Here is a 260,914-nt window from a genome sequence, read left to right on the forward strand (position 1 = left end):
TTTGGAAAGACAGTTGAACTCAGCAGGATTGCTTGTGTGTGTAGGGTTACATGTGTAGGTATGTGGAATTGATCACTACAGACACAGAGTGCAAAGCAAAATGTGATTGTGCATTAAAAAGGCAGATTGCTAATTCAGGTACTCAGTATCTCAGTATCTGTTAAAGAACTTTAGATTTAGTATTATTATTATTAAATAATACAAAAATATTGTATAATTAATAGTTATTACATATATATTTTTGTTGTTGTTATTACTATTATTTTAGTATCTGTCAAAGAACTTTAGATTTAGATTAAACATTAGGAAAAAATTCTGTGAGGGTGCTGAGGCGCTGGCACAGGGTGCCCAGAGAAGCTGGGGCTGCCCCATCCCTGGCAGTGTTCAAGGTCAGGTTGGACACAGGGGCTTGGAGCAACCTGCTCTAGTGGAAGGTGTCCCTGTGCATGGCAGGAGGTTGGAACTGGATGAGCTTTAAGGTCCCTTCAACCCAAACCAGTCTGTGATTGAATGAACTTGAATGAAGCAACTGTAGAAATGCAGAACTGACAATGAACTTGCTGTAAAGGCATTCATTTGTAGTCTTATGGCTTCAGCAGCCTTAATATAATCCTGATGTGTTTGTGTGCCATCATGGTGCAATGCCACAAGTGCACCCCGTTTGTGACACAACTTGCCTATGCTATCTGAAGATGTGTGCTTGGATGCATGTTGAGAGTTATCTTACTGGGGCTGTGATTTCTTCAGTTTGCCCAGGATTTATTTAAAAGTTCTTTTTTTCAGGCAAAATGTGTAGCATAGAGCATTGGTTTGTCCTGTTAAACAACACTCCAAAAGCACCTTTCAGGTGTGTTTTAGCAGGGTGTGGAAAAACAGTATGATGCTGTAACAGTATTCAGCATACTTAGTGCTGGAATGGGCAGGCACCCGGAGGAGTTGTTACTGACTGCAATGAGAAACACAAAGTATTTTTTGTTGAGTCTTCCTATGTTGTTATTCTAATTCGGGGTTTACACAGTGCAATCAGCCCCACTTCTTTATCAGATACTAATTAGGGTCTGTTCATATTGTTTCCATCTTTTGAGGGAAGTTATCACCTGATCCTTAACAACTCGAAATAATCAGGTTTTTAATAGAGTTCGTATGGCCAACCCACTATACAACTGCGTGTCTATTCCCTTAGCTGTCATCGTGGGGGAAGGAGAAAAAACAGCCATAGAAAATCATGCTTAATTTTTCAGAGTGTGTTTACAGTAAATGATAATTTAGCTGAGCACCATTGATTCTTAGGTTTGCATAAAAAGATTAAGCCACAAAGTGTAATGGCATAACCTTTGAAAGAAAACCTGACATCCTGTAACAGGACCTAATTTTCCATATCTATGTGTATTTCTTATTAACATGTGTCTGTGAAAAATGGTAGTTTTAGATGTGACTAAGATTGGAAGAGATGAGGTACGCATCTCTCTAATACTTTATTCAAAGGAATATTTAGTGTTAGAGTCAAGATTTAAAGGTTAAGTACACATTTTGAAGTTAAATTATTAAAGGAAAGCACTAATGTTAAATCACAATGTTGTAAGAGGTGGTTTTGGATATGAAGAAATGGGCATAGGATGGTTTTTAAGTTTACAGGCAGTTATTTCACAAATAGAGAATTTTCTTTTCCATTAATTCTTCTCTCTCTGACCTGTCATACTCAATCTTTTAAAATAGTTGCAATTTAGCAGCAGCTGTAAGAAGATAGTTGAACTGGTCTCCTGATTCCACCCTAGAAGAATATTTTTTTCTTCTGTATTGTGGCTATTCTAAGTATTGGGTCCATTTGTTGTTAATGGTGCTTGAGAACAAAGATGGTATTTTTAAGGTGCATGAGAGCTGCCGCTTCATACTTTGTGCTGTTGTGAACCACCCCTTGGGTGACATGGGCTAGTGTAAGGTGTCCCTGCCCATGCGAGGGGGTTGGAACTAGATGATGTTAAGGTCCTTTCCAACCCTGACTATTCTATGATTCTATGTTTAATTGACCCTAACTGGAAGTTGTATTTGGCAAAAGGAATTTTAAATATAGTTTAATGTAAGGATGTGTTTGAAGTTTCAGTCTAAATAATTCTGTGTTTATGCCAGTTGTATGGTGTCTTTAGAAATGCTGTTGGATTTGCATGGGATAGTTAAAGGCAGTGTGCTCTCATTTAATGGCGTTACACCATGCTTTTCTTTAGCAGCTCACTGCAGTTTAGGATACAGATCACTGCAGCTGAAATGGGCTTTCTAAAGTCCTCTCCTCAAAGCTCTGTGAGTTACCGTACAGTGGTGAGGACACATCTATGGGTAGACATTTCCATATGCCACATGAGTATGGGCTGTCACTGTCATCCAGTCTTGGCCTTATGTTCTTACAAGTCTGGAAATCAGTAGTTTTATTAGTCTTTCACACACACACACACAAAAGTTATTTCACAGTATAGAGAATTAATAATGCAGTGAGTTACTCTTTCTCAGGAAAGCAGCAGTGGCTAACCAAAGCTTTTCCCAAAGGTGTTTGTGGATGGCTTGGTGTTTCCAATAGTTCCTCTTCTGGGGTGGAACTAAAGGCAGCATGGAAATAACATTCAAAAACCTTTCATCAAAACACTCCTACTGAGCACTGGCGTTCTTGTGATAGCTGTAATGCAATCATTAACTCATTGCTGCGTGGCTGGAAACGATATTCTGAGTAGGACAGGCTCATTCTGGCCTGGTTTTTGCTTTGTGCCTGTCCTGATCAGCCCAGACAGAAAAATAGACCCACATCAGTTACTGAGGTGTGCACAATAGTTTTCATGTTATTGTGGTCTGATTTTGCCATGGTGGCCATAATTTCTGTGTCCTGATGCTCTATTGTCTTTGAACAGTCACTGACGCCACTGCTGCAGTTATTGTACAGAGCTGGGAAGCTGAGTACATGCTGGTGGTTGGGAGCTGTGATATTCAGTACTGCTCGCCCATTCTCATCCAGATGTAGGAGATGAGGTCAAAAAGGCTGCTGCAGCAAGCAGGGGGAAAGAGAGGTTTTGGAGAAGGTTGTTCTCTGGTACTTCTGCTTTCCATGTATTGCCCAAACAGGAGCACGTTTCTCACTAGCTGCAGTTTGTCTTTGGGAGCAGTCTTGCTGCAACTCAATAATGAAGCCCAGGGAAACTAATTTCACTTTTAAGAAAGTCTTCCAAAAAGTTGTACTGGAGCCAAGTGATCTGTAAACATCATAACAGGTTGTTAATCTCCTCTTCTTCAGGTGTTCTTACATTGTGTTGTGCCAGAAGACTCCATGTATGCCATTTATTATGAACTCCTATCAAAGCCACATTGAAAAAACCCAACTTGCCCCACAACTCTCAGCCCTGTGCAGCTAATAGACATTAAAAGAAACAATTTATACTTGGAAAAGGTTATAGAAAATGCATGACTTCACCTTTCTTAACAGCTCTGTCCAAACTTTTTGCCCAAGCACTTTTCAAAATGGAATTTGGTGTTATTTCTTGATAGTTCTTCAGACACTTGACCCTAGGTCAGGTCTCTCCTACAGAAATCCGTTTGGGAAAGTACAACTTGCAATGGAAAACCCCAAATATTTCCTTGGGTGGTTCTACTTTGGGACTAATGGTTCTCAGTCTCATGGAGGTGATTCAGGAGCCCATGTTCATCTCAGTGATGTTTTAGCTTTTAAGCATGTCCCCTTTTCATTGGTTAGCTCAGAACTGCATTTATCCCCGTGGTAGAGTGTCATAGTAAAGGAAAAGGAATTACTGGCATATGCTGTGCAAACAGTGTGCATGCCTAAAGCAATACTAAATTCCAAGGGAATTTCCTCTACCAGATTGAAAAGGGCTGTGGCTTCTCAATACTATGTTCTCACACCCTTGGGAAAAAGTATGTGAACATACATATCCAAAATTGGGGGAGAGGGGGCATATTATTGGACAATTCATGATGGGAAGGCAGGAGTTCTTATAAAACATCTTTGGTGGTATGAGAAGTACCCAACTTGTTTCAAATTGGAATTCGTCATTTATCCTTTTCAGAACTGTAATATTTTTGGGACATCAAGTTACCCCATTGTGAAGGCTATAAGGCCAGGCAGAGGCTTTCAGAGGACATCTCAGAGTTAGGCTTCATTATGTAAGTTTCAAGGGTTTTAAAATCTATACTGAGAGATAGGGGAGGAGGAAGATTCCAGTCAGTGATTGGTAGAGATCATAGAATGGTTGTGTTGGAAGGGACCTTAAAGCTCATCCAGTTCCAACCCCCTGCCACGGGCAGGGACACCTTCCACTAGAGCAGGTTGCTCCAAGCCCCTGTGTCCAACCTGGCCTTGAACACTGCCAGGGATGGGGCAGCCACAGCTTCTCTGGGCACCCTGTGCCAGCGCCTCAGCACCCTCATAGGGAAGAACTTCTGCCTAATGTCTAATCTCAATCTCCCCTCTGGCAGGTTAAAGCCATTCCCCCTTGTCCTGTCTCTACAGGCCCTAGTCCAAAGCCCATCTTCAGGTTTCTTGTAGCCCCTTTAGGCACTGGGAGCTGCCCTAAGGTCTCCCCTTAAGGAGCCTTCTCTTCTCTAGGCTGCACCAGCCCAGCTCTCTCAGCCTGGCTCCAGAGCAGAGCTGCTCCAGCCCTTGCAGCGTCTCTGTGGCCTCCTCTGGAAATGCTTCATTAATATTAAGCTTTAGGTGCAGAGAAACTGAGGAAGTTGTTTTTCCATTATCACAAAGGGAAGCAATACCAGTTAAGCCAAGGCCTGCAGGAGAAACAGTTACTGGAAATGTTTACATGTTACTTAATACCTTGACATGCATTATTCAACTTGTGTAATGTCAGCTGGGGTGGAGCAGGGAGGAATGGCTTTGCAGAAGAATTTGTTTGCTCCCCATGGAATATTTTCCTGTTGATAGCTACCTTCTCTGGCAATAAGGTACATTCCAGGAATAATTAAAAAAAAAAAAAAAAGGCTCTTCAGCTACATTTTTGTGAACTTCTGGAATGTGTTGTCTTGCAAAGTGACCTAACCTCGTCCAGATGGCTAGCCCTTCTCTGAGCAGCGATATCCTGACAGTCTTTCTGCATTGTAGAACAGAATTGAAGCAAAAGCCCTCCATGAGCCTCCTCCAGCAGGACAACACCACGCTAAGTGGCAAAGATATTAAAATTGGATGCGCTTCTCAGAGGCATATGCAGCAAACACTCTCTCCTGAGCAAGCTACTTAAACACATGCTTCAGTTTTCCTGATGTCTAAAGAACTTTCTGAACTGCAGCCAGAAGGGCTGCGTGTTGGGAAAATGGCAAGAAGAGTTTGTCTGCTCGTATTAGCAATGTCACAGGGATATGGTGGAGGGGATGGGAGGCAGAAACAGATTGGGAAGTGTGAAGTTAAGCTGGCATCTCTGTTTCCTCTGTGTTTACTTAGCATCCACACAGACAGTAATTTCATGATTCACCTGCTGAATGATTTGTTTCGCTGACAAAGCTGTGATAAATAGAGACTTGGCAACATTTGCATAGTTGTTGAATCTGAAGGCATATGAGTCATATAAATGAAGCTTTCAGACTTGTTGTGATAGATTGCCAGACAGAGTGGGTGAAACACACACATATTTTGATTTGGGTAATCAATAGCTGGAAACATTATTGTAAAAAGCGTTTTAGCACAAAGTCTGGAGTTTCCAAAATAGTAAGGCAGGATTAATTTGATAGTTTTCAAAGTAATAATAACAATAATAATACGCTTATCCTCCTATGCCACAACCTTTCTTTTTTTTGGCATCTACCCAGGTTTAGTAACATTAGCTGTTGTGGTCTGAAAATCGAAGATGATGCATAGTTAACTCCAAGAAACTGTCTAAATATAATTCCTAGAAATAACATGAGTCTTCCTGATTCAACAAAAGGTTGTGCTGAGTATTGCTTCAAAAGATGTACTGTAGAGGTACTAGCAGAATGTCTCCTGCACTTTGCGGATGCTGGTCTGAAATGTGCCAGTGCTGTTTTTTCTGAGGCTGGGACTCATGGCTTCTGATCATGGGAAGTGAAATTAATAGAGCTGTGAGCTGAAAGTGTTTTTGTTTGATCCAGTAGAGCACTGAATATTCTTGATTCTCACTGATTTCAGCATGTCTTGGTGACTCTGCACTGATGTCAGTGTAGACTAACAGTTTTATAGCAAAAGAAAGATTGATATGATTAGATGCTCATGAATTAGTATTAGGGAGGTTTCCAGAAACTTGAAGCATCCTTAATAAGAAATCAGTAAGTGCCTTTTGAATGCCTATCTGCTAGATATATGTATTTTTGATAGTCCTTTTAAAAATAGGAACTCATAAGTAGTATTAAAATTGTAGCACATTCACCGCAGGGAAGAAGTTAAAATCTGAGATTTCAAAAAAGGAATCAAAAATATAAGTCCATTTGTAGCTAAGAATTTATATTTTCAGAGGAATGATGTTGCATATAGTATTTGCTGTTTTTCTTGTGCTTACTGATTTTAAAGATTTCACATGAACTTTCTCAGTTTGCCCTATATATGTAGATGTAGATAGATACAGATAGCTTTCTAGTAGCGTGTAATAATCAATGAGATTGAAGTGATCCTGTTTTTCTGTGGGCTAGTGAAATGTTAATGAAGTATTTGTGTTCTATGGTAGCAGTAATATATCACATTTGCTTTTATCTCTTTCTTTGGTTTGCACATGACGTATAACTTTGGCGAAATAAAGGAAGATCTGTTTTTGAGGAAGTCTTTCATGATCCACAGATGGCACATGACCAAATTCAGAGTGATGTTCACTGTGTACTGCAGGTCACTAAATGTATTTGACTCTAAGGGTAAACTACATCCATGTAATTTAGGGGCTAAAGACTCTGTATTTTCTCTCTTACGGTGGTTCTACACAAAATGAAGTCTTTGCTAACTCTGACTTACACCATTGTGACTGGACAATAAGTTTCTCTAAGCAAACTTGACAAAGCATCAGTTCAAAGTCTTCTGCAAGGCCAAATTGAGAAATAATATAGCATATTTCATATCCATAGTCATTAAAAGGTGTGATAGACTCAGATTATTCATGATCATTATGAATTTTCACAGTTATATCCGTTCTGTTATCCGAATAAGACAAAAAGGCCAGCAGGAAAATAAATATGTAAAGAAGGTGGAAGAGATACAGGTTTCTTTAAACCATTTGAATTCCAGTTCCTGTAATGAATCTCTTCCTAGTCATTGCCTCTGGCTGAGAATAGTAATATGCCATTAACCCAAGAGATGTAAAACATGCTGTGCTGTGCTTGGAAGGGTGTCAGAAACTCCTCCAGTAAGGATGAGAAGGTGTTTTATTGCCTTTTCAATTGCTGGATAGTCTAATCCTAGTAAGCATTTTAGCAAAATGGAACTACTGAAGTAATTGTGAAGCCTGATGTTTGATTTTCATAATGAACATATGGCAAAGATGAGCTGGTAATACAGCTGTATCAAGGCAGGTATAGCAGCTGTTACACTTGCGGTGCTATCTAACACATTGCAACCTGCTGGACATTGAAACCTATTTTTAGCAAAAGAATAAATAAGCCGGCTGTGCCCTACTTTTTGTCAAAAATGTGTCATGGGATCTTTATATTTGATTAGAAAAGTCAGCAGAAATAACACAAGGGAACTCAGCGCCTCATCTGAAACCTGGCAATTCTGACAATCCAGTGCTGCTTTCTATTACAAAAATATGTTAATATTGGGTATGAGGTCAGGCCCCAAGAGTGGGCAGCGGAGATAACAGCTGGTGGGAGACTTGCCTGTGTGGTGTGTGAAATTACATGTGGACACAAGTCCTGGTTCTACTAGGCACTGGCTATTCAACATGCTTTTCATGAAAGAAGTTATTTTGTAGTCATGAATGGAACTGGTTTTGCAAAATCTGTGCTAAGAAACTGGAAAAATTAAAAAATATATAGAGATATTTATACATGCAGAACATAGTAGCAAAGTCAGATATTTATACATACAGAACATAGTAGCAAAGTCAGACAGCCACTTCAGGGTACTAGTGATCTTTGTAAAGACCTTACTCTTTTGATTCTGAGCATCTTTTTCCTTGATCTTCACTGGCTGATATAAGATGGATGTCCACAGACCTCATGAACAAGCTGTATTGTGAAGTGTTCATCATGAGCAGATGCAGAAAATAAGCAACTACATATACATTTGCTATAGTATAGAATTGGTGACAACTAAGTACTTTCAACTAGTTTCCCTACAGGTAAGTGATATAAAAATTTGTTGCTTTATTGCAATAGAACTGGTATAAATTGATCAAGAATGCCACCATTTAAAAGCATTTGCCTAAGAGCTCCTGATCATGGAGTTTCTGTGATTTGGAAGCAATAAAATGATGTACCTTCTAGGTGTAAATTTACATCGCAGGGTATGAGAGTTCAGTTCCCAACTCTTACTGGCCACTTGCAGCCTCAGTACAGAGGGGCTCTCCTTTCCAGTGCCCCAGTCCATGGCCCAAATTTAGGGAGCCCGAGAGAAGCAGCCATGCTCTGTGGGGTCACATGCAAAGCTGGCGGTCCAGAAGGAGAGCTTTGGTGGGTTAAAGCCTCTTTCCAGCTTGGACCTGCTCATGTAGCTTGCCTAGGTGGGGAAAAGGGGAAGGAGCTGAGCCCGCTCATTCACAGCAGGGCTCTGTCTACCCTGATGGGTGGATCAGCTGACATGCTGCTACTTCTGGTGTGTTACAGCGGTCACGGGAGGTCAGGGAGCTTAAGTTCCTCAAGCCTACTATTTCAAGTGGCTTTACGTCATTTAAGTTAGGCTTAAAATTTTAAGATGAGAGGCCTTGGACTTCTCATTCAGTAGGGGAGCAGAACAGTGAAGTGCCAGGATGCTGAGTGTTTGAATCTCAGTGCTGCTGGCTATTTGTGGTGCTGCTGTAGGTAAGAGGATGGTTTGCCTCTCTGGCTTCCATACATATGCTGTAAGTTCTCAGAGAACTTTCCCACTGAATTTTACACGTATTAAATAACTTGGTTTAGCAAAGCACTGTTAAAAGCTTCTTGTTCTTGCTGCAGGCTGTAGCTTCATTAGCCGAATTCAGCATCTGTTTTGTCTGACATTTGCATTTGCAGTCTGGTACAGAATGTCACTCAGTCCATTATTTGCTGCTGCCTCCCCCTTCACCGGAGTCAGTGTGAGAAACAAAGAGAAGCTTATTATAGACACACATGCTGGTGTAAAGGCAGGAAAGGAGACCAGCGTGCTGTACAGAACACCTTTGAGGGAACGTTACACTTAAAAAATTGAGCTAGTGTGTTCTGCTGAGTTTTTCACCATGCCATTATCAGTGCACCCTGAGAGGCCATAATGGCAATGGCCAGCTTTGATTTCAAAGATTGGTCTAACTTCTGCAGGGATGGGGAAGGTCCAGTCCAGCAGGCCAGCTTTTATTTATCAGCTGAGACTATTACAGGGTCATGCTATCCACATGCCCTATCTTCTCTATCATATGATTTACTTTTAACATACAAAATTCCTTCGGAATCTCAGTATTTCCTTTTAGGAGATTAAGTATAGACTTCAACAGTCAAACCTGGTTCTTGTGACTTATTCTTTCCAAACACATGGCTTGAAATAGTCACACCAAAATTATTTACTTGCTTATTAACAACTCTTAAATTTCAGTGACTAATGAGAGATTCTGTCCCCAAAAGGGTAACAACCTACTACCTTAGGCAACAGGGGACATTTTTTTCTAGTGTAGATGTAGAGACTTACAATGGGGGATGAAAGGTGGTTTTTTTTTTTTTTTAATCCCAGACAAGCTATTTCCTGAATGTTATAATTCAAACTGGCTTTTTTCTAGTGACTACTGAGGAGACTGTCATGTTATTTTTCATACACAAGATGTTCTGAAGCCTTTTATTTGGATGACAGCAGGCAGCACGCTGACAAAAGAATGACCACGCAGTGTAGGATGACTATTATTCTCTCTACCATTGCTCACATAGTTTTGGATATACTTTCTTTATTGTTATTATTTTTAAGAAAAGAAGTACTCATGAGAGATTCTCATGGTATTCTATATTCACCACAAAACGTTCCTCATTAACTACCCAAAGCTGATTTAGTTTGAAGATGTTGCCATTGTATCCCAGTATCAGACACTAGCAAGTTGCTATGAGCATTTAATACTTGTGATCAGTTATTTCTTATACTCAGCTGTGTTCTGGATTGTTGTCCTTTAGCTTTTTCTACTTTAGGCCAATCATCCTTCACACGACATTTCCACTTATATTTTCTTTCTCCCTCTGTCCGGGTCTGCTGCCACAGCCCTGTGATGTCCGCAGATACACAGATGACTTGTGTGTTATTTCCTTTCTTCTGATCACTGCGTGACACAGGGCTAAAATAAAGTAAACCCAGAATGCTGAAAATGACACATTTTCAAGTGACCGAGAATGTGCCCTAGGTGTACAGCTGTTTCACACGCAGAGACATGACTCAGATACAGCCTTTTTAGACAAAACCCTTTTGTTATACTGAGAATACATGTAACAATAGCCTGGGGGAGGGGGAAGAGTAATGGAGCATTTGTTGTTTTGTCAAGGGGAGTGGGAAGAGAATCTAAAGATAAGGAAATCGAAAATCAAAATTATATTTAAAGTCTTGTTTTTTTCCACTGCCACGTATAAGAAAGTTTCTTTAAGATGTTTCAAGGCAAGTTCCCTATTCATATTGCACACACTGTCCATAACTCCATGTGTGATAAGAGCATGAATACCATGCAAGTTGATTGACTATAATCTGAAATATGCTGATGACTACTCACTGAGATCTCTTTGCTCCTACTGCTAAATACTGATATTGTATTTGGAGGCATTAAAACACAAAATGGGGAAGAAATTTGAAGTCAGGGATTACAGTTCTACAGAAGAAACTACGTGGGCAGATTTCATTAAATTCTATTCATGGATATAGCCAAAATTGTCTATACAAGACAATTTTTAAGTGCTTGGGGCTTTATGCCTGATAGATGCTTTAAGGCATTGTTATTAAATCGAGAAGATGGCAGTGCAGTAGATAGATTTTTGAAGTTTCTGGATTGCAGCCCTCTGCTCAGCCTAGTAAATCACTCACATAGTTGGCTCACACTTTACAAAGTCCCCACTGGGTCCTGTAGAACAGCAACCTAAAGTTGCAAGATCCAGAGTAAATAGCTCTTTTCTAAAACCACATTATTTAACCTTTCCAGGTACAAACCCATTTGGTCACCAGTGAGGCCAACTAGCAAGCCAAGATTTCGGTATCTAGGCCAAGACTATCTGGATATTCAATGTCAAATCCACAAGTATTAGAATGGTTTGAAAAGTTACGTACTTGGGACCTTTTTGCACTGCTGGATTTCATTAATGCCTTATTTTTCAGAAATGTATTTCTGTAGCAATGTAAACCTTAAACAAAAGAGACAAGTGGGCTCAGTGTGCTGAATTAAACTTCGTTATATAGGACACAATCCATAGAAATGATATGTGTTTGTATGATCTGTATGTCTGCCTGATAAACAAGTTGCATTTGAAAACTGTTGGCTTTTTCTTCCAGGAAGAAGGGAAGTCAAGTGAAGTTACCACACTCCTGCGGTATGAAGAAGCAGCATGACATTCAGAAACAGTGCCAGTAGTACTGAGCAGCCTTAGAAGAACTGGTTAAAAGCAGGAAGGGGAACTGTTGGTTGATACACGCAACAGACGGGCTGAGAAGGCAACAGACACACGGTAGGCAAGGTTTCTTATTAACTTCTGCCCTTCCACTGAGATTTGCCTAGATGTTGCCTTGTGTGCTCATTGTTTGTTTGAAAAGCCCACTTGCTGGAAAGAGTGGAGAGATCATTGTGCTTCCCATAAATTTCCAGTCAGTCCTTGTTGTAGTTGGTTGGTTTGTTTGTAACTAAACACCCCCTAGATGTTTTCTAACCCAAATTTAATGAATTTTTAGTGCCTTGAGAATCGGTGAGGTTGATGAGGAAGTAGATCGTCCATCTTTCTATTTTCAGAACTGGAATAACTGGGAAAATGAACAGAGTGAAATAGACAAGACTAGTAATACAGCTTGATTATTAGCATAGGGATGTTAAAGCATGCATAATACAATCATACTCTTTGAATGTGGACAGGGATATGCTATGCCTCGCCCTATTTTTATTAAAGGCTGTAAGAATGTTACTGCTGATTTCAGTGGGTGGAGACGGTGCTAGCTGCATGCAAAAGCAAGTTGTTTCATTACTGGTTACGTTCTACATTGTGTTTCTTTGATTGCTTCTTTGAGGAAACCACTGATTTCTTATACATACCAGTTTCAATTCAATTATTCTTAACAGCTCAGCACCAAGACTCTTAAAATGAGGCTGTATCATGGAAATCATTGGCAAGGCAATAAGCTGCTCTAATGAGGTCTTCCCTGCTGATTTCCAAAAGCCACTTCGCGAAGGCTGCTCTTTGATGAGCCTTTTGCAGTGTGAACATAACGACTGCCTCTTCCAGCCCCCTAAACCAACCTCCTGATGCCTGAGCCCGGCCGCAGGAGGAAACGCTGGGGCGCTTAGGGCCGGCGGTGCTCGCCACTGCGAGTGAGGAACGCAGCGGGAGAGCGCTAAACGAGTGTGGGAAAAGCAGAGGGGCGGGCGGGGAGGCCGCGGTCGCTGCGGAGCCCGGCGGTAGCTCGCAAAGGGGTCTCGCACCAGGGGCTCCGAGCCCGGCCCTCGCAGCCCCCAGGACCCGCCGCCCCGCGGCCGGCTCCGCTCCTCACGGGAAAATGGACCCGGGAGCTCCCAGACGGGGCGGGGACGCGCCGCGCGATTGGCCGGCGCCCGCGGTTTGATACTGAAAGCTGCGCGCGGATTGGCGTCCCGCGGCCAAGGGGGCGGGGCCGGGAGCCGCGGGCGAAGCTATCGCCTAGGTAACCCCGGCACCCGGGCCGGGCGCGCGGAGGACGCAGCAGCGCGGCGCGGCCGCTGCCGGTGGCGGCGTGAGGGAGCAGGCTCCCCGCTAGCGCCAGGGCCGCCGCGCTGGCTGCCGGCGGCGAGGGAGACGGCGGCAGCCGCTGCTGCCCGGGCAGGTGGGTGTGCGAGGGCAGGCGGGCGCGGAGCCGCGGGTGCGTGCCGCGCTCTGAGGGAACGGGACGGGACGGACCGGCGGGGCAGCCGCTGGCGGGCAGGTCTGCGTGGCGGGGTGCGGCGGGGCTTCCCCTCGGCCGCCACCGGCGGCTCGTTTCGGTCCCTCCCCGCCCCGCGGCGCCGAGCTCTGCAGGAAGAGGGAGCGCACTTCTCGGCTGCCGCCCGTTGCGACACGGGGGTTGCTCAACCCGGGCGGGAGGCGCTGCCCTCTTCCCGGCGCGGGGGCAGGTTTCGGCCGTTTGTCAGCGGTCGTGAGGGGCGCGGGGCCGCCCGCGTGCGTTGCGCAGGGGCGCGCGGCGGGCAACGGCCGCCGCAACAAGTGGGGTGCGGGCGGCCCCGCGACACGGCCCCTGCGGAGTGTCTGTGGGGGGGCAGCGGAGGAGCCCGCCCTGGCGGCCCTTGGCCATCCCTTTGTGATCTTTAAGGGGCGTTTGGGTTATTCGATGCCCCCGGCTGTTTTCAGCTGAGTTTCCGAGCGCTGTTTCCGTCCTGGACCGCAGGAATTTGTGTGGAAAAAGCGGTGTTTATGTGTTTGCAGTTAGATGGTTGTTCTGTGTGCAGCCCGCGGGGCATGGAACGCGGGGTGACCGCTGTAGCAGTGTGCTGCCATGGGGTAGTTTCTCAACAGACAGCTACATTCTTACACAGACGAGGACTTGTTTCTATGTAAGGGGAATAATGTGTATATTAGTCCCCAAAGTTCCTGAAAGAGAAGGGGAAACCTTTCATGCCAGCATGGCTTGTCCAGCATCAGTGCATGTGCTGCTGGATACCTTCCAAAATCAAGAAAGCTTAGGGGTTTTTTTTTGCCAGAACTTGCAGCATGTAAACTTTTCTTGTCACCGGATACATTGATGAGTTTTGTTCGTTTGAAATTGACATCTGTGCCCAAAATAAATGTTCTGTGCTCTCTAAGTAAATGCTGCTATTACACTGTTGATATTGAGCATTATTCAGGCTTTGTAAGATCCTGAAACTGGGCATTGCTAGAAACCCCAGTCACACGTTATTTATGTTTTCAGGGTTGTAGTTTAGGCTTCAAGTTTGTGTGAATACATGAAGGATGTCACAGAAATTTGATGGGCCTGTGGTCTGCAGCATTAGCTAGAGACTCCCACGCCTGTAGGTCTTCAAAGATTAATTAAAATGTGAAATAAATTTTATAACACCTTTGCTTTTAGGAAAATTGCATATAGAGAAATGTTGGATAGCCAGACACTTGGCAAAGGGTTGCGAAGTCTAGTGGAATGCATTAAGGTGCCTGGAGAATCAATCACCAGGTCACTTCGACACTTCGATGCAGAGGCTTCAGTTCAGTCTGGTGGTGGTTTTCCAGGCTTTGCAAGTTTCATGCCAGCGAGCAGTGCGTTTCGGAAGAGTGAAAGAAAGAAAAGGATTATGAAACAAAAATTCTGTGGTAACTGGGTTTCTTTTGTCTTTTTAAAAAGAGTATCAGGGATATCAATAGTACCAAGAATGTTTTGTTATGGATTGACTTGGAAACATGTTTGGGTGGGAGTGCAGCCTGGAATTAAATGTTTTTTTTTAAATCTTTTAAAAAGGAACTTCCTCCGTACATGGTCTTTAAATATTTTTGTTGATGCCTGTTTAAATATCTGTTTTTCTTGAATAAAAATCGCTTCCGTAAAGTCAGGTTTCACTTCCTTGGAATATCTGATGTCATAAACTTGCTAGTTCTCCAATTGTCTATAGACTTTTGGCAGAACTCCCAATTCTAGCATAGGAAAGCCTTTAAAAAAAAAAAAGGGAGGAAAAAAACCTCTTTGATTCTTGTGCTATAGTAAAGAGAGAATGTATCCTGCCTCTCCTGCCTGATTTCACTGCTCCTTTCTCTTTCTTGGAAGTTGAACATAGAGTCAATAGGCTTCTGAAATGTTGTGCATTTTTAACAGTTGGTATATGTCTGCAGTATGCTCTGTTTCACCAATGTGAAATTTAAACCCCAAATCTCATTAAAATACAAGCTGTCAGAATGCTATGTACATGAGGAGGGTGCAGGAAGAACACTAACTGCTGTTACTTAGGAGTTGGGTGCAAATGCAAACTGGTGGTGTGTTTCAGTGCCCAGAGGCACAGAGTTCAAGTCGCTGAAGTACTTCTTCATAGATTTAGGTACACGTAGAAGCTTTGCCTTTGGTTCTCTAAAAGTTGCTACCAATTAACTTATCTGAAAATAAATATGAGTGTTGCTGGGCTGTAGGCTGTGGCATTGTATTTAATACAAAGTCCAGGGGGCTGCTTCTGCTTGAGGTGGACTTTCTACTTGCTGCTCTTGGCAGCAGTAGACCCTTATGTCATAAAGTTCACCCTTTTTCTCAACTGGCAGTTGCTGTGAAAGCAGTGCAGGGCAGAAAAACCTGAAATAAGCATTATTTACACAGTTACATAGGAAAACTTGCTTAGTTGGGGTTTTTTTAGTAAATGTGTGTTTGTACTCAAACAGGTATCCTTGGAGCATGGACACAGATAGTGTTACATACTACATCTTGCATCTCATTTGCCTCAGAATATGAGGACTTTGAATTGTGGAGGACTAAAGAAATGTCAGTGTTAGTGTCTGAGTGCATTAAACAATTTGTTTTGTGGCAGTGTTAATCCTCATAGTCACTTGCCATGTGAAAGTTTCAGCGTGGTTTGTTTTGAGAACTAAATCAGATCTGGTGGCAAAAATAATCTTGCATTAGAAATTTAACTTTTTTTAGTAATTTATTTTTAGAAATCACAATAGCAGCTTGTAAGCAAAAGCTTTGGGTTGGTAAGGTGTATACTTAGGGTCCCGAGTTAAGAGCAGGTGCCAATGTGGTGGTTCTGTTGGAAATCACAAAGTGGAGGTTCTGCAAGGTGAAGGTTACGTGTATTTGTAAAATGCCTGAAGTACCAGTTGGTTTGGACACAACATTGACTAATCTGTTTTACAGTCTGTCAGTTTTACATGGGTAAATATTTATATCTCAACCTTGGTGGAACTAAACTCAGGAATGTGGTTCCATTTACATATGTTAGAGTGGCAGAGTGAGGTCCTCATGTGCAAATGCTTGTGGATGTGTAGCTACGAAAATAATTGAATTTACATGCTGGCTTCAGAAGATGAAAGAAACAAATAGTGGCACTGGTGTGTCAAAAAAGCGTCCTTTGAGAAGCAGGATTGGAGCGATTATGCTGTCTCCCACTGATAATTCTTTTTTTTTATTGGCGGGGAGGGGCATGTACATCGTTTATTTGTTTGGTTTTGGCAGTTCTAGGTAGCCAAAGTTGAATTGCTAGCTACAGAATATGGCCTTTCCTGACTCTGGTTGTATGCAAATAGAGGACTCAGGCTGTCCTTGGGTACCACCTTTGCTACTTCCACGTCACGGCTCTGGCTGCTGGCTGTGGAGGAGAATGCCCCGTATCTCTTGTAGTTGCGTTAGAAAGGAGGGAGGCAGGAAGGGAGGGGGACAGCTGTAAGACTTTCAATTATTCAGTTTCTTAAAATTGTGAGTTAATTGAAGTCAGTAGTAATTTTGTGTCTTTGGAGCTAAATCTACATATATAAATTTTGTTTTCTTTGTGTTTCTTTTAAAAAAAAGCGTAAGAATTCTGAGTAGTATATTTTTTCTCTTGATGCGATATATACTTAATATAAATTTGATATTTATAGCTTTTGTTTCTTTCAAAATTATTGAACTTGCATATTATTGGTAAGTGGCATTGCATTAAATTTTCACTACACAACTGTATTGTAAAGGGTGTTTTTCTGATTCCAAAATAACTTGCTATTGTTTACAGTAATTACTGTGATTTTTAGAATAGCTTTGTGAGTTCTGCATCAAAATGTCTTCAACTCCATCTGAGATGTCAGTGTCTAGTTTTGTGTCTGTGTAACTTAACTCTACATGTTGTAATGCTGAATGGAGTGAGTTGACCTGATGGGATAGATCCACTTCTAAAAATAAAGTACATTTAAAAGATAATGAAGAATTGTGACTATTGCACATACAATAGCTGTATAAATACATTCCCGTCCCTCCCATGACAATTGATTGGGAAAGATATACCCTATAATCGAACACGTCTGCCCCCCCCACCCCGGGGGTTGTGGGTTTAATTTTTGTGTCTGTCTGTGATGGTATCTATCTTCTTTGCACGAATTTACTGGTAAGAGGGAAGGAGGTTGCAACTCTGTGGTTTCTAATTTCTTTCTGAGACCCAAGTAATCAATGTGTTCTCATGACTATCTTTTGGCATTCACTAGCACAAGGGAGAATGACTTTAACCTGACAGAGGGGAGATTTAGATTAGACATCAGGAAGAGGGTCTTCCCTGTGAGGGTGCTGAGGCGCTGGCACAGGGTGCCCAGAGAAGCTGTGGCTGCCCCATCCCTGGCAGTGTTCAAGGCCAGGTTGGACACAGGGTCTTGGAGCAACCTGCTCTAGTGGAAGGTGTCCCTGCCCGTGGCAGGGAGTTGGAACTGGATGAGCTTTAAGGTTCCTTCCAACCCAAACCAGTCTGATTCTGTGACTACCAAAGGCTTAGACTGAAGAATCTAAACTTTTAACAGTGTTTTTCTGAGGCTTCTGTTCCCAGATTTCTTGTATCCAGAGCAGAAAGCAGAGGCTCTTGTTCATGTGTTAATTTGGAACTGATGAACATTTTAAAGTGATGTGGAGTCCCTTAGGAGCAACTTGAAATGTTTGCTCTGGCTTTGGGTCATTTCTGTCCTCCCCTTGCCCCCAAGCACCATATATCCACTGGATTAAAAAAAAGGACTACGGGAGGATTCAAAGACGTATTGGTTTATGTACATTTGGAGTTTGCATCAAATGGCAGCATGTGTGCAGTAGCTTGTTTGGATAGTAGAGGTAAGTAAACAGTTTTGTGGAAGCCGTGGGAGTGTTTGTGGTTCGTTTTGTCAGTTAATATGAATTAATGAGAACGTTAATGTGTCTTTGGTTTTACGATACGATATTGTAATTTATGTAGCATTTGGTGTTTTTCAGTGTTTCTGAAAGCTCTTTGCTGTCTGAATGCAGAGAAGGTGTCTTTAACAAAGCAATGAAATACTTTACAAATAAGCGTAAGACCAGTCAGTTGTTTATGAAAGCTTTCGTGTGGAATGTGCAGTAGCTGGCATTCTGTAGGATTGACCTGACATTTTGTAAGAGGCTCACAGTCCTGCTGTCAAGTGGGTTTCTGACGGGTTTAATGCGCAAGACTTGTGTTTGTGTGCAGCTGCAGAGTACTAGAAGCAGTTTAAAAATCAGAGTAGGTAGGTGATTTGGAGAATGTCGTAAAGAGTGCCTAGAAAATAGAATAACCAGTAATGTTTGTAGTGCTTGAGGTTCTTGTGGTAGCTGTCTATTGAGCAATGGCTTTTCTATCTTTTATAAATAAGCTGCTTGAGAGATGGATTTTGATATTATTGCATCATTTCGTTTTCTAAGAATGAAAGATAATTATTTCAAAATGTGCTATGTTATTTTCAGTTAGCAATTTGATGTTCATGAGCATAGGATGTTAATAACAGAAGAACATAAAGCATACCTGATTTAAAAAACTGATTACATTTGTGTTGGTACAAATAACCCCCCAAAAGACTGCTTTCAAGTACTGGAATATGGTGGTTTTCTGTAAGGTAAATGTTGTCAGTAGAAACTCAAAGCTGAGTACAAAGTTGCTGTGGTAGAAAGAAGCACATAAAATGTTATTTTGAAATTGGGCACTGTATTCCCTTCCTGATTGGCTTCGTGCCTCAAAATTCTTTCCTCTGTTTTTGAAAAGCACTTTGGTCCTTACGCCTGTACTTTTTTCCACTTCATGCACCTTTCGGTATTCCTGTGTTTCTACTTCTTTTCCTCTTCTTTGTCTTCTTCATTCTTTTTTATTATAGTCTGTCATTAAATTTACTACTCTTGACTTATTCATTCTCCCCAGATCCTCCATTATTTCCCTCCCAACCCTCAAAGACATTAAGGACCTATGTGTTAACCATATAGGAGGTTTCACTCTGTTAAGTGTCCTGACGGGCTGCCGATTCTTGGAGGTATGGGCTAGTGTTCCTTGCAGTGCCCTGGGGAGGTCCTGTCATCAGGGTGTGTGTTAGAAATCACTCATGCTTTATGAAGTATAATGTTCTGTAAAACTAAATCTGCAGAATAAGGGGCTTTCTGGTGACAGATGAGGGAGGGAAGGAAACCAGTAGTCACAGAGTAGGTCCAGGCTAGGAAACGAGTGGACTGGTACGGTAAGGGCTCACCAGAGAGGTGTGGGGGTTGGTGTGGTAGAAATTGTGATGCTGGGAGGCCTGCTTTTGGATCCTGTATGTTTCAGTACTTGGAAATTGCTGGCAATATCTAATGTCGAGATAGTGGGTTTGGTGTGTGGTTTGGGTTGTGGTTTTGCTTTTCTTTCCAGATGGACTTAAATGGGTGTTGCTAAGGCAGGCAAGGCCTTTGGGATTCTCCATTGTGCGTGGTGTTCTGAAGTCATGTAGGCTTGGAGTATTTGTATTCCTAGCCTTTAGTGCTGCATTTCTTTCTTTTGTTTCAGCTGATACAGAGGAGGACCTCTGCATTTAACAAACTAGTTATCTGCATGCCCTGCTAAGGATGCCATTTAAGATATCAGTGAAGATATTGCTTAATATCTTTATTGAAGATCTGGATGAGGGTATCAAGTGCACCCTCAGTAAATTTGCAGACGATACCAAGTTGGGTGGGATTGTTGATCTGCTGGAGGGTAGGAAGGCTCTGCAGAGGGATCTCTGTCCAGAGAAGGGCAATGGAACTGGTGAAGGGCCTGAAGCACAAGTCTGATGAGGAACAACTGAGGGGCCTGGGGGGGTTTAGTCAGGAGAAGAGAAGGCTCAGGGGGGACCTTGTCGCTCTCTACAACTGCCTGAAAGGAGGATGGAGCCAGGAGGAGGCTGGTCTCTTCTCCCAGGTAACAAGAGATAGAGTGAAAGGAAACGGTCTCTAACTGTGCCAGGGGAGGTTTAGACTGGATATTAGGAAAAATTTCTTCTCCAGAAGGATATTCAGGCATTGGAATGGGCTGCCCAGGGAAGTGTTGGAGTCACTGTCCCTGGAAGTGTTAAAAAACTTATAGATGAGGCCCTTAATGACATGGTTTAGTGATGGACTTGGCAGTGCTGGGGTAAAGGTTGGACTTGATGATCTTAAAGGTCTTTTGCAACCTAGTTAATTGTATGATGTTTAAGGAGGATTGTCTGAATCATTACCAGGGATCCTTTAAACAAAGAAGAAGTATTTCATATACAGACAGCAGTAGAACAGAGATAGTGCATATATGTATATGCAGTCTATATAGGCATATGAAATAGCCAAATGTCAATGAGACACAGTAGAATTTAAGTTACTAATTCATGGAAATCTACAAGAAAAAAAAACCACAAACAAACAAATAAAAACCAAACCAAAACCCCAATAGTGAATCCAAACCTAGTAGGAAATAAAATTTGAAATGTATCTTTACAACTACCTGAAAGGAGGTTGTAGCAAGGTGGGGGTCGGTTTCTTTTCCCAGGTAACAGTAATAGAAGGAGAGGAAATGGTGCCAGGTTGTTCCAGGGAAGGCTTAGACTGGATATTAGGAATAATTTCTTCCCGAAAGGGTGATTAGGCACTGGAACAGGCTGCCCAGGGAAGTGGTGGAGTCACCATTGCTGGAGGTGTTTAAGAGAGGTGTCGGTAGACGGTGCTTAGGGACGTGGCTTAGTGCTGGACTTGGCAGTGCTGGGGTAAAGGTTGGACTTGATAATCTTTAGGGTCTTTTCCTGAGGAAATGATTCTGTGATTCTACGATTTTATTCTTTCAGTTTTCTTATGTCATGTTTGAAGGGAAATTTCATGTGCACCATGCCATTAGGATTGAGCCATAATATCTGGAGGTGCAGAACCCTCATCCGAGCCTGCTGAAGTATTTCCAGTTATTCACTTGTAGTAATAATTTAAGTGTGAAGAGGTGTGTGTGGAGAAAAGCTCTCTTGTTTTTCTTTTCATGGGAGGACTGTATTCGGGAATCTGTGATAGGTGCTGACTGTCAAGTGAGTTGTAGTTTCTGAACCCTCTTGAGTGAAGAAAAGCATCATTAGTCTGGCAGATTGTCAGCAGCAAATGGTACATTAATTTTTGGCACAAAACTCTTGCTAGCAAAAAGAAAAAAAAGAGACTTTCCTTTCTTTTGTTAATAATAAAAATGGGGAAAGACTGATTATCTGTTGTCAGCAGGCTGGTATTGTTCAGCTTTTTAATATCCACATAAGACAGACACAGTGCTTCTGACAAAAGTCCTTTTGTATTTTATTGAAAATAAAAGAATACATTTTAATATACTGATAAGCTGCATCCATCTACATAACTAACTTTTCTTTAAATAATAACTTCGTTATGATTCCAAGCTATGTATAAACTGTTGCAAAATTTGAAATGTTATTTAAAGATAAAGAGATATAATTATTAAAATGTGTATTAAGCTGCATGTAATACAGCAAGTCTTCATCCTAGGCCAGTTTTACTTCCCCAGCTGTAGTGATATAAGGAAGTAATATTTTTATATTAAAAACATTTACACTTGAATAGATGATCTGTAGCTATGTTGAAAATTTTAGTAAGCTCAACATAATGCTTTAGCTTTATTTTTTACCTGAGTAATAATAAAAGCATTTTTCTTTGTATTGTTGCTTTAGTTGTCAGAATACCATTTTTTAATACACAATGTGATTCTGCCTAAGTTCTTAAGAGTTCAGCTGGCACGAGTATAGAAACATTGTTTGTTTTTATATGGTAGTCTGTTTTGATAACTATAGTAATTTCTGCTTCCTTTGGGTACTGTAAATAAACCCAGCGTATGAAGAGCTACACTGATTAAGAAGAGCAAACAAGTACTGCATAAAAACAAAAGGGCATGTAGTAGGAATTGAATCCTTTGGGAAAACCAAGATTTGCAAGAATGTCAAGACGTAACTTAAAAAGTTAGAAATAATGTTTAGACCACAATCAAGTCTTTTCCTCATAATTTCTCATCTGAATTTGGAGTAGATTGATAAAGATCTGTAACAGCTCTCTACCTTTGGAAATTGACTGCACATATTGGGTGCTTTCTTAATTTGTCACTGCAAATAGGCTGGATTACAACCCACTTCATATTCAGTTTGCTATTCACCATAAAATGACAGAAGTCCTTCTCTATCCCCTCTTTAAATGAAGAACTTCTCTCTCTGTATTTTTTTCTTTTACTCCATTTTGTTTAACTTGGAAGTTTCAACTTTAATTTACTTTGGTGAGAAATACAGTGGGTAAAGCACTCGTTAGGGATTTGTACTTATTAGATTTTGTTTCTAAGTGTGTCACACGGCTGCTGTTCGAGCTTAGAGAAGTTTGATTATCATGATATGTTTTCACCTATACATTCTCAGTGTCTTTGCTTCATAAACTTTAAAAGTGTTTATGTCCTTGAACATACATAATGTCAACTGTCATCCCTTCGAGGGGTTTAAAAGATGTGTAGATATGGTGCTTCTGGACATTGTTTAGTAGTGGGCTTGGCAGTGCTGGATTAATGGTTGGACTCTGATCTTAAAGGTCTTTTCCAACCCGAACAATGCTACGATTCTGTGCTGATTTAGGATAAATACAAATGTTTAATTGAAAAATACCTCGTAGCAGCTATGGTATTGGAAATGAATAGCAAGTAGGTTTTATGTACTTTATATTAGAATGGATAAAAAATAAATGTACTTTTAAGTGGCCTCATTCTAAAAGGTCCATTTAAGCGGCCACATATAATCACCCCAGGTAACGCACAGCCTCACTTTGCCTAGTATCTGTGAAAACTGCTTTTGTTGAAAGAAAATCCCCTTTATTGTATTAAAAAAGGAGAAAATATCCATAAAAAGTAGGTAGAAGCAGGCTGTAGTACAGCAGCTAAAGTATTTTTAAAGCATCATATTAAAAGATTAAAAAGTTAGAATCTTTAGTGTATTGTTGTCATGGGAATAGAAATCTGAATGATTAACCCCTTTCTATTTATAGCTGTTTTCTCTGAGTTAATATTCCTGTTCCAGTTAACTTCTAGGTAAATTTCATGAGAAGGCAGAGCAATTCTTGCCTCAATCTATCACTGCAGATAATCAATTTGGTGTCCTCCAGTTACGTTCTTCTTAATGTGAATTTCACAAATCACCTCGCTGTATTTTCAGATTTATTTGTACTTTGATAACTCGTTAACTTTTATTGCATGCAACTACAGGATTTAAAGAGGCCTTCAGCACTTGGTGCCTCTTTTTGTCTTCCTATCACTACTTGCCAACTTTAAAATACTGCTATATTGTGGCTTAAGACTAATCTGGGGTTACTGGCTCAGGAGAATGAGATGCGCAGGCTGGGTGTGCTATGCTGATAAGAAGAGCCAGACCTAATATATACCAATTGGTATGAAATTTTTCCACCCTCTTGATGCTGCCTTCACCACCTTCTTGGTTGCTTCTTCATTGCTAATTTAATTGGGGCTTGTTGGCCAGTAAAGTAGCATGCTATTTTTTACTCTGTTTGTGGAGTAATAAAGGGTTTCTACCTATGTAATGGTGGTTTTCTTGAAAAACAGGCAGTGTGGTTGGTTAGACCCATTAGGCAAGAAAAGAGTCTTCAGAAATGGCAGCAATCCTGAAACTTTCAGCTCAAACTCCTACATTTTGGTGATCAACAGACCCAGTTAAGCAGAAGAAAGTTTCTGGGGGCAGAGTGGCAAGTGAAACGGTGTGAAGTGTTGTGTAATTTTCTGTTGTTCTGTGATGTACTTTTTTTCCTTTCCTGTGATTTACTTGTGATAAGTAAAATGGGATTATAGAGGGGCTTTGTTTTCTTTCTGACTTATCAGGTGAGAGAATTTGAAAGGACTTAAGACAAACATCTTTTGAGTCTGTCCTCAAGACTTACACTCCTGGCCATCAAGTGTGGTGGTGAGTTTTTATCATGGCCAAACTGTTACTGTTTGTTATGAACACTGAAAAGCCTTTGCTTTAATTTGCAAGAGACACTTTTTTGATTTCTGATTATTATGGCATATTTTAAGAATTACTTTCTTAAGTTCAAATTCTGCTGCTCCAGTGCTTTTCTATCTGCCCAGGTTTATATACCTCCTATAGTATTACTGCTGTTGTTTGGAGGTGAAGCAACATGCTCTGGAACAGAAAGTTGTTCTGATGTAGTGAAGTGGTTGTCAAAAGAAAGTCTCTAGTGCTTTGCTCTGGAAGAAGCAGGAGCTCGTTCTCATTTATTGGAGAAAGAGAGCTTTTAGGTATCTATTGCCAGAAACTGGTGTAAATGCTGATCTCATAATTCAGGGATAGCAAGAGGATAAATGCATTCCCCGGAATGTGTCTGCTGCCTCCTCTCCTCAGTCCTTCCACATCTTGCCCCTGGGAAAATGTCAGAGCGGGGATTATTTTCAGTTCAGCCTTTGCCAGGTTCCTCTTTAGTCTTGTGGTTTTACAGATGTTACAGAGAATGTCAAGAGGGTTGTGTTTTATTCTTTCCATCTTGCTGTTCATGGTTCATTTCAGTGTCAGGAATTACTTTGCAATCTGATCATGCTGAATATAGAATTGTTCTTAAGCTGGTTAGAGCAGTTCTGTTCACCATAGCATCTATGATACTAAGAGTAAGCAGTTGTTCACCTGCCAAGCAGATTGCTCTCTTTATGGAGGAAGCTTATTCCCCAAGTATTTCTATGCTCTGCCAGTGCTGCTATCACACAGGGTCATAGCTGTTGCTACTCTTTTCACTGAGGAGAATACACATGGCAATGCACTGAAAAGGGTACTTAGAGGAAGTCACAGCTCTAGTACTACTACAGCTCTGCTCCTGCTCATGATATAGAAGTAAATTTCTCCCTGTAGTGTTCTCTGACACCACAGAAAGCTTTTACTTCTGTCAGAAATAAGCCTGTAGAAAAAATAGTTCTTTAGTCTACTGAAACCTTTTCATTAATGAAGGATGCTGAAAAATGTCATGTAGTTTAAATGACTATGCTGAGCATTGCAGCTGATGGGAGTAGAAAGTAGTTGCTGGTTGGTTGTTTTTTTTCTTTTTTTTGCATCAAGCGCTCTATAATTTGAGGTGATGTAGCTAAAAGCAGTGTAAAACATCTGAATACTATTCATATGGACTTTTAGGTCCAAATCCAGATTTGACCTGTTGTTTGGTTGGTTTATTTTTTTGCGTCTGAGTTCTTGTTTGGTTTTTAACATCCATGAGCAGAGCCTGGTAGCTGTATACTTGTTGAATTATTCTTCCTGGTTTTAGTACGTAGAAGTTCTACATAAAGAGGCGTTAAGGGGGGCAGTCTACCAATATATTTTGCATTGCAGCTTTTGTTATATTGAACTAAAAATAGTTAGTGAAAGGGATAAAACAATCTTGCTATAAATATAGATAATAATGCCAAGACTCATATTGGAACCTGGGAAAGTGCTTGTTTAATTTCATGTTAGAGAATTTGGTCTCAAAATCACTCCCAGATCCATTCTACGTTATATACTGTTCACTGATTGTCATTGTACTGCCAATCTTAAATTCATAAGAGGAATAGGGATGTCTTAAATCTTCTGTAATTTCAGTGTTTCAGAGGAAGTGCAGGAATTAAACTAAAAGCCCAAACTTGCTATTGTTTTTCTGTTCAGTTTTGCCTGGTTTTCCCCATTCCTTTCAACGCATTTCAGGTTTGCTGTTGAGTGGCCAATTGGAGCAGGAGAGTGCCTGTCCTTGCTTGCTTCAGCTTCTGCTCATCTTGCTTCCACAGTCCTCTAGTGACGCTCTGCCTTTCTGTTCTGTAACACAGTTGATGTTCTTGGAGGGTTTCTGTAAGCACACTGAAAACTTGAAGTTATACATTGTGGCAGGTAACTTGCAGCTCCTTTGATAACAGTCTTGAGTTTGCAGCACCAGAGGATGAGGCAATACCTACCTGAAAGATGGGGGAGTGGGGAGCAAGAGTAAATTAAAATCTACAGTTTCGTTACATGAGAGAACCTCATAGATTTGCTTTGCAGTGATGGATATAGCTGAAGGGAAACTGCATTTGTTAGATGCTTGAATTTTTCCTTCTTCAGTACAAGAAGTATTCTTAATGACTACTTTATTTTCAGTTAGTATTTACTATATACATGATGTTAGTGATGAAATACTGTTGATATTTATCATGATATTCATCCATAATATTTGGAATCAAACAGCAAGTTGGACTGCAGTGTGTCTTTGAAGTACACTCAGCTGGACACTACTGTGTTTGTTGGTAATGTTTTGCAATCCACACTTTAGAGTTTGTTTTAATCAGAAAGAGCAAAGCCTTTAAACGTATCTGGAGCAGAGTGGGAGGTAGCTTCACAAAATGGCTCATTACAGTTAATTACTGTGAAATTAATCATTTAGTCTTGCTATGTAACTCTACTAATGTCTTCTCATTTATATAAAACTAAATATGCACACAACAAAAAGCAGACTTTGGGAACTAAATAGGAAGAAATTTGCATGGTCTCACCATAGTAGGCATTTAACAGAATGTACATGAGAAGTGAAACATTAGCATGTGAAAGTAGTGAAGAAAATAAACTGCACAGAAGAGATCACAAGAAACAAATTGCAAGTAGTCCTATTAACAATATTTCAAATAACTAAATAATTCTGATAAGTTCTTTGCAGAGCCAAGATGAAGACTCGCTGTTTAATTTCTCTGTTTAAAATGCAAGTGGGTATTTGTTCATTTAATAACTTTTGGGTGGGACCAGGAGGGTTTTTTTGCAGTGTTTTTACATCTGTGACACACCAGTGAGTAGAAAATGAAGCAACAGTAAGGGCTGTATTCAGGTGTCCTGAATTCTGAGGAAATGCGTAGTCAGCGAGAGCTATGCACCTTAAATCTTTCAGAGTTTAAGCCAGTCAAGGGGAAATCATGGATAAGGACTTCATGAGAACGCCTGAAAATGGCCTTGAGCTCATTAAATGAATATTTAGATTAAAAATTTTCTTTATCAAAAAATGATGGTGTGAAGGTGATTTTGTTCCTTAACAAGTCCTTGTGTTCTGTGTTATGCCCAGTAATTAACTTAGCTTAACAAGTAGGTTGTAAAACAAAAGTATAGGGCATAATGGCAGTGTGATACAGGACCAAAAGAACCAGTGCTTCACTGCCATCTCACAGGTATGGGAATTGCCATGCTGCCAGCAATCAATGCCTCCCTCCCTGAGACTTGTGTTTTCAAATAGTGCTTTAGATGTAATAAAAATCCATGCAAACCCAGATTATTTTTATTATTATCATCATTGCTTACGATCTATTTCAGTATTCAGAAAGATGAATTTTAGTAGTGAGACTGCTGAGGGTGTGCAGCGATTGCAGACCAGTTGACTGGCAGTTCATCAGATCTTGCAAACAGATCTACAGAGATTCAGTAGATGTCACAAGGGCTTGTGCAGGGTGGTGGATTTGTTTAGACCTGCTTAAATTACTGCTTGGTGGTTATGCTAGCTCAGCCTCCAGCCTTTGAGCTTCACACTCTGTGTGTATGCATGTGCATGCACATATAGGTATGGTTTTCTTGGAGGAGCAGCACTGCTCTGTGACCATGGCTTCTAATGCATTTCTGTAAACCAGATCTAGTGAACCAGATTTAGAAAAGCTGTAGCACTGGCCTGGAGGTGCCAGTGGTGTGTGGGCTCTGGGAGGAGGTGGGGCAGCTTACATCTTCACATGGATGAGTCTGTTCAATCTAAGCTATTCGTTTCTTTGTCACCAGCTTTGGAGCTACTGAACCAGTTGGGTAATCACTTGTGCCTAAAACTGGAATGGAACTGGAAATGAGCTGGAAAGTGTTACTCATTTGACTCCATGTTTATGAATCAATACAAAGCAAATCTAAGCACTTGTTTGTGAGTCATCTGAAATAATAAAAAAGCTACTGTTTTTATCAAATAGTCACATGCAACCTAGAACTTTGTGCCTCTTGAACTCTAGAGTACCCTCAGATCTAGTACATTCTCCAGCCCAGAGTCTGTCCTAAGATGTTTTGGTGTTCCACAGTTGCCATTGTAAGTTATTGGCACTGGCAGCCAGCCCTCTCTAATACTGAGTGTGTTTACAGGGTTCCCACTTAGAGACACTTTGCTAATCTTGGTTTCAGCACACTGCTCTCAAACCAGAGAACTACTGGTTGCCGAAGAGAATGAGAGAGAGAAAAACTGGCCATGTACTAGCATCTTTTTTTGTTAAGCTTCATTATCAGTGATGTGTTCCCCTTCTGCTCTGCCCAGAGGCATTTCTTTTGAAGAGGGCAGAGCAGAAGAAAAACAGTTGAATTGTTCTGGGAAAACAAAAATCAACTATTTTTGTTTAGATTTCTGTTTGTTGATTCTAAGTCATGCAGGTGATGCCGCCTGGAAGTATCTTTGCTTCTTTGGTTGAAGGTCCTTCATTTTCCGGTGCCAGTAAGAATCAGACATCTTTTACTCTTTTGTTGACTATTGCAAGGACAGAAGATTGGCATTTGCCTCACAACTTAAGTCATCCTGAGTTCTAAACTACAGCAAGTAGGAGGATTACTGGGCTACTGAACCCTGAGCACCATCAGGGTATAGCGCTATGACAGAGGGATTCCCCTCCTCCCATGAATTAAATTCAGATGTTAGTAACTGACACCCTGTTAGAAATCAGTGTTTTAAAAATAGAGTTGATGAAAGCTTGCAAAATCTTTTTAATATTTTCTTACAGGTCTAAACTGAAAGGAATTCAGCAGTGTGTGTAACCAAATAACAAAAAAATTTGATTTCTTGTAAAGCATGTTAGCATGTGCTTGTGTGAGTATTAATCTTTCTTAAGCAGGCCTGTTGGACACTGAAGGGGGTTTCACAGAGGTGGGCCAGAGCTTAGCGAGGCTGGCTCTCTGGGTACAGCAAGCATGGCTTTGATAGAGGGTGGTTCATAGCAGTTGAGTACAGAGCTCCTGCTCTGAATCACCCGCTGGACAAATGTAGTTTTGACTGTGAATTCTTCTTAATGAAGATGTGGCTGAATTTAGCTTCAAATTGTGTTTCAAACTGTTGTCCATGTATCTTGAAGAATAACACTCTCCCATATTTTTTAGTTATTCATGAAAATGGTTTGTGGTCTTTGTTTTGTCTGTCTGAAGTCTTTAAACTGACTTGTAGTTCTGACATAGATCTCTGTTTGCAACTCTTTTGGCTTAGCGCTTGGTATTTTGCAGTTTCTGTCTTGGCTTGTTGGATGTTTTTAATTTTCTGTGGGTATTTTTACATAATGAGAGCTTGTAGATGTCTGCTTCGTTTGGTTAAAAAGATTTTGGATGAGGTGGGTGGGTTTCATAGAGCAATCGTGATCTTCATTTTCAAGTGACACATTTCAGAAACGGTTGAGGCTTTTTCTAGAGAGTGATAATGTTTTTTGACCAGCACCTGTGAAATTAGAACCCAAGGAAGAACATTGCTCTGTCTGTATAACAGCACGCTGTCACTATCAGTAAAATACTTTGTCTCTTGATATTGCTGCAGAAATAAACGCCACCTTTAAAAGGTCAAAACTGGTCTTTGCTGTTGAAGAGACTGTGGGCACTGCATAATTAAAATGATGCTTACATGTGGTTCTCCTCTTTGGATCATTCTGCACGTAACACAATGCCATATATAGGAAATAATTATTTTTCAGATTCAGGCTTTAATTTGCGTTTTCAGCCTTTACACTAAGATGTGCAGTGTGTGGAAGTTGCATGTTGCTGTGATTCAGCCACATGTGTACTACTGCAAGAAGTTCTTCTCACTGTTTTAATTCCTGAGCTTGGGTTGTAATGGCTTAATTACTGATAGTGAATATTCTTGAAGAATTTTGTGCCCATTGTTGAAACTTAAGATTGAGGAAGGAAGGAGAAGAATGTTGCTTTATGTTTCTCAGTGGGTTGTTTTATTTGAAGGCATTTGGTATATTTACTCATGGTTAGTCCTCGTTTCTCAGGCTTGGTGGAATGGTGAGTTTCTTCATTGCTGAGTGGATGCTACAGCAGCTAATTCAGCCTGACGTTCACTTGACCAGTCTTCAGTGCTATTGAGAGCAGGAAATGTGCGAGACAGCTTTGAGGTAACCGAGGATGTGACCCAAAAGCTATACAGCTATACCCTAGCTGTGCATTTCTCTGTACATTGCTGTCCAGAACATCTGCTGGTGCTCTCAGCGCTGGTCTTGATGCCTTCCCCAGTGCATTCTTCCAGGATAGGAGATGGATTTGTAGAGAGGAAGATACTCAAGAAACTGCTATGTCATGTCATTCAACCCACTCAGAGTTCCTTACCCTAAAGCAAATACAAGTATCCTCTCTAACAAATGCTTTCTTTGTGTGCTCTGGCAGAGATCACAGAGGAGCCTGTCTCCTGGGTCTAGAAATTGTTACAGAGTAGAAGACCATAGTGCCACAATTAGCCCAGTAATTTCTGTGTGGCATCTTGTATTGCTTATGAATGATTTTTCTTCCCCCTCTTCCCCCGCCTTGTTTATTTATTTATGTTTTAATTTCTTTGCGAGTTTCCCTGGCTTATAATTGTTTCTGTTTTACATTAGACATCACATAGGAGTTTTAGGCAAAAGTTTCTTGTACATTTCACCCCTTTCTTCCCTTGTGGTGCAGTTTGTTTTTTTTCTCATGCATTCATAAGTGTTTCTGTGGACATAAAGAAGTCCACACTGCACAACTGCGGACTTTACTGTATTGTTACAGGCATTTTGATTGCCACCATTCCTGAATTAGTTCGTAAGATAGTTTTTTTTTTCTAGACCAGTTATGATTTGCATAAAAACAACCTATGTAATAAAGGTGTAATGAAAGGATTCACAAAAAATGATTATTTCGCAAAATACATCTTCTCATGCAGAAGTTGTATTGATGGAATAGGGTTTCTATTAGGTTCATGGTGGTGTCTTCTGTAGAACTGGTGTGGGTGTGGACCCAAGGGCAAGTGCCCAAGATGGTTTTGTGATGTGGTGTTGTCTTGGCTGAGCTCACAGTCAATAGAGACCCATTGAAGGAGGCCCCACTGATAATGTCCAAGTGGCAGTTGTGTCTTTCCCATGTTCCCCAGAGAGGTGCAGGGGGTGAAAAGGTGTGTGCTCATCAGAGTCCAGTTAGTGTTCACCGCTCGAGGCATATGCTTCAAGTCTTTCTGACCTTTACTCTGTCCCCAGTGTTTATGCTTGTGTGTTTCTTGTGCAGTTGGAGTTCTCACTAGCTGTTTATGGTAGTTAAAAGGCCAGCAGTGTCTGTTAGGTAATGTAGTCACCGGCCTTTGAAAAGTTTCCCATGCATGCTTCGAAGATAGAAAGTGAACTGGCATACAAAAGGTTGACCATGATGTGATCTACAGTTATGCGATAACCATCTCTTGCTGAGGAAGGTTGGTTAGCTAGAAAAACAAAGCTGCACGCTGTCATCCTGTAATGAAGGGTTTTTTCTAATGCTTGAATCTAGCAGTGGGCAGTTTGTCTGCATGCATCAGAAATGTCTCAAGGTCTGGAGGGCTAGCCATTCTCCTATCTATCCTCAGGGTACAGTTGGTTGCAGAGGACCAGCAGGAAGCCCCTTGTCAGTGTCATGTCTGAATTCTAGTGGAGATGCAAACTAATGTGAGAATAGAGAGGAAGAAGGACAGAGCTGTAGGGAAGCGAGCAGCAACCTAGCAAGCAAGAGGCTGTGGAGAACACAGGAACTGATACACTGTGGCAGGAGCTGTTCACAGTGTACTGGCTTGTTAAATGTGTATAGTTTATGCACCCTAGATACTTTCTGGGCTTTATGCATGTGCCTAACCCTCAGGTTGGATGCCACTGCATTGACCACTGTGCTAAGACATGTTTTTTTTATTTCTCACCAAATTCTGAGTAAGCGTGAGAAGCATTAGCTCTTCTTCTCTCGCCAGGGTCTTAGAGATAACTACAGTGCTGGAGGTTGACTGTCTGAGAGGGGAATGATTTGAAGCATGATAGGAGCCAAGCAGCCATCTCCTGTTCCAGGTCACAGTTTGCACTATGTACTGTGAAGAGAAAGGGAAGAATGAGACAGAAGGCAGCTCTGAGCAGAAGTGGCAGCACTAATATGACTGCCTGCTTTCTCCTCTGGTACTTGAGGTATTTCATAAAATGCATTCTTAGTCGAGAAATCTGACAACCCATCTGTGTTATGCATTGTTCCAGTTGATGAACTTCATAAAATGGGCAGATCGTATGGTGTAGGAAAGGAATAAGGTCACAGTTGTTAGCAGTGTATCAGTGCTGATATTAGATAACTACTATTGAGCATTTTGCCTGTAATTCCCACATTGCATTTGGGAGGATTCTCTGTGGTTTGCCAATCTCTGTGGAAGTCATTATTGTTGTTAGGGTAAGTTTACATTGTACATACCACAATTTTGGTGCTTTGAAATTACAAAGGTGGCTTTGTAATTTCAAAGCACCATTCTTTGTTATATTGGTGCTGATAGGTTTCTCATGAAAGGTTTCCAATGGATTTAGAGTGGTGTGCTAGGCTCCCACCACCTGGTTTGTCATCTCGTGATTGGTTAGCCAGATACTTCTAGAAGGCTGGGATATCTAATTTTAAGTTAAAACCTTGCTTCTGCCCCAGGGCACGGTGCTTCATCCATACACTGTGTCCCTCTTTGAGTGGCACAGGTTATGGAAGATGGCTTCCTCAGGTGGAAGTTCTGGAAGTAGTGACTGTTTGTCTTGTATCTCTAGTATGAGGCATTTCACACCTCCCAAGCTCCTGCCTTCTGGCCCCTAGGTTTTGGTTCTGATTTTTCGACTCCATAAAAGCAAATATCAACATGGCTGTCAAACATTAGTGCCAGACTGGTACTTTAGCATTAGGTACAAGAGATTCACAGTGTTCCCTTGTCCTTGCAATTTCTAAATTGTGTAAGACTGCCATTGTTTTTCTCTAGTTTTCCTTTTTGGCTGTTGCCTACTGTAGGCTTTTAGGCTTTAATCATGAGAAGTTTCTGGACTAGTTCATACCTTTATGCACCACAAGGTTGTTTTCAAAAGGTTGCATGGGGAGCAGTAACTTAGCTTTTTCAGACATAAGCAGATGGGCAGCAACTATTTTTCCTCAAAGCCCCTGAAGCAACCTAAGTTCCTTCACAGTGCTCTACATACTGATCCCTATAGAGGTTCTGCTCTGCGTGGGATAGAGAGAATGACAGCCCTGGTTCCTGATCATGTTGAGTTCCTACAAGCACAACGTGGACTACTAAGTGTGGTTTAGAAATAGAATTGTTTTGGGAGGAGGAGCGTAGTTACATGCCTTGTGTGTTGTAGCTTGGCCTACAAACCTATGGATAGTATCAGTACAAACTGATAGCACTGCTTTGGCCTCGAGGGGGGGTTAAATATTTTTTGTGTATCTCGCTTTGCTGGAAGCCTGCTCTGCAAGATAGAGCTAAATGGAGATGATGCCTTGACTCTGAGGAGATACTTTGTCCATGTATCTCTGAGGAGATACATGCGGAGGATGTTTGAAGAGGACACCTATGTAAGAGGAGACTGATTGAACCTTTCTCCTGCGGTTTCACCACCTAAAAAATGAACAGGAAGATGGGAACACTTATGTCATCAACTCAAATTCTCCACAATAGGACTACAGATGACATTAAACTCTAAACAACAACAAAGACTAGCTTACAGCCAAGTGTAAAAGAGATGTGGTTAGGAGGGTGATGACAACTCTATTTCTCTTTCTTTTGTCTTTTGATCTGGTCCAAATTGAGCGCACACAGATTTAAAAATAATTGTAGTAAGTAAAAAATGTTTTTACTGTGTAATTCATGATTGTGGTACCTGTATTGTTAGAACATTGTACTATGGGAAGAGAATACAAATGTGTAGTTAATTGGATATTTCTGCACAAAAAGTTAAAGGAGCTACTAAATCAAGTATAAATTGCTGATTTTTCTCATTAGGTTAATGACATGTTGTGTTTTGCTTTTTTTTTTTAGGTCATATTTAGGTCATCTTGTGGAACCTTCTGAGGAAACAAGGGTAATAATAAGAAAACAATGTTTAATGAAAGTATCTTCAGTGCACAGTCAGACTGAAACAGGAACAGGTTGTCTGGAGTAAGTATTGCAGTGTTTTTTGGTGGGGTTGGTTTGTTTTTTCCTCATAAAGTCAATAGCATGGTTATTAGTCTGTTGTTCTATTTAACTTTATTAGTGTTGCGTTCAGAAGTAAAAATCAGTGACTGCATACTAGTTTTGGTTGATCAGTTGGTAATGGACACTCTTTTGCTCTTACTGAAGCATCTCCTATCTTGGAAGCAATTGAGTCTTAGGAAATTTAGATGGGTTTCAGATTCTTCTCTTGGCTCCTGTATATTCTGGGTATGGTTCTAAGCAGGAAGTGGCCTCATAATAGATATAATGACATATAACCCCTGATTTGCTGGCTAAAGTTAAAGCCCTGCCTATATCTTCCAGGGTGTTTGAAAATATAATTGGTTTTTTGGCTGTAACTTTCCATTCCTGGCATTTTCTGTGTGACCTTGATGTTTGTGTTGTCAGTATTTCAATATTTGTCTTGTGTTGCAGTTGCATCATCCTTCAAACTAGCATAAATCTTCAATTTATGGATCTCAGACATGTTTTTTCTTCACTGTTGCTAGTTGACTTCTAGCTTTTCTGAATTCTAGGCTGATATATGTGTATCTCATTTATGATATAAGAAATCTAACTACCTAGCTCAGGGACTGTGGATTGCACTTTTTGGTACTGGATACCGAAACATTTATATACTGGTACAATATAATACTTAATTTCCTTGTGCGTCACTTGCTTGAGGTAGGTCACCTTGTTTGCATCAAATTTTTTAAACATATTCTTGTAGAGGTTAGAAACTGGGAAAAATCTGCATATTTGTCTGATGCAGGTTTTTCTCACGCTGTGTGATATGTGACTAGTTCTGCAGGAGCAATTGGAAATGAATGAAAAATATCTGGCCATTAGAACTGAATGGGTTAGTAAGTGGTTTTAGTTTACAACAAGATTGTTTTGACATACTGCTTTATTACCAACAGGAAATGAGTCGTCTTAGCTTCTTCTTTGAAAAGGGATCTGTACATGGTGTCATAATATGGGTAGAAAAATGTGAAACCTACTCACACAAGCTAAACTTTTCCTAATTGGTATTTTTTCCAAAGTGTTTTTGACTGGCAGAATAATCCATTTGGTTTGATAATTTACTTATTTTTTTGAAGGCAGGAAATGAATTATTGTAAAATTTCAATTAAAGATGGGTTTAAAGAGGTTGTCGTGTGTGTTAGTTCCCTTTTTGTAAGTGCTTGAAGCTAATGCTGCAATTTTAAGTCAGCACATGTAAATGTGTATCACAGTTCCTGATCTAGGCCATATGTGAAGTGGCTGGAAAACCTACTCACGAAAGGTTCTTGTAGCACTGATGCTTAAATTCTGACCTCTGAAGTTTTCAGGAACTGTCTTGTATGATGTTGGTTGTCTTACTGACATACTAGACTACAGGGTAGAAATAGAGGCACCTATCACAATGTCCAAATAAAATAACACTTATTTGTTGCTAACACACTTACTTTGACAGGTTAATTCTTGAGTCTGATAATCAAGTTATCAAAACAGATGGGCAATAAAGTTGAAACTGAGCTCTCCAAACAAATGAGATAAAAAACGTCCACTGGAGACAGCTTTAGTCATTTTCAATCATTATATACAGGCTTATGCTGGGCATAAACTTGCTCATGTGTTCAGTAGCCAGTAAACTTTTCTGTTATAACCTAAAATTGATTCTAATTTGCCCTTTTGGGGGAAATATTTTTGAATGCTTCTTGTTTATTTGTTTAGATTTGGACATTTGTACAGAGTTCAATCATCACAAAATATTTTGCAGTTGGAATCCTCCATTAAAGAACTAAAAACATGAAAAGAAAGTCTGAACGGTGTCCATATTCACAGATAAAAAGCCAGATGGAGTTCTCATGAGGTCTTAAAAGCAGAAGTTGAATCTCACAGCGTGGGAAAAGTAACCCCATGCAGCAGTTAGCCCAGGACTGACTGCTCAAGGCAGCTACTAAAGGCAGCTCCTAAAGGTAGGAGCTCTTTTGGGAGTCAGGAGGTTGAGTGTGAACCAGCAGTGAGCACTAACCACACACTGGGCTGCCTCAGCAGGGGTACAGCCAGCAGGGCAAAGGAAAGGATTGCTCCCTTTCACTCAGTGCCTCTGAAGCTGCATCCAGAGCACCTCTCCAGTTCTGGGCCCTCACGAGCAAGAGGGATGCTCACAAACTGGAGAGTCCAGCGGGAGGGCTGCTGCTGAGGGGCTGAAGGATGTGACATTTGAGGTGGGGGTGCGCATTACCTTTGTTTGGAGAAGACAAGGAGAGAAAGATCTTTACCAAGTTTTCCACTGCCTGAAGGAGGATTATAGAGCAGATGTGGCCAGATGTCTGAGAAAGAAAAACTTCACTGTGAGGGTGGTTAAGCACTGGAACAGATTTGCTTATGGAAACTTTGGAGTCTCCATCCATGGAGACTTTCAAAATTAACTGTGCAAACTCCTAAGCAACATGTTCTAACTTCAGTGTTGAAACTAGTCTTGGGATCAGATGACTCCCAGAGGTCCCTTTCAACCCAAATTAGTCTGTGATTCTTAGATAATATTAATTATTCTTGGTCCTTATGGTGAATGGCCAGGACTACTTTTGGCTCTATTACCATTAACTTCATGACAGAAGTATTGACTGAGTGCAGTTTTTAGGATTATTCTTTTCTACCAAATGGCATTATATTTCAAGCTTCCTTTTATAAGAGACAGGTCATGAAAAAGATGCATGAAATACATCTGAATATTTGCATTAGACTTTAACTGTTGCTTGTTCAGCAACAATTCCTGTTCTTACATAGCAGATGGCTGTGAAGACCCACCTCTGAATCTGCTTAGGTTTTTTTTTTCCTTAAAGGGCATTTTTCTAACTTTAAGTGTCCCTGGCATCTCTGTACATGAGACTTAAGCACAGCCTGCTTGTGTGATAGCTCTGTGTTTTGGTCCATGTGCCCTCCTTGTAGGAGAAAATTTCACTCATTAATTTTCCACAGTTTTTAATTATTTCCCTTTTTACCTCTCTTTCTAGCTCCATACAATGTGTCTGCTGGAGAATAACCCTCTTTCCTGGAGGTTTTGATTGAAATGTCAGAAATAATTGAAAAGAGAATCTTTTAGTCCCTGTGTGAAGAGGTATCTATATATAGGAAAACCTCAATTTTTGCTCTTCACTTTTTTATAGTAGAAAGTCTTCTAGATCATAATTTAGAGATGTAACATTTTAATAGCTGAATGAAGCAGTTGGCTGCTGTGGAAATTTGATAGTCTCAGTCCATTCGTACAATTCAAAAGGAGGGGAAATATTAACCATTTATATATTTGTCTTGTAAGTGGAATATTTACTTCTCCTTTCCTCCATGCTTACAGTAGAATAAGTAATTACTGTGACTGGTAGAACAGGCAAGAAAATAGCAGAGAGCAGAACTAATACTGATTAAATATTTCCTTTATGTTTGTTAGGCTTGTAAAATGTTTAGCAAGGGCGGGCGGGACAAGGACCCTGCAGTTTACTTAGTACAGTAAATCAATAAAAGCACAACCTCATATTATTATTGCATCTTTTCAGATCCATGACAGGCGCACTGAATAATAGCTTGGGCTATTATAAAGCCAGACCTTTAGGCTGTAGTTTTACCTGCATTTTTAAAAATGAGCTTGAGAGCTGTGAAGTGGCAAGCCAGCCCTGGGGCTGGGAGAAACTGTCACTTTCCCTCCAGCACTCATCTTGTTTCTGTTCACATCTTCACTTTGCTGGCACAAGCAGTTATGCAGCTCTATAGGAAACTGCCTGACTCACCTGTGCTAAAATGACATCTTTATTCTGGGTTAAGCTTCCCTCTGGGTTATGGTTCAGCTCTTTCTCCTCCTTTCCCCTTGAGTCTGACTGTCCAGTCCTCTTTCTTCCCATGTGACATCTCCATTCACCTTTTTTGTTACGCTTGATTCTTCTTTTTGTTTGAAATGTCCATGTGAGAATCTCATCATTTAAATGTTTAATAGAATATTTTTCTCGTGCTTCAACTCAACATATCCTAACATTTCATGCCGAACTTCCCCTGGTTCATAAAATATCTACAGTGATCTGGATTATCAAAAGTGAATTACCTAGGTTGTGAACTCACCAGCTCTAATCTCCCAAATCTTTAGTCTCGCTATCCTGGAGCACGCTATACAGAATGCATTGGTCTTCGTGTCAGGTCCCTCTCTGCCTGCTGCTATTTAAAACTTACCAAAATATCTGCAAAAGCTGTTTACAAATTTCCTAACAGTGAATGTACCAGATATGTTCTCACAACCCAGTTGACACAGAATACTCAACTATTTGACTGGGCTTTTTGCTTCATTTGAGCCTTTCTCCTTGTCTCCCTGACTCTGTTGCTCATGGTGTCAAATTAACTGTTACTTATATGACAGTGCTTTTCTAATCTACTCTTTTCTTCCATTTCTTTATATTCCATCCCACCTTGACCATGCACAGCTAAATTCTAGTGAGCTGAATGTTTTCCTATAGTGGCTCCAGCCTCAGTGTGATCCAGTGATCAAATGCTTCTGAAGATAATTTCAGACAGTAGCATTTGAATGTGAATAGAGTTTTTCTCCTCCCCACAACTCACTTTAACTGCACAATACAAAGAGATGGCCTGACACTCCTTATTTTTGTATTTATATTTTAATGTGTCTGTATACTGATTTCAAGATAGAGCAAAGGATAGTTACAAATTAGTTGTGAGAAGCTGTTATGCTAGTTTTGTATTTTGTATTCATTATGAATTATGTGCTGCCTGTGAATTGCCTGAAGTCTATCTGAATTCTGGGACTTAGGTTTTATTAATTTGTTTGGTTCATTATGAATAGTCTTTGGAGGGAGCAGGAACTATGTTGACTTGCCTGACTATAAAGTGATAAGGAGTAAGAAATTCCCTTTATCCTCATCGTTCAAACCAGTTTGGGTAAGTCTTCCAAGTCTGGAATAACATTTTATTAGTGTTGTTCTCTACCTGCAGACTTGTTTTGCAGGAAAAATTTTCTGAGGACAAGAATCTCATTTACAGCTAGTTTTAAAATTACCCTTGCATTGACTCATAGAACAATTACTATAAGAACTGACAAGAGGTAACCCAACCATCTGTTCAAATCAGGTTGATCAAATTAAATTTTAATTTTAACCTAGCTAACATGTTTGCATCTTTTTTCCCCATGTCTCTAAGTCCTGGTGAAGTCAATTGCAAATTCAGGTGCTCAGCATTTCTGGAAAACTGGGCCACTTGTATTTCGAGGCATTAATATCAAAGTAGAAACTCCGTTCATTGTAGTTTTAAAAGTCTGGCTTCAGTTCTTAAAACTTAGTGTGTAATGGTGAGGGTACAGCAGAGGAATAAAGCTGCACAAGATGTAGCTTTAATCAGGAACTGCAGAAAAAAACTAATTAAATTTTCCTTGTGGAAAATTAGCTATCTTTCATGAGGAGAATGACAGAATCTAGACTTGAATAGCTGAGTGACCACTCTTGGTCTGAGCACTGTGAGGGAATGACAGTTAAATAAGGCCTCTCATGTTTTCTATATGTAGTTATTTTTAGCAAACTAAATAGTGATATTTTTATTCTGATTTCTGGAGGAATCCTGACTAAACAGACACTCAATTTTCCATCCCATAGGGTCAGCTCATGTGGCAGTTGGGAACTGCTGAGAAATATTTATAGTGCCACATGATTTTTAAAAATAACTTCCCAGGCTACGCTGAGATGTCTTGAATTCTTAAAATCTTTGCTATTGTAGATAGATGACATTCCTGGAGTGGAAAAATCTTAGCTTGGCTAATTCAGGCATTTGTATTTATCATCAAGTTGTTTGTATTTACTTTTTAAATGTGGACTTAAATTAGATTGAAATTCACCTGTGCAGCTGTGGAAGGCCGGAACCTTGAGCAGGTTCCCTTTCTAGGGTGAAATAGGAATTTCAGAGGCATGGTATGAAATAACATACAGAATAAATTTTAATTGTCAGTGCATTCTATCCTGTCTTTAAAAGAGGGTCACTGTTGATCCTGTGTGAACTGTGAGGTCTAGTGAACAAACAGTTTAGTAGTACACGCATTGCACAGCATAGGTGCGTTCTCTTGTCGTGTTAAAGCTCTGAACAAACCTAGGTTGCAGTTCCATGTTACAACTCATTTCATCCCTATGACTACAGCTGGAGAGAAAGGGCAGTATTCTCACCCACCCCTGCTTCAGATACGCTGATTCCCTGTCACAGTGAGGCAGGTTGTTCCCTGAGTTAATGGAAAACTAGCGATGTTTGTTCGAATTGTTTTTCCACTCTGCTGGGGAGGTGGGGGACAGCCAAGAACAGGGAAAAGCAGAACAGCTTCTGCCTGTAGACTGCTCTCACAGTGAGCTGCCACTGCATGCAGGAGGCAGAGTGACTTACAAGAGTCACACTAGTGTCTGAAATAATCCTGTTGTAGTCAGTATAAATGCAGTCAAAGTCAGCAAAATGGGAGTCCCACGCAAACACTGAAACTGCTGCCAGTGTATTGACTGCAGAACCATCCTCTTGGACCTGTAGGCTCAGCGGCTGTCAGTCTGTTACAATTTTAGGAGTAGGAGAGTAGGTAGTTCTACAGAGCCATGCACTGGCATGCTGGTCCAATGTATGTGTTTGACTTTGGAGTCTTTGCAAGAAATTGTAATTCTTTCACATATAAAGAAGGAGGAATTTTTACTTCGATTTTTTTTTTTTTTAAATGCCTTCTAAGTTTCATAGAACATGAAAATCTTCCTTCATATTCTGACTCCTTTTCCATCTTTGCTGCTACATTCTTTTCCCCTACTTGTTCTCTTGCTTGCTCATCTTTTTATAGTACTAGATGTTTACGTAGTTAGAAAAATGATTACAATGATTATATTGTGTAAGTGCTTAGTGTTTCTCCTACTTAGACTATGTGATATGCTGCTGCTGTTTCCTAGAAGATTACTGTGATCAGATTGTCATCCAGCTTGTTCTGGACAGTAAGATATTGTTTAAACACTGTTCTTGTGTGTCTGGATAGGGTGGCCCTTTTCAACTGCTTTCACTGCTGCAAGACTTTCTCTTTTTTTTAGCCCCTTGACTGCCACATGACAGAGCAAGCAGTAGATAAAGAGCTGTATTGATCACAGTGACTATCATCTTGAATGTCGTGCTTAGCACTTGTAATAACTTATTAGATAAAGGAAAAATCTGGAGAAGCAGAGTGCTCTTAGTTAGTGCATAATCAAAACAAACTAGTTTCTGACATTTGTCCCTTACGTAAATATTCACTTTTTTAGTGAAAATGAAAATAAATTAAAATAAATGAAGAGCCACAGATACTTATGTGCCCTTAAAAGGCACCCTTGTTTGAAAGAGGTGGGGTTTCTTAGGGAAACAAGCCTTTTGATACACAAGTGATTTCTTCCCTGCTCCCTACTGCCCCCCAAACCTTTTGCCATCTATTTGGGATAGCATACTTAGTTCATCCTGAAAGAACTGACCACGTTATCAGGGATAGGTGACATGATTTCAGATGTACAATATCTCTTCTAAAGACTTGCCTGAAGACTAGATTTTCTTGGTGCTGTGAGGCAGCCCAGGAGAATAAATTCTGTGAGAGAAAACAGGGGGTTGGAATTTTCCTCTAACAATGTGTTATGTGGATGTTTATATTTATCAACTTTTTTGCAGCTTTGGTTTGTAAAATTAGTATTCGTTTTACTTGTAACATTAGTATTCTCTTTGATTATGCTTCACAGTAAGAGATTGAATGTAGCATTGGATTTTACATCGGTGTTCTTTTAAGAATAGAAAAATACATCTCAAAGGAGGAGGGTTAGGGCGTTTGTGGTGAGTTCACAAGTAAAGGAGAATTTCTAATGTTATAGTGTGAAATATCATAATTGGTGCATTCTTCAAAATGTTGGTTTTAGAGGAACTTACCTGACACATTAATGCTGGGTGTTGACAACAAGCCATGTGGCTTTGTGAGTACTTTTTAATGTCTAAGTTTTTTGATGATGTGATAAATTCCTTTCAAAGGAAAGTTTATTGCATTTTTACTCCGTGTCTAATTTTATTGCAGTGCCTCCAGACAGGCTCACTCTCTGAGCATGCTCTTGACCAGCTCTTAAGTTTAGGAAAACCTTATGAAATCTCTCCCATGCTTTGCTTTGTTCTTCATATCTTCTTGGTGGGCACTGTTTTATGTCATATATTTGGATTTAATTCCTTTACATGTGCAAGTTAACTACTCAATGCAGGTAAAACTGAGATCACCAGCTCTTCCAGTAGCGGTGTGAAGCTTTATAGCTGGGTGGTCCTGGGCTCGCAGTGCTGTCTTGTCCTTAAGTAGTCATGGTGGAATTGAGTTTGCCACAAACTGGTCTTGCCTGCCTTCTCAGTAAAATGGGCTTAGCAAGAGAACACAACCTCGACTTGTAACCACAGCTTCTGAAACCCTACTGATCCTATAGTCTAAAAGAGAAGTCTTGTAACTCTTGGGGATGTTCTGAAAGGCTAGGTTTGTTAATTGGTATCATGTAATCTTCCAGTGGTTCTACTGGTGACTAACACTTGCTGGAAGTGCTGCCTGCATTGCTTTTACAGACTGCTTTTGTACTCGTGCTGGATAGCCGAGGTATGCATGGTTCTAGTTCTGTGTTTTGGTTAGGGAAAAAAAAAATGAGTGGGCTGCAATTCACAGAAAAACATACATAGGTTACTTTGACTGTCATCATTCCTGAAACCCTTTTAGGAATCAAGGAAGAAGCAGCCTGCTTCTGGTAGCCCTTTTTTGTTTGGTTTTTCCTTTCCTAGTGGTCTCTTTGGTTAAATGATGAGATACAGTTCTGTTGGGGGTAGAGAGGAAGCTACAAGGTCTCTTGGCTTCTGGAATAAGGCTGTTAGGACTAGAACAAATTCTTCTGTTGCCTAGAGCTGGTAAGTCCTTTGAACCCCCCAGCCCCCACAGCAAAACAACAACGTAGAACCTGGGAACACAATAGCTGTTCTCAATAGCTGCTCAGGACTGTGGTCTGTTGGCTGATCTCGCCTACCTAAAATGTCCGATTATTTTGTGATCAAGGTCACCATACAGAGGAAAGACAGAAAATTAAATACTGTAACTTTCACGTTGATTTCACAGAGGAAATTCTTACCCTCTGTAGGAATCCACAATGAAGGCAAAAATAGCTTACACCACTTCTGTGGTAAAGCAGTCTGGTGTGTTGGTGAAGCAGGGTGAAGACAGTGAATGTTTATGTAAGACAACAGTGGTCTATCTATGTGACTTACTTTATGGTTCACTAGATTGCTTCCTCCTGTTTTACCTAGCTGGAACTGTGTTAGTGTGAAGTATTCATTTTGCTTTAGGCATTCTTTAGGCATTTAGAATTTTAATTGTCTTCTATTTGGGAATTCTTTCTCCCTGTTAAACGCAAATTAAAGTGTCATTTCATATGTTGCTTAAGTTGCTCAAAATCTGGGCTGCTGTCAGAAGGGATGGTCCTGCCCTGTTCCCACCTAAGTGTTACTACCACTACCTTTCTGTGTTCATGCAGCATGTTTCCTTAGAAAGCTGTTTTCAACTGAAAACTTAGTTTAAAGAAGAGAAAAATCTAAAATCTCAATTGGATCAGTGATCCAATTTTCTGATCTTGCTGGCAGAAAGGGCAGTATGGTCTTGTATCAGTTTTGGTCAGTTGTAAAACTGCATTTTAAGTCTGTGGTTACCTGCAGACACAATCTGGAGGTTTGCTTCTGGTTAAAAGGTAAGATCCTGATTCCATTCTTCTTCTTTTAGAGGCTCTGGCACTCTTCAGAACCTGTGTATGGGTCTGATGTTGCCAGCATAAGAAGGACTTGGAACTGTTGGAGCAAGTCCAGAGGAGGCCACAAGGATGATCAGGGGCTGGAGCACCTCCCATACAAAGACAGGCTAAGAAAACTGGGGCTGTTCAGCCTGGAGAAGAGAAGCTGCATCGAGACCTCGGAGCAGCTTCCAGTGTCTGAAGGGGGCCTGCAAGGATGCTGGAGAGGTGCTCTTCATCAGGGACTGTAGTGATAGGACAACGGGTGATGGGTTCAAACTGAAATAGGGGAGATTTAGATTAGATGTAAGGAAGAAGTTCTTTACTCTGAGAGTGGTGAGACACTGGAACAAGTTGTCCAAGGAAGTTGTCATTGGCAAACTTGCTGAGGATGCACTGGTTCCCACTGTCCGTTTTGCCAACAAAGATGTTGAACAGTGCTGGTCCCAACACTGACCCCTGAGGAACAGCTGACCGCAACTCTATGAGTGCGACCATCCAGCCAACTCCTTATCCAGTGGTCCGTCTGTCAAATCCATGCATCTTCAGTTTAGAGACAAGGATGCCATGCGGGACAGTGTCAAATGCCTTGTACGAGTCCAGGTAGATGATGGCAATCGCTCTTCCCTTAACCGCCAATGCTGTGGCCCTATCACAGGAGACCACCACATTTGTCAGGCATGGTTTTTCCCTAGTGAAGCCTAATCACCCGATCACCCCTTTACTGTCTATGTGCCTTAGCATAGTTTCCAGGAAGATCTGCTCCATGATCTTGCCGGGCACCAAGGTGAAACTGACATAGCAGACTGAAATCACAGGCGGTTGTCTTGGTTTGAGAAATTTTGTTGTAGGGCTTCTTGTTTGTGTACATTAATAAGTAAATACAAAGATCAGTGTTAAATTTTCTTTCTCTTTTTCTCCTTTTGCAGAGGTTCTACTAATCTGTGTTCCATTTCTTTCCATTAGTGTAAACAGCCTTTTCAGAACTGCTGGTATCTTGAAATATAAAGCGAGAGGGTTTGAGATTAAGAGATTCAGGTCATGTGTGTTGATATATACATGCGTAAGAATCTGAAATGCCTATGTCAAAGTTCAGAGAGAATTTTCACTTTACATGGGAAGGGTTGAATGCCATTTATCAATACTATGTACCTGGGTCTTAGGAAAGCATTTAGTATTGGGCTTTGTTGCTATTAAATTCAAATAATCATCGATTAGATACTTGAGTAGCCAAGATTAAGTACTGTTTTAATTGCTTCCTTCTTATGTATGAGAAGTTGTGTTTTACTGCGACAGTAGGTAAGAACAGCTATGAGGTTAGCAGCCAGAAATAGCTTTTTATTATCATTTTGATTGTTGTTGGGGTTGTTTTTTTTCCTTTAGCTGGAAGTTGTTTAAAATGTCTTTGCTGTTATTGCTCCCAATCCAGATGGCTTTCTGCCTTTGTTTCAGTTACTACATGTGAGTAGTGTTAGTCACTAGTCCCACCACACATTTTACTGTTTTGGCTCATGACTCATTCTCACGCCCGTCTTACAGTGGCGATCAGCATTATTCCCAGTATATTCCCAAATACTTGTTCTCTCTTGACCCCTGTCATGTCAGCTACTGGTAGAAACTGGGTGCTGGCTGTAAAAGACCCTAACGTGTTTCCTTGAGGAAGGAAATATGAAGTAAGTGCCTGAAAGCAAGAATAGCCTCCAGCATGCTCAGATTGGCGTGATGATTGCTCTTCCCTTTTTAATCAAAACTGGAAATGGAATTGTAAAAGCTTCTGATGTCAGTGTTGAAAATCCATGACTACAAACAAGTATCTTACAAAGACTTCATAGCTCTGTGTTTTGGTGTCTTGGCTATAGGTGTATTTTATAAGTCTTGCTGCTTTGAACATTTTAAACTCTTGTGCAACAATTGCAAATGTTGTGGTAAAACAGCCGAAAGAGGATGAAAATAGAGAAGATCTTACCTGGAATGCAAATAGAAATTATGAACAAAGTAACTACATAGAACAGATGAATGTTTCCCTTGCTCCTATGCCTGGTAAAGTAATTCTTCGTAATGGTGACACCACACCATTATATGCGTGCATCCAAGTGTGAAAGATCTTTAGTTTTAGATAATCCAAATGATTTTTCTGTGACTACTGTTGTCAGTTCCAACAACACTGCAGTCAAGATTTGAAGGGTAGAAGTAGCTGGGTGGAGAAAAATAAATAATATCACATCTAAATAGTAGCTTGTGAAAGATACACTAAATTGTAATGAGAAACTATGCATTTTCTCTATATTTTTTAGGTAGATGCTGTGTTATTATTATAGTATAGTTTGTATTGCGTGGTGGGGTTAAAGTTTATTTCTTTCCTTTAGACAATTGAAGAGACCACACACTGCAAAATTTTCTACATCCATTGATGAGTGAAAGGATGGATTTGTGAAGATCTGGTAATTAAAATATCTTCATACCTGATTTGTTATTTTCATCAGGTCTACACCCCTCACCTCCAATTCTTTTTGTTTGATTCAGTATGGTGCAGTGTAGCGGGTTTTTGGAGGTAATGATGACCTAATGGTGACAAAACTATTATTCAATAATGATGACAATAGGGGCTCCCCAATTGTTGCTTTTATTGAGGAAAAATATTTTTCCTTATGTATTTACCTTTCTGAAAGTTAGAGGTTTTTTGTTTGCCCTTAATGGAAGTCTTACTATATTTTTATCTATTTTTATCTACCACAAGCAAAATACTAAGTGATCCACATGTTTAGTGTGGTAACAAGATGTACTGGCAGCAGTCACACTCGTGTGTGTCTTCACAACTTTGCTAAGGCTGAATGGAAAATGTATTTACATGGCAGTTAGAGGTGAGACTGAAGTGTGTTGTCTCGTATCTAAAGCAGCTTTGAACTGGCAAGCTGATAGTAGCACAGCTGCGGTACCAAAGAGCTGCTGTGAGTATTTAGCTGGGCTCCATTTGGGTTTTTGGACTTGCTATTTCATTGGGGACGGGTAAGCTTTAGGAGGTTTCAGTTCTTCCTACTCAACCCTCTTTCTCCAGTGGAGGTTTTAATCTCCTGAATTTCTTCTGAATTTTTCCAACTGTCAGATGAGCAATTTTTTATATTTAAAGTAACTGGAAGGATAGAAACCAGTACTGAGGACTGGGGCAGATGGGGACTGTGAATATTTTAAAGTGGTGATTTAAATGGTACTACTTGTGTGACAATGATGATCAGTAAAAGTTAGCACTGAACAACCCTTTATAATATGTACAAAATATTAACAGTTTGTTTGTCAGTGGAAAGTTATGCTTCTATAGGAGTTGATTTTTGTGCTGCTGGCATATTCTGTTATCCATTGTAGGCACATTCAGTTTTCCCCTACACTTGCTTGCCTATTTATTTATTTCATTGGAAGCTGTCTGTATCAAGCAAGGGATTACAGAGAGACTTTCTGAAGTACCACGTTCGTGTTTCTGTTGTCAGTTAAGGATGATGATGCATATGACATTGAAGTGTTTGATTTAAAAGCCTACCAATTTTAAAGAGTTGCCTTTCTGAGGAATAGGACTATTAAACAAGTTTAACTCAGTATAAATGAAGCATTAACTCCTGCCTGTAAAGTTTGTATTTAGTAGCTGGTGGTGTTACTTTTCCCAAACTAAGCTGTTTCATAAAGAAAAAAGCTGGAGAGAGAGAGGGGAGCAAAACACCTTTGTTATGATGTGATTGGTCTCCTGGAATTTTGTGGTGGGTTCAACTATAGTGCATTATAAAACGATTTTCTGGTTAGGGCTGAAAAGCTGTATTCATAAATGCATATATAAATTTATAACACATACATATATATGAAACATGCACAGCATGATAATTATCTGTAATTCAATGGCATGACCAGTTTCAGTAATCTTAACCTGTTTCTAGGAATACCTTTGAATGTTTAGCACCTGTAGAAAGGATTACCTTTTGACAGTGGGTTTTGCCTAGTGCTTTAGCAAAGGGGAAAAACCATTGTGTCAGACCTTTGAGCAATGGAGTCAGCAGTAGTAACTGGAGTTCAGAAGGCTGTTGTGCTAATGTGGGGTTTGTTCAGTTGCCGATGAGTGAGTTTGAACCTGCTCTGTGATGGATAAAGAGCAGCAGCCCAGTGTAATGGTTACATCCTGCTTTTTCTGCTGGTACTGTAATAGGAGAAATAACTTCAGTTAGGCAGAACAGGCCCGATTTCAGAGCAGGGAAGGAATCTCGAAGGGAAGGAGTGATAAAACTAGTAGAAAGTTGTAATATTAGTGGAGTTGCACATACTGGCTTATTTTTTTACAAATGGTGATTTCCCTCATCTCCTGATGTCCAACAAGAATTGGAAAGGTGTAGGGGTAATTTGTAAAGCAATTCTCCAATAAAGACAATAGTGTTTTACAACACTGCCCATCCCTTTGTCAGCTGAAGAACATTGGCTGGATGAAGAGGAAGGTAGATACTTCGGTGACTAGTGACTGAGGGGAAAATGGATCTTTAGAAAATAGGTAATCAAAAGACTTGGAAGGTCAGAAGAACTAGTGCTAACATTAAGAGTAAGTAAAAGGGTCTTGAAATATGAAGGACGAGTAATCAAGAAGCCAGTGTAGTGAGCTGAAGTAGGTCACACAAAGGGTTTCCCCCTACCCTTCAGTGGATGTAGTTTACACAGTGGGTTGAATTTATCAGAGATGATCTAGCTTTAAGGGTGAAAGCACATAGAGATAAATGTCTTTAGAGGAAAATGTTGCTTTCTAATAAGAGTTGAAGATTATTTTCCTTTTAAGCTGAATATGTCACTCTGTCTACAATAGTGCTTTACCAGAAAGGGCTTTTATTATGCTAAATGGAATTAATGAGTAAAACTATGCTTATGTGTTTGCAATAGCAGCATTTGAGACTCCAGACTTGCAAGCTGAGCTGTACGACCAGTCTTATGTAAACCTTCCGAAGGCTTTAAAATGTGTGTCTAATTATAGAAGGTTAAGTATACTGAATTGTAATTTTTTTTTCCCCCTAAGGCCATGTGGTTATGATATTATTGAGATTCCATAATGCCTCCTGCCGTGACAGACAGCCTTGACATCTGGGCAGTGGATTCACAGATTGGCGCTGATGGCTCAATATCTGTGGACTTCCTGTTGCCCACTGGAATCTATATCAACCTGGATGTCCCTCGAGATGCCACCATATCTCAGATTAAACAGGTAATGGTCCATTAATGTAAAAGTTACCTTCTATTTGGAATGAGTGCTGTTCCTGATTTTTATGTGCCTTTTGGCAAATGAAGCAATGAATTTGAGTAGGCATAAAAAAATGGTGTATTGAAGGCGCGTGCGTAGCAGATTGATTAATAAATGTATGTGTGTCTGGGGGTTTGTAATTTCTTTGGGCAGATGGCAAGGTTTGGAGAAATTACTTCTTGCTGAAAGTTACACTTCAGCTGAGATCATTATTCTAATAACTCTATATTAATATATTGCTACATCTAAACCTGTCTTTAACGTATCGGTACTACATTGTACGTTGATTTAACATTTCTCTGATTAGTGCGCAAACAGGAAACACTGTGTCTAATTTGATTTTTAATATAGAAGTCACAGATGGTGCTCCTGTTTCTTTTGATTGACACGAAAGATGGATGTTTAAAAATTATTATGCCACTTTTTAAAGGTTGTGTACAAATGTCTTGTTAGGGCATCACTTAAAAAGTAAGGGAAGGGGAGCATGTAAAAGAATAACCACAGATATTAAAGAATAATCTACTGACCTTTCATCAGGTAATGACCATGTGAGGTCATGTAGACAGGCTACAGTGGAATTGGGTAGTGGGTGAATTTCAACAAGTAATCTGCTCTATAAAGCATAATGAAGTTTTAAAGAAAATAAAGAAGTGTGATTTCTTTTTCCATTGCACTGCCTGGTAAATAAATACATTATTTTTAATTCTTAATCAGTCTGACAGTAGTCATTTATAGAAATTATTTTCTTTGTATCAGGAGTAGGTTCATGTACATTCATGTACATATTAATCCACAATTCATTGTACTCTTCATTTGAAATGTTCTAGACACTGAGGTACTTTTTTTATGCAGTGGGTCACTTGGTATGTGCACTTAGTATGTGCAGTAATGAGAGCGCCACTTGAAATTGAAGTGATCCAAGAAAAAAGTTTTGTGCTATACTCAAATACTTGAAATATTTCTGACTGGAAACATGCCTTTGTTTTAGTAAAAGGGTAACGTAGGCAACTGCAGGTTAGTTGGTGGGTGGTGGGTGAGATAATGGAATAGCTGGTAGTGATTTCAGCTGATAAAGAATTTAAAAAATGAGTGTGTGTAAGTGACAGCAGTAAGGGACATGACCGAGGCTGTCTGGTTTGCTTGATGGTTGACATATTGAAACTTAACATGTTACAAACATGTACTGTTGATATTTAGCTGTTTTTCAAAGGAAAGGAATGTTGATTGTAACTGCAGAGCTCTTTCATAGAAATTGCTGTATTTGAAAACAAAACAATAATGAGAACTTTGATATACTGGATTAGTAGCTCTGCTCTTACCTCACACCTGTGACAAGCCCTAATTGGTGGACAGTTGGATGTATAAGACAAATAGCCAAGTACTTGAGGTCTGAAGAAATTTTCATTTCTGTAGACTTTCTAGTTCTGCCAGGCCAGTACTTCGGATGATGGCAAACGGCTGCTGTCAGTGGAAGTCAGTTTCAGGGACTCACCGGCTTTTAAAACCTTATGGTCATCAAGGGATTTAATAAGACCCAGTGGCTGGAAATTTAAGTTAGACAACTCAGGAGCTAAAAAAAAAGGTATAGACTTTTATATAACCAGCTATTGAAGAAGAACAGTGAGGCAATGGTAAATTTAGTCTTTTGATACCTTCAAATGTGGAAGTTTCGCTCTACACCAGAGGTGGTTGCTAGATTCAGCTTTCACTCAGCTAGTCAAAGTACACTGGAATACCTTTCTGGAAGGCAGAATTCATTGTACTAACTATGACATATATGTAGGTATGTTCAGTTTGGCAAAAGGAGTGCAGTTCAGCTCCATTTGAGAAGAGGTTTTTGCAGTTGTGTTATTGATCCTGCAATTCTTGTTTCAAAAGAAGTTTCAGAAACAAATCCATAAAATGTAAACTTTTAAAATGAGGACAAAAAAACTCTCATAGATAAAGATCTGAGTAGTATTTAGGTCAGGAGAGCTCTATTTACTTCCAATTTAGCTTTCTGCTGAGGATGATATATTTTATGTGTCAAGTTACAGCAAGTAACATTGGTGTTACTTAAGGTTTAATCTGTTACTGAAGTATTCAGTTTAGTAAAGCATTATTTAGTGTAGTGTGGGCAACTAGGATGTCTTACTGGCCTGCCAGTAATGTACAAATACATTTACTTCAAGGTTCTCCGGACAACAGGGGAATTTTTATTCAGGAATTAGTTCCATAGTGGGAACTTTTTGTCTGTGTATTAACAGTAATTACTGGAAAAAGAAAGTATAGATGTGTCTTGAGGGGGAAGGATTTTGATAGGAAGCTATAAGAATGGATGGAGGAGAGTGATGGTTGGGTGGTCAGTGTCATGAGCATCTGCCTCCAAAATCACTAAGTGTTTTGCTACTGTAGTGGCAGCCACAGTCCTGCAGCTTTACTGCAAATAGGCCTAGATTGGGTCAATACCAGGATAAGCATCAGATGAGGGTTAGTGCCCTCTTCTCGCATCACGTCATAGTACTTGCCCCTATGTGTGTTTGACCCTTCGGATATTTATGCACACAAGTTGCTGCTTGAAAATAACCTCAAGATAGAGGCTGCAAACAAGACATATATAATGATGTATAGGGGTATAGCAACATGTTACTCTTATGTCCTTTTGGGAACATGGATGGAAATCAATGTTACCTTCAGTTCCATAAGATATGTCCACGCCTTCATGTTTTGATTTGTTTCTTTATTTTCTTTGCAGCTGTTATGGAAGCAGGCACATGCCTATCCACTTTTTCATCTCCTCATGGAGATTGACTCTTACATGTTCTCCTGTGTGAATCAGACTGCTGTACATGAAGAATTAGAGGATGAAACACGGAGACTTTGTGATGTTAGACCCTTTCTTCCTGTCCTGAAACTAGTGACAAGGAATTGTGATCCGGGAGAAAAGTTGGATTCCAAAATAGGTGTCCTTATAGGCAAAGGTAATTACATTTAATTTTTTTCCTAGATGACGGTAAACTTTGTTTTGTATGAGGGTCTCGATTGGTCAGGTAGCAGTGGAAAATTAAACATTAAAAAGTATTTCCCTAACAGAACTTCCCTTTCTCAAACTAATGCTGCTGTAGTTAAAAAGAATTTAAATACTCAAGATGAAATGTTTGAAAGCTGTTGAAAGCTACTTTCGGTATTGTATTTCAGTACTGTATTATATTGTATTACTACACGAATCAAGAGCAAATTTTATCTTATTAAATAAGGGGAAAATCTATAATATTATTATCAAGTGAAGGAAAGCATAATGCCTGAAAAGTGTTATCATTAATAGCCTAACAACAAAAGAGGGAACTTGAACTTACTATGGTTTTGTTATACATGGTTTCTGACTTGATTAACAATGAGATTCTTGGTTTTGCTCTCAATTGTGGCACTGATTTTCAGCACACAATGAAAAGCTATTTTTAAAGGTTTCACTGTAACTTGTTCTTGATGTTATTTCAGAATTTTCAGCTTTCCAATCTACTCTGCTGGGTTATACAATCAAGATTGACGGGGTCATGTGAGATCATACCTCTTGTTTTAAAACAATGAACCATTGTTAGCTCTTTTATAAAGACTGCAGGTTTTGTTTAGATTTCATCAGTACACTGTCTGCCCATTTGTTAAAACTGACAATGGGAACAGTTAGCCAGTTTAACCATTCAGACAGATTCTGACACATTCTGAGAGATTCAGATGTTTTCATTGAATCTTCTGCTTGTTATAGCTATGTGAGATCCTTCCTTATGCAGTCCCTATTCTGTACCTTAGCAGTGGAAAAATGTGTTTCTGTCTCAGCTGCTAAACTTAGTGGTTTGTTCTCAAAAGGTGGTCAGTGCTTTGTGTAACCTGGGCCATGTCCCTCAAAGTTGAGGGGAAAAGAAAGAAACGCTTGCAGGCCCTATGCTTCCTGAACTACCGAAGAATCACAGCTGTGTGGACTCTCCACTGTGTGTTCTCTCTTTACGTATTTTGGAAAAGGAACTTGGATTGGTTGAAATTTCAGTCCTGTCATTATGACTTGAATAGAAAATTTTAATCACAAGAAAAGTTCAAGAATATATTTATCTATTTACAGTCCCACTCTCATCCTTTTCTGGCATTTAAACAAAATAAGAAAGATGTCATCTTTCTATAGAATTAAAAATAAATATGTAGTTTGCAAACACTTCTTGTCCTCTATGGTCTTTGGGGTGCATTCGCCGTTCTTGCTTTTCATTTGTTCTGTGAGAAGAGACTTTACAGCTTTCCAAATTATCTCCAATTATCCAAATTGTCAGGATGAGGTTGTTTTTTCCACTTAATAGTACCTAAGAGAGGCATTGGTTCTTGCTGTTTGAACTAAACTCTCATGCCAGGTTGCATGGGAATTGTGCAAGTAACTTCAGAAGTCCACTGATGTAGAGGATGATATAAAACCAACATGTATAACTTTTGAGCAGCCATTTTGGATGGGATGTCTGAAGAAAATAAACTCTGTTGTTTAATTTAATCTTAAATTAAAGATAATAAAGATTTGAGTGGGATGCTAAATAGGTGAGCGGTATTTGTACAGGTATGTATCTTTTTGCTTGCTTGAATTCTTTCAGGTCTCCATGAGTTTGATGCCTTACAAGATCCTGAAGTGCATGACTTCCGAGCTAAAATGCGGAGAATCAGTGAAGAAAAGATTCAGTCGCTTGTGGGTCTCTCCTGGATGGACTGGTTAAAGCACACTTACCCACCAGAACAGGAACCTGTTGTCCCAGAGAGCTTCCAAGATAAGCTCTATAGTGGAAATCTTGTAGTGGCTGTTCATTTTGATAACTGCCAGGTAGGAATGGTTCATCACATTTCATCTACTGCTCTTGATTATGAACTGAATTATCATGTGATTGATCAAGGATGTAAATGAAATAGAGTCCTAACATTATGGTGTTTGATTTAAAATGCGAATTCTTTCACCAGGATCTTGAAAGCGAGGATGCGAACCTACAGTTGTAAACTGAGCTTCTAAAGTCAAATTACAGTTGTTCTTCTGAAGTCAAAATGTATTTGTATATTCTGTATATTTTCACGTTTGTTTAAATGTAAAACATAATTCAAAGTTGTCAGGACTTTTTTTGGCCAACTGTTACTGTGTTGCTTTACTATTGTTCAATTTTAGGCTTGGGGGATGCTGGTGAATTGGGAGGCACCATATTCAACATGCTTCTCTGTGAGGTTCATTGTTGATCATCTTTGGGGTTGCTCTGCTAATTAGCTTGAGCAACATGTTTTAATAAAAGAAGAATTAGTGTTCCCTATGCTAGACATGCATATAGACAAATAAAGCACTAGCTGAGACTTAGACTTACCTTTCTGTTTCAGCTAAAAAATCCATAGCTTATTTTTAAAATAAAACCTCCTTTTGTTTCCATCTAAAATAATTTAGCTTAAGTTTTTTGATGTTGAAGTAGCTATGATTCTACTTGAGCCCAGCATTCCCATTATTCATTTTTACACTGTGTTCTTTTGGATTACAGTGAGGAATCGGCATTGGAAACCTGAAAATCTCACGAAGTGTGTAAATATATCAGGCTATATGCTGTGTTCAATTTTGACCAAGGTGCTAGATACTGATTTTCTAATGATTTGGCAGATTTTATTTACAAAACTTTTTTATTTCCAGTACTACATTTTTAAACTTAAAAGAATCCCAAATGGTAAAATAATATCTGATTCTGGAAACACTAAATGCAGAGGTGAATGCTAAAGTTGGTCATTAGCTGATGCTGGATGCATAAGTGGGTTTATGACAAAACCTGCTCCAGTCCTTTTAGCCTAAAGGACTTGTAGTTGTCCAGGAGAGAGAATATCTGTGTGTTTGTCAGGTTTTGATTAAAATATTGTATATATATGCATATGCTAATAGTACGAAAGCAGTGCAAAAGCTCCTGCTGGTGCAGAATGTATTTGCGTGCCACTGTAATGGCTGCTGACATTTCAAATGTTTTGAATGCTTCTGCTGCCAGTTCTGACCTTCAAAGCTGTTAACAGTTCAAATCTGAGCTTCTTTTCGGTACAGTAAACTCTCTTCCAGACTTTACTACTTGCACTGAGTACTAGAATCATCCCAGAAGGATTAAATAGGAAGGTGTGGGGAGTGTTGTGTTCTTTCACGAGGAATTCTTGAAGATTGAGAGAAAGTAATACTGAAATCCTTTTCGTCTAGAATGTGTGTGGCTGTAAAAGCTACCTAATTGTGCAGGAAAAGAGACTGATCCTCTTTGCTGTGATGTATTTAAAGACCTACGACTTGGAAGTAAGGCGGCCATCACAGAGCACCATCTTCCTGGGAAGAAAAAGTGTCATTCCCTATCTACCCCTTACCAGTTATGACAGGAGAAGAAAGCCTTCACAGTTTGGCAGCTTTCTGACAGGGGGAAGCTGTTGTGAACCATGCAGAAACTGAGAAAATACAGAACTAATTTTGCTTTACTTTACAGAGTTAGATCTTTCCATTAGGGCAGCCTGGCTTCTTACCAGTAAGCTTCTATATAAATAAAGCACAGGTCAAAAGTCAGACAACACTTCACATTTGTAAATAAATCAAAATCAAAAAAATCAAAACAAAAGACTCCCTGAATCAACCTTTGCAAATAAGTGTGTGCAGAGCATAATGTAATAGATTAAGGGAGATGAAAGATATCACAGATGACCTTTTACATAAGGAACTTTAACCTTTTTTTTAGATTTAAAAAAGGAAGTAACTTCTTACCTTTTTAGAATGCATCAGAATTAGAGCTACTTTGGAAATAAGTAATAGCCTAAAAAAGCTTGATTGAAAAGTTTTCTTTGAAAAAGTTTCCGTGTTGTATTCAGAATGCAGCAGGTATTGGCTGCTACCCCTCTTTTCTGCACTCAGAACCAGTTGGTGGTCTTGTACATAAATCACACTAACATTTTCTTCTGCTTTATTGCTTGAAGCTTTCTTCTGAGTGCAGTGGTACCTAGAAAGAGGGTAACTTTTTAGTGGCCAGAAAGAAGAAAAACCACATCTAGTACTGCTACATAGCTTGAAATGTATGCATGATTTATAAGCTCCCTCATTTGCATTCTAAAATACAAGCTTCTAGGTCAATATCCTGATCTGGAAGTTTTTGAATTGCCACTGTATCAATTAGGCCAAGTTCTGTGTTCTTAAAGTATTTCTGATTCTATAAAAGTTTGTGAATTGACCCTTCTGCAGCTTTTAGTGTTATTGCTCTGATTGCACTAAAGATGTAGACGTCAACTGTAAGTGTTAAAAATAGTCTGGTTTTAACAGTTAAGTATTTCTACCTATTTCATTGTGCATGCTACAATTTAAGCCTTATATGTCTGAGTATGACAAGTTTGACAGTTGGTATTCCTCTTTGTGTTTTGTTAGGATGTATTTAGTTTTCAGGTGTCTCCTAACATGAATCCCATCAAGCTGAATGAGCTGGCAATCCGAAAACGTTTGACTATCCATGGAAAAGAAGATGAGGAAGTTGATCCTGCTGACTATGTGTTGCAAGTTAGTGGAAGGCTTGAATATGTTTTTGGTGATCACCCTTTAATTCAGTTTCAGGTATGTAAAGCTCTTTGGAACTTACCACAACAGTTCTCTGGTCCCTTGGCCAAAATTTGACTTTGTTTCATGTGCTACTGGATGCTCAGCTATGCTGAACAGTAATAGACTTCATCCTCATGTCTGCAGCCCTCTCCAATTGTAAAATACATGTGCACCATTTTCCTTGTATCTTTGTAATATATTATTTGTTTCTTTGATTTGAAAGTTGTCACACAAATAGTCTGCTAGCTGATAACAACTGTTTTCCATGGGGTTTTAGTATATACGCAACTGTGTGATGAACAGGACTCTTCCTCAGCTGACTCTAGTTGAGTGTTGCACCATAAAGAAGATGTGTGAGCAGGAGATGATTGCCATAGAAGCTGCTGTAAACCGAAAATCATCCAACCTTCCTCTTCCTCTGCCACCAAAAAAAACAAGAACAACAACTGTAAGTTGATACGGAGAATGTCTAATACCCAAACAAACAGTGACTTGTGGAATATGAATAACAATGCCTGGGATTTGTGCTCCTACTGCTGTTTTCCAGTGTAGGTCACCTAGGTCTACTTGGAGCCTCCTGTTGCTTGCAAGAACATTTACATCAGAAATAGCAGACCTTGAGGCTTTTTGGAAACTGCTTATCTTCCCTCGCCTCATCCACCCTCCTCCTCCCCTCACCATATCCTTTCCTTTGCTATATTGATTCTACTTTTAATCACAACCAGAAGAGTGGGTAATAATCTGTTGCCAGAACTTATTGCAGAGAACCTGGATTCTCCAGTTTCAATGCAATGTGTAGGCTCCGCTAGCTTGGGCCATAGTGGTCTGTGACCTCTTCTGTCAGCCCAGATATCTTGCATGATGTTGCCACTTCAATGATGGCAACTTTGGGCATAATAGACATCCAACTTTTCTTTTAATATAGTGCTTTCTTTATTGCTAAACCTAATGGCCTTAGAGGACAGTTATAATTTACGTACTGTCATTCTAAGAAATGTGGACAGACTTTGCTCTGTGTATATTATGTATATATTATGTACAGTGTATATATTATGTATGATATGTATATATTCAGAATGAACAATAAATTTGAAGGGTTATTGTGAATTGTCAGTGAGTAGTACTCATTTCCCCCCAATTCCTTTCAGCTGAGTGGTTTTTCTAAATTTTTCCCTCTTTAGGGCATCTTTGTGTGCTCGTGTAATCAGTATAACCAATTTACTTTTTTAAGATTTCCAGTTTATATGTTTAAAAATGTATCTTTTTTGTTTGTATTTCTGACTTCTGCTTAAAATGCTTAGCTTATAAAATAGGTCTTAATATGTTACATTGATTAAAAATTAACTTTGTTTTTACTTCTCAGAGTGTATGGGATATTTCCAACCCTTTCAAGATTATTCTGTTAAAGGGTAATAAACTAAATACAGAAGAAAATGCCAAAGTAAGTAACTCTGCCTAGTGTCGGAAGATGTTCATCATTGTAATGATTTTCAATGTTTATTGAACTCAGTCATACAGATTTCAATTCAGCAAAAGCATTTTTAGTTATTCCCAGTTATATCAGTAGTAGTATTTAAAATCTTGCTTTATTGCTCAAGTATTGCTTTATTGTCTGAATAAAGCAATACCTTACTATGTGCATTAGAACATTGTCAATAATCATGGACAGTATGACACAAATGTTCAAGTGGTACTTGATTTTTTTTAAGAGGTATCTGTAAAGTACTGACATTGGTGCAAAATATGCTTGTTCAAACTAAACTGTCATAAACATCTCACAAACAGAAGCAGATGAAATACTAAACATTTTTCAACAGAACATAAGGTACTTTTGTAGTCCAGAACATACTCTATGTGTGTTTAAGCACAGACTGCATGCTTCTATACAATCTGTCTTTTATTTTCTAAACATGCTGAACACAAAAGCTGTAGTATTACTTCCTGTAAAAATGCACACGGCTGGGCTTATACTGTTTTACAGACCACAAGCTGTTAACACATGGGAATTTATTGCACAACTACTTTTAGACCTTACAAGACACTTGCCTGTGAGGTAGAACAAGATTCATTTCCTTTACTTTGCTTGGCAGTCAACGAATTATATAGCCAATCCTGTAGTTTGGGAAGAAATTTAGTTAGCCATTGAAGTTTGCTGTTCTCATGGTTTATTTGGGATACTCTGTGGATTTTTTTTTTTCCTTCAAAACTATTGTTATAACCTTCTTGTATATTAGCAGTACTGTGTTTTACTACAAAGCTAAATGAGCCATAGTTACAATTTTACTACCTGAGACACTTTGGCTGTGGAAATGGATGTCTGCAAAAGCAGAAGTTTCCCTTTCGTTTGTCTAAACTATTATTTGGCTAGTTGTTGTAATATCTTAATTCTATGTTCTGTAGACTCTTAAAACTTTTAAAAGAAAAGGGAAGAGAAAAGGGAAGGTGGATTCCAGAAGCAGCATAGCTACCGGGTTTTATTTTGGGGGTGGGGTGTCATACTTAGAAAAAGTGAATCTTGGTTACTTTCAGTATGCTTTTAGAGGAAAAAGAAGATACATTGATTGTAAAGCTTGAGGAGAAACAGGAACAAGTGACAATTTTTCGGTATTGGTGCCTGCGGACACTTGCCTGAATATCATTTAGTATTTTGAATGCTTTTTGTTCGAGAAAACTTTATAGTCCTGTAGCTACCCAAGAACAAGACTGCATGTAGCAACCTTACAAGCTTGTGCATGTTTCCCTGTGTTGTCTGTCTACATTATTATGGAATTGTCACTATCAAGAACATATTTGTTTCCTAGTCCTGATTCTAAGTCTGTTTAATTCACTGCCATTGTTGTTTTAGTTTCATTGTGCTTTGGATCAAGCCAATATTCATCCATTTTTGCTGAAACCACCAACAGGGTTCACAAACACAATGTTTGTAGTGGGAAACAAAACATTTATCAGATGGATAGCACTCCACTAATGTGAGCTGGATTGAGTGTTTACACCTAGAGCACAAGTGACTTCAGCTGTCTAACACCCAATTTTCCAATTACATGACAGGTGAAATTGCTTTTCTCTTTGTCTTGCTCTTTGGCTGCACCTCCAGTCCACACCATTTCATTATTAGAAGGGGAGTGTCAGAATGAAAAGAATAAAATTAGGATCCAATCCCTTACATTAACAGGACTGGAAGTCATAGAACTAGAACTAGCCAAGAGGCAAGCGAAATAGCACTGTGTTCAACAATACAATGCTTTGTTACTACCAAACTGTACTTGATTGCTTATACTCTTTATATTAATAAAGTAAAAGAAAAGTTGAGGAAGTGTGGTGGCATGTAAAGTTATATCAGATAATAGCAGATAATAATCAGATGATATTCAGAATTATGCCAATGTGAATTTAAACCCCTGGTTAAAAATCTACACCACACATACACACACACCCCAAAACAGGCAAATTTTAGAACATTTACCGTTGCTGGTGTTACAACACAAGCAGGTAATACAATAGACGTAATTATATTTCCATAAGATAGCTTTTAATCAGCAAAGGAACTTGATTGTAAATTAAGTTGAACATACAATAAATCTCCAAATGAATTAATAAAGGACCATCTGGTGAGTTGTTTAAAGAAGGTTATGAACCAATCGATTCTAATCAGTTCTCCGACATCAGCCACAGTATTTCCTTTTTGAGGAACATACAGCTGCAATCTTTAATTACAGAGAAATAAAACCCCTCTAAGTACAGTGAAGAAGAATTTTGATTGTACATGTGTGTTGTTACATATAGGTATGTACACACATGTATAGTCTGTATACATTTAGTTTTTCTGAAGTAAGGTTACTTTCATACGATCTGTTTAATGTGTCTTCATGTTGCTGTTCTTAACTCACAGTGGTGAAGCTGTGCATTCCAAACATAGGTAATAGAGTTTCTTATGAGTATGGCTGGGACTCAAGTGAATGTAGTTTTTTAAACTGAACTTTTTCTTTCAGTGATAGTTTGTAAACTTGGAAATGAAATAGGGATCATATATATGTAAATCAACGAGTAATTTAATAATGGATGTTCCTACGGCACCTGTATCAAGGAGTGTAACCCATAACTGTGTGTCCTCCAAGACCTAACGCCTCTGCCGCTGCCTATGCTGTGACAGCAGTCTCTTGATCAGTAGTAGCAATTGTTCCAGAGAAGTCCAGAATGGGTGTTATTTGGAGACCATATGTTGATAGTTAATGCCTCCTCCAGGGATTATACTGGGTTGAAGTATACACAGTACTGCTAATATACAAGAAGGTTGAAGAGAGATTTGCTCTCTTGCACAACTTCATTTAAACTGCCAATGAGTAGTTTATGTAAGCTAGTTGATGGAGAACTTCGTACTGAGCAGAAGCTGGTGTAGCCAAGTAAGGCATACTGATACTGGGACTGCTTTGAGGTTGATCACACTGGTGTTTCTTTGAAGGAGCGAAAGACAGGCTCTCTTCCAGAGCAGATCTTGTCTGTGTCTTTGGGAATTCAAAGGTGATTTTTTTTTTTTTTTAATCTAAAACCTGTACCAAATTTTAAACATCTCAGCCTTTCCCTTACAGTGCTCAGAAATAATATAGTAGCTTAAAGGGAATGTTGGGAATGTTGTTGGAAGAGCATAGGGAACCTGAAACATCAGTTCATCTTTTCCTCACCCAAAACTCCCTGATACTTTGAAAGATCACCTGGAAGAGGTTGATATATTTCTCTCTTTGTTGTTTGCTCAGGCAACAAAAATAAAGACCTCCTGTCATTCCTGTTTAAACTGTCCAATAATATGGATACTTGGAAACACGCAGTTTCCTGTGTATATATATTATTAAACAGAAATGCAGAAATGAGCCACATCTTAGCATAGACCTGTAATTTCAGTGCCAGTAACTCCAGCTTCTTTGTTTTCTTGCACTTCTCCTTTCCTGTTGCTTATTTTTATCATTCAAGCTAGCTGATTTTGCTGGTTTCTGGGTGCTAAAGACAAAACAAAATTTCTGAGAAATACATATCGTTGTTACTGTTATTATTACAGGTGATTTCTGATGTCAGTCAACAGTGTTCCCTCTGTACGTTTTTATAAGCAGTTTAAGTAAAAAATGATTTTTTTCCTTTGGCTGAAAAAAACCCAAACTTCTCTTACTTAAAAGCACAAATAGGTTCTACCTGGAGATTTGCATTTGTATTCAGAAAATTAGTCTTACATTTTCCATTCTGCTTAGTTGTTTGTTTCCTACAGTTTCCTTCTGTGTTAGGTATGTTAAGTTAGAAGCATTTGTATATCCATATATTGTACTTATTATTACAAATGAGTTATTATTATTAGTCACGTGGTAATATAAGTTATACAGTACTGAAAAAAATTGGTAGCCAGCATTTTTTAAACAAATATATTTCGATTTGGCAAAGGATATGAATATCAAAGTAAAAATGTGTTCTTGAGCATTATTTGGTTCATTTTAAAACCTCAAAATTAGTATTTCTTTTAAGAAATGCAATGCACATACATATGTTGTGTATAATATTCTGTGCAGAATTCTATAGGTTCTGTGGCAAGTTTAAAATTTCTTATTACTTTATTGCAGGTTCATGTTAGGGCTGGTCTTTTCCATGGTACAGAGCTCCTTTGTAAAACTATTGTAAGCACAGAAATATCTGGGAGAAGTGACCATGTTTGGAATGAAGTACTGGAGTTTGAAATAAATGTCTGTGATCTACCTAGAATGGCAAGGCTCTGCTTTGCAGTTTATGCTGTGATGGATAAGATGAAAACTAAAAAGTCAACCAAGGCAATGAATCCTTCTAAGTACCAAACCATAAGGAAAGCAGGAAAAGTGGTAATTATTTCATTTGTTTTTCCTGAGTATAAATCTGAATTATGTTGAAATGACTATTCAGAAATCTGTCATTGCTTCACTTTAGTGTTAAAGAATGCAAAATGGAGGAAAAAAACCCCAAACCCAACACAAAAAGACCATATGTATTAAGAATTGCACATAATAATTATTATTTTGTATTTATTTTAAAATATTTTATAATTTTTCATAATAATTTTTATCTATTAAAGAAATATGTTTAAATTTAGTTTTATAAGAATTTTTGTATTTTAAATACATACATTTAATTTTATAAGAATTTTCAATGTATTTTTAATAATAATGCCTTCACTACTAGCAAAAAAGTTCTTCCCTGTGAGGGTGCTGAGGCGCTGGCACAGAGTGCCCAGAGAAGCTGTGGCTGCCCCATCCCTGGCAGTGTTCAAGGCCAGGTTGGACACAGGGGCTTGGAGCAACCTGCTCTAGTGGAAGGTGTCCCTGCCCGTGGCAGGGGGATGGAACTGGATGAGCTTTCTGGTGCCTTCCAAAACAAACCAGTCTGGGATTCTATGATTGATATGAAAAACACCTTCTCATTCTTCTTGAACTCCAGATGAGTTATGATTGAGAAAAGATGGACAAATTAGCATCTAGGCTCGCATTCAGGGAAATGTGTGTTTCTACACCCTTAAAATGAAGACTGAGTACCACTCAGTGGCACTGGAGTACATACTGAAAACTATGCATGTGTTTAACTGCTTTTCTGAAAGAGATCACCATTTTAAAAATGCCAATCCTCTCAGTTTTGTCTATATTCTAGTGCTTGCTACATAGTAATGTTCACTGGCATCTTAGTTTCTATTTAATGATTTTTTCCTTTAACAGCATTATCCTGTAGCCTGGGTAAATACCATGGTGTTTGACTATAAAGGGCAGTTGAAGAATGGAGAACTGGTACTACACAGCTGGTCATCGTTTCCTGGTAAGGTTTAATATTTGGACTTTAAATACTTGTCAGACTCAAGAATAGTAGTACCAAATAGTAGAGTATTTACTGTATGCATATTCAATTCTCCTGTCATAATCTCTTTATTGTATTTTTTTAATGTGGATAAATATGTAAGATCTTAATCTCTTTCCTGAAAGTATTGCATATCAGGAAAGAGAAGGGCAAGAGTCTGCTGGAAATAGTATTGTAAAAGTGTTTTATCTGTTATGGAGTGAAAATCACATAGAAGTATGTTGTGGTTCGAGCTGAACCCAGGACAAAGTAGATGCATGTTTATATCTAGTTTTACTTGTTTTTAAGATGCAGTTTAAGTTTCATCTGGCTCCCTGTGCTATGCACCATAAACTACATAGATAAGCTATCTTGTATGTAACAATATTTGCATTAACAAAAAATGTGAATTAGGATTGTTTTTTAAGCCTTCATTCCCTGACAATTCAGATTGATTAGTGAGAGTGTCTGAAATCTCCATGTCTTTATTCTGTCCTGAGAAACCCTGTATCAACTTGGCTGTAGTGCTGAAAGAAATATGGCTTAAAACTCTCCTTTTTTATTCATGCTGTTTGATACAGAGGCAGTGTGTATACTGATTTACAGAAGCTAAAGATCTTACTAGGATAGTTTGGTATAAAGTTATGTCACCTTCTCTTGATTGTTACATTTATTTTGGAAAGAGAAAATCAGTTTCTTATAGGGTCATAATCCAACATCAGTGAATGTAGGAGGTATGGGTGGTTTATGCTGGAAATAGAGTGCATTGTACTAAAAAGTGTTGTGCAGCAAAACATGCTTCTGTTCATTGTATACAGTAAGCATTTGCTTACCGCATCTTTTGCCTTTCAGATTTTCTGATTTTAATGCATGCCTTGCCTATAATATTAATTGTTCTGTCTGATGTTTCAGATGAACTTGAAGAAATGTTGAACCCAATGGGAACTGTCCAGACTAACCCTTACACTGAAAATGCAACAGCTTTGCACATTAGATTTCAAGAATATGCAAAACAGCCTATTAATTACCCTCCCTTTGATAAGGTAAGGTATGACGTAAAGAGCAGCCTTGCTTATGTGTAAGTAGCAATTTCTTCTTTCCTTTCAGCACTGCCTTTTCCAATCAATTCCCCACTTCCTGCCTTTTAGTTAACATACTGCAGTTTTTTAAACTTGCCCTGTGTGAGTGTTCCAGTGCTCTGATTTCAGGGTCTTCAGTTAGTATTTTGAAGACATGTACTTTTAAAAATACACTGTACATAGTCTCTTGAGGGTCAGAAGCATAATCAGTTTCCCATATCAGTGATCTTACAAAAAGCTACACTTATCTGCTATTCTGGAAACCTTCAAACTGCACATGCCTGTGATCTATAAAGATCTGTTATTTCTGTATATTAACATATTTTACCCACTCTTTGGGATGCTTCTTTCCTCTATGAGCTAAATCCTTTTAAGGATAAGTAGACTTTTAATATTGTATAAAAAGGGATTTCTTAAGGTCTGCTCTTCAATTAAATTCACCGAAGTTGCCCTGCTATGGTTAAGAATGTCTAGAACGGAAGCGTATGTTTGGAATACATGTGGTAATGTCTGTAGTGTGGATGTTAGATAACAAGTTGTTCACAAACCAGCAAATAAAGCTAAGACCAAACAAGTAATAAAAGAAGTGTTAAAACAGACAGGTAATGCTGCATTATAAAAACAAAGTTCAACTCATACATACATTAGTTTGAATTTTGTTTTGGGGACAGTTAGTAACCACCTAGAGAAAACTGCTTGACCAAAGGGGCATGAGGTTCATCAAAATGAAATCAAATAACAATATAGGGTTCTTGGTTTGATATTTGCTTGCTTGTTTGTTTGTTTCCTCCTTGTTCTTGTATTAAAACAGCATTGGAAATGCCTTAAGAGCTAGAACAGGACTAGTTGCCTTCTTAATTATGGTTGACCAGTTGACTCCTCATACTGAACTTAGTTTGGTTCATTTGTAATGCTGTAAGGTTTTGCTCATGACACTATATATATTTCTACAGAAGAAAAAGCTGCTCTGATGTGCATATCATGGACATGTTATGTAAAAGTTTCTTAAGTAACTGCATAGTTGTTCTAGCTCTGTTGCTTTAATTTGTACCTGCAATACCAAGTTTCATTATGTTAAAATGGGGGGTGAATACAGACAAAAGATTTGATTGAGTGAAGTTACCTGTTGTATTGATGTTAAGGTAGTGTCTGATCATCTTCACCATCCCTTGTAACTTTGGTTTGGCTGCTGGCTTTTCTTATTTTGTGGCTTTAACCCATCTTGAACCTGAGAAATCCTAAGTGTGATAGAGAAATATCCCAGAATACTGTTGCAGAGCTGGTAATAAAACGCTGGAAGCATTCAACTTGGAGAAAATGCTACAAAGTATGCTTTTTTTTTTTTTTTTGGCAGTTATTTTTTTCCAGTAACTTTTGCTACTCGCAATTCTCTAGAGTTACGAAACTGTTTTGCAGTATCAGTGGGAAAATCAGAGCCCCAAACTCTTTGATAATTCATTCCATTTCTGCAGGTATACTGAAATTTATAGTGAAATACACTTTAAATACTGAAAAAGAGAGTAAGATACCCAGTCTCTGACAGATTCTTTTGGTGAAGGTCCTGTTGAATCAGGAGTAACACTGCAGCTGCTTGGATTACATGAGCTGAAAATCTGATTTTCAGAGTTGTCTAGATGAGACTTGCTTGGTGTGTGGCTGCTTCTAATTTTCTCAGTCTTGTTGCGTGTTTCTGGCAAGAAAACAGAGAATCAGATGGCAGATCTTTATTTCAAGAAACACAATGTGCAAAAATGGATTAATCTTTTCGATCTTACTATCAATCCACTTGCAGTGAACAGCTGTTTGGGGATAAGTGAGCAACAGTGCCTTGACAATTGAGAAGAAAACTGTTGTCTAATGCAGGAGCAATGTATTGGGCTGGTAGCTCAGTTGAACAAAGCTTGGACTTGTAGAAACTTTCAAAGTTTATTTGCAAACCAAGTAACTCTAAAAAGCACAAGGAGGCAAGCATCAAACACAGCATTAGGGCGTTGTGGTTTTTACACTCAGGGTGGCAGAGCACTGGAACAGGCTGCCCAGGGCGGTTGTGGAGTCTCCCTCTCTGGAGAATTCCACCTGGATGCATTCCTGTGTAATGTGCTCTGGGTGGCCCTGCCTTGGCAGGGGGTTGGTCTGGATGATCTCCAGAGGTCCCTTCCAACGCTAATGATTCTGTGTGATTCTATGAAAATTTCCTTATCTGCTTAATTTCTATAATATTTACTTTTCCAGTGCAGTCAGATTTGTTTTGAAATCTAATGTATTTAAAAACATGTCTTTGCAGATACTTGAAAAGGCAGCTGAGATTGCAAGGAGCAGTGACAATGCTGCAATGGCGGTAAGCACCTGCTAGAGACTATTTAAAAACTAATTTTCTCAGGTTTTTTGGTTTTTACCTTCTACATCAATTTAGAAATACGTCAACTGCTCAAATAATGACAGTTCTGCTGGTTCTATTTTCTTATGTAATTCACTTTGAAGTGCCTTAAAATTCAGGTGTATATCCTCTTTTTCCAATATGTCTTGGACTTCTTGGCTGTTTTCTGACAGGAAACACAATTGCTTTATGTATTCTAAGGATTTGGCGCACAACCATGATTTACATTCAGTCTGAATCTGGAAAACATTCCTAGGCAGAATAAAATATTGCTGGAAAATTGCTCAGTTTTATCAAGTATGATGTTTCCAAAAAATCTCTTTTGAAAATGGTCACTGATCTAGAAGATGCTGTTTCTTAATTACGGTGATTATATCCTCTTTTAGAGGAACTGGATAGTTCTACCTTGGGAAAAAGAACACCTGCATTGAAAGGTGTTTTCACCAAGCACGGAAGATTGCAGTTTAAGATGGTGAAATCAACAGCAACATCAACAGTAACAACAACTGTATTTTATATAAGAATAAAAGCAATTAATTAAAAAATTTGTCTGTTACAACACCAAGTGCCTAAAGCACTCAGGAAAAGTGAAAACTCGCTGCTGCTTTGGGAGCAAACAACTTAGTGGCAAATACTTGGAAATCCTCAATAGCAGCATGCCAACTTGAGAGGATTGTGACTTTCAAATGAAAAGATTAATATTCCTATACACAAGAATGACCTTATTGTCAGGACTGTTTGTTTATTTTGATACAGAAACAGACTGTGTACTTAGTTTTACTAAACAAGCATTGTGTTTCAACTAGATTTTTATATTCACTCTGAAAGAATTTATACTTAGGTGGTATTTTTACATGAAAATACTTAAAGCGTTTCAGGACAATACAAGGCTTGGGCATTTATCATTTCTAAAGGAGCTAAACTGAAGTTCCGTGTGTAGGAGATATATTTTCTTCGTCAGGTGGGATACCTGTGCAAAATATTATTTGATGAGAGCTGTTTGTTTCTGCTACCATTTCTTCTGAACTTTGCTTTGTTTTTTATCTTCCATTAGTGTAAAGACCTTTGGCCTACATCTTAAAATTATATAGAAACTTTTTCAGCTTTGTGAAGATAAAGTTGGCTTTGGTATTTTAAGCTTGCCATATTGTTTTTCAAAGTATGCATTAAAACTAATTTATTCTCTTCAAATACTACCTCCTTACTCAGAAGCAGCAGTTTCTTTTGTCTCCCATTAATTTATGGAATGCTATTGCTGCTGATATCATTGCTTTAATTTCTGCCCTCGCAGTTTGCATAAAGGCATGGCTGGGGACAGAAGGTATTAACAGAAGGTAACTTCACAGCGTGAAGACTCATTCATGCAATCTGATTAACAGAATTGGTACTAATGTCTGGAAAAGACAAATTTAAACATGCATCTATTAAATTTGCTCACTTGAAAAACAGGCAAAAGTATGTTCATCCTAAATGAAAGTTCTCCGTGTTAGAGTAGGAAAATAGAAATATTGCCATCTAGTGTCATTAACGCTAAAGTTTAGTTACTTCTGAAGAAATGTCTGTACTCTGAATTTTGAACCTAAAAGTTACAGTCCTTACAGCTTAAAGAAATCTGAAAGAAAGGCATAGTAGTCAGTTGCCTGTGCTTCATGAGTTTTAGCTGATGTTCTTCCTGGTATAGGATTTCTAGTCTTTGAGCTAAAATATAAGAGTCTTAGTGAATATATCAAAACATTATTTATTACATGTATGTTTCTCATTTTCTAGGGTCGAGGTGGTAAGAAGTTTTATGTTGTGCTAAAAGAAATAATGGAAAGAGATCCTTTATCTCAACTCTGTGAAAATGAAATGGATCTTATTTGGACTTTGCGATATGACTGTCGTGAAAATTTTCCACAATCATTGCCAAAACTGCTGCTCTCTTTAAAATGGAACAAACTTGAAGATGTTGCTCAGGTAAGGGAAAAGGCAATGATGCTGGGGAGAAATCCTGGAGTTAAATCATGAGTAAATAGGGTTTCTTTCCCAAGTATAGACATTTTGGAATGGTACTATTGTATAAACCAAAGTTCATTGTATACTTTCTGTGCCATGGATACATAAGCAAGAACTTACTATCTTAAAAAAAGCAAAACGAAAACCAAAAATGCACTTCAGAGGTTCTCTGAATGATGAGAAAAACACAGCAATGGATTTATACAGCTAATTTTAAAACCTTGTGCTCAACTTTAATCTTAAATGCAAGGAATTTCACAGAATCATTTAGGTTGCAAGGGACCTTTTGAGATCATGTAGTCCAACCCCTCTGCTCCGGCATAGTCAGCTAGAATATTACACAATTCTGCAACTCAGACTGTGTAATTAAACCTCTTTTGAGGCAGACAAGATTCTTCAGAGATACAGTACCTACTAGTGGTACAAAGTAAAGTACTCCCTTCTCATCATTTTGATTGTCAACCAAATAGGGTCTCTTTCAGGTAACTCTAAGTAATTAGGGACTTGAAGACTGGTGCTGTGACACGAGATTGCATTTTCAGTAAAATTGTGCCATTTGTTTGCTCTATAGATGGACAAGGTTATTTCACTCTACTGTAAAGAAGTTAGTGGAGTTGCCTTTTTCTATATTTACCCCAATGGAATCCAGCTCTTGTGACACTTTTTGGGAATAAGTGGAACCTTGATCTAGGAAAAATTATTTAAGCTTATAGTGAAACCATTCCTGCTTGACTTAAAAGTAATAAAATAACAGATTTCTGGATTTGTATTGACACGTTTTAGTCTGGGTATGTAAAGAGGAGGCTGGACAAAATTATAAAAGTCTGGCCAGTGTTCACAAGTGCAGTGTTCACTGTTCATCTGCTTATCCTAACAGGCTGCACGTTTAACTGATGCTCAACTTCTTGCAGACTGCTGCACTGAGTTAGTATTTGTCTTTCCACCAGTCTCATCTAGTTTAATTTTTTTTTCATTGTTGAAAACTTTGAGCTAACAAGCATTTGCCCTAGGATTGGTATTGGTAGTATAAGTTTCTATTGTAGCTTAAATAGTATAAATTTTTATTAAAGTCTATTCTGACTTTCACCTGTTTCAAGCTAGGTGTAATTGGAAGAAAAGGAACCACTCCATGAAAACTTGATTCCATCTATTCATCACGTGATTTTTATAATTATCCAGCCCATCAGAATGTTAGTTTGCCTCAAGTATAGTTGATTTTCTATTATATCCTTCCTACCAGCTAGATGTATGTTTTGTGAACTTCTAAAATTAAACGGAGTTTCATCCTAGCGCATCGTCTGTGCTATGAGCACAACACTAAACAAATACAGCATCCACACATTCCTTGTCTTCTCATGTGCAAGAATCCTTTGTTCCTTAGTACTTCCATTATATGCTTCTGAATTTATTTTTCATTATTAGAAGTTATCTGGAAATACAAACTGTGGAAATAGAAGCAGGTGTTTGTTGACTCATTAAAATATGTGAAGGAAAAGGCATTTGATTGCTTGCTAGGGGCTTTGAAATACGGCATTTGGTAGCAGAGTTCTGAAGAGTTATTTGGAGTATGGACATTGTCTGACAGCTCAAAGTCCTTTAAATTTGAGAATATTAAAAAAGGTGTATAAAGCATTTTATTTAAACAGATGGCTGAAAACACATAGTCATGTGGCTTGTTACTGTGTACTTTGTGAAGGAACGTAGTATTTATATTTGCTTATCTATAGACAGTAGTGTGGTTTATATTTTAATGGGGGATTTGGCAGCAAGAATAGCCTATCTGAAAAATGAGATCTTATCCTTAAACACACCCAATATTTCTATAATACATGTAAGTATTCCCAATGACTTACTTTTTCAGGTAAGGCAAGGCAGCCTCATGAATCTTATGAATTCCAACATTAGCAGGACTCATCGTTTATCTTGCATTAAAATTAAACCAATATACTACTAGCTGTATGTTGCAGTATTTGTGCTGCTACAGCACACATGCTGTGGTACTAGGAGGTTTTTTAATGCCTATTGTTAACTGTAAGTATTTCAGAAAAAATCTTGACACCTAAGGTAAAAAGTTTAAAACAACAAAAACAACCAAACAACAAAACCCAAATCAAGCCAAAAAACAAGCAAACCCCAGCTGTTTATAGGAAAAATTAACTGTATAACTATATTTGTTTCTATTAATGCAGCTTAAAAATAGTAAGGTTTTTTAGAAATGGAGCATTATATTTGATTGTAGACCATCTGTAATCTGCTACTTCAACCTTCCATCAAATTACGTACAATGGATTTATTATGGTAAATAAACTCAAGCAGCTTTCTTGTGTTTATTTACCATATAGATTCCATCCGAGCTTTTACTGCATTGCAATATTCAATAGAGTAGTTCCACTGAAGGATTCTGAAGCTGTTTGTCCTTCCTGTTGCCATAACCTCCTTGCGCAGCAGAGCAGGAGGATGGCAGGACCTGTTAGCAGAACTCACAGGCAGTATTTATTCTCAAAGCAGAACTTAGCTATTATTAAAAACAAACAAAACACCCATTTTTGGTCAAGTGACACCATCATTAATGAGAACTAGAGAAAATTACAACTAATTTTCTTAAGTACTTGAAATAACTGGCATAAAAATACTGGCCTGTGCTAAGTTGTATTGTCTCTTATAGTAAACTTGTGTTTTAGGAAAGAAATAGTGGTTATTTTTGTATAGAAAACTATTGACACTCCAAGGCTAAATTTGAGTTTTCTCTAAGCCTTTAGATTGTTGTTGAGAGTTGAAGTTCCTTGTTTCCTCATAGCGTGTTAGGAGTTTCAAACCATGCAAGAGAAGTACACAGTATTTCCTGTGTGCAGCATTTTAACATGCTTGATATTGCAGAGAAATTTTAAGAGCTTGAATCATATATTTTCAACCATGAAGTGTCTTTACAAATGGGCTGTATTATCTCTGATACCCATTCACCTGCACTTGGGAGAAGTGTGTGACGTGCCCGGGATGTGGAGCTAGTTGGGCTGCATTTCTCTCTTAATTCCAAGGCAGAAGGTGAACAGAGCAGTAGGTATTTGGGTGAATTTCCTTGGCTGTTTCATAGGCCATTTAGATCTTGCTTCCTCTAAGCTTGTATCACTTAACATTTTCTCATTGTAATAAACTCTGAAGTAATTTCAGCAGTCAAAGTGAGAAGGTCTGTAACTTCAAACAAACTAGATAGTTAATGTACATGCTGGAAGCCGTGACTTTTAAAATTAATTGTCTGATATGTGTAACATGTAAGTCTACTTTGACTTGTCTTTTCAGACTGTACTTCAGGTTCTCCATTCATTTTGATCAGTCATGATTAACAAAATGTTTCTATGTTTTTGTTGGTTCTGCACCTCATTTCAAGTAGGCTGTCTAGAGGTTCCAACACATTTGTTTTGAAGTTTCTTGCTGTGTGCCTGACAAGCAGAGCTGCTACTTGCATTTTCAACATCTGCTTTGTTGTATTAAGTATCTGCTCAGTGTTAGTGTTTCTTTCAGAATTTCCATGTAAGTATCCATGATATGTAAATGTTGGTGGCTGTAGTTCAGCATGATGTTAAGGACTGGTGTTATTGACCCTTACTATGGATTGACTAATTTTTTGCATGTGTATTTCTGTGGAATTATGACATTATATTTAAAAATGCCTGTAATTTTACTTCATGTCATTACGAATTTTGCATGTGTTCATGCCAGTATTTGCCCATGAAAACAGTTTGATTCCTTCCCCCGCTTTTGGAACTGTAGCATGGCCACTGGCTTTGCACTGGGAGTGATCTGTGCCCACTTCTTGCCTTCTGAGTTTCACTAAACTGCACAGATGAACCAGTTCAGAATCTGCCCCCCAGGTGTTTAAACAGTGTTACGAACATGTCTGTTAACTGCACGCTGAGGGTATGATGTACACGTGTTTGTCATACTTGAACTGGAAGCATTGGTTGAACTATGACATATAGTAGAAATGGAGATTTTTCACTACTGGTGTAAAAGGATTACTAGATCAGGAGGGAAATAAGATCTTACAATTATTCAGACTTTATAAGTTGCTATTAAAATATGAAATACCTCTATTATCTAATTTGTAGGAAAGGGTATTTTTATGCTGACTTATGACTCATTCCTACAGAGAAGAAAACCTTGTTCTGTTGATGCACTGCATTTACACATTCAGGCTTGTTTATTTGGAGCAATAATGTACTGCTCCAGTCACGCCACTATATACATATCACAAAAAATACACTCTCAGTGGGTAGCTTCATTGAAACGCAATAAATCCAGTGTATTTTTGAGACCTCTAGATGTTCTTCTTGGCAATCCAAAATAACACCCTAGTGTTTTCTGTAATTTTTTTCCAGCACACCATTGTCTTCAGTATTGGGATTTTTTTTTTAAATATCTAATCTGAATCATTCATTTTGCAACTAAAGCTCGTGACTATCCACAGTGCCTGTGGGAAAAGGCTCCATCAGTTGAGGTGGATAAATAGTTTCAGTAAAGATCTCTCTCAACAAAAACCTTTTTTTTTTTTTAAACAGATAACTTTTACATTACCAAAATATTTATATAATCATGAGAACATTTACAGAACATTATCAACACTATCTAAATGTTATTGAAACTGTTTCTAATACATACATATCTGGGGTTACCTTATTTTTGTTTATTGTGCATTGTGTCTTATGTATGAAGACACCAATTCTTCAGACTAAGTATAAATGACACCTGGTGCCAAAAACATAATCTGGATCATTTTAAAGAGTAAGAAACATAATCAGAAGTGGGCCTATTTTCCCAGAACTATTTCTTCTCCCTTGAGCAGTCTTTAACCTCCTCCTGGTAGTGTGAATGCTTTTGTGGGCAGTTATACCCATTCTGTGTTCTTAAATAGTTACTTTACCTGTAACCTAAGAATCTTCTTTTTAAAACAGCTTCAGGCTCTCCTTCAGATATGGCCCAAACTGCTGCCCAGAGAAGCATTAGAATTGTTGGATTTCAATTATCCAGACCAGTACGTCAGAGAATATGCAGTGGGTTGTTTAAAGCAAATGAGGTGAGTATATTTTGTTACTTCAGCGTGCATGGACATCTGGAGTGCAAAACTTCATTCTATTTGTTTGTAGGAAAAAAAACCCCAAAGAGGAAAGATTTAAGCATGCTGCCTTCCATGAATAGATGGCCAAATAAAGCAGGCTAATTTCTAGATAAGCACCTTGGCAGCCAAATAAAGCCTTGTTCTGACACTGTGTATTCAGTGATTATTATTTTCCATTTTGCTGAGAGAACAGCAGTGTGCTTTGTCCCAGGGAGGGTTGTGTCTTCAACCAACCCTTCCTTGGGCAAAAGGAGAGCAAGATAGTGTGAGAATATTTGAAGAACAAAGGGAAAAAGTATTACAATGGTCAAATGCTATAAAAATTACCATCCAGCCACCTCATACCCTGTGTCAGGGATTGGCTGTATCATTTAATAGAAATGTGATCTATAGCTTATAATAAAACAGAGACTTACTGATTTATTTGTTCTTCATTGTAGCCTTTGCTATCTGCAGTTATTCTTTTATCACATATAATTTTGCTCTTCACAGTAACCTAGGGCAAGATCTGTGTAACAGTAGCATTTGCAGCATTACTGCCTATTTCCTGTCCTTGAATTTTAAATCGTCTGTGGTGAATAGTTTAATGATTAATTCTTTTAATGGTCAAGGCTAGACTTTTGGGGGTTAAAAAAACCCTGAGTGTTTTGACTTCTTTCAAATGCAAGCAAGCAATTTAGCTGCTGGGCTGTCCCAAATAATACTGAATTGTTACATCTGGAATTACTTTCAGAATTATTAAGTTCTGGCTCTGAAGCAAAATCGTGTTCAGTTGGTGTCAGAAATCAATTTGCAACGTCATTAAAAAGCCTGATGAAGGCAGCTGGTAAAAACTGTAACCTAAAGATGATCCTATTAGCAGAAATAAAAAATACATGAACTTAAATACAACACATCATAATTGAAAATCTTTCCAAGTCACCGAACTTTTTCAGATGGCATGAACGAAAGAATTCAGTGTTTGCATCTCTGAAGTCTTCAAGTGATGGGCAGAAGAATTTCTACTCTTCTCCTTCCATCTTAGGCAGAGAATTTGAATTCTGCAGGCCTTTTTGAAAAGATACTCAAATGTAACAAGTAAAGGAACGTTCGCATTTATACTACAGTGATGTAATTGTCATGTGTGAGAATTTTTCTTGGGGGGAGGAGAACACAAGATTTTATAGAAAATTATTGGAAATATTGTTAGACTATTACTTGAAATAGTTTATTAATATAGAGGCCTTATAAAGATATGTTTATGTGGCTAAATACTTAAATTTGCACTTGTAGGAATAATTTGGGCACTGTTTGATTTCTCAGAGATGATGTATGTATTTTTCCTTAACCTTTTTGTTGGTGATATGATTAAAAAAACCCAACACCACAACCAAAACCACACCAACAAATAAAACCCAAACAAAATGTTTTGGCTCCATGGATCACTTTGCAGGTGTATCTTAATAAATTAACACCTATTAGCTCACAGGTAGTAACTTTTACAGACACAGTAATTGAATTGCTTTCAGTGGAATTAATGTTCTGCTCCCCCTTCTTGGTAAGCTGAGTGACTTTGATAGGTGTATACAACTATTACCAGTTCTTGTCCATGCCCACTGCAGGTAACTGCTAGGTTCCTCTTTATGTGGTTCCACAGGTCCATCTCCTTAGTCCGAGGTCTGAGTGCTCAAAGGGAGACAGTGTCCAGTCTGAAATAATTTTAAATAGTTAATATCCCAGATATTTAACCTAGCATTGAGGCTTAGATCTTGATCTTGTAAAAGCCTATGACAGAACACCAGGTTTTCACTTCCAGGTTTGAAAGCCATAAGACTCCGCTGGAGGTATAACTTACTGATGAATTGATCAATCTGGCACTTGCACTAACTTGTGCGTTATTGTCCCTCTCCATGTGACTGAAAAATTGGGAAACACTCTTGCTACTGAAACAAATCTGTCGTTGTTGGATTTGTCCTATGCATCTCAATTTCTGGAATATCATTAATCTACTTACTCTGTTACTAACTGCTTTTATGTACTTCATTCTAGTGATGAAGAGCTCTCTCAGTATCTCCTTCAACTCGTGCAAGTCCTGAAATATGAACCTTTTCTTGATTGTGCGCTCTCCAGATTTCTCTTGGAGAGAGCGCTCGCTAATAGGAGAATAGGACAGATGTTGTTTTGGCATCTAAGGTAGGAGTTTTTCCCTTACATCCTTCTGAAATTATGGAGCCTGACTGGACTTTCAAATGTGATTGCTTGAGGATTTTTCTAACTGAGCCATTACTGTAGTCCTCTTTACGTTTCTTTACCTTTGGCATTTATAGATCAGAACATGCCTATAATTGAGAATATATTACAGTGTTTTGTAATCTTCTGTTTCATGAAAATATTCCCAACTGCATTCAGCTCTAACTATCTGACAAGTTAGGTTTGCATATAACCTTAGTGTTTGTTTTGGCTGCGTGTGCAGTAGAAGTACAATATTTATACCTCACAGTTGAGCAAAATTTTTATTATGGTTGAGAGTCTAACAAAATAAAAGCAGTTCTCTGTGTAGCTGCTACTTTTGGTGACCAGTTCCCTGAAAGGCCACCTTGCAGAATGGACCATGGGTTGATACTGACTTCAAGGTACAATTTACTTTAATATTTCTAAATAAAAAGAGGAAGTACTACATGAATGTGTTAGAGGATAATTGGCTCTAGCATAAGGTTCAGTGGCTTGTTTTAAAGTGTTCCCCCTAAGGCAAATTTTGGGTTTTCAGTTAGAAAGATTTGAGAACACGTATTTTAGTATCAGCCCTGATTGTCAGTGTCATCTTCTATGACTTATCAGTACTACTGTCTGGAATATAAAGGGCTCCTGAAAACAAATATCCAGTCACTACCTCTTAACATTACTGTCTTCAGAGCAGTCCTAGACCTTGAAACAAGTGGCATGCGTTGAAACTAGCCAGTCCTCTAGTCTTCAGCACATAAATGTTCTGTTATTTCTTTAGAAATCTGACTTTCTATTTTATCTGCATGACCAGGAGGTGTTTTGCTCTTAATTTTTTTGTTGTTTTTTTATTTGTTTGTATGGGGGCTTTTTATTATTGTAATGACTTGAAAAATGCCAATCTCTAAGTGCTGTAGTCTGATGAGTGGCTTTTATTCTTATAGGTCAGAGGTTCACATACCTGCCGTTTCAGTACAGTTTGGTTTGATACTTGAAGCTTACTGCCGAGGAAGTGTTGCTCATATGAAAGTACTTGCTAAACAGGTACAGACTTCCCGTCTTCTTTAAATCTTGACTTATCCTAGTTTGTAACTCAGACACTTATTGCTTCTGTGGGGCATATTGGTTACCTTGACAAAATCCACCTGTTGGGAAGCAGGGAGGAGAAGGAAGCATGGGTGAGACAGAGGAATAAAAGAGAAACCAGATGGATGATAGAGCGGTCCTCCCTGCTATGGAAAGCAGCTAGTGCTGTGGGGCCTCAGAGGTAGGGAGCTGGCTTTATAGTGTTCCGAGATGTGTGAGGTGCTTTGAGCAGTCTGCTTGTATTCTGGACAGAGCAGCAGGCTGTCTGGGTTATTAACTGAAGAAGGGTTTCTGCACACTGGAGACTTGTTACCTTTTTACCCCAGTAAGGGTAGCGTGTTCAATAGAAACTATTACTTTTCCATCTAAACTTTAGCTAGATGACTCCTGAACTGCTTCCTGCAGCTTTGGCTTTTGTTAAAAGGTGATGCAAAACCCTGTCAAGTTGTAGTATAATGTAGTATTCCTTGGAAATAGAGGTGTTGAAGTAAACCAAACACATATTTTAGTGTTAATATAAATCTGCCATTTACAGAAAACAAAAAAAATACAGAGATGGTTGCTGTTAAAAACCCTAGTAAATGTGAGAGGTTTGCTTTTAAGTACAAGTGTATCAGCAGATTGGTAAGAGAGACTCACAAATAATGTTTGAAGTCTCTAATGCAGTTTTAGCAGTGAATTTAGATTACGATCATAAAAATCTTCTAAAAAGGATCTCTCTCTGGAATTGATGTATTTGCTGTATCAGGCCTTAGAGACTCACTGAGTAGGTACTTGTCTGATGAGTGGTGTTTCTAACAGTTTTGACACTGCCTATATTGAAACTATGCTTTGAAAGGCATATGGAACAGGAATGTACTGTTGTGCTCTTTATTATTGCAGCTCACAGGGCATTGAGAGACCATCTCTTATACATGTGTGCTTGTTAGTATTGTCAGAATCATAAAAAGATTAGGTGATGAAATGCTTGGAGCAATAGACCTAAGGTCAGTAAAGTTTTTGTGCACTTCACAGGAAACAAATGTCAGTACAATCAAAGAAGGGACAAAAAAATTCCCAACTGTGCAAACACGGAAGAAATTCAAAGTAGAAATACTTCAAAAAGTTCCTGTTTGTACAGCACAGGTTCCATTTTGTTCCCTTGTCACTGATGTTTGTACAGCTCCTAGAATAGTGGAAAAGCAGAGTGCTTTTGGTTTTGACAGATGGCTGACCTGGCAGGTCTCCACTGCCTCAGTTTTATAATCAAACTGCATACAATTTCCACAGCATCCTGCCTGACAGAGGTCATTCTGTCTGTAGAAGTGGTAAGTTTTGACTCAGCACCTTGTAAGTTAGACTGAAGCTTCCTTGTATAGAAATCAACTTTTTTAATTATTAAATTGATGTTATTTGCTAAAGAGTATGTGTATTACTGTGCATGTTAACTGTGGCTAGTGCAAATACAGCTGATTGTTCTAACTACTATTTTATATATGTCTAACAAGTTGCTTAGATGTAGATGCAATGCACAAATTCTATTTGTTGTATGTGCTGCCTAGGTTTGTTTTTGAAGGGCTTTTCTCTGTTAATGTTCTGTACATTTACATCACTAGTTGACTTGTTTTCTTAGAAATTATGTATCAGTAGAAAACTTTCCAAAGCACAAGGGGGGAAAAAAAGGGTTAAACCCACCTGCATGATTGTAAGATATTGCCTTGCCTTTTTACGTGTGTTTAAGGTAACAGTATGGCTTAGATGAGACGCTATCATTTGGAATGCCTTAATTGATTAGAGCATTTGCCTTATGTCTAACTTCAGCAGGATTTTAATGAGCAAACATTTAAGACTCTGCTCTGTACAAGTTAAGGATGTGTAGTTATGCATGTGAAAATTGTCTGCAAGTGGTCACAGGGCCATGTCGTGTTGTACGCAGCTAATGGGATGTGTGCAATGAAGTATCTGCATCCATAGCTCACCTCAAGTAATGTTTGATTTTTAAAGTATGAAACACTCAATATTTCTGTTGACTTCAGTATGGGTAGAGTCACCTCTGTCATGTGCTGCTTTGAATTAGTGGACAGAAATTGCATTTTGAAGAAAGACTTTGTGTAAATATATTATACGCTACAATACCTCATTCATCTTTTTGGAAGTGTTAAGTCATGCTTTAAAACCTGACTCAAAGCTTCAGAGCTTTCACCCATCAATGTCTTTGTTACTTAAGAAAATGGGATTTCTGGGGCATGAGTTGCTTGGGAAAGGCCACCTTAATTGCCATCCATTATTTCCATTTTTAAAAAGTTGTAGAATGGTTTAATACTTCATTTAGGTTTGAAATGGCATTTTGCATTGTATTATGTGTAGAATCAGAGCGGTACCTTTTAAAGATAAAATATCTCTTTCAGGTGGAAGCCCTTAATAAAATGAAGACTTTGAATAGTTTAATTAAGCTGAACGCCATGAAGCAAAGCAAAGCAAAAGGAAAAGATGCAATGCAGACGTGTTTGAAACAAAATGCTTATAGAGAAGCACTTTCTGATCTCCAGTCTCCTCTGAATCCTTCTGTTATACTGTCAGAACTACAGTAAGTTAAGAATGAGGGAATAAAATTCCACTGTAGCTTTGCATGGGAACAGTAAAGGAGAAACTTGTATGTGCTGTAACTTCCTTTGGCTGTATTGTTCAGGAGATGTGCTGTCATAGGGAACTTCTTTTATAGTGAGAGAAGACCTGCTGTTGGGAATCTGCCTAAGGTTATCAGTTCAGTTTGAAGGTTTTTGTGGCTGCCTTGAAACTTAATACTCTCTTAGTCAACGCATTACCATAGCTAAATAGAGATAAATATAAGGCTAAAAGTGAATTACACAGCATTCCTGGCTTCTGTTTATAATAATAAGCACAAAAACTAATAGAACTTTTAACAGCACTTGAAGTTTAAAAGTTGATGGAAAAGGATTTAAAGAAAACTATTTTCTCTGAAAATGCAAATGTTTAATTAAAGCATTAGAGATATGTATGCCAATCTCAGTATTTAATACATTCCATCTACAACAATATGTTCATAACTTGGTAAGCACTCGTAGCATAGTAGCAGAATGAAAGCAGAGGTAACATTTCAGTGCTTCCAGACTGGAAGTCTGCGTGTTCTGTTGTGTTTGTACAACATTTAGACATTTTTCAGTTGAATTACTGGACTAAAACTTTTGTTGTCTTTTCCTCTAGCGTTGAGAAATGTAGATATATGGATTCTAAAATGAAGCCTCTATGGATAGTGTACAACAACAAGATGTTTGGAGGAGATCTTGTAGGGATCATCTTTAAAAATGGTGATGGTAAGCAGTGCTAAAAACTTAAACTTTTCCTTTCTGTCTTCATTCCCACACTTGCACTTAAGCTTGTTGCTCTGTATTGCTGTAATACAACAGGGTTTACTCTAACATCAGGAAACAAATGAAGCATCTTGTGACTGGATTTTGAAATATACATGTGATCAATCATGATGATGTAATTATGGTTAATCCCACCTTCACCTTTAGGGTTGATGACTATTTTTAGATTCCTTTTTTGAAGGCTTTATAAACATTAGGAAGTTTGTCTATAGCACGCTGAGAAATTGAAGTAGCAGTTTCAACCTCTCGTTATAGATCTGCGGCAGGACATGTTGACGCTCCAGATTTTGCGTTTAATGGACATACTTTGGAAAGAAGCTGGTCTGGATCTTCGGTAAGGATCTCTTGAGGGCTGGTTTATTTGGATGGAGAGTCTGCTTTTAGCAGTAAGGTTTTCACATTTTTAAAATATCTTCCCTACTGTCCCCTTTGTACACATCTGCATGGTTGCCCAAAGGTTTCAGTTGTCATTGCCAGGGTGAATAGGCTATAGGAAGCAATTACTGTAACTAATTAGATGGCTTCTCTTGGCATTTAATGCCTTAGATGGCCAGCATTACAAAAGAATTTAGGATGAAAAGAAATAATGGAAGAAGTGAAACTTTGGGATTTTTGTTTATTATCAAGCAGAATATTTTCCTGGTGTGCCGCATCTCTTGCCATTTCTCTAAGTTGCCACACTGATTATAAATTCCACTGTTCTCTTTTATAGTTTACTGTTTTCATCATTTGAACATCATCTAGGTAAAAAGCATTGTATGAGGTCAGGAAACAATTCCTGAGTTAAGCATCCAGCAAGCAGGTTTTGTGTCTTTTGTTTGTTTGCTTATGTCTGCGACCTTTACAAACAGAGTTGTTTCATAAACTTATCATGTAACTAACTTACCTGTTAGTGGTCACTGATTTTCCAGGCATATGCAAAAATGGGGACTTAGTAATGATAGGAATTGCGACTCTTAAGTTCTAAGACGTGTGCAAGTGAGGTACAAAAATAGAACACAGATCTACTGGCCAAAAGTTAGCAGCTGACGATTGCATCTGGAATACACCATCCCAATTCTCTAATGGGTAGGCCTAATAGGCAAAACCCTCTCTAGAGATTAGTCAGCTTTAAATACTGGTAATTTAGGGGTGGGGGAATAGGAGGCTTGAGATTCTTTATAATAGAATTTCACTCTCTGGTTGAGAATTACCAGAATTGTGGAATGCACAAATACAGGTTGTTCTTTTTAACATCTTCTTATTTCTGTGGGCCTTTTTCCTTAAGGACATGTATGGTTTGTGCTGCCATGGCCACACATGCCCAAATAAATTTTATACTTGCAACCTATTTCCTACCAAATTTAACAGAGGAATGTCCATCTTGTATTAATTACATACAGGCTTCATGAAGATGAGGGTCTCGGGAGAGAAGTATCAATTTGTGGGGCTTTTGTTGTTTTTTTGGGGGGGGGAAGAAAGGGGTGTTGGTTATTAGGGGGGTGCTTTTCCAGTCAAATCTATGCACCAGTTTTAGCCAATATAATTTGCAAGTTCTAATTTCTTTTTAGAGAAGTAGTTCTAAAGAAGATACCGGGTGTCACATTATTATAAACCATTTAGAGGCCATAAATTCAATTTTTTATGCCTGTGAAAGAGCTGTAATCCTTTGTGTTTCATTTTTAAGTGTTGTTTATAAGGCTAGAAGTACTTATTTAAATATTACTTGAAATACTCCATTTAGATTGTTTTAGCTCATTTCAAATTTCTGTGGTTCAAGCATAATAGTGGGAGCTTCATAAGGCACAAAACATCAGCCTGCACAGAGAAGTAAAATCATAAACTTGTTACTTAGGCTGCTTATGGAAAGATTCCTTTGAGTAAAGTATGGAATGAGGGAGGCATGTGAACAATAAATTGTTTCTGGAAGTGTATGTTTGCGATGAGGTGGCTGAGCATGTGTTAAGTTCAACACTGATTTGAGGAAACTTTAGATAATTTATGTCATTATAAATAGACTGTGAGGAGACTGATCCAGTGTTTAGGAGCAAGGGCAACCTCTGGCAGCTGTGGAATCCCAGATGAGGCATTCTTCGGTTGCTGCCTTCCCAGAAGCTTAGTTTGTGGTTCCAGCCTGGGCCACACACCGTGCCTAGCAAACAGGAATAGCGATCAGGAGTCATCAAATATGCTTTTCCTGACTAAGGCATTTTTTAACTCAACAAAGGAAAACCAAAAACGGTCTCTGATGTCCAAGATTTTTCTTAAAACTCTCAGAAGAAAAAAAAGTAGAAAGGGGAAGTTCCTAGTGAGAATTGAAGTTCTATAATTGGCCTCTTCCATTTATTTACTTAACTGGGAGCATCTTCCTTCCATTCATCCTCTCATAGTTATGATTAGAAAATAAAATTCTAGGATTGAGGCAGGGCTACAGTTTGATGTCTGTCAAAGAGAGAATAACCACGCAGCTGCCAAGGGAAGGCTCTGAAATGGCCTTAATGGCACTCTGAATGCCTGGAGCACGAGAACGCAGCTAAGAGGGTAGGACACTGTGATGTCCATGTTTACAGTCTGCATGCCTCTCTGGAAAAGGCAACTCCAAAATCTATGGGTTAACAGCAGTGGTTCTGTTGTCATGTTCGTGAGTTGGGAATTGCTGGCTTGCTGCTTTTTGCTTGGTTAACATGTATGGTGTCAGGTAAAAAAGTGCTTTCCTGAAAAATACAACGTTATATGTCCTTGCAAAGAGTGAAGTCTTTTCTTCTTGCCCTGTATCATCCTTGGAGGCTTTAGTTTCCCTGAAGTTGTTGCTTCCCTTTTTCCTTTGTGGATGCATAATGGATTTTGCACTTTTCAACTGTTTTCCACTACAGAAAGTCTGGTAACTCCGTGCAAGTACAATACAGGGCTTCTCACTTCTTTCACCAGTGTAAGAGCAGAAGCACTTGCTGTCTGCCTCTCTCTTCCAATCAATAACATCTTGCCACAAGCAAATTATGCAGCTTCTACAAAGCATGGATCAAATGGCAACCAATATGCTGCCATCGAGGAGTCTGGGATAGGATCAGTTTCCTTATAATTGCACTGCAATCCACAGTCAGTTATTTAGCAGTAATTTAAAATGAAATCTTAGCCCATTCTGTGTCTAAAGCAAGCATGATATTCCCAGTGGGGTTTCTCAGCTCTGGAGAGAAACACTAAATATATATTGGTTTTGAGATCTCCAAAGCTGAAGAAGGAGAAATGTATGTATATTTGTTTGTTTGTCCCTTTAACTGTCAACTAATTTGTCTCATGGGTAAACTGGCCTATTTCATACAGGGTGTGTTTCATTGTCTCGGTCTGATGTTGCATTCTGACCACAGAGCAGAACAAGACCAGGGTTTGTAGCAGAAAGGGAAATATGCGGGAGCACGTGGCAGTGTACTCCAGTAGCTCCTTCATCCTGGGCTGTCCGTGGAGCGCACAACTGAATAAAGCTTCTGATGGGAATTGCATCTGCTTCTCATACAAACCCAGCCAGCAGACAGCAACGACCGTCAGCCCAGAGGAGCACAGCGCTGTCATTTAGAGAAGTCTGGCTCAGGGTCAGTTTACCTTAGATATCAGTCAGTCAAGTACCAGAGAGAAATGAGGAAACCAAAAAAGCATATTCTTTAATTAATCCCCATACTTGTTAATTTCTAACACAAACTATTACCTGGGAATTGAGCAGGAAAGAGTTGACGTTAGTAAGTGTGTACAGCCAAACTTCCAGAGTTTTTTCTGTAGCTTATCTCTAGTTGTTTCTTGTTCTTTAAATATGGGCAATTATGGAGCAAACTCACTAAGTAAAATGGTATTTATATTGAGGTTACATCTGCAGAGTGACAAAAAGACTTTCAGAGGTTTAAACCCCTTAAAAGTTAAAACTCTTCAAGTTACTTTGCTTTGAAAAACTGTGTCTGAAGTCATGTGTAGGGGCATACTCAGTAGATCACATCATTCTCTGATATTTGTTTCTATGAGGAATGTTTAAATATTACAAATACCTGTCACAGCAGAGGAGCATAACATCTCTCTGCGGGGTCTGCAGTGTTGCACCTCTTGAGAGAGTAATCCTTGCCTCAAAAAGCATGTCTGCAGCTTCACCTATATGACAGCATTGAAATTGTGTTAAGGGAGAGCTTAGCAAAGTAACAGAACAAAAGAAAATCTGAAGTTTGAGGAGTTTGATCTATGCTGAGTGGCCTTTACTGTGGTAGATTGATATTGAAGTATTTAGTACTTGGTTACTTTATGGACAGATAGAGGGAGTTCTCCAGACTACTTTTTCATTTCACTACTTCTTGAGTTCAATGCCTGTAATGAGTTTTCATTTTTACCGCCCTTAACGTGTGTCAAGTCTGATGTTAAGCCACTGTGTATGAATGAAATCAGAGCTCATAAACATATTTGAAAAATGTATTTGTTACAAACATGAAAATGACATTATTTTTCAACCATTGGGCCTGAAGTTACAGAGAATATATTAATAAATTACCAGAACTCAGTGCTGGATTTGGAAAGATACTGCTTTGGAAAATTAAACTCTTGAAATAAAGAACAGTATTAAATAGAGTGAAGGAGAATATTTTCTGTCCTGCCCAGGATTGCTGTGTTGATCTGCCTGTGGTCCTACTGGCATTAAAAAGCAGGGAGCATATCCTGCTGACAGATGTTGAAGTCAGAAAGACCAGGATGAGATGGAAAGGGCCCAGAGGATTTGTCCCTAACTTGACTCCTGTCAAACTGTCTCTCTGACAAGGATGTTTTTTCCTCCAGTTGTAAGCACACAGTCCTCAAGGGGCTGAAGGCTTTCATCATTGCTTGCTTTTGAAGGGGAAGTTGTTGGACATGTGCCCAGTTAAGCTGCAAGTAGAGTGGGTTGAAATGCCATGGAAGAAGGCCAGCGTGCACTTTAACCTGGCAATATTTGGCTTACATTTGTCGTGTCGTGATAAGGATGGGCAGTGCTTCCTTGTATCGTGGATGCTGGTGTTCAGTAATTACAGATCCCTTCTGTTCATTGTGAGAGCCCTTTGGTCTAGATTGTTGGGGTTTTTAACTGGGAAATAGATTAGAATAGAAATGGGAAGAAGGTTCCAAATCACCACTTCTCTTTTTATTATAATTTTTTTCTTCTTATTTTAAAGTTGTGTGTTCTGAATTCCCTGTTGAATCTAGTTTTCAGTTCATTTTGTTGCCAGTAAAGAAGAATCCCCAGCTATATAGTTATTCCTAGTTGTGCTGCTTCAGTTGTGTGTTATTAGTGAGGTAGAGAAACTGTTCAGCTATCTAACAGCTATTAAGCCAAAAAGTTCTGATTAATTTCATCTGGAATGTTATTGTCTTTTCTTCTATGGCTTGGGATAATAGACTGTGTCAGTTAAGAGATGTGGTTCTGCTTTGTAGCAATCAATATCTGCTTTATATATAAACACTGATTAAACTCCACCAGCGATGCTTTTTCTTTATATATATAAAATATATAATAAAATATATAAAAATAATAAAATATATAAAAATATATGCATATATATTCATATACACCCCCCACAAAATTTAATTTTTAATTGTCCTGCATTTTTTTATACAGCTTTGTAAGTTAGTGAGTGCTAGTCTATACCTTGTGTGCTCTAGTTAGGTTTGCATGGGTATCCATTCTTTCCTATGTGAATCCACGACCAGAATTGAGGTAATACTCTTGACACCTCCATTTGGGATGCATTAGCTTTGAAGAGTTGCTTTACTTGCCCATTGCAGACATTGAACTCCCATCTAAGTTGCCATTCCGTTTAGCACTTTAAGCATCTGGAGTGAGGAAATGTTTTGGAAAAACTACACTTATCTATTTAGATGCATCTCTCTCTAACTGTGTCTTAATGCAATGATACTGTTGTATATGCATTTACAAGACACGGTATATGAACGCATAGGAATATTCTTACATATCAGGCAGGTTAAAAGATGTATTCCTGTTTTTCATTAGGTTTCTATGCTTAAAATCAGTAAGAGTTGGAGAACATTGGTTTATGTTAATCCTATTTAAAAGGATTTCTAGCATTTTAACTTGAAATCGGAAGAATGAGGGGAAAAGAGGTGCTCTTTCCCATTGACACAAATAATTTTGTATAGAATGAATGTAACTGCTTAGCCAGTAAAATAACAAATGAAAACAAAGGGCTCCCTCTACGGTTTCTCCTGTAAAAGTACAAGTAACCGTGCTACCTAGGAAAAAGGAAAAATTAGGGTTGCTTATAATTTCTTTTATATATATATATATATATGTAATAGGAAAAAATAATATTTTAAATGTATTGCTGGTATTTTAACTTTGCAAGCAGTATCTCTACATTAACCTTTGAGAGTTTAGTGTTCAAGTTAGTGTGAGTATTCAGCCCACAGTGTATGTTGATATACTAAAGAAACATGCTTGCTATTTCTGTTTTTAACATGAATCTGTGTTTCCTTTCAGGATATTGCCTTATGGCTGTTTAGCAACCGGAGATCACTCGGGCCTTATTGAGGCTGTGTCTAGTTCAGAAACCATTGCTGACATTCAGTTAAATAGCAGCAACGTTGCTGCTGCAGCTGCCTTCAACAAAGATGCTCTCTTGAACTGGCTGAAGGAATACAATTTAGGGTAATTTCTACAGTTATTTTCTCATTTATAATGTTGAGGAATGTGTGGTGCTTCTGGTAGGTTTGTTACTACTTATTTTTCTAGTGCATCAAATTCTGCCTCAGATCCATGGGATTTAAACAGCAACCCAGCTAAATTCTGGTTTTTGCAGCATTTGGACTGCATGTTGTTGAGTAAGTTATACTAGATTTGGCAAAACAAACCAACACAAGAAAACTACCTGGGTCGCAAGTCTTGGTGTTGTTAACTTTCATATTTGCATTTCTCCTGTTCCCCTTTGCTACTTTTTACAGTGTTTGCTCTCAAATAAGTCTGGGTTAACCTCATCCTTTTAGATGTCCAGGCATGACACAAATTACTAGTTGTGTGCACTAATATTGGTTGTCCTTGTGGTTTTAGAGATGACTTGGATCGAGCCATTGAAGAATTTACTCTGTCCTGTGCTGGCTACTGTGTAGCTACTTATGTGCTGGGGATTGGCGACAGACACAGTGACAATATTATGGTCAGAAAAAATGGTCAGGTAAAAAAATCTCTTCTGTAGGTAAAATAACTACAGTGTCTCTGTTGTGAGATGTATATTATATTTATATGTAAGAATTTTATTGAACTTTTAATTTCTTCACTGTTTCAGTAAAATTAACTTGTAAATTATTCTACCTATAAAACTAGCAAGGATTTTAAAGGGAGAGTTTTAGGGACATTTGCAGTATCATTTAAGTTTTTACCTACTAGAAGAAACCTGAAGTGTCCTTGTCTTTGCTTCTGAAATGGGAGCCCTGCCACAGGTTCCCTGAGACTAACTTTAAGTTCTACTAGTTTTGCTCCTGGCTTTATGTGGGAAGCCCTTGGATACGATCATGTTGAGCCTCGTGGGTTCATCATTGGGCTCATTTTTCTATCTGTTATTACCAACAGGATGTCTATTGGCGGATGTCAGATGCTTAAACCTGCGATAATCTTTTGCACACTGATTTGTAGCAATGGTTGCTCATAAGAGCCTGGATGTTATAACTGACTTTAAATAACTCTTGAAATGTTTAAAACTAAGTACTCCAAACAGGTTGAAAGCAGGGGTTCTGAAGAGTAGCATTATGCATTACCTGTTCTTGATACCAGCATCCTATAGAGATATCAGAAAAGTGAAATATTTCACCATATAAATTAATTTCATTTCTGTTTTTTAGCTCTTTCATATAGATTTTGGGCATATACTTGGAAACTTCAAGTCCAAGTTTGGAATTAAAAGGGAACGGGTACCTTTCATACTCACCTATGATTTCATTCATGTTATTCAACAAGGAAAAACAGGGAACACTGAAAAATTTGGTCGGTGAGTATTATTTTGATCTCCTCCTTTTGTAACTGAGATGATCTCTTGTGATAATTTTCAGCGCACCAGGAACCTATCTGGGTTTGGTTTGCTCATTTGTACTTGTGTGGAAGTGTGCTAACATGCATTTACAACACTATCTACTTCTCTACTTGAGCTTGAATACATGAGTTACTTCATACATCAAAAACTGCAGCTCTGCAGTGGAAAGATACAGTTCCTTTTATCTCCTCCAGCAGGAGACGGCAAACTGTTCTGGGCTCATCTTTTTTTACCTTCAGCAGCGCTGGGCAGGAGGGAGGGATTCCACAGGCTTTTGTTCAAGCAAGATGAAGCACTGGACTTAAGTAGGCTCCCTTCTGCCCTTTCTGTCCATCAGTGCACATTCCTTGTGCTAATCAATCATGCCATGACTTAAATGCTTAGGGTTATAGAGCCTTCTGCCTCCACTCCAATGCTCTGGCATGCCCCCTCCCACCTCGGGATACAGAGCTCCAGTGGAATGTGAAAGCACATGACAAGGGAAGATGCCTTCTGTGATTCTACCTGCTGAGGTAGATCTGTCTTTTTCCCTTCTGTATCGTTCTCACCAATGACAGGAGGGGCGTTCTGAATGTTTACTCTCACTTTGCTATCTGTTTTCAAAGGAAGCGTTTTTTTGGCAGAGATCTGAAATTACATACTTAAGTATGGCTTGATAGATCTTACAGCTACTTCTGGTAGCAGAAGCTGTACATACAGTTGTAATGGTGCATCTAGGAAAAGAGCTGCCAGTAGCCCATGTCTCTCCTGGAGACAAAAGAAATCAAGCTGTAGCTCCACTTTTAAAGCCATGATGTAAAGGCCATTAGGTGACTGTGCTATTGCAAGAGCTATGGACTATGGAGTACTTTAAATGGCAGCAGAATTCTACTTTCACTTGAAAAATGCTTCAGAAAATAACTTATTCTTTGAATTATTACTCATCATCTTAGTCTGAAGGGTTCTTCCCATTTTCTGTGAAATTTACAGATTAAATGCTGGACAATGGCACATTTGGGGACACTGAGCAAGTTCTCAAGTGTCTTGTGTGACAGGTCTTCATGCCAGATCTGGCAGTGAGTTCAATTTTGACCATGTCTGCAGGAAGGAATTACCTTACAGAGACAGGCTGGGTTGGTAGGGACTGCTATAGAGTTGCTGTTGTTCCATCGTGTAGGATCATGAGGGTGTTTCACGTTAACGTTCTAGGGGAGGTGGGACACAGCATTACCTGTGGCATTTTTTGCTTTTTCTGAAGAAACGGTGGTTTGTTTTAAAGCTTTTGGTCTCTTGTACTGATGTTTTAAGGGCTTGTTGGAGGGCATGGGAATATATCTGGGGGAATGCATTGGAGATTCTGTAGATATCTGTGTCCTTTCTGTTACCATGTTCCTACAATACATGTGTTAGACCAGATAACAATTTTTGGAAATCATTACATACATTTGTCAGCTGTGTAAGTTCTCATGTGTTGTCTTGATCGCATGTGCTTGTGGTTGAACGTGAAGGTTCCGCCAGTATTGTGAAGAAGCATACTTGATTCTGCGAAAACATGGAAACCTATTTATTACACTCTTTGCACTGATGTTAACTGCAGGGCTTCCAGAGCTAACCTCTGTCAAGGACATCCAGTATCTCAAGGTAAAGTACGATTTACAACTCAGCGGGACTTTCCAGTATGTGAATTTTGATACAAAGATGAATACATTTTGATTGTTTTCCATTTCTCTCAAGATTTCCACATAGTTCTCAAAGCTTTCTTTTTGAGCTTTATAGAACAAGGTCTGTAGTCAGTCCTAGTGGTCAAAGGAAACTGTGAATACATGTTCCTCTTAACTGTTCTATAATGATTTCAGCATCCCTTCATCTTAAATGTAGTCACCTCAGGGGTGTTCTACGTCTTGGCTTATGCACAAGCATAGACCTGTGAAGGGGAAAATTACCTGTTTATTACTACTTTAGTTTTGTCTGTAAGCCCAGAAAATACCTCTGATAGATTGCTCCATGGATAATAGGTGAAAAAATGTCAGAAAAGGAAAAAATCAGAATGTGGTTTGTGTTGCAAGGTGGAGGCAGCGTTAACTGTGATTTGTGAAATTCCTGACAGTACTTGTTTTCCTGTCATCCTAGGACTCTCTCGCCTTAGGAAAGAGTGAGGAAGAAGCACTAAAACAATTTAAGCAAAAGTTTGATGAAGCACTCCGGGAAAGTTGGACTACTAAAGTGAACTGGATGGCTCACACTGTTCGAAAAGACTACAGATCCTAGAAGGTTTTTGCATTTGCACTAAGCTGGATGTTCCCTTGATATGTGTTTTTTAAAAGGCATCTGTAGCATGGACCAACAAAACCTATTTTAAATAAGAAAGAAAACAAAACAACGAGAAGAAGTAAAAATCTACCATTAGTGAACATCCTGGATAATCAGTTCCTGCTGACTTTGCACGCTGAGAGCTACTAGGCATTTTTAAAACTTCTTTGGTACTTTATGGAGGTGTAAATATTTGTTTTTATATGTTAGGGTAATGTGCTCTAACAGCCTCAGGAGGTTTGGAGACCTCTGACAGAATCGTTCTTTGTTTAAAGTTGGGACTTGAAGAGAAAATTTTTTTATATATATTCTAATCTGGCTAAAATTGACCATACTGTGTATATTTTTCATATGAACTCTGCCTTACTGGCACAGATGCATTAATTCTACTGTAAATAGCAACCACAGTATCATTGTACTACAGGGAGCTGCTTAATGTCTTATACTGCTGCCGAAAGAAGAGTAGATATTGGTAAGATGGGGAGGCGGGCAGGGGGAGTCCTCTGGAAATGATGCGATATCCAGATGTTCAGGGTTGCACGATCTTGTTCCTTTGACATAACATACACGAACGAAGCCCTTCTGTAAGGGGAAAGTAAGGCCAGACATGCCCAGGGGACCCTCATTGGTAATAGTCTCCCATTCGGCCTCTGGGGCTTTGCTTTCAACTCCTTACCATGCACATTAACTTCAGGTTCAGCAAGAAGCTCCTTATAGCCTTACACTGAAATTCGTATCTCAGATTAGTTGTGCCATGCAAATGTATTGACTCAAGTATGGAAAATTTTCATCAAATATACTATACATAGTGTTTTTTCAGAGCATATATACCAAAAACCCCAAGTGTTTGGAAAAGCAAGTGTTTATGGGGAAAGATTGTTCCCTAAAACACCAATGAGAAGTCATTCATCTTTTCTTTCTGTATTTATTAAAGGCTTGCAGTAATGTTGCTTTGCCAAGATATATATGTTGAAGATGGTTGCTGAAGAAACTGGATGTTTTAATTTATTTAGTGAGGTACCAGGCTTTTAGGTGCTTAAATGGAGAGCAGATTTGTTACGTGCAATAGGGAACTGCTGGTTAAGAGATGTAACATACTGTTTCTGAACATCAGCAAGATAGACTTTACTGCTTGTTCTCCAAGGAACACTGGTAGCTCTCAATTCCTGTTGACATTTGAAAGAGAATTAAACGTATATATTTCCTTTTGACTAAACAGTTGTTTTGCATAGAAATGTTGTTTTATGTAGGAATTTAATTAAAGGCGGTTTTACTTTGTTGAGACTGATTTATTTTTATTGTTGTTTGGGGGTTTTGTTGTTTCTTTTCAAGGTCAAGAACCTTTCTGGAGCCAGGGCACTATTTTATGTAGTGGTTTAATTCTCTTGTCCCTCACCCTTTAGGTGGGTCTGACTGAAGAGACCTCTGCTTCTATGATATTATAAAAGTAACGTGCTTTATGGTTTGGGTTGTTTATTGTGATAATATAATAGCATTTGAAGTGTGCCATGTCCCCCTTTTTGATTTATTTTTACTTTCAAAGCAGATGGGAGGAAGGGTAAAAAGAAACTACTTTGCAAGTGACAACTTTGGAAAAAGTAATTTCATCCTCACCTAATTCACAGCATATAAATGTGCATATGTGACCATTCCTGGATGTGCGATATTTTCTGTAAGACTGTGTACTCGAATGTCTCTATGTTGTTCAGGGGCTATGTTGTCTTGTTGAGAGAGACATACCCTTCTCCCTGGAACTTGGCACATTTATCTTTGCTGCATAGGGCTGGTGTGCAAGGTCTGGGACAGGAGGAAGTGTGACAGCTTTTTACATCTGAGGCTAAGGCAGGTCAGCACCATCTTCCACCCGACTTGTTGTGAGACTTGGAACAAGTTAAGTCTGTGCCTGAGATTCCCATCTGCAAAACCAGGACGTAGCATTGACCTCCAGCTGCAGAAACACCTTCCTTCAGTTACCACCAGGATGTGGCACACAGTAAACATGTTTGCTGTTGTGAGATTTTTTGGGGAAACACTGTTTCTGCTTGGTATTTGTATTGGTTAATAGCCCTTGAATGGAGTATGTTCTATTTGGTTGTCTTCACCTTTGTTACATTTACTCTTGGCAATTTATTGGGGAAAAACTGGCAGAGGTGTGTTAAGTGGTGTATTCTCATGTTTGGCAGCAAAAGAAAATGATGCATTTTCCTTGTGTAGATTGAATTTACTTGGTCTTGAGGTAGCTGAGAGCATGGCATGTCTCACAAGCACCACTTTCCCAGGGCTGCCATCATCTGTGCTACAGTTTGTGGCACGCAGATTTTCATTCAGGAAATAAATAAATAAACTGCTCTGTGAAAAGTAGGAGAGAGAGTCTGTCCTTCACATTTTGTCATCCAAGAGGAGAATACTGGAATTTTAATACATCAGTCCATTAAATATTTCTTTATTTGCCTCCCATATCCAGCCATAGTGTTAAAATGGTCAGTTTATTTGGGCTGAGTGGGATCACATTTTTTTCTTCTCCTACGCCATTATTTTAGACCATTTGCAGAATTCAGAAGGCATCAGATGGTCAGATTATAACGTGAGAAGGTTTTTTTAAGGATTTTGTTCCTAACTGAGTAGAAACATCACATTTTAAATGTGGTAGCTGTGGAAAGAATGTAGCTTTATGCTGCTGTAGAAAAGAAACGTAAGCTATGACTTTGGTACAAAACACCTTCACTTCAGATGGTCTTGTGTCACATTCACTACTTGTTTCCAAGTTTGCTTCTAACCTGGTCTGAATGGTTCCATGGGAAAAGTGACTTCTCTTGAACCAGCTCTGCTTCTCCAGGCCTTCATTGTATCTGACAGGGAAAAAGGCACCTAGACTCCTTTAAAAACAAACTGGGTATATGCAGTGTGTATATTGTATTCATCTGTTCTCTTTTTCTTCTGACTGCATGATGACTGGATGGGTTTCCTTGCTTTACCTTGTATCATCTGATTTGTGGCGAATGGTGACAACTGCTGTTCTTACACTCCTGTGTGACCTGTCCTTGGTTTCCAAGGAGAGCGCTCCCATGGATTTGCCCCTCACCAGTGGAGTTGCTTCCTTTCCCTCTGATGCTTGTATGGGTTTTATTGACAGTGGTGTGATGTTTATTAAGTTATGCATGTTCTAGCAAATGCCTTTGTCAGAGCCTATTCATATATTTAATATAGCAGACTCCAATATTCCTCTTTAATTTTCTAGAGCTATTTAAATCAGATAATTAAATAGCACAGGCTCTTAGTAATTAATATGTCAGGTGATGATCATAGCTTTAGTCATTTAGGAATGATTTCAAGCCTAAATCTTTTAAGTATGTAATCAGTATGTCTATTTTTATTCTTTCACAATATATTGAGTTAATATAATTCTGTGTCTGAGCTGACTTCTAAAACAAAATCCTGTGCTCATATAGTGCCTCATCACTGCCAAGTGATGAGGGAGTAAATCCATCCCGATAGAAAGTGACTCTCAATAGGTGCTGCCGTATGTGACAGTGGTGCTGTGTTGCTGTTGGACCTCACAGTTTGCATATAGCTCTGGCGCGCTTGATGCACAATGTGTCTCCTCCTGGCTTGGCTCAGAAGGTAAAAGTCAGACTAAGCTCAAGGCAGGGTTTTTTCTACCTGACTACAATACCACTGGCTACTTTTCCACTGCAGAATGATTTTGAGGCACATCTGTCTGCCACTGATGGTTGGTGGATAGAGTCTGGCCATAAGGTTAGTAGTGAAATTACTTTTGTAACTGGAATATCTTTGCAAATCAGTCCCAGTAGGATTATAATTGTAAAATCTCAAGTGATTAAATGGACATAGGAACTGCTGACCTTTCATATTTGATGGTTTTAAACTGACAGGGTAGACTTAGACTAGACATTAGGAAGAAGTTCTTCGCTATGAGGGTGGTGAGGCCCTTCAGTATGAGGTTGCTCAGAGAAGCTGTGGCTGCCCCATCCCTGGCAGTGTTCAAGGCCGGGTTGGACACAGGGGCTTGCAGCAACCTGCTCTAGTGGAAGGTGTCCCTGCCCGTGGCAGCGGGTTGGAACTGGATGAGCTTTAAGGTTTCTTCTAACCCAAACCATTCTGTGATTTTATGATATTTTGGCATGTCAGTTCAGAAAACAGGCTTTGCCTTTCCTTAGCAAATTTCTGTAGGTGGTGTGGATGTGACATCTGTATGATTAGCATGCGTGAGTTCATGCCCACATGGGTCACTTTGGGAGCACAGGTGAATACCTGTTAGTTAGTTCAGGGGCTGAGAGTCAGCAGAGCTGGAGTTTCTAATGTTACATGGGAACGTTGGGGACTTTGTCATACAAACCTCAGTGCGCAGAAGGAATAAATGTGGTCTCAGGAACCTGTGTTACCTAGCAGACCTCTGAAGCAGATTTCAGTAGCCAGTCCAGGAAAGGGGCACATGGGAGTTTTAACACTAATGCTACTGAGAAAACTTGGGTACTGTGCTGCTTCTGCTACCTCAATGCATAAAAACAATCTTGTTATTCTTTCCAAGCACGGCTACATGACTTGTCAAGAAGACGGTGTGTGCTTCTGCCAGTGCTGACCAGGGAATTTATTTACCCTGCTCATGTTACTAGCTGTTCTTCAAACAGCATAGCGAAGTAGCATTAACTGTTGGAGAAGAGAGAGCTTTTTCCTTTAACGAGCTGGGTGTGCATGCTACTAGTACTTCTATGCCTTTCCAACTTAACCCAGGTGACAAACTTGCCATCTGTCCTCTAGGAAGCCACAAAGGGAAGTTCTACATCAAATGCTGGTAGAACTTTACGTGTTATGTCAGCTCTGGAACACCCCGCTGAAAGCCAGCTCAACTCTGTACCCTATTTTAGCAGGTTTACTGTATTGGACTGTCACATTTAAAATAATGTTGCTGTGATAAGCTAGTCCTTCATCCTTTCAGTTTGGCACCTTGGAGATTCCTCAGGTGAAGTTTCCCCTGGGATTGTTTCATGAAGAAGGATGGGGACAGGTATGTATTTCTAAAGTAATGGCATGGCTTACTCTTGGGAAACCTGTGAAGGATCACAGTTTAAGAACAGCAGTCATAGAGAAATGTAAAAGGTTAATTCTGATTTGCCAGGCATCGTTTGGCTTTTATGAAGCAAATGGGCGGAAGCGACAATCAAGCTCCATGGAAACATGGTTTCTGAGGGATTACAGCCCTTGTAGCGCAAGGATGTTTGTTAGATCTAATTTATGGCTTTAGAAGTAGGAAGTCTGGGCACTTGCTGGGAGTGTCCAGAACCACTGAAGTCTGAGCAGAAGTGAGGAACTCGTTAGTGGTTCATTCCTATTTGTGTATCCTGCCCAAGGTTTTCTCCTGCATACCTTACCTAATGGGCCCTGTGAGCATTCTCTGGATGCACGTTTGTGATCTGACCACCTGCTCCACATGGGCAAAGCAGCTTTACCTCTTTGCATAAGGAGCATGGAGTGTTTGATTGACATGCCACAAAGGGTGCTGAGCAGTATCACTCGGGATACTCTGCAGTGTGGGAATGGAATACACATGGCTCTGAATTCCTCCTGTTGAAACTGTTCCACAGGGGGCATGGGAGGAAGCTAAGACAAGAATGGGTGACATAGCTCAGTTAAAGTACTCCCTAGGGATAGAAAAAAAGCCATTTGTATTCCAGTCCCCTTACCAAGCATTCACTGGAACAAAAATGGAACAGCTCCAAAGGGGAGCGGGAAGGACAGAGGGAGTCCTTTCCCTTATGGACCAGTGGCTTGGGAACATAGGAAAAGGAGTGATGAAACTGGTCCAAGGTTCCCAGCCCCTATTCTGCCTGGCAAAATAAAAGATCCCTTAATGGTTATGTGAGACAAAGTCTGTTTAGCCTGTTCCCTACCAATAGCAAGGAATTCATCCTGCATACAGAGTTGTGCCAGCTGGCATGGGAGGAAGAGATACGTGCTGCTGGGCTTGGGGTAATCTATCTGCTCCAGAGGCTACTTCTGCCCTTAATCTGTATTTATGAACTCCATAAGGTAAGTTGTCTTGTGTATGCCTGGATCTTAATGCCACCCACTGTGTATTGGCTAGTCACAGTGCTGCTTTCCTTTTCCTCACTGGGCAATTCCTTCCAGGCACTGTGGAGGGGATGGAAACAGACATCTCAAGGTTTGCGTTCCATTGGTATGCTTAAACTGTGAATACTGTTCTATTTGGAGCTGTACTACACAGACCTTAAACCCAAAGAAGGTTTAAATGCTTTCTGAGTTGTGATCGTTACTGTTCCTTTTAAGGAGAGGTGCTGAATTGTAAGTTAGGATTTGAAAGTCTGTAAAAGTTCAGAAATTCTGGAAGGCAATTTGGAAGTGTTCTGCAATTTTTGTGGCCAGGATAAGCTTTAGAAGCCCTCTCCCCCATCAAATTGCATACCCAGGCTAGTAAATTTAAAAATAAATCAAAAGTTTAATATTCCAGACCACAAACAGCACTGAAACATAGCTAGGCACTACGAACAAGTGTAATCACCCAGGGGTTCTGCATTTAATACTCATTTTCTCTTTTGCAGCTCAATGGGATAACCTTGTTTCCTTGAGAGGAAAAAGAAAACTCTTTGAAAATGTTTCTGAAACAATTCCCTGTTCTTAATAGCTGAGAAACTTCTAGCTCCTACTTACAAATCTTTGTTTGCAGAGTTTATGCTAGTTAAATTGGTGAACGTACATCTGTTACATATAGCAAGTATGAACTACAGTTATGGTTGTAACTGCTGCACACAGACTGCATGGGGTGATGATCCAGTCACCCTGAATGGACCCTAGCTTCAGCATTTTGGATGTAGTCGGGTACCCACAAGGCACCCACAGCAAATCTTTAATGACCTCTACATACTTGACTTTCTGCAGACCGCGTCACCTTTGTCGTAGTGATCGAGCAGGCTGTGGGCAATGAAGCTCCGTTCTGAGTGCAGAGTCTCACACTTGGGGCAGACGAGGATTTCACATTTCGGACACATTTTCCCAGAGTGGGGCTGCCTTACAGAACATATTTCCTCCCTCGCTGCCTTCAGTTTTTTGGAACCTTTCCTGTGTAAACATCTCCTCTTGTCTTCAAGAAGCTGACTTCTTCCCTGAGGGCTGGAACAGTCAGAAACGAAGGCAACAAGTTTAACTTATACATTTCCCGGATGAATGAGATCAGCAGAAGCAATTAGTGTGTGATTTATGAACCCTTCCCGAGGCTTTCCCTATGACACACTAGGAGCAGGTGCAGTGTGGTCACCTGCTGAAAACAGGAATGGACAGAAAATGGAGAGTCTGGCTCTGGCGCTGAGATGGGAGTGACAAGCCATTAATTTTAGAACATAGAGTTATTAAAAAGATTGTCACCATTTAAACGAAAGCATATAAAAATGGTAAGGCAACTAGCTTGGGAGGAGCTTTCTACTCAGTTCTTTAATATGCAGCTCTTCTGTGGGTGATGGTGGCACAAGCCTTGTGTGCCAAATTTCATACAGCTCTGTGTGTCAAAATTACAGGCTCTGACCTAGTAGAGCTCACTTACGATATCATAAATGTTCTTTTTCCTCTGGCATGCACTAATAATCATGCTGGCTAGTAGATAACCCCTATATTATACTATCCTTGAACAGAGATGGAAAGACAGAAAGGAAAGCAGTCTTGATTGAATTATATGCCATTATATTTTAGTAAAACAGTACGTCAAAATCAAGACGCTAACCTACATAATCACAGAGCTCACAAATCAGTGCTGAACTGTAGAGATTGTCTAATTTGGCCACACCACTGTGAAAGTTCTATGGGCCCTGATGCCTTGAGTGTTTTAAAAAAAACCCTTCCATGCAATTTGTCTGTAGGAATACATCCAGTAAAGTCTGAAGTCTGACTCTCTGTTAATGTGAGAGTACCATGGGAGGAGGATGCTACATCACTGTTTTGATATGTTTTTATTTTTAGATCAAACTGGGGAAAATCCATATTCATCACTTACTAATAAGGATCAAGTCCCAGAAAGCATGACTTGACTGCTTCAGCTGCATTTGTCTGCCTCCTGAATGTAGGCTTCAGTGAAATTATGCGCAACAGAGAAAATTCACAGCTGTAATTCACTGAGTCCTTGCATGTTTGACTGTTTCCAGTCCAGTTCCTCAGCAGCAAGATAAATCCCAAAGCAAAGCCATTGGTATTAGTTGTTCTGCAATTGGATCAGTCTGAGAGAAGAATCTTGCTCTCAGGATCGTTTCTGGCTAGTGTATATTAATCTTATGTCGAGCTTGTAAACAGCTGCTGTGGCTATCAAGCTTAATGTAGTTAGCTGAATAATTGCTGAGACTTGCATGCACTTCCTGCTAAGACAGTAATTTCATGATAACTATCAAAGGCAGACTCTTCTTAGGAGATGTGTACAAAAACCAGCTCTTCTAATGGATGAGAAAAGACTTTTTGGAAACTAGTCGTGATCTTAGCATGATGCATATACTAAGCTTACCTCATGGGAAGGAAGAATAACATCAAGTACAAAGACCCAAGAAGAGAATTTCAAATGCCGTAAGAATGATGACGATAATTCAAAGCTAATACGTGCACATAGCAGTAAACTCAAACTCATTTTTGCCTCTTTGCTTAAGTTTGTTAAAGAAGGAATAGTTTTGCATTGCTTATCTTTTTCTTTTACCTGTAAAGCAGTAAGCATAAAGGCACTGTTATAGGAACATAAGCAAGAAGTATGCTCTGATTCAAGGAACTTAGAAGCACTAACTTTGAAGAGTGATTTCAGCTGCTGCCCATACGTTGCCACTATTTCTATGCTGGAGCTGGAGATATTGGTGCAACAAAAACTGCGGCAATGTTACTCCTAGAAGTGGTGTCCTTCGTTGCCACAACTGGCAGTGCTTGTGTGTATGTGGAGGAATAGAGATGCTGCTCCTCCAGATCTCCTGCTGGGTGGGAGGAAGCATAGGGAAATGGTTGCCAGATAAACATGCACGCACCGAAACTTTGGAGACCTTCATTTCATACTTACTTCTGGCAGTGAATTGCTAGTTTTTAGGTCAAGTTGTTTAATTAGCCTGTAACTGTTTCCTTTGTGAAACAGTCAACAGAGTAGAAGTAACAGAGGTGTCTGTGACTCTTGGAAACGTGCTCTGGAAATACTTATAAAATGCCTTGGTTAAAAATGTATACAAAATACAATCTCAGATGTACTTACAGTTTATTCTTAGGAGACCCAGAGAAGAGGCTCAATCCAGAAAATCTCTTCTTGAATAGTCGCTCTCGCTTTTTTCGGCTGTGCTTCCCATCTCCCATGCTTTCTTCTGTGAGTTCCTTCTTTCCTTTGTGCCAGCTCATTTTATCTGTCATGACAACAGCACCTGCTTAGACGAAAGCAGAAATCTGAGTAGCTTTTCGAAAGTCCCTCCCGTACTGCGTTAGACCTGGTGAAGTCTGGACCTGTTACTCCACAGACCTGTAAGTGTCCTGGTTACACAGAAGAGATCAGCTGCTTCCCATCAGATGGAGCAAACACCTGCTTGGAAAAATCCAGCAGACACAAGGTGACTCTGGGTATTCTTACTCAACCACTATTCCACGTAATTATGGAACGTAGGTTTGGACATTAAATATAATAAATATTTCCCTCTACGCACTCTCTTTCATGATTAGGCTTGTTGCTGAAAACCAAGAGAGGAGGCAGCTCGTTTGATAAAAGCAAAGAGCCAGGAGCTAATGAAACAGTTTTGTGCAGAGAACAGAAGCAGCGAAACAGATGTGAGATGGATCAAACACTGCAATGCAAAAACCAGAACCCTGAAAAGATGAAGAACCAACTGGGGATTTTAGTTAAGGCTTGGAAATTGTTTCCTTTTTCTTTTGATAGAGCAGTTGATTAGTCTGCATTTCCGTGTTGCATTGCTTTGTCTCCAAGAATTATCCCTTTGGCCTCTCTGATTGAATTAGCCTCTCTGCTCTGCTTTTAATACTTGGTAATTGCATTAACTTTTGGTAGCTTGACTTGGAGGGTTGCATTCAGCCCCTCCTACTGCCTGGAAGCGCTTGTCTCTTCCTACCTGTTCAAAATATTTTCCACAAATCATCTAAAACAAGTCAGGCAAAGTCTGTAGGCTTAAAACCAGAATTGAAACCATTTTGAACTATGTGCTCTTCTGATTTTACTCTTCATCTCCTCCCGCTGTCATCCACCATCCATCCCTCATTCTCCCCCCTCCCCTTCCACACCCGACCTTCCCTGTTTTAAGGACAACAGTTCTTAACCATTTCTTACAGTATGATATACAGAGGCAGAAGGGACTCACTGTGCAAATTCTTTGCAGGATTCACACCCTGAAGCAGGGTGTGTTTTAACTGTATTGTAATACAATTGTGTTGTAATCATTTACCAAAATTATACGTTTATACGCATTAAGAAGAAACTATAACTATCTCGAAGGAACATGCCACTCATGCTTGGTAGTGAGACACCCAGCTTTTTAACAGAACCCGGGTAAATTGTACCTGTTTCTCCCACAGAAATGGCAGATCAGACTGTGAAAGAAGATGCAAACTGTTAACTGACCTGTAAAAGGAAACTGTCACTAAAGAATTACTATGCTATTAAGGAATGACTAAAAGTTGCAAGTGAAAGAAAGTTACACACCTCACAATTATAGACTTCCCTTCAGTTTTTAATCTCTAACAAAATAATCTGCAAGTTTGAGACCTGTTTCAGGCATACAGTGGTGCTGAGGTGAAGCTTTGCAGAACAGACCAATCCATGGCTAATAAAATCAGCAACTGAGGAGGCAGGAATCTTCCTTACCTCTGAGAAGTGAGCTTCAAAGGCTTCTCACTGCAGGATCTTTCAGTACTAATTCCACTCATCTAAAAGATCAAGAGAGGAAAATGTAACATTGAAAGTACAGGTGTAAGTATGTGGGAATTGGTGACAAAGAATCAAAGATAAATGGAAGGGGTCTTTTCTAAAGCCTTTTTGTCAGTAATTTTTTTAGAAATTGTAATTTGGATATGTATTGTAGAGTATTTAATTTCTCTTAACAATCAAGTTGTCTGACTATGTTGAGTTCCCAGTGTAATGAATTCTAATGTATAGGAGGAATTCCTTCTATGCTTTATGTTTAAATGCATTGCCAGATCAGAAGATTTGAATACCCAGTATTTAAATAATTTATTTCTTTGCCTCGCTTTTCTTCTTTGCTTAAATTTTGTCCAACTTGACTACCATTACTTTCAATATACTGATTGATTGTCCTCACCTTTCATACTTAGCAACAGAATAGTGTTTTTCGGATTTGTGAGCCAAAGTAACCAGTAATGGTGTTACTGTTGCTAGCCCTGATCTTTACTTTATTATCTTGTCAGTCCATAAACCTATAATGACTCTTTAAAACAGGAATCCTACTTGTAGATCTGGGAGAAAATACATTTCCTTCAGATGAAGATCACTTAGCAGCAGGGGACAGCACTTTCAGGAACCTCAGTGTTGTATCTCTAGCTTGTCTCTAGTTAATTATAAGCAAGCTCTAGTACCTGCAGGACTTCAGATGTCAAACTCGATTTGCACTGATGCTTGCTGTTGACTGCTTTCATTCCTAGGCTACCTGAGCAGTGTACTGGTGCCTCTGTAACTGCCTTCATGTTCATAAATATCATGTCAGGACAAACTATTATGGATGGATGGGGCAAAAAAACCCCAACAAAACCCCACAACAATTTATGAATGAGATAGTTTTTCCTATCTGGCAGGTTAAAGATGAAGGAAGCTGTTTTCCAGAAACAGAGTGTTCCACAGCCATCTCTCCACCTGCAGCCGTCCTGACCCAGCTGATATCCCCTGGGGTAAAAGAACCAAACAGAACAAGAGGTAAAACCTTTGCGGCAGGGACTGCCATTCACACAGGGCAAGAGATGCCAGACAGGAAAGGAGGTCTGGAGAAAGGAAATGAAAAGCAACTTGGGAAATATTTCTCAAGGTATTCCCAGGATGTAGCTTTCCTGATCCATTCCTGTATCTTAATTCAATATAATTTAAGCTGTTTGAACAAATTCTGATCATATTATTTTTGCCACCACAGGGTGTCTCTGCATCTCTTTTTACACCAAAAGCTTTGGTAGCCTTTAATAGCAAGCTGATGTAGGGCTAAAGGAAAATGTGCCCCAGCTTAGATATGGACTTTCTTCTGGATCATGAGCCTTCTTGTATTGGAATGGTGATGCCTTCATTAACTGGTAGGAAATTCTTCTTTAGCAAGAAAGGCCATAGTCCAATGATGTTATTTAATTTGGTTTTGAGAGCTCTCCTCTGTCTGATCAAAATAAGCTGTGCCCATGTGATGTGGTGCATTTATCTAGCCTAAGCTCATTCTGCACTATGTTCACAATGTTTGAAGCATCATCACTGTACTGGCACATTTCTGCTGAAGCAGGCAATATCTGTCTGCCATTTTACCTTTATGCTTATGCGGGTACTTTCTGTTGTTCTTCAATCAGAATAAAGCTGACATGAAGTCAGCATAAACGCTGCATCATGGATAGTTTATATATTAAAACTGTTTCATGTTGGGCTTCGGGTTTTCCAGATTTGGGTTTTTTTTGAGTCTTATAAACTTTGGTCTAGCATCACCAGTTACTTGTTCCACCCTCCACACAGTAGGGACAGGAAGTGCTAACCACAGAAGGGGCAGGAAGGTCTAAGACAGCAGGTCCTTCTGACCCAGGAGCTCCTGGTCACACTAGCCACACATGACTCTTCACCTTCTCAGTATTTTGGGTTTGAGGACTAAGATGACATACCTGGTAGCAGGTGGTCCCAATGTTAGGCTTAAGTCTGTGAGTGGGTGTTGGTGTGTGGCTGTATGCTAAATGGGTATCAAACATATCTCTGTCTAGGATATCTGAAAAGTAAACTGTCCTCAGGAGGAAAGAGTTATGGAGGAAATCCAGATGGCAAGTGCTAAGTGGTCTCTAGATGGATAAATCTTAAAGCTTGTCTGGAATCCTACTGTCATTAGGGCATGCCAATTGGTTTAAAATCCAGCTTTTTTGTAGACAAAATCCAGTTTGAAGTGTTTTTTACTTCCATCAGGAAAAGTTTCCCAGGGCCAGGCTGTTAGGAGTGCGATATGTGAGCAAGCCCTTAGTGATGTGGTCAAATGTAGAAAACTAAGGCTGAAAGTGCTGCCCTAAGTGATATTTAGTTATTCATGCAAATAATTAGATCCAGTAGAAGAGACAGAATCACCCTCTGGTGGCAGCAGGTATGATGAGTCTTCAACATGATGAACAAGCTCCCAGGCAGCAGAGGGAGAAGAGATGTTCCTGTGACTAAGTTACTCTGAGGTGTTCCACTGTTCCCAAGGAGCTAGTTCCCTTCAGAGCTGGTAGCCAGGGGCTCGCATCTGAATCCAGCTAGGATTTGGGCAGTTCCTGAGCGTCCTAATGCCTGGGCTGTGTACCACTGCTGTGGGTGTTGTCGCAGTCCCAGTTCCTTTCTTTCTTCATGAAAATTTTCAATTTCTGGATACTAAGTTCAGAAACTGGGACTGATGTGTTGCTCACCCCTAGTACCTGTATCTTTGCCTGTTGCTTTGAGGAACATCTCTTTTCTTTGGCTTCCGCATGCAGAAAACACACATTCAATCTGATGACACCAAGGTACTTTATCCTCAACAGGCACCCCAAGATATGAGGTCTAGATACTTATAAAAACTCTTCCTGTTCTGGGTTCACCTTACTTGGGCAGACACCTGGTTTCAAAAGCTTGTGCTATCTGTCACTGAAATTGATGGAAAGTTAGTGAAGGCAGTGAATGGTGGTTGTCTTTTTACATGAAAAATGGAAGTTATCACAAGTAATAACAGTAATTCCTTAAACCGTTATCTGAATGGTGGGCTGCACAAACGTTGCTTGTTATTGATTTTCCTTTATTCCCAGATCCAGGCCATGTGTGACATTACCCGGTATGAGAATTCTTTTCCTTTGTGCATGATTCTGGATCAACTTCTTCAAAATGAGACAGAAGAAATGTTCTGCTTCAGAAGAAGTTTTGATCTGTACAGACGAAGGGGGGTAGGCAAGAGGAGTGCTAATGTTAATGAAAGGGATTCAGGAGGGAGATTGGATGACTGGACCTAGGTTAGTTGGACGGGGCTTGGAGCAACCTGCTCTAGTGGAAGGTGTCCCTGCCCATGGCAGGGGGTTGGAACTGGATGAGCTTTAAGGTCCTTTCCAACTCAAACCATTCCAACCCAAACCATTCTAGTATTCCATGAATCACATAAGAAGCAATGGTTGATCTAGTAGCTTGTCTGCCTCTGGATTTGCTCTACATTATGGGTAGGAATTACAATCCTGACAATTTGCTTTTTGTCGTTCTCAAGTACTCACCTGTGACAGCACAGATTGAACTGCAATACCTCTCGTGATTTTATTCCTCTTTCTTTCTTTCCCTTCCCTTTTTTCTTTCTAGAGATGCGAGGGAGACAGAAGGTGGTTACAGACACACACAAAGGTTTTCATCTCCACAACCACCCTCAAGGTCCCCAGCTGGAACAATCCCAGCTCCAGTAACCACACCCGGAGAGACAGTCCCTGCTCCACAGGGGCAGGAGCGGGATGCGGGAGGCTCCGTCTGCCTGAGTCACGCTAGGACCTTCTCCTGCCTGGCGTGAGGCTGGGGAGGGGGTACCTCCGTGCCCTGCCTCTACTTCCTACCCTGTGATGTGAGGCACAGGCATGCTCAGTAGCCGGTGCCTACCCCTCCTAGCTCAGCAACAGTGCCTACCACACTAGGAGACTGCTGGCAGCAGGAGCGGAGCCGGAAAGCCATCTTTGCTGGAGAGGGAGGCAGCAGCCCCTGCGCCGCTCGGCACCCGCTCGGCTGCCCACCATGTGAGTACCGAGGGGGCCCTGCCCCACGGCCCGGCGCCAGGCGGGACGCTCACGGCGGCCATGGGGACAGGAGCGTCGATGTGCAGCCGCGGGTGTTACCCTGTTGCTGCCGCAGCCGAGGGGGGATTAACTTTTGGGATCCGGCGTCGGTTTGGTGCCCGTGGGACGTGCGGCGGGGTGGGGTGACGGGATGGAAACGGGAATACCGGTGTCTGAGGCTGCCGTTCCTTGTGGATGGCATCCGTGCAGCTGCAGGCTCCAAGCAAGGAGTTCCAGGGCGTGGGGCTTGGCTTTAGCCGGCCGGAGTCTGTGGCGAACAGCATCCAAGTGTAATCCATCTGCTCCTGCTGGCAACGTGGGGCTCGGTCCGCTGTTCACCCAGCTGCCAGGCAGCAGTGGAGGGGATTACTGACACGTTTCTAACTCGGATTAATACTCAATAGGAAATGCTGGGCCAGGATCCTCAACAGGTTCGAGTCAGGATTGTTCGATAGCCTGAGTCACTCCGTGCTGCTGATACACAGCTGTTTATTTTCACAGTTTAATGCAATGTTCTCTCTCAAATACTAGCTGTCTGATCCATTCAGCCTCACCATCTCCAGTGCCAATGGCTTCCTATCAGCAGTGCTTGATAATAGTCTGCTCCTTCTTGTTTGCATCTCTTCAAATATCTCTCCCAAGTCTTTACATTCAGCACTAATGACAGCATTAATGTTCTCTGCTAGGCAGTGATGAAACCCCCAAAGACATTCTGAAACCAGAAGTGTGTGGAGGTAAGTAGGAACTGGTCGTCCCCCTGTTCATTCACAAAAGAATCCAGGTCACTAAATGCATCATTTTACTAGTGTCTCAATTGGCTGCTTGTTCTCAGTGATTCCTAAGGGAGAGCCAGGAAGATGTCTAAACCAGGCATTCCCCTGTGGTGTGTGGGAACAAATACCTGCTGGTATTGGGTGGTCTTGGAAGAAACGCAGCTTAGCTAATTCAGACAAGATGAGGAGTGGAAACAGTCCTGGCAATCTACAATGAAATGACTTCAAAAATATTTCCAGTAACCAACTGTTTGTCTTCATGAGGGGGTTCGAAAACAGAGCCCACGATCACATATTCTGAAATGTTGGCTTTTTGCTTTAATGCTACTTCCTATATAACATCTTGGGCAATAAGCTTTTATCCATTTTTGCTAAAATGTTTCCCAAGGAAGGAACTCTTCGGAAATGAAAAAAATTGTTATCTAAAAGAAGATTCCTCATGTAAACACTGAACTCCATCTAGCAAAAGCCAGTTCACTGTAAGCTTCTGTTGCCTAGTTGTGTTGCTATCAAGAGCCAGATGATGACATCAAATACTTTTATTTGTATGTGAGCTGTTCTTCAGTGATTAATAGGAGAGTTTGCTGCTGCAGTATTACACAATCTGAGCAGTTCAGATACAAAACAGTACCTCAGATAATGTTTAAATTAACCTGTGGATATTTCAGTCTTGGTGTACATAGGTGCTCATGAGAGCATTTGTAAATAAAGCAGAAAAGGTGATGCTAGTGTAAGTCATTCATACTTCTTCTGCAGGGAACTTGCATCAGACTTCTGACAAAAATCAGAAGCAAAAGGGAAGACGGTTTTTGTCTGTTTTGGCAATATAGACTTTCAGTCTGATAATGGAAACAAAGCCAAGACAAATAAGCAGCTTGTCAGTTGGCTTCTGTCTCATTGCCAGCTATTGTAATGAAAACTTCTTTTTCAACATCTGCATGAATATCATGTCCCAGTAGCTTCTGAGTTACTGATGAGCACCAGAGATAAATGTGTATTAGCTACTGACTTTTAGCAGCAGCTACAGCTGTAGTTCACTGGACTACAAGAGCTATTGGCTAGAGAGCACCAGCTGCTCTGTAGAGGTTACTTCTGCTGTAGAGTACTGCAAACATGGACTCTTGTGTGTACACAGACATGCACATGAGACACAATGCTGTGTCTTGAGCTGGTGTGAACTAGTCAATAAAGAACTCCTTCACTGGGTCAAATGGCAGCTCCATCTATCCTGGTGTGCTGTCCCCTAGAGCAGCTTGCAGGGAGTGCTCAGGGAAGAGTACAAGGACACAGTGGGTATGCAGTGGTATTGCCAGAATACTTTTCTAGTTTCCAGGGATTTAAGGCTCAGGGAGTGTCTAAATCTGAGGAGAGTTCTTTGTATTTCATGACTCCCAATGTTGTTTTTTCAGGAAGGTGTCCTGTTGCTCCATTTGCAGTGTCCTGTGGCAAGGAGCTCCACAGCTGGACCATGGAGGCTGTGAAAGCCGCTTCCTGTTGGATTTGAGCTGGCAGATAGCAGGTTCTGTCTCACTGTACTCTTGTACTGGGAATCAGAGAACAGTGTTCCTTATTCACCACCTTCTCTGTGATTCATGATTGCATATCAAACCTACACTGATTTACATCAGGTGGGAATCTGTCCCTGTGGTCTCTATCAGTGAGTAAAATCCAGGGCAGATGAGATACGTTCATGTAACAGACATCTTTTACATTGCTTCAGGCAGAGCAAAGGAAGCTGTGCCAGAAGAACACTGAATGAAAGGAGGAGGGTATAAGAGGGATATAATGGAAGAATAGAGAAGGGTTGGGCCATGCCAGTGCAGCTGGGAAGATGGAGACACTTGAGGCCAGGCTGGATGTGATTCTGAGCAACCTGATCTAGTTGAAGACATCCCTGCTCATTGCAGGGGGTTGGAGTAGATGACCTTTAAAGGTCCCTTCCAACCCCAACTAATCTATGATTCTACGATTGTTCCAGCTGTAAGGGAGAGCACACAAACTTATTTGGAGCATATGAGGAGCAGTGAAGGGAGATGAGAAGAAAATGGTGCTCAAAGCTGAGGCACTTACAGGCTTTGTTCATCTCTGGAAAATAGACTAACAGCAGCAGGTGAGGTATATGGTTTTGTTTCTTTTACAATGGTCACATCTCAATAGGTAATTATATATAATAGAAGCTCATGGCATCATGTCATCTGTTGTTTACAGACAGGTCAGTGACCAGACAGCAGGGTGCCTTTGATTACATTAATCCAATACAAATGTGCTCTATTGCAGGGTACAAGTTTTGTGAGACAAGCAGCAAAGCAAAGCACCTGGCTCTCCCTGGGGCAGAATTGCCTTGCTCTATCTCATTCCTTGGGTGGCAGTTAGACCTTCCTAAAAAAACCCAATCCTTCCGCCTGTTTTAGAGCAGCAAGGAGTACATCCGAGCAGTGAGGAGTACATCCTGGAGGGGCAGAATGGGATTGAAGTGGTTGCACCAGTTGTAATGACGCTGTTCTGGTTGAATGTCTATTCAGTTTCTCTGAGAAGAGCGGCATAGCTGTGGCCTCCTGCTGTTAGTAGAGCAGTACTTAGCCCTCCTTTTGCTGGCATAATTTTATGATACTCTGCAGAATCTCCCTACCCTGCCCTTCTCTTGTACTGAACAGCAAAGACAAACTGATTTAGTACAGCTCTCTATGCAGTCCTGATCCACTGCTTATAGTAGCTTAGGAAAATCCATAGAGCCAGTGCATGTCCTAGGGAAGTATAACCAGCATGAAATGGAGGGGTAAATGTTCTAAATGATGCAGCTATTCCATGCTGGTAAGAGCACATGTATTCCAAAGAGCTTTGGAAATCCATGGTAGCAGGAAGATTTGAGTCCACTGGAGCTCTCCAGGTTTTACACCTGGTGGCCAGCTGCATCATACAGAGATGATGCCACAAAGATTCTTCTCCATGTATTGCATTAAAAATAAATACTTTGAGTTTACATTAAATGCTTTCCATTCACATTGTTATTTCTGATACACTTGTCATTTGAAATAAGGGTGTCCAAGTAGGTCATAAATCTTTTGGATATTTGGGTGATGAGCGTTTGAAAATGTAGAGATCAAACTGAATGGTGTCTGGAGGACCTCAGCTAAGAAAATCCCAGAATGTGAGCAACTGGGAATTATATGTGCCAAGTACAGACACGTGAATATGTGTCATGATAAACATTCTTCAAAACAGGCTAATATGAAGTAGATGGAACCCAAATATATTTAATTTAGTGGTCTCATTCTTTGTGACTTAGTGCTTATTCATTCTGGTATGTGTCAGCCATAACTTGTTCCTGTTAACTTCCAGGCATTTTGCACAGATAGTTCCAGCTGTGGAGTGACTTACAGGACACCTGCAGTGGCTGCAGTGGAAGGTGACTTGGTCTGCCAGAGGAGCATTTCTCCTTTTTAGATGCTATTTACATAATTAATGCTTTCCTGAAAAATCAGTACTTAGTTGTAGAGCACCAGGGAAACCCATGTTTGCGTGCCTGTGTGTGGACAGGCATGTTTGAGGAAAGGAGACCAATGTATTAAACCTGTTCTCCCTCTCCTGCTGCTGCCCTTCTGCCACCATTTACAGGATGCAGAACACATGGATGATTCTCACTGGCAGCTTTAGCCAGACATTTATGGTGCCTTGGAAGGGGCAGTACAGACTGTCCTAAATGAGGTCAAATGGACTGAACTGCTCATTTTAAGCAATTATGACTTAAGAGAATATCCTCTCACCTACATCATTCAGTAGTCTACTGTCATTATTCATAGCCATTACTCGCAATTAACTAGACTGGTGTTTTTTAATGATGCAGTCCCTTTTTTCCCCTCATGCATGTACTTGAGCCCCCTAAATTCTTTTCCATTATCCACTGAACAACCACCAAATGATTGCAAGGTGGGTTGTTTTTTTAACTGCTCAGTTATGACAACCTTATGTTTTTCTGTGTAGAAAGTAACTCACTGAAATAGATGGGTCTATACATTTGCGAGTAAGTATTTTTGTCAGTTGCAATTACATTGTAGTTTCTGTACTGGGTGAAGTAAGTTCCTGACCGAATGATCTGAATTACCTGACCAAGTTCCCTGATCTCTTCAGAGGCAAAACTTAATGAAGAATATGCAGGAACAAAAAAAAAGGAAGTATTTCTATTTCAGAGTAAATTAGAAAGAAATTTAATTCCTCAGGTGTTAACTTACACCTGTTGGACTCAGTATCACAGGGTTCAAAGAGGACTTTATTCTTGAAAATAGAAATTCTCCCATGATGACCTTTTAGAAGATAAAAATCCACATCGTTTCAGGAATTGTGTTTTGTTTGGTTGGTTTTTAAAGTACATTCTCACTTATCGCAGTGCTCTCTAAATGTAAACTGGTAAATGTATTTGAATCAAGTGCTGTCACCGAGTGTACATCAGGACTGTAGTTTGCTTGTGTTCTGTAAGTACCAGATTGTTGACAGCTTGTGAGGAGTCAGTGCGGTGAACTTCACTGGAGTTTTTATTATTATGAAACATGTCAATACCATGCAGAATTGAGACAGCCTTTGCAAGAAGCTGGAGCTAGAAGCAGAACTGATGGGCAGTGGGAATATACCAGAGGCTGTGATTTGTCCTACTTCATTGAATGGTGTCCTGATGCTGGAGTCCAAGTAGGAAAGGAAGTGTTCACAGAGTTTATAAAACTCCTTACATGGTCTAGAAGAGTTGGAGGGAGGAAATACACGTTGATAAGTGTTGCTCTGAACTGTCGTTAGTGCCTGATTCTGGATAAATGCTGATTTTCTCTTAAGATGCTCACACTAGATCCAGATGGGAATTTATACATTTAACTTTAAAAATCTTAATTGGAAAATGAAAAAGCAAGTCTCACTGTTGCATGCAGCAGACCAGAGGAGATAGGAGTTGCTGGTAGTAGGCAAGATTACCAAGGAGTGGTATGCTAAGACTTGAGTTGTGACCCACTGCTACAGAGCTGAGCTTTTGCAGCCAAGTTTGTGGCTTCTGGAAATGGTGGGTTTAATCCCTGGTTTATCTAGCAAGATGGTGGCTGCTGAATTAGCACCAAGGACTGTGTTGCTTCAGGGATTGCTGTGGAGGTGGATCCTTCGTCTGTGGAGAGACATAGAGTAAAGCTCTATGGGTATGGGCATGCTCATCAGACAGTGCTCCTTATATCCATGCTGGTAGCAGGTACCTTTTGGTTTTGGGCTTCAGAAGCAGGACAAATCCTTAGCCCAGCACTTTCCCTATCCCTCCACATCTCCTTCCCCAGTCTAGATTTCATGTACCACTGGAGAAAAGGTGAGGAGTGAGCTTTGCCAGTGAGCCTTGTAAACTGCAGTTCTTGTTGGAATCAATCTCTGAACCTTCCAAGTGAGAAATGCACCCAAAGTACTCAGCTCTACTGAAATGCTCTTGCGTGTATAATTGACAGTGTGGATCTGGGAAGGAAAGCACTTGGAAATTTGCTCCATAGGCTTCTCAGCATCATCTCTGCATGACATAAAGGCAGGGGTGCTGGCTCTGGGAGGTGGGGGGATATTGTAATGCACTAGTTGCCCTTTTAGAGACCGAGGGCCCAAGTCAGGCAATGTGCCACCATTTCAGAAGTATATGGGTCCTGGTAAAGCTTTCCTAGAAACTATTAAAATCATTAATTATCCCTAAACCCACTTGTTATCTGCTTCAGGAGGTTAATGGTTAGAAATTACATTTGTTCATTTGAATTCACATACAAAAATAGCTCCTCTTTATCATGCTAGTGAATCTGGCCCTACTCAGGGCCTTAATTACAGTGTGCTGCAGTAAGGCAAAGCACACTGCTGCTTGAAAGCATAAACCTGATCTGCTGTTATCCACCAGCTGTTGGCACAGGTTATCGCATAGGATAGTGTCTTGTATGTTATTTTGGAGTTTAGAAGGGAATTTTAAGACTGGACATTTCTTATTGCTCTCAGTGATCCTGAACACTGGTTATAAAAGATAAAAATCTTTTCCTCTCGCTCTCTCTTTCTCATACACACACACACTCTTTAGGTTGGTCTGTGGGAAAGCTTTCTGAAGTCCAGCTAGGTTTGCCAATAGCTCTGATAAAGAATGGTTCCTCCTTCTCTTTCCTTCATGTGCCACTACCAGTATCCATTTCCAGTGTGTGCACAGGGAGAATAGCTGCACACAACAGTTGTCACCCATGGTGACAATTCATACGGGGAAAGCGGAAAGGAAGGAAAGAAACAAAAAGCTTTAATCAACAGCAGCAAAAACAAAGGTGCCATCTACCCTCAAACACATAGAGCACTTTGTGCCATCACTGACTGGTATGGCACTTTGTGCTGCCAAACATCCTGAGTGGGATCAAATCTTACAAAGCAGTTACCATAAGATAACTGGGCTTGCCTGTTGGTAAAAATGCAAAGATTCCTAAATAGGCATCAGATTGAGCACCAATAAACAAAACTGGCCTTGCATCCCTGCATAGGGTGAGAGTGGTGGATGCTGCAGGCCTGATTTGCTAGGACTGGTTCTGGCCAAGTACTCCTATTTACAGAGGACAGTTGTATGCACATACAGCTTGCTTTATTTACCATCACAAGTGCACTGAGTGACAAAACAGTCCTTCCAGAAGGCTTTGGGGATTGGGTTGCTTCCTTCTTCAAAAGCTGACTGAGATTTGATGATGACTTGTAGCCCATCAGCTTACCAGAGAATCTCGAGGCAGAATTCTCTGAGCTGGTGTCAGTGCTGCGGTTGAGAGCCTTTCTGCTGATTGGGATCTGGGGAGAGCTCAGCTTGAGAGCGGGTACTGCCAGGATGAATCAGCAGATATCTTCCTGGAAGCAGTCGACAGTCTGGGTATCCCAAGTGTTTAGCAGAGATCCCACCAGGCTATAAAAGTCTGCTTCTGAAATGTTTGACTACTTCTTTCCAGCAAGGAGCTGTACAGTCATTCCCTGACAGCTGTGATACTGTCTCCCACACATACATGAAGTTCACACTATGACATTTTTCAGCAACTTTGTTTACTAGATGATTTAAATACAGAAATATTTCCAGTCACTTAACACTTTGATGCTTTTCTCTTTGCATTGAGCATTTTAAGGAGACTAGGCGAAGGGAATGGAAAGGCAGAATATGCCCCATGTGACCTGGCATGTTGACACTGATCTGCACATTTTTCATGTCAGTTCTCAATTGCTTCGTATATGTCAAGTAACATGGTCTTTTGTATTTCATCTTCATAACTGATGCGTGGCTACAGCAGCAATGTTACAGTAAAGACCCTTGCATTAGCATGTTCATTGCCTTTGTTGTGACAATCAGTTTTATGCAGTTACCTCTAGGGGCAAATGAGTGGATTTGATGTTAAGTTCTTTGCAGAGACTGAAATGTTTTAGTAGTAGAATGATCTCCCAGCAGAAATTACAGCTGACAGGTACTTTTCTTGTTTAACCCCCACCTGGCAAAGCCAGTTCTGAACTATGCAAGTTGGTATTTTTCTTGTTGCTGACTTCCAGATAGCCGTTTGCTGAGGATCTCCTTCACCACCACAGGTTTAGAATTAAAGCCCATTTTCTGCTCTGAGCCCCCTCTCCCAGCCTTTCCATGAGCAGAAAGAAGGTGTTTTTGCTTAGAGTAAAACATAACAATTACAGAATTGAATGCTCTCTGTATTTGGATGAAGGAAAGAGCTTAAGAAATCAGTGTGTATGGATGAATAGAGAGGGAGCCTGCACCTTGGGCAGGGGAGCACTGTACCCAGAGAGAAGAGCAGAGTTCCTCTCTTGGAAATACCCTCATTCCCATGCACTGCCAGTGAATAAGAGGTACCAGGATTTCTGAGTAACTTGCTGTGATCTTGGAGGAATCTATAGTTCTTGTATCAAGTAAAAGAACTCCAAATCCTTCAGCGTGATTGAACTGAACAGTTGCTAGTACTGAAGTCTCTTAGAAGAGTAAGTCCTACCCAGCAAAGAGAAAAGGAGTCTGAGAGGTCATATCTGTTTAGGAAGTTGAATCCAAAATCCACAGAGGCAACACAACTACTGGCTCTAGATCGCTCAGATCAGAGCTAAATTGTTCTGTTCAAGGCACTTCCACTCTGCAATGATGCAGTAGCATTGAATAACGTGAATGAAAACATGAAAAAAAGTAGAAAACATAGTTCAGAAGGTAACTCCCAGTGAATTAAGCATTACATACGTTGTGTGAACCTAAAAAAACCCCAAATATTGTAAAACATTTAACAAAACTTAACCAGTGACTAGCCAAGTATTAATTTAATTTAAAACACCACCTTTTTTCTTTTCTTCTTTTAGTTTGGTCTAACCCTAACGATTCTATGATTCTGTGGTGCTTGTCTCTGGATTTCTTCCAGCATTGCTTGTACCTGTCTGTAGCACTGGGTCTGGTTCACAGTGAAGATAGCTCTTCCCCCAACCTGCACCAAAGTAGTTGTGCTTCAGTGTTTGGACATATACAACCATTTGCAAAACTCCCCTAGCTGAAAGGATTTTTCTCAAAGGCTTATGTTTATTTCTATAAACTTTGATGAAACTGATTGTGCAGGTTGCTTATGAAGAAAGGCTGAGAGAGTTGGGGTTGTTCAGCCTGGAGAGGAGAAGACTCAGGGAAGACTTTATTACAGCCTTTCAGTTCTTAAAAGAGGCCTATAAGAAAGATGTCAAGAGACTTTTTAGCAGGGCCTGTTGCGATAGGATGAGGGGTGATGGTTTTAAACTAAAAGAGGGGAGATTCAGGCTGGATGTGAGGAAGAAATTTCTCTCAGCGAAGGTGGTAAAACCCTGGCACAGGTTGCCCAGAGAGGTGGTGGATAAACCATCCCTGGAGACATTCAAGGCCAGGCTGGACGTGGTTCTGGGTTGAACCACATCTAGTTCAAGATGTACCTGCTTGTTGCAGGGTATTGGACTAGATGACCCTTGAAGGTCCCTTCCAACCCAAACTGTTCTATGATTCTATGATTATGCATGTAGGTAGCAAAGGAAGGTACTTGATAAAGATTTCTTCATATCTTAAAAAAATTGTCATCTAGGATTTAGGATAAAAAATGAGAAACTCCTTCTATTTGAAGGGCGGTCGTGAAGTATTGTGAGCAACAGATAGGGGATAGCAACTTGGTGAGTGTGTGGGGAAGAGGAGACAAGTACAGGTGTTGATGCTTGCAGCCTGCTGCACAGAGCCAGTGTTGTCTCCTGACAGCACAGTCACATCACAGGCTCCAGAGGGTTGTGTCTTCAGCAGTGACTCATGTGCTGAATCCAGTTTCTGTTGTTCTCACTGTGGTCCCTTGTTAACCTGCAGATGGTCTATCTTGAAGTCTGCCTTTCCCTGTCACTTCCCAGTGGTGAATGTGACTTCTCTGCCTGTGTTTGAGACTTGTGCCTTCCTGTGGTGGCTTGATTACAGACTGAGGATAGATTCACCAACCAGCAAACATCAACTACAGCTCCAAATGACAGAGAGCCCGTAGCCTAACTTCCCATGGAAATAGCCTTCCTTTCAATCTGTATTGGATGCAGCATGTTTTTTGGGGCTCTAGTAGCAGAACCATCCCAAACAGGGCTGTTAGTGGTGACAGGAGACAGGATTGCAGTAACTCCCTTGTGTCTTCACATAAACAAAGGGAGTCCCTCTGCTCTGAGCTACAATTTTCTTTAATCTGATCAGAGTAGAATAATTTGCATTTGTTCATCTTCACTGTCTCTTTGAGAGAATAAACTAGGCAAACTTGGCTTCATTCTCTCATAACAGAGAAGACTGGTTGTAGGCTGAGGGTCAGAAGGAAACTCATTTAGAATATGTGAGGAATTTGGGATGGAAGAGATTGCTTCAGCTTGCTTTTTACAGAGAGACTGAATGAAGAGGACACAAGGATAGACTGGGATGCTACATCACACTGCCTCACTATTGCACAGAGAAGAAAATTAGTGCTGTCTCTGTCCTCCTGTCTTCAAAGTGGAACCAAAGGGAAGATAGTGTAGTTGGCTCTCCTTTCCTTTAAAAAGAAAAAGACAAAGACCCAAGGACTTTGTTTAGTTATCTTTAATTACTAGATCTCTGCCCAAGTAATGGGGGGTGTTTGGAACTGAGAATTCTTTTTAGTTACTGCTATAACCAAAATAGGGTTTTTCTTGAGAAGCCTTTACTTTTCCAGAATGTAGTGTATTTTCTATTTCCAAGTAAAACATAGATTTTATATGGAACTTGCTCTTGGGCATTTTCAGATAAATGCTCAGGATGCATTACTCTGAGATCAAAAAGACAAGTAAGTTGACCTTACAAAGACTGTGAGAGAAGATGTTAATACTCCATGAGAAGTGTGAGGTTTCTAGGTGAGAACATATTCAGCACAGGAAACAACACCTCTGCCTAGAAGCATGCATATTCTGTTCAAATTGTCAATGTTTTTAATGACAGCTGCTTTCTGCAAATGTGCATAGAGAATGCCCAATTTACATGCTTCCATGATGCTGTGCAAGAGCTATTCTGCATATAAGCACTACAATGCAAAGCATATTCTATTTGACAACTCAGTGTTTTGCTCTGTCTTTAGAAATACAGTCCCGAGAGGCTGGTGGGTTTTGCGTATGTGTGCATTAAATGGGCGGTTTTGGGCTAGGCAATTTGATTTGTTTATTTTTCAGACTATCTAAGAGGGAGAGACTATCTAAAAGGGAGAAGTTGTCTGACAAAGTGTTGGAATTCAGCCTCTCACTTCTGGGGCTTCATCTCCAGTCCACTGAGGTGGCTCTTGTCCCAGTTCAGGCAATCTGGCTTTGAAGAGTACTCAATTCTTCCCAGTAGTTCTTTGCTTTACACAGGATGTGGTGTTGGTGTTTATCTTCTCTATGTGGAGGTATCCTTCATAGCAAGTTTAATGACAAAAAACCAGTAACAACTATTTTAAGTCACCTGTCTAAGCATCAGAGAAGTAGAGAATACATTTCTTAGAGGAACAGTGTGTGGCTATTGACTGTACAGGAACTAGCCCTGTTCATAAAAGCTGAAGTATGGACTGTGTAATACCATACTAGGTAAAAAAGGATGCATCCAGCATCTTTCTCATTCCTCATCCCCAGTCTATAATATACATGTAAATAAAGCAAACTGACTGTTGGAATATAGCAGTAGTCCTCTATCAGCCATACACAATTGGCTGAAATCAAGAGAAATGTGTAAATGGCCCCTAGGTCCTGGGTGTCTTACATGTGGTACACCAGGCCAGAGCAACAACATGGATCAGGCAAGCAGGCAGTGATTTGAAAGTTCAAGTGATTGAACCAAGGATAATGGTTTTAATAGGCTAAAACCAATCAAAATACCCTTCTGTGTCTTAAAGACAGCAGTACTGGCAAACTCAGCACTGCACAGATTTACACAATATAAACATTAACAGACCAAAGAAAAATTAAAATCTTGTTGAAAAACTTAGACAAGTATAGCCACTGTATATATTTTATGGATTTTTTTTTTCCCCCTTCAGAATTGGGAAGTGTTAATGGGAATTAAGAGAGAACATCCTGGTTTAAATTGAGTAGCATAAATGAGTAAAAATTGTAGTTCTCTTACACGCTTCTGATTATCCCACAGCTTTAATGAATGTCCCTTTGCTTATGTCCTGCAAATTTGTCTCACAGAATTGAGTTAGTGTGGGATTGTGTCTCCATCACAGTGCTCCAGATCCTGATGTTTTAAAAGAAGTTAAGACTTCTGCCCTCTCCTGAATGTTTCTGCTCTCAAAGTATTAGGAAATAAACCACCCTGCAACAACTTCTACTCACTGGCTGGAAAGGTGGCTTCAGGGTGGTGCCTTCTGCTATTTAATGGCTCTTTGTAACCCCTGCAAGTGTGCCTGGTCTTGGGTGATTCATACCATTTTAAGTACCAGCGAAGTGGTGAGCAAAATAGAGGAGCAACAGGTTGTAATAGCATGATGTTGCTACAGGGAAAGATGATGTGCTCCAGCAAGGCTCACATAGAGTGGGTTACTGGGGTAATACATAACCATCTCTACCTTGCTCTTTCTTTTCTGCCTTTTTCCTCACCTTTGATCTATGACTAACTATGACTATCTTTGACTATCTTCACTCTCCTGTAACTACTCTGCCTCACAAAACCTTTTGTGGAGTGAATTTGCTCCCACAGTGTGTGTACAATGTCTGTCTTTTATATTTCTTTTCATCAGAGGTCACATCTTGTTCCATCAGGAATAAACTTTCCTGGCTTGCTTCTAATTTGAAATTTGATTTCTTAAATGTTAAAAATTAAAAGGAGAAGAAGAAAAAAAAATGGTCATGCTGTGACATGTGAAGGGAACAGAAGCTATGGGCTGGGGAAAATATCTGTTCACTAGAAAAGATCTTTGAATAGAGAAAAATAAATTCCCTATGGAAAGATCAAAGCACATGGAGTTAATGGATTATGACAAAAAAATACCTGGAGAAAATATTAGGTTCAAACATAAAAGAGAGAAATAGGAAAGAGTGGGGGTTTTTTTGTTGGAGATAAAGGATAGTTAGATGGCTAGAGAAGTACTTGAGATTATATGATATAGCTAAAGGGCTATTAGCAGGAATAGGCATTTTTTTCCTCATGCCTGGCACAGCCTCCACTTATGTGTTGTCGAGGTAGCCTTGGAGTTGCAGACCTGAATTCTTCCTCTATTGCAGTTCTCTGTGCTGGTGACTAGAGCCTAATGCACTCTATAGTGCAACCAGACCTCTCAGACACATCTCAGACTGATGCAAGACTGATGTAATTGTAATAACTCTTAAAGTCACCTTAATAGCCTGGTTAGGTTCTGCTAGGCTGGAAAATATATGGAGTTTATCAAAGAAAAAAAAACAGGCAGAAACCCTTCTGGTGAGCAAGGAAATGGTCATGGGTGAAGAACTCTGGAAAAACTGTTCAGGTTATCGTTCTCGGAGATCATCTGTACTGGTCTAGGTATCTACGTGCCTTCTTCATTGCTGCAGTGTTTGATGCCTCACAGTCATACCAAGATAGAAACAGATAACTACAGCTAAGGCACAAAGACAGATCCTCAAAGATTTCACTCACAGTGGCATACACATCACTGTATGGGATGTGGGAATCAGACATTTGAAATGCCTCTTAAGAAGCTGGCATCGGATGACTTTGTCCAAGGCTATACTGGGCTTGTGTGGCTGAGCAGAAGCCGCACCTTACTTGTCCCATCTAGTCACCCATCCTTCCTCCATTCCCATCATAAAGCAGAAGTGCCAGGGGACTTGTGCCAGTGTTTTCATGCACCAGGATGTTCACCTGTACTCATTACAAAGTAAGAGCTGGATCTACTGAGAGATACTCAGCCACCCAGAATTATCTGTAGGTATTGCTGTTGGCTAATCTGGTTTATTTCTCTATGCGTTTGATCAGTTGTGTCTCCACAAACCTGCTGGTTGTTTCCTGGATTGAAAGTGATGTCTACATCGAGTGAGACCCAATGTCTGTTACTTGCCCTTCTTAGCGATCCCCCTCACCCTCTGCTTTGGGTCAGTTTCTCATTTGCCTTTTCACTATTCTTAATAAACAAGCCCCTCTTGTCTTCCTGTCTACAGAAGTTTACTTTGAATAAGGCAGTAGATTTGAATAGTAACTGGACACAAGAAAAGTTGGCGTATGTGGGACACCTGTATTGATGATCTGACGGACAGCTGATCAGTACTGGAGCTCATTTAGAAGTGCAGTGTCGTGCCTGTGACCGTATGCTATGACAGAAGTGGTGTTACCAGATGGAGTGAAGGGAAGATGAAGGCCCTGGTTAATCCTAGTCTCCCAGATCTCTCTCATAAGCACTGCCTGTGCTTTGTGAGTGTTTGTCTGCCGTGTGATTTCTTGTCTTTAACTTCCAAGAAGTGGCTGAACTGATGGAGGAACTGTGTTCCTTCCAGCTCACAGGCAACTTCAAATTAAATATATTTAACTTAATTAAAAGTAAAATTGTGTTTCTTTTTGTTAAACAGCTTCATTTTAAACTAGAAGTTCCTTTTCCTTCTTTTACAGCAGTTGCAAAAGCAGCAGTCTCTCTTGTCTGTCCCCATGACCAGAAAGAACTACGTAAAGGAATATATTCCAGTGGGTGCATAGTCCAGAAGAAGCAGAGCAACATGAGTACAAAACACTGCTATCGTCTGCTCTCTTAAGATTGTGTTTAGTTTGCTGTAGTATAGATCAGAGAGAGTGTGTGCATATAAGGGCTAGTAGCCTGGCATCTCATAATTAGAGAATTCCTTAATTCCTTCAAAAGCAATAAACCAGGATGTTGAACAAAGGCGCTTTTTTTTTGTCTTTTTCTTTTTTCCTTTTGTTACTACCCATCCTAGTTCAGCAGCCAAGTTTAGATACTGATCCTAAAATTTCAGTTTTCAACCTTTATTTGATCATGTTCCACTTCTACAAAGCAGTAATCACAGTGGTGCCCTTTTGGCACGTAATGTTCCTGCCAGGGCCAGTACAACCAATCTGCTCTCAGGAGTAGAAGGGAGTGCTACTCCCAAAGACCATCCATGGGAATACAAGTGCAGTGTCTCCTCCTCTTCCATCTCTTTCTGTTTCCAAAGCTATGTATAGCTTTTCTTTTGTATATTGTCGATTTTACCACCAGTCATTTCAATTTCAGTGCTGAAGTATAGAAGACAATAACATACAAAAGGTTGCTACAGTATGGTACTACTATGAGACCTCATAGCAGTCTTCCAATACCTGAAGGGGTCTACAAGCATGCTGGAGAGGGACTTTTCATCAGGGACTGTAGGATGAGGGGCAATGGATTCAAACTTAAACAGGGGAAGTTCAGGTTAGATATAAGGAAGAAGTTCTTTACTGTGAGGGTGGTGAGGCACTGGCTCAGGTTGCCCAAGGAAGTGGTAAATGCTCGATCCCTGGCGGTGTTCAAGGCCAGGTTGGACAGAGCCTTGGGTGACATGGTCTAGTGTGAGACATCCCTGCCCTGTGGCAAGGGGTTGGAACTGGATGATCTTAAGGTCCTTTCCAACCCAAACCATTCTATGATTCTGTGATGCTGGCAACACAGGCAATTAGCCATACCAATTTCTTCTCTTTTTAATAGCTTGGAAGAAAACATATGGAATTAGTGAGCAACAAACCTCAGTTTTCATTTGAAAAAGGAAATAGAGAGTGATTCATTCTAAAACCATACGCTCCAAAGGATGAAGATTTGAATTATTAACAACATATCTAAACATGACGGGTGCTGACACCTTCATCTCTCTTATTTTTACTGTCATGGATTTTCTTCACATGCAGTGAGAGAATTTACACTACAGGAAGTGTTAATGGTTTCACGCTTCCTACCCATTTTTAGCTGCCTAATTTATGGAAAGCCATTACAAGGTGAGTCACTGCTTTCACAGGATTACTGTGGCTGAGACAGAGCTTTGGGTGTTCCTTTAATTTCCATATTTTCTTGAAAGGAACAACAGATCCACATTAAAGCTGTTAGTGTTTGATGTTACAGGAGAATTCAGAGTCTCTGCTCTACTTGGTCATGTACAAATATTGCAAGAGATGCTCCCTGTCCCTATAAACTAACAAACAAGCGAGAGACTTATCTGCATTACAGATGCTGTGAATCAAGGTGTCTCCTTGTGCATCCTATTGGATGGGATTTAAATACTTGGAAAGATAACAAACAGAAGCAATCCTAGGAAACTCACTGTAAAGGACAGCTCATCCTGCACTAGCTATTGAAGAAGCACATTTACTCTCTTGATCTTAAGAGGTTTTGGCTAGAGATTCACAAGTTACAAAAATATCAGTCAAGCCTGAGGATCAGGGTTTGCCCCTCACAGTAAATGAACCTTGGGTTCATCAAATAAATCTAGGCTGTCTGTATCATGAATGCAACAGGAGAAATACAGTGTGTAAAGTACTCAAGTGCTGAATAAGAGTTAGATTTCATAGCCAATACTCTTTATAATAAAGAATTCAGAAAGATTTGTTCAGTTTAGGGAATGGTCTCCAGCAGGCAGTAACAGGGAAAATCTAAAGGAAATCTTGAATTGATTTTTTTAACTAATTTACTATTTATAAACCTCTTAACCTGTCGTGAAAGGAGTGTGTGAGCTGTTATGAGTCTTTCACCCAATTAGAAGCTCTGAAATATCTATGTAGGCTTTTTCTACTACAGATTTTCTGTACAGGTCTACCTCCAGAAGCTTTTTATTTCAGTTATGGTTAGGTTTCTTAATTAAAGAGCCCAGATCTCACTGCACAGCACATAGCAGGTAGTACAACTATCCATCTGTAGCTTCCACGTTTGCCTTGCTGGGAAGTCTGTTGTGCAGCTGTCAGTGTGGACCTGTGGCTGGGTTAACTTTGAACTGTCCTACAGAAATGATGATTTTTGGGTCTGTAGATCTGTAGATAATAATGCAATGAAGCATAACTAGTTCTCCCTCTTTGTTTTCCACTGGAGAGTCTGTGTGGGATGAAACTGGAGAAATGATGTTACAAGTAATTTATTCCTCAGGGTTCCTTTTCTCTCCCCAATTTCTTTCTATTCTGTCAGCTTCATTTTTTCTCACACCAATTACTCTGGCTTAAGAAATTACAAAGCTCTTCAGAATAGTGCTTGAAGATTGGTAGGTTTGCTGTATAAATTCTGAGGCAGACCTTCAGCTGCTATGAAGTGAAGTAGCTGAAGCCACAACCTTTTCTTGTCAGCTAAAGATCTATTGTATATGAGCTATCCACTTTTTTCCTAGGGTTTTTAAAATGCTTGAAAGATTTTTAAAACAAAAGGAAGGAAGTAGAATAGTGAATGATATGCACAAGTTTGGGAGACAGAAAGTTACTGGTGGCTTGTTAAATGGGAAGTTACAGAAACTAAATATAGATTCCATTTATCAATTGGTGTACGTACATGTCTTGGTGTACCCACATGTGTAAACTTTTGAAAGAGATGATAGGAAAAAAATCTATCATCAAACTGATCACATAAGAACAGTAATAAGTAATGTGGGCAAGTACAATAAAACATTCTTCAACTACTCTTGGGCAATGTGAGCTTGTGGTGGAAACAGAAGCCTGTTGGAAGTGACTTTTATAAGAAGATTCAAAGTACTCTGAGTATTTAGAATTGAACTGCTCTATCGCACTCTTCCAGTAGGATTTTTCTTAATGGGACTGTGTTTGGACTACATCTTCTTATTCATCAGCCATGCATGTGGATTTTCAGGGGGAAAAAAAAATAAAAAAAAAATTAAATATTCTGAACTCAAATCAGTACAAATATTTGTGGTAGATGCTTTTATTTGTACTTTCAAATCATCCCACGTTTACATGTTCTTATTTCATTCAGGGCAGGTGAGTGACTGAATGCAGAAGAAAAGAAAAGCAGCAACATGTTTTGAAAGCTGAATGATAGCTGCTCCTTTGTTATACCACTTCTGTATAAAATGAAGTGTCTTCATCTACTGGAGAACCACTGGTATGACTGAGGCATAACAAATGTTTGAGTAACAGCAGCAAAAGCAGAGGCTAAAAAGGTGTCTACATGCAAGGCTTTTAAATGATGTTGGCTTTGGCCTGCCTTTCCAAGGACACACAGTTTGTGTGATTGCTGATCTGCTAAACTTGATAGAGTGCTAAAGACCTCATAAATACAAACTCCTACAAGCTGTTGGGAAATCAGTGGCTAGGTAGAGATGAGGCTCAAATTATTGTTGCCAGCTGAGGAAAAGTCGTAAGAGAAGCTCAGGAGCTATTGGTTACTGTGGTTGGCTGTATGCAAGGATGGTCCTGACCTCACCACACCAGCAAATGTTCTAATGCTCACTAGAAGGCAAAAGGGTGGAGAAGAGTTGGTGGATGTGGAAGGAGCTGGAAGAATTACAAGGTAGCAAGTCTTGGAAGTTGGTAAGGGAGGTAAGCTGCAGGTATTTTGGTGATGGAGCAATTTAGGATCTGAAACCAGGCTTTATTGGTTTGGTTCCTCATGGAACACTTCGTAATACAGTCTGCAAAAGTTGCTTTTTAATGAATGACATCATATAACAAGGAATAATGGAGTATTTCTGAATATTGCTGATGTTTTAGACCAGTAGAAGGGATAAGACCTAGTCTTGGTGTCATTAAAACTTCACTGGGGACCCTAACCACAGAAAAGGCAGAAATTACATACAAAGTGGAGAAGTAGGATAATATACCATGAGTGTTTGGTCTATAAATTAAGAAGCCAGTGGATTGAATATTTGTCCTGCTTTGATATATTTTGTTTCCAAGCAAACTAATATACAAATGATAAAAACAAAGCAAGCCATTAGTAACACACTGCTTTTGGCATCTTTACTGAAATCTGTTTCATTGTGTGGTGTGTACCACAGGGAAAGTTTTGAGTCCAATACATATCTTCAAAATAGTAACTGATAAGTCAATGAAAGCAAGAATTAGCAGACTCAGACTTGCCTCTTCTTTCTTTTATTCGACTCAGTGCACTCATTTATCATTAGGCATTCTGGAAAGTGTCCCTATTTAATGGATACAGTCAGAATAGTTTAATATCTACTTTTATTTACTGCTTCTTATAACTGAATCAAGCAAAAATGTTCTTTCCTTTGGGACATTGACAATTGTCTCCAATTGCACCACAGGGCATCTAAAATGGTAAGATAGAGCTATATCCTACTATTAAAAGCCCCTTGGACATTGCCAGATATATTGTGGAGTTGTGACAGTAATATTTTTACTGTAATTGCTTACTTAAGATGATGAAAGAGCTGCAATCACTGTCAGCTTTTTCAGTCTGAGTTAAACCAAATATGTGTGATTCAGGCGTAGTTGCTTGACAGAATGCTCTGAATTTACATGATTAGGAGGCTCTTCAGATTAAATGCAATTCATCAAGGCATTTCTCACAAGTAAAATACCTGTGTCAGATTGGCCACTTGTCCTTTAAGATGGTGGGAGAGTAATCTTACTGAATTCAAGAGAAATTTCTGAACTACCTGCACATGCCATCAGGTAGACAGGTAAATAATGTCTCTAATTAGTTCCAGATGTAAAACTGCATGTGCAAGCTTGAAGGCTTAGTTGAAAATCTCATTAAATGTTAGTTAAAATCTTAATAAGAAAAAATACTTATTAAAGAATGTTGGACGGTTCTTTATTGTTGCAGTATCATTTAGAAAGATTGTATATAGAAGTATGCAGCAGGTTCTCTGGAATGTTGCCATAAAACATAGTTATGTGGTCTCAAGGTATCAATAACTAGTTACAAGCTGTTCTCCTCTGCTAGGTTCAAGCTCCTTGCAGAAGTATTGGTATTAATTCACATATGCACAGATGGTGCATTACATATGATGGTTGCTGGTAATCACGTGAATGCAACACAATTGTTACAACTAGTAAGAACTTGCATTTATTTTTACAAAGTTGGAGTACTATGCATTAACTCAGGTGTTTTGATGTTTTTGAGGTCCTGCAGGAAACTTACTGGAGAGAAACTCTGAGTTTGGTACAGCTCCACAGAAAAATTATAGCAGGATGCAAGAGTGGAGTCAAAAACTAGACAGGTGCTCCCTTGAAAAAGAAATTTAAACTATCTTTTAAAAATAAACTTGCTTTAACTATGCTTGGTTGGATGAGTGTTGGTGAGATGGTGATAATGAATGGTTCATTACTGGAAACAGTATGCTGTTCATTTGACTCGTGAAAGACTTAAGAATCTCTGTTACAGTTTAGTGACTTTATATTGAGAGTATATGAGCACAATAAATAGAAAGAAAACCTTTAAAATTAGCAACTCCCCAGAAGATGAGATTGTCAACAAAGTTGGCTTTTTCTGCAAGTTACAGATTAAGTTTCATTTACTTGGATAACTTGGATGTAGCAGTGTGGTGAGAAGAGCACTGAACATATATGTTATCCTAAATTTGATTTGGCAGTTGTTGATAAAAATTGGAATTAATTCAAATAGATGTTGGGCTTTTTTGGTGTTTTTTTTATTTTTTTAGTTTCAAATGAACTGCAGCTTGGTACATAGACTAAGGCCAAAACACCATTAAATTCTGACTTCTTGTGTTGTGTAGATCTATTATTTCACAGTTCACTTTTTTTTAAGCCATTATATGTTTGTTTGAATCACATCAAACCTTGGTTTGTTGATGTTCAGGTTTTTTATTTGCAATCTAGCCTTCATTTAACCATTTGAATTGATCACCCACTAATCTTAGGCCATTATGTTTTTGTTAGCTAGACTGCACGGTAATCTAATGTCTAGCACCTTCTCCCTGAGATCTGATGGTCACTGGTTTCGAGGTTTTGAGATACACACACATATTTTCATGCATACCTATATGTGGAATTAGTTTTAAATAGCCTGCATAACGATGTCTTGCACTAGTAACTTTTATGATTTTCAAGTGAATCAATACTTCACAGTTTATTATGTCTTTGACTTTTCAATTTGCAATTCCCTATCAGAAGTCTGAGCATCTAACCATTTTTTTCAAAAAGGCATTTGAAAGTCATCTCTGAGAATTGCTATTCAGTGGATTACTCACAAGCTGTTAGTTGTTTTTACTGGAAATCTGATGGAAAAAATGAAATGTGGTCTCTTCATTTAGGCTGGATTAATTCTGTCATTTTCTCCTCAGTTTGAACACTGGATTCAAAATCTGTTTTGCCAATAACAATGCATTTAATCTTTCTGATAATATTTGTCTCACTTAACTCATTTAAATAGTCACAGACAGCAGGTACTGCAAATTTTAACATTTTTCTAAGTATATTATTAAATTTTTTTAGGAAGTTAGCCAATTCTGAATCAGCCTGGTTTTAAAGAGAACAAGCAATGAGAGAACTCTGCTTTGATCTGAATAGTTCCCTTCATAGGTTAAAATATACTTTGCAAAAGATTCTGTAGATGCTTCCTGCAGAGTCAGTGTGATTTCTACCAAACTTAGCAAGGAAAATTACTTCTGTTCCTGTACTGAATTGCTCTGTAGATGTTCAGCCACTCTAGGACTTCATGGATAAAATAAAGAGCTTGATGCTAAGGTTTTCATGGCTCCAGGACTCTTCATATTCACAGCTCTTTCTTTTGTAGATATTCTAGTCCCTCAGCTGATTCATGATTGAGGGACCAATACTACAGACAAAGTTTGGCCAGTCCCCTCTTAGGGGCCCTAAGACTAAAGAGTGCAAAGCATACTTGCAGGGATTAATGGCTCTGTCTGGTGCCCTAGGAGCTTTGCTTGAGTTAAAAGTGCTAAATGAACCATCAAAATGTCTGGTACGAATATTGTTGGGGGAAAAGCCAGACAAGGCTGAGGCAGACAAACCTGTTTCAGATCTGAGTAGAAGTCAGTCCTGCCTGGAGATAAGGGAATGGTCAAGATGAACTCCTGAGGCCTTTTCCAGGTAACTTTTCCATTTTGCATTATTCTGTTAGGAAAATAAAAAGTAAAACCTCAGTCAAAAGCATGTCTCCCAGTTATGTAAAAATCTGTTGCTTATAGTGGGAACTGACAGACCATGTGTGGTTATGCCCTACATCCCTTTTTCTTAGTTCTCAAAATTTTTACAATCAGTCCAAAGGCTAAGGATTTCATACTGCTATCTAAATAAAATCTAATTTCATTATTGGCTAATGAATTATTAATGGCTAATAAGGTATTCAGGGAATACCTCCTTGGTAAGAAACGTTTAATGCCATGGTCAACTGTGCATCTAACATAGCAGTCTTCTTTCTAGGCTAACACATCTGTCTGTAAGAATAAGGCATGACTTATAACTGTATCCTTTTAAAGCACTTATAATTTATGAAGTTCTGCTGTGTTCAGTGAGCATGTTAGTTATCTAGAAGTGCAGTGATTCTGGGGCTGTGCATTGTCAGGTCACTAATCTCCATCCTGCACTCAGCCTATCAGCCAGATGAGAATGACTCACTCTCTGCAAATCTCCTGTTGCTTAGTAGCTGTTTGTAATGTGAAAAAGAGTTGGGAAAGTAGTGGTGAGGTAAAAGGAAAAGGGCTGGGAGGCAGAGTGTTCCTGGCTGCTTAAAAGGAACTTGTGAATTGAGGGTATTATTTGACCTTGTAATTGGTGAGGAATTTTTCTGTTTCCTCACAGATACAAGGTATATGAATTTACATGTTCTGCCCCTTGCTATTCTCTGCAGTATCTAGGAAAGTTAGTCATGCTGTGGGCCTTTATTGTATGCATTTATTTATTTATCACCCTGGTACCACTTTCTCTTTTAATAGTATCTCTTTGTTACCTAGGGAACTGGTTACAGCCCTGCACATTTCTTCCTCTGTTTGGTGCGTCATCATGCTCTCGTACGCCATACACCAGGTTCCCAATAGTTTTTGAAGAACTGTACGTCTGCAACCTGTTGTGCCAGGCCTGCATTATAGCACTGGCACCAGCATGATGACTCAAATAAAAGAGGATGCAGGAGCCAAAGAGGAATAATAATTAAAAAAAAAACAACAAAAAACCCAGCTCTATCAGTGCACTGAATCTTGCCATAGGTAAGCTGAATTTCTTGTGGATAGGTGGATTTAATTCCCAGTATTTAGCTGGGATAGCTGTAGGAAGTTACTTAGCTTTTTAATAGAAACAAACTGCATGAATAACATCTGCTTCTAAAATGAAGCATGTATCTGTATCCCAGTCCTAATAGCAGGAGGTAATACTTTGTCCTTCAAGGGATGTAGCACAGATGGAAAGACTGAGAGACTGAAGACTAGCTTTGAGGGCAGGAAATGTTAGCTATGGGAATGCTTCAGTGATCTGACTTCTTCTCTGTTAATATTAACAGGCCTTTATGGTTGATTGTAAATAGATTACTTCGTCCCAACTATGATTCTCAGCAATTTCTTCTCACTAGAATAACACACGGACAGTTCAAATTTTTATTAAGTCTTTGACTTTTAACAGCTTTAAATCTCAAATATTTCTCCTCAATCCTAATGACTTTTCTTTGTTTTCAAAAAGGAGAAGAGCAACAAGTGGTTAGCTCTGATGTATAATTAACTTCCATGTTTCAGATGAATGCTAAGCAAAATAGCAATATTCACTCAGCAGACATGGAGAGTGTTTCCATTTATCTAGAGAACCCCAAGGGCTGCTGATAATGATGCAACTCACAACAAGATTTACAGCAAAGTGTCTAGGCATTTTACAAATAGCAAAAGGTAGTCTCTTGAGTGTAACAAGACTAAAAGAACCAAAATAAACTGATATTTACGGAATTAGTAGAAGTTTATGGATTTATGTTGGGTGGGAGGGAAGCAAAGTTCAGTGTCTGGACTGTAGCAATTTGTGAATGTACAAGTGTGCACAACGTTGATTTAAATTCCTAAACTAAATTAGAAAATCAGAGGCCATATCTCAGCCTCAGCATTGATCCACAGAGTATGTCTCTAAGATTCTGAAATCACAGTAGGGGTCTTTAAAACCTCGGTTTTGTTGTATTGAAGATGTTCTGGAGTTTTTTTATTTTTTAGGGTTTTTTTTCCATTCAATGAGAGTTTGAAATGAGCACTTCCCCTTTATTGCTCAATATCTTTGATTCGTTAAATGGAATTTGATTCAGTAATTGATGGATGTTGAAACTAGGGAGGAGAAAATACATTGTGTATGAATCATAACACTGTGGGAAGGTGGAGCACCTGTGATAAGGACATGGTCATTTGCAAATGGTAGCTGTGTTTCATAGAAGTGCTGCAAGAACTGAACATGACAGTTGTGAGAATTAAGGATCCAAGTTTGGCTTTGTGTACAGTTACTTTTGCTATTCTCTGTTAACACTTGCACATACCATGTGACTGCTGTTTAAGTAATGAATAGGTGCGATAAAATGTTCACTGTAGTTCTCTTGGCCAAGTAGAGAAGATTTAAGCTTAATAAGCCTCCAGATAATTAGGCTTTAATATAAGTAAGGATGGTAATTACCCTATAATGTTCAGTTGTGATGAAATTGCCACCGAATAGATGTATATAGCAAAGCTACAAGAACAGCTGTTTTGTTGTTGCTGGGGCTTTTTTAATTAAGAAAAAAACAAACCCAAACCCCATGTTAATAGTATATTTCTTTCTAAAGTGCAACTAGAATGCTGGGAAGTATTTTAGAGGCAAATGCAGAGCCCCCAAGCCTCCTAGGTTTTAATTCAGGTCTCTCAAAAGACAGACACAGAAAACATCCTTGGTCCAAAAAAATATTACTTAAAACCAGGGAACACGTATCAATCTTCTAATTCCTTTGAAAGTCTTCCTTGCTCCTCTGTATCAGAGTTAACTTTTAACTGACTGCCACCAGCAACAAATTACAGCAGTTCCTTCTGCACCAGTACATGAGTCAGTGAGTCAGACTCTGCCCTGGTCCTTCCCTCCCACTCCCTGCCCAGCTGCTGCCTGTTTACTCCTCTGGGTATAGCCCATGATCCTGGAAGCCTACACAGAGAGTTAGAAATAGTGGATGCTCTTACTTCTCTGCGTGAGAAATATAAGTGAAGTCTGACCATAACATACCACGTCAGCCTGAATTTCAAGTACATTAGCTTCTGGTCAGAAACAGGACTTGAGACTTTGCCTAAAGCTGACCATTTCCACTGGACTGTGTCCTCAGTGATTGCTCTGGAGGTTGAAAATAGAGGTCTGTAATCTGGACTGTCTGGTACACCAAGATGTTTAACATCAAATGTACTCTAGCTTCAGAGTCCTGAATTTTTGAAACATTTCTCTAGCAACATTTTTGGTATTTTTATCTTTCCCCCATAGTTTCCGTAACAAACTGTGTCTCTTCTTTTTCTTTCAAGATGGAGAGGAAAATGACAGCCATGATTCTGACTGCATTTTCAGTATATTTATTGCTTTATTCTTGAGTTGTTTCAGATGTATCTCACTAAGGCACTGAGTGAAGCTTTGTTGTGTTAGGCTGCTTTTCTCCCACAGCCTGGTATACTTTCTGCTTTAATCCAGCATTGTTTCACCTTGCAATCAGGTTTCTCTTTCTCTAATTTCAGATCAGTAATTTAGCACAAGAAATAGTCTTTGTGTTGTCCAGGATTCCAGGATTTGATTACTGAATCTCTCTGTTGTTATTGTTTTTAAGCCCAGTAAAAGCACTCTCCTATTTATAAACTAAAATTGCTGTAAGTTTGCTAGCGAGAAAAATGCAACTCTTCCTCTGATGGATGGTCTTTGTGTTATTTTTCCAGGTGTGTAAGGTAACTCAGTGTGCAAGGCAGGGCTGTAGTAACTGGAGAAAGACTGCTGCCAGCGCACCCCTCCATGTGACTGATGGAGCATAAAAAACTTTCTATAAACAAAATTCTGGTCTTTTTTTTGTAACAGTATGTTCATTTACCTACACCTTTGACTCTATTCCCAATTGGCAGCCTATGCTGAGATTTAATCTATATTCAACTAGCTTGAAATAGTAACCATTTTGTGACAAAATCAAATCACAGAACTGATCTTTGTGCCAGTTCAGCTCACATCATAACCTGGACACTTGAGGTTAACAGATAGAGAAATGTCAAAAAATAAACTAATGAAAAAAAGCAGCTTGTATTCTCTCAGCTAATGGAGAGAAATTACTGTAAGAGCCTGAAACCTGTTATTTGGAGTCCTTTAGCTGTGAAGAAATAGATGACATTTCATCAGAGATTACCCAGATCTGTAGCTAGCCCAGTGCAGAGGTTTGCTAGGGGCAATGTCCCCTGCTGATCTGAGCAGGGCAGTGGAGTCTTCCTGCTCCAAGGACAGTTCCTTGCTGGCAGTAGGTGAGCAGAGGTCCTACATGCAGCGAGGTGCATTGGGGCTGCCCCATAGGCTAACCAGCCCTGTTGGGTGCTCAGTAATATGGGGCTCTTCCTCCCCTCTTGCAGCTGTTCCCAGAGGCACCTAATTTGCTGCTCTGCCCCTCTGGGAAGAGATGGGGAACACTCAGCACTACCACTGCTTTTGGAGAGGCAAGTGCTGTGGTGTTAAAATCAAAACCTGTGTCACAGTGTGTTAGAGCCCAGATTTGGTTATTCCAGTCTGGGTCACCACAATTCCTAACTGCAGTTTAAGTAGCAGACTGAGCTCTTTTAAATGGATCAGATAGGTGAGAGTTTATAATAGAGACTGTCTACTTGGTTATTTGCTTCATTAGTTCTGTACATTTTTGTTAAACCTTTCTTCTGCTCAGTTAAATGTGAAGATGAGACTGGTCAACTGGGATCTGAAGACATGGTAGAGTTAGTTTGTGCAGGTGATGTTAGATGTTAGATGGTTGCCTTCTGTAGTGTAGTTCAGAGTTTTTAATTTCTGAATATAAAATGTGTATGCCAACACCCCAAGTCATCTAACCCTTAATCATTCTTTAACTGAATCCATAGACTACTCTGCAAAGTGTGGTAAGTAGTTAACACATGAATCAATAGCCCTGTATTGTGTTGACTTTATCTTAAGCCACAGTCTTTGCAAAATATGACAGCACGGGGAAAGAAGGATCTAAAAATATCTGTGCTGTTGATATTTCAGAAGAGGAATCCTGCCCGTTTCTGACTAACAAATCCCACCTCAGTCCCTGCAACTGGTTATTGTGAAAACTACAATTTAGAGGAATTAAGGAAATAATGCAACTCTTTCTGGCAAATTCTTATGTTTGTCACAAAAATCATTTGGCTGAACTAATTGGCTTGATTTAGAATTCAGGTGCATTGGGCCTTGTAAGCAATACTCATTTGGCTTGAACGGAAGATACTGGAGAAGATACATCAGTCAGTCATTACTAGCATAACAAACAATGATCAAATTAAAGATGATGTCTTAAGATTCCTCTATTTTTCCTCTCTGTGCGTATTTAGCACACCAGATGGTTAATGCAGTCATAATAAACTAGTGGGAATATTTAATTAAATGTGTTCCTAGGGCATTAAATGTAGGGTATTATTCTTTGGCTGATGATCAGAGTAAATATTTTGTAATAAGGGAGTCCTCGTAGAATATTGCTGGTAAAATCACATGAAAATCACATTTGGGAACAGAAATGTATTCAAAGCAGAACTTTCTTCCCAAAAAGAAGACATCTCAAGTGCTAATTCTTTTTATATGTGGGGTTTTCTTCTCACCACCAATTCACTATTAGTCATTACTACCCAATTATTACAAATAGCATGAGAAATCATTCTAAAATTGATAGTCATAGAATGGAATTGTTCTAAGGTAAAGTCTGTAGGCATTTAATTGGCAATAGCAATGTGTTCACTGCATCCTGAAGGGCTCAGATGGAATCCCAAAAAGCACAGTTAAGAACATCATCTCTGTTGGAGCAGTGGTGGCTTCCTGGTAGGGAAGGAAGCCTGTTTGCTCTTGTTGGGAGTTAATTCTGATCCCTCTGTGACATTTCAGAGAACTGAAAACATCTTTCCGTGGTCTGAAAATCCTGCCACCCCCAGGTATTTAAACGACTACTAACCCAGCAGTGATACCTCTGTGTTAATAACCTAATGAACTTTCCACCCTAACCAGTTTTATATCATTACTTTCTTTACTCCCATAGAGCAGCTTTTCCTTTTTTTTTGCCATGTGAAAGCAAGACTAGTAGAATGAAACCAAGGATAAACTTGGCCTGTTAAGTAAGCTGGCTAATAATTGAAGGAGGGAAGATCAGCTAGAAATACATACAATCAGTGGGCAGCTGAACTGAAAAGCAAATTACCTGAGTGAATCTATCTTGGAACTAGGTAGGTCATGCTCTCTCACCAGGGTTTTCTTTTGAAGACTACTCATCTTACAGGCAGAGAACATGATTATCTAGTTGTAAAGAGACTGAGAACCTAATTCTGAAGGACACTTATTTATGGGGGTCTTAGAAGTAAACCGTCTTTTCTCCAAACCTCTCCTGACAGAATTAGCGTGTGGTTTTGAAAGAGTAACAAGACCTGCCATTTGACACTATCCCATCTCACGATGGAAAAAGCAAAAACTTGGGTAGGTGGTGTTGGGATGGATAACTAATGTCTTTTGATTTCTAGATACACACACCTATATATTCTCAAACAGAAATATGATTGTCTGCACACAACTGGCAAGCCTGTACTATTGTTAAGTCTGTACAGTTAAGCACACAAGTCTGGATTTCTTAGAGAAATGGCATGTAAATAGGCTAGCACAGAATGTTAGTCTGCCCTCTTTGGTTAGACTGGATTTTGTTAGGACTGTGTCAAACTGCATATAGCCAAACTGATTGTTAAGCTATTTTGCTAGTGTTGGCTAAAAATTGCAGAAATAAAATCCTAGGTGGTAGGATCCAGTTAACAGAAAACTGGGAACTAGCAAATGCCTCCAGAAAGCAGAAAACCCTAAGTATGACTAGTAAAAGTCCCCCTTGGCAAACTAACAGCAAATCCCTAGTGCTATAGAGCTTCTTTATTTCCTTAGAGATTCTCCCTGCCTCAAAGCTTTTGGATGATCTAAATTCAGAGATGAACACTTTCTGCATCAGGGACAATGTGAGAGTGATTTGTTTCTACAGTTACTGTTAGATTCAGGATCTTCAGTGACATCTGTAGTCACTGAAGTCGTGTATGAATTGGCATTTGTAGCTAATTTTAACAATTGTTTTAGAGTTAAATCTCAACAGTACAGAGCTATGGAAGTGTTATATATATGTATATTTTTACCATTAAATCTTCTTTTTGTGGAGTGGGGTTTTTTTGGGGGGGCATAAGGGGGTGTTGTTGTTTGGGGGTTTTAATGCCTTTGAAACCGGGTTGTCAAACCCTGCTTAAGCAGTGAAGCCCAGATGGGGCTTTAATATAATACATAAGTTTGGGTACAACTGTAAATATTTATTATATAAATATGGTACCTGTCCAGTAAAAAAAAAATAGAGAAAGAGAGGCAGTTCAATTTTACGTTCTATTTAAACAACAGGTAAAGGATTTGAGGTAAGAGGAATTAAACTGGGACTTGTAGAAAGCTGCCTCCCTCATTTCACTTTTTACAGGGATCATTAGTCAAATCCTGTGCTGCTTTGATGCGCTTGCACTGCCTCCATCCCTGAGCTTTGCCAGTTGATACCAGCTAAAGCTGTCTGATGTAATTCTCGCATTCCTCATGCTGTAACCTTTAACTGTATGGTTCTCACTGTTTAAGTCCAAGGGGTAGAAAATAACTCCTGCTATTAGAAACAGGTTGCGAGCTTTGATTTGCAGTCAGTAGCTGAAGAATTGAGGAGCAGAGGGGTGGAAATGAAGAGGCCTGGGCTGCTTTGCAACAGGCTTTCTGTGTCACTGAGCAAGTCACTTCATTACCCTGTACCTGCTTCCCAGCCATATGCAGGGATAATAGCTTTTCCTTAGCTTATTGCAGTGTTGTTAGGATAAGGACTTTGAAGGGATAAGGCCCTGTAGCTGGAGGCTTTAAAAAGCACTTAGGATGGATAAAACAAGTTGCTGAAAGCAGCTATCAAGGTCCAAATGTAAACTGTACCAAAGACGCAGTGGTGGCCTGGCATCCTCCTGGTATTCATGTTGTATGTCTCCCTTCCCTAGCCTGATTAACATCAGAAAATTCTCCTACATAGCTCACACACATTAACAAAAATGGAAGTGTGTTTCAGGCAGCTCCCTAAAACATTAGATACACAGTCATCCTTAATGTTTTTTCAGCCAGTGCTGAAATGGGAAACTAACACTGGATATCTCCAGTTATCTCTTAGACTTGCAGCTTCCATTAACCGTTAGAGCTAAATAGTAAATTGCTTCTAAAATATCCAGGTGAGATAACAAATCTTAGTCATGATTTTGACCTGCCAGTTTCAGGCCCAGCAAGTAACCAGAAGAACTAAGGACATGTCAGTCAGCTGAGACTATTTTACTGTATCACTAGGACAGTCCCAAAGGTTTCTTCCAAAGTGGCTGTGTACATACACAGATCCAGCTCCTGTTGTCAGTCAGATGGCTCGTGTGAAATGAAGCAAAATCAGGCATGGAGGGGAGTGAGGATATAACTCTTGTAACACAAAGAGTGACCCAACTGCCCAGACTCTAAGCGTGTCGTACAGTTGTCCTGATGTAAGTGTACTCCTCACTCTCCCAGAGCGTCCCCCAAAGAATATTTGCTAGCGATTTATACCCTTTTTCACTAACACTAGTAGAGCTTTGTTCCCCTGTCAAAATTAATTTGTTCTTGGGAGTAAAGATTCTCACCATCAATGGTAACTTTTTTCCTCTTCCTACAAAAAAAAGAAACCCTAAATAAAAGTGCACAAGTGTGTTGGCCTGATGGCTAGGGGCCCAGTGATGGAGATTTATATGGATTTTGCATTCTTTTGTAGCTCCTCAAAATAGTGTCAGGCCATGAGAAATTGGACTTTAAAGTTGTGATGCTTCAAGTATTTCAAAAGCAAGCCTCTCTGAAATAGTGCCAGTGTTTTGCATAAATTTGTTTGAATAATTCTTCTGAGAAATTATAAGCTGAGATGGCACAGTACAAAGGCAATAACAGAATTATGTAAATGTAGGTTGGACTTTCATTCTAGCTTTTTTGCACTAAGATATCCCAGTGAATATTGGTGTTTTCCACGGATGTAGGCCTTCAATTCCCTTCTTTACTAGAAAACTCAGGTTCAAAGACAAACTCCTAACAGATGCCTTGTGGGACTGGAGCCACATTAGCTCACCGAGGTACTGCCTTCTGCTGCTGCCCAGCCAGGATGCTTTCTACCAAATTTAAACACAGAAGCGTGGAGACCCCTCTGTTCTGATCTGAAGTGCCTTGGGAGGTTGGGAGAAGTGGTGATGCAGGTATCTTTGTGCTTGTTTTGTCTATTTTGGATATTACATACTGTGTCATGACAAGAGAGGGCTCATTCTTTGTTGACCTGCAACAGCTCCTGGTGGCATTAAAGCCACATGCTTAAGGCCTGACTTCCTAGAACCTGTGCTGGCCCCTCTGCAGTATGTCCTACACCTCTTCTGGTGAGCGCTCTTCATTTCTCTGACCCCCAAGGCTGTGAGCGAGGCAGCTGCTGTTGCTGTGTAAGGAGAGCACAACTGCAGAGACAAAAGTAGCTCTGCACTGCAGTCAGCACCCAGCTCTGGTTTCTCTTCTATTAGATTTGATGTAATTAATTCAGATGGGTATGTTAATTACAAGCTTGCTGTGCCTTAGCATTAAGATAGCCATTTCTCTTTGGTAGTTACAGTAACTCCTGCTGGATGGTCAGGGCAGCTGTACAAACACCGATTTTTCCAATCCATTCCTCCATTACACAGGGAGCAGAGAAGCCCCAGGAAATACAGCTGAAACCAAATTAGGTGGCACCAAGGATGCCGAAAGAGAACAAACTGCAAAGTACTTACTTTATGCCAAATCATTTTAAGGACAGCTTGGGAGGTGTGAAAAATAAAAGATTAAAATTACTGGGCAGGAAAGGGATATGGCAGAGCACTGAACTTTTATCACACAGCTGTGACCAAAGAACACCACTGCATTTACAAGCTATGCTTACAAGCAAAAACACTAGCGCCCAGGAAAAACACTTCTCACATGCTTCCCTTCTGTAGCCTGGGATGCTAACAGCACATTGCTCAAGAAGGGCGCTCTGTTAACATTTGTAGTAGTGAACAGTGTGACACAATGTTTTCATAGAAAAAATCTGCTGTGTTGGATGGGAAAAAGCCTATTTACTGCAAATAAATGTTACAATTTCAATTTTAGCTCTGCCGTTGTACCAGGAACTCCCTTTGAAGTTGTTAGTGCTCCAGGGACATCTTGTTTTGCATTATTTGAGTCTGATCTATGTTATAGTCAGATTTTGATCTTTTGTGAAAACAGTGTAAACTCAGAATAAATCCTGTTGGGATCCTGGCCCATGGCCCTTCAGTGGAGTAATTCTATTGCAGGTGGCAGCAGCATCTGGTCTTTTATGTTTCTCACGGGGGCTGTGAGGTCCTCAAATGATGAGCAATTTGCGTACAGCTCAGTTTTTTTATTTCAACTAAAGCTTGATGATGACATTCTTACCTACTGTTGAAAAAGGAGTGTAAGATACAGCAGTGCTCTGTGTCTGCAGACAGCTGCTCCATCACAAACCCTCAGCAAGTTTGCTGACAACACCAAGCTGTGCGGTGTGGTTGACATGTTGGAGTGAAGGGATGGGATCCAGAAGGACCTGGACAGGCTGGAGAGATTGGACTGTGCAAACCTCATGAAGTTCAACAAGGCTAAGTGCAAGGTCCTGCACATGGGTCAGGGCAATCCCAAGCACAAACACAGGATGGGCAGAGGCTGGATGGAGCAGTCCTGAGGAGAAGGACTTGGTGATGAGAAGCTCTCCATGACCCATCAGTGTGCACTTGAACCCAGAAACCACCTGTGTCCTGGGCTGCACTCCCAGAGTGTGAGCAGCAGGTCAAGGGAGGGGAATCTCCCCCTCTGCTGCGCTCTGGTGAGACCCCTCCCTGCAGTCCTGTGTCCAGCTCTGAGGCAACAACACAAGAGGGACGTGGAGCTGTTGGAGCGAGCCCAGAAGAGGCCATGGAGATGCTGCGAGGGCTGGAGCAGCTCTGCTCTGGAGCCAGGCTGAGAGAGCTGGGCTGGTTCAGCCTGGAGAAGAGAAGGATCCAGGGAGACCTTAGAGCAGCTCCAGTGCCTAATGGGGCTACAAGAAACCTGGAGAGGGGCTTTGGACAAGGGCCCATAGTGACAGGACAAGGGGGAATGGCTTTAACTGACAGAGGGGAGATTGAGATTAGACATTAGGCAGAAGTTCTTCCCTGTGAGGGTGCTGAGGCGCTGGCACAGGGTGCCCAGAGAAGCTGTGGCTGCCCCATCCCTGGCAGTGTTCAAGGCCAGGTTGGACACAGGGGCTTGGAGCAACCTGCTCCAGTGGAAAGTGTCCCTGCCCGTGGTAGGGGGTTGGAACTGGATGAGTTTTAAGGTCCCTTCCAACCCAAACCGTTCTATGATCACTGGGAGTCCGTGAGGGTCTGCATTATCAGTAGAGCTCTTGGCCCACAGGCGATGCTGCCAAACTGAATTTTGCAGCTTAAGGTACCTTTGTGGAACTAACTTTAGTGGCCCATGATGCTTTGATAGTATTAATGAGGCCATAATTCCAGCAGCATTAATCAGACCCCAGGATGTCAAGGGGAATGATTCACAGAGAAATGCTGTGTTCTTTCAGTCTGTCACTGTGGGAAGGCTTTGGTAATGCATGAGTGGGATTGTGATACTTTTCAGTTCACATGCTTAGGGATTTCCTTCGCAGCTTCAGGAAGGGGTTTATTTCTCTGCAGGAAGGAGTGATGGGGTCCCTTGAAGGAAAGGTAAGGTTTCACAGGTTAAAGTGTGGGTGTGAAGAAAGACTAGATAAGATTGAGGGACCCTGTTCCGGCTGCAGGGTGAGTTGTCTGTGTAAGCTCATCACTGAGACAGACTGGATCTGCTGTGGGATTTTAAGGGACTTTTGTTTTGCCTTTTGTTTAAGAGCAGACTGGGGAAAGCCGGTGTTGATGCTTAAGAAAAGGGCTGATGTGAAGATCAGGTCTCTGTTCACAATATTGCTGCAAATATTCATCCGGGGTCCATGGCTGATGTTTGAGCCTGGCCAGCTGCTCTGGTGGGGCATTTGGTGACTACAGGTGGGGTTGTTAAGCATTGGTGGAATGCCTGAGGTGACTAACCCCATGCTGTGCGCAGTTCTCACCCCCACTTCCTCCTCCGTTTCTTTCTCCTCTCCTTTTGTTCATCTTTATTTGGTTAGCTTCCAGCCAAACACCGAGGAGCAGGGGAGTGCGTCCCTCAGCACACTGAGGAGGAAGGCAGGGTCACAGCCCTGGCCCCTACAGATCAATATAAAATACCCAAAGCAGAGCCTGTTTCCTTAGAGGGACGTAAGCTCTGCCCTGCTAGTCAAGCCTGTGATCAGTTTGGCCATTGGCCTAATTTAGGGTAGATAACCTGAAATGCTTGATGTTTAAAAGGCAGCATGGGAGGGAAAGAGTTTGATGTGGTCCTATCAAAAAACAGGGTGAAAAATCATTGCAGCATGGGAGGGAATGGGACACTAGGAATGCAAATGTCTCACTAGTGGGCTGTGAGACAATGGAAAACTTCTTTTATGAGACAGGTACTTTTGACTTATTCCAGAAAAGGGGTAGTAAACAAGTGAAGATGGTTTCCATCACTTTTTGTATTCTCTGGTTTTGATCTAGGTCTGCTCCAGCTCCTACCCAAGGTCCCACCAGTGCTGGGGCTGCAGTGCCACCTCCTGCTACCAAACGGCTGCAGCAGACACAAGCCCGGGTGGATGAAGTAAGTGGCTCCAGGTGATTTGTTGTTCACTATAAGGGTGCTGATGTGGTTTTGGTTTGTGTGTGTCTCTTTTTTCTGTAAGATACTTTTCCTCCTTAGTGATCCAGTCATTCCTGCTCATCTGAAGGCAGTGAATGTAGGAAATGAGATTTACCAAGGATGGCATTTATGAGGAGGCAGACTGCACAAGAAAGATTCTGTATATGAACATCCTTGTACCAGTAACGCTTCTGCAGAATAAACATGGGCATAGTGCCAATTCAGAAACTCATCTTAGTCGGTCAGGTTAGAAGGAAATGTAATAGTGGAACCAGCTCTTTTAACATGTTCCTGCATTCCTGAAGGTTAGATGCTAATCTCGCAGGCTGTTTCACAGGGACAGACCATCAGTTTCTCACAGGTAGATTCAACTCATGAGAATTGTTCAGTTGAAGATGGTGTCATGTGTGGTTGTCTGTCTTTGTGGATAAATTGTGATGATTAATGCACTGGTTTATGGCACCTATCTGATCTGTTAAGCTTTGACCTTCCAACTAGATCTTTCCTGGTTTTCTTTCATGTCGTGTGGGTAGATAATCTGTAGGTGGCACCGCACACCACAGCACTACGCTCCTCTGGCTACTCTGCTCCAGGCGCTGTTCTGCACAGCACTTCAGACCCAAACCTGGAACTTGACAACACCATCAAGGCATTGATTAAGAGAAAACGTTTGGTCTTAGTAAAATGACTGACATTTTAAATGTTATATCAATGCTGATACAGTATTTCTACTATATCCATGTTGGGTTTTCCCCTCTGATTTCTCTAGGCATCCTACACCTTATTTTCTAAGGCCCAGATCTTGGCTTTATTCTAGACAAACATTTATTTAAAATAAACACAGTCTCATCTGAACAAGTGTTCATTGCAGTCAGGTTAAATTCAATAAATAGTTCTGGGTGGAAGAAAAAAAAAGACAGGATGGGTAGGAAATGTTACAGTATTTTGTTTCAGCATTTTCAAATAGTTTAAATTTTCCACTATGAAACATTGTACCAAGACAACATTCAGCTCAATACCAGCTAAGAGATGAAAACAAATTTTCTTTTATTTGATATGAAATTAAATGCTTGGAAAGTTTTTGTTTGGAAAAGTAAGAAAGAAAATTTGTGTTGACCAAAACATTTGATTTTGTTCTAGGCTTGGTAGACAAGTGAAACAAATGTTTTGAGGTTTGGAACAGCATTTAACCCTGTGCCAGTCCTTTCAAAGATTCTTTCACTACCAGCTTCATCTCACTGTGTTTAAATCATGTATTTTTTTAATAACTCTGGAGTTTTGCAAATAATAGCTAAATTACATTAAATACAAACAACATGACTTCCTTATTACAGAGTGTGAGAAGTAACAGCCCAGCATTCGTACTCGCTGCTACAATAAGTGGACACGACTTTACCAAGTCTGGTATACTGTCTAACATTTACACTGGGGATGAATTTGTAAAGGAATGCTACTTAGAGTTATTGCCTTGCTAGAAAGGGACTTTTTGTCTAACTCAACATATAAGATATATGCATGAAAGGGCCTTACCTCGTGTGTACTGGCTGCGCACACGTTTTTGCTGAGGCTGTGAGATGAGGAGGCATGAGCTCCCTGCTACACTTCAGGCTGAATTTTCTCAGGTAATATTTTCTCCTCCTCCACTTCCAAGCAGGACTTCAAATTATGGCTGGGAAGTAATCTTGTCTGAGAAAGAACTGCAGAATGAGTAAATTCTTTGGTCAGGAAATGCATACGGTTCCCTGTAGAGTGGCCTTTATCTAGCCGATTTCTCTAGTTCAGGGAAGGAAGTTATATTGAAAGTATAAAGAAAATAATGGCTTGGTCTTAGTGATGACAATTTGGATGTCAACCAAATTGTAGTGCAGCGGTCTCCACCAATTTTCTGTACTTATAGTGAAGTGGCTGGTTGTAGGATAAAAGAAATCAAAAGCTTTAATGAAACTAATTACAGTATTTCATAATGTCCCTTTATTTTTTAGCTTTAAAAGCATCTGAGCACAGTCTAGCTGTGTTTATTTTGTTCTCACTGTGTCCATTTCCATAGGTATGGTTTTTGAGGCACTGTCCAGGTAACTGCCATCACATGCCATAATGGCAAATGGCTGGTTTCAGTATGTTATGTGACATTACAGAGTGTGAGCATAAGGGTGACCTTCAGCTTTACTGTGTGTGGAATGTAACATGAGGCTGTGCCTTTGCAGGTGGTAGACATCATGAGAATGAACGTGGACAAGGTGCTAGAAAGAGACCAGATGCTATCAGAGCTTGACAACCGAGCAGATGCATTGCAAGCAGGTGCCTCACAGTTTGAAACCAGTGCAGCCAAACTGAAGAGAAAATACTGGTGGAAAAATTGCAAGGTAAGGAATAGAAAATCTTGTTAAAAATCACTTAATGGCATACATTACTTTCATTTGCATTTAATGGAACTCTGATTGCAGGATGGCATCTCTAAGTGGTCTCTTCCTGTACAGGGCAGGAAGAGATGCCTTGCCCTTCAGGCTCTAGGATAATAAGTCAAGCAACTTTGATCTTTAACAGAACTCACTATTTTGATAATTTCTGCAGTATATAAAATGTAGATAAAAATTCTGATGCTTCAGTCAGTGCCTGCATATAGGGATGGGAGAGCAGTCTATGTTAATTCATGTCAGCTTCCTGTGTGAACTACAAAACCCAAACAGATACAGTGAATTCTGGTAGTGGGAGAAAAGAAGCTTTTTCCTTCTGGGAGATCATCAGTCTCTTGATCTTTCTTTAAGATGGTAAACTACAAAAAAATTAGTTAGTTTCACAAAGTGCTGTGAGAATTGAGAAAATCACAGTCCCTTTTGAAAAGGGGCAGGTTAGGATAGATCAGGACTTGAATCAACCAGCTGTCTCCTCTGCTGTCTTCGAAGTCTCATCTTTCCCATGAGCAGAGGGAACTTCACTCTCCTTTGCTTTTTCAGGCCTCAGGATTTGTGTTTTCTAGACCTGGAAACTTTAGCTCCTCTTACTCATATAAGACCTCATATTCTTGCTTCTTTCTACTTGTGCACCATCAACATGAATGCTAGGCCAAAAATCCACCTTCATTTCCATTTCTCTTCAATAGCAACTTTGCTGCTGGCTATTCACGTCCACTCAAATAAAACCACCAGTTCCCAAAGGAGAATCCCACATGTATCCCTCACAAGCCTGTTGCCTGCTTTGTCTCTTCAACCCACAGTGCTATGAAATGTAAAGCAAGACAAAGTATTCTGTGTTAACTACATGCACAAACACACCAGAAATAAGTGGCTGTAGCTTAGAAATTCAACTGAGCAGTTCCTCTGGGCCTCTTCTAGCTGTTGCCCAGTTGCTTTGTCTCACAGTGCAGGAAGCAGGGCTTTTGAGAGCTACAAACACAGACTTTGAGTTAGGTTCACCAATGCTGACTGCAGTCACCACAATGACCCACACTACACTAGACTTCCAAAGGTACCCTCATTTTCCTTTTGTCATTGTCCCTTCCTGCTTTACCTTGACAAACAGAATCCCGTTGTCCTTCCTCTGGCTCCCAAACTCTGCAAGGAGGGGGAAACATAAAGAAATCTCTTGCAAGCCAATGGCTGGCTCTGTCCTCCAGACACACACTGGGAGGAATGAAGGCCTTGATTTGACATGTTCATGTTTGTTGTTTTTCAATCATTCCATTCTCACTGGGGTAATGATGGGAACTGGACTGCAGCATCTCTCGTGGCCTCGTTAGCATTCAGCATGTCTCATACCCCGCAGAACTCAGTGCTGGTATGGTCTGTGCACAGCTGGCTCTGATGTATCTGCTCCTGTGGGAACAGATCTCAACTTTGCAATGAGCTATTTCCAGGCTAACATGCTAGAAACTGTGCTGGCGAGCCTGAACTACCTCTCCCAATAGCACAGGTACACAGAGCCAGCACAAATAGCTACTAGGCATTAGACATCTCCACCTGCCTCTTCCCTGAGCATGGGAATGTGGTCAAAAGTGACCAAGTTACTCTAGTATAAAGGATTATATGGCCATGCGTGGATCCAGCCACTTAAATCACCTCTGGAGTTCTTTTACTTCAGAAGTTTACTTTGAAATGGACGAGGTTGGTCACTGCATCTTAGCTGATGGACAAGGTTGGACAAGAGGCTATGTCCATTGCTGGTGGTCAGCTGTTCCTGAAATATATCCTAAATGTGGGGCCTTAACAATCCTGTTCCAGCGAGTCTTTGCAAGAATTAAAAGTGCAAGGAATGACCCACTAAGAAAAAGCAAAAAATCTGAGAGGTTAATGTCTTTCATGTGAAAATCTGACTTTCTTTTTTCTTGCAACTTTCTTTTTATAGATGATGATCATCCTTGGTGTAGTATGCGCAGTCATTCTCATTATAATTATAAGTGAGTAGCTCATTTTCTCTTTTGTTTATGATCTCAATAGCTCTGTGACATGTGAAGTGCTGATATATTTTAAAAAGACACAAAAAATTGATATAAAATATTTAAAGTGATTGATTTGTGAAATTCCCCTCTAGTGTCATGTTGTTATAGTGAGAATTACTGCAAACTCTCTAGACATACAGGTGGAATTTACTGACATTTAATGTATTTTACATTAGCATGTTACATAACTTTCCCTAGGATTAAAGACTCTCCCTTTTCATGATAATACAATTTTTTATGCAGTTTCAAATATCTTCCTTTCATTACAACCAGTGCCACAATCCTGGTGTTTTCTAGTGAGAACAGTAATGCTTGAGTTACCTCACACCTACAAAAAGAGGGTGAAGGCCCACGGGCAAACGGGCATCTGATGAATTTTTTTAGAAGCATGTAGGTGCCTAATTCATACTAAATCAGCAGGAATTTGAGATGTTGGTGCTTCTGAAAATCCTTTTGCACCTTGAATACCTAAATATTGCTAAAAGATGGCCCAAAGTCATTGATTTCTTGTCTTGAAAGACCATCTCATTCCACATGTTGGTTATATAGGAAAGATAGCATATGAATGAATAATAGCAGTCGTGCTGGTTGGGACCCAGGGATCTCGTAATGACAGGAACTGAACATTTTCTTTATGTAACCTCTGTGTTAGCAACAGCTGTTATGTGACATAACTGTAATATGGCATTAACTTTTAAAAGGGAGATTTCTTGAGTTAGACAATCCAGCTAGTAACCCAGAAGAGATTCACTAGGAGGCTAAACTGTGGATGTGAATTAATTCCCAGCTCTCAAATTACATGCCTTGTATTCAGCATGTTTCCATTTTCCTCTGTTGCTTCTATAAAGAAGGCTTACAGAATCACCTGTAAACATGACTAAAAGGATTTAAGTACATGTGGCAGTTTATTAGTCTTATGAATGCTGGCATCAGAGTGACCCGGAATGATTCTAGGGTTTCGTAACATTGATACAGCAAGAATGGGAAATGGCTAGATATTAATTAACTATATTAACTGGGTACTCAAGGCAGCTGGCTTCAAGGGAAAGATGGGCCTTTGTTCTGCAGTCTAGTGCAGCAGCCTGGGAAGACAGATGTGCAGCCATTGAACTGATTGCTGTGTACGTATGCGTCATTGAGCATTATGTGTATCTTAACAAGAAAGTAAAAAGCAAACAAGATAGCTCAGAATTTCTCTTTAGAAGTTAAGGCTGAAATTATATATCAATAATAATATTGTCTCCCTCCTAGTTTTAAAAGTTGGATGCCTGTCCTGGAAAGTTTAGAAACAGACATAGCAGGATTGACATGGCTTAGGTTGGGTTTAGGGTATTTAACTTGAGTGTTATCAGGGTTATAAAACTTGAGTGTCACATCATCAAATTCAGGTCATGGCTCACCATAGTGAGATCCAGTGCAAGTTTAGTGAGATTTAAATGCATCTGGATCTTATTTTTTCAGTCTACGCTATTTTTTTCAGATCCTTCTGCAATGGTGCCTGAAGGTTGCAGCTTCAGGAAGGACCCTGTGTATTGAACTCAATGATGTATTTATTTACAATAGCTCTCAAGCACATGTTTAAATCCTGTTGACATCAAGCATCCAAGTGCTGTCCCAGACAAGGCTTGCATGGCTTCTCCAGTCACTGATTTGAATTGGAACAAGACCATACCTTCTAGGGGTGGCTAGAATAATAAATTGGGTAGTTCCTCACAGCAACAAGCTACCATGGGTGGTGAAACGTCCCAAGCCAGGCTTCCTACCATCCTGGTAGAGAGGCCCTGGAAAAGCAGGCTGGCTCCCTGCTGAAGGAAGAGTTACAACATGTGGGACTGTAGGTGTTGCTGGAGCTGGAGCTAACATCACCATCAGTCCTTGTTTGAGCTGCAATCTCCCCTGCTTTCCACTCCAGTTCCTCCTCCGAATTCCGTTTGTCACAGGAGTATCCCCATTCCAGCTAGGAAGGCATACTATGTGCTATAGCAAAGATGTGCTAAAGGTGTTTGCCATTCTGTGGCAGCACACACTCGTGTGAGAAAAAGCTCAACAGTAACTCTGTAATAACTGTTGGTTTATGTCTTTTTTTCCCTTCTGCTTCCTTTCCCAGTTTATTTCTCCACTTGAAAAAGCAGAGAAGGAAGACTTGGCACAACTTTGTTCGTATCAACCAACGATATCAGTATTCCTTTGTTGAAATCTGCTTTTTAATTCCCGGTGTCTTGGGATTTTTGCTTGTAATAACCCATAAGCATTCAGTGTGGTGTGTTTTGGAATTCTGTTGTTTCCACAAGAAACTGTACCAGCTAAATACTGCCAAGTAGTTCCATACACTGTCTTATCACTGTGTCTTAAAATGTGTACGCACTGACCTTCAGAAACTGTAGTATATGAAAAGCATCCTAAACCATCTAAGAATCAGGGAATGCAGCTATGGGGAAGCTCCTGCTTAAAGGGACACTGTCAGGTGGATTGGACCCAAACCTAAGGTTACAGCAAACGTTAGGGCCAAAATTCTCAATCTGAGCACCTAAAGTTGGATGGCAAAACCCACAATCAGATGTAACTTTCTGAGGTAGTATCTGCTACTCACATTGAAGAGAGTGGTACCTACAAGTATTCATGTAAGACATCTTATTTCAACTTAGCCAAGCAAACACAGATTTTCTGAGATTAGTTTTATGATCCAAGTCTAAAAGCATTGCCTGCAGAAAATAAATAGGACTGGATGACCATCTTTTATAGATTTAAATATTTTCCTAATGGGGTGTTCTGTGCAACCAGGATGGCCTCAATATAAAAGCCAGAAGGAAAACTGTATGACACTCAAGAAAGCATTAGCTAGCACAAGCTTGAAAAAGCCAAGTGAAATGCGAAAATGGTGGTAGAGGCATCACAAATGACCAAGATACAGACTCTTGCTAAAAACTGAAGGTGCTATTTGTCAGACTTCATGGGACTCTTGAATGCCAATCCCCAATACTTACAGCCCTAATTTAAAGCACATGAGCAACTTTTGGTGATATCTGTGGCTTCCCAGCAGAACTGTAGGAAGCTGCCTCTGCACCATTTTGCAGAAATGGTCCCCACTGCGAGAACCATTCAAAAATCAGGAAGGAGAAGGTATAGTTAAATAGAGGAACAGTGGAGAGAGGCCAAGAAAGGGAAGGGTGCCTAGCAAAGCTTTCCTGGGGAAGAGGAAGGCAGAGAAACGCTGTTCAAGTATGGTGTTAATAGGCTTTTAAAAAATCTGATTTAATTCGTATGTGTGTGTGTGTATAGTTCATAAACTGTAGTGTTGTCTTTGTAAAGCGCTCAGCTAAGCTGTTTTTCGTACTCAGTTTAAACTAACATTAGATGTAATTAGGAGAAATGACATATTGAGAGAAGGTTCTTGTATGCTACTGTAGGGATTCTCCCAAATGTTGAATTCCTAGGGGTTTGTTTCTTTTTTTTTTTAACACTGGATAGTTTAATCATAGTTAACCAAACTAAAAATGAACTATCAAATTTTGAGCCAGGAAATTCTGAAAGGCTCTATTTAGTATAAATGGTGATAATAGTAGTGTAAATATTCCCACTGTTGAGCATCTCTCTTGTCATTGTTTTAGATTAAAAAGTCAGAAACACAGACCAGTTCTTTGCAGTGGATGTATCTACAAATTGAAGTAGAATTTTGCAGAGAATAAGCAAGGATTAGTTGAAAGGTTCCAGTTGCACATTTTTCCTTATGTATTTATTACTTCATATTCACATGTGCAATTTCATATCATTAACCACTAAGTGGTCAGCGGCTTAGTGAATCTTAACTTTCAAAGTTACTAATGTGCTACTGGACTCCCTGTTCACTTCAGTCCTTCAGCTGAGTGAGTACATACACAATTCGAAAATCCTAAATTCCACACAGAAAACTGCTGTCATGAAAGGCTTGGCTCCATGAGGTGCCACAGCTGAATGCTATATCTAATTGCTTCTTTGCTAGAAAAGGAATTAGCCATCCAACTTCAGGCCCCTTTTGGCTAGCTGATAGGAAAGAATTATCTCCTAAGAGTGAGACCCTGCCACTGATATGCATGTTGAGCGTGGCTTTATCCTCACAGGGGTTTTCTACAGGAATGCTGAAAGGACTCATGAGATGAAGATAGCTTTCATTGGAGACGGTATGATCAGTAAGGTTATATGCTGATACAGATCCTTAACACAGACAGTGCCTTCTCTTATGAGTCTGAACTGACAACTGATACAGCTGCAAATACACGTCAAAGAGTTTGAATCCTCTAGCTACAAAGATGTAAAGTTTCCAAATGAAACTGCTATAAGGATGCAAAGCTTACATCCTAACATATCTCAAGTAAGTTAATGATCAAAGTGGGAGCTTTAGGGAAGAGTGGAGAAGAAAAACTGCTGGTTGTGGAATGTCTACTTATTCTCCCTCAAAACAGTAACTAATGGCGATGACTGCTAAATGGTGAGAATTTGCAAGGAAGAGTTTAGTCAAGAAACCTAGCCTTTAGTGAGTTGTAAAACATTTGTGAAGAGACAATTTCCTCTGTGTGCTAATGAAATATGCTAAATTAATGTGTTTAACTCTTCAGTTGTTTGTATATTGTGTGTTCGTGAATGCTCACTGTTTGCTAGTTGTGCTGTGCTGGTTGGTTGCAATCGGCTAAGATAAGCCACATACCATTTCCAATTCAACCCAGGAAGCATGAACAAGTATGTCCTTCCCTGATGCACAGACCCAAAGTCGAACTGCTCCTGCAGAGGCTTAGTTCTTCTGCAAGGAGAACATAGTAAAATAGGACTGTTCAGGGTCATAGATTGTGCAACACCATCACATATATGTAGACTCGTACAGAGGACAACCTATAGAAGCACAGTTGGAGATCTTATTTGTGTTGAAGCCAGGAATGATTGCTTTCAACTCACTGCCTCTACATTTAAAACGTCCATGCAGTTACAACTGCTTACTTGTAATAGTAAATTTCCCCTGAAAATATTAACTTGTTCTTGTTTCATGAGCACTGCCTAGAATTTAAATTACTGGGTAGAATTTCAACTACTACTCCTCATTGATAACTCCTGCAGTGGCTTTTACCTTGGACTGATAAAAAGGCACCAAAGGGCTTCCTTTTACCCACTCCTCAGCAAACCCTCAGGGGGCTGCAAGCTTGATTGCTTTCTGACTGCCATCTTGGGGACTGAACTGAGGACTTCTCTGACTAGAAGCAGAGATTTTGCTAGCTTTAGCCAGCGCTAGACATTGTCTGAGACTTGCATATTCTATCCTTTAAGCACTTCCTCTTCGTGGGATTTCTGGGCTACAGCTGTACAGCTAGGATGCCATTCAGAAACTGCATATATGAAATGGGATGGTTAGGAGCTGGTCTGTGCTTGCACCACAGCTGCTGTTTGGCTTGCCAATGAGTGCTGCTGAGGTTGAAGAAGTGTTATATGCATCTACTATCCACTGACAAGTAAGGTCCTGCTTGGGCATTACACCTTCTTTCTAATTTAGCTCACCTTGCAACATCCTAAATGTGGCTTCAAGCCGAAAAACATTGGTACATAGAACTTGGCAGGAGCAGGTAGTGTGGAAGCCCAAACAGGGCATCTGACCTGACTTTCACTTGACAACATTATGTAATAGCACAGTCAGTCCAACATAGTCCAACATAATCCAATATTATTAGGAGGAGGGGAGAATCTGATAAAGATTCTGAATGTAACCTAGGATCTGTAAGACAAGAAGTGGTTTAGAAATACAGTTGGTTTGATTATTTAAAGCTGGCACTTGAATTCTATTGGAACCTGCATGAGATTAGTCGTAGGAACAGATCAGGCAAGTAAAATACTTGGCATTTTTCCTTTTAAAACAGTGATCTGCAATAAGTGATTTAAACACTTTGGATGGAAGAACAGGACACTATTATCTGTGCAAGGAATTAACTACAAAAGCCACCATCTGCTATGTTTTGTCTGGGTAGCAAGACCTTTTGAAATTCTCCTGTTTCTGTGTCTTACTTCTGTCACTGTTCTCATAGGGCTTCACGTAAGTTTAACCTTACGAACAGCTGAGCCATTCTTGTCCGAACACAATGGATTTTAGTTCTTAAGAAAAAGTTTATGAGTTGACATCTGTGTTAGAGCATACCTGTAAAATGGTGGTATCTGCTTCTCAGAAGTGCATCTACCATGGGAGACTCAAACTCCAGGAATTTCCAGAAGCTCAGATATTACTCGGCTCTTTTTCATGCTTTCACAGAGCGAGGTTTTTCTGTTTTCTATGGGACTTTATCCAGCCAGAAGGAAGTATCTATAATCTATTATTTTTTTATGACAGTGCCTTGATCACACATGTTGACGCTAGAACTTCACAAAGAACCTAGAGAGCGCTTGAGTGTGATCCAGGATTTAGATATCAACCCTGCTTCTCCTGCCCTTTAAACAGTGAAGAGGGCTAAACCAGTAGCCATATAAGGCACTGGGCTTGCACCCAATGTGCACAGAGTGTTGGAGAAAGGCCTTGAAGAGACCAAAGTCTCTTTTGTCAGGATTTGTGTCCTGACCTGAACTTTGGACTCACAACAGATCATAACCTTTGGGCCCGCTGTGTAGCCGTAAGAGAGAGATGTTCTTCCAGCCAGTTCTTCCTCTCACCTGATTTAGGTCCCTTTTGCTAGATGAGATGTGTTCAAGCATGTGTTTGTTCATGCAAGAGAAAGTGCAAGCGCCTTCAAATTACCTTATTTAAAAGCAAAACTGAAAAGCCTGAAGAATGTAACTTGGAAAAAAATTAACTGTATCTGGGGAAATGCTGGCTGTAGATTTCTCAGATGGTGACGTTATTTTCAGGAGGGATACTAAATTTGGATGTTTGAAACAATTAAATCAGAACCTCATATCAATTGTTCTTTCTTCATCTGGTCTCCTTCAGAAGCACTTCTCTGTTCCACTTCAAGAAAGGATTTTATGTTCCTTTTCAGCAAATTTTCCTTCCCTATTTCATTAATGTATGTCTCCATTGATGTGCTCAGAAGCTCTTTTTCTCCATTGAGAACCAGAAGACTGACTGTCTTTTAACACATGCATAGAGAGAGATCTGAGCCACCCAAGGAGTTTACCTTTCTTCCTGATGCACTGACATTTAAAAGCTACATCTTACAACAAAGCAGAAAAACTGTGGCAGTCCAGTTACATGCAGTTTTGGTGGAGTAAACACTTGATTATTCAAGAATGAGTCATTTCTGCAGTAACCTCATTCTGTCATGACTGTATCACATCTGCTAACTCTCCAAAGCAAAAAATCATAACCTGTACTGGTTTAAAACAGCATGGTTTAGAACAGCCTCGTGGTTCATATGTAACACTCTATTCAGCTGAAGAAGCCATGTGCTTTAAGTTTAAAAGGGCAAAGTATTTGTTCTCAAAGAGCAAATATCATAGAGAACAACAAAGATAATTATGAAAAAAGCTTCTCCAATCTTTAGCTCTTCTCACAGTGTCCAGCTTCTCCATTATTTTTCCAGACTCTCTTCATCCTGTTAAGAAAGCCTTTGTGGTTTTGGGATGTAGAGCATTTGGAACACAGCATATTGGGGCTAGGGTTGTTCAGCTGCCCTTTGAATTGACTCCCTGCCTTCTGCCATATTGTTATTGCTGGCCTCAACCAGAGCTGAGGCAGACCTGAGTGGAGCAGAACCTCCTCCCCATAATGCCCTTCTGTCCTTAAACCAGCCTCCCCTGATGGGACAAGAACGTTGGAGGCAGAATATGGCTCCTGGATCCTAATGTGGTTCAAAATGATGGGATACAAAAGAAAGGTCCTGACTGGTACACAACAGCATTTTTGCTGTTACATTTCTTGTAACAGTAATTTCATAAATTTTGATGGAAAAAAAGAGGAAACAGCAAATAAGGATAGTGTCGTAACGACAAGATAGTAAATTGGGAAATGGCTTAAGTGAAATATAGCCAACATTCAGTAAACTCCTTTTTATAAGTGGTTACCCCTAAGAGCACCTTTTGTATGTTAAAACTAAGCAGTGCTAGTCTATTGAAGTGTATATAGACTACTATTTAAAATGAACTATGACAAACAGTAGGTGAATTTACTTCACTTTTTTTCTTGAAAATGCAGAAGAAATATGCAAGAAGGGTGATCTAGTGTGTTTTGCAGAGAGCATCATTTGGAATATAGCCTCCAAAGACATGCTGCTGTTGTCACCTACAGAAGTGATCAAGGACTTAATCAAATGAGGGCTCCAGGGTGCTTGGTGCAGTAAAGATACACAGCTAATGCCCATTTTGTTGTATAGCTCTTTGGTCTCAGTAATGAAATCTTTTTGACACAGCATGAGTATTTTGCTTACCCTTGCTCCACTCTAGTATCTATGCTTGTCCACTAATGAATGGTCCAAGGAGAGGATGGAAAATCACTTTGCTGAATCCATTACATTTCTGTCATGTATACATGAACACGTGGTGGTGTACTGAGTTTTTGTAATGAAAAGAGTTTAAAGGAAGTAAGAGGTTGCGATATTTTAAATTATCCTTTGAAATTAGTTTCTCCCCCTGATAAGCTGCAGGTTTGCTTAAAGTAAGGGTAAAAAATGGCAGCTGACATTGTTTTCTTTGTAAGATCAATATGTGAGATAGTGCATATAATGGAGCTACAAATTCATAGATGCACAATGCATAATTGTTTTCAGAAGTTCAGCTACTAATACTTATCATATTGACCTGAAAGGTTGCAACAATTTCTCCATTAGTCATGGTAGTGTTGGCTAGACCTGAAAATTCAGTGGTCAGTGTGGTTACTGTGCTGCTAGCAAGCTACAGTGTACTAAATAATGCAAGTTCAGCCTTTCCTGAAACTTAAAGGGAAAAGAAATTCTGAATAAAAGTAGGAATGTATAGTAAAGGCCATGGGTATACAGTTTAACCATTACTTATTTAGATGTTGTTTATTAGTTAAGCAATTAGCAGCTCTAGAAATAGTCAAATAATTAGCTTCCAAAACCTATTTATTGGTGAAAGAATATTTTTTTCTTATTAGAAATGCTAAGTTAAATCTATATTCCGTTTGCTTTTTTCCTCAGACTGGAAATAAAATTCTAATGTAGCTAAGACACACTCACACATTTGCACAATAAAATGTTACTGAAAGCCCACTACTCGTCATGAAAAACATCATTACTTTGTCTTGCCAATTAAAAGTCCTCCCTCCCCCGACCACATACGTGGTAAAATATTAGTCACATTATGTATATCAGCACCACTGAAAGATTAGAAATTGGTACCTCCTACTCAAGAGCAGGGCTTAAAAACATCCTTTGTCTGTTGCAGAAATACATTTTGAGGGGGAAACACCAACTGTTGTAGAGGTTAAATTTTTATTTGACAACTCCTATTCTTTTTTCCTCCCCCTTTCTGAAAGAAGTGCTTATATACGTAGACAAGCATTTGCCATTTGGGTGGTATATTCTTTTTCCAAGTATGAGAAAGATGAAACATAGCCAGTATCTACTGTGAGCAACCTTTAGTTTGTTTTGCAGCATAAAAAGTTCTCTTAGTGGCAACATATGAACTCTTATTATAAACTTGTTTTAGTCATGGCAGGAAATGAGTTTGTAGCCAGCTAATTAGTATTTTCCTTAACAACTGATGCTTGAGCCTTAACGCAGAAAAGCAGCCTCTGGAGGTACTAGCTAATCAATTCAGCACCGTAGACTTAAAATGGACAGACGGTTGAAAATTTCACACTCTCCAGCCCAGAGTGAAGAGCAAAATAGGCCCTGTTCTGGAGTGACTTCTATATTTGCTTAAGCATATAAAGATTTTCCAGTCTCTGTTTAAAAAAAAAAAATCCTTGTTTATCCTTACTAAATCCAGGCTTGATATGGAATCTGTGCCGCGTTCTAATTCAGGAGAGGAAAAGCCTTTCCTTTGAATGATAGAAAAATTAGGTTGGAAAGGACCCCTGGGGTTTATCTAGTCCAATCTCCTGCTTGAAGCAGGGTCCCCTTTGAGGTTGGATCAGGTTGCACAGGGTTTGTCTGGATGAGTTTTGTGGTGATTCTACAGTGAGTTCTGCCACTGGATATATTCTCTTCCCTACCAAGGTTGATAAAAGAAAGTGAAGTGTGCACCTTCATGTTTCTGCCTTTTTTTGGTGCATTGATCTGATTAGAATGAAATTCAGGTCCAGTGGGAGTACATATAACCCTTATTTTTCAAAGAGCTTCCGCTGACATCAAGAACTTACTTTCTTCCTTGTCTACACTGGACTAAGCCCAATCTGATCACACTGAGGATATCAGTGCATTCTCTCCCCTGTATGAGAAGCCTGCTCCTCAGACACTGAAGCTGAGGATAGGCACAGGATCAGATTCAGCACATATGGTAAAGCTTAGTTCTGTACTGTCTGAGGTTAGTGACAAAATCTGTATTGGCTACTGAGTTACTAGACTGGCACCAAAGAAAGAAGAGGATTTACTGAGATTACTATTTCTCCTCGCAAGTCACCTTAGCAATGCCACCCCTCTTTGAAATGCTGCTAGAATTGTGATGGAAAACAAAAACCTTTCTTCTACCTCTTCCCTTTTAATTCTTCAAGCTTTACTTCCACTAGGAATAAGCAGAAATAAGTTTTCAGTTGCCCTTTTAAAAACTAAACTCCAGACCAAATCTTTAACTGCATCCCTTTAAAGGCCACACAGTAGTGTTAAGCTGTGTAGTAATGCACTCAGAAAGGATCTGAAAAATCTGTGTTGAGAACAGCATCTCTCACCTCATAGACTCAGCTGTACTGAGCAAAAAATTGTGGTCTGTGCCTCTACAGAAAACATTCCATTTGCATCTTATTAGAGCTACCTGTGGAGGAAAAATCATGTTGTGGTGGCCAGGAAATTTCTTAAAGTGCTTTACCTGGAGGTCAGTGGAATTCCATTCATAAACGATGAGTGCATGCATTTTGATGCTGAAATTGTGAAGACTTACAAAGTTTGATATTACTGTACTGTTCTGTGGACAGTGATTTTTTTTGAAGTGGTGACATATTTTCCAAGAATATTGTAGACATTTGTAACATGTATGTTTGTGCCAATAAATCTTGTTTTAAGAAGTTGCTTTTTGTATCATTTCTTTTCCCAATACACACAGTTAAGGACAATTAAGCAGCTTCAGCTTTCATTCCCTTTCTGTGTTGTGCTAAAGACTTCTGGAAACTAAGATTTTCTAATTCACAATGAGTTTTTATATATTCAGTCTAATAGAAAAGAAAAAAACCCACACTTCTGTTGTATAAACAATAATTAACTCTGTACAAAAAGAGGAAGACAGCAGTACAACCATTAAAGAACTGTGAAGAGGAGCAGATGGGAGAATGCCTTCAGTGAGTTTGACCTTAACTTTCTTAATGGTAATATATGTTTTCCTATCAATAGGGCACAGTTAACTCAGGGAACTCATTGTCACGAGATAGTTAGTTTACAAATCTGGTGTACTCTGGACACATTTTTTAATGTGAAGAAAGAAGGATTCTCTGTCAGAGGGATCCAAACTCTCTTGCAGGGTCATCTTCTGCCTTAACTTGAAACAGCTGATGCTGCTTACTCATGTGATGGCTTAACAGGGCATGGTAATTGTTACCATCATTAATTCTAATGAGTAATTAAGGTCTTTGAAGGGACAAAAGTTGGAGGCTGTGTTTCTCTTCCTTCTAGTGACTACACCTACATTTTATAATATATAAGCATCGCAGTAGCTCCTGGGGCACTCTGCACCTTCATGCATGAGGGGCATTATCCAACAGCTCTTCTAATTTTGTTGCAAATCAACTAGGCCCACATAAAGGACACAGTATCGTTTCTCCCCACTCAAACACACCAAAACCAGGTAATGTCAAGATGTCGTCTTTTATGACAGTGCTTTTTTAGTAAAACTAAAGGGTTTTTTTCCTTGGTAACTCTTAGCATACCTGGCAATAAATTTGGGGCACTCTGAGTCTGTAAGATAGAGCTGGGGAAAAGCAATTCTTTGATTTTACGCAGTGCATAATCTGGTCTATGTGAATTACCAAATAAGGACTAAGTGAGAGGGTGAATTAGGTTGATCGGTGCACATGAATGTCATATGGAAAAACACAGGAAACTAGTCAAAGCCAAAATAAGGCTTATGCTAATAATTAAGAGAGCACAATGGGCTAATACTCCATTAGCACTCTTCTAATCAGGTTGCGTAGTTAGCTCAGGTTTGTTGAAACAAAATGTTCCAATTTCTGACTTTTGAGCTTACAAAGAATTCTAGCAAATGATAAAACCAAATGAAAATGAAATGATGTGTAATGGAGAGATTAATGTGGATATGGCAGAATGAGTAATTACATAAAAAAATCTAAATGATTTTTGCATGCTGTTCACATAGCAGATTTGCTATTTGGAAGTTCCGGGAGCAAAAGGACTGCTTAGGGGTCACTAAGTTATGTGGGGTGAAGAGCTCTGGCACTTGGACATGCTTTGGAAAGTCAAGAGAAGATAGTTCAAAGACAAAACAAACCTTGCAGTGATTGTCTATACACTTTGCTTTGTCACCTGAGGTACATGGAGGTAAACGAATAAGATGCTTTTAAGTGCTCCTGAGAGATCTAAAATTTCAAAGATGTCTTGCGTGACTAAAGATGATCAGAACCGCAAATGGAGAAGAAAAGTGGGTAATACTGAGACTGTATGACACAGCACTGGGCCGTGAGGATGACTATTATAAAACCAAACCACTGTTTTTTTTGCTTTTCTGGATGTTTCAAAGCTGGGGGAGCATTACCTCATAACACCACCTGTGCTTTGGGCAGCTATCATCAAAAGCCATTACTGCTATGTGGTAGACATATAATACATTTTACTATGGGAAATTCCTGGTACTAAGAGCACTGAGTTATTGCACTTTTAATGCAGCTTTTAGAATGATTCTGAAGAAATAACACCCTTGCCTTCTCCCTTAGCACCTGAACAATCTGATTATATTTTAACAGCTCTTCGCTGAACTGCTTTACTAAGGCAAGTAAGCCTGGCTTCTCTACCTTCTGTTAGCCATAAGGCAGCTTTACTCTGTTGAATATAGATAATTAAACTTCTAGTGCTTATCTAACTAGCAGGTTGTTCTTTTTACTAGGAAATGTACTACACAGCATCATGTTATGTTTTCTCTCAGCCTAGAAAACACCTGCTCCATTGTCCAGCTCCAGCTGGAGCCTGGAATTATTTCCCAATACCATGCCTCTGTGATATAACCTGTAGTAAGCCATAATGATAGTGCACTGAAAGAGCTAGATAGATCAAAGGTGTTGCTAGCATCATATCACCCTGCACCAACGCAGGCTTTGTTAAACTTCCTAATGATCCAAGAAAGCTACAGAGGAGAGAAACCCAAAAATTCTCCCTAGTCCATGTCCAATGACCAGGGCAGTGGGGAGGAGTTTCTTTTCTCACCTCAGAATCCAGTGAGTTCGTTCAACTGGAAATAAGATGCAGAAAGCAAACATCTGCAACTGTAACGCCACAAGGAATGCTAGGGTTAATAGTGCTTGAGGAGCTAGGAGAGTAAACCCATTTTATATAGCTTTTTAGACAAAGGACGCCTTGAAATATGGGGTGATTACAATGCATAGATTGCACTGGGAAAGAACAATTTCATCTCCTTTTAAACCACTTTGGAGACTCCTACAAGTTCAATCTTTTTTATTGCTAGGAACTGTCTGGCTTAGTTTTGCCATCCTTCCACCTGCTCATCAGGCACCATTTGATAGCCACATGCACTTTTGGCTCTCTTCAGTCCTCTAGAAAGCTCGTTCTGAACTTCATTCCTGAGCTGGCTAGAAACTCCTTTCTAATATCCTGGTTACTATCTGGGAACAATGCATAGTTCTTATTCTTTTGTTTGCTATTTTTCTTCAGTTTGACTAGCCTGTGTCCTCCTCAGTCATCCCGACAGACCACCTCTGTACAGTTGCCAGTTCTATCACTTACGATCAGAGCAGCTGTCAATGTTCTGGTTCAAGTAAAGGCTGGCCAAATGCTGTATATGCTGGCACAAACATTTTGTTGTCTGTATTAAAGAAACACCCGAAGACCATATTAGCTTTTCTCAGAACTGCGTTTACCCTCCCACCTCCCACAGCAGTCATCCTAGCAATCATGTGTTACACTTGCTGCTTTTTTTAAAACTGTTTCTCTTACCTCTATAGTTTAGGATCAACAAAATGATCATTTGTGAAACAACAGTAAGCACTATCCTCAAGGATTAATTTGATCCAAACTCTCCTGCCTCTACCACCAAAACAAATCCTATTGATACCTCCAATGCCTAGCCAGGAGACAGCTAGGTGGCCTGGGACACTGCCTGTGGCAGGTGATCAACTAATAGTTTCATTTCAGAGCTCCTTGTTTTACTCAAAAGTCTCAAAGTTTGAGTAACTTTTCTTCCCCCAGAGGTATATGAACATACCAAAAGCCAAACTCTTGCTTACTGTACTCAACAGCTTAAGCGTTTCTTGACTACTTAGTCATCACTGTTCTCTGAATACAAGTGCCAGTTGAAAATGCTATTTTTGAGATGCCAGCCTGCATGTTCTTCTGCAGCTGAGCCTAGAACTTGAAGCCCTATGGAGTGAGAAAGCCAAGTTGGCTGTATAAAGCAACACTGCTGCATTTTGGTGGTGCTGTGTCCATTATGAGCTTCTGTTGGCTATGCATAGACTTATCAGCTCTCGTGTAGGATACTGAAGTGTCTTCTGATGCCATTAAGACAATGCTGTCTTACAGGTATCCCTGTGTCTGGATTTTATTAAAAAGTAGTCTTTGGGCAGTTAGATGACTACTACATGAAGTGCAATGTGAACTCTTCTTTAGCCTTGTATAGCTGTACAACACACTATACTTATATGATGTGTGTGTGTGAAAAAGCAGCAAAAAGGCATATAGGGAGCCCTCAGCATATAACCTGTCTGCTCCTGTCTGACCCAGTCATGAGGAAATCAAACCTTAACCCACCCAAACTGGCAGCTTCTATTCCTGATAATTTTCTCTTTGCAGACCACAGCAGAATCTGTGGGCTTCCAGTAGAGATTTGCAGAACTGCTTTGCCCTCCTTAAAATGTGTTGACAAGATACTTAAATCACTAAATATGTGCGGTGCCAGAAAGCAGGTTGTCTTTTAAACTTTGTTTTCCTTTAAATAAATAAACATTTAAAAAAAATCTGGTATTGCTTTTAAAAATGCCTTAATGGAGGGGAAAAAAATGAGGCACGTGTTCAGGTTTTAGCAGCCAGCAGTGCAGTGCCCCAGGGTCAGTCTGTACGGGGCTCAGGAGGCATCTGGCCAGCCAAGCTGTAACCATCCTGTGGTAGCCAACACAGGCGGCATCGCGCTGTGACAGCATGGGCGCCGTCAGTCACCACTGATGGTCCTAGGGAATTTGTTTCACAAATGATGCTAATGTAGACCAACAGCAACAGACTTACTCTCAAATGCAAAGCAAATATGGTCACAATTTGTCTGCACAGGATTAAACTGTGTTGTCCATCCCTTGGGTTAGCCGTTCTGACACTGGCAATTATTTTAACAGTTCTTCAGATCTCTTTTTTGTCTCACGTACATCAGTTACTTCAGCCTAGGCTTCAAATTTCTCAAGCATTCTTAAACTTAATGGCATTTTTCCTTGTGGTTTTGGCACTGTCTCATTCTCTCTCTTTGCTTCATCCCACCTGTTCTCTGTTTCATGGTGCTAAATGAAATATTGTTCCCTCTCTTGTCTACAACAGCTATTATTTCTCAAGTAATTTTATTTAACTCTTACATTCACCTCTTTCTCTATGGAAAAAAGAAATCAGACTAGTTGCGTCTAGCCACAAATGGTTGCACACTTTGACTAAGCCATCAAGGACTTTGTATTCTCCTGGTGCTTCCAGGGCTGCCTCCTACATACTGGCATTCTCTGTTTTGGCGTTGCTCAGGGTGACTGATTATGTTGTCTCATTTGTCCTTAAGAAACTCTTTCAACTCTGGTTTAAAAACCAAGTATATAATACAAATGTACCTTTGTCTTACAAGTAAAGGCTCTTAAGTTTCTCACGTGTTTTAGGTCTTTTTCGGTACTCTTGGAAGCATCAGAAAACACCACATCAATGTGGAGAAGTACTTGTTGATCTCTTCTTGGAACACCTCTTAAGTCAGGAACCAATATGAAGTGTGTTGCCTGCAGCTGTCTGTACAAAGGCTCCCGGTGTCATGTGCTGCATGGAAATGACCTCACCAGTTGAACAGAGCTACTGAACCAGTTACAGATGTAGTCTGACAGTCACAGAACAAACATGATTCATTTAAGAACATTCCTTACCTTCCCTTTTAATAACTGGGTTCACCAAAGTCAGTAAACTAGAACTAAAGGGAGAACAAAGTGTTCTTCAGCCAGCTCTGCACAGCACTATTACATGCCACTTACTCCACCACAGGAGCATTGATACAACAGTCCTTTCACAACTCTATCTTCCCTGATGCCTGACCTCTCACAATGTAATCACCTGTAGCAGCAGATACGGACAGGTACTGACATGGCAATACTAACAATATTAACACCAGCGCTAATGAATGAACAGTTCCATGACCTGGATTTAAAACAAAAAAGCTTTAAAAGACAAAATGTTGGTGTGCTGAGGAGAGCTATCATCTGTGATGAGGATGATAATTATTGAGATGATAACAGGGTTCTGCAAATAAGGAGATTTGTGTCTAGTTTGACCAAGCCATTAAGGACTTCACACCCAAGGTTTTCTTAACAAGGGGCTAAGAAATTAATTCCTGCTACTCCTTTGCTTCTCCATTTTATGGTATATCAATAACCACCTTGGTAAAGCTCTTCTTGATAAAGTAGATAATAGAAATTATAACATGTCAGGACAAAAGTTGAAAATTGGAACTTTATTTGTGAAATATTTTTGGTACTGTAAAATCTCAGCTCCACTGATGCCAAAAACAACAACAAAAATCTTGATTATACAAGTGGAACTAAGGCTTCATCTCAGATTAAGCTATTGCAGCATGCAAACAGCAGCATAGTTTTCTGAATGTGCAGTACCCTAGTCCTCATACTATGTCTTCTATTGTTTCAATTTGATTGTAGTGGACTGATCTTAAATAATTTACTTGCTGTGGCATCCTAAGCTGAAACAACGGAGTACATTGATTTCACTAGGAATGGCTGTGTCTACATGGGCACAATGCAATTTTCAAGTATTTTTTATTAATGGTCTCCCTATACACTTCATTGTACTGTAATCCACCACATGTCTGGGGAAAGAGTTTGTTTAAATAGATTTGGCTTCTGTAACTGACATTTGCAATAACTCAGTGTGAATTACAAGATGCTCCATCTCAAGATTGTAGGCGTGGTTACTTGTAATGGCCTCATGACATGTTGTAGAGTACCATGTCTCTCGTCTTGAGCACTGATTTGTATTTCTGAGGGACCTGAATCCAAGCTCTAATGGTAAAGTTTGCAGTGAGGTAATAGCTTTTACATAGTGACACAATGCACTTTGATTGCATTTTAGAGCTTGAGAAGGAGATGTTGTCTCGGTAGACAGTCACTGTATGGCAAGAAAAGGTAATTTGTTGGTTATTAGGTTCCAGTGAAGTATCAAATCTGTCATTTTAAAAACTCCCCTTTTTTTGGTTTGCTTTCTGAAGTGCCTTGAAGAGTAGCACACACATACTCTCCGACTAGGCCAAAACACCTCAAATTCTGCTGGTATTCAGACCTATCTTGTTCCTTCTAGAAGTAAAGGCAAGGAAAAGCTTAAATTGGCCTGACTAATTTGTAAATTCTTTGACTCACAGGTAAGGATAAACTGACGGTTTGGTCTTAAATGTTATTCAGTTTTTAGTTTTGGTAAAGTTGCTTAAATGCCACAGTAGGTAACTTACTATATGCTGTGGTGGAAGGGAGAGGGAATTCTGCTGAAGCTCAAATTTGCCTTCTGTTCTGCAAGAAGAGATGTACACATGCCTTGGACTACTTCAGGTTAGAAGAGTAGAGATGCTAAAACTTAGCAACTACTTTTGGTTGCTTAAGTAGATGAGCCTAGTGTTCAAACACAAGCTGTTAAGCTTATTCAAACCACAGGTTGCTTTTATCACTCTTTTGGAGCTGGGTAACTCTTGCTAGTGAACCCCAGATAGAACCATATGCAAACTAACAAAGTAAAGGTATAAGGCTTTTCTGCAGAGGGAAATAATCCTTTATCTAGTAGTCACACGAGCAGCAGAACACATAAGGAAATACTTCAGCAAACTTGTTAAGCACCACCACTCAGGAGGATACCAGCTGCAATGACTGCAGTGGAGACCAGCCTACCCAAACGTGCTGTGCTAACCAGCTGGAGGAATGCGCTAGCAGAGTGGGCTAAATGCCTCAGTGCTGACTGAACTACTTGGGTGGGCTCTGCAGTGACACTCAGCTCTGTACCTGTCAGGGAGTTTCCACTATTTTAAAGCTGGCTTGAATGTGCCTTCATAAGCTGTTCCTACAATGCAGATGTACTCTAAAGCTGCCCCAAGTCACTGTTTTCCTTGCACTATATTCATTTCGAAAAGAACAAGAGCGCTATTACTGCATGAGAGGAATCAGCCTCCCTAACTAACTCCCAGCTCCCTAACAGCTTTCTTCAGTGTTAAGCGAAGCCAGTAAAAGCTACTAGCATTATTAACAACAATAGCTGGTTAGTAATGCACAGTGAAAGAGCAGGGCTGGAGACACAAAATAATCATTGTAAATTACCCAGATCGATCAAAGGGCTGAGAGGCAGCTGGATATGTTTTTCAGAGCCACTAGAACAAAAGAAATCCTGATGCTTACTGAGTTTTTTACCCAGACACCAAGGAACCATTAGCCCTACAGCATTTTTATAATTGGCTACAGGAGGCATATCTCATGGCTCTGCTTTTTTGGCAAGGTAAGATTTCTGTCAACCTTTTTGTTTCACTCTAACTACCCCTTTTTTTCCTCAAACATATTTCCTTATCTTTCCTGTAGCATAGTGCTTTAAGATGACAGCAGCCTCTCCTCTAATGAGCAACACAAAGCTAATGTTACTAATTCCTGCTTCCCTTTTATGCCCTTTAACCTTTCTCCTTTAAGGAATGGAAGGTTTGGGGGTTTGGTTGGGTTTTTTTCTTTTCCCTTTTGACTGAATTAAACTGCTTGTTTAATTTCTTTTATTGTGTAGTTACACAACAGGAGCATTGAATTCCCAAGTTCTCCTACAGCTAACAGAGTATCACATGTTCCAAGTGGATAGAATGTGTCTCATTATGATAATGACTACTGTATTTTAGTGGTTTTCTATGTAAATAAGGCTTATATGCTCACTTTGATTCTGTCTGCTTCTTTGCCTCCTCTCCCCATTCACTTGATAATTTAAAATTTTTCGGTGAGTGTTTACAAATGTGACAGATTGGACGAAGTCCTGAGAATACTTCAGCTACATAAAAATTATGTACTTGGGAAACCAGGTAGGTGAAGAAAGTCTCCCTAGAGCTGCCCTGAGGAAAGGGTTGTAGTTAACATCATATCAATTCAACACCAGAAAATCCACAAAGATGGAAAAGACTCTGCCCTCTTTGTTTTGGTTACTGTTTTCTTTAGAGTAAGTTGCCAAAGCTATTTAATTCAAAGGGAGTTATCCTAATCGAATTTTATCAATCCTCCACTCCTTGGTGCTGTGGATTAATGACAGGGTGCAAAGTGAGCTGTCATTTTTCTTTTTCTTTTAGTTTATTAAAAGCAAGGAATTTCTGAATGCTTATCAGAAATTTACTTTTATGGACACAATCTGTGACACTTCATTTACTGAAGTGATTTATTTAGTCTACACGGCAATTCTGTACTGTCTGAAAGGCTTACTAAAATCCTAACTTCGTTTTCTAGTAGTGTGGCCAGGTACATTAGGCTTCTCTTCCTGAAGCAAACTCAGCCAGCCATATACACCCTCCTCTGAAAACAAAACCAACCTTCCATTCACTTCAGTAGCAGCAACATTCTGTTAAAACAGCTCATGTGTGAACTAATGCTGGAAAACTGATTGAGGCACAACAGTATTGGGAAACTCAATTGGAAAATGAAATGTTTTTAATTAAGATATACTCTTCAGAATTATCAAGAGGCTTTTTCTCATTTAAAATTTGGTTCTTCCCTCCCCACCAACTATGATCTATAATTAGTATTCTTAGTAGAAGGAATTCCTGATTGTCTGGCTTAAGTCTGGCTCCTGCGATGCGAGGAGATGTAGGTGTCTTGGAACAGATTCTAGCTAGTCTGTTACTTACCATCCAATTTCTTACAAATGTTTCTGCTATAATCTGTTAATGTTATGTTTCTTCAAAATGAGAACAAATTAAGGAAGAAGTGTGCCTCTAGACTCCTAGCAGCTAAGAGCAGCAGCATGACTCCATGGCAGAAGGACTGTGAATTTACCCAGGAACAAGAAAGACTCCAGCTCCAACTCCATGCCAAGACCCAGTCCAACATTTTGTGCAGTGACTATTTAACCTAAATTGCATAAATGCTCACTGGTGGGGAAGCAAGTACCCAGATCTTGTCTCTCTGCCCTTATTTTAAAGGAAGGTCTACCTCTCATTCCATTTTTGTAAGAGTCTGGTAACGCTTCACTCAGGCGAGTCCAAAAGGAAATCATAAATGTGACGGAGGTCAGTAAACTGTCTCTGGTCAGTAAATACAGAGTTTAAACCAACACCAAAAGCGTCCATGGGAATCAATGGTTGTGGAGTCGAGGGTTGGGATGCAGAGTGTTATAGGCCCAGCAGCAGGTCAGGGGCCTGGCTGCTTAGGTGTGTGTTGAGGAATCCAGGTGTCTCAAGGACAGTTGCTGTGTGTCGCCATGTTTAATCCAGAAAGTAGCATGCCTTAGGTATGAGAAGCTGTGGAAATGTTATTCTGCTAACTGCCTTTAAAAGAGGTTTTCCCATGCCCTGTCCATGCCATGCGTGGCCTCTAAAGCGTACTTTCTCACCAAGGGATCATTCTGTTATTTAATAGGCAGGAAACTAACTCGGAAAGCTTTCTGACAGATGAACATATTGACCTGGCTCACTGAGGGGAGAAGTAAGTAGCAGAGTGGGCAAAATTAAGGGTCAAGAGAGGGTGAAGAGTAGCACTGCCTCCCTCTTGATGAAAGCAAAATGTTAGATCAGCTCAGAAACCTTGTGATAGGCCTTAGCCATTCAGTGGAACCCACAACATGTTCGTCCATCCTGTTTTGTTTAGGGTTTTGTGCTCCTGCAATTGTGGTGTTATCCAACCAAAAACTTCTTTCATGGGATGTTTTTAGTGAAATCAGTTTCCTAATCTGGCTAACAGGACAGTTGCATTATCTCCAATTTTTAACTTGGTGGAACCAGTAGGACTTCTCCTTTTGGTGGATGTGTAAGGTCTTTGATCACCTTAGGCAGACTGCGAAATAACAAAGCTAGCACTCTCTCAGTTATACAGGAAGCTTAAAACCCCTTTTCAGCACTGTGGATTCAATTTCAGGCTCTCTTCAGCCTTCTGTGAGGCCGACTGCAGAAAATGAGTTGCTAATACACACTGAACAGCAGGATCACATTCCTTGGCAGTGCTCAAGGCCAGGTTGGACAGGCCTTGGTGCAACCTGGTCTAGTGGGAGGTGTCCCTGCCCATGGCAAGGGGCTGGAACTGGATGAGCTTTAAGGTCTCTTCCAACCCAAACCATTCTGTGATTCTATGATCTCAGACCTGGATTGTTCAGAGCTGTATTTTGCTTTTGAAACCATGTCAATGGACTTGGGGACCAGCACATGTAGTTACAGTGAAGAGACACACCCCTCCTATTTGTATCTTTCCAGACATTTTAAAAGAACAAATCAGGGCTATTTTATGTGTCAGCTTTCAAGATATTTGGAACTTAAAGTTACACTGAAGTTGCCCACAGAATCTGAATTGAATTAACTAGAAAAGAGTAAGAGTGGGTACAAAATGAAAAACTACATTCCCCAGAAGTCTTTAGGAGACATTTTCTGGCTGGGGACAGCCATACACCTTTGCAAAGGGCTGGTGAGCTGCAGCATTTTTCAGAAACTTGCTGCTTGAGTTGGAGCTCTTTATCATGTTTCTTACATTCCTTTACGTTTTAATCAAAGAGTTTCCAAGCCTGTATGTATATTGCTATCTTTCTTCTTTTAGTTTGTTCCTAATCTTTGTAATGCTTTTAGGAAAACCTTTCATATGTTCACAGGTAATGAGGTAAGTGGGTTTTTTCCTTTCCTCATCCTTTGTCAGTATAGAGAGTAACAGTGACGCCTTTTGCTCATTAGCAAAAAAGCCTTTCCGGATCTTTGCAACAATCAATGACTGTAAGTGTCACGGTAAATGATGATTAATTAGACTTAGGAAATGAAGAATTAAACGTGGGCTCCAGCTGCAGAATATTGACTTTTTTCTTTTTTTTTTTCTTTTTTTTTAACAATATACAGTTCCATCAGTGCTGTGGTATAACTGAAAATGGGTAACTACTGTGAGTGGACAAGTCGATAGGGAAGCATAGTTACTAGAACAAGATGAGCCCTATTTCTTCAACAGTAGTGAACCCAAGCAAGCAATCCTCAGGCACTTTTAGGAAGTCTCAAATTATGGTGGTGGCTTTTTTTTTCCTCCCCACATTGAAGGACTCGATTCTCCCCATCCCACCCTCAATGTGCCGGTTTTGGCTGAGGCAGAGTTACTTTTCTTCGAAGCTAGCATGGGGCGATGTTTTGGATTTGTGCTGGAAACAGTGTTGATCACATAGGGATGGTTTAGTGAACAGTGCTCACACAGAGCCAAGGCCTTTTCTACTTCTCACCCCACCAGCGAGCAGGCTGGGGGTGCACAAGGAGCTGGGGGGTAGACACAGCTGGGACAGCTGAATCCAATGGACTTAAGAGATATCCCAAATGATGTCTCATGCTCAGCATATAAAGCTGGGAGAAGGAGAAAGGGGGGATGTTTGGAATGATGGTGTTTGCCTTCCCAAGCAATCGTTACACATGATGGGGCCCTGCTGGCTGAGAGATGGCTGAACTTCCCAGCCTGCCGATGAGCAGTAGTGAATGAATTCATTGTTTTGTTTTGCTTGTGTGTAGCTTTTGCTTTACCTATCAAACTGTCTTTATCTCTGCCTATGGGTTTTCTCACTTCTACTCTCTCGATTCTCTTGCCCATCCCAGGGCGGAGTGACTGAGTAGCTTGCATGGTGCTTAGTTACTGGCTGGGGTTAAATCATGACACCTAAAAATTTGATACAGTCAATATGTTGCTTCTTATAAGAACTGTCTGAAATACTTTTGTTAAGCAAAACTAGCAAAAAGGCCTAGTTCTACCAATTCATCTTTTGTGATTTTAGAAAGCTACTATGCTGGAAAAAAAGCTAGGCAAGGAAGAGATTCAATAGCATATGGAAACTACATATTAGCAGTGCAGTTGAGGCAATGCTAGTTGTGCAGTTAAAACTGCAAGGCCCAAACCTGCCTGCTTATGGATAGGCCCTAGTGAAGAAGGCCTGCTCTCTTCCACGGTGTTTCATCGACACTAGTATTTGCCTTGTGAAACGGAATGAGGGAGCTAGGTAGAATTCAAAGCATGACAGTGCCCTGCCTCGCCAACCAAAAGCCACTTTGGAGGAATGTCAGTGTGAGATGTGGTATGTTACATGGTGAAACAGATGTATTGTAAAGGGCTTGCCTTATATGTGAATGATTTGTTCTCACCATGCTGAGAGTTGAATACAAAAACAGAATCAAAGCTGGAAAAAACCCACAACCATCTTCTTAATGTTTTTGTTCTTTAAAACTCCTTGCGTATACCCACACAAACATATTTTACTCATTCTGCTATTAAACCCCTTATGTTATAGTTACTTATTAGATAAACTGACCTCAAATCAAAACAATTTTGTCCTGTAGTGTTTTGCAACCACCTTCCTTTGCTTTGTTTCTTAGCAGAGGCATTGGATCAGTAGTAACATTCACTCCTCTAGAAGCTATGTGCCTGCCCTCTTGCCATTTCATTATTGCTGTTGCCTGGAATAACTGGTATGTATACATGACCACAACTTTCAGAAAACTGTCACAACAGAAAAGTTTGGACTGAACTGGTTCAAGACGTGCAAATCATATTTCGAGTACAACCATCTACCCCGATTTTGGGTCTATTAAATAGAAAGCTATAAACAATAAAAGGTAGCAGGAACAGAACCAAAAAATTATTCCTGTAAGTTCTACCAAAATAACTTTTTAGTATCCCTTCAAAATAAGCAGAACTCAAATAATGCGTCTGGTAGTTATTAGAATGGAAAAGGTACTGTCTGTTTCTGGTGGTGGTGATTACTGTTTGCCTGCTACAACTGGCACACTCCACTACAGTGATGATGAATGTGTCTCCTGTTCTGTTTGTTCTGGAAACTCATTCAGCTCTAGTGCAGTGCCATAGTTTGCCTCCAGCTCCTCATGCACTCTGATGGGAGGGGGGAACACTCAAAGTTTTGCCTTGGTTGAAGTGCCTTACTTCAAATCTGTGGTAAGAGGTATAGACCTTAGCACACAGCCAGATGGGTTTTTCTGGCACCTAACATGAAAAACAACATCCAACGAAAACCAAGAATGTTATTGTACATCCCACCAACCCTAAAGCAGAGAATTTAAAACAGAAAAGACAACGGAATTTTGGATGTGAAGTCCTAACAGCAACAGCAAGTTGACCAAACTATACTGAGAATATCTAATTGGGATTAGCTTTTAAAATAGATGCCTCAGAGGAGTACAAACTTAGACTGGGATCCTGGTAAGCTGACTTGTGCATCGCAATAAATCCAGTTGCAGCATCTGGTCCTAATGCTTCCACTGCCCACCCTCTTTCCTCTCCAGGACTTAAATACTCCACAGTAGTTTACTCACAGGCTGTTTCTGTAACACTCATAGCTTAAATATCTATGTACCTAATGGACTTATCCCTAACACCACAGTGAGGGAGGGAAGCGGCATTAACCTCATTTTGCAGATAAACAGTGGAAGCCATGATGGCTCTCCACTGTGTTACATCCTGTGGAGCAGTGGCACATATGTAGTACGTGTAAAAATGCTGTTATGCCAAACAGCCGTATTCACAGCAAGACTGACAGAGCTTTGGCATGTCTTCTGTTCCTTCCTTGCACAGGAACATTTAACATAAGTTGCCATTAATTTCCCAGCTACGGATTGCTCTGCTTAGCCTTGGAAGATGTGGAGACTAGAACAGTGCCACTGAACACACTGAACTGTTTAACAGTGGGCAATCTCACTGCTGGATTGCAGCAACTCAGCACCGAGGTTCCCTCCCACCACAACCTAGGATGGCAGAAAAGCCTGAGTAAAAACCTCTGTGACCAACATCACAGATGATTTATTTATGTATTTATTTTGCTGTAAAATGGGAAACGTCAGTACCCTTTGAATGTTTTGCCTGAACAGAAGAGGGATTTTTTTTCCTCCCTCAACATGAAAACCTGGTTTTTTATACATTTGGAAGGGAAAGTAATAGGACAATTAACCCAACAGGCACTGGTTTTTCTGTAAGAGAACAGTACATACCTCGAATGCCTCGGAAATTCTTTATGTTTAACCATTTCTGAAGTTATTCAAACTGATGCTACCTGACGGTGCCGGACAAAGGTGAAGCTCTACGCTCGCCTGTCCTGCCCTTTGGCTTGTGACCCGGCAACCTCTGATCACCACACGGGGTCAGTTTCGAAACTTCAGGGCGTGCACGGGCGGCAACACCAGGAAACGGGATACGGACGCCTCTCCCTTATGTAAGCGTACCGAGCCGCGGGCAGGGCACTCTCCGCAGGCTCCAGCTGCTGCCTCCACACCGCAGCCAGCGCCTCGGCATCCTCTCAGCGGGGCCGCCTTCCCTCTGCCCGCACCTCGAGCTCTCGCCAGGCCTGACAGCGGCGGCGCTCGGGAGCCCCTCCCCAGAGCGGCCTTTTCCTGCCGGGAGGGCGGGGAGCGCTTCCTGCCCTCCTCGGATCGTGCTCGGCAGGGTCCCGGCCGCCCCTCGCCCGCCCTTTCTCCGTTGAGGAGACCCGGTCGGCGCTGCGGGGTCCACCCACTTCGCGCCCTTCCGCTTCCCCCTCCTCAGAGCAGCCGTGCGCGCGGCCCGCCCGCCAACGGCCACCAACGGCCGCCCGCGCGCCGGCCTGGCGGGCGCGCGCGCTGACGTCACGGGCGGCTCCTCGTGGGCGGGGCGGAGCCGCTTCCCTGAGGCGTGAGGTAACCTCTGCCCTCGGCGGCCCTGAGGCCCGGCGGCAGAGCGGAGCGCGGCGGGAGGCAGCGCGGCGCGGCGGTGAGTGCCCCGGTGGTTGGCGGTGCGGTGAAGAGTCCGCGGCGGGGGAAGGGAAGGGAAAGGGACGGGAGGGGCGGGGCGGGCTCGGAGGCGATCGTGGCTGTCGGTGGAAACATGGTGCCACACGTGAGGCTTATGTAAAGTGAGCGGCGCCCGGCCCCGCCAATGGGGGAGGCGCGCGGCCCGCCCCCGCCCACGTCCCCCGCGCGCGTCACGCGGCCGCGGCCAATGGCCGCGCGGGCGGGGCGGGCTCTGCGGGCTCAGTCACGTTTCTGCCTGTATGAAGTCGGTGCCGGGCTGCGCCGCGCGGAGTGGAGGCGGTGTGCGCGGTGAGTCCGGTTCCGCCGGGCGCTCTCCCCGCGGATGGGCCGGCGTTGGGGTGAGGCCGCGGGAGCCCCGGCGGTGGCGGCGGGAGCGGGCGGTAGCCGCGGTGGGGTGGGGGGGGCACAGAGGGGGCTCTGTCTCCTTCCCCCGCCCGCTGGGCCGAGGTTACGTAACCCCCGCGCGCCGGGGCTCTCCCGTTGCCGGGGAGACAGGACGGGGCCACCGGCAGGGCGGGGCGCGGGGGGGTCCTGCCGCGCCGTGTCCCCTTCCTCACGGAATCGCCGTGGAGGGGGCGCTGGGGCTCGCTGCGGGGCGGGGGGCGGCTCTGGCACCCACACACACACACCTCGGAGCGAGCGGGGCACCGGCTTTGGGCTCCCGCCTCGGGCCGGGCCGCGCGGAGCGGGTGGCACGGCCCAGCGCATGTCGGGCCGGGAGAAGGTGTCCAGAGGCACAGACACCCCCACACAGCTCAAGCGGGAGCGGGGGGGCTGTGAGGGGCGGTTCTGCAACGCCCGCTCTCTTGCCGCCCGTGTGGGGCCGGGCCGGGGCGCTGAGGGGCGGCGGTATCCCCGCCTCGGAGAGGGAGCGGGGCGGCAGTCAGCTCTTGCTCGCGTCCGGCCCGCGGCGGCAGTGAGGCCGGTGTGGAGCCAGAGCGCGGCGGGGCGGCCGCGCCCCCCGGCCGGTGTGTGTGGGGCGGCTGGTGGCGGCGGGCCCGGTCCCGCGGCGCTGCCCGGGGCTCCGCTCCGCCGGCTGCGTCTGTGAGAAAGGTCAGCGCCGGGTTCGGAGGGAACGGGAGTAGGGAGCACCTTTGGGGAGCACACGTGTCCCGGCCCGGTGAGCACGGCCCGTGGCCTCTCTCATAGGGACAGTGCTGTACGCAGCGGGCTGGGGGACTTCGCTCATGTGGGGAGCTGTGTGACAGTCAGTAGCCGCATCTCAGTGCGCTGCTCGGATGCGTGAGCTACAGGTAGAGTGGGCAACAGGTGCTGTGGGTTTTTGCGTTGGCTGTAGCTGTCAGGACACTCTGTTCCTTGGGACGGTGTGGTTGTGCTGCTGTTGACATTAATTGCATGCTATTACACACGTGATTACAAAACAGTTTATGTAAGTACAGTTTCATGCAAATAGATGAGCGGCATGGTAACAGTCAAGCTGACACTTCAAAATCAACTTTTTGTAATAGGTTGGGCTAGAGTATGGAATTTCTCTGTGCAGTGCGGGAGCTCCGAAAGTCTCCAGAGAGGTCAGTATGAGTCGTCTGGTACTTGGAAATTGTATTCTGGTGAAACAGCAGCTTGGCTGAGACAGTGCGTGTGAAGGATTTTGAAGAAACATGTTTATGTTTCTAGGCTGCGAGGTTTCTTTGTTTTTCTTTTCCAAATGTAAGACTCTGAGGTTTGTGGTCTTGTACATCTGAGATTGAGTAGCTGCCATTGATGTATTTACAAGTAAAGGGGAAAAGGTGGAGGTTGTGTAATGATCCCAGCGGTATGATTGTCTGGTCAAGTCAAAAGTAGAGTAAAAATCTGACTTAGTATAGTGAGGAAGTGTTTCAAGTTGCCAGTGTTGTTTTAAGCACAGAGGTGGTAGTTAATGTTAGTTATCATTTGTCAAAACAGCAGGGTATCTTCTGGAGCTGGCTTTTGCCTATTGTCAAGGTAAAACTTGAATGAATCACAATGATGATCTAATTAATGCAAATGATTAGTTTTGATACCGTAGGGTTGTTGATAAAACTTAAGGATATCAAGCTGAAGCTAAGTCCGCAATGGTGTGGCCCCCTTCCACGAGTGCATCGTGTTGTATATTAGATGGTTTGAGGGCACTGAACTTGAGGAAACTCAAACTTTTCACACCTTCTGGGGTTCCTCAGTATCTGTGTGTGTCCTTGATCTTCTCAGCCTTGGGCAGTGTTTATCCACTTTACACGGTGGAATTTAAGTGCAAAATTAGGGAGTAGGGCCTAGAATTTGATTCATGTCAGGGAGGGTGCCCCCTTTGTTGTGCTTTAACGTCAGGTTCCTTCTTGCTTGTGTTTGTGTGCTCTTGTGATCTTTGGTTTTGCCCCTTCTTACTGAAGCTTGCATTACTTCTGCAAAGTGAGGAAGTTTCATTGGAGAACTGGATCATGTCCTTGCCTCATCCAAGGCTTGCCGTTAGCTTTGTGATTAGGACACTGTCCCGAGGTGTAGAGTCCTTGTTCTGGGCTGTGGAGGTTGGTTACCTTGCTAGTAGGACATAACGGAAAAGACAAGGCCTTTGGCCTAGAGTAGAAGAAAAGGGCAATATCCTTCAGTTTTGGTGGGGTTTTCGCTGTTTCACGTGTTTATTTCAAGGTAGAGGGGAGAATGCTTTAGTTGGGTAGTTAGCATAATGTCCAACAGTGTGCAGTGAAGGAGCATGGTCTGTCCTGCCCTGTGAAGAAGTGTAATTTGGCTTGATCTAGTCCAGAAGGTGAAAGGATGGAAAGCAGGATTTTGGCTTTTGTGCATTTCCTTCAGATTCAGTAACTTTTCTGCTTCCATTTATGAGCCCAAGACTATGTGGTTTTGCTGGGCTTTTTGTTTATTTGCCACTTGGTAGGACTACTTGTAGGCTTCATCTATTTGTTTTAACACATGAATGCTATCTGTGAAAATCTAATCCTCCTTTTTACAGCTTACTCTTACTCCTTTTGGGTTTCCAGAGAGCCATTAAAGAGACAGCATATTGTGGCAGCTGTTGGTGTAATCTCTCTCTTCCACTTTTTTTTTCCCAGTCATGAGATTGAAATATGTAACAACTCAGTTTATCAAATACACTTACTTGAGCCTCTCCCAGGATAGTACATTTTTATAGTAATAAATTTTGTCTGTGAAGAATCACATTTTTGAATAATGTCCTTTTTTAATTTTATGATGGAGTTTAGCAATAGTATGAGAATAGAGTGAAGTTGGAAAGTGACTGGAAGTAGAGTTAGGGATTTTTCTTTTACCTCAGACTTTGTTATGACCGGGAAGTGTTTGTTTTAGATACAGACTGATAAACCAATTTTCTTTTTCCTGGGTTCTTGGCACACCCTTATTTCTCCAACAGCTTTACAAATACTAAAACGTGCTTTACTGCAGAACAGCTTTTTTAATCGCCTAAAGTATAAGCGCATCCCATAAGTTACTGTGGGATAAGGTGTATTTAGTGTGGTTTAAAAGCAGGTAGATTACCAGTAGCCAGTAGAACAAGTAAATTATCACTTGTCTAGATCAACCGTAGTGTTTTATATATAGGGTTGCTATGGTTGGCCTATGTTAAAAGGGAACATCGTGTTCTTAGGAAGGTGTTGTGAAATACTTGGCAGGGATGTCCTGTAGACACTGTTCTATACTCATAACGTTACCACATCATAATTAGTAGATAATCAGGTGTTTTTGAAAAGCAATTTGTGTGTCCAGTTCTGGTTCCATGGCCTAGAATTCCTCTATGAGGATGGTGGATTATGGAGATTAACTGGGTTGTCTTTCTGCATTTGTGCTTTCCACATCCACTTGTACCCCTATTGTCCAAGTCTTAAAGTGCTTCAGTATTTATGATGTTAACCTGGCTTGGCAAGCACTGAACAGCAAATGAATTAATACCTGTATTATTTTTTTGTGACATAGTTTTATTATACTGAAGGGTTTTGATGTGCCCTTTCGGGATGAGGCTGGATGCAGAAAATAGTGGTCTTGAAAGTAGTGCCATTGATGTTTTGTGTACTAGGTGTCTGTCCCCTCTTCTGTTTTAACCGCTGCCTTAAACTTAACTGCTGCTGCAGTGAGGGTTAACATTGCTAACGTTGCATGTGGTGTTGGTAATAAGCCAAACCTTTTGCTTTCTACTTGTTAGTAAAGAACACCACCACCTTCTGATGCTTAGAAGGGTTGTTTGGGGGTTGTTTTCTTATTAGCTATAGCTGAGATTAAACATACTTCACCAAAGGAGTTGCGGGCATGGGAAAACAGAATGCAGCAGTCAAAAGCACTCTTCACGGACTAATGTTTTGTAGCCTGTTGCTGTGATTTCTTGTGGCCCCAGGTAGAGAAGACCAATATGAAGAAGGGTCGGATGGTTTGGGTGTGTCTACAAAGGCTGTGGAGAGTCTCTGAAGCCACTCTTGAGAGCACTGTGCTGACAGTGAGCCAGCAGCCATATGTAGTAGGAAAGCACCCGAACACATGGGTATCCACATGCCTGAGCATATGCACAGTGATCTGGTACTTCAGTAAGTGGCTTAGTAGATGGCCAGGCATGCTTTTGCAGCATGCTGGTACTCTGCCTGCCAGCAGTGCTGGAACATGGGCAGTTCAGGCTTCGGTGCTTTTAGTTGGTATTTCTAAGGTTATACTTTAAGTGCAGATAGCATCTTTATGTCTGAATGCTTGCACTGGGCTTATACCAATCCAGTATTGAGTCCTCTTTCTTGGTCCTCTGTCTGAGTTCCTGAGGGACAGCAGCAGCAGTGTACTGTTTAATGCAAGTTCCGTAAGGCAGTGGTTCTGAAGAGTGTATTTTCCCTGCTTATCCGCATATGTAAGGGAAGTTAGGAGAATTTTTTACGTGTACAAAAGCTGTTGTAAGGTCAGGAAAAGCTTTTGTACAGATGTTTTCAGCTGCTGCTGAAGTAGTGTGTGGTAGTCCTAGAGGAGCCTTCTGGTGTCTCTGTCTTTTGGTTTTGGTAGTTGAATTTAGGTAACTTTGCTTTTAGGACACAACAAGAAGCAAAGCTACATTTTCCTTCCTTGAGATTGTATAATTACAGAGTATGACTCCTTTTCCTTCATTTTCTCCCAATAGAAAGCAAAATTTATTTGGGATACTGAAGGGGTCGAGAATCAACATGCTTTTAACATGACAAGTGGACTGAAACACGCAGAGAGCATGTTTACTGGGACAAGAGTATGAGGTTATTCTGCAGATGGTGTGAGCAGGCTGCAGAAGTGCAAGCAGTACCAATGTTTATCCTGAGAAGATGTGACAGTGGGAAAGAGAGCTCATTTGTACATCAAACTGGCTGGGAAAGACTTTGGGGGTTTTCTTCCAGCTGGTATTGAGTGTACTGTGGTAATTCTTAATGCTTGATTTTTCTCATAGAGAGAATAGAGATCTCCTTGTATAGATGGCTTTTAAAAGTAGAACGAAAGCCGTACTGCCTTTCAAACATCCAGTCCTCAACCAGAGGCACTTCACTGTGAAGTAACACCTGTAATCTTTTGTAATTTAAGCTTAGAGGGACAAGATGAAGTGGTGAGGATGTCCAGTACTTTTTTTGTTGGCTTGAGTTCCCGTTCTCCTTATTCCTTGCAGCTTTTGTATCTTAGTATGGCTTTTGTGCTTGACCTTATTACACGTACTTTACGTTTCTGCTGCTTAGTTTCTTTAATTGTACAAAGATTTTCAGTGTATAAAGCACTTCATTGATTTCTACTGCATCTCTACCAAGGGTTCCTCTGTGGCTCTTATTTCAGTACTGATATAGCCAACTCATATGACAAGTACATGATGTTTCTGAGGTTGCCACGCTCTGTGAAGTGTATTACTGATGCAGTAGGGGCTGTATTAACAATGGAGAATTTATTTGGCATAAAGTCTTCGAGAATGGGACTTAGTTCTGATTGAAATCTTTAACTGGGTATGAGCTGTAGCGGTGTCTAAAGAGCAGCTTTACCCTGGAACTTGAGTAAATGAAACACCTGATGGTGAAATTCCTCTGTTTCAGGAGGAGAGCAGTAGGCATGCAAATATACTGCTTAATGGAGATGTGAACAGGTATTAAAGTTGAAATATGGTATTGTAGATACTTTAGAGAGAGTTGACACCACATGTTAGAGTTCTGACTACTGATCTCCTGCTTACTAATTTCTCCAGTTCCACTTAGGAAAAGAATAGCATTTTCTCTTTATAAAGAAAATCAAATGTCTTTTTAAATGCACACTTAATACAAAGAAATTTAGTTCACCTTTAAGAAGGTACCTTTTCTAAGACTGGAAGGAAGGATGTCTAGAGACTGGCTGTGGGGCAGCTCAGGGACACTGGCTTTAGCTTCTTCACAAGATGTCTTGGCACAGGCAGCAATCATTTTGTCTGTCAGGGGTGTATGTCTGTGCTCACTGTTTTTCTTTATGACAAATACTAACCCTGTTGGCAATTCAGGCGTAGTTCTGGGCCATGGTTTATTATTCAAGGTGAAAAAATAAACTTGAGAAAGACAGTTTCTAGTCGCTTTTGGGGATGGTTAGTCCTCATCCACTGTGGAGACCTGAGTACAGGTGGTGGGCTTAATGGAAGGAGGAGTAATTACCTGAAAGGGTAAAATAAGCTTTGCTTCTGGTCTGGCAGAAAAGAACAATTTCTGTTGGATGGTAGAGGATTGGCTCTGACTACTTTGGGGGTTGGGAGAGAAGGAGAGATTACTTGGGTACTTGGCTGCTTATAGCTACAGGAAAGCAAATGATGAGTCAGGAGCTGGCCCAGGTTAGTCAGCAGAGCACAGGTGAGATTGACCCTCCATGAGGTGAATTTGATAAGTTCAGCAATGTGCTAGTACTATGCTATTCATAGTAAAACCGAGCCGACTTTGTCCTCTGACCTCAGGCTAACTTTTTGCTATTAGTGACTTCACAGGCAGAATAAGCAGCTTTAAAACCAACACGACTACTCTAAAACTAGAAGGAAATTAAGTAATAGTGGTGCCATGAGTGCTTCAGGAATAAAACTGACTGGTGACATAAGCTTAGATTCATATAGGAACCATCATTTGAGGACTGAGGGATTGATTTTTTTACCTGTTTGGACCTCTGGAACGTAGCTAAGGAAGCTTCTTTCTGTGGTGGGTGCTTTAAGGTTATAATGTGTAGAAGAAGAAACGTAACTTGAATTCAAATATGTGATCCCGAGTTTTATACTAGATAATACTCATTCTTCAGCTTACATGCTCTCAGGTGAGCGAGTGGTTGATTTTGAAATGCACTGTAGTGTTATCTGTATTATTTAAACAATGTTCTAACAATAAATGAAGATCACGGAGGTGGAATTTAGGGGCGTTTCCTATGTTTATAAGGTGAACAGAATTTGGTGAATAGTTCTGTATATTTATCGAGGAACCAATTTTAAAGTTATATTGCAATAATAGGTAATATTTCAAACAGCAAAATTTTGTAGAATCTTAGAATGGTTTGGGTTGGAAGGGACCTTAAGGCTCATCTCTGGACAACCTGTTCCAGCGCCTGACCACCCTCACAGGAAAGAACTTCTGCCTAATGTCTCATCTCAATCTCCCCTCTGGCAGGTTAAAGCCATTCCCCCTTGTCCTATCACTACAGGCCCTTGTCAAAAGCCCCTCTCCAGGTTTCTTGTAGCCCCTTTTAGGCACTGGAGCTGCTTTAAGGGCTCCCCGTAAGGAGCCTTCTCTTCTCCAGGCTGCACCAGCCCAGCTCTCTCAGCCTGGCTCCAGAGCAGAGCTGCTCCAGCCCTTGCAGCGTCTCCGTGGCCTCCTCTGGACTTGGTCCAACAGCTCCATATCCCTCTTGTGTTGTTGCCCCAGAGCTGGATCAGGACTGTGGGGGGCGGGCGGTTCTCAGCAGAGAACAGTAGAGGGAGAGAATCCCCTCCCTCGACTTGCTGCTCACGGTCTGGGGGTGCAGCCCAGCACACAGGGGGTTTCTTGGCTCAAGTGCACACTGCTGGGTCATGGGGAGCTTCTCATCAACCAACACCCGCAAGTCCTTCTCCTCAGGGCTCTTAATCCAGTCTCCTTCCAGCCTGTGTTTGTGCTTGGGATTGCCCTGACCCATGTGCAGGACCTTGCACTTGGCCTTGTTGAACTTTGTGAGGTTTGCGTGGACCCACTACTCCAGCCTGTCCAGGTCCCTCAATTTCTTGCATTTCCTCTCATTTTGTATTTCATAGAATCATCTACTTTGGAAATGACCTTCCAGGTTCTTCGTTTGAGAAATACTTTTTTTACGTGATTGGACTTTTATTGCATTATTAAATTGACTTGATTTATATTTTGTATAAATCTTGCTTATAAAGCACCTTTTTTTTTTTTTTAATTTTAGGAATATATTGCTGACAGTTTCAGATTTTGAAAGATTCTGAAAACTGAAAACTCATTAAGGTGAGTGTCTAATGCTGACCACAACAAAGTGGTTGTTTTTTGGTGGGTCTGAACTGATTTTGTGTTGTGGCTGCTTTGTGTGCTTCCTTTGAGCTGTGATTTCAAAATACTGAAAAATAAAAAGATACTCAGAGCACCATGTTTTTCAAGACCTGTTGTACAAATGATGAAGCACTTTGAAATTGTGTGGCTTCCTAAATCTTCAGGAAAGTGAAATTTATTGTAGCATCCAGTATCAAGTTCTACATCTGCATTGTTTGCTGTGCAGAAGTTTATTAATAAACTTTCAGTCTTTTTAGTGTTCTTGAAGGTGTTTTAACAAAATTTGGGTCATACCTTCCAACCGTATTGTGTGGTCTACTTTCTAGCAGGCTGAGACTATTCTAATCTCTGTTCAACAAGTTGAACATATGGCATTGGAGATACTGGCTGATGCGTGTTTATGTTCAATGTGTGAGAAGCTGATGACCAAAAAAAAGCTTATTGCAACTCAGGTGGGATGTGTGGTACTTTGACAGCCGACTAGACAGTCAGAGTTATGGAAATATTTTGAAAATGAAGACAAGTTGATGGTTATCGGAGCAAAAAAAGGAAACAGCTGAGAGTTTAAAGGAGAATGGTGGAAACATGTCATCTGTGATGCAAAGAAAACTTACCCGAGTGGTTTTGTTATATATGATCTGATGATGGGAAAGTATTGACCCAAGACAGAAAAGGGAAGGATAGCAGTTCTGTAATAGTGCAGTACAGCTGAAATTGTAAGTAAGATTCTGAGGATTAATACTGTAGGATTGGATTAGTCTAAATGATTAAAAAACCCCAGCTCTTTTTCTGTGACTACAAAAAGTGGACTGAATAGGTTCTTAAAACTGACAACTTTCTCTCTTCAGGTGTGACTTCAGGTCTATACACAAAGTTAACTTGGTTGGGATCCCACAATACAGGTGTGTTTCCTGAAGCAGGTTTTCTTTTTATTCTTTTCTAATAATTGAAGTCTGTTATGCTTAGAAGAGATTTATCTTGGTATCAAAGGAAACGTCCCAAGTACTGTAGTCTTTGTATACTGGTCAAAATAGACCTCCTGTCAAAAATACTTTCTCGAGATGCCATATGTGGGTGAACTCTCCTAGTTCTTTGGGATTTGGGCATATCTATGCGTTTCCTCTGATAAATAATAGAAAATGAGAAGACTAGATTTAACCACCTCTAATTCTACTCAAACTGCTAAAATGCCTGGTTTCAGTTTCTTGTTTTTAGTTTGGCCTAAAAATCTTTTTGGTATAGATTTGTCTTAGCTTTCAGTTAAGTGGTAAGAAGGCTTATCATGAGAATTTTGAGTAGTTTACAAGGACTTTTTTCTTAATGCCTTCCTAAATGCATTAATAAGATGAAGCTAATATGATACTAGATAAAAATGGCACATACTGCTACTGCAAATATCCCCTTTAAGCCTAAACTTTGTTAAACCTTTTAAACTTTTATTGTCAAAGTGTCATGATGGTTGTCATCAAACTAGACAAGTGCTATGTCACTTCATGAATAGTCAAGCAAGACCTTGTGGCTGATTTCGTGTAGATCTTGATTAGTGAAGTTAGAACCTAACTCCATTAAGGAAATACAGATTACAGGGAGATGAGCTAGTGTGAAGGAATTGGGAGAGCTGTCTTTCAATTGGGATTTAACTAGTGTGGAAAGACACGCTTTTTCGGTGTCCAAGCTCCAAGTTGCAAAATCTGCAAGTGGCTTCAGATAGAGCAATTTCTGATACTTCTCATGGTCCGAGATAAAGAGCTTATAACTTAAATTCTGTTTTATCACTTTTAGATAGAGGCAAAGCATTTAAAAAAAACAATGTACAAAGATTTGTATCATAATCTGAGACTTGTAGAACTCATATTGCAATGTTATGCAGAATGGAATGTTGTGAATAAATTCTTCCTTAAGTCTGGCCAACACAAATGTACTTTTAACAGTTGGTAGACATGCAGCATTTATTCGGGCATGTTAACATGGGCTCTTTTCCAAAATGGTTAGCTTGGGATTTGAATGCTGTGCCAAATCTTTGTTCCAAACATTCCTGTTGCATATTCAAATGAAGCACTTAAAGTGATGTAATTGTTGCCACACAACTGTTGCACTAGATTTAATAGAAGAGCTTTCAAATATTCTTTTTCCTGTTGAAATTCCCAGTGTCTTTCTTGGGAAACTGTTTTTATTAGGAAGAATAATAGTGTTGATGAACTGTTAGTACAAACTTCTGAGTGTAAGGAAACACTACTCTTTGAAACTGTGGGGGTGAGTGAGCACTGCAACAGATTGCCCAGAGAGGGTGTGGTATCTCCATCTTGGAGATACTTGAAAGAATCGTCTTCTAACCAAGCTTCTTAAGCATGTGGAGCTCCTGTTGACTACATCAGGCATTTTGCTCTCTCTACTGGAGAGGCTGTCCCTTCCTTCTTAGTGGCTGTGTCAGCCCATGCAGACTGTGTACATACTGTGCCTGTACATAGTATGTATGATACCATACTGATAGTGAATTGAAAGGGTTATTTTATCAAGTGTAGAAGCTGGTGTTGTTTTAAAACTCTGTAAGACCTTATTTTAGACCAGAAGTGTTAAAAATGCGAATTTGTATCTGGATGACAGTTTAATGTTTAACCAACATTTATCTACATAGGCATGGCATAACTGTGAGCATCTCTGGTATCTGTTTGAAGAGGACACTGTTGGGGGGCCCAGGTATTTCTTTTATATTTTATAGTTATAGAGGTGTCCGGACTGTAATGGTCAAAAGATTTCCAGTAGAAGAGGATGAGACAAGAATTAAATGCATGTGGGAGACTCTGGACCTAGGCACTTCATGCTTTTGATGCTAGCTGGGAGGGAGCTTGATAAACACTTTCACCAACTTTTCATAGAAAAAACAGGTAAGAAACATGCATAATTGTTATAGTTCACGTTAATAGAAAGATGCTTCCTCTCCCACCCCCTAGAGCTTATGCAGAAAATATATTGTTCCGTGTTGGTCTTAGAACTGTGATTTCAGTCATGTATGTACTCATTCAGAACTATTTTTCTTGGTATGAATTGGGAGTTTACTTATTTGAAGCTAAAACTTTTTTAGCCTAAACACAGAATTAAAGTCAGGTTTAAGTTTCTTCACTAAGGAAACAATCTGGTTGCAAGCATCCTTACCAGGGATGCAAGGTCTTTGTGCTGACCTCTTTCTTATAGGTGCTTTTATAAATTCAGGGTGTTATTTTTTTTTCTTATAGTGAAGTCTGAGAATATTGCATCTCTCTACATCCCACCTTCCTAGGAAATGTCCTAATGAAGACATTCTTTTAATTGGTCTGTCTCTTGACACGAAAAAAGAAGCTCTTAGTGTTATTGCTGGTGAAGTTGTACAGTGAGACAAGTTGGTTTAGGGATTTTTGTTTGTTTTTCAACACTTTTTCCAAACGTTTTGCTACTACCAAATGTTTAATTATTGTCTAATTGCACAGGGAGAATGCATTCATTGTAGATGTTAATTTTCAATTTTCTCTATAACTGCATGACATTATTAAATCCTTGCTAGTTATTTGTTAAACAAATGAGAAAACTTACCATTTTGCAAAACAACCATCCAGAAGACATGTGGAAACTCTTGTTTGTAAGATCTTCAGGAAAATTGAGTCCTGACTATTAGGAATATCTACTATTAGTGCTACTACAGTTAAGAGTCTCCAAATACATTTACAGTGTAGTCATGAACTGTGGTAGCCCTCTTGGTTCATTTGGGAATATTGGTAAGTTCGTATTAGTTGCAAATTCAGACTTAAATCCTCATATGTTTTCCTCTTAGTTCTTGAGTTTGATTATTTTGATTATGGTTTTTTTTTTTGTTGTTCATTCTTTAAATGCAAGTGCTAGTCATGATATTTTTTGTGTGAAAAGAAATCAGGAAAAAAAATCTGTTCTCTGAATGTAATCAGGTCTCTGCTGGAACAGGATTTTTGACTTTAAATGCTATAGTTGCAAATAAATTTATCTCATTAGTGTTCTACACTCCTTCTTAAGAGGGTTTTTCAAAAGCGTAACACCATTATTTCTTCAAGTGTTTGTCCATACTTACTGTGTGTTTTTCTGGGGATGCTAAAGTTCAGGCTGTTTCCATTGTCTTACTGCAGGATAAAAGAGCTGCTGTAGCTAATGAATAACCAGAAATTTTCTGCACATCTAACCTGGCGTATTAATGCCTCCATTTGTCCTTAGTGTTCAGTGGAATTACGTTGCCTTTCTTGTACGCTGCATCAGGATCTTGGAGTTCTGGTCTATGCCAGAATGACTTTGGGAGGCTTGCTCTGTGTAGAAGACACAAAACCGATGGATTTTGTGAGCCAGTTGCCTTAAAATCAAGCTTAACTGGTGTCCATTTAAGATTAAAACGTTTTTATTTGCAGAGTCAAAATAGACAACATTCCTTAAAAGTTCTAGAAAGATGGAGCAGAAAATAAAGAACAAACTGACTTAATTTAGTTAAGATCAAGCCTAGTAGAGCTCTTTTCCTGTTTCCATGTGACTGTCTGCTCTTGTTTACTGTATTTGGTTTGATACGCAATTACCTTCCTCAAACTATGGTAACAGGAGAGAACTCAGGCTGGGAAAGCATGCTAGCTATTACCTTTCCATTCTCATTTGGTTATTGATTTGAAGTTTTTTTTCAAGTATGTAAGTGGGATGAATATGTGCAATTTATTATGCCATTTCGACTGAGATTACTTTCAACATTAATTAATCTCTCTGGGATGACTGACTCTCTGTGTTCATGAAGTGTTTTCATTGTGCTTGCGAATGCATGCAGATGTTCCACTTAAGGTCTTCCTCTGCCTGAGAGTAGAGTCTAGCCAGATGCATCAGTTCTTAGCTAAAATTACAGGCATAGAGCATGGTGTAAGGTAATTGTAAGTCTGTTCTTATTTTTCCACAGTTATTCCAATCTCTTAGAAAATCTCTCCAAACTTATGGCATATATTAATATTGCTACTTTGGAGCTCTTGTTTTAGAAACAGTCCTTGTCCCTATTTCCCCCGAAGCTGTTGGAAGTCTCTCATACTGTTTTGCTTGTTCACTCCTATTTATTCTTCCTGTATCACTTACTTTGGTGTGTGCCTCTGGCACTGAAGCATTTGAGATTTTGAACCAGAAAATATTTTGTGCAAGAATGCCTTTCAGTGCCATTAATCTTCCAGTGCTGCCTAAGAACACCATTCTACTTCAAGGAGTCAAGTCAATTCTTCTGGAAAGATACCTTTAAAAAAGTCCAACCTGTATCTTCTCTGTTAACCAGGATACTCATTTTTGTTTCTGGCACCATTGTCCTCAGGCTCCAGGTAGTAGTCACTGTGACGTAGTTTTGTAGGAACTGCATAGACACTTAATGTGGGCAAAGCTGCAGAAGCTCCGTCATGTTACAAGTTGGAGACAAAAGTAAAGCAACTTAAATGTTTCCTGACACAAGTTTCTGCCAGGTATCAAGAGGAAGAAAATTCACATGGTATCTGCTATAGGCCAAAACCCATTTCTTTTCTGTTGGTGATTCACTTAATTTGAACTCATTGCTTACAATAAAAATAATTTTAAAACCTCTGAAATCTTGACTGTCATTGAATTATTCTACTCTTGCTCAAGGAGACACAGGAAACTCCTCTAAAGTTATTGGACAGCCTATATATATATATTTTGGGAACCATTCTCTTCCACCTGAAGAAGCGCTATTGAAGTTTCCTACAGATACCTGGCAGAAGCGAGCCTAGCTGTCAGGGAAAGAAGAGAGGAGACAAGACAATGGGTGATATTTGGAGGTGGAAAAAATTACTCATCAGTGGTTTAACAGCTCAGAATTCCAAACCGTAAGACTCTACATGCTAGTTAAGACACAATTTCATTGACTCTTAAACTTCCAAAGAAGTTCAGAAGCCCCGAAGAAAAGACTTGGGGGAAATAATTTTCCAAGGGAAGGTTATTCCAAAAAAATGCTTGGAGACAGCTCTTGAGCCTGAAAATACTATGGCATATGTAATATGCTTTGGCTTTGAAATTCAGAAGAGGTTTCTCACAGTTAAAGACTGAAATACAAAATGTTTGCATTCAGAGTAGTTAAGCTGTAGTACAGTCATTGCTCTTCCCATAAATACCACGATTTTCCTGATACAGGTGTTACTGTAATAAGGAGGGTGTTGAGGCAATGGAACAGGTTGCCCAAAGAAGAAGTGGTAAATGCTCCATCCCTGGCAGTGTTCAAGGTCAGGTTGGACAGAGCCTTGGGTGACATGGTCTAGGGTGAAGCATCCCTGCCCATGGCAGGGGGTTAGAACTAGATGATCTTGAGGTCCTTTCCAACCCAAACTACTCTATGAATATTGGACTAAATATCTTTAAGGAATTTAGGGCTACCCTAAAAGCCTGTGTTCTGGCAGTTCATGCTTATGGACCTGTCAATAGTGATTTATATAGTTTTCTTTAAGGGATTTAAGTATAGCAGCCTGAAGTTGGTTGCTTGGTTGGTTGGTTTGGGGTGTTTTTTGAAGAGTGCTTCCCTCCTCTCCCCCCTCCAAAGAAATCTCTTAATGTGGTTTACTAGCAGCTGGTGGTGTTTCAATTAGGGAGTGCGCTTTTTCTCTTGTATCTAAAGCTCTTCCTAAGTAGCATCTGGTCAGAAAAACAGGAGGAACCCCCTACCTTGGGTACAGAATGTAATATGAGTCATGTCTAGTTTCACTTTAATTCCTACATGTCAGACCTCCTTTTCAGGTGATGCTGTGGCTGTCTTTTTTTTTCCAAAAGATTAATTTTAATCACAGTGGGGTTGAGTAATTTTAGTGCACATCAGGTATTTATTTGAAGTGGACAAAATGCTGTAGGTGATCTTCAAGGTTACCTTTAACCTTCACAGAAAAGGTAAAAAGCCTTCATTGCTAGCTGAGTAGTTTGCTGGAGTACCTTTACTCACCAAATCCTCTATAGAACTTTACAACCTCTGAGTTGCCCTCTGAGGAATAATAGTACAGATGACGCATGAGAGGTGGCTGCTTGAGTGGGTTCCGTTATTTAACCAGATAGATGCTCATACTTCTGCAATACCTGAAATAGTAGTAAGAAAATTCTATGGGTGAGAATAACAGGTTTATTGCTCATTACCTTTATAGTAACAGGAGGTTTTTCTCTTGTGCTATCCACATAGGTATTTCCAGTGCCACCTTCTGTATTAACTCTCCTGGGCCCGTTGACATTTTCAGTCACTGTCAGACAAAATGAGTTGTGGTTAATCCTGCATTGTTAAGCACAGGCTGTGATACTGCAGGTAGTAGCATGGGTACCACTAACGAGTCAGGCTCACGAGGAGCATGTGTGGCCAGAGGGTACTCTACACAAGGGCAGAACCTTATTAAAATGTCTAGCTAAGTAAGGCAAGTGAAAGTGTGAGCTTCATCTACCAGAGAGATTAAATCAGAGATGAACTGTCTAATCTAGTTAATCATTGGTCACCAGAGTATGTGCCATTCTAAAATAATACTGGAGTTTCATCTAAGAGTAAATACTCTTTTATTGCATGTTCTAGTTATGTAATTTTTAGAACAGAAGAGGCTTAGTCCAGAAAAAAAACTACTAAAGTGTAATTTGCTGCCTGCATGCCACTGTTCAATGCAACCGTGCAACAGGATGTCTAGTCTGCATTAGAGTTCCTGAAGCGAATACATGCAGAAGCGAAATGTCAGTATATTTTACTCTGCACAAAAGAGGTTTTATTACCTAAATGAAGTACTAGTGAATAATCTTGCAAAGGAGAAAAAAAGTATTTATTTATATTTGTATACCATTACGGGTAGCTTAAATGAATATCCTCACACGACACTTCCTCTTTCAAATGACGACAGATATCTTGCATATTACTTTGGCCAAACAAGGAGACGAGTAGTGTTTTCTTCTGAAAAACTCAAAATAAATGTAAAATGTCTGGAAAAACAGCAATTAGGAGGGGAAGAAAAGAGTTTCAATGTTTTTCTTGGGGAGGGCAGTTGAATCGTAGTGTGTTTTAAATGAATATTAAGTTAATGTTTTCTGTTACAGGCTTCCTAATAAATGAACATATAGATGTGTGTGTTTAGAAGGGAGCTGCTGCAGTTAGTATTAGCATAACTTAGTTGCAGATTTCTTCATTGACTTTGTTATTCCAGTCAGGTTTATTAGTCAACAATTGTAATATTGGATATTTTAAGGGAACAAAGAGGAAGGAACAAACATGGTTCTGTTTTAAACACAACCCTTTTTTTCCCGATGCTGAATTACATTGTTGAGAGAATATTGGTTCATGGGTTTGCAGTATGGTCGTCTCTGTGGGTTGCTGACATAGATGAGGAAATGAGTCAGATTAAATATCTTTATTTTATTCATAAAGTTGAACTGCTTTCTAGTACTTTTTTGGCTCTTCAGTATTAGTCTGTTCCTAATTCATTTCAGTATACAATCTGGTTTTGAGCCTGGTGCATTAGAATTGGCTTTAAAAGCATGGATTTTTGTTTGTTTAGTTTTAAGCTTACTCTTCTAAACAATGCAGAGGGTTTTTTATTATATACATCCTGCTCCCGCCAAGTGGTAGTAGTCAGTAGATCAAGTTCTCAGCCTTCTTTGTAGGATTTATATTGTTGATAAATAGGTGGGTTTGCTTACTTAGTTTCCCTGGCTAGTCTACCTACCTACGAGGCTCTTGTGCAAAGACATACCTGAAGAATTGGTCAAAATGGCAGAACTGATCCTAAAAGAAAAAAACAAGGCTATGAAATAAAAAAACAAAAAAACCCCAAAAAAACCCCCAAAACCAACCAACCTCCAAACCAAGTAAGCAATCCTCTGGTGTCTGAATAGAATCTTTTTGTTTATCAGTGTAAACTCGGAACGAAGGGAGTGGTTTCACTAGCAATAATAATAGTTATTGGCCAAATCCAGGCAGTAAAATTATCCAGTATTAAGTAGGAGAATAGAAAACAAGTGAATATTTAAACTTTTAAGGAGTATTTCGTGCTTGTTCCACTTCTTCTTTTTGGATGGGCTTTTACTGAAAAAATAAATACCTTTTCTACAATAAAACATCATTAGGATTGCAGTTGTGTTTAGCTTAAACTTTTCACTATGCAAATGCTGAATATACTAACCATGAATATCATGTACCACTTTTGATTTCATTAGTCAGTGAGAATTCCAGTTTGTCAGCAAACAAAGAAAATGTTGGGTTTTTTTTTGCTTCCCTTCCTCCTCAGATTTGTGGGTCGCTTCCAAACACCATTGGTACAGAGAGAAAATTCTGAGTATGGCTTGATCTGCTCTTGTGCTTGGCAGTGTTTCTAATGAGTGTCCCATGGACTCTATCAAGTTCAGGGGGTTCTACTCTAGCACTGAGGAGCAGAACCCTGAGCAGCAACCTGGTATCAGTGAAAACGTTTCTTCGTCATTCTCTTTAAAAGAGCAGCAGAAAATGAGTGATTATTCCGGACTTGCAAATAACCATAGCCAGATGATTGCTGAAGATTCAGAAATTCAGGCAAAGCCTGAGCACTCTCATGAAGTTCTTCAGGAAGATATTGAAATGAGCAGTGGATCCAGTGGAAATGACTTCAGTGGAAATGACACAAATGAAAACTACTCGAGCGGGCATGATTCTCATGGCCATGAATCTGATGAAAATGGGAAAGATTCAGCAATGCTTATGGAATCTTCAGACTGTCATAAAAGGTAGTAGCTAATATTAAATAAATTTCACTTTTATTTTTGTCACTGAAGACTTTTTTTTATTTTAATCCAATTTCTGAATAGTAACTACAGTATAAAGTGTATCTTCAGACTGAAGCTGAGTGGTTTAGTTAACTTATGCTCTTGAATGATATAAATTGTGTAATGTGTTATAATTTATAAAGATAAGGGGTCTAGTGTTGGGGCCCAGATTAATTTGAATTTTTTCATCATTGTGTGCTGAATTGGTCGTATTTATAGATTGTCTTGAAAATTTCTAGAGTTGCATATCAAAAAGTGTCAGTCTGTTCTTACTTATAAAGATGCAACTGTGCTATTTTCATCTTCAAAATAGCTTAGCGTGCAGAGCAAAGCTACAGTAAGAACAACCTTCTTAGACAAATGTAAACCATCTATAGTTTTCAGTTGTTGCACTAAGCAGAAGTTTTTAATGTGTTTTTTTTATTCTAGGTAGTCATTAATACAGGAAAATGTAAAGCTATAATGAACTAAAAGTTCATAGTTAGGTTTACTAATACTAATCTTTCTTTCTTTCCTTACTCTAGTTCAAGCTCAAATGCATTTAGTCTGATGATTGCAAACTCTGAACACAATCAGTCTAGCAGTGGATGCAGGTAAATTAATGTGCATGTGCTTTTCAGTAATTTGCATGTATGCAATGCTAAATGCTGAAAACAAAATAGTGTTGTGTTTTGGTTTTTTGTCTTGGTTGAACCTGGAGGAGTACCAAGAAATCCTGTCCTATCCTTGATTCTCTTCCTGTCCATAATCAGTAGCATGTCCTATTAACCACTTGGTTGAATCAGAGCTTTTTGTTGCTGTTCCAGGCAAGTTGTGCACCTTTCAAGTCATCTTATTTTGTTTTGATTTGGTAGCTTAACTCTGAAATTTTATTTTTATGGTTCACTTTGAATATTGCTTCAACTCTAGTGGGTGTTTTTGAAGCTTTTCTTTAAATTTTCTGCTAATCAGGATTCAGTCTGAAGCCCTTGCCTGGGGACAGTCTAGGAGTGTTTCAACATCAGAATTCATCCAGTGAGTTGGATGTGTTCTGATGTCCAGAAGCCATATCACCTGCCTTTCCTGTGTTCCATTCACCAGGATTCAAGCCTCAAGTCTGTAAGGACAAACCAACATCACCTACAGGAATCCCTCTGTACGAACTCTGCTTCTGACCCTGATAGCCTTGACAAACCTCGTGGCATTGAAAGCTCAAATCTGAACATTTCAGAGTGCCCTACTGTACTTGTTGGGCTTTTTAAGTCAGCTCCTGATCAGGAGACCAAAACCTCATCCTGAGTAGGCCAAGGATATCTAGCTGTTGATAGCGTAGTGATGTTAAGACTCCTATCTACATGTGCCTACCTGAAAGTGTTTCTATCTGGTGCAGTTCCTGGAGAACTGGTAAATTGAAATTACCCCTTTGCACCATTCGGTGCTTCATGAACTTCGTTTCTGTGTCTGCCCTGGAGACACCTGGAGATCTTGTTCCATGCTGTGTTTTCAATTGGAAATTATTTTCTAGAGTTCATGCTGCTTAGTATGAAAAACGGTGTGAACCACAGACATTTCGTAATCTTCCTTTGCCATTGATTCCAGTTTCTTCATGGCAAGATTTTGGGGGGGTTACTTATTAGTTTTTCTGATGCCTTATTATTTTAAATTTCATTAATAGCTTTCTGCTCAGAAATAAATAATGCTCTAGATGGTGCAGTGTTTTCCCCAGCTGTCAGGCACAGTGTTACAGGATTACAGAGCAGAATCTGATCATCTTTTGGGAATGGGAGACTGAGGATATCTAGAGAATGATCTTTAAAGAGGAGACTAAAATAGGCTGAAGGCTGATAAGCTTTAGGTTTAGTCTTTAATTCAAAGACTTTGGATTAGATACTGGCACCAACCAACTACTTAAACTAATATCTGTAGGTACTTCTCCAGTTCACTGTCCACATAAAGATAGGAACTTCCCATTTTGCTTTACAGAACTTGCTTATTCTGTCCTCTGCAAGTCTTGCCTTCCCTCTGGTTGGCTGCTGTGCCTGACACTACTGATCTTTGATAAAACATTTTTGAGTTGTTATTTTCCAAGGAGGGCTGTCCTCTCTATTTGCTGCTGCTGTAGGCTAATTTGCAAAGGTTTCTTTTTTTATAAAAAACAGTCTGACCACACTCATGAAGCATACTCGGAGAGCACAAAAAGTTCAGTGATTTCATCGTCTTTTCCCTCTCACCTCTTCTCTACTGCCAGCATAGAGGGTTCTATTAACAAGGACCTGTTTGATTGCATCAGTCCAAACTGTCAAGCCACATTGTAGATGTGATGTTAATATACAACACGAACACAATGTTTCCCCAAGGGAGTACTGTACTCTTTTGTCTTATCCTTTACTATTACTTGCCAGTACAAAATGACCCCTGCTTAAATGAATGCTAGGTTTCTCATAGTACGTTGCGATGTAAGCAAAAACAATGTGTATTCTCTAGTACCAGCCAGCTCTCCAAGCTCTTTGTCACTCTCCAAGTATTTTTTAGTCAGATGATTGATGTACCTGAAGAACTTAATCAAACTTTCCAGAAAAGTGTTCAAAAATCCTCTTGAAAATTACCTTGGAGCTGAAGCCACTTTGAGCACTCGCAGTGCAGTTGCCAAGACTATTGTTTCCACAGGGTTTCTTAGAGTAACTTCTTAAATGCTACCGGCCATGATAATCAGGTGGTAAGAAAGACCGACCTTTTGATGGCAAAGAATTTATTTTCACAAGGGTTTAAGAAAAGCTCTAGAATCCTCCTGATAATTGTGACTGATTAGCTTTTAAAATGGATTAAAATGAGAACATCAAAGGGATTTTTTTTCCTTTTAACTGCTTCCTATCCACCTGCCATCTTTGTCATCCTCCCTCTACCTTCCCTTAGCTCCTTTTCTCTTCCTTTTTGATTTTGTCAGCATCTCTTAATAATGGAGAGAGAGATCAGGATATGAAGGAAGGTGGAAATTTTCTGATATTGGAACTGATAATCTCTGTAGTTTGGCCTTCTGCACTGAGACAGCACTTCCAAACATGCACCTGAGAAATGTGAATGCAATTTCTATCTCCAGGCTCCTGATTCTTTGCCCTGTATATTTTAGTCAGGTTTCTTTATCTTTTTTAATGTATTGCCATGCTTAACTGGGATACATTGTTCCAAGGATTTCTCCATTTGTTTTGTTAACTTGATGTTCTCCCACTGCCCTTCCCTTTTCAGTGACCTTTCTTATGAGAACCTGCTTGAACAGGAGGTGAAGACTTGAACAGACCTCCTGCTTCTCTCCTTTGAAGCCCATGAACATTTCTATCAGTTTGAGTTTGAAATGAAATAAGGGAAATATCACTAAAAAAAGAAAATTAAGAAAAATTAAATTACCTGTGTTTGGGTGTATGTACTGTTGCACATACAGAGTACCTTTTACCATAAGACTTCAGATGGTGGTAAATCTTCCATTTTAAATTAATCTAGCTAATTTAAGAGTTATTTTAAGTCTGAATTTTAAAACAAGCTACTGGAAAATTTAATGTGACTATCTACAAATCTAGGTATATGACAAGTATCAGCATATTATGGGCTTCTGTGAGGATGGTGTGTCTCTTCAAGCATTCAAATGACATTTTATTCTTTTCTTTAATTTTACAGTAGTGAGCAGTCCACTAAAGCCAAAACACAAAAGGAATTGCTGAAAACATTACAGGAGCTGAAAGCTCACCTTCCTTCTGAAAAGAGAATTAAAGGCAAATCTAGTGTCCTAACGACATTGAAATACGCCCTTAAAAGCATTAAACAAGTTAAAGGTAATCAAGTATGATACTTCATAGATAATACCGACCTGGATAAAACTAAATATTTAAAATAGGAATTTAAATATGGTTGTCTGTAAAGCTAAGTTTATTACGTTTGAAAACCTCTTTACACAGATGTTTTCCTGGTGTTCCCATTTGTTGGCTCTGTTAGCTTGCATTCCTTTGGGAGTTAAAGCAGCTCTCTAGATGCTTGGTATTTTGCTCAGTTTAGAAAAATAATTTGAAAACAACTTATAAGTTCATATTATTTGAACTTTCACAGACCGAAATATATGATCATGCACATATGGGTATAATAGCATGGGTAAGTTTATTTGGATTACTGATGAGAAAGCTCTACTAAGGCAAAACTTATTTGGAGTAGTACCTAGATTTCCCAACTGTTTTGGCTTATGCCAAAAAAAAGATTCTGGGGCTGTAACACTTCCAGACTGGATGTTTATTGATGAGATTTTAAATTCTGAATACAAGTTGTTCAATGTTCTCATGTAGCCAATGAGGAGTATTATCAACTGTTGATGATTAATGAATCCCAGCCTGCTGGACTCAATGTGTCATCCTACACGGTGGAAGAAGTTGAGACCATAACCTCAGAATACATCATGAAAAATGCAGTGAGTATGGCGACACAAGTCTATAGTGTGTACTGAATATGTTTGCTAGAACTGGAATTCTGAGGCATGTCATCTTTTTACAAGGTAAAAGTTGGTAGCTAGGCCAATGGGCTGAAGAAGGTAGCTTTTGCCTTCCAGAAACTTTGAGCCTTTGCAAACTTTGCCAATAGCACCTTGATCTGTGCTTTTTGTGCTGTCTGTGCTGTGACGATCAACATAGTTTTTAGCAGGAAGATGATAGTCTGAATGGTTTTTTAGTAATTATTATCTATTTTCCGTTTGCCATTGTTTCAGGGAAGCTTCTGCCTTTATGTATGAAATTCTGAAATAGATAAAGTAATGGCATGATGGGGGATGTTCCCTAGCTTTAAATAGGTGGGTTTTGTTGTATCTATGAATAGTAAAGGTTGCCCACAAGGTAAAATAAATAGGAAGTCTGAAGCGCGACTGCAAACTTGAGCCAAGTTATCATTGCTCAATTGATCTAAAGCATCTGAGATGTGAAACCGGTGTCCTGATGACAGCTCTCGAGTTTGTATATAGTGTTAGCGGATAGAGCACTAACGGTTATGACGCAGGAAGCTCTTCTTGTGTCGAGAAGAGAAACGATGTGAAACGATTCAAGTGGAGTGTGTGTGTGGTTGTGTGGGACTTTGTCTTGTTTTGTTTTTCCACCCACCTGTCTACTCATTATTTTATCGAGTGGCTTAGAGCACTTTTTTTCATTTTGCAGAGATGGACAATCAGAAACAGCCTTTCACAAAACAGTTGAATTTCATAAATGTAAAAAATATGCTTGTGACGTGCACAAGAGGAATGTGCCAGTTTATAGCTGGAGACTGTTTAATTCTTAATTTGTAAATTCATTCTACATCATAACACTTCAGGCAGTAATATTTGGGGTTTGTAACCCATTATGATGCTAGTGAAATATTGCCTAGTTCAAAAAGCATACGGTCTGTGTCTACTTCATAAGCAGATCAATTTTATTGTTCCCTAAACAGATGTGGTTTAACACTATTTCCTTAATATTAATTTTGAACTTATTGATGCTTTTTTATCTGAAGTGTTTTTCTAAGAAATACATACTCAATCGACAAATATTTTAAACTGTCTAATTTGATATATTTTTGTGGTTTAGGATATGTTTGCTGTAGCTGTTTCTTTGATTACTGGGAAAATTTTGTACATCTCGGATCAAGCTGCTTCTATTCTCCGCTGTAAGAGGGGTTATTTTAAAAATGCCAAATTTGTGGAATTCTTGGCGCCTCAGGATGTCAGCGTGTTCTATACTTCTACTACCCCATACAGATTGCCATCGTGGAATATTTGCAATAGAGCTGGTGAGTGGTCTCAACAGCAGATATTTCTCTGATCACCTTTGTCGTGCAAATGCCAATACTTGAACAGATTTATAATCACAGAATCACAGAACGATTTGGGTTGGAAAGGACCTTAAGATCATCCAGTTCCAACCCCCTGCCATGGGCAGGGATGCTTCACCCTAGACCATGTTGCCCAAGGCTCTGTCCAACCTGGCCTTGGACACTGATAGGGATGGAGCATTTACCACTTCTTTGGGCAACCTGTTCCAGGGCCTCACTGGAAGGGAAGTGCCTCACTCCCAGGGAAGAACTTCTTCCTTATATCTAACCTGAACTTCCCCTGTTTAAAGTTTAATTTTCCCTTGTCCTATTGCTACAGTCCCTGCATCCTTCTCCATCACTTTTTCAGGGTGTAACACAGATGCTTTATGAGAACATCTCTGAGCAATACTAAGTGCATAACACACTTTTATAAATCAGCAAGGCAGGTCTGTTGTCTAAAAGTCATCTGAACGTCATTGTTTATTGGTTCTCATGCTCCTTTCATCCAAACGATGAATAAAAACAAAGTAGGTGTTCATGCTGGATAGTGGGTTTGCTTTCTAATTAGCAATCAAATGATCACAGGTTTTCTTTAAAATTCTTTTCTTCAAATACAGGGGGTATAATACTCTGCCTCCTTCCTTTTAAAATGGTTGTGATCTGAATATTGGACATCTTGATTGCAGTGTACAAAGGTGTTCTTCAGCTACCATCGCTGTGCATTTACAGACTGTAGTAATTTCTCTATTATTTTAGCCTTAGAAAAATGCTAATGGTAAAGGGTCAGATGTCTTACGGCACTAGATGTGGGAGGATTGTTTTACTAGTATAGCTACAGCTGTTAAGAGTTGAGAAATAGCTGCCAGCTATTTTAACCAAACACTTGAAAATAAAGGTCTGCTCTAAATATTTGAAATTCCAATCCATTTTATACTATGTCCATTAGGTGAAGTCAGAGTGTGAAGCATATTTAATCAGAAAAAGCAGTTAGCAATAAGTATAAACTAAGTAATACGTACATAAAGCAGGTTGAAAGGGACCCTGTGGCTCAGGGTCAATGGTGTATTCTGGCCATGAGATCCTAATTACAGATAGTATTCAGTTATGCAAATTCTTTTTTAAACGTTTTCTGTAGTTGTATTATATTTTTGTATAGCTTCAAATTTCAAAACTGTAGTAGGTGGAATTGTGCACACTGTCCCATGTGTCAGCTGCCATAAAATATAATACTGAAAGTATTCCACACTAAGGCCAGAGCTTGCCTTGAAAAATCAGTCTGTGCCTACTCTGGAAAAGGAGGGTAATAGGCTTAAAAGGTGAGAGGAAGCCTCTGTGAAAAATATTTTAACTGGGAGCTAGCGAGTGGTAAGGGGATTTGATGATCTCTCTGTCTTGGTGCCTTTTTAGGAAACTGGTCAAATTTGGATGTCCCAGATAATCACGCATTTTTGGTCAGCGCTATAAAGTACAGTGAAAAAGCTGATAAGAGTGAACAGCTGAATCTGGAGAACTGTTTAGATATTAAGCCTTTTGCCAAAAATATAAGCAGGCAGCTGTGATTAACAAACCAGCCTCAATCTGAATGGTATTTTGACTTAGTTGCTTACAAAGTACAGTATTTAGCAGATAGATACAGAGACTTCAGGGAACATAAACTTTTTGAAGAATTCAGTCTGTATCACTTAAGGAAAAATTCTTGGTTTAAATATCATAACCTCATAGTAATTTCTAACTTGCTATGAAATATGTTTATTATTTCTAGAGTCTTCCACCCAGGATTGCATGGAAGAGAAATCTTTTTTCTGTCGCATCAGGTAAGATGACAATATTATAAAGCTTAGTGTTATGTTATGAAACTGTGCATTACAAGAGTATTTGGCTTTTGTAGGAATTGTATTTTATGTAAGTTTCTTAAATTTCCATAATGTAAACATAAGGCAAAACATACATATGTCCTCTAGTTGATTAACTCCTCAAAGCTACAGGGAAAACTGCAACATGATTTCAGGAAGTTGGGTTTTAGAAGTTAATCAGTATGAATATTGATGTTAGCACTATAAAGAAAGCTGATAGGATATCTCATACTGCTGTGGGAACTCTTCAGTTGATGTTAATAGAGCTGTTCTGCTACAGAGGCTCTTTCATTCTAGACAACCAATGTCTAATCTTAAATTTATCTCAGGTGTCCTGTAGAGAAAGATAGATGAGAGTAACTTGTTTCTCTTGCAGTTACTAGATGGTACAGTTACTAGATGATAAAGTTACTTTGGGTTTGCTTTTCTTCCTTCCTCTCCTGTCCTCACTACCCTTTAGTTGCTTTTATTTAGAAAATGCTGGCAACTTCCTCTGTGTTCATATTTTTGTGCAATTGCATTTCTTGCTGCTTGTTGCCTCTCTAGTAGTATTTCCAAAAACAAAAAAAAAATGTGGATTCGTTTCCAAAACCAAAAACTGTGGATTCAATTACTTAATTACTTCTGGTAAAGTAAATAAGTAAATAAGTGCTTATCATTAAGGTGTGAGTAAACTTTAAACAAATTAAGAGATAATGCACCACTCCAGAGCATTGGATTTGATGTACTATAGAAGTACTGCTGGTGTTTTTTTGCAGACTTTATTCTTTGTCCAACTAACATGGGTTCCAGAAGCTTTGGTTTTATAAAGTTCTACTGTTATAAACTTGTCACTGTGTAAATGGTTCTAATTTTCATTATTATGCTTTGGATTCTTAAGTAAACAACTGTTGTTATGAGTAAGAATTTTTGAGTCTTCATTCTTTTGAAGTTGGGATAAATATTGAATAAAAGGTCTTTAAGTTAACCGAGGGGATATAGCAGTCTTCATAAAATACAGCTACAAATTCATCCCTCTGAAGGGTATAATGTCACAGATTTAGGATTATTGGATCAACAAAATAAGTCTATCAGAGGAGGTGGGTTTTTATTTTTCCATCAAATTTCCATTTAAAACAGTATTGATCTTTTTCTTTCAGGTAGTAGAGAGGACAATGTATACTTTATGGCAGTTGGTATGCAAAGGATGCCATCAGAGTTAGCTTCTCTTTTACCAGAAAAATAAGTTCGGAAGTTAAGAGCTTGCGTGCTGTTTTAGGAGCTATCGTACAGTCCTTGTGTCACGAGGGAATTACAATAGATAAAATAAAACTTTGTTTAGCATAACATGAATCTGTTGAAATAACTAACTCTGTTTAATTATTAGTGCAGGAAAGGAGCGTGAGAATGAGATATGCTATCACCCATTTCGGATGACTCCTTACCTTATCAAAGTGCAAGATCCAGAAATAGCAGAGGAGCAGCTTTGCTGTGTATTGCTTGCAGAAAAAGTACATTCTGGTTATGAAGGTAATCCTTTGAATGCACAAAGACTAGTTTGGTTTCCTGATAGTAAGAATTGTTCTGTGTTCTGCTACAGGAATTTCTACAACTGAGTTTCAGCCTAAGCAAGCCAACTGTATGAGTTATTCTCAGTGATCTCAAGTGTTATTAAAGTGAAAGATAATTGGTTCTGTTCTGTGCCCTAGCTGAGAGGTGGTGAGCTAGCAAGCTGCTTTCCTATATGCTTTTACACTGACTTGTGTACTTTATTCAGTATTTAATAGAAATATGTAGCTTGAAGTATTTTATGCATGAAAAAACAAACCCTACTTGTTAATCTGCTTTTATTTTTCTTTCAGCACCCAGAATTCCTCCTGACAAAAGAATTTTTACAACTACACACACCCCGACCTGTTTGTTCCAGGATGTAGATGAAAGGTAACTTAAAAAAATACTCTTTTTCCATTTACCAATAAGCAGGTTATCCAGCATCTTTACAGGTATTTTTAGAATTTAATTTAGATGTGTGTGTGAGGTTAAAAAATTGTTACTACTGAAGAGTTCTTAACCCAGAGAAGTAGATCTTAGATTTTCACTAAGCATGAAACACATTACTCTGTGGTATTTAAGTGGAAGACTGTTTGCCAGCTAACAACTTGTTCCATTGTCCTTCCATCTGGGACATAAATTCAATGCATGAAACCCATGGTCAGGAAAGTTCTCATGCTAACAATCATTACCTGTATGACACTTCTAGTTTGTTCTTTTTAAAGTTTGATCCAAATAATAATGATAAACAATATTCTGCTGTCACTTTCTGCTGCCCCAGATACAACCAGAGGTGTCTTTCAATTGAAATATCAGGTCTGAAATAAAAGTTTTATATAAAAAAAAAAACAAACGTATTCTGTGTTCTCAGTTCAGACGACAGTTTCCATAGTTCTTGCTGTTGTCTGTATGCAAAAGCTGCTCAGATTCTGCTGGCTGAAGCAGATTGCTTTGACAATCAGGGTTGCTGATTAGGGTAAGTATTCGCATTTTGGAGTAGAACCAAATATGCTGCCTGTGATCGTAAGACATACAGAGAGGCTCAGGAACTAAGGTGTAAAGCAAGCTTTCCTTTAGTCTTCTGGATTGCTTTTGGCTGGAGCCTTTCAAAGGATGTCTAGGTGACAGAAATGAGGTTTATGAAAAGGACAGAGGATACTCCTGAGTTAGGAATCTACTTGTCTGAGGAGACAATCTCAATAAGATTTTAAGGACAGGGGTGTACTTGGAATATTGCAGTGTTTGAACACTTGATAAGAATTCACTTGTTCCCAAGTTGAAAACACAGGCTACCTCTTCCCTTTCTTTATCTTCCTTTTCCCTTTGTTTCTCTTACTCTTCCCTTGTTTTACTTGAGATTTAGTTCATGATCATTTCTATTGTGCTGTATGTGGGATTTTATTTTGATTTTTCTTCTCCTTAGTGAAAACTAAGTTGACTGCAATAGTAGCATCTGACTTCTGAGGTTTCCCTACTCTGCTTGTTTTTAAGCATTCTAAGAATGCTAACATTTTCTTTGTAGGTCTAGATGGGAAGGATGCCTGTAGACAGAGTAGCGGTAGAATGGACAGTTTGGGATTTCTGTGGTATCTTATGGGGGAGAATCTTCTTGTTACTGAAGAAATATGCTGTTCTTGGCAAAATCTGTAGCTGCGCAAAAGAGAGAGGTTGGAGAAAGGAGGTTATTTGAAAGTTTGGCTAAGCTGCAGTCAATGAGATAAAAAAGATTACTCTGACTTCTGAGACAATTTATCTGCAGGGAGGTCAGGCACATCAGTATTACTGCAGCGGGCATGGTTTTTATTAAACAAGAATTGGAAAAGGTAGCTATTTTTGTCTTCTATAGTAATCTCCAATGGCTGATCAGTGAGGATAAGTTTGGACTTTAAGGTACAGCTATTTTTGGCTAACGTGCCCGGACGTTATGGCTTAGTGTGAACAGTTCCTGCAGTATAGAAGCCAATGCAATGCTGACGAACTGTTTTTCCATTGGGTGATTTATACAGTCTCTCTAAACAGCTTAAGTTGACAAAAGAACTACTTAGTCCAGTATAATTTTGTTCTCTTCACATTCTTTTCTCTCTGCCTCATTCCCACACATGCTCCAAGCCAATTGCGACTTTGCAGGGTGGATGTCTATTTTCAAATGGGCTAATGGCACAATGTAAAGCTTCCCTTCCTCCACGCACCCCCAGCTCATTTATTTCCAGTACTCAACAGAAGTGGCAAGATAACTCAATGGAGAGCTTTGCCCTTATACTTGGGCTTCAGTGGAGCAAACACAGTAAATCCCTTCTTGATGGCTACTATGGAAGCTTCTTTCCTGTTAGTCTGGTCTTACCACCTATTTTTAAGTACCATTTTTGAACACTGACAGTGAGGGTCAATTACATATTGGTCTCATATTAGGACTTTGCTTCATTTATTTCTCTGTAGTTGATTTTGCTCTTAATTATTTAACTCCTGAGAGCATTGGCAGCCAGATAAATGTTTACTAAGATATGCATATGCAGTTTAGTGTTCATGAGCTCTCCAGGGTTATGTGGAATACACAAAACAATAGATTTTTAAAGAAAGCAGATTTTAATATTTAAAAATATGACTGAACACCTGCTGGTGCATGAGATTTGTTCATAATATAACACTGAAACTGTTGCCTGAGTTGCATAAAATAAAGTTAATTCTGTAATGAGTATGTGCTCATGGGTTGGAAAAATGCTTATTTGTCCTAACTCTGCAAAACCATCTCTGCACAGAATATGTTACGCAAAAACAAATGTTTTCCTGAAATTAAACAGATCATTCCTATATATATTTGTCTTTTAAATGTCTTTGATACTTGATGTGTATAAGGAGTTCTATATAGTTCACAGTGGAGTGATCTTAGTAAGTTAATTTGAAGCAGTTTCCTGTTTAACCTGTGATAGGAATATGGGGAGTCTTTTTATTCATGTTGTTTTGACACTTTAAATATCATTTAAATGTACTATAAAACATAAACTAAACTTGTTGCATGTCCTCATCAGCAATTCTTATGCCATATGTGCATTTGCAGTCATAAATTGAGTTTATTACCTAAACTCTGAATTATTTTTAATTACTCATTATGAGGAAGCATAATGATGCTGAGATACTGCCTCTAGTAGATGATAAATTAACTATTCTCAAATACCACATTATACAACCACCAAAATGCTGGTTGGAAGGGACTGCTGGAGGTCTCTGTCCTGTTCTTTTGCTTGAAATGAAACTGTTGCCCAGTTCGAGGTTAGGTCAGCTGAGACCTTGACTCAATAACGCTTGGAAACCTCCGAGGATTACCCAATCTGTATGGGAAACTGTTCCTATGTTGCACTACTCACTTGGTTAAAAGACTTTTCCTAACATCCAGTATAAGCTTTCCAGGCTGGAGTCTGGGGCCATTGCCCATGGTTTTATTGTGTGCCACCACCAGGATAATTTAAATCCATCTTTGAAACTCTTCTTTCCAGTAGTTGTGGGAAGCTCCTGGATCATCCTTTAGTCTCCTCTTCACTGGGACAGGTGAACCCAGCTCAGTCTGTACTCATGGGTCTTATATTCTAGATCACTGACTCCTCCATTGATTTCTATATAAATTTTAAAATGTAGGGTGTTTTTTTTTCCCATAGAAGTGACTGAATTTGCACCATTCTTTATAATGAGGCTAATAGATATTAGTTTAAAATTTGATCCTCCTTAGGGTGTTCTGTTGCAAACAAATGCAGAGTTTGCCAGGCTTTCATAAAGCAAGTGGCAAAGAATAGGAACAGTGCTGAACAAAACCTTCTGTTTGCTTCTTACAAAGTTTGTTGGTGAAGTCCTAACTGAAGTCATTCAGAGTTGATTGGTATTTTAAACTCCTCTAGTGGCACAACTTTTCTTAAATGTTTTGAACTTGGCAGTATATTTAAATGACATATCATTTTGGCAATGTCAAATTCATGCCAGTTTCAGCTTTGTCAAGTTGTTATTTTAGGTGATCCACAAGCTTTTAAGAGTCATTATTTAACTAATTGCTTTAATAATAAGGCATTAGTTGTTATATCCTCATTTTCCCCCTGAATATCTCGGCCTCTTTGCTGGAAGGGTGTGTGTAATGTTTTGGGGAACTGATCTAGTGGGTTATTGCAAGTGCAACATGGAAGGCCTTTGTCTTGTAATGCTTCTGAGTTGCAACACAGCACAGCTGCAGTGCACCACAGACACAGGATCAGAGTTCTTCGTTCAAGGTATTAAGGTACCGGAGTGTCTTTCTGCTCCTGGGCCTTTGTCAGTGTATGGAACTGGGGGGAAAGTAGACAGTGTTTAGAGTTTACAAGATAACTTGTTGGCATCTAGCAACTTCTCAAACATTGCTGAGTAGTATTGACTTAATCCATAATCTTTGTTCCAAAGCATGTTTTTGGTGGTTAGCTTTCAGTGTAAGATGTTCTATAAAACAGCTGTTTTATGAACTTTCACTCTTTCTCCTTCATATGAATGATTTAAGTGATCAATGAAAATTATTTAATCACATAAATTACACCTTCACATCATTATAATGGATCATTGATAATATGCAGGAATACTTCTAATTCTCTATTTTAATTAATAAGTTTGCTTCCTTGCAGCTCCTTTATGAGTTGGACTCTTTGCCTGTGAGAAAGCTGACTTAGGACTCAAGAAAACTATCTTGTTGCTAGTTAAGCTATAACAGTCCTGTGATTCTTAGCCTTGGCTTGCAGCCCGTAGATTGGAGTACTGTTTACCTTCATGAGAGCTTTATGAGATTGAACTTTATTAATGCTCTTTTAAAATTGGGGTACTTATCCTCTAGAGCTAGGCAGAATAGGAAAGACTGAACTGCTATAGCGGACTTCTTGGTTTGGTCTGATCTCATTGTTTTGTAACGTCATGAAAAAAACCTCCCCCACAAACAAACTAAACCTCCCTTGTTCAAAGAGTACTACTGCTATTAAGTTGGCACTGCTATTTTACCAATTTAAACTGAAAATTATTCATTCCCTTTATAGGAAAAAGAGCAAAGAAAACTTAAAATGGAAACATCTTAAAGATTAGATATATATTTATTCCACTTGATTATTTATTTTTCTTTTGTTTTTCTTTCCCCAGAGCAGTACCTCTGTTGGGATACCTACCTCAGGACTTAATAGGCACGCCAGTCTTGGTGCATCTTCACCCAAATGACAGACCCTTAATGCTAGCAATTCACAAAAAAAGTATGTAATCCCTTACTGTGGCAGAATTTTTAGTCTAAACCTTATAAAATAATGACTGCAAAGACCTCAGCAAGTAGCAGATGAAAACTAATTGTTACTATGATTGTATTTTTGCAAGTAAACATGGAATTCTTTACAACTTCATGCTTAATGCAAATAGATGAAAATGAGAAACCACTCAATTTTGTTTGTTATGAAGCATATGTGTCTGCTGTAAACAAATTTACTGTAAATGGATATTTCATGAAGAAAATTTTCTTGAGAACGTAATGATAGAAGTTATCATGCTTTAAATTATAGTCTTATTTCATAGATTAGAAAATAAGAGCTGTTCTGGCAATGTTGATTAGTTAAACTTTGGAAATGTAAAGCTGTTTCTTCAGTCATCTTTTGCTTGTTGTGTTCTGAAGGTGATTTTCTTGACATAGCCCACTAAGTTTGAAGGCCTGCTTATTCTCATAGCCCAGCATTTCTATATGTATAGACCTATCTGGTATGTTTTCCTTCAGATATCATCTTCCTCCTTTGCAATTCATTGTAAATATCTGAATCGTTAAGTAGAACTGTGCAAATATTAAATCTGAAATTTCTTTTGGAATCCTTCATTACAGTTCTTCAGTATGGAGGACAGCCCTTTGACTATTCACCAATCAGGTTTTGCACTAGAAATGGAGACTATATAACCATGGACACAAGCTGGTCCAGTTTCATCAACCCTTGGAGTCGAAAAGTTTCATTTATTATTGGAAGACACAAAGTTAGGACGTAAGTCAACAAACTGCTGGGGCTTCAAGGTTTTTTAATCTTATTTTCCCTCCCTTTGGGTTTACATAGTGATCCTTAAGAGAGATGTAAGGGATTTTCGGAGAACGGGGTGGAATCACACATACAAGTTGCTTCCTTTTTAAGTTTGAGTTTGTGATACAGTAACCATTTTAAAAAGAAATTTGAAGTCCTTCAAACTCTGCCAATACTGTCAAGAGTTGCTTCAGAAGAGGAAAGTGATGCTCAAAGGGAGGAAGGGTATGTATTTTATCAGAATCAAAGGTTATAGATGCAATGGAATAAGCATCAGATTCTGTTTCTTATGTATACATGATAAATTGAAGTTGTGGTCTCTCTGTGATTGGAGTACTTGTGTTTGTAATGAGCTGGGATATGTTTGGTTTATGCAGGGGTCCCTTAAATGAAGATGTCTTTGCTGCTCCCAACTATACAGAGGATAGAATCCTTCATCCCAGTGTTCAGGAAATCACTGAGCAAATATATCGGCTGTTATTGCAGGTACAGCATGTGCTTTAATGTTACTGTTTTCATTTCCCTCTGAAGAAAGGGCATTTGTCTGTGTGACGTTTGTTTAGCTGTCTGCTACTGTACTGGAATTTCTGGCTAGAATCCTGGAAGTTACTTACACTCATGATTACCAGACAAGACTCACTAAGGTATGTTAAAGCTCCAGTTGGTATTTTAAGGGTTTCATGGAGCTATGGAGTCCTCAGAGCCACCACCACCCCTCTCCTCCCCCCCCAAAAAAAACCAACCCCAAAACAAACAAATACACAAGGGAAAAAAAAAAAACCCAACCAAAAAGACCCTCAAATCTAAAATAAATCATTTTATCCTCACATGGAATTACTGGTAACAATGTCAGTTTTGTGTCAAGGTGGTGTACTGAGATACGTGTGTGTGTCTATATATATATATATATATCTTTTGTTGTTGTTAACAGCCTGTACACAACAGTGGATCCAGTGGCTATGGAAGTCTAGGTAGCAACGGTTCACATGAGCACTTAATGAGTGTGGCATCCTCCAGTGACAGCACAGGAAATAATAATGAAGAGACTCATAAGGATAAACCAGTAGGTTTGGTTTTTCTTATTCAAATAAGTGGCACTTACATTACAGTAAAAGTGGGGGGTTTTCTACTTTTAGCATCACTGTTTCAAATTAGGGATGGAAGAAAGTATGAAGAAAAAGTAATCTTTTTTGTTAAACAAAAAAAAAAACCTTCTGCCTAGGGGAATAAACATTTCTTGTGTAGATGAAGTCTCACGGTACTGAAGCACAGTTACAGGTGTGAAAGTGGATGTGTATAAAGAACTTAAACCTGTACAGTGTGTTACCTTATTTTAATGTCTGTAAGGTGTAATATGCTGTGTTTCTGGAAAAACCAGCTGGATATTTGAAAGCAGATTCTTTTGGGAAGTGAAGTCTGTTATTACTGCTTTCCCAAATGAAACTAAGATATGCAGTAATAATATCTAATTAATATAATGAACTATCTAATAAATGAAACTAAGAAATGCAGTAATACCTGCATAACCAAGTGATAGATTGACGTTGACCACTTTTCGTCTTGTAGAAATGCGCTATATATAATATGGAATGAAAGAAATGGAATGGAATAAAATTCTTCCTTTTGAACTTAAAACTTTACCATAGGTTGGGCCATTGCCACACCAACTCGATCGTGAGATGCAACTTTTAAAATTCCATTAGTCTGAGCAAAACAGCAGAGTTAAATTTATGCCTATACTTAACAGAACTATTTCATAGGCAAAGTAAATCAGACAGACAGTAATGTACTTAAAAGGTGCAGTTCTTTGACTGCATCAACATTAACATCCCTAGTAGTTTTGGCTTTCCTATTGTTCTTCCCAAATTTGCTGTAGGTCACTGAATTGTATTTAATTCTGAAAGCCAAAATTTTCCTTTACTTCATTCTGTTGCTTAAAGCCAATATTTCTGCTTCTGTGATAAGCAGTGGCAGACTGCTCTTGCCAAGGTGGTCACTTTGCTGCCCTTCAGTCCTTAAACACCAGTGGCTTAAGCAGAGGAATTCTCTGGATTTCTTTGATAGATATGTTATTACATTTCAGAGCTATGCAAAAAAGTAATGTTTAAGGAGATCTTGGTTTTGAGGAAAATACATACCTCTCTTTGCCTCACTATATCCACAGATAGTGAAGACTTTTATAGCGTTGTTCTATAACATCTTGTCTTGGTTATAGCATTGTTCTATAACATCAGTGCTTGGTTAAACTTCTAGCACAAAAAGTTCTCAGTCTTAGCAGCAACATTTTGTTTACCAAGTGATACAGTGTTTACTTTTTTCTGCAGTCTTCTTTGCAATGTATCTTTATATCTTCAAATCCACCACAATTGTTTACAAACCCCATACATTAAATTTCTTCCAGAATTCTGCTGCTGCACAATAAAATTTTATACATTGGGATTTCTCTTGTGATCAGACCAGTTGTAAGATAGAGATTAAGTGGGGTTACATTTTGTCTACTGAGGATGCACTATGCATGATGTTTTATGTCAGAATTTTGTAGTAACTCTTTTTAATGACCTGCTTTCAGGAGGTTTGTCAAGATGCCCGTAAGGTCAAGACTAAAGGACAGCATATTTTCACTGACAATAAAGCAAAACTGGAATATAAGAGAGAGCCTTTTCCAGGTAAGATATTAGCAAGTTAATTAAGTATTAGTTTATTGCACTGGTGCCTTGTATAACATGACAATAGAGTTTTTCTCTAGTTTAGTTCTAATCAATGTGTAAATACAGAATTTTAATCAATGAAAATTGTATCATCCTGTGTCTCTTCGCTGTCTTCAGAAAAATATGTTCAGCTATGTCTGAATGTGGTGTATATGGTATATGTCTGATAATGGTATAACCACAGTTAAGGCGTGTCCTAAAGCTGTTGTTTTGAAGTACCTTAAATGTAGCTCGTGTTAGCTCCATTAGTGCACAAACCTCTACTTGTCACAAGTTAACCACTGTAAAGCCTGTTAAGAAATACATATAAATGAGAACTTTGACTGTTGCTTTGGGGGGAATTTGTAAGGATTTAATGCCATAATTGCAATAATGGCAAAATCTCTCTTCGCAGAAAAACAAAATGGTCCTGGTAGTCAGGTGAAAGATGTAGTGGGCAAGGATGCTGCAGTAACAGCTGCTCCAAAAAATGTGACTACTGAAGAGTTGGCTTGGAAAGAACAACCTGTATATTCTTACCAGCAGATTAGCTGTTTGGACAGTGTCATCAGGTAAGCAAACAGTGTGTAAATGACTCTTGACCTCTAGACTTAAGACTTGCATATCTAATACTGTTAAATCATTGTATTTTAGGTACTTGGAAAGTTGTAATGTGCCTGGCACAGCAAAAAGAAAGTGTGAACCTTCATCAAGTGTTGCATCACTGAATTCTGGAGTTCATGAACAAAAACCAGCTGCTATACAGCCTTTGGGAGGTATCTATATCACAGCTTTTTCCTGAATGATTTTTGTTAGCAGCCAGTCAGATGTCATTATTCTGCAGTGAAGTAACAAGTGTAGCTTAGGCATGACCTCGTAGCCATTTCCTTAGCATTAGATGTTGGTATCCTAACTTTTATCATGAAAATCTTCCCTACAATCAAAATAGCAAATAGTAGATTGAATATCTGGATTGCAGATGCAGAAGCTTATTTTATGCTGTACAAAATACAGCAGAGTTTGCATTTTAGGACTTGAATCTGTATCAAATATAGGAAGTAGGTTCCACAGTTGGACTTAACAAGAACAACCAGCTGAAGAACCTGGCAGCTAATTCATTGCAACAACTACATCTTTATTTCTTTTAATAGATCCTGCTGTGTTGAAGGCATCTGGTAAATCAAATGGTCCCCCAGTGGTTGGTGCTCACTTAACATCTTTGGCTTTACCTGGCAAGCCTGAAAGTGTTGTGTCTCTCACAAGTCAGTGCAGCTACAGTAGCACCATTGTTCACGTTGGAGATAAAAAACCACAACCCGAATTAGGTATGATTTTTACTAATTCAGTTTCCTCAAAATGATGATTGCTAGCAAGTTTAAAGTTCAGGCGTGTGAACAGACAGTATGTGCGTGTGACTTAGATTTTTCTTACCGCTAAAATGTTCCTATGGAAATGGAGTAAAAAGGGAGAGAATTTGTGTCTTAAACTTACAGCAAAATAGTTTCAGAATTGCAATAGCTTAAAAATGCATATACAGAGCTTTTATTACTTCATCTTAGTTTATTTTTTTCCCCCTGTTTCTGTAGAAATGATAGAAGATGGTCCAAGTGGAGCAGAACTCGTAGACGGCCAGCTTCTTGCCCCTCCATCCACCTCTGCGCATGTAAATCAAGAAAAGGAGCAATTTAAAAAGCTGGGACTTACAAAGGAAGTCCTTGCAGTGCATACACAAAAAGAGGAGCAGAGCTTCTTAAATAAATTTAAAGAAATCAAGAGATTTAATATATTCCAGTCCCACTGCAACTACTACTTACATGATAAACCAAAAGGACGACCTGGTGAACGGGGTATGGCAATGTGGTTTTCATGATAAAACTTGTATTTATATAGGAAGCAAGTCCTGTTGAGAGGGCATTTCCATTTTTAGGTGCACGGTGGGGGCACTGTGAATAGTGACAGTTGCATGCTATTTTTAAGTTCTTTCTGGAAAGTCTTGCTTGAAGACTGAGAGCGAAATATTGCTTTTAATGTAATAACTGACATTTTGGTAACTAAAGTTTTGATTTTTATCTGTTAGCTAAACTATTACTGTCGTGCATCTACTTTCAAAGGACAAAAACCCCATGCTTTAGCATGTTTCTTTACTGCATCTTGCCTGTATTCCCTTTATTTTCTTCTCTTTCTGTTTTTTTTTCAGGCTCATGGTTTTGTTTTCAGCCCCTTTGTTGTATATCCAGTCTCCCACATTCCACTCTAGTATAATTGGTGAAACAGTCCAATAATTGTTCGGTTGCCTTTTAATAATGTGATCAGTGGGATGGAAATGGTACAGGCTAGCTGTAATAGTGAAATTGTTTTGCTTGTTAAGACCAGGAACTCTGGATAGTGTTTTCAGAAGTGCTTGATACTGATCTGACTTTGTTCCCATTTGAGTCTTGACTTGACTTGGAACAGCAGTCAGACACTGCTAAGCATTTTGTTGCAGGTTCTTATCTCTTATTTTGTATTTAAATAGTTAGGCAAGTCCTTGATTAAGAAAACCTGTTCTGGAACACGTTAGGTCCCTTGCGTTCTTTATACTTGAGAAACTTTCAGCCTATTCAAATAAGCTTTAGACAAACTAAAAGTTGGAACAGCTTTTAGTGGCAGAAGGTATTTTATGGATTTCCTCATGTCTGTAATCAGATGATCTGACAGCCTTCACCTAGGGAAGAGTCGGTTGGTGCAGAGTTCTACTAAAATAAGGTTGTAAAAGTAGCATGCTTTTCTTTCCCCTCAGGCAGTTAGTTTGTGTGCTTTCTCTCCTTCTGCCTTTTTTCCCTTCACCTCTTCAATTACAGACCTGCGTGACCTTAAGTCTCTAAAAATGCTTACAATGGAGTCCCATATTGCTTTCATTGTAATTGCTGGAGTAATTAGAAGTTTGCCCCTCTGGGAGCCACTGTTTTGCACTTTGTGGTGTTTGGGTGGCACACATCTGAGCCTGAACGGATCCACTGCTGCTTTCTTCTTCCATGGTGTGTCAGCATGGTTTGCATTGCCCAGTTAGCTTGGCTCGTGTGCTAGAGGTAAAAGTGAACCTGACCCCTTCACAAACGCTTCCATTTGGGTAGGCTAAGTCCAGAACTACAGTTTTGAGCAACTTCTAGGAATGGTGATGTGAGGGGGATCCATCACATTGCAAATAGGATCCTTCCTGATTTTGGGGGGCTTTTTTGCAGGTGGCCGTGGACAAAGAAGTGGCACTTCTGGAATCGATCAGACTTGGAAGAAAAGTGGAAAGAACAGGAAATCAAAGCGCATTAAACCACAGGAGTCTTCTGACAGTACAACCTCTGGAACTAAATTCCCCCATCGGTTCCCTCTTCAAGGCTTAAATACTACTGCTTGGTCACCATCAGACACTTCACAAGCGAGCTACTCAGCAATGTCTTTTCCCACTGTTATGCCTGCATATCCACTTCCTGTTTTTCCAGCAGCAGGAACTGTGCCGCCAGCTCCTGAGACTTCACCCTCTGGTCTTAATCAGTTGCCAGACTCTGGAAATACTTGCCCTACGCAACCATCCCAGTTCTCTGCACCCCTCATGACGCCTGTCGTAGCTCTTGTGCTCCCCAACTATGTCTACCCAGAGATGAACAGTAACTTACCTCAGGCACTTTACCACAGCCAACCCAACTTCCCTGCCCATTCCGCTTTCTCTTCACAGACAGTATTTCCAACACAGCCACCGTTTGCTACACCCAGCCCTTTCCCACAACAGGCATTTTTCCCAACACAGCCATTCCATTATAATCTGCCAGCAGAGAGTGAAAAGGCTCCTGTCACAGAGCCACGAAATGAGCCATCCCGTTCCTGCACTCCGCAGTCTGTGGGTCCTCAAGACCAGGCTTCACCACCTCTGTTCCAGTCAAGGTGCAGTTCTCCTCTGAACCTTCTACAGTTAGAAGAAACCACAAAAACTGCTGAAAGTGGGGCTCCTGCAGGTTTACATGGAGCTTTGAGTGAGGAAGGAGCCGTAGGCAAAATCATGCCAACTGATAACTGTAGTGGAAAGGGATCCTTACCAGTAAGTATGCTGATGGATTGTGGATTATTAAATTAAGTCTTCACGTTCTTGTATATATCCGAAGCTGTGAATATGTAGAGGTGCCTGAAGTGGGTTTCCTCCCCCATTTTCCTGTCTCTGATACATTAATTTCAATCCTTTGACTTATGGGACCTATTTTTTAATAATAGACAGTAATCAGTCAATATAATGCCGGGAGATGGACTCACAGTTATAGTTAGTAAACTCAAATTTCAGCACACTGAATAGAACATGAAATCTAATAATTGAAATAGTCTTAACTTTTAAAAATTAAAACCACTTTGTTGTTGTTCTTCTAAAGTTACGCTACGAAGCTTGGAAATAGATCTTGAAACAGTTTGTATAAGCCCATTTGAAGGCACTGAAGTAGATCTAAAATAATATGATCACATAATTTTTTAGCAAAAAGTTTTGAGCTGGTGAATTTGTCTGGAGGGGGCAAAAAATCTGTTTGTGAAAAGAAAGACGCTGATACTATTCAAAATAAGATCACATCTTTATTTACAAACAAGCAACCAAAGTAAAGGTAGTGTTAATTATTACTTGCAGATCATAACTTTATTTTTTATTTGGTGCACTAAAACTATGCTGAGCTATTGGGTAACTTAAGATTTTTAAATTTTTTATTTTAATTTCCTGTCTCATTCAAATTTGGTGAATCGGTTTAACAAATAACCTTACAAGAACTTCAGAGGGAGTAATATGTACATAAAGGTTTCTATGACAGAAATATATAGACTAATATTAGTGTTTTCTAAAGAAAACACTTATAAACCATTTACCTCCTTGAATATGTTAAGTCACTGAAGGGGTGGAGTTGCAACCTTAACCTTTTAGACTGGCTCCTTCCTCCTGCTTTCCTTGTGCTGTGGTTTGTAACTGGTCTCTGCATCTAATGGTGCAATTACAAAGCAGAAGTTGGGTTCACTGCTGATAAAAGGAAAGCAGGCATTGGAAGGAGTGGCTTTTACATTTAGGCGTGTCTGAGTTCTAGTGTAAGTAATTGGTAAAAAGCATTGTTAAACTTTTCTCCCTGGTTAGTTTCCAGATTATTTAATCGATATTGTTGATATTGACTCTTAAGTGGGACAAATGAAGGGAGAATAGAGGAAAAACTGATTTTGTTGTATCTATGTTCATCTAGAGAAACTTACAAACTTGACACAGTGCAAAAACTTGTCACACTCTGTTATTACATGATTACATGATGCCACTAAGGGGAAATTTTGAGGGATATATGCATGCAGTGCCATGTTTGGACTGATGTATTCTGCATGCAACATAACATCTCTGAAATCTTATCTCTAAAAGGACTTCTGACTTGTGCTGTGGTATAACAGTGCATCTGTGACAGTCTGTAACTTGCAGCATGCTCTGAGATGCCTCTGCTGGATTAAAAGAAGCTCGGTAACAAAACTTAATAGTAACGATTTTGCTGGCAAATTCTTCTGAGTTTCCTCAAACTGTTAGTTCCTATTTAAAAATCTGCAAAATAAGACTTCCTGTAACTTCCTCATCACTTATTGGAAAATGGGCGTTTTTTCAGGACTGTGTAAAGGATAAAGCTAGTTCTTTCTATTATTATGTGCTTTGATAAGTTCTGTCAACCTTCATTTCTAATACTTAATCTTCAAACTGAATTGCAGTGTTGTTTTGCTTGTTTATGTTAGAAATAAGTGTAGTTAATGCTCTTTCCCTTAAAAACATACAAAGAAATTATCTTGCCAAGCAAGCTTGCATCTGGGAACACCTTTTTCATCATGGATTAAGATTAGTAACAGTAATGGACTGTTGATACAAATCCCTTTGAGGCAGATTATAATAGGAGCAACTGCTAGTATGTCTTAGATGGCTTAGGTAAAATCTGCCATGTCTAGGACAGTAACGGCTATAAAAACTGAATAACAAATGCCTTCCTTGCTTCCTAACTATTCTATATATATGTGTGTGTGTGTGTGTGTGTGTGTGTGTGTGTGTGTGTGTAAAAATATATGTATTTTTAAGAGAAATTGACTTAAAATCTCAATCTTACTGAACCACCGCTGTCTGCCTATCAGTTTACTTTGTTATTCCTAGTTGGTCTTGGCATATGTTGTTGGTGTTGGTTGCCTTTCTTTGAGTAACTGCATAAACATGGTAGAATATAAAGTGAAATGGATAAATACTAAATGTAAATGACTAGTAATGAAATAGGCTTGTGTTTTGGTTTTGGGTTTTTTAATTTTTTTTCCCCCTCTCCTTCTTAACACTAGGCTGAATCTCCAATGGATGCTCAAAATAGCGATGAACTCTCCATGTCTAGTGTCCTGCTTGACATTTTACTTCAAGAAGATGCATGTTCAGGCACTGGTTCAGCTTCATCAGGGAGTGCTGTATCTGCAGCTGCTGAGTCTCTGGGGTCTGGATCCAATGGCTGTGGCATGTCAGGGAGCAGAACAGGTAACACTGGCAGTGAATACTCTCAGCATTTTGACCAGCAGGTCTTAGAGTGACCAGCAGGTTGAGGAAGGAGATTCTCCTCCTCTACTGTGCTCTGGTGCGTCCCCCTGCAATCCTGTGTCCAGCTCTGCGGCAACAACACGAGAGGGACGTGGAGCTGTTGGAGTGAGTCCAGAGGAGGCCACAGAGAGGCTGCAAGGGCTGGAGCAGCTCTGCTCTGGAGCCAGGCTGAGAGAGCTGGGCTTGGACCGGGACTTGGAGCAACCTGCTCTAGTGGAAGGTGTCCCTGCCTGTGGCAGGGGGTTGGAACTGGATGAGCTTTAAGGTCTCTTCCAACACAAACCAGTCTGTGATTCTATGATTCTGTGATTTTTAGAGGAGTTGGAGTGTCAAGTATTGCAGGCACCACTTGAACATAAAGTGCTTTATGTGAAAATCTTTATTGTCTTTAATCCTTATTGCATAGTTTATTCTTGATTTCTTTTTATTACACAATATGTAAGTTTTTCTATTGATTGCTATTCATTTACAGCATGGAGTCTTTTTTAAGTGTGTGTAAAATAACCGTTAAGATGATCTGTAGTTATGACAGAATAATGAAAATACTGTACTCCTTCATGTTTCAGTTCAGATTTTTAGTTAAAGCTAATTATTCTGCTGAAATTGAATGGAGACTTAGCCTGAGAATTAGAGTTTTAAACATAATAATGCAGTTACCTATGGGTGGAAGTTCCCTCTGTTTAAAAAAAGTGAAATAAAGTAGTGATTGTACTTATACTTTCAGTTCTTCTTAATCTTTTGTATTTTGAAAAGCATTCAAACAGTTTATGTACTTGACAATTTATAACGAAAGGTTAAATTTCTTTTTAAAGGTAGTAGTGAAACTAGTCATACCAGCAAGTACTTCGGGAGTATTGATTCCTCAGAAAATCATCATAAAACCAAGATGAAGGCAGAAATAGATGAAAGTGAGCACTTCATTAAGTATGTCCTTCAGGATCCTATATGGCTTTTGATGGCAAACACGGATGACACTGTTATGATGACTTACCAGATACCTTCACGGTAATTCCAGTATTCTAGTCCTTCATGAACTGTATATATGTTGGGGTGAGCAGGGTATACAGAAGGGAAGATATGTATGAATCTCTGTTTCAGTAGCAGTAAATAGGTTTTAATGTTTAGATGAGTGTTATGAAGAATTCTTGTTTCCTCTGTATCTTTTTTCTTATACTATACAAGAAGTTCTCAAAAATTATTTGCTTGGGGTTACCTGTATTTTAAAATCAATTACTTCAGTTGAAGTTAAGTGTGTATGTTTTTTGAAGCTGTTTTTTGTCACTACTTGCCTAGAAATTCTTGTAGTCAATAGATCCTGGCAAGTGTGCTCAGATCTAATGATGTTCTGTAGCATGGAAACTCTGTACTTCCTGTCCCCGAGATGCCAAGTTCAGTGGCACACTGCTTTCTCTGCCTTTTTTTTTCCTGGGTTGTTAATTTCCACATGTTCATTCTTCTCCATAAATTCCCATTCAAGCAGGACAAGGAAGTAGAAGGTGGAAACCATAAGGTTTCTAACAGAAAATGTTTATTAAAACATATTCCAGGCTTCAGTAGGAAAGAGAAGATATAGGGAAAGAGAGGGTGACAAGTCTGCAGATGTTTTTAAATCTTGTTTGTTTCTTGGGAGTGATGAATGGTATTTTGAATAGGAAGTAAAGACAAGTCCTTTGAAAAGGAAGGAAAACAAGCTTTCAAAATACAGAAGCAGAGCGACGATGGAGGAAAAATAAGAGAACATGGAACTTCAGAGTTTTTCCCTAGATTTAAAAATACCTTGGTATTTTGAAGTTTTTGTAGCCTTAAGGGTTGACACCTGTAGATGAGAATTCCAGTAGGCTGTAAGACTAGCAAAGCCTGTCAAAGAGAACATAATATAAACCAGGATATTGTGATAAGAAGAGTTAAGCTTGCTGTCAGAGCGTAATGCCCAATTGTAAAGCCAGCTGTTCTTAGGGATGCTCTAAGGAACAGAAGTACTACTGGGTTTCTTAGAACTTCCTTTCTTTCTGTTGTTATCCTTTATAGAGGTGTACAGCTTGTAAATGCTTGTAGGGGTGCAGGCTTTTAAGTTTCTGAATCGAGGTGGGCACTGGGGGGAGAGAGGACTTGGGCTGCTGAAATAGAGCCATGTTTTCTAAGCCTTTCTCTCCCAGTCCTGAAGTTGAATCCATTCTTTGTAACCTTCTTAATCATAACTTACTACTTCTTTACTATCTCATATGTGCATCTGCAGTCTGTTTTGGGTTGTCTGCCCAGTGAGGGGGAACTTGGAACTTAGGTCAGCAGAGGGAAACCGGAGCTCTTGGTGGTTTCGCCAGTGGTACTCCCTGAATAGCTCTAAGGAAACTGATTTTACTAGTGGGATTTGAAAAGACAATGAGCCAGCAGAAATGCATTAAGATGTCTGCAAATGCAGAAAGCTGCTGAAGTAACCACGCTTATTTTTCTTCCAATATAAGATTTGTAGACTTAACAATCCAGAACAAAAATGGTCTAAAAAAATGCTAGTATTTGACTTTGTAGCCTTATATACACGTAAACCCCAGAAACTGAAGCTCAATTTCTAAATACATTTTATTTTAGAGATTTGGAAACAGTTTTAAAAGAAGATAAGCAGAAATTAAAGCAAATGCAGAAACTACAGCCTAAGTTTACAGAAGAACAAAAAAGAGAGCTGATTGAAGTTCATCCATGGATCCAGCAAGGTGGACTGCCAAAAACTGTTGCTAATTCCGTAAGTTTAGATGAGTTAGCTACTTTTGCATGTATGATAGTGCTTAAATTATTAACTGCCTATGTTAGACTTTTCCATTCCTGTTGCTTTGAAAGCCTGGTCAATTACACAGATTAAAAAATTAATTCAAACTTCCATGCAGTGGTTTCTGGCTTGATTCAATTTACCAGAAGACTTCTTTCCGATGGGTAATTCCAAGTAGGGATGAATAGAGTATAGGAAATTTCTGTCCTATTTCTAAATTTCCATGTATCTAATTGAAATCCTTTATCCACACAGCCAGAAACTTCACTACGTAAAAATCTCTGTCTTGAGTGGAGAAGTTGATGCCCATTGCTTTCTAGAAAGTACAAAATTAATGGGAGTACACTGTTCCTTTTTGCTATTAGACTTTTCTCTCACACAGGATCATCTCTTGCCTTGATTCTCTAAGTGGATTAATGGCTTGAAAAGCAATAAAGGAAAAAAACCCAATGAAACAAAAACCCACAGCGTCCTTGCCCTTTTATTTGTTGTCTGTGTATTTTACTTAGTCACACACAAATACCTGGTTGCATTCTCTTTTCCCTAAGCTTTCCATCACTTGTAGCTTTTTTGGACATACATTATCAAATGCAGAAGCTCTCTGTGCACATGGCTATTTCAAAAGTCAGTGTAACAGAATTGCAGTGGAATCCTAATCCTGATGTTAATGTTACTGCAATGTTAATAGTAAAAGGATGCAACTCGTGTAAGCGTACAGTTGCTTCACTCTCTTGTGCACTGCAGCTGACGTGAACATGTTACTGCAGGGTTAGCAATCAAATGGAGGAAAAGGTGACTGGAAGTACATAGAAAATGTCAGCATTGTAAGTGATCTATGACATAACTGCTTCCAGTAGAGTTCTCAAGTATTCGTATTGATTTACTACATGTTATAAAATGACTGTGTGTGGGAAAGCTGGAGAGAGGATTATATCTGATAGTTGTAGCATGGATGCAAATGTTCCCTTGGAATCAGGGATCATATGCAGATGAATTGTTGTTTGGAAAAGCTTTTTATTTATGGGAGTTTCTATAACTTTTTCTTTTTCAGGAATGTATTTTTTGTGAGGACAATATACAGAGCAATTTTTATACATCATATGATGAAGAAATCCATGAAATGGACCTTAATGAAATGATTGAAGACAGTGGGGAAAACAACTTAGTTTCCCTGAGTCAAGTCAGTGAAGAACAAACATAGCCTTTGAGCCTGTTGTTTTCAAAGCTGCTTCAAAAGTACAGTGATGATCCATAATGGTTTTAATCTTGTATCCAGCAAGATGAGTCCAGTTCATAAAAACATGTGTTTTTCTTGCTCTAGAAGAGTCATTTGTGAATGAATCTCTTTTTAAATGGTGGCAATCTCTTCCCAGTAAGGACATTGTTGAAGATGGTGTAGCTTTTCTTTAAAAAAGACAGACTCGTATTTTGCACTTAAATGCCTCAAGTATTTCTTTACAGACAATAGAAACCTTCATCGATGCCTACTGTTTTTTGTAGAGTGGGTTAATGAGTACTGAAAATCCCCCTACGTACATACAGGTCTTCAAATCTCCTTTTGGTAATGATTAAGCACTAAAAATTGTTCTAGCGATTTTGCTTAGTGGCTCTTTAGCATTGTTCTTAATATTTGAAGTGGTCCAGCATTGTAGAAGAAATAACATTCAAGCAAATTAATTCACACTTGCCCTTCTCATACCAGTTGATCCCATCCTCTGTTTCCTATAGTTTTGAATGTAGGAACCTTTTTTGTCTAAGAAATGTTGAACTACATTTGTAAAATGGTCTTGGGTTAAAATACTTACGTGAATGTGTAAGTACAGATGAGTGCTGACAACTTTGTAGCCTTTTTATTTAAATGGACACTGCAATACCATGAACTGTTTATTACCTTGAAGCATCATTTTAAGAATTTATACACAAGACATCTTTATGCTTAGAGATTTTAAAAGTAAGACCACAGAGGATGACCGCGTATGCTCCAGTGACTGGTAGACAAAGCTTGATATGACTTGAACCTTCATTTCTGATCTGTTCTGTCAGGAGCTTGGTCATCAGTTGTTACCGTGTGGCTAAACAAACATCAAACTTATATGTGGCAAGAGAGGATTAGACATTTCTTGTCATTTGAAGATAGTTCTTAAAAAAAAAAAAGAAGTGATTTTGAGAATAGTGTTGACTTTCACAATATTTGAATTGCGTAATCTGAAACTTAGTGTGGCTGAAATCCTTTGCTGTCAAGGATTTAATTTTAATGCCTCTGAGATTGTATTGACTTGAATATGTGTACTTTATGTTTTTGTGCTGTTTATACGTGTTGGATGTGGGAAGAGAACACAAAAGAACAACTACGTATTGGTTGGTGGACGTTTAGTTGCAATATTGCTAGATGTCAGCTGCAGGTCCAGGAGTGAAAAACATGGAGAAATTCAATTAACTTTGATATGTTTGTCTTAAAATAATTTTCATGGAAAGCATTTCCTTTTTTATTAGGATAACATTTCTATTCGCTGAAATTTAAGGTTATTTTCATTGTATAAGTATATTTCTCTTTGCATACAAAGAGGATGTGGTGATAGATCTGACACCACCAAACCATGCAGAAGTGACTGGTATTCGCTTAGTGGGAGAAATAATTTGTGTAAAGTGATTAGTTATTAATTGGACAGTGTCAAGGAAAATTGCATTGGGATCAGGTTCTGCAGATAGCTGAGTGTGTGAGCTTGTGAAATAAGTAGAATTACAGCTGAAAAAGAGTATCTCAAATGTAGTGTGAAGCATTACCCAGCAAGATCTGATTCCTGTCTTTAATAGTTTAGCAAGGTCAAATTTAAATATATGTAAATATAAACTGAATGAGGAAGTTTAAAATGTTGGTGTTCAAGTCCAATGTATTAAATGTTTTAATCTTAAATGGAACAGTGCAGCTATACCAACATAGTAAACATATTCCATTTTTACATGTAAACACAAATAGTTTTAATTGGACCAGGGTTTGGGAAAAATGAAAGCTTTATATAAGGAGCGCATCATAATTATACCAATTACTTTCAGGGACTTCTCAACCATGTTGAACTTGTTTGCTTTAACATGCTTTTTTCTGGCTTTGTTTTGGTTACTCTCAATTTGTTCTCATTTCTCTTTTTGTTTGGTTTTTTTTTTTTTGGTTTTGTTCTTTCTTTTTCAATGACCATCTTGTAACCTTAACTTAGTGGAAGGAAGAGAAAAGTATATTTAGAGCATTTTGTGGATGTGCTTACTTATGGACTTTATCTTGCATCCTTAAAGTGTTTGCATTTACAGGGTGGTATTAAAATATTTTCCTGTAACTTAAAATCTACATGCCTCCATTTATAGATAAGATTCTGAAGCTGTAATTTTTCCAAACTGTTCTAAGATGATTTATTTGTGATGACACTTTGTCAACATGTCAACAATGTTTTTCTGTACACTGTGCAATATATTTTGGTTTTGCCACTTGTGACTAATTTTTATGACTTTGCTTTTTAGAAAACTGGTAAATAAAACAGATATATTTTTAGTTGCCTTTTTGTTTCTTGAGGCTTCTACGCCATGTAGGAAGCAAAAATATATACATGACTGGTAGCATATGAACTGTTCAAACTGAAGAACTTGCAAGCTATTAAGTTGTGGCGTATTGTCCTGAAGTAAAATTGTTGCCAGCTTGTCTGACCTGTAAGTTTAGTGGTCAAATGGAAGATTGAATCTTTATATTGACTAGTTGTTGTGAAAACATGTACAGGTTTACTGCCTGTAAGAGTGGAGAAGGTGGGGACGCTTGAAGGTTTCTATTTTCTCACTTTGAGTGGTAATATAGTTTTAGCAGTGATGCTGTTTGACCACCCCTCCAGTTTAGGAGGTATTCAGATTGGAGACCCTCATTAGGTCTTTTTCTCCATGACATGGGAGGTTTCTGGTTTTGTAAACCAGAACAAGTAGTGCAAACCCTAGTTTGGTCACAAGGGACCCAGATATTTCTGTGAGCAGCAACATCAAGGTGTTTCTGAACCACAAAGCAGTTCACCACACAGGTAAATTGCCTTCACACCAAGGGTAGAATTGTAGTGTTGTGCACTCTGTTGCTGACATGCATTTTAAAGCATGCTGCTTCAACACATCATCTGGGTCCCTTTGAAGTCTTCTGAATTGACCCTAAATACATGAGCAGTTCTGTGTATGTGAAGTCTGAGAGCACTTGTGTCCTAATAGCACCTTTGTTCCTTGCTTAGCTAAATGTGCAGAGGAGAGATGTATTGATGAAGCAGTTTACAGAACTACAAATCTGAGCTCTGTGCACATAGACAACGTGTCTGCAGCTTAGAGAAGGCATGGGGCTAGCATTTGGATGCAAGTTTTTATAATGGATCTGTGATGTTGGGAGAACGGAAGTGCTGCTGCTACTATAAATTACCAGGTAATGTTTCACAGTTCCGGTAATTTTTGCAATTTTTAAGTGTAATAAGACTACGAGTTAAACGTGGCTTTAAGTATTCATGTGGTCCTCCTTGTGCCTTCTGTCAACACCCCAGCACAAAGAACTGCTTTATACTGCAGGGCTGTTGGGAACAGTCTTTGTCAGCGGGTTCCTTCCATCTCTGTAGCCCCTAGGTGTCACTGGTGTCTTGTGGTCATATTTGGCAGGTTTGCACCTCTACTTTTCCTCTCTTCAGCTTCTTGTGTTTTGGGGCTGTTGAGTTTGCTATGATGGTATTTGATGTAAAGAACTGTGGCTTGAATTTCAAATAAGGATGATTGATAAAATTTGAAATGAAGATCCATTGGCCTAATGGTGGGGAATGCAACTTTCTGCTTGGAAAAGGGAAATGGATTACTGAAAAGCATCAGGTTTTAGTCCACTTAACACTTGAAATTTTCATGGCTGAAACCATGTGGCAACAACAAAGGATTCCCATATCATGTAACGAACAAGGAAATTCTGCCACTGTCTTTAGCTGTGTGTATAGGAAAAGATGGTTACCAAATTTCTTTGAAGACTCCTAAAGCTTTGGATGTAGTCAGGCAGTGTATTTAGTATTCTTTTCATAATTACTTTGCATTGCATGAGCAGTGAATTTGAATGAGATCAACTGTAAAGACCTTATTATGAAAGCAGTTCCATAGAAGGTGATTTTATTAGTCCTACCAGTCCATCTAAAATCCCTTCCCTGTATGCCCTCTGCCATTATAACGTGATGCTTAAGTCTTAAATTTGAAGAATGGAAATTTCTGGGATTTCTGGTTTGGATTTTTAAGGAAAATCTGTTTTTTTTGAAAAAGTTTGATAGTCTATTAGCTAACAGATGAGCAAAATAAAGGTGTCTGTATCCTAATGTCATTGAACCATTAATAGTCTTGAATCGATTTCACAGCAGATTGGTATAAATTGAACCAAACTGCATACTGTAAATGGTTTTGCAGATTGCCCTTACTGACAGAATTGGTTTGATGAAGTGATATATGACTGCCTTTGTGACCTAATTTAGCCTTCATAGGCCTGTGAAGTTTATGGTGTTAACTTTTGCTCATTAGGCTGATAAGAGCAGCTTCACAGGTAGAGTCTTTTTGAATGTATTTGACAGGATCAAAGGGCTCAAATGCTCAGAAGTTGTTGAACAGTGGTGCTGCCTGTAGTGCCTTTTGAGGGGATGAACTGAAGTAGTATAGAGACGAGGCTCAGGATATCTTGGCCACTGTAATGTAAATCCTTCATGAGTCTGAATGAGCCTGCAGTAAATTAGGTCAGGAAGTCCAGCACCACCTTCTAATGTGTTTTAAGAAGAGTCTATAAATGAAGGTGGTATTTTTATCACCTAGTTGGTTTATACAGTCTAACTTGCTCATTCAAGCATTTCCAAAGATGATTTTTAAAACTTTGAGATACAAAATTTGGGGAGATGACAATTGAGAGGAGGGGGTGTGAGACAAAAATCTGTATGATGTGTTCCGCAGGGGTGTTCCCAGGAGGATGGATGCTTAACAGCCTTCCCCAAGCTTCATAAACTTTATAGTAATGACTTGAAGCTGATTGCCAAACCTTACTGTGAATGAACTGCTGTAATGAAAGGTATCCACAGCCTTCCAAGTGTTGCGTGTTGCCATACCTCTAAGCCTGTTAGATAAGACTGGGGCCGAGCTGTGATACCTGGGCTATATGTAGAAGGTGACAGTTTGCTCTGGAAACATTTGGGTTGTTGCACTCTAGTTTGAGACTTTATTGAAAGAATTGGAGGAAGAGGATAATAACACAGTTCCAAAGGACACTGCCTCCTCTCTGAAATTGCTTACCATTATGTCTTAAATAATACCTTTATCAACAGCTCTGGGCGAGCTGTAGTGGTTCCTTGTCAGAGAGAGAATTTGAGAAAGAGATGAAGACTAATATCTTTTGAGTCATCTGAATATTTAAACCTTTAGGAACAATTCAGTTGAATGGAGATGGGAAGTTGTTGAAATACAGACGCAAAAGGAAGGCACAGGGTTAAATCTGCCTGTCTGAGGTGTGACCACAACAAATGAGAAAGTTGTCAAAACAAGGAAGGTTGGAATTGCTCTATGTCTAGAGGAAAAGCAGGAGAAAAAAATAATTGAGGAGGACCGAGAAAAAGAGATGCTTAGAGCTTTTGGTTGCAAAGCCCAGCCCCATGGGGGCTTTCTTCACCTGGATTCTCTGCTAAGCTACATTCCTGAATTTACAGAGTCTCAGCGCATCTCTGAACTCTAAAGTAACATCTAGAAACAGAGTCAAATCACAATGATGTGTCCAGACACCAGGTTTTGGTGTCTGTGAAAACCAACCCCCAAAGTAGTAATTGGGCCACTTGCATCTGTCTATGGCTTTATTCAGAGCAAAGTATAAAATAACTTTTTCTAAAGAGTTTCTTAGCATTCAGTGTTCTCTAAAAACAAACCCAGTAAGTACAAAGCATGTAAAAAATTATACTTTCTTGTTTCAGGGGAAGGACAGGAAGTGGAAGCCCTTCCGCTTCTGAAGGTGCATGGCTTTTATTTCTCACTGCTCAGATGCTATGGTTACAAGCACTACAGAAAACAAACCAGTGGTAACAGGTAGGCTCCCTCGCTACTTCCCAGTAGTCCTGATTATTCTGCCCATTAGTGGGAATCTAACAGGAAATGGAGCGAGGCTGAACACTGTTGTGTTTCAGCAACAGAAAGTGTCAAAATCTTCTGATTTGGGCCAGAGAGACTAATCCTTCCAATTACACTGTAGGATTCTGCTACATTTCTAGGGGGGAATGTATGGTGAGCAACAGTTTTTGCTTTGGTTCCTCAGCAGCAAGCGATGGAATAAAGATGAATGCCACACACTTAGCTGGAGGCTTCCCCGCAAACAGATAGGTTTTCCCAGAAGTGGTGAAACGAACTGGGATCCACAGCTCAATCCCTTACTTCTTGCTTGGCCAATCATTGCTGGTTTTTGTTGCAAGGACCTGTTCGTTACAGGTGATCCAATGTGTTGAATGACTGACTTAGTGACTGCCTGAATATGCTGTATTGGAAAAATAACTAACAGGAGGATTGTCAGACTAGAGAGTCTAAAATGTACAAGCTTGAAAAGTATTTGGGATGGCATCTAATGTATTGAAGGAGGGAGGTAAAACTTGAGTTTTCCCTTAGTATTGCCAACTCCATTTTCCCAAAGCAGACAGCATGGAAGCATGCTAGTTGGGAGGAAAAGGGGAAGAACAAGAAGCCCACAACCAAACCATGCTTGAATGCATTTTCTTTGATGATCTACTTATTTTACGTGACACTGCCTATGTTTGTTTGCATATTTCATTTCGTGTCTGGCCTATGTCACCCACATCTGTTCTACGTGCACATATGTGGCCATGCTAGGTTGGTCAAGGAGAACTCACCTCTGAAGTGTTCAGGGTCAGATGGGACTTAGAAAAACCCGTTCGGGTGACCAAATAAAGCAAGAAGATAGAGCACATGCATCTGTCATTCACCCTAGATACATCAACACTTGCTATTTATGAAAAATCTTAGTCTTTCGCCCAATACCTGAGTCTCATAATACTTTAGTCATAGACTTCAGAACATAAATTTTGAGCAGGTAGGGTTTGGTTTTTTTAGCTGAATTGTCCAGTTAGGCAATAAAACCTCTGCCCTGGGTCAGTATAGTACTATTTTTGTTGCATCTCTTTAATTTAAAAAACCAAATAAATCAATCCCAAGATGTTAAAGCAGGCAGATAAGCAGATACTACTTCTTGTCCTCCCTGGAAATGCTAAAAGCGGGGAGGTAAGTATCTGGTTGGTGTGGTTTGGGGCTTCTTTTTTTTGTTGCTTGTTTTCTGTTTTTCTTTTTAAAAGGGGTTCAAGGAGTAGATGATAATTTTGCAAACAGGGGAGTGCTGCTTCTGGGACAGAACAGGGTGAGAACGGACTCCTAAGTAAGCACGGAGCATTGGGATCTTGGGGGTTTGCATTGTATTTTGAAGACTTCCTTTTTGTCACTGGAGTTTTGTAGCCCTGAAGCGACGCTCTGGTTCAGCGTTGGCTGAAAGGATGTGAATCATTGTTCCTGCTTCCTGCAGCAATTGCAAGTGCAGTCTGCCCTGCTGCTAACTGAGTCACCCTGACTGGCTCTGCTCCATGGCAGCCAGCGTGGGCACCACTGGGCAGCTCAGCACTGCTGGTAACACAGAAAAGCAGCTGCAAAGACCTGTTGGTTGGCTTAGTTGTCCCTGTTGTCTGCGTGACGGTGTTCTGGGCAGCTGCTCCTGTGCATTGTCTCCAAACTGGAGAGGCATGGGTTTGATGGATAGACTGCTCAGTAGATAAGGAATTGGCTGGATAGTTGTACCCAAAGACTTGTGGTCAATGGCTCAAGGTCCAAGTGGAGACCAGTGATGAGTGGTGTTCCTCAGGGATTGGTGTTGGGATGAGCGCTGTTCAACATCTTTGTCAGTGATAGGGACAGTGGGATCAGTGCACCCTCAGCAAGTCTGATGATGACACCGAGCTGTGTGGTGCAGTCGACATGCTGGAGGGAGGGAAGGGATGGGGTACAGAGGGGTCCGGACAAGCTGGAGAGGTGGGACTGTGTGAACCTCATGCGGTTTAACAAGGCCAAGTGCAAGGTCCTGCATCTGGGTCTGCCCCTGGTTTAAAATGAAAGAGGGAGATTTAGATTAAACATTAGGAAGAAATTCTTCCCTGTGAGGGTGCTGAGGCGCTGGCACAGGGTGCCCAGAGAAGCTGTGGCTGCCCCATCCCTGGCAGTGTTCAAGGCCAGGTTGGACACAGGGGCTTGGAGTAACCTGCTCTAGTGGAAGGTGTCCCTGCCCGTGGCAGGGGGTTGGAACTGGATGAGCTTTAAGGTCCCTTCCAACACAAACCAGCCTGTGACTGTGATCTGCACGAGGCATATAAGGTACGATGTGGGAATAGTTGTGCTTTCTGGGTCTTAACCCTGTTTTTGAGACCAAGCACATTCAGGGCCTTTCCAAATTATGTGTCACTTCATACAAAGCTTTCCATGAAGCAGACGCCATCCTGGGCACTCTGTACAGGCATCCGAGAGCTCCTAAGCAGCACACCATTGCTTACTTGGCTTATTAGGAAACTGCTGGTTCCGTGCAGGGATCAGTGAGTGGGAGGCTTGAGAGTAGCAGCTGCTCAGCAGAGCTTTGCTCCAGAAGCCTAGATTTTGGTAAGAAGCTGTGCACTCCCTTTGGATGAGGGGATTCATTTACACTTGTTTTCTGACCAGTTCATCCACTCCTGTGAAGGACAGATAGAACCTGGACTAAGCTCAGGTGTGAGTAATGCAGTCTTGGGCTCCTGGTGCTCTGCAGGTGTCCGCTGGGAGCCTGTTGAGCGGGAAAGGACTCTGTGTATGTTGTTTTATGGAAAAGGGCAATGTGTGGGTAGATACCACCCATGTTGGGGGTGTGCTGTGAGTAATGAAGACACTCGTGTTTTATGAAGGCTGGTCATAAACACCAAGTAGCATTTTCAGGCCCAGAGGAGGCAAATTCACTAGAAACTTGGATGATTCAGGCCTTGGTGAGGTGTATGGGTGGAAAAGTTTGATGGGGCTGATAATGCAGTTGATGTGTCTCCTCTAGGCTTTTTTTCCTCCCCTTCTCAGTCTGTGGAACACTGATTGCAAAGGCTGTTACACGGTGATAATGGAAGGGGTTTTATAGTGACTTTACTTAGCATATGTTGGTTCTGGTGAACTCAGTTTAGTTTAGGGAGAATGAAACTCTAAAGTTTCACTGGTGTGTGTCTCTGTCATGGGTAGTCTAAACCTCAAAACGCAGCAAGACTTACCCAGGTGGCCACTAGAAGCTAAATCCCCTTTGGAAACACACATCTGAGTGGATATGCTGGCTCTGAGTGTTACGCAGTAATTTCCCTTTCCTCTCAATGAGCACATCATTTTAAGGATGCTCTAAAGTATGTCTCTTTGATGGTAATTTTAAATTAGGCAGCTTTACTTTGTGCTTAAATAGTCTAGGAGCTTTGCAGAATTCAGCTGAGAGTGAATGAATCTGAGCAATTCCTGAAGCTATCTGCGAACATGTTTGAAGATACACTAGGTCTCAGATGCAAAGAAAACTGCTCACTGTGCTTTCACCCTATATTTTAGCTTGAGATCAATGGAAAAACTCAAAAAACACAAATCTAGGGTTTTTTTTATACTTCAGGCCAGGAGAGATCAACTGATACAATTGCTTGTATGTTGTTGTTGAAAGGAAATTAATTGCTTCTTTCAGTATCTAATTTCCATCCTTTTTGTTCTTATTTCAAACAGCTTGGACCTGCTACATAGCTTTTGGCATTTAAGACTCTGCTTTATTGGATTGAAAGACTTTTTGAACCCACGATTTCCTTAGCTGGTAAGTGAGCAATGTAACATATGTATAATAGTTGCAGTATAATGAATCAGATCACCCTCGCTCATCATCTTGTTAAACTAAATTAAGCTTAAAGTCTCTTGCTGCAAGGTGTATTTTCATGTTTGAATGCTTTCTGTGCTAGCTTTGGGTTTGTAATTTTTCTTAACCTTCTTAAAATGCAGTGCAATGAATTGCACTTGCTGAAAACAATGAAATGCTCATGTTGTATAGGGAGCTAAAAATCCCATGCAAGGAGGGAGACTGTTTTTACCGGTCTTCTTTAGCCTAGCTCATACAGAAAGAAGCCTGAGAGGCTTGAAACGCACAGTTTAGTGACCCTGTCCATTCAGATAACTGTGGAGTTGGGAAGTCTCTGTAAGAAAAAGTATAAATGCAACTTGGAACCAGGCACTCATGCCAGAAAATTAAAACACGTCTCAGGAAGCAGAAGGAGGGTAGGCTTCTGGTTAAGACAGATGGATTTAGTAGGTTGTTTGGATCCTTGAGTTTTGCACGTGCTTTTTCAAACCATTGTGCCCATCTGTGGAGCAAGATGATGTTCTCCTCCCAGGTCCTATCCACACTGGTTTGACTGTGGTCCAAGTGAGCATGGCCCAAGCTATGGCTATGGGGATGTTCTCTGTGGAGAGTTTACCATAGCACGGCAAGGCTCTGGATGCCAGCATTAACCAACACTCACCCCAGCACACTTCTTTCGAAGAAATAAACCCTCCTTTTCTTGTGACTTCTTCTCAGAACATTCTGCTAAATCTTGGATGGTAAGAGATACCAGCTCTGTGATACAGACAGGAATGAACTGTCTGCATAGCAGAAATTCCCCTCATGCTGTCTGTGCACCCCCTAACCCTGCTGCTGAGGGCTGGCCTCATGTGGGTTTTTTATTATTCTATTTTAATATTTTTAATTTGAATACAGAATGAAACATGTATTTATTTGGAGAGGAAAGCTCTGTAGAGAGATACATGATACTTGCTAGTGGGAGACAAAGATATAAGTTGATTTGGACAGTCTGAAAGCTTGATCTTGCCTCCTGGCCTGAAGGTTCCAACAAAAGACCTGGCATGTGTTGGCAAGAGGGTAGGAGAAGGTCTGAACCATAAATCCCACCAGGTGACCTGGTGTAACAAGGAGCAGTTTTCTCCTGCAACAGGTGAGTGACTGACATGCACAGCTAGAGGAAAGAGAACCCTTCTTTCTATTATCCTGCAGCTGCATATCAAATGAGTCCTCCCGTTAGTGTGCTGTTCCTTTCCTCTTTTACAAGGTGGTGCGCTGTCAGATCAGATAGTCTGTTTGTATTACTTTGGAATGGAAAAAAGTAAAGGCAGTTTCTATAAAGGAGGACTTGAAAAGGCTTCCCTGCTTTTTCATCAGAGCTGCTGGAAACCTTCCTTTCTCCCCATTGCCCCTTCCCCAGTCCCACCTCCAGAATGCTCACCTCTTCCTGCCTTTGTCAGGGAGGTGTCAGATTTGACACCTTTGCAGTAAGGTACAGAAATGCAAATGGAGAAATCCAGCAACACCTCATCAGAGGATGTAAACTTTCTGTGAACCTAATTTGTGGATTTAAAGACAAAAATAAAACCAAGCAGCCATATTGCTAACACATTTATAAAATGCTTTAGGTTGACACTGTAAAAAACCCCTCCTAATATTGAGAAATATTAGAAAGTTGTTTCTTTCCAGCTAATACAGACTGAGAAGTGCTCAAGGGAAAGGCCTGTTATCCCTCTGCTGTGGCTTTTCCTAACCATGCAGGCTTTGGGAGGACAAAGGCAGCTATGGCCGTGCACGTTCATAACCCCTCTTCCAACTTCTTTCTGCATCAGTGGGAATGAGATGTGCAGGGAGCTGTGAGGGTTACCCCAGGTGTGAGAAGAGCAACAGCACTAGCAGCAATATGCACAGGAACGGGAAAGGGAGCAGAGAAATGGGGAAGGCAAACTTCAGCACTGATTCTCCAGGGCAAATACAGAAGTTAAACAACACATCTGCAGTGCTGTTTAGCAGAGGTGCCTTTGCTGCTAGCCCACCCCACATTCACTGTTGAACCAAAGCTGGCACATTTTATGTTGACTCTTGGCTGTGTTTCTGTCACTGAAGTGTCAGGATTTGCACTTGCTTTTATAGGAGTGTTACCGAAGAGCCCTAACCCTGGGGTATTTAATCTCATGGAAATTAAGCCAAGCTGCCTCCCGTGTTCCTGCAGGAGCAGAAGGGCTGGAGTGGCTGCACCAGTGCAGGATCAACCCTGGATGTCACACCTGAAGACAAGCCAGCTCAAGCAAGTGTGGGCAGCGCATCACTGCTGTGCATGCGTGCAGTTGTGAGCCACAGGCAGGCCTGTGGCTGCAGCTGTAGTGTTAACGAAACAGGCTGTGGCTTTTCCTCCCTCTTAAGAGCACCTTACAGTAAAGGGGCATTTTCTAGCTGTGAAAAAGCAAGGGACTCTGTTAGTTTAGCAGGGTGACACAGAGCTATGTGTGATTCCCTTGGTGAGTGCAGTGAGGTATTGTTATCTGGACTCATTGTGGAGAGGGAAGTACCAAGTAATATGTGATAGCTGGGGGAAGTAGTTTAAAAACAGAAACCTGGCCCTGTGCTGGAGCTAGAGAGGTGCAAGAGGTCATCTTGTGTGTAGGGTGTTACTTCTAGTGCAAGTGTCCCAGACTCCTCCTTCATTTACACTTCAAAATGCTAGCCTCCCTCCCTAAATCAGAAAGGTCACTACAGGAGCTCTGGCCTCCCCCTGCTCAGCTGGGTTTATGCCTTTTTCCCCCCAGTTCAAAGAGAATTTAGCAGAAGAGCAGATGAGAAGAACCAAACCTAGCTGATAGCCATCTTTAAAGTGTTCTTTTTCAAAAGAAAATTTGCAAAGGAGAGGTCTTATCAGTATCTTAGTTTCCATTTTTATTGTTCCACAGGGTTGTTAACAAAAAGAAAGTTATAGGTCTAGTCCCTTGGTAGTTGGGTTGCTTCCTTTCTTACTTGCCCTATGTTTGGGAACTTTCATGTATTAAGCGACTTTACAATCCTTTTTTTCTTTACAATGTCAGCTCTCTGCATGGTATTATCACAGCATAAATAACCTGGCATCCCCCAAAAGGAGTAGCAGGGGAGGTGTCAAACCCCACATACAAGAATGCTTAGGGTCCCCTCCTCCCAGCCCACTACGACCCTTGCTTTAAATACTTCCCAAATCCATTGCACACTATTCAACTTTGTGTTCTAAAGGAAAAACAACCAAAAACACCCAACCACACTTCTAACAATCAAAATAAGTCCCCAAACCTCTGTGAAGTCATGCCCCAGGGCAGGATTTGCCTAGCACTTCTCAAGTCAGGACTGTAGATGTATGAGCAACACGTTCAGATGGCAGATCAAGTACAGTAGGTTTGAGACTGGCATCCAGATAAACTAGCCCAGAAAAGCCCATGGCCTTAGATCCACCTTCCATTAGTATGACCTTGCTGACTGCAATAACTTAAGTGTTTTTGGGGATTAAACAAAAGAAACATTTGAATTCTAACAGTTGAGCTAACAATGCTTAGTACGAGAATTAAGTGCTTAATTGCCAGCATTGTTTCCTTAACACACACATACTTTGTTAGTAGTTAACAATAGGAAACTGTACTTTTAAGCCAGTTAGAAGTGTATCACACCCCACAACACATGCCCTCAGTGGTGAATTCAGTATTTTTTTTATTAAAGATTCAAAATAAAAAACATTTGACACCCTCATATACATAAAGTCACAATAAACTCAAATGTGCTAAAAGCAAAGTGTGCATAAAGACACTCATCTCTAAAAGGCGCCCTGCCACCGGTATCTTTTAACTGTTTCCCTAATTCCACGAGGTCTCTAAGCCTTTCCTCTTCCTTCACTGAAGGTGAGGCTCTAGACTGCTACCAAGTACAGATGCTAACCCCACCAACCCCTTTCAGGGGTCTTTGCTATCACTAGAACACTTAAAACTCTGCATGCAGACTCGAGCTTCTCATGGAGTTAACCATCGTGATTCAAAATGCACAAGGGCTTTTTCTTAGGAAGAAAAAGGTAGTGATATCCGGGCCACTTATAAGGGCCAAGAGACAGGGTTATAAAATAACTGCTATGTATCCACCAAAGAGCTTTGCTACTAAAGACCAACTCCCTCACCCCGCCCCCTCCCCCAACCTCATAAAAACAACCCCTAAAGTTACAAAACGCCACACACGCACACGGATGAAACGTTAACGCGTTTAGCTATTAGCCTGTCAGGGCCTGACAGTGTAAGAGTGCCATGGATGCAGTCCCGAACCGCAGCGATGCCCGCCGGCGGCCCCCCGCGCTGCTCGGAGTGCCATAGGGCAACATGGGGCACGGCTGCTCGCCCCGCTAGGTAGGTCTGCGTTGATTCCTGCGTGCACCTCCGTTACCAAGGTCTCCACATGGATTTGGGTAAGCTAGGCGAAGGCAGGCTGCATGTCTGGGAAGCGTCCAGTCCATCAGTGGAGGTCTGGCCCAGCTCGGCTTCCGCCTCGTCCGAGTCGGAGCAGGTCTCTTCGCTGGGAGAGGGCGAGGGTGCCAAGGCAGGGAGGGCCGGGGCCAGCGCCTCGTTGCCGAGCCAGGGGCTGAGCGCGGTGGGATCTGCCCCAACGTCCGTGACCGAGTCCGGGCAGCTGCCGTCGCTGAGGGGCATGGACTCCAGCAGGTGGTTCAGCAGCTCGGCGGCCGTGGTGGCGTCGATGCCGGGGCAGCTGGACACGAAGGTGTGCACCTCATGCATGCACTGGATGTAGCCGGCAGCGAACCGCTCGCTGGCCTCACGGTGCAGCCGCCCGCCCTCTGCACCGCGGGAGACAGAGAGGGGAGCGGCGTGAGGCCGGGGCCGGGCCGCAGCGGGCCCCACCGCCGCCCCGCCAGCACTCACCGAGCGAGCGGCGCTCCAGCACGGCCTGCACCCGCCGCACCGTCAGCTCCAGCACCTCCGCGTTCTCCAGCTTCGCCTGGAACTGCGCCGGGGCGCCGCGGCCGTCAGCACGGCCCCGCCGCCCCCACCGGCCCGTCCCGCCCTGCCGCCCCGCCTCACCTCGCTGTCGGCCAGCAGCAGCCGCAGCTCCTGCAGGCTCTCGTTGATCCGCGCCCGGCGCTTCTTCTCCACCAGCGGCTTCCTCGTCTGTGGGGACAACAGCGCCGTCAGCCCGCCCGCCCTCCCGGTCCCACCGCCCGCCCGGCGCCGCCGCCGCCGCTCACCTTCCTGTCGGCCCTGCCGTGCCGGAAGGAGGGCGCCATAGCGCGGCGGACCCGCGATGCTCTGCCCCACTCCGCCGCGCTCCCCGCCCCGCCGCGCCGCCCTACTTATACCCTGCGCGCTGCTGCTCGGTGCGCCCATTGGCTGTGCCGCGCTGCCGCTGCCGCAGCGTGGGCCGAACGGGCCAATGGCAGCCGGCCGCTTTGTCTGCGCCGGGGCGGGGGGCGCTGTGCGCGCTGCCCGCCGGGCCCGCCGGCTCTATGGGGCCGGGCCCCGGCGCCGATTCGCCCCCCGGGGCACTGCGGAGGGGACGATACCCCTGCCCGCAGTGGGGCAGCTTCCTCGAAGCACTAGGGCATGGCAGCGCCTTCACCGCTACCGAAACACCCCGGTCCTCCGCCATTGGGGGGCTCAGCGCGGTGGGGAGGACTGAGCGTGCTTCTGTCGGTCCATCAGCCGAAGCGCCGGCCCCGGCCGCCGGTGCCCGTCGCTACCGGCAGCGGTTATGGCTGCAGGCCGGGGTGACCGGGTGTCAGCAACGGCTTGGGCTGAGAGAGGCCGGTTTGAGCCTATGGTGGGTCCGGTCTTCTTGCCCCGTCCCCATCCCAATGGATGGCAGGCTTCACAAGTGCCGGGGTGCGGTTTGGGTGCCTGACCCAGGCGACACGCTCATTACGGGCCCTGCGGCAGTGCCGGGTAGCACCCGGGCTGTTCTCCGGGGGGGCTGCTCACCCCCCCGGTGGCCGCCGAGCGCTCGGTGCCGCCCCACGTCGGCTCGCAGCCCCCCGCCTCCCGGTGCTGAAAGCGGCGGTCCGGGCAGCTTTGTGCGGGTAACTTGATGCTGATGACAGTTGGCAGCTGCAGTTCCCCAGCAGGCTGAGGCAAATAAAAGCATTAGGGCTCATCCCCGAGGAGAGCGACAGGTGTTGGCTCCTGCTCCTTTGTTTCCCTCCCTTTATTCTCCTCGCTAATGCATGTCATATTTTTACCGCCCGAGGAAACGGTAGACGCTTCCCCCCTCGCTTCAATCGGCACCGCTGGCGCTGGGCTGGGCGCTTTGCTTCTCTGTACGTGTCCGGCATAGCTCCCCTCCCGCTCCAGCTCGCTCCTGCCCTATTGCACCATTCCAAAGCACAGGGAAACCCCCTGGGCGCGGTGGTGCTGAGGTTTGCCTTGCGAAGAGGTCTGGCGTGAGAGGGTGCACCCGCAGCGGTGCAGGGAGGCCGGGATCCCCATCCCTATAGCTTTATGGATCCGTGTGTGTCTGTTGGTGTCTGACTCGTCCCGCGTGGTCCAGCGGGTAATGGCATGTGCGCTGGGGAAGGCCGGGGTAGCTCTTTAGTCAGTCCTGCTGTAACTTTATGCTGCTGTTCAGCTTCAAAGCGCTGTATAAACACCCGTGCCTGGGGTATGCTGATCCACGTCGGATGAAACAGCAGAGCGGGATAGAGATGTTCAGCACTGTCATTTTGCAGCCATCGCAGAGGAGTGCATCAGAGGGAATGCACTGGGGCGCCTCTGCTACAGAGACAGGCTGAGAGAGCTCCATTGTTCAGCCCGGAGAAGAGGTGCTTAGAGCAGCTTCCAGTGCCTAAAAGGGCAACAAGAAAGCTGGAGAGGGGGTTTTGGCAAGGGCCTGTAGGGACAGCACAAGGGGGAATGGCTTTAACCTGACAGAGAGGAGATTTGCATTAGACATTAGGAAGGAGTTCTTCCCTGTGAGGGTGCTGAGGCGCTGGCACAGGGTGCCCAGAGAAGCTGTGGCTGCCCCATCCCTGGCAGTGTTCAAGGCCAGGTTGGACACAGGGGCTTGGAGCAACCTGCTCTAGTGGAAGGTGTCCCTGCCCGTGGCAGGGGGTGGGAACTGGATGAGCTTTAAGGTCCCTTCCACCCAAATCATTCTATACTAAAGCCAGCACATGGGATATCTTGGCTGGAGACCTAAGCTCAGGCCACTCTGCTTCTTGGATCACCATGGACAGGAGATTTTATTTTCAGAAAGGTGCTTCTGTTGCGTTTCTTCCTGTTATTTTAAAGCAGCAGTTCTTGGATTTCGGCAGACTTTGCTCTGTAGGTGACATGTTTCCTTGCACCAGGCAGGAGTAGAATAGGGTGTACCTGGGGCTGCATGACTAAATCTGTCCTTCCGCTCCTGATGCACCCAACTCTACGTGTAACGCAATGTGGAAACTGGCTTTTCCTTTTCATTAATACCATTAACACAGACTAAGCAGAAATGCTGTTTAAGCCAGGCTGGGTACGTAACAGTTGTGTCTTTAAGCAAGCAGACACACCTGTGATTGCATTTTGTGTATAGTTTCTTCATAGTTAGCCTAAATGGAAGGAAAGAAAACAATTGGATGCGTGCAAATAACAGCAAAGTAGTGAGTGTGTCATGATTTTGAAGGAGCCAGCTTTGTTCTGAACCAAAACTAGGCACAGAAGGTCAGCACATGTGTACAAACACACGTATGTTTATAAAGTGTACAGTAACACGCTGAATGTATGTGACCACATAGTAAAAGATTAACTCCCAGAGGTGGGAGCTTGTTCTCCGCAGAGAAACCTTAGCCTTTCCTAGCGTGTGTAAAATCAGGGATGCTCAAACAGTGGGTTTTACACTGCCGTAAGCCCTGCTGATTTACACAAAAAACATTTCGCAGCTGTGGCTGCAGATGCAGTCCTCAAACCTGTCAGGCCTCTTTACTGCAGTTGTTTATGTTGGTTGTGTTTCAGATCTAGCTTAGGCTGGAGCTGCTGCAGTGTTAACCTGGGAAAGAAGCTCCCAAATTCACCTCATCCATGGTTCAGATGTGTCAGGACTCGGGTGATGAACCACTGGTGGCTGCTGAACAGCAATGGTTTCTCACAAGCTCTGGATCTGCATGTTTTTGAGCAGTGAGGTGCCACAAGCACAGCGTGAGGACTTCTGGATGCACAAGGAGACTTCAGCAGTGGGCCAGCAAATCTTGGTCAAGAATAGCCAAAGAGGGTTGGCCGTGGCTGTAATATCCCATTTCTTCTCTGGCTTGGTGGGTGCTGATGGCAAGGTATCTTACGCATTGCCTTGCTCTGCAGCATGTCTTTCTGTGTTTCCTTTGAAAAGCTGAAGGTCAAATGAGTTGACAAATGCTGGAGATGTTTGTGCTGGGCATGATGAATGGATGTGCCATAAATATCAGGGCATTACTAGAGCTGCTGTTCTGGAGGAGGGAGTCACTGTGGGCTCTCTGCTATTAGCCCACAGGGATAATGTGACATTTTGGTGCTACTTTAAACAAGTTCCGTCACATCAGGTGAAGCGAGTGATGGTAACCTCATGCATTTTAATGGAAATGTCAACTGTGATCTAGCAAAAGAAAATGTCCCTTAGACACCTTGTCTGATATCTCAGTGCTTGCCTATGTGTGTGGTTCCTGAAGGAGATTTTGGTAAACCCATGGACTTATCTATGCCATTCTTTATAGGTTAAACCCATCCCGCTGTCTGCTGATGGGGAGGTGTATGGGCACTGCTTTCTCCTCAATGGAGGGTGGGAGTTTAACCTGTGCTAGAGCAGGAGCTCTGACCTGCCAGAGGCTGCTGCTTCCACATGTGATGTAAATTACAATTTAGCTGAGGAGCAGCTTAGTTTTAGCAGAGGTAATGGGGTTGGTGTCTTGCTGCTTGTGTTTTCCTCCAAGTCCATCCATAGAGCAGTATAATGCAGCATACAATGACAGGGTTTAATTCTTTATAGATCATGTATGATCACTAATGCAGCTGTGGTGACAGTGGCAAAGGCAACATCCTGCAGCCTTAGCTGCTTGCCTGTGTTTTGGAGGCCGAGGTAAGTGGGTAAATCCTTCTGAGATGGAGGAGTCTGCCATGTAAAGCCTCACATGCTTCTGTTTGAGCTATCAGCTGCATTTGAAAGGTCTCCAGCTACTAGATCATCCCCAGAGACATAATATGACTCTGAGAAGCTTTAAGGACTCCACAGGCAAGTGTGCTGCCATCCATGTCCAAAGGCTTGAGTCAGTAGTAGTTAACTCAGGCTCTCCATGGATAATATAATCAGAGCGCAGGATAAAGACATGATGAGCATGGACAAGGTCCATTGGGAATGCATGAGTAGTTTCTTTCAGAAACGGTATAACATCTGTTGTCGTCCGAGGCACAAGTTTCTGTCAGAGACACGTCACCCTTATAAATATTAATGGTGCATATTAATGGTGGTGGGTGTGAACTGTGGCGGATGTTAGGTTAATGGGTGCATTGCTCCTTAGGCATCAGTTTGCTGTCATACTTACTTCCACGCTATCAAACACAAGCTGTTTAGGTAGCAGAGTGAGCAAAGAGCTGTATTTCCCCTCCCTCTCTCCTCTCCCTGGGGTCCCTTCACAGATGAAATGTGTACTGTAATTAGTCTCCTGCTTTGCCTCTGATGAACATCATTCCCACTTGGAGAGCTGAGGTGGAGGGGAGCATGTCTGGAGCTGCAAGAGCTGAGGGCTGTTGGTGATAAACTAAGCAAATGAGGGAGGCTCTTTGGAGTAGTTTGCAGCATTCCCCATCAGCATGATCGTAGTTGCCTTTAGTGCTATTGGTTTTTCTGTTGTTAAAAGAAGATTTTTAAGAGAAAAACTGGGTTGAATACCACCGCTGAGCTGCTCTTGGGCTTGAATCTCTTTGTAACTGCAATCGACGTTTGCTGCCTGGAGCACTGAGTTTCTGCTGCCTCCTGCAAAAAACCCTTAAGGCTTTTCCTATCTTTTTTTATCTATCAGCAAACTCGGCAGCAGTGCTTGTGCTCATCAGCTGGGGCACAGAGGAACAGTTCCTGCCATCCCCAGTGCTAATGAGTGGCATTCGAAAGGGTCTTATGCCTGCTCACAGACGAGCCCCAAGACTGGTTTTGCTGCCTGTGAAGGCTCAGGTTCCCCTTTGACTGAGAAGATGGGCTCTGCCTGCTGCCATTTCAAAGATACTTGTGGTGATAATCAAATGCAACAAATGGTGCAGGGCTGTGCTGAGCAAGTAGTGAGGCCACCAGTGAGTGGTGGATGGGTGTTGGGCACTGGGGGACTTCCCCCAGCGAAACTCTGTGTGCTGTTTTTTCTACCTTGTCATTCTTTCCCTGCAGCCTGTTGGGCTCTAGTGGAGGTACGTCTAAACCCATATATCATTGCCAACTGCTTCAGCTTGTACCATTTAGCTTGTGGCCTGCCGTCAGTGTCTGTGGCAGGGTCCTGTGTCTTGTGAGGTGAGAGACCGTCACTTGCTCACGCTGTGCTTGTGGAAGTTATGTCAGGGAGGTGAGAATAGCTATCTGAAGCAAGTAGAGAGGTGTTCTTCAGCTGGATAAAAACCCCACCATAATCTGCCTGTGGTGCTTTTAGGAGCAGTTTTGTGGTGTTTCCAGGGAAACTCTTGTGTTTGATTTCTCTAATATTTTTTGTTGTTGAAAGTTATCCTAATTATGGGGCTGACTTCATCGCTGGCTTTATCCTATCTTTGTAACAGTGATGTGTGTATCACTGCTCCTCCTCTGCAAGATACTTTAATTAGTTCCTAAACGACTTACAGGCAACCTCATTAAAGTTCTTCAGAGAGGAGCCGAATCCCTTAAACACACTCCTGACTAAGGCTGAAAGCTTTCAGTGAGTGTCCTTCAGAAGGTATTCCTTCTGACCTGCAACGTGTCACCAGGGTACCTCCCAGTCCGTACCTCTGGCAGTGACGCTCCAGGTCTGTTGACAGGACACAGGCTTTGCTTTTATCAGATGAACATGTACATAAGCAGGCTCTGAACTTTGCTCCTTGTGTTTTGTGACATGCTCTAGAAAACGCCTGCTTTCACAGCCTCTCACGGGCTTGCATTCCTGCTGCAAATAACCTATCTGTAGGTGGGGGAAGAAACCCACTCTGTGCTCTCAGGGGCATGCTTGTGAGATCCTCTTTAGCAATGACAGAATCCATGTTATGGTCAGTTTTGATAAACACTGGTCTTTTCTAAATCAGAAAGGGAAGTGATGGAGTCACCATCCCTGGAAGTGTTCAAAACCTGTGCAGATGAGGCCCTCAGTGACATGGTTTAGTGGTGGTCTTGGCAGTGCTGGGGAACAGTTGAACTTGATGATCTTGAAGGTCTTTCCAACCGAGCTGATTCTATGATCCTATGATATTTTAGAGGTGGAGACCAATCCCCTTTACTTGAGAGTCCCAACACCCATTTTTGTGTTTTGTGTAAATACTGGGTTCGACCCTATTGCAAGAGAGAGCTCGAACTGCACGGATGTGTTTCCTGGAGGTATCCATGGACAACCTGGGACATGACCACAGTAACAGTTATTTTGTGGATCTTGTCTTAACCATGCCATACTCCCACTCTGGCTTCTCCAAGGTGGTGACACTTTATAGCTCAGACTTCTTTTAGTGGTATGGTAAAGGACCCTTCTGAGGACTTGGTCTATTGTGTTCTATGGAAAAGGAGGTCTTTTAACTACTCTAAGTTTTGAGTGGATTTAGCTTTGCTGTCCTGCACAGCTTATTTACTTGGCATACTGCTTGGCTGATTTATGTTTGTGGTTGAGTCCCTTAATCTGCTGCAGAAGCTTCTTACATCCATTTTGGTAAGGAGCCATTGTTTAGGGTGATGCTGGAAGGAACTGATAGGAGGTTGCCTGAAGGAAGCTTAGCGAGCAGGTTTGAGAGTGCTGTCATTCCTTCCTCTCCATATGTGTTTGCCCTTCTTTCTGGAGAAGCTTAGCACAGTTTAAGAAGAACATAATGTTTTTGAATGCTTGGACTGAGAAATAGCTCTGGAACTTCAGCACAGAGAAACATGACCTCTACAAGGTGCTTCTTCACAGCTTTCTGATACAGACAACGCACGGTTGAACCCAGTCAGCCTCGGAGCAAGGGGCTGCTTCTGGCTGGAAACCCGCACCGCTGCCTCCAGTTCAACTGGGAGACCAGTGTGGAGCTGGCAAGTCAGTCCCAGTAGATGCTGTTTGGGCTACTTGTGGGTGTCCGAAATGGGCTGGAAACAAAAGCATTCAAAGACATTGCAAACCATGGGTAGACATGTCTCTGGGTGGGGCCAGTGAATTTTACCTACCTGGCTCTCCTGTTCCCAAAGGCTTGATGGGTTCCCAAGACTCATGGCTTGCAAAGGAGAACAGAATTCCTCTGCTTGGGCAGTCATTTTTCTTTATGTCTTTTTCTAGTGGGATATATGTGTTTAATTCACCTCCCAGCAGCTGTAGGGTGGGGATGGAAGGGACCTTTGGAGGGCTGAATTGAAGGTGCTGTGTCTCTAGAATCGCTAAGGAACAATTTCTCATTCCCATGATTATGCCTGTGTCAATATGAACAGAGCATTGTAGCCAGCTGATGTGACCAGATACAAATCACACGAGCAATGGAATCACGGGAAGTCAGGAACATCATGCGGTGACTTAAAAGAGAAAACATAAAGCTAGTTCATATAAAATAATAGTATTTTCTCTAGAGAACGAAAAATGCTTTATTTTATTTGGGGGTTGGTTTTGATTTTCTAAGCTCTGGAGAAAGGGCAGCATTGTCCTCCACAGAACCCTTGGGGTTTTTGGAGCATATTAGAAAGAGGTTTCTTTACTTGATGAAGTCAGGATCCAATTTAACTGGACTCTGAAATGGTTAGTTTGGATGGTAGGGGGGAAGGAGCCATTTTATTAGCTTCTGGGCACTGCTTGATGTTCTCTAAACTCTAGTAAAGGTTTCTTAGCACAGCCATAGCTTCTGTATCCTTGCAGTTACTAGATAAAGCCAACACTAAGTTTGCACACATGCACAAACAGGGACTTCTTGAGCAAAGTGGTAGGACTAGATCAACTAGAGGCATGTTGCTGTGTCAAATAAAATCCCAGTGACATACAGCCTAAAACTGTAATTAGAAGGCAGCTCTGAAAGAAGACATACAAACTGAAGATGCAGGCAGCTCTGGTACACTGACCGAGTTCCTATTCTTGCTTTCCTTCCCTCCAGCCCCTTTCAGAAGTGTGGTATGTGGTCTGCAAGGGCTGCATGAGAGCAGGGGTGGCTGGTCCGCAGAACTACTGAGCTCTCTGGATCCCAGCAAGCTCATCTGACAACTGTTCAATCTGAACTCTCTGTGGATAGAAGTAGGGCAATAAAAGGTGGGAGACCAGGCATTTGAAGAGCTGCTTGTCCCTGATTAACTGTTTGGTGAGCAACAAGGAATTCAGAGAGCAAAAGCTCTGGGATTGTGGCTGGTGACTTCCTAAGTTCATTTGTGTCACAAGGGGCATGTGTGGAGAAGATGCAGAAGGCCCTTGCTTCAGGTGGCCTATAAAACACCTCTGGCTTATAGGGGTTATATAGCACAGACTTTGTTGGGGATGTGGTTTCAGGCCATAGCAGGGAAATCACTGAAGTTTAACTTTAGGGACACCTCCAGCTCTTGCTCTGCTGGCCATCTACTCTGGTGCCTCCCTCAGCTTTGCTCTTGGAGGCTTCCTGGCACGGCTTTGCTAGGCTTTAGGATCTGAGAAGAAATCACCTTGTCAGTCCCACGCCTCCATGGATGGATCAAACTATTCACTGCAAGATGCAAGCTCAAGCAGTTGGCCAACACCAAACCCACAGTTGCCTGGTCTTGAGCAGAGCCCACTTCCTGTCTCTGACACCTGTAATTAGAGACAAGCCCAGAAGGAGAAACAAGGCTGATTGCTTGAAGAGCTCACCTGGAGGATCAGGAAGGACAGAGTGGATGGTTTCAGTACAAGCTCTGAGGTAGGCTTCAGCTAGGTGGAGTCAACCCTCAGGCTTGACCCTAGATCTCAGTGTAAACAGATCCTCTGGGGACTTTCATTATGGAATGCATGGGCAAAACTGCAAGTCCCTACCTGTCAGTGCTAGAGATTCACACAGCCCAGGCTGGGCAGGAAGGGCTGAGCTGACTCCTGCAGCTGCCTCGCAAAAGCCTTGGTCTCACCTCAACAAGAATGGAGAACTCTTCATCAGGGATTTTAGTAATAGGACAAGTGGTTCAAATTTAAACAGAGGAAGTTCAGGTTAGATACAAGGAAGAAGTTCTTTACTGTGAGGGTGGTGACACACTGGAACAGGTTGTCCAAAAAAGTGGTAAATGCCCCATCCCTGGCAGTGTTCAAGGCCAGGTTGGACAGAGCCTTGGGTGACACGGTCTAGAGTGAGGCGTCCCTGCCCCATGGCATGGGGTTGGAACTAGATGATCTTAAGGTCCTTTCAAACCCAAACCATTCTATGATTATAAATCACCCTGGGCACAGCAGGGACCTGCAGCAGTGAGTGGGGTGTGAGACTACTGCAGAGTGAGGCACCAGTGACCATGGGTGGCAAAGCAGCAAGGCTGGACCAAGGCAGTGCCGGATTGAATGTGCCTTTGCTGGGCAGAGGTCCAAAAGGTCACAGCGTCCTCCAGGAGAGAGTCCTCAGAGATGCTCAAGCTGTTTATTACGCAGCTGGAAGGCAGCTTTTTGGGCCCTTCTGTTTGAGCAGCGTGTCTGCTTGCCCCGCTGCCTGCCAGCTCTTCCTTCTTGTGAAGAGTAAGCCCAGGAGGGCAGGAGATGACACATGGTAGTGGTAGGTGACTACTGAACATGTTTCTACCTGGTGCTGTGATTACAGGCTCTGTTCTGGGCATGTCACGTGTTGTGGCATCCTCAGCTCCTTTATTTTCTCACCTTTCTTCCTTCCACCTCTGCTGGACAGCCCTACGCTTTCTGGAGCTGGGTCAGGCAGATGCATGGAGGTTCTCGTCATACTCTTCTGCTGCTTTTCTTCAATCAGCTGATTCCTTAGTATTCTATATACCATATGCGGTGGTTCTTGGGGAAACTCTTCTGATGATAAATGCAATCCAAAGAGCAGCCAGAGGAGCTGTCACAAGTTCCAGTTGGCTGTCATGTGGCTTGTGTTTACCAAATACAGCGAGTGCCAGAGCGTGTGGTTTCCTTCAGTGTCTCCTCACAGCTCTGCTGACACAGTCATCTCTCCAAACCCCTTCCTGTTTCTAGGATTTTCTCTTCTAGGAAAAGTTCCTTTGTTATGGTGACTATTTTGGGTTTACGTGCTCATTTCTTTTTCCTTATGACTTCATACAGAAGGGAAGAGTTGCAAAGAGTTGAGCTCGAAGAAGGAACTTAAGCATCTACCATCTGAACATAGTGCCTGAGGCTTAAGTCTCTTGAAAGTGAGGTCTAACGAATATGTGCTTAGCAAGAAGCTGCCTGGAAATTGTCAGTAGGAGACATTGTATGGGTGTATCTGAAACCCTCATAACCTCTGGACCTGATTTAAGGCTTCAGACAGGCACTCACCCATTCCGGACCTAGACCCATCTTGTAAGGGTGGGCAAACGCAGCGCTCATGAGCAGCACTGCTTCCATCGGGATAGGTCCTGCCTTTCCTGTCCTAGTCTCTTGATGAGCTCAGTCAGTCCTGCATCAAGGAGACTTACTTTCTTTCAGGCCAGGCAAGCTCACCTCTTGGGACTGTGAAAGCAAGGAGGGAAGGGGAATGTGGGCTGTGGGCAGGGGGTTCAGGAAGGGCAACTATTGTTTCGGGTCCTACTCTGAGGCCTGCTTTTATTCTTTTTGTGTTGAGTTTCCCAGGAAAAGGCTTTATGATGTAGACACTGATTTGCTCTAGTGCCATCTGTCTCCTTGTTGCCTCAGTCATATTATTTGCACAGAATTCATCTGAAGGAGGAAGTGATCTTGAAAGCTTCTGGTTTAAATCAGTTTTCTGCTCCTTTTCCAAACTGAGCCACTACTTGGGTCTCCCCAGGGCCAGAGGGGCCCCATCATGATGTGCAGTATGGGCAGGAGAAACATCAGTCATTTCTTTAGCAGATTGCTGTCCTGGTGCAGCAGCATGAGCAGGACTGACATCCCGGACTCAAACGTTTTGTGTTTGAGCAGCACATCACTGCAATGGAGCAATGCTCAACAATGCTATTGCTCTTTACTACAAACGATTAAGGTTCTCTTTTCACCCTAGTCTGGGCAGTATTTCACTGCACCACCTTTTCCTGGTCTTGCTGGATAGAAATTGCCTGTGTAAGATGACCCAGCATCAGGCTGCTTCTGAGCTCCAGGAATACTGAGTGCTGGACTACAGATGTGACTCTGGATTTGTGCTGATGGCAAGCGTAGTAATGGCCAATTCTGGAGCCCTGGGGTGAGAAGGGTCGTGAGAACATGGAGGGGTTCCTGTAGGGAACTACCAACATGGTCAGGACCTGAGGAAGTTGAGTGTGTTTAGTCTGGTCAAGGGAGACTGAGGGGAATCCAGGAACATCCCACAACTACTGGGAGAGCAGTTATAGAGTTGGTGGAGTCAGGCTCTTCCCATCAGTGGCAGGTAATAAACCAACAGGCAGTGGCCACACAATGCAGCTTGCAAGGTTCAGATCAGATGTTGGAAAGCCCTCTCTGCCACAGGAGTGGAGCAGCTCTGGGACAGTTTGCCCAGAGAGATCAGGGAATCTCCCTCCGGGGGGGCTTTGAAGGCTGAGTAACACAAAGCTGATGTCCACCTGATCTGCTATTGGTGATGGCTGTGCTTCAAGGAGGTTTGGAGAAGGGACCTCCACACATCCCTCCCAACAAACGTTTTGGTTACTCTGTTCATTCTGCCAGCATGCTGTCAGGGTTTTCTATGGGAATTTCTGGATATAAGTATCTGCTGGGTTTTGTTTGACACAGTAACCCAGATCTAGATGGAAGCTGTCTGCTCCAGCTTACTAGGGTAGGATGATCTCAATATGAAGAGTATCGGTTCAGAAGTGGGGTAGGTGTGGAAAGGAGTCACTTTTGCCCCTGACGAGGAGGTGGATGCGAGGGGGGGGAGCTGTTGAAGCAGCTGGAATTCTGTTTGAACCCACTTGTCATTTTGGAAGAGAAGCAAGGCAAAGCTTGCTGTGGCACCAGAAGGCCTCTAGTTGTGTGTGTGCAGGAGACCCTAGAGTTGCAACAAGCTGCCTCTAGCACTATGCGATACAAGCAGCCAGTGAAAGAGAAAAGGGGTGACAGGGAGCTATCTTGAGTGTCTTTTGTGATGTACTGTGAGCCCCCAGGAGCAAGTCTCCTTCCACACTTGCCAGCTAGCAAGCTTTCCTGTGAGTGATGAAGCTTGGTTCCCCATGGCTTTGTGTTGTCGTGTTGGCCCCTCTCTCCTTCTTGTCCATCCTTTGTTCCCTACATCCCAGCAGAAGGTGAACTCCTGTTGCAGAACCTCTCACCTTGGCCCAGATGCCCACATTGACAGAATTTACAGGAATGTCATTTCCTCATAGTTGTTTTTCTTCCTTTAGCAAACTAGATTTAGACAGAGAAGCTGAATGTTACTGAGGGAGGACTGACAAGTTGGGGAAGAGACTGAGGCTTGCGAGGAGGTTGTTTCCTTAGGGAAGGAGAGGGGGGGGAAAAAGCGAGTCCAGGGAACCCAGCAGTTTACCCACAGCCTCTTATCTGCAGATCTTGAACTTAATAATCACAAATATACCATCATTGCTGAAGTTATAGTTAAGCTCAGCATTTTACTGTCAGCATAATTGCATGAACCATCTTCCTTTGTTGCTATGTCTTGAAATGCAGTCTGTTTTATAGACTCTCTGCCAAGTTACTCAGTTTTAATGCAGCTGGAATTGCGTTTTTAAAATGTACCTCAAACACAGTAAATACACGGAGTTCCCAGAGCCTGCCTTGTTTCTGTGTATGAAAGAGATCAACCCAACAAGCCAAGCGTGAGGATAACAGTTGAGCCCTCGGTGTCCATTGGCTGTGCTGCAAGTGGCTGGTGACATTCCAGCTTTTCCGGGAAGACCGATAAAATATTCCCATTTCTTTCTTTAAATCCAGGTTGTCAGAAGAGGCTTGTCCTTTAGTCAGTTGCATCCCTTCTGCCTAAGTATGTTCTCACAGCATTGCCTTGTCCTCAGGGAGTTAAAGGGTGCCGCTGAGGATGTCCCAAGGGGGTGGCATGAGGGGTGCCCCTGGGAGAGCCCTCTGGCTGCTCATGAGCTGTTGTGGGATCCAGGATGTGTTTGTCTGGACAGACAGAGACTTCCTTTGCCAGGATAAGCTGTAGCTCAGCAGGAGGCTTTTTTGGCAATGCTGTACAGTTCTAATTGGCCTTTGGTTGGCTTCCAGCACTTGTTTGTTTATTTGTTTTTTGTAGTCATCTTACTCGTAAGATACAAGCAACTTGTCCAGCCTGTGTCTCGAGCTGCCTGTTTCAGGCGTTACCTGTGTTGTTGCTGGTATAACCACCCCATAAAGAAAAGAGGGATAATTCCCATCTTCTCCATTAATGCCTGTCCTCTCTAAAAATCCTTGAGAAAGAAAGCTGGGTTTAGAATATGGCTCTGGAGGAGCTGAGGTGCAGAGAGAAAATCACTGATCTGTATTCCTTCCCCACGTGCCACAATTGTGAAGCATAGGGATGTGCTGCTCTCCTTGTCTGCTGGACCTCAGACACCGGAGGAATCATAGAATGGTTTGGATTGGAAGGGACCTTAAGATCATCCAGTTCCAACCCCCTGCCACGGGCAGGGACACCTTCCACTAGAGCAGGTTGCTCCAAGCCCCTGTGTCCAACCTGGCCTTGAGCACTGCCAGGGATGGGGCAGCCACAGCTTCTCTGGGCACCCTGTGCCAGCGCCTCAGCACCCTCACAGGGAAGAGCTTCTTCCTTATACCTAACCTAAATCTCCCCTGATTGAGTTGGAACACATTTCCCCTTGTCCTATCACTACAGTCCCTGATGAAGAGTCCCTCTCTGGCATCCTTGTAGGACCCCTTCAGACACTGGAAGCTGCTCTGAGGTCTCCACGCAGCTTCTCTTCTCCAGGCTGAACAGCCCCAATTACCTCAGCCTCTCTTCATACAGGAGGTGCTCCTGCCCCTGATCATCCTCGTGGTCTCCTCTGTACTTGCTCCAACAGCTCCATGAATGATGGTGGCCAGAGAGCTGAGGGAAGCGAAGGTGTCTGGAAGGGAGACCTTGGGGTAAGGGCAAGAGTGATCTCCAGGTTAAATCCTCTGTAGGCTCAGGGGCTATTGTACATGCTGTTTCCAAAAGGACTGAGCCTAAACCCGTGCTTGCTCGGCGCGCAGGGAGGTGAGGCTTAGAGTAGCACGCTGGCCTGCTGGTGGCTGGTCCATGCACTGCCTCACTTTGTGTGACACAGTCCCAGAAGGAGTTGTGTTGTCTGCCCACCAGCTCTCAAATATTGCATCTGTTGTTGCAGGAGATGACAAGAGGAAGAGCAAAGCAGAGGTAAACTGATCATAAGATCAGACTCCATCACCAGGTCATGGGCCCCTTGTGAGCCACATGTTTCTATCAGCCACATCCTGCATCTCTCTGGAGATCACACCAAGTAGGTGAACTTTAGAAGTGTGATGTGAATGCACTGCTGCCTTTATGCTCTGCTTGAGTGACCCTTTTCTTGCAAGCATACCAATGATGCTTGTGAAGCCGTATCCTCTATCAGGGCTTCCTTACTGCTGGATTCTTTTGTCAGAGCACTAAAACTGGACATCTTATCTTCTGTCTCGCTCATTTGTCAGCTGCTGTCTGATGTCCATCCTGCCATTCCTTCCCCTCTTTTCCAATAGAGCCATTGGATTACAGCAGCAGTCACACCTCTGTGTATACGATGCCATTGATAAGTTCCAGTCTGGCTCAAGCAGGAGGCATGGGCCTGAGACAGCCCTTTTGAAGGTCTCCTGTGATCTCTCCCTGCCAGCTGGCTTGGGAGTATGTTGTGTATTAAAGTTCCTTGATCTCTCTGCTGGTTTTGACACCGTTGACCAGGATGTCCTCATGGAATGCTCTGAGCAGATGGTGCATCTGGCTGGGGCTGCTTCAGGTCGATTCAGATCATGTCTTGGGGATAGCTGCTCATTTGCACATTCCATTCCTTCCAGTGGGTTTCTGTCTGCTTCGTGGCTTTCTGAGCGGACCCTCCCATTTTAGTGCTTATTGATCTATTTTGGCTAAGCTGATTTAGACATACACTTGCTTCTGGCTGCCTTCAAGCACTGCCTACGCTCCCTGCTCCTTTCCCCAGCCTGTCACTTCAGCAAAGCAGGGCATATTTGCAGCTTTGTTGAGGGTATATCAGTGCAAGTAGTGTTGGCCTTGGTGGATTAGTGCCCTGAGATAGCCAAGTGATGCCCAGCCTGTCTTAGGAAGGGAAGAGTCTGAGTATCTTCCCTGTGTACATTGCTCCAGATGTTCACACCTGGCTACTGCTATCTCTGCTACTCTCTCTGCCATGGCACCAAATCAGAGTGGTGCTGTCAGCTGATGAGTTGTTATGCCAGGCCTTGCCTCTGCTGTTGAAAATCCTGAAGGGATGTTAGCTCTTAGGGTCACTGTCTGACAGAGACATGCCAGCAGTTCCAAAGGCTTACTTACCACCTGCTTGCTGGTATAGTGTGGGGGAGTTTTTGGCTCTCTACAATATTTGGGTTCTGTTCTCTGCTTCACCACTTTAGTGGTATAACATACAAGGATTTACAGACCAGTATACACCTTTGGGCTTAGACGCATTTAAGAGCTGTGGTTGAAGAAAACGGCCCGTTTCTGAATACAGCCAACAGAAGTTACTTGGGCTTGAGTAGGCCTATTTCATATATAGGACTTTTGTTCTTTAGTTTGCAAATGCTGTTATTTAAATACTTCCATAGACTGTAAAAGTGAGGTGGAGAACTGAGTCGGCTTCCCCCAAAGTCGCACAGTAGACAGCTGGCAGATGTAGTAACAACCCAGCCCTCTGTTGCCCTACCCACCGGACTGCATTGCCACTGTACTTTTCCTTCTTGACACGTGGCCCATGATATCCCTTTATCTATCTCCCCTCCCCTTGTTCTTTCTTCTTTTCCAGCCTGTGGGGCGAGGTGGAGGGGGAATGGATTTCAACAGGCTGGGCTGCTGAGCTCCATTTGGAAGACAAATCTCCACAACTCACCCTGCTTGCAACGAACACCCCACTCAAGGATTTCAACCCATGAGCCAGCCATTAACAGGGATAAACTTGGTTGGTATATTCTTACTACCTTCAGTACTGGGCTAAAAATCCACCTTCTCCCAAAGGTGGCAAACGCTGCCCATTGTCACGCCTTGCGTCCACACTATGCAAACCCTTGTGGTTCAGAACAGTGACTTTGGGATGAAACACCAGAGGATTCTTCTGTGTGGGCTACACGTTGTACCTGAGCTTTATCAGGAGAGAGGTGATCGTAGCCCATCTGTTGTTACATTCCTGTCTGGAATTCACCACGCAAACAATAGTGGTATAATAAAAACCAACAGACAAGCTGGCTGCTGGGCTTGGCTTTGAAGTGGGAGCGTTTGGGTTTGGGTGCTGCACAGCCTCTGTTCTCCCGGGCCAGAGCTGGGTGGGAACAGAGATACCCCTTTTGTGTCCCCATTGCAGGACCTGCTGCAGCATGATGGTAGTCCCTGTCAGACAGTAGGGAACCCCACACCACAGTGGCACAAGTCTGTGGATCCTCAATGATTTCACCCTTCATGGAACCACTTAGTTGAGGTTTTTTCTTTCAGTTCATCCCATTTTTATTCTTGGTGAAATCTGTCTTTCGGGTACACACTGGAACCAGTGGGTGCTCTTGAAATCTTCATGCATCAGCTCTGGCTTTAAATTAGCTGTCGGTCCGTGAAAATCTGGGCAGTGTCTGTCATGCTTCCCAGGGGGATGTATTTTGACAGCTTTACTTCTCAGTCTTTTACCTGGAGTGTCACTGAGCCTGGCTTCACTAAATTTAGCAGAGCTTCACATGGATTAAGTGCTGTGCACTGTGATTTAGCAGAATCCAGCCTGCTCAGACCAAACTTAGGCCATTTCTCTCTATTGCTCTTCCCCTTCCTTAAGTAAAATAATACATAAAAGCTGGTCCCATGACAATCTGAAGCCAGGAAAGGGTCTGGAGCTTGGCACGATTGACTTTCATGCTTGACACAGAGTGCAAAGGAGGATGAGGGAGAAACCCATAATTTAAACAGCGATTAAAAATACCCAGGGGAAAGTTTGTGAGCTTCTGTTTGGGATTGTGTGAGACAACCTCTTGCTTGCATTTTGGAGGAGAATGGGGCAAAGTGCTCCCTGCCTCATACACACACTGCCACTGCATGCAATCCCTCCAGCCAGCCCTCAGCTCCTGTACAGAGATACCAGCCAGGGCCATGTGTGCCTGCAGTGCCTCCGAGCAGCTCACCTGGGCTGAAACATGCCTTTGCTCAGCTTTTAGAGGCATCAGTCGCTCTTCAATCAGTGCTGTCAGCTGTGGGTTTGTTCCCTAAAGCTCGTTCAAGTGTGATTTCAGGGCTTTACTAGGCTTTTGCAAATAACACGCTGGCTTGAAGGGAAGAAGGAAGAGATGCAGCTCTCAGAGAAGAAAATACCTGCGGGCATCAGCGTTTTGGTAGCTCCCTCCCAGAGAACCTGGTAAAAACCCCTGTGCGTGTGCCCTTCCCTTTCAGAGCCAGCAATCCCATCAACTTGTTTGCCCTCGCTGCCGGGAAATGTCAGGTTATCCTATACTTGTTGTATTTACCTTCCAGGCAGCCTGGATGCAGGGGGCATGCAGCAGCTGCCCTGTGGTGCTGTACAAACACAAGGCAGGTGTTGGCTGGCATTCTGTCTCTCGTATGTTGAGTGTAATTGCAGGAGCTGCCACACATAGGCCAGCCAGGCGAGTCCCTGGTGTATTGTTGTGGGTATTGTGTTCCCATAAATACAGATTGTCACACCGCACTGAAATGCTCTTCCCATCAGGATGTTCCCCACCAGTTAGCACTGTGGGGAGCTCACAGGGGAAATGGCACCTCTCTGCACTCTGATTTCAGGTACCAGCAGCAAGGTGCTGCAATCCCTACTTGTGCTAAGGCTTTCCAGTGTGCAGGCACCAGGGGGCTGCTCTGTAGGGCTTAGCAGGCTGGTTTACCCTTCCAGTCCCAGTTTGGGAAGGGCTGCCCATGGTCAGTACCTCAGCAGATTCTGACTGCATCTGGAATCTCTGACTCTGGGTTTGGGATGTGGGGTCACTCTGATAGGTTGTTCCTAAGTGCAGCACAACCTGTACAGAGAAGTCTTTGCTGATGGCTGTCATTCCTGTGCTTGTTTTTCTCACAGGTGTGATGTACATCTATTATTACCAGTGTGGAGTTTCTCCTCCCCTGGCCTGCCAGAGCTGCATCTTCTCCAGAAGCCGCTTCACCTCCTTATCTAAAAATCTGTGTTGCTGTAACATAAATAAAAGAAGACACCAAGAAAGCAAGTAAGGGCTCCCACAGGCTGAGTTGTTGTAGGCAGCTGGGAACCATGGGTCTGGTAAAGGGGTTGTTGTGCAGACTTTAGAGCAGACCACAATCCCAAATTCTCCCGGACTGGGGAAGGAGTGGGGTGCCAAAACTCAACTCTGAAAACAGCTTTTCCCCCTGTGAATAGCCACTGTTGATGTGAGCTGAGGAGCTTGCAGTCCCTGGGCAGACAAGGTGAGATACAGCCCTGTCCGGGGGCACATCTGCAAAGGAGGATAACATGGTGGGAGCACAAGAATTGGCGAAGATGGTCCCTGGAAAGTTGAAATGGGAGTTCCTGCATGCTGCAGGCATCAAAGCAGTTCCCCCAGTGCAGATGGGAGCCTGGGCCGGCCCCCGCGCTGCGGCCAGACTCCACATGCCTCTGGTTTCCTTACTCATGCCTTAATCTTTTTATTCCCTTGGGGTAATTCATAAAAGTAATTGTAAAAGCTTTGGCAAGGTGACGGGAGGAGAGGGGAAGCATGGGGGAGATCTCTGCCCTGGCTGCTCCGTCAATGCTGCAGCAGGGATCTCCTGTCTGTACTCACCCATCTCCTCCCTCTTGGCTGTGTTGGCTGATTGGGAAACCTCCCCTGGCAAACTGGAGATCATGGAAGCAAAGTAGAGGCCCTCACTACATCAGGTGTCCTCACTGATGGGCTTATAGAGGTGAAGGGACACCCCTGGAGAAATGCTGCTGCAGGGACCAGTGCAGGCTGTTCCAGAGAACGTGTCCTTTGAGGCCACACCACCACTTGGAAAATGAGATGAGGGCAAATACTTGTTGTATATCCCCCGGACAAGAGAACTGAGCTGCTGGGTATTTGATACATGAGTGATTGATCTGGCAGCTCTCTGCCTGTGGTGGCAATGGGCAGCTAAGCCAGGGCGCTTAGCATCAGGAAATGCCTCATAGCACAGCAGTCTTTGAAGGCAAATGTGACCCTTTGATTGGCAGACTTAAATTGGACTGGACTTAAAATAGGAACCTCAGCAACAACTTTCTGAAAAACAAGTCTCCATAATCTGCATTCTTTCGGCTTTACTTATTTCTGATTATAACGTACAGGGATTCTAATTAGGCAATCTGCAAATGGGAACCAAAATCAAAAAAGTAAGGGGTGTGGTGGTGTGCTGTGGAATAATAGCTCTGTGTGTTTTCTGTGGGCCATCACAGAGGGGATGGTGTATTAGGCGGGCTCCTGCTCTCATCTAAAGCTGTATTTATGCCCTTGTATCATAACAGGTATTTCAAGTAATGGTACAAATGGGAAATGCGTGTCTCTAACCTGCTTTCTGGACACACGCTCCTGCAGAGGATCTCCAGGCCAGAGGCCAAATACATCACTCCCAGAGGTATGGTGACCAAAGCCTCACGCTAAGAGGCTCTGCTTCTTCCTCCATTTGCTCCTGTTTCCTACATTGGCTTCTGCTTCTTCCTCCATGTCCACCTGCCACAGTGTTTTTGATTTTACCTCAGCCAAAGCACCTTCTGCATCTGTATTTCATCCAGAGACGGGTGTTTTTTACCGGCCATTGAAATAGTCCTTTGTACCTGCTTTGCAGAGGATCCCTGGATCAAACAGCCTCTCACTGTCAAGTCTGGTCGGTGCAGGACATTGGTGGCAAAGGTTTGTTTGTTTGATTTGAATTACGCTGCTTCACTGCAAATTCCCTACCAGTTATACCAGCATAAAAGCGCTGGGTAAACAGAGCTGCTTTCTCTTGTCTGATGTGCTGATCCCACTGGTGGATTTTGCTGTGGTGGGGAGTTTTGCCAGTGTAGCTGCACCAGCAAGACTGGTTAAGTGCAGGTGAGAGGAGCTGGATGCATATCAATTTATTGGCAGCCAATACACTGTATGTCCCCATTCAGTCGCTGCTGGCTCAGGGGTATGAAGAATGAGGGTGTTTGCTTCCTAAGCCAGTATTCAATGCGTTGTGGGTAGGGCATACAATCATAGAATCATAGAATAGTTAGGGTTGGAAAGAACCTTAAGATCATCTAGTTCCAACCCCTCTGCATGGGCATGGCCAATCCCTGCTCATATCTGGAAGCAGGAGTGTGTGGTGGACTTCCCATCACTGGGAGCAGAGCACTCATCAGCGAACTTACTGTATGCATGTGTGGACCCATACTCATGTGCCCATAACCCATTGTAGCTTGAGGTTGAGAGTTTCTCTTGAGTGCCAAGAGCCAGATATTTCAGAACCCAAAGCCCGAGCTCCGTAAACCTCAGGTCCCCAAGTGAGGAGACAGTGTTGTGCCATGGTCTGGAGGTCTGTGCAGGCTGTCTACAGGCAAGCCTTTTGGCTGATGGTTTGTCCTGGGTTCAGCTATAGCAGTCATTTTTCTCCTGCTTAGTAGCTGGTGCAGTGCTGTGTTTTTTAACTTTCAGCCTGGGAACAACGCTGATAACACCGATGTTTTTAGTTGTTGCTAAGTAATATTTATTCCAACCAAGGACTTTCTCAGTCTCATGCTTTGCCAGGGAGGAGGGGAAGCCGGGAGGAAGCAGAGACAGGACACCTGACCCAAACTAGCCAAAGGGGTATTCCATACCACAGCACGTCATGCCCAGTATATAAACCGGGGGGAGTTACCCGGAAGGCCCAGATCACTGCTCGGGTCGGGCTGGGTATCGGTCGGCGGGTGGTGAGCAATTGTATCCTCTCCCCTTGTTATTTCACTAATCGTTATTATCATTGGTGGTAGCAGTAGTGGTTTTGTGTTATACCTTAGTTGCGGGACTGCTCTTATCTCAACCCGTGGGAGTTGCATTCTTCCCATTCTCCTCCCCATCCCTCCGGGAGCGGGGGGAGGAAGAAGGGGGGGGGGGGAGTGAGCGAGCGGCTGTGTGGTTCTGAGTTACCGGCTGGGCTCAAACCACGACAGTTCCTTTTGGCGCCCAACGTGGGGCACGAAAGGTTGAGATAACGATAGATCTGACCAAGAGTGTGTTTAATCATATTTGTGATAAGCATTCATTGTTACTACTCATCACAATGGTGATTATTTGGCTCTCAGACGTGTTGCGCTTGATCTCAGAGTTTCAGCATGTTGTACCTTACTTACAGCCACTATTTGCTGTTTTAGTGTTTATCGGCTGGGGGGCCTGGGCTAAGGTTCTTGTTTCACTGTACTTCATGGTAATGACTTGTAATACAATAGACTCATTGATCATGAAACTGGTCTGGTTTGTGCTTCCAGCGTGGCCATCACCACTATACATTGGGAGGTATATAATGAAATATTTTAGCAATTGCATATCTTTTTTTTTCTCCTCGGGGGGTAAACTTACGAAGGAAGCATTCTCTTTCACCCCCCAAAAAGGAACTGTCACCTTGACTTGCTTTCAAGCACCTTGGGAGTCATCTGCTGGGGAGCTGCCAGTCACATGATGCTGCTGTTTGGGTCTGGGTCATGCACAGACACGCAGGGAAAAGCATTCCTCCCTTCTGTCTCCTTATCTCCCCCAGAGAAATGCAGTGCCTCCTTCATTTAATGTATATGTACAGTCACTAGGAATGGCCAGGGCAAACCAACCTTTTGAAATTCCTCTTTTTGAGCTGGGAAGAGGGAGATGCTAAAGAGGAGCTGATGGTTTTGAGAGTGCCTCCTGATCTGTTTCCCAAGTAGTCTGACAGATATTTATTTATGTTTATGTATATGTATATAGGTATGTTCTGGTGTCCCTAGCATAAGAAGGACTTGGAACTGCTGGAGCAAGCCCAGAGGAGGCTGTGAGGATGATGAGGGGCTGAAGCACCTCCCGTATGAAGACAGGCTGAGAAAGTTGGGGCTGTTCAGCCTGGAGAAGAGAAGCTGCATCGAGACCTCAGAGCAGCTTCCAGTGTCTGAAGGGAGCCTACAGAGATGCTGGAGAGGGACACGTCATTAGGGACTGTAGTGACAGGACAAGGGGTGATGGGCTTAAACTTAAACAGGGGAAGTTCATGTCTGAAGGACGAAGTTGTTCCCTGTGAGGGTGCTGAGGCGCTGGCACATGTTGCGCAGAGAAGCTGTGGCTGCCCCATCTGGGGCAGTGTTCAAGGCCCTTCAAACCCAAACCATTCTGTGATTCTATGATTCTATGACAGAATTCTCCATTTACATAGGATTCTGCCTGAAATGGGAAATACTGGGCTGCATGGAACACAGACCCCTGCTCATGATGGGACCGTGACCAGCTGAGCACAGGTAGGTGCTACCCAACAGCATCTCAAGACTGTTGGGCCAAGGGTGCGCCCTTGGCAGGCAGAACTTTCCTGCTCTGACTTGCTTCCCAATCCCAGCAGTACTGCAGGCTGGCTTTCTACGTGCTGCTGGAACAATGCCTGCCCTGCTTTTAGGGAAGGAGAGCTGTCTGCGTGCTGGGAGAGGCCTCTCTGATCTGCATGCCAGGAGCTGGTTATAGACACAGACAGCTGGATGAAAGGTGAAAGGTGTGTAAAATTCCCCCCTCAAGGGCCTAGGATTAAAGCTGTGAAACCAAAAGTTTATGGAAACACTTTAGGCTCCACCTGGTGTAGCCATATTTCTCCCCAAAACCAGTGGGAGTTGCAAGATCATAGGTTCCGACTTTCCTGCTGTTTCATTTTGGAGCAGTCGTGTGGTTTTGAAGCAGATTGCCCTTAGTCTCTGCACACTGTTATGGCTGGCAGCGAAGTTTTTGTGCACACAAACTGGGTTCATTTTGGTGAAAACTAGATCAGAAGTTCTGCTCTGAGCTTGTCCCAGATGTTTTCCAGCTGTAGAGGAGGATGTGGTAGTCAGAAGCAGCAGCTGATCCTCTGGGCTTTGGTCAAGGTGACTAAGTCTAGCTGGAAGCAACATCTTTGAGCAGCATACATGGTAGATATAGAAGCCTCAAAACAACTGCTTCAGCCATCTGACCTCCTCTATTTGCCCTTGAGCTGTGTGACCTTGAGCCCTTGGTGAATAGTGGCCTCAAGTGGGTGTTGAAGTTTAGGTCCCCAGGGACCATAGGTCATCACGCTTGTGTCCCACACCTACAACTGCAGAATGGCCTGTGATGAGTGTTTGCAGGGTCCCATCTGCCAGGGCAAGGGCTAAGTATTCCCCTTGTGTGATAGGGTCAGGATGGGCTGTCAAGAAGAGCATAGGCTGCTCTTCTATATATTAGGTGTTTCAGGGAATGGCCAGAGGGTTTTTTCTTCCTCCATTTCTGTTTGCTGAGACCTCCATCAGGACAGAGAGTGGGGTTTCCCTGGGGTTGTTGTGGTCTGGAAGGTAATTGCAACCATCTGGGATCCCTTGGGAGGGCCCCTGCCACCTTCTCCTGTTGTTAAATCACCTCCACTGGAGAAATCAGGGTGTAGGAGGTGATGGGCTTTTTCACTGGAAGCCTTTTGTTGGGAGGTGAGGTGTGCCGGCCTGCCTCACTGCCAGCAGTGCTGCTGGATGCTGTGCCCAGGGCTGGGCACTGTGCTCTGGCTGTGACAAAACCGGGCTGAGCAACCTGCTCAGGACCTACACTGTGCCAGGGAATACCCCTGGGAGCACCTCTAAGCTCACCACCTTTGGGTTCTGTCCTTCTGACCTGCATATGGCAGCCTAACCAGCGAACAAGTATACTCAGAGCAGTGCCAAGGCTTCCTCGCTCCTCCTTGCCCAGCTGCAGGTCTCTCCTCCAATCACACACTTCCCAAAGGAATCACTAGTGCCCAGAGTGACCAGACATGACCTCCAGCAGGAAGGGGCAGAGATGCTGAGCACAGTTTGCTGCTGTGATACAGGCATCTCCTCCCAGCCAGTTGGTAAGGAGCTAAGGCTGGAAAGAATTCCTCATGGAAGAAACAGAGGGTCAGTCTGCAAAACCAAGGTATCACCCAGCCACAACTTCACCTTCCTAAGCACAGCTTCATGCTTTCATGTTGCCTTTATGTCAGCTGTGGGAGGACAATCGGTGCCTGACCTGATGGGGATGTGTGGGGTGAGTTCAGACAGGACTGATGCTGTGCATCGTGTGAGCTGCGCAGTTTTGATCAGGTAGCAAGACCTAATGGTATTAATGTTAGTAACCATACCATTGCCAACACAAGTAGGAGAGCAGTTGGGTGTTGCAAGTCAGGTGGGGAGTGTGGCTCAGGCAAGGCTGAGAGCAGGGGGAAGGCTGGACCACACACTGCCTGCACTGTGGGGAAGGCTCCAGTTGGTATGTTGGTACAGAAGGACTTTGAAGAAGAAAGCGCTGGAGTTGGGAAGGCAGTGGAGAAGTGATTCATTTGATGGTTGGAGAGGTGCTTTTCAAGTCCTGCCTCATCTCTTTAATCTGTGCAATCCCTAGCATCTTGCTATTGCTTAGAGATCTCTGAGATGAATATAATCATCACCCCCAAATATGGGACTGGAGAAGTTAAGTTGTGGAGCAGGTGGAGGTGAGAACTGGTCTTAGAACAAGATCAGCTCTCTTGTGAGGCCATGCTTAGCTGCTGCCCCCACTACACTGCTGTCACTGCATCTGCCCTGAAAAACCACGGGGCCATTGACACCAGGTCCAAAGCCGTGGCTGAAATAAGCTGCACTGGTAGGCTCGGGGCTTTCCCCTAGTGTCTTGAGTCTGCATTGGAAAGCGTTTCCTTGTCATGGGTTCTTGTGGATAAGGTTGGACAAAGCCTTGCCCTGCTGCAAAGGCCTTCTAATAGGTATGTATTCATGAGTGTAGTCTCAAACTATGGGAAATGCCAGGAGGCATTGGTCTCCTTTTCCCCAGAGGATTTTGACAGCATTGTGACTAGTTTGGAGAACCTGTCTGTTCAGGTATTGCTTTCGATGCATTCAATGGTCTGGACGGTTCTTCTATCTCACCTATCAAAATAATATCTCAGCACTTTGAGGAGTGCAGGAGGTGCTGTGATTGCAATCCCACGCAGCCTGCTTGTTCTCACAGCCTCTCCACTGGGAAGAGTGCATATCTTAAAGTGCTTGGCTTTGTACTTTAATACTCATGTTGGCTAAACAGGGTAGGGCAAGGGAAGGGCAGGGGACAGAGAGGTTTGAGGTTATGTGGTTGCTCCTGAGTGGTTCTTCTCACAGCTCCAGAGGGACCCAGGAAAGTCCCAGTGCCTCCAGAGGGATGCTCTGCCCTTGCTGTGGGTCCTCCTCTGTCCCGGGGAGCTCAGCCATGGCTCTCCTGGCTCACTTCCCTGTCCTGCCTAACATCTGCTCTCCTGAACTGTGCAGAAATACTTATTCTCTCTTTCTCCCTTTAAGTCCATAGGAGGCAGAAAGGAACAGCCTGAGCAGTGGCAGATGGTGTGGCTGTGCAGAGAGGTTGCTGGGGGATGGCTAAGCAGTTCGCTACACTCAGTGTGGCAGAAGGTTACCTGCTCCCTGATATGGTCCGTACTCCATTCACTGCTTCTCTGGGACAAAAAGGAATAGATTCCAGAGCCACTCTGGGGTTTTTCCTCTCTCTCTAGTTCTGTGTCTGTGCAGGGCTTGCTTCTGGCGTGACAGTTTTTCTCCATGAATCCGGGAGCAAAGGGTGAGGGACACACAGGGGCAGGAGGGTGTTTTTAAGTACACAGGGTGTGCCAGGAGCCTGTGGGAGCTGCCATATCCGTATTGATAGAGGATACAAGTGGAAAGGTGAGCTCTTCATTATATGGCTGTGAAAGGCAGTTACCCTGCTCTTTACAGCACGGGACAGCATTTCTGACAGGGTAGCAAGCTTTACAGCTCAACTATCTAGGCCTATTATGCAGAGGAAGTTTCAGGGCTGCAGGTTTAAAGCAAGGTTGTATTGTCATGGCAATTTGAGTGAGAAGTCCTCCCTCCCACAGCAGACTTCTGTGTGGGTTTGTTCAAGGGGCAGATGGAGAGGATTTTAGGAAGCTCCTAGTGAAGGACGAGATAGCTTGGTGGTGGTTTCTCCATCCTTCCTCTTACCCAGTGAAGCTGTTCCCTGCTGAGCACCTTTCCCACAGCCACAAAGCTTTTGCCTGCTGTTTCCCCTGGCATCCTTGGGAAGGAGACCCTGGAGAGGAGGCATTGTTCCCAGTCTCCTTGAGGGCATTTGCTATTTGGCAGAGCAGAAGAGACAGTCCTTCAGCCCCAAAGAACAACTCCTTTGAGTTGTTTCTAGAGGACCAGATCTCTCTGTGGCAGCAGATGTGGGATTGACTGAAGAAGTCCATTTGCTTGGTGGAGTTGGTCATAGGAAACTCCATGATAATGCACTACCATGCTTTTTAACTCCAAATGGATAGGATTTGTGATACCTAATGCGGGGCCCATAGGAGAGTCTCGAAAGCAGAGCGAGTTCCCAGGCTCCCAGGTCTGTGGTGATGCCTCAGGCAGCAAGCCACGCTCTCACCAGAGCTGAGATTTATAAATGAAGCATCTCATCAGTGCAGAACTGATCCAGGGCTGGCTTCAGCTTCTCCTGAGTTATTCATGAGTATGTGAAAGCCCTGAAAAACATGACAGACTTTGGGT

General features: G+C 41.1%; 4 protein-coding genes and 1 long non-coding RNA gene across 12 annotated transcripts; 3 read left to right on the forward strand and 2 right to left on the reverse strand.

Annotated features, from left to right (window-relative positions):
- Nucleotides 1-12,974: 12,974 nt before the first annotated feature.
- Nucleotides 12,975-92,678, forward strand: PIK3CB (phosphatidylinositol-4,5-bisphosphate 3-kinase catalytic subunit beta). 3 transcript variants are annotated; one of them, XM_030495166.2, is made up of 25 exons: nt 12,975-13,132; nt 34,256-34,375; nt 46,575-46,649; nt 49,244-49,429; nt 52,200-52,425; nt 54,070-54,293; nt 56,871-57,053; nt 57,316-57,486; nt 58,402-58,479; nt 62,639-62,890; nt 63,755-63,851; nt 64,782-64,912; nt 67,233-67,286; nt 69,093-69,281; nt 74,270-74,391; nt 76,462-76,605; nt 77,577-77,676; nt 80,106-80,284; nt 80,923-81,032; nt 81,345-81,423; nt 87,565-87,732; nt 88,132-88,255; nt 88,920-89,065; nt 90,595-90,727; nt 91,217-92,614. In XM_030495166.2, exons 4-25 carry the CDS (start codon nt 49,277-49,279, stop codon nt 91,352-91,354), a joined length of 3,201 nt encoding a protein of 1,066 aa, XP_030351026.1. In that variant the 5' UTR covers nt 12,975-13,132; nt 34,256-34,375; nt 46,575-46,649; nt 49,244-49,276; the 3' UTR covers nt 91,355-92,614. The 3 variants fall into 3 exon arrangements, with proteins under 3 accessions (XP_030351026.1, XP_030351025.1, XP_030351028.1); XM_030495165.1 differs by lacking the exon at nt 46,575-46,649 and having other exon boundaries at nt 13,014-13,132; nt 91,217-92,678; XM_030495168.1 differs by lacking the exons at nt 46,575-46,649; nt 90,595-90,727 and having other exon boundaries at nt 13,014-13,132; nt 91,217-91,315.
- Nucleotides 92,679-97,847: 5,169 nt separating this feature from the next.
- Nucleotides 97,848-102,296, reverse strand: LOC115611774. The gene is made up of 3 exons (XR_003992689.1): nt 102,243-102,296; nt 100,635-100,797; nt 97,848-98,542 (listed from the first exon to the last, which is right to left on the reverse strand). It is a non-coding gene; the product is annotated as an uncharacterized LOC115611774 (long non-coding RNA).
- A 3,728-nt stretch (nt 102,297-106,024) lies between these two features.
- On the forward strand, nt 106,025-157,101 carry LOC115611773 (vesicle-associated membrane protein 2-like). Its single transcript, XM_030495177.1, has 5 exons — nt 106,025-106,330; nt 141,403-141,502; nt 143,746-143,904; nt 145,883-145,934; nt 148,084-157,101. Coding segments are annotated over exons 1-5 (330 nt in total). The 5' UTR covers nt 106,025-106,328; the 3' UTR covers nt 148,101-157,101.
- A 15,542-nt stretch (nt 157,102-172,643) lies between these two features.
- PER2 (period circadian regulator 2) lies at nt 172,644-220,081 on the forward strand. Of its 6 annotated transcripts, none has more exons than XM_030494285.1 (26): nt 172,644-172,748; nt 180,819-180,877; nt 181,768-181,821; nt 183,555-183,804; nt 190,177-190,648; nt 191,212-191,280; nt 194,336-194,490; nt 194,992-195,113; nt 196,255-196,456; nt 198,243-198,294; nt 199,700-199,842; nt 200,175-200,253; nt 204,997-205,103; nt 205,715-205,868; nt 206,279-206,387; nt 206,833-206,964; nt 208,471-208,567; nt 209,004-209,160; nt 209,243-209,364; nt 209,740-209,913; nt 210,175-210,435; nt 211,810-212,657; nt 214,931-215,117; nt 215,990-216,182; nt 217,764-217,914; nt 218,990-220,081. In XM_030494285.1, exons 5-26 carry the CDS (start codon nt 190,275-190,277, stop codon nt 219,137-219,139), a joined length of 4,038 nt encoding a protein of 1,345 aa, XP_030350145.1. In that variant the 5' UTR covers nt 172,644-172,748; nt 180,819-180,877; nt 181,768-181,821; nt 183,555-183,804; nt 190,177-190,274; the 3' UTR covers nt 219,140-220,081. The 6 variants fall into 6 exon arrangements, with proteins under 6 accessions (XP_030350145.1, XP_030350147.1, XP_030350144.1 ...); XM_030494287.1 differs by having other exon boundaries at nt 183,555-183,616; XM_030494284.1 differs by lacking the exons at nt 172,644-172,748; nt 180,819-180,877 and having other exon boundaries at nt 181,168-181,821.
- Nucleotides 220,082-231,743: 11,662 nt separating this feature from the next.
- Nucleotides 231,744-235,588, reverse strand: LOC115611853 (transcription cofactor HES-6-like). Its single transcript, XM_030495440.1, has 4 exons — nt 234,090-235,588; nt 233,926-234,012; nt 233,767-233,848; nt 231,744-233,681 (listed from the first exon to the last, which is right to left on the reverse strand). Exons 1-4 carry the CDS (start codon nt 234,126-234,128, stop codon nt 233,269-233,271), a joined length of 621 nt encoding a protein of 206 aa, XP_030351300.1. The 5' UTR covers nt 234,129-235,588; the 3' UTR covers nt 231,744-233,268.
- Between the last annotated feature and the right edge of the window lie 25,326 nt (nt 235,589-260,914).

Source organism: Strigops habroptila, chromosome 8 (genome assembly GCF_004027225.2).
Source record: "Strigops habroptila isolate Jane chromosome 8, bStrHab1.2.pri, whole genome shotgun sequence".
Taxonomy (NCBI): domain Eukaryota; kingdom Metazoa; phylum Chordata; class Aves; order Psittaciformes; family Psittacidae; genus Strigops; species Strigops habroptila.

Excerpts from the sequence above, each read along its gene's own strand:
- PIK3CB (XM_030495166.2), top strand. The coding sequence starts at position 49,277 with ATGCCTCCTGCCGTGACAGACAGCCTTGACATCTGGGCAGTGGATTCA. Across the intron at positions 57,054-57,315 it reads ACCCTTTAATTCAGTTTCAG|TATATACGCAACTGTGTGAT; the intron begins GTATGTAAAGCT and ends ATGGGGTTTTAG. Across the intron at positions 77,677-80,105 it reads TGAAAGTACTTGCTAAACAG|GTGGAAGCCCTTAATAAAAT; the intron begins GTACAGACTTCC and ends TATCTCTTTCAG.
- LOC115611773 (XM_030495177.1), top strand. Across the intron at positions 141,503-143,745 it reads CACAAGCCCGGGTGGATGAA|GTGGTAGACATCATGAGAAT; the intron begins GTAAGTGGCTCC and ends GTGCCTTTGCAG. Across the intron at positions 143,905-145,882 it reads ACTGGTGGAAAAATTGCAAG|ATGATGATCATCCTTGGTGT; the intron begins GTAAGGAATAGA and ends TTCTTTTTATAG.
- PER2 (XM_030494285.1), top strand. The coding sequence starts at position 190,275 with ATGGACTCTATCAAGTTCAGGGGGTTCTACTCTAGCACTGAGGAGCAG. Across the intron at positions 209,365-209,739 it reads TGCTATACAGCCTTTGGGAG|ATCCTGCTGTGTTGAAGGCA; the intron begins GTATCTATATCA and ends TTCTTTTAATAG. Across the intron at positions 215,118-215,989 it reads CATGTCAGGGAGCAGAACAG|GTAGTAGTGAAACTAGTCAT; the intron begins GTAACACTGGCA and ends TTCTTTTTAAAG.
- LOC115611853 (XM_030495440.1), bottom strand. The coding sequence starts at position 234,128 with ATGGCGCCCTCCTTCCGGCACGGCAGGGCCGACAGGAAG. Across the intron at positions 234,013-234,089 it reads ACGGCAGGGCCGACAGGAAG|ACGAGGAAGCCGCTGGTGGA; the intron begins GTGAGCGGCGGC and ends TTGTCCCCACAG. Across the intron at positions 233,849-233,925 it reads TGCTGCTGGCCGACAGCGAG|TTCCAGGCGAAGCTGGAGAA; the intron begins GTGAGGCGGGGC and ends GCCCCGGCGCAG.